Source organism: Rhinolophus ferrumequinum, chromosome 6, assembly GCF_004115265.2.
Source record: "Rhinolophus ferrumequinum isolate MPI-CBG mRhiFer1 chromosome 6, mRhiFer1_v1.p, whole genome shotgun sequence".
Classification (NCBI taxonomy): Eukaryota; Metazoa; Chordata; class Mammalia; order Chiroptera; family Rhinolophidae; genus Rhinolophus; species Rhinolophus ferrumequinum.
The window spans coordinates 35,098,264-35,386,621 of record NC_046289.1 but is presented as its reverse complement, the minus strand read 5'-3'; the positions used below and the strand labels follow the sequence as shown (position 1 = coordinate 35,386,621).

Below are 288,358 nucleotides of genomic sequence, written 5' to 3'. Positions count from 1 at the left end.
TGATTTCAATCTTCTTAAGTTTATTGAGACTTGTTTTGTGGTCTAGCATATGGTCTATCTTAGAAAATGTTTCTCGTGCACTTGAAAATAATGTATATTCTGCTGCTTTAGGGTGAAATGCTCTAAAAATATAAATTAAACCCAACTGGTCTAGTGTGTCATTTAAGGCTGCTCTTTCCTTGTTGATTTTCTGTCTGGAAGATCTATCCATTGGTGTCAAAGGGGTGTTAATGTCCCCTACTATTATTACATTACTGTCAGTCTTTCCCTTTGTTGGTCAATATTTGCTTTATATATTTAGGAGCTCCTATGTTGGGTGCATAAATGTTTACAAGGGTTATATCCTCTTGTTGGATCAATTCTTTTATCATTATGTAATGTGCTCCTTTGTTCTTATTATGACTTTTGTTTTAAAGTCATTTTGTCTGATATAAGTATTGTGTCGACATAAGAAATGTCCAAACATGTAAAGAAGTTTAATGAGTTTATTTGAGCCAAACTGACAACAGTTGCCGGGAAGCAAAATCTCAATGGATTGAGAAAATGCTCCAGAAAATGGCAGTTTTGTGACTTATTTTATACATTAAAATCAAAAGAGGAGTGTTACATGAAATCCATTGGTGGTAGATTAAGGGGTTGGGAAAAAGCAAAGCAGGGAAATCTCTGGGATTGGATAAAAAATAAATTGGAGATGGTGAACACAATGTGATATATAGATGACGTATTACAGAATTTTACACTTGAAACCCATGTAATTTTACTAAGTATTGTCACCCCAATAAATTTTAATAAAAAATAATAATAGTAAATAAATAAACTGGAGAGACAGATACTTCTTTTACATTGGTGGGTACAAGATAGTTAATAGTTAGCATTTTACAGCACACAGAGTTGGTAATCAGGGGAGAATAATGATGAAGGATTCTGTGGTTTAGTGCTTTGGTATGGTGGGATGTTCCCTGAGGGTTCCGAGAAAAGGGAGTACTCTGACATTCCAAGGGTATGTTATCTTAGATTCAAAAAGACAATAGACAGGCTCACTTAATGTACAGCCTGACCTTTGTTAAGGAAGGTACAGGCCAAATACGTGACCTGCTTTTAGTTAGGCATTTTTATGTTCAGAACATCCTTTGTGGTTAATTTTACTCTCTGAGTTTGTAGGGCCTGCCATGCTGGCCTCTCCTGAGCTTGTCAGGTTTAGTGTGTGGCCCCTTTTTCCTCCACAATTGCTACCCAGCTTTTTGTTTTGTTTCGTTTTCATTCACGTGAAATATGTTTTCCTATCTCTTTTCTTTCAGTCTATGTGTGTCTTTCAACCTGGTCTCTTTTAGACAGCATATGTATCAGTCTTGTTTACTAATCCATTTAGCTATCCTATGTCCTTTGATTGTAGCGTTTAATCCATTTACATTTAAAGTGGTTATAGATAGGTACATAGTTATTGCCATTTTATTATTTATATTTATGTTCTTTTTTTCCCTCTTCTTAAAGAAGTCCCTCTAACATTTCTTGTAACACTGGTTTGGTGGTGATGAACTCTTTCAGCTTTTTCTTGTCTTGAAAGCACTTCATCTCCTCTTCAATTTTAAATAATAGTCTGGCTGTGTAGAGTAGTCTTGGTTGTAGTTTCTTGCTTTTGATCACTTTGAATATTTCGTGCCTATCCCTCTTGCCTGCAAAGTTGAGGCAAGATTTCTCTGTTGAGAAATCAGCTGACAATCTTATGGGAACTCCCTTGTAATTAAGTTACCTTTCTCTTGCTGCCTTTAGGATTCCTTTTTTGTCTTTAACCTTTGCCATTTTAATTATAATGTGTTTTGGTGTGGGCTTATTTGGGTTCATTTGTTTGGAATCTCTGAGCTCCCTGGACTTGTTTGTTTATTTTCTTCACCAGGTTAGTAAAGCTTTCAGTCATTATTTCTTCAAATATGTTCTCAATTCCTTGTTTTCTCTCTTCTTCTGGTACCCCTATGATGTGAATATTGTTACCCTTGATGTTGTCCCAGAGGTCTTTTAAGCTATCCTCATTTTTTTTTTTTAATTCTCTTTTTCTTTTTGCTGTTCCAGTTGGGCATTTTCTGCTACTTTGTCTTCCAAATCGCTGACTTTATCCTCTGCTTCATCTAGTCTGCTGGTGATTCCCTCTAGTGCATTCTTGGTTTCAGTTATTGTATTCTTCATTTCTGACTGGTTCTTTCATAGCTTCTATATCCTTTTTTATGCTTACTATCTCTTTGTTGAAGCTCTCACTGAGTTCATTTATTCTTCCCCTAAGTTCATTGAGCATTCTTATAACCACTGTTTTGAACTGTGTATCTGGTAAGATGCTTGCCTCCATTTTGTTTAGTTCTTTTTCTGGAGTTGTTTTTCCTGTTCTTTAATTGGGGACATATTTCTTTTTTTCTTCATTTTGGCTGCCTCTCTGTGTTTGTTTCTATGTGTTATGTAAATCTGCTACATCTCCAAGTCTTGGCTAGGTGGCCTTTTGTAGTAGGTGCCCTGTGGGGCCTAGTGGCACAATCTCTCTGGTCACCTGCTCTGGGTGCTTCATGAGTATCCCTTGTGTAGGTTGTGGGTTCCCTCCTGTTATAGTTGAGTTTTGATTGCTACTGGCACATCAGTCAGTGGGTTGACCCCCAAGCTAACTCAGCGTAGGATTTGGCCACATCCATAGCTTATGGGCTGCTGTGTGGGGGACTTATCCTTTGGAATGGGATTTGCCCCAGTGAGCTCTGGTGCCTACTAAGACCACCCTTTGGGTGTGCTGCTTGTGGGGCTAATTGGGTGGTGCTCTGCTGTGGTCCGAAGCTGATCTCCAGGTATGTTGGTTCCAGGGCCTCTGCCTGTGACTGACCAGGGACTACCTGGTAGGAGATACAAAGCAGTCCATGATTGGTTGCTACCTGTGCTGCACTGAAGGTGTATGGAAGAGGCTATATTGTGAACTGAGGACAGCTCCCACCAATACCAGAGCTGGGGTAGCTTCGCAAAAGCCCAGGGCACCCCAAGGCCTGTTGCTGGATCTTGTAAGGCTCAGCTGCTGATAGAGCCTCCTGTGGTCACTAGTTGGGTGAGGCAGGATCGCAGGGAGTCACCAGGATAAAACAAGTGGTGTTCATTAAGTTAATGTAGATTCTGGTTTGGTGTCACTACTGAGCCTGGAGCTACTCAGCAAAAGTCTCAGAGCATAGAGCTGCTGCCCACCTGGGGCCCATGAACCCCCAAGAGTTGTCTAAGAAAGAGTGCAGCATGGGCAGGGCTAGCTTCTGGCTGAAAAACAGCCTCTCACATTGTATGAGTTGGGTGGGGCAGGGTCCCTGGGACTTAACAGGATGGAGCAAGCAGAGTTCACCAGGCCAATACAGATTCAAATTTGGCCATGTGGGAGAGGGTTCAACACAGGAAAGATGATGCCTGCCTGCTGGCTGCACAGGAGCAGAATTCTATACAGGGAAAATGGCGACTGTCCCTCGAGTTCTCAACAAAGCCACATAACTCAGTCTTTCCCCGTATGTCTCTCACTCCTCCCAAATCACCATACCCTTGCTGGAGCCTAGGGTGGTACCTGTGAGTGAGTGAGTTTGTGCGTGGGCTCTTTAAGAGGATGTCTGAGATTCCTGCAGCTTTTCATTTCACCCTGATTGTCAGAATACCCATTGTTTTTCACAGCCAGTTGTTGTGGGGGGGCTCTTCTTTCTGGCACTGGTACTCTGGGCTGGGGCTGGTGTCCTTTGCTCTTCTTCAGGGGGACCTCAAAGGCCGAGATATCCCTCTTGATTCTCAACCACCATACACAGATGTGGTCCAGTGTATGCATCTCCACCCTGCCTACCTCTCTACATGTCTTCTTTATATTTCCCAGTTATAGGACTTCTGTTCAGCTAGACTTCACATGGTTCTACAGTTTGATTGTTCTTTAATTTAGTTGTAATTTTAATGTGGTCACAGGAGGAGGTAAGCACAGCATTTATCAACTCTGCTATCTTGGATCCTTAACAACCTCTCATTGTGTTTTTAATTTGCATTTCCCTGATGATTAGTGATGTTGAGCATCTTTTCATATATCTGTTGGCCATCTATATTTCCTCTTTGTAGAAATGTCTATTCATGTTCTCTGCCCAATTTTTTAATTGGATTGCTTGCGTTTTTTGGTGTTAAGTTGTATGAGTTCTTTATAAATTTTGGATATCAACTCCTTATAAGATGTATCATTGGTGAATATCTTCTCTCATTCACAGAGCAGGAACTCAATTGAGGTGTCACTTTGGACACAACTTGGGGATGAGTTCTTCAATGATGGTCATACAAATCTGCTTCCCCCCCCCCGCCCCCGAGTATAGCTTTGGTATAATTTCAAAGAAACACCTTTTAGTGATTGGTGTGGTGTCCTATAGCTTTATGGGGGGACATGTCTAGTTCCAATTATAGGGCAAAGTAGGAGGAACCAAGATTAGTCTTTTGTACAGGAAATGCTTCCTAAACACTTCTGGGGATTATTTCCAGAAGCATGACCCCCACAGAGGTAAGGAAGCCATTTTAACCACTATTGACAGAGGGCCTCCAGGAGTTTGATCAGAACATTGGCAGAAGAGATGTTACTTTGTACTGTGAAGTGATAAATAGAACATACAGATTATAAAACTACAGGCTGAAATAGCTAAGTGAACATACTTCAACTTAAAATGTTCAGGTAAATGCAATAAAAATCATAATAAAAAAATTAAGAATAAACAGTATAATAAGAGCAATAAAATAATTAAAACCAGAAGAGAAATAGAAAGCATAAAGGACATAAGAGGTCAAGGCTATCTTAGTAAGTAATAATAATAATAATAAAAAAGAGAGATGAAATACAGATGCTGGGACTTATCCATCTGCACCCCTTCCTTACCTTACCACCACCACAGGAGCAGCCTTGTTCCTTCAGTATTTCAGTAACCAAAGCTTCACCGACTTCCTGTTTCATGGTTTTCTCAAGGTGGGGTGTCACTGAAAAGGCTTTTGGGTCTCACCCTGAAGATGATGCCTCTAGGCATATTATAGACCTTTAGACAGAAGCTATCCCTTCCGACACTCTTCTAGCCACCTTTCCTTCCCGGCCACAAAAGGTATAAAAAAAAACCATTCCCCAATTCCTTCTCAAGCAGTATATTTGGGTAGATGTTAGTTTTGTGCTTGCTCTTTCAATGTTTGAAATTCTGTTATTTCATTTTATTAAAGAATTTCTGATTAACTAAATCATGTAAATCTGGGTTTTCATTTCCCATGCCCAGGGAAATCCTCGCTGGTTAGTCCACAAAAACAACACTTAAGAGTGGCACTATTTGCTCTCCTACCAACAGCTTAAATGATCCAATATATGGGATTTTCATTCATTCACTCTTCCAAGCCCTTGGTGACCCTTTCAACATGAAGAATGGTCTTGTTCATCTCTGGGAAACTCTGCTCTGCTATTTTTTTCATGCTGAAACTCCCTTTACTGTGATGATAGGCTTCCTAGCTAGATCTTCTAGATCTCATATTTTCTCTCTCAAAAAAAGTGAGTCGTTGTCTTTTTGCTCTACTTCATGGAATATTTTCTTGGCTTTATCTTCCAACACTCTATTAATTTTATTTTGGTATGGAGATAATAGTTTTCATATCCAAAGGTTTTTTGTTTTTTTTTAATTTAATGTGCTGATTATTTGTTTTTCCTGTCATCCAGTTTTCAGGAAGAAATATTTTCATAAAAATTATCAACTAATCAGGCTCTCCTTTGTTCCATGAGCCATCTTTATTTCCTTCAGCCCCATTTGTTTCCTGCTTGTTTATTTTCATCTCTCATTTTGGAAACTAATCTCAGTAATGCTATGGTCTTAAGATGTTCATTAATATTTGATAATGCACATGGATAAAGTTGTAGTTTTGCTTTATCCAGTTTTGCTTTTGACCAGACAGGGATCTGCCTATTATGCTAAGAGGACTCTAAATGCCAGAATGTAGAAGTCTTTGCTTCTGGGCAGTGATTTCCTTCAGAGAAGTATCCTCCAGTTTGGAGCTTGGGAAATACAGTGACTACAGGTGTTGGATTGGAGAAGGCATAGAGATGTTACCAGTTCTGTATGTAGACTTTTCATCAATAGCTGTGTTTTTAGTTCCACATCATATTCTCACTTTGGGGTTTCTGAGCCTTGAGTCTCTTTGAGGCTGATCCATGACTGTCTTCATGTACTAGGCTCTGGCTTCCTCTTGCTCCTCTATGAGACTTCACTCCTCTATTTACTTTCTGTCTTCCAGAAGTTTGTTTAAATCTTCTGTCTGCTGATAGCCTCCTTCCCTTTTTCTTTATCAATCTGGTTTACCTGAAAAAAGTATTATCTTAAAGACAGAGAAAGGTAAACTTGGTAAGTGAGTTTGAAGTGCCTGGGAAAACCTGATTTGTCTATGAATGTGGGTCAAGTTAGAGTACAGGATTCTGTGAATCGGTGTGTTGTCCATACTCTTGTGAAAGAGGGCCGGGGCTAGAATGATTCGAGTGATGAACTCATTTGTCACCTTGGATACAAAACTTAAGGGGACATCTGCCAAAAATACTCAGTAAGAAGGGTCAAAGTTATTAGAAGTATCAACATTTTAAATAAAGACAGGAATGGTAAGAGAGCAATTCTGAGCCATACTAAAGTCTAAAGCAATAGAAAAAATCCATAATACTGATCCTGCCTTTATTTTAAATTTTGGTATTTTGTTCATCAGAGATTTTTTGCATAATTTTTTTTATTTAAAAAATATTGCATTAACATACGATGTATCTTGATTAATGAGATTTTGGTGCTCCCTCAAATTTTGTGAGAGCTGATGAATTTGGAAGAGCTTGGAATTTTAACAAGCACAGTGAACAACTTACATAAATGTTTGCAAGGCATAAGAAGAAAGTTTTTGCATGCAAGCCAGTGAAGAAATTGACTCCACTATATGACAAAACACAAGATTTCTCACATGATATTCTCAACAGTATAAATCAGGAAAGATATAACACAGCTACTAGGCTCCTAGTTTATTGTACTGCTATCTCCTTAAATGTTTGCCTCATTCACAAGGTTGAAGATGTTTCACTATGCAGGAATTTACATAATTGCTTCTCTGCCAGAGTAGTTAATCTACTGGTCAAGACAGAGGATAGGAAAAGTCAGAAACACACAAGTACAGTACTTGGAACATAATAGGAACTAAAATGCTAAATGAGCGAATGAATAAATACTTATGGTGTTCATACCACTACCGATGGAGTATAAGTAAGATACCCACTTATAAATATAGGCGGAAAATGAAAAATTATGAGACACATGATTAAAACCTATAGTTCAAAAATTTCTTTTAAGCATACTGGTTAAGAATTATTGTCTATTATAGTTCTATGGGAGGAAGAATTGGACATTGACATCAGAAATCTCTGTATATCTTTTTTCTTATATATCTTTATGTATAGTAAACTGTATAAAATTCTCATTAAAATTTTAAAAAAACTCAAAAGAAGCAGCAAAGCTGACATACAAGAAGCCACTGAAACAAAACTGATTGAGGAAACAGAAAGTGTTTTAATGATTTGACTTATGCTATAATTTGAAATTATAAAATGAGATCAGGCAAAAGAGAAGTTACTCAAAATATCAAAAATAAAAAGATTAGCAGTATTAAATAATAGAGATGATGAATACAAGAGTGGACATTGTGGAAATGTACATTGTAAGAGTATCAAGAAAAATGCATTCAGAATTCAGAGAAAAGGGGAAATATAGAATCAAAATGGCAAATACACATGACAAAGAAGATACATTAAAGAAGAAAAAAACTCCATAATCATTTTGAAAAATGACCTCCTTCCTACAAAATGCTATCTGCTAAAACTCAGCGTCTATTTCTGAGAAAACATTTTATAAGCTAGAAAGAGGTGAAAAAAAAAAATCCCTTTGCTTGATAGCAGGTATTGTTCAGAAATAACCAGAGATAGTCCCATCTAAGTTAGAAAAAAAATCAAGTTGCTTTAATTACCATTTAAACATTATTCGGAAGGCATTTGGTGTAATAAGATAAACAAGGAGTAATAAATTCTAGAAAGGATGTCAAATATGATTGTTTCCCTAGAATATCTAAGAAAACAACTAAGAAACTATATCAACCAACAACTAAAACATTAAATCATGTAGGATTCAACCTTAATAGTGCCATGTTGGGATCAAAATAAATATTCAAAGTATAATAAATTCTTTTCATGCCAAAAATGATTTTAAAATATAATGGCAGATATAAAAAAATGTTCATCTGTCTTTTTCAATACTGAATTTAGGTAAACAAGACTGATGAAGTAAAGAAAGAAGGCCTTCAGCAGGCAAGAGATTTCAACAAATTTCTGGAAGAAAATTTCTATATAGTAAATAGGAGAAGATATAGGTGACCCTGAGTTTGGTCATGAGTTTTTACATACACAATATCAAAAGCACAATCCATGAAAGAAAATATTTGATAAGCTGGACTTTCATTACGATTAAAAACTTCTGCTCTGACAAAGACAGTGTTAAGAGAATGAAGAGCAAGCTACAGACTGGGAGAAAATATTTGCAAAACACATATTCAATAAAGGACTTGTATGCAAAACATACAAAGAACTCTTAAAACAAAACATTAAAAAATAGGCAAAAGATCTAAACACACACCTCATCAAAAAAGATATATAGATGGCAAATAAGTTTAGGAAAAGATGCTCAACATTAAATGTCATTAGGGAATTGCAAATTAAAGCAATAATTAGATAAAACTACACTCTTATTAGGATGGTTAATATTCAAAACACTGACATCATCAAATTCTGTTGAGGAAGTAGAGCAACAGGAACTCTCATTTAGTGCTGGTGGGAATGCAGAGTGATACAATCACTTTGGAAGACAGCCTGGCACTGTTTTATAAAGGGAAGCATAGTCTTACCAAAATTTGTGCTCTCTGGTATTTACCCAAGTGAGTTGAAAATGTGTGTCCACACAAAAACCTGCACACAAATGATTATATCAACTTTTTCATAATTGCCAAATTGGTGAATGGATAAAGAAACTACTCTAGCCACATATGGAATGTTATTCAGCAATAAAATTAAATGAGCTATCAAGGTACGAAAAGATATAGGGGAATCTTAAATGCATATTGCTAAGTGAAAGGAACCAGTCTGAAAATATTATATCCATATGGTATGATTCCAACTGAATGACATTCTGGAAAAAGCAAAACTATAGAAACAATAAAGATCAGTGGTTGCGAGGGGTTCCAGGGAAAGGAAGGAGGGATTTATAGGTGGAACACAGGGGATTTTTAGAGCAGTGAAACTATTCTGGATGCATTATATTATGCATTGTCCAAACCCATAGAACTGTGAAACACAGAGTGAATCTTAATGTATAAACTATGAACTCTAGTTAATAATAATATATCAATATTGGTTCATCAATTGTACCAAATGTACTGTGCTAATACAAGATAATAATAGAGGAAGCTGTTTTGGGGAGGGGAGGAAGAGGAGATAGATGGGAATTCTCTGCATTTTCTGCTCCATTTTTCTGTAAACCTAAAAGTGCTTTTTTAAAAAAAGTCTTAATATAAAAACAAAACAAAACAGTGAATTGGTGTTTATGAGATAAGTATGGTAGTTTAAAAAAACTAGGATTCCAGAGAAAATAGAAAATTCTTTATTTTGAGTGAAAACCGGTTGCAATATTTTTTGCCAGGGTCAGAAGAAGCTTTGCATTTTATCTCCCGTAAAAATCACTGTGCTCCATATATAGTCCATGCTGACATTTTTTCTGACTCTTTTTTTCACACTATTATGAAATAAAAGATTTCTGTGAACTTCAATTATAATCTGCTCCCAAACAGCAATCATTAGCATAACAGGATTATGGAGGCTCATTTGTTGTTTTGTTTGTTTGGTTGGTTTTTTGAGTGGACTTTCATTTAAAACAGCTTCATCCTTAGCGTAGTAGACCTTTCCAGGCATCCTAGTAGACATTACCAGAAGCATCCATGGATCTCTGTTTGAACATTAATCTTTAGAGACTCCATCTTAATGAAGTCTTCCTCCAAACCACCATAGTCTCTAACTTAGAGTAATACAGAAGCTTCCTAACTTATTTCTGCCCTTTCCACACATTGTCTATTCTTGCTAGAGCTACCAAAGAGATTCTATTAAAACATTAAGTCAGATCATGTCACAATTCTACCAGAAATCCTCAGGAGTCCATCCCACCATGTTCCAGCCATCCTAACCTTGTCCCTGAAGCCTTTGCTAGAGTCCTCTTCTTCCAGACATACTGCTGGCTTGCTCCCTCCCTCCCTGCAAGGTTTTGCTTGCAAGTCACCTTTTCATATTAACCACTATATTTTCAATGTTTCCCTTCTCTCCTTCTTTCTTTTTTTTTGATCTGTAGAAATTATTTCCTAATATATTATTTTAATTTGTTGTTTATTTATTGTGCTTATTGTCTGTCTTTTTTTCCTAAACTGCAAAGCCCCGAGGGAAGAAATTTTGTTTGCTTTGTTCAAAGCTGTGTTCCCAATATCTAAAATTTTCTTGAAACGTAGTATGTGCGCAATAAATATTTGTTAAATTAATAAAATGGGTAACAGTGCCCTCTAAGAGCAAACTTCTTCTTGAGGTTTCTGTAGCAAAAGCCATAATGAATCTGGGCCACTTTATAGAATGATTTACTTTTACATGATTTCCATAGATGTAGAACAATTATTTTATCCAATTTACTTACCTTTCTAGTGGAAATGGCTCTAACTATGTCCTGCATAGCTGCAGAATGTAGAAAATGTTAGATGTGGCTTCTGATTCTCTTGAATAATTTTTGAAGACCCATAGGCTATATATCACAATCATGTAAATAACCATTTTTTTCTCAAGAGGAAGTGTTAAATATAGCCCTTCTTCCATATTTTTATTTGTGGTTAACGTTTTCCAACTTTTCTATAATGTTACTCCCAGATTCAGGCACTTGTTGCATATTTCTCATTACTGGTTTTATGGTGCGATGTTTGCTGAAGTCAAAGAAGTCCACCTATTTATTGCCTTTCTAAAATCAAAGAGTGGTTGTTGAACATTTGCAATGCTATTTAATGCATAACAATAGAGGATCATTAACCATTCTACTGTTTAAGATAGTAACTGCCTCCATCAGTTGAGTTCATACTGACATCTGGAGGCTGAGTTTGGTACTGCAAAGGGTTGTTACACATTTCATCAAAGCAGTTCCTGCCTTCAACTCCCTTTCAAATAAGTAAATCATCTAAAACATTAAAAATATCAAAAAGTAGTAAAAGTTTTGTTTTGAATGTTTTCTTATCTCTAAATAGAACTCTGTTGCTTGTGAAATTTGAGTATTACTCTGGAAAAAGAATAACAGTAACTGTGGCTAACGTTTCTTTTTTTTAAAAAAGATTTTTATTAAAATATAGCTAACATGCAATATTATATTAGTTCAGGTATACACAATAGTTACTCAACATTTATACACCTAAAGAGGTGATCACCATGATAAGTCCAGTAACCATCTGACACCATACTATGCTATCACAATATTATTGACTATATTCCCTACACTGTACATTACATCCTCAGTAATTATTTGTTTTGTATCTGGAAATTTGGACCATTTCTTGAGTGTCTGCCAGACATTGGGCAACACACAAGAGCTTTGCTTGTAGCAACTCATTTTAATCCTCAGACCACCCTATGAGATAGGGACTATTATCCCCATTTTACAGTTGAGATGCAGGCTGAGTGGTTGGTAATTTTCAAGGTCACTTAACTAGTCATGGTGGAGCAGAACTTGAACCCAAACTGGTGTGCCTCCAGAACCCAGCTGGCACTGTTGCAGAGGTTCTGTAGCAAGCATTGTGTTGTGAGATTAAAAAAAAAAAAAAAAATCCTGTGAGGAAAAAAGTGCTCTGGGTCATTCCCACAAGGAGCCAAGTTATATGGTACATAACTTTCTAAGTCATAAACACTCAAAATATGCCACCAAAAAATGTGTCTTAGGAGAAGAATTGGTGGGAGGAGGCAGGGGTATCTCAGAAGTAACATCATAGTTTGTCAACCAAGTCCGAGATCTATGTGTGCAATAGTTTCTTGAGTCAAGTGAGTTGGGCCCGTTCCTCTCCTAATGGGGAAATAAAGTACCATTCATTAGAGGCCCACATTAGCGAAGGGCCTCAAATGTGGATCTCCAAATGGGATACACTGAACACATTGGAAGATGAAGACTTTCATCTACAACTTTATGCTTGTGTCTGAATCAATGAAATTCTAACACCATCATGTATTATGAGTATATAACGTTTGCAGTTGTTGCAGTTATCTTCTAAATAGCATAATTATATTGCTCTATATTTCTACATTAAAAGTATTAATTTAACAGTAAACACGCTATACTTCAAGAATTGTAGCTCTATTTTGTCATTACACTTTTTTTTTTTTAACCTAAGAGCTTCCAAAGATGGAAGGGGCCCACAGCTCCATTGCCCTTTTAAATGCCCTAGGTGCACAGGCCTGTAATTCCCCAGTTACACTTGGAGCATTGAGCCAAGAAAGTGCTCATCTTTGCTTTAAGGACCCTCTTCTGAAACTCAGTCTTCCCTTCTAGTAGTTTCTCTGAGGCATTGGCAAGCTTTTGCTGATAAGACAAACAACTCAAAAGCTAAAAGCATGGTTGAAGATAGTGCCTAAGAAATTAGAAGATACTTTGCTATTGGAAACTGGCTGATTAAGTAATGAACTCTACCTGGAGCATTTTGGCCAGAGTGGTTCCTGTACTTGGCTAACGGGACTTCACTGACTTCAGTGTCTCCCAATGGTTTAATATTCCTAATAAGGAAAGTATGCTTTTTTTTAAAGAAAGACAAAAAGGATTTTTTTTTTATTATATCAAGGTGGTAACAATGAATGAACATCTCAAAAGAGAGAAAGTCCATGTATTTTTCAATCACAATTTATTGTAGGACTGGCAAATGTCAGTAGGCACAATGTTTTCTCTCCTCCTCTTCCTCGCCATATGCCCGGAGGTCATAAACGAGGGGTACTTCTTATGCTTCATCCCTCCGCATGTCCCTCTGTTACAAATTCATCAACTCAATGTGTTGATGATAGCAGTCTGGCAAGGGCCGCTATCTGTCTACCAGCTTGGGATACAAAAGAAGATTTGTTAGCACTAAGACTGCTGTTTCCCATTGTTGCACTATATATGGCTTTTGCGAACCAATGAAAGACACTCATTTCAAAACCCTTTATGTCCCCTATCTGAGCTAAATGGAACCTGCTCTTATCATTATTAGTAATGTGAGAATCAAATGTAATAATGTGGGTAATTAGAATAGAAGATATCCAAGCTGGATATCTTCTTGACTGCTTGCATTCATTCTTTTATACGTATCTACCTGACCTCTCCCACCAAAATGTGTGTGTGTGTGTGTGTGTGTGTGTGTGTGTGTGTGTGTGAGTGAATATATCCCTAGTCTTTATTCTTCTTCATAAAAGTACTAAAATCATTCCAAGATCTTCATGTATGCTGTCACAGGCTTGTAATTGTCTTTCTGCCTGCAGCACACAACCCCTCAAATATGCCTTCCACACTATAGTTAGAGTGATCTGGGTAAGGGTGGTGTCTCTTATGTTAAATAGACTGGAGTTTGAACCACAGCCCTGTCATTTACTAGCTGGGTAACCTTGGGCAAGCTATTTGACCTCAATTTCCACATGAGTAAAATGAGGATAATAATTACAGTTAGCTCATAAAGTGTATGAGTACATTCCCATATATGACTATTAGAGGCTTCTCTACAACTTTGAGATTCAATTATTTCCATTAAGGGTTTATAGGAATGAATTGACCTTTCAATAGGTCATTTTCTAAGGAAACTGTGATGGTTAACTGTATGTGTGAACTTGACTAGGATGCAGGGTACTCAGATATTTAGTTAAACGTTATTCTAGGTGTATCTGGAGGGTGTCTCTGAATGTGATTAATATTTGAATTGGTGGACTGAGTAAAGTAGATTGCCGTCACCAACGTCGGCCTCATTCAGTCAGTTGAGGGCCTGCATAGAACAACAGGCAGGGTGAGAGAGAATTCACTTTCTCTGACTGCTTTTGATCCGGAACACGGGCTTTCCAGGTTCTCAGACCTTCGGGCTCAGACTGGAACTACACCACTGACTTTCCCAGGTCTTCAGCTTACAGACAGCAAATCGTGAGACTTCTTGGCTTCCATAATCATGTGAGCCAATTCCTTATAATAAATCTCATTAAATATGCAGATGCTCCTTGACTTAGAATGCGGTTACGTCCTGATAAAGTCGAAAATGCATTTAATACACCTAACCTACTGAACATCAGCTTAACCTAGCCAGGACCTACTGAACATATCACTTCTGCACCATAGTAAAATCGGAAAACTGGGAAATCATCAAGGCAAAAAATCGTTGAGTCAAACCATTGTAAGTCAGGGACCATCTGTATAGGACCATCTGTTTCTCTGGAGAAACCTAACTAATATAGAAACCAACCTGGAAACTACATTAATTTGTATAAAATATTCTCAAATGTTTATAATTAATGAGCAATTCCAAATGAATTCTTTCTAAGCATTATAGTTTATTACATCTTATGTCAGAAGAAAGACATGCAGAACATTAGTTTTTGCCTGTTTATTGAAAGAGGTGAAGAAGTTATGAAACCAATTGAAAGGGTCTGCTTTTGTATACCAATTAAGGAATCTGCCTGGGGATAATGGCGATATTCACTAAAAACTACCAAAAAATTTTGTTTGCAAAATTATTCAGTTTGGTAGTCATAATTTTTCAAAGTCACCACTTTGGAATTTATAACTTAGATGTCCTAAACTGTTTTATATATGTGTGTGTGTGTGTGTGCGTGTGTGTGTGTGTGTGTGTGTATGTATATGAAATGGTCTTTGGTGTTAAACTACAAAAATAATAAAGAAAAATATTTGGATATATAGAAATTTCAAATCCCTTAAAATCTAACACCTTGGGCTGAGATACCCTTACTGAGATTTCCAATGCTGTTCAACAACTCTGGTGTACTCGATCTCTTAGCAATCCACCTCTATGCACAGTATCTATATATTTTTTTTATTAATAAGCTTTATTTTCAAAATATACTGTTCTGTTTACCAGAAACACTGTTCATTGAGAGACCTGGCTTTAGATATTCTCTCAAGAATGTTATTATGTTCACTTGTAGATAACAGGATTAAACATTGCATTTCTGGCTTTGATTTTGGAGAGTTCCCATCAAGATATCTTGTTCTGTCAATGTTACCTCTGTTCATGACCTCCTAGCACTTGATGGCATATACTGCTGCTTTGCATTTTCATTCCTTCGTAGTCTCTGCTTGCCTGTAAATATTACTGAAAGTAAGCCTCTTGAAAATATTTTAGTATGCTTTTTAAAACTTTCTGAATATTGTACCATTTCAGTATGTTCTGGTTAACAGATATCTACACTGTTGGCTTTGATACTAGCTTATAATTGAGTGGGGTTTTTTTGCAAACACTTCAAACTCCTTTTTAATAGACTTTATCATTATTTGAATTTCAATGAATTAAGAGCGTTACATTTAAATTGCTGGTGAAAATCCGAATGATGACATAACGCTAGATTTATTTCAAATACAGATGAAACAAATGTTCTGATTTATGACTTCTCCAGTGGTTCAAAAAAAGAATATGTTAAATATCTATACATATATATATGTATATATATTCATAATGGAATTAAAAGTTCTATATAATTGTGATTAATTATAGAAAAAAAATCAAGAACTTTTCAGGAAGTGAGAAACTTTCTATGCCTGGTTAATTTAGTGGGATTAATGTACTACAGTACTAAACACGTGAAATATTTCACCAAGAACTATAATTTATACAGATGTATATTCAGGGAGCTGGGTGGCTTGAGTAAAAGTATCATGCAGTAAAAATTATCTATTTGATAAGGAATTGAATGTCCATTGTATAGATATATCACATTTAGTTCATTCATTAGTTGATGAGCATTTGGATTGTTTCCACTTTGGGGTTATTATGAATAATATTGCTGGGAACATTCATTTACAAGTTTTTGTGTGGACAAGTGGTTTTATTTCTCTTGGGTATTTACCTAGGAGTGGAACTGCTAGATCACGTTAACTCTACATTTAGCATTTTAAGTAACTGCCAAACTTACTGCTGCAACACCATGGTACAGCAGCTGCTGCACCATTTTACTGTCCCACCAGCAAGGTAAGATGGTTCCAATTTCTTCACATCCTTGCCAACACTTATTATTAGTAGTATTATTGCCATCCTAATGTGTGTAATGTAAGATCTTATTGTGTTTTTTATTTAATTTTTCTTAATCAATAATGATGTTGAGCATCTTTTCATATGTTTATTGGCCATTTATGTGTCTTCTTTGAAGAAATGTATATTCAAATCCTTTGCTCATTTAAAAATTAGGCTATTTGACTTTTTATTGTAGAGTTGTAAAATTTTTTTGTATAGTCTGGATACTCGACCCGTATCAGATATTCTACTTACTAATAATATCTCCCATTCTGTGAGTTGTCTTTTCACTTTCCTGATAGTGTATTTTGACTCATAAAAGGTTTTAATTTTGACAAAATTCTATTTATCTATTTTTCTTTGGTTACTTGTGCTTTGGGTGTCATATCTAAGAAATACTGTCTAATTAGGTCACAAAGACTCACTCGAATGTTTTCTTCCGAGAATTTTTTAATTTTAGCTCTTACACTTATATCTTTGATCCATGTTGAGTTAATTTTTGTATGTGTTGTGATGGAGGGATCCAAATTCCTTCTTTTGCATGTAGATATTCAGTTAACCCAGCATGATTTGTTGAAAAGACTATTCTTTCTCTATTGAATGGTCTTGGCATTCTTATCAAAAATCAGTTGAGCATCACAGAATGTACAACACAAAGAGTGAATCCTAATGTAAGCCACTGACTTTAGTGAATAATAAATATCAATATTGGTTCATCAATTGTGGCACAACAATGCAAGATGTTAATAAAATAGGGGAAACTTTGAAGTGAGATAAGACATATCTGGAAATTCTCTGTACTTTGTACTGTCTGCCCAATTTTTCTGTAAACCTAAAGTGTTCCAAAATATAGACTATTACATTTTTAAAATTAAGTTTTAAAAAATCAATTGACCATAGATGTATGGGTTTATTTCTATTCCTTTAATCTACCTGTCTATCCTATCTATCCTTTGGAGTACCACACTGTTTTGTTTTGTGTGCTGTAGGATTGTAATTTTTTAATCCAGCAAATGTGAGTCCTTATAAAAATGTATGAATGAATACACAATATAAAAAGATGTAAGTTGTGACATCAATAACAAAGCGTGTTGGAGGAAGCAAAAGTGTAGAATTTTTGTGTATGACTGAAGTTGAGATATTATCAGTTTAAAATAGACTATGTTCAGCGACTTGGGCAAATTTTCATAGATCTATGAAATACCATTTTCATCTGTAAAATGGTATTATTTCCCTACTTCCAATGTTATTGTTAGGATTGGATAAAATGATGAATGCAAAGTATTTAGCATTTAAATGTTCAATATATTTTAGTTCTTCAAAACATTTACAACATTGACTGGCACACAACAGGCATTCATTATTCTGGATCTAATATTAGTCAATGTTTAATTACCAGTAAGATAGTGACTATATATTCATTTCATATTCCTCACAGTGCTTAGGCAGTCACTTACCCACAGTAGGTCCTCAATTAATTTGGCTAAGTACATTAATCGGAAAATATTTTTCTCTCCTTGGGACATGGGAGGATTTCTAAAACAAGATAGAAAAAGTGGTGATTATTAAAGAAGAGATGAACTACTTTATACTTAAGAGTTTCTGGTTATCAAAAGATATCACAAAAAGTAAAACGATGAGCCACAAACTGGGTATGATAGCTACAATAAATATAACTGGAAATGGATTAGTATTCAGAATTTATTAAAAAGAAAATAATTCCTACAAATTAATAAATAGAAGACAAATAATCCAGTAGAAAAAAAATGGGCAAAAATCATGAAGAGGCAATTCACAAAAGAAAAAACAAGATGGACAGAAATACAAGGTACTCAGCCTCATAGTAATCAAGAATAAACAAAGCAAAACTATAATAAAATAACATTTGTACCCATTTACTATATGGGAAAATTTTTAAATCTGACAATATGAAGTTAAAGTGAAAATATGGAATAACTGAAACTCAAATGCACTTCTGGTGTGAGCAGAAATTGAGTAACTACTTTAAAAAGTAACTTGGTAGCTATGCACTAACAACCTATGGATGTTAGCTATGGATGGATATAGCTGTTGCCTCTGAAAAGCCAAGAGATGGGATTAGGGAGGTACACACAGATGCTTCAAGTGCATTGTCATTAGTTGTATTTTACAAGTTGTATGGTGGGTCCATGGAAGGTTATTACTCTTTTTAACTTATGTGATTGCATAAATTATTTTGAATTATATCAAATATTATACAATGAAAGGTTTCGAAAATGAAAGTTTCATTGAGGACAGTTGAGGTTTTGCATTTTAATGTTATTTATTATAACAGGACAATAAAATATGAATTACAAAATTTCACTATAGATGTGACCCATATGGCAGGTTAATGGAGAAAACACATTATTCTCTTTTGCATGATCTTATCTCACTATTCAAAAAAGATGTTTGAGATACTCTTTTTGATTGTTCATTCAGAGAACAAGGCCAGAGATATAAAGAAATTTCTATAGGCAATATTCTTTTTGTTTGACATAGCATACCGCAAGTGAGCTTTGTTTTAGTTTTTTCCAAAATCTTTGAGAACAAATTAAACAGAAGAGCAATCCAAGTAAGACCAAAGGTACACAAAAATGTGATTAATGCTGGGTAAATTGGTAAGTAATTCTGGGAAGGATTTATAAACAAAAACAAAAAGTAAATCACAATTATATAATGATGTATTATACAATTGTACACTTGAAACCTATGTAATTTTACTAACCATTGTCACCCCAATAAATTTAATTGAAAAATAAAGTAAATCACATTGAAGTCATTGGAAGATGACTTTTGCCTCTGATCTTCTCTTGTCCCTCATAAACTGTACCACATTAGTATAAACCCATAAAAATATCTACATTTAGAGTCTAATCACTGATTATTAAAGACCAACTGGAAATTAAAAAGTGGTACTTCTGAAATGTATATCATACTCAATAAGATTATGGGATAATAGTTACAAAATTTAGTTTACATTAAACTTTTCTGTAACATATGTATTATATGAAGAGCGAAAAGCTCTATTTCTATGCATGTTTGAAAAATATCTATGCAAATATAGAGCTGACTAAACATCTCACAGAATAGATTGGTATCCAGATGTGTCATAAACCTTTGGAACATACCTACGTTAATATGATTCTTTTCTTTTTGGCTTTCATTGCTGTTAGGGATTTTAAAACATAAACAAACATAAGATATAAAAGCCTTTAAAAAGAAACTCAAATTTTATTTAAAAAAATGATACGGCCATCCATGAATATGTATTCCCACTCTGCCACTGGTTTGTTCTTTATGGCTAGAATTTTTTCCAACTTTTTATTGTAAAAAGCAATTTGACATAATAAGAAACACAAAGAAAAAAATACCCATAACCCCAACAACCATCTCACATTATTTTAAGACTCTATAAACATTGGCTTCATTCCTCCAATCTTTATGCTATTTTTGCCTCAAATATCATCAAAACTAATACTGTATATCAAAATCTAAATAATCACATGAACTTTGGTCACATTCTGGGATTTGCTAATAAAGAAAACAAGTCTTTCAATGAAGACTTGCCAAGGAATGAAGGATAAACGAATAGCTATTCAGCAAAAGAACACATTTTAACTGCATTTAACATTATCGTAGAACAAGGGGAAGGAGAATAAAATGTAAATCAGTGATATAAATTAGCACACTCAACTTTATGGAAGACAGCATATTTTTCTTCACTGAGATAAATGTTGAAAAGGCTTCATTTGTTTTCCAGTTTAAAATGGCATATTACTTGGAGTCCTTTATCCAGCGTCCTCCAAATTTCTAATAAAACATCTAAGGAGTCCCAGTTTCAGTTAAAAAATTAGGGCGATAGGAAAGATTTTCTATTCCAGCGTACATACAAAAGTGAATATGGACAAAACAAAATCACATTTTTCAATGATTCTAGCAAAAAGCAACGGGTGCAAGAAAGCTTGATGATCTAAATTCTAGAGAGAAATGAGTTATTCACAGATGATCAGGTAGTCGTGGTAAGTTCCATACCTGACCTGAGTATGTATGAACATAGCAGACCAAGCAGAGGGGTCTGAGATGGTGAAAACTTGTAGAGACACAGCAAAATTAGCCCATCCTTAAATGACAGGTTGGGCTTACAGGATGAATTGGGATCCAGATGTACCAACCCCCCAAAAAAGATCAGGCAGCCAAATAGTGCTCCCCACTGCACCACACACATTTTACCAAAATATTGGCATTGGAGAAGGGCTAGCACAAGGCATTCTTCAGTGTGATTGCCTCTATCCCTTATCCAAAACTGTATGTGCCACATATATCATATTCTCTTTTCAGTACGATTTTTCTCAATAGAAAGACTCAGATTATTCCATTTCTGTGACCTAGTGATTAAAAACAAAAACCCAGAATTTATACATGTCCTTTCTGGGAGCTCAATCAGAAATTGGTGAACATTAGAGCTGAGAAGGGTTTTATAAGTAGTCTTCCTGAGATGTCAGTCATTTCTCACATTCTGATTACTAAATTTATACCTCTCCTTGAAGACTTGCCTTCAGCCCTGCCTGAAGCACCTGGTAAGACTTTGTACATCCTCACAATCAAGAACATTTTCTTTTTTCCTGTTGCCATTTAACTCACTTATGGCTTATTGCAGCTTTAATTGTAATTACCTAGTTATATGTCTACATCGTTCCCACTCCAACTTGTGGACCTTATAAACAGGAGCCAAGTTTTAGGCATGGTTGATTCTGCAGCACATATCAGTTAAGATTTTCATATGGTAAGAGAGGCTCAAGAAAAACTGATTGATAGATTGGTTGCATGACTAGTTTTTTGACAAAAAAAAAAAAAGAATCAACGAGTTCAAAGTTTCTCTCACTCCACCTATTTAATATTGGATCAAATGTAGTCCTACTAGTCAAGTAGCTTGTCCAATTGACTCAGACAGATTGTGGTAGAAGAGACATATTCTGCTTCTTGACTCTATGCTAATTGTGGTAGAATACAGATTCTTCTCTGTAGGTGAAGCATGTGCATGTATGCATAATGAGGTGTTATATCTATGTCCTTTGGGCTAATAAAAAAAAACAAACATGTTAACAGAATGATGCCTGATATGGTTATGTTAATTTGAGGCAGAGTTGAGTTGAGAACAATGGAAAAGTTTCCCAAAATATATAGCTTGGAGATTTGCTTTGTTCCTTTAAGAAATGCATAAATACAAAAAGGTCATATAAAAATAATCCTTTATACAAAAAACTGTTGGATATTTTACTGTTCAATTTTAGGTATGTACATTACTTAATGTCTGTGTGTCTTTGTTTCCTCCTTATGCCGTGTATTTATTCCAAGGCTAAAGTGGACTTACCTGCTGGAAAAGACACTAAGCTCGTGTTGCCTGGGATTCACCTTTGTACCTACTGTTTTCATTCCACATGGACTTTGAATGCCTAGATGAGCAAGTGGTGATGTGCTTTGAGAAATTTCTCTGTTCCATTTTCTTATAATTAGTGTACTCTGTGGCCTAAACAGAGGAGAAAGGTGGATGGAAAGGAATTATTCTGGATTTTTTATGGATTGTCAGGTGATTGGAGTTTTCTAAATAATTTGGCCTCTACCCTAACAACTCTGATACATAAACTTTATATTTCTGGTTATACTTTTGCTTCACTGTTGATTCTGTAACTATGAATGCTAATATAATTCTAAGATTCATATCAGTTGATTTATCTAGTACATAGTCACCAAACCTAATGGTACTTAAGGAGATGAATACAAAATAATAATCCTTCATTATAAGTCCAGTACTCTGTATGCATGAAACTTAACGGTGATAGCAGGATGAAAATGAGAAGTACAATTGCCAAGAAAAAGAGGAGTATGTAAAGTTTAATTTGTCTCTAAAAAAGAAGAAAAATAAGAAAGAAAAGAAGGAAGGGGGGAAGGAATGAATGAGAGGAGAGGAGAGGAAAAGAGAAGAGGGGAGGGGAGGAGGAAAAAAGACAGATGTTAATAAGTCAACAGCAGTCAGGGACATATTGTCAGCTACACCACCATTTACCCTTATATGTCCCTTCCTGACCAAGAGCTTGCTTGGCGTATCCTGCTACCACTCTGACCGGCAGCCTTCCTTTGCATCTGAGAGTATTTCCCAGCTCTGTCAAATGAATCATCTCCCCTTATGAATCTCTGTTGCTTACCCTTTATTTCAGCTTTCTCTCCTCATACATTTTGTTGCACTTTACATTTTTTTAATGTAAAACAATCTCTTCCTTCCTGCCCTCCCTAGGCCTCAGACTATAGTGTTCTTTTGCTTTGTGACCTGCTTACTCCCACCACCAGCTCTGGGTCCCACTGACTGTGCAAAATGGTAGGATAGACATCACTATCTGGAAATTCAGGACATTGAGCTTCTGAGACAAACTAATCAGACTTTGTTAAGAGACATTCCAACACCTGAAATTATAAGAGAAAATAAATGTGTTTTCCCATCTAAAAACTGGGTATTCCAGTTAAAATTCTGTGCTTCCCAGAAAATAAAATCTAACCGGACAATCAGTTCAAATGTGTCTTGTGGAGCAAAAATTAATTAAGACCCGGTCTTATTTTACTATAAGGCCAGGTATAATATAATATAACATAGTATAATATAATACTGGGTTTTATATTAATTTTTGCCCCAAAAGAAGCAGTAGAGCTGATTGTCCAGCAAGGTCTTATTTTTGGGGAAATACAGTATATTATAGTATTAATAATTGATTAAATGCTTTTTTATGGTATAATTCAAATTCATTCAACAAGCATTTATTGGGTTTTACCTATTAGTTAGTACCATTAGATATACTCAAGATATAGAGTAAAAATGAGACAATTTGTCTACACAGAGATTATAGTTTTGTGGGGGGGGTGGAGGAAAGACAAACAAGTAAATCAATATTTAAAATAAAATGGTTTAAACTTTTGCTTATAGAGTACCTCATATGGAACAGACACTATGCTAAGGGCTATCCATATTTTTTTGATTTATTATGGTAAAGGGATAGCTCATAAATATTTCATAAACTTTAGTGCTTATATAATATGCTTATTGCAATGATTACATTGGATTGTGGGATTTGCAGTGCTTTCTAAATTTGATGGGATATGGAGCTACTGTTACAAAATTCTTATGCCTTGTTTCTCTAGAAATTTGGAAACAGAGACTCATTATGCACTTTGGAGACGCGCCAAGCTATATAACATAACCATAGCAGAATAGGGCAGAATTAGAGGAAAGTGGAAGAAATAGATAGCTGACTTTTCATGTATATTTTGGGACTGTTAAGGAGTTTTGGGAACAAGAGATTGATATTAAGGATTTCATTTTCTGTGAGAAGTACTAAGCCTTTTGTCTAACTTAGTATGGTGGTGGCAACATCAGAACATTATGTATCACTCATATAGTTTTATTTGGGTCATACTATTGTCTGGTGCACTTGAGTGACCCTGTCTGATGAGTTTGGTTAGACATATCTATAAGCATGAAATAAGGTACAACCTTGATCTCTTGTAGGCTTTGAAAGGCAACATCCAAGAGATGTTGAGTTTCTGAAATGGCCAATAATTATAAATCTTTGATACCAGACATAATTAGAAGGGTTGATAACATGCCCCAGGAAGAAAAACGGGAGGGGGTCAAAATCTTTTCAGATGCTGTCTGATCTCCTCCCTTAAAGGGGAAAGAAACTTTCTTGGTTGAATTATTTCATGGAGTATTTTTGGTGCCTCAGTCACGGTCACAGTTCTTGCCTCTCTTTCCACCCCTCCCAGAATCCACCCCCAAGAAAGAATTGCTGGCAGCAATGGGTCAAGTACAAGAGTATTCACAGACCACCACTATGGGGTGTGAATGGTCAGTAATCTCCCAGGAGTGTCTTTCTCTAGACTCCACTTTCTTGAGACTGGAGAAATAACACCAGCCTGCTTTTACTCTGCTCTTTCCTGAGAAGACCTGAGGCAGCTGCCTTAGATGGCCTTTTAATCGAGAGTTCAGAGAGGGAAGGAAAGGAAATTCTGCCTCAGTTGTCTATTTAAAATGGATGAGTTGGATAGTATAAGGAATTATTGCTAATTGAAGTCTGGTTCACAGAAATACCTGACACAAACCTTCCTGGCAGTAAGATCAAACATTTGCCTGTCCTTTTCCTCTCTCTATATCTCTTTCTGTGACACTGGAATATCAGGAATAGATTATCCATCCATGTCATCTCTCTTTATCTCACTTTTCCCCAACTCAGCACAAATTTGCCTAACAGTTTTCCAAACTATCTCTTCTGATTATATGTTTATAATCTATGGCCTTAAATAATTTCTTGCCCTTACCAGTGTTGAGAAACAAATTTTGAGGTAAAATAGCTCAGAACCTAGGATCAGAAGAATTGAATTCAAGTTGATAACTTCCTCTAGAAAATCTAGATGTTAGATTTTGCATACTTACCTCATAGGGTGGTTCAGAGAACTAAATAAAATCATGAGTGTGAAACTGCATTTATACTATAATATTCTACAAGTATTATTTGAAATAATGTTTGTTTTTTGAAGAAGAAAAATAAAGCGCTGTAGCTATTTTGATTTGAATACCCTTTTCTTGATCTAAAAGTTCCATAGGGCAAGCATATCAAATATATACTTTAAATATCTATACCTATATCTCTCTATATATGTATATATCAATATAATACATATATACAGAGATTCTTTTTAGCATGTACTTCACAAGAATTTATTAAGTGTTGCATGATTATTCTACGTAAGCGTATGTAAAAACAAAATCATTTAGTAACATTACCTCTTCCGTTCCCATATTCTGAAGATGTTTCCCAAGTACTGAAAATGGTCATGATATTGCATTAACAATAAATTGCAGGAATATGATAGTTAGAGGAATCCCTAATAAAGCATAGATGACACAGAATATCTGACCCATAGGAGTTCTGGGAGTAATTGTCCCATAACTTGATAGATGATAAGAGACAAATTTAATATCTGCTCAATATTACACAGATTTTAAGAGGAAACATATTATGCAGTCATTTTATGTCCCAGAATTGCTCCTAAGGAGAAAAATGAGAAGTGTGTAAGAATATCATTAAAGCACTATTTGAGTGAGAAATTGGACCTAACATAAATATTTAACATTAAAAGGGATATGCTGAGTAAAAATGGCCCGATAAAATACTTTGCAATCTTTAAGAATTACATTGTGTAAGTATATTCAGTGATACAGAAAATTAATCATATATTGCTGAGTAAAGAAAAAGACTTTTTTTGTGGATTTTACTATAACCATTATAACACCTATTTATGGGGTAAAAAAAGAAAAATGAAGAAGTTTGCTACTTTGTGTGCAATCAAGCTTGAATAAGCCAATCCCTATTACTAAATCTAATTTTAATATATACATGTCAGTATTTGCTCTCTTATGTACTTGTATAGCACAAAATTTAACAAAATCTCATTTCTCTAAGTTGTGGATTTGAGGTTGCTTTTGTGACACATGTTGCGCACGCACACATACACACACATACACATTTAACTACCTAACACAGTTTTATCCCTTCCATATTCATGGCTCTTAGGTTTAATTTTTATTTTCAATGATATATGAAGAATAACGCTATATCACAAAAAAGAGAGAGAGAGAAGAAGAAGAATGCTATTCCAAAGTTTCATAATTTTTCATGGAGTTTACACAAACGCTCCCTTGGCGGCCTGCGGTAATATTTTAAACAGCCTGACAATATCAAAGTCATTACAACAAATTAGGAGCTCATGCCCATTTAAAGACTTGCCTGAACTCACGTAAATTCATAGTTTGCCTTAACTCATTTGTTTAAAAGAGTTCGTTTTAAGAATAAAGGCAAAGTAGGCTTATTGACTATTTTCAGGACTGCAAAATAAAGACAGCCCCGAGCAGCTGGATGGCTCAGTTGTTTAGAGCGCGAGCTCTGAACAACAGGGTTATTGGTTCGATTCCCTCATGGACCAGTGAGCTATGCCCTCCACAACTAGACTGAAGACAACAAGCTGCCGCTGAGCTTCAGGAGGGTTGGCCAGATGGCTCAGTTGGTTACAGCACAAGCTTTCAACAACAAGGTTGCTGATTCACCCACTGCAACTGAAGATTGAAAAATGGTGACTGGACTTGGACTTGGAGCTGAGCTGTGCCTTCCACAACTAGACTGAAGGGCAACTAGTTGGAGCTGATGGGCCCTGAGAAACACACTGTCCCCCAATATTCCCTAATAGAATTTTTAAAAATGGTGTTTTTTAAATAAATAAAGACAGCCTCCATTCTTCAGGCAAGCTACTACTTTGATTCTATCTCAACAAGTTAAAAATATCAGAACATCAGAATGATAGATGATGGCCAAATGTTTTCAACTCCCTTAATTCCATGTTAAACAGAGCCCTTGAATGCTGCAGAACTGCCTGGAGCTAAGATTCTCTATCTGCTGTGGCCCAGAGCTGGAGTGGCTCCCTGGGCTTGGGGATCAGATGCCAAAATGCATGCCCACCATTCAGCGGGGTCTCTGTTGAACACTGCCAGGCCATCAGTCAAGGTATGAGGGACTTTCAGATCCTGAATATTATTTCCCACAGGGCAGCAACCATGGGTCATGTGACTTCCAGTCCCAACATTCTGACCTCATATGGGCCCCTGGAATTCAAGATTCTCCCAATTCTTTTATTGAAATATAATAAGCCAGTGAGAATGGTTCCTAAACAAAGACAATCATTTTGCTGAGAAGTTGCAAGCATCACATTCTCCATTGCTTCAATATGCATCCTATTTTTAAGGGAAATAGATTTGAGCATGTCATAGAAAATAATAGTTGTCACATATTCTGTTCCCACAAGAAGAAAAATTCTCTGGCATTCAAGAGTAGTATTTCCCAGGATTCTCCTGAGGGTCTTTGGCAACAACTATTTTAAGCTATGCTTATTCTTTTCGTAAACCCTAATGGCTCTTAGTTGATAATAGAATTATCTAAATTTTAGCAGAAACCCATGGTAACTTTTTGTCTGTAAATAACACAGTTATCTAGCTAAATTCTAGCTGAATTCCAGAGAAACATGTAGACATCATAGTCTTATCAGGAGTCCTAGAAAATCTGGCTGGTTCTGGCTTTTCTATTTATCTCACCAATATGTTGGAAGACTAGATATCTTGGAAGTCCTATTGCCAAGACCACCCACTAAAGAGAAAAGGCACATGGACTTGTTATCAAAGAGACAAATGATCTAAAAATACAAAATAAAGGGGAAGCTGTGTATATTGATGAAACATCATCTTAAAAGCATGTTCTGAATTTCCAGGTTAAAGGGGTTTGGCTCATGTAGACAAAGTTCCATGATATGATAAAAATTGTAAGGATTGGCCTCCTAAATAAAAAATAAAACTAAATTAACTAAACATAAAGCACCTTGCTCATCTGTTGTGCTTAATGTTGATGCCACAAATAAAAAAGAGTTTTAAAAATTCCAACTAATATAAATAGTTCCATTTTTATGGGGACTATTCTATTTTTTACAGAAAAGGTCAGCATGTACAAGTTAAAATAAAACAAAAAAAAGTAAGCATTAATTTGATGAAATGTATAGTCGTTCCTTTAAAACAATGTAGAAAAAACCTTACCTTTGTGGAATTTAGATTCTAGTAGTGGGAAAGAAACATAAGCATTATATAATATGTTAGGAAGTGATAAGAGATAAGCAGAGCAAAGTAAGGTGGACCAGGAGTGTTGAGGAGAGGGATAATCAGAGAAAGTCTCACTGAGAAGAAAAGATTTGAGGAAGGACATGAAGGCAGTGAAAATGTTAGCCAAGAAAGCATTTGAGAAGAGAGCATTCTAAGCAGAAAAAATCAACTAGATCAAAAGTGTATTGTCTTTGGATACCCCTGTTCGCAGAATGTGAAAGAATTCACAAGACTCAGAAAAGTAAAGGAAAGGTTTTATTAAAAATTGGGCAATGAGGGAGCCAGTGGCAGTGTCTAGAGAAGATGGCTGCCTCAAATTTCAGGTTAGTTTTTTCTTATTATAGGAAAGGATAGGTAAATTTTCTTACAGTAGAAGATGTGATGTCCAAACTCAGGACAAATGACAGATTGAGGTCATTTGATTGGCATGTGCTGGTTATATAACTGGTTTCTTTCTGTGCATGCTCTTAGCCATAATGCATACAGAAAAACTCATGGGATGGAGGGGCAAGCCATAATTTTCATTTTATTCTAATTGTATTATAATGAAGCTGGAGTTCAAGCTAATGGTGGGCTTCCACAGTCTGCGCAAATGCCAAAACCTGGACAATTCTGGTCAGGGTCTTATCTCCTTTTTCTAAGTGTGTTTCAACAGAAAAATTTATCTCTATGGGCTGAACCTGAGAGTTCCTTGAGGAGGGGACACAGGCCTGGGCAGTCTCTGGGGAGTGTATGCAGGCAATGCAAAGTACTGATGGAATCACCTTCTGCTAATCCCCCGCCCAGGCTCATTTTTGTGAACTCTTTTTCTGTCTCATCAAAAAGTAAGAGCCTTAATGCAAGAGACTGGAATATTCTAAAAAGATCAAGCAATATGAGTAAAGCAAAGCTGAGAGAAGAGTAATGGAAGAAGAAGTAAGAGAGGATATAGAGGAAGCGCATGTAAAGCCCAGCTTTCGATCTGAATGAAATGGGGAGAGTCACTGGAAGGTTTTGAGCAGAGAAGATCACTTACACACTAAAAAAATACCAAAAGGATCACTTTGACTATGTATTTAGAAGAGAACGTAGAGAGCAAAATCAAAGCCAGGAGATGAGTTAGGAGAATATTGCAGAACTCCAGAAGCTCCGGAAGAGACCAGATGGTGGCTCAGTGAAACCAGTGGCAGCAGTGATGGTGATGAGAAGCAGTGAGATTCTGATGTTTTGAAGGCCCAGCCAGCGGGATTTCCTGAAATTAAAACTGAGTCTTAGAGAAAGAGCATAGTCAGGAGTTTGATCGGAACAATTAAAAGAATGGAGTTGCCATTAACTGAGGGGAGGAAGGCTGTGGTTGTTGGGGGTAGGTGGCAAATGTTCCTTTTCAAAGGAAAAGAGCAAGTATTCATTTTTGGAAATGATGAGTCTGTTGTTAGACATCCCAGTGGAGATGTCAGATAGTCAAGTGAATGTATAATCTGGAATTTGTGAGAAAGGCCTCAGCTGGTGTCGTGAGTGAGATGTGACTATCAAAGTAGCAGTCTCACACATGTTTGTGTCTTTCTACTATGTCAGACTTTATTAGAGTAAAGCCAGGATCTAGAGTAAACTGACTTGGTTTACCATGGGCGTTAACCAAGGCTCCGGTCAAAGGGTAACCTCCAATAGTTGAGGTAGAGCAATTTCACACAAGAGGGGCACACAGGTTTGCAACCAATAGGATTAAGCCAAGGTAGACAGAGTCTTACTAAAGAAGGATGAGAGAGAGTCCGGTGTTCAGCGAGAGTCCCTAGGTGCTGGGGTGTGTGGTGTCAGGCATCAGGCCGGGCTGGGGAGACAGTCAATAGGCGAGGCTTCAAGTGCTCTGTCTGGAATGAGTGCAGGTGCGGCTGTCAGCTCGTCAGGTAAGGCCTGAGTGATAAACCATCGGAGAGGTCTGATTTTGTACTCAAAACTGGGTGTGGTGCCCCCATCTGCAGTCCGATAAAGCTGTCCAGATGGTCACACTCCATCCCTCATTGGGAGTTCTCTGGTTAGGGCGGTCACTGGGTACACCTTTCACGCAAAGCTCTGGCAGGACTGTCACTTAGTGACTGACATAGCGATCAGAATTATTAGAGTCCATTTGGTGTTCATAATTAATGCTCTATACAGCTGGAGATAAAACTTGGGTATGTACATAGAATGTAAGACTATGAGAGAGATGAACCACACAGGAAATTAGTATAAATAAAAAAGAGAAAAGGTCTGGGGACTGAGCCCAGGAGCCCTTTAACATATTAAGAGATTATCGAGAAGAATAGAATCAGCAAAGGTAACAATGAAGGAGGAACGACAGGTAAAATAGGAGGAAAATCAGAATTAGAGTGTGGTGTCTTAGAAGCCATGTGAAGAAAGTATATCAACTGTGGCAAATGCTGCTGATAAGTTCTGTAAGGTGAGAACAGATGGTGAACAAATTTTAATTATGGCCATGTTCTTGTGTGAATCTATAGGAAGAAAGTGTGTAGATTGCTGATGGACACTCTAATCATTGGTAAACAGTATTCAAAGAGTGGCATAAAGATGACATTAGGATCCACCCATGTGTTGAACGTGGCACTATTTCATTTTCTCTTATGACAGATATATGTCTGTCACATGTCTTTTATGTCTAGATATACCACATCTTCTTTATCCAATCATCTATCAAAGGACACTTCAGTTGTTTCCATGTCTTGGCCACCATAAATAAAGCTGCAGTGAACATCGGAGTACATATATCTTTCTGGATAAATGTTTCCAGATTTTTTGGGTAGATACCCAGGAGAGGGATTGCTGGGTCATATGGTGATTCTATTCTTAATTTTTTGAGGAACCTCCACACTGCCTTCCATAGCAGCTGCACCAGTCTGCATTCCCATCAACAGTGTATGAGGGTTCCTTTTTTTCTACAACCACTCCAACACTTATTATTTGTCTTGTTCATGATAGCCACCCCAATAAATTTAATTTTAAAAAGGTGACTTTAGGGCTACCTGTGACTTAAAATAGAGGAATGGGCTCCTTTTTTTTGCCTGCTCACCTAAAAGTTCACTTTCAGTGTTAAAATAACACTAAAAGTATACAAAACAAAATAAGGGGACACAGAACTGAAAAGCAAGAATTGTAGGTAAATCTGAATTGTGAAGAATTTCTAAAAGAGATAAAAGAAATGAAATTGATTGCTAAAGAAAGAGACAAAAAGCCCAAAACTCAAAAGAAAAATATGGGCAATCTGCCATGGGGATGAATACTGCTTTTCACATGAAAATCCCAAAGGTACTCTAAGCTCACCATCATTCATAGAAGTGGGCCAGGTAGATACACATAATAGTTACTAAAGGAAGAAAGGGAGGAAGCCAGGCAGGCGGGCAGGCAGGGAAGAAGTGAGGGAAGTTTTGTTGCCACTGCTCTCTATAAGACTCACATAACTCTGAGAGCAAAACCAGAAAAACAAAAACAAACAAAAAAAACATAAAATGATGATTGTAAAACTCTGAATATACTAAAAACCATTGAATTGTAAACTTTAATTTGTATAGTATGTCAATAATATCTCAGCAAAACTGTTGTTTTTTAAAAGTAAATAATGGTTTATGTAACCATTACCACAATCAAAATACAGAGCTATTGTAACAAGAAAACACAAACATCTCCCTCATGCTATCGCTGCACAGTCATATCCACCACCACCATCACCTGCATCCCTAACCTTTGTAACTACTAATCTGTTTTCCATCTCTGTAATATTGGGGTGATGCTTTTTTTAGAATTCCAGATATTTACTCAAATTCTCTATCCTTTCCTAGATTTTCTTAAACTAGTAACCATATTTATTTTAAAGTCTTTAGATAACTCCATATAAAGTCTTTAGATAACAAGTCCCTTTCTAATATCTATGGTTTCACTTAATTTTTTCTACTTTTAATCATACTTCCTAATTTTTAATTGTATGCTGGCCATCGTGTATGAAAATTTATAGAGACTCTGGATAATGTTATTTTCCTTAGAAAGTTTTGAGTTTTATTTGGCAGGCAGATGGAATACCAGCACATCACCTTGATCCTGTTCAGAGTTAATTTTATCCTTTGTTCAGGCTTGCTCTCTTTTCAATTTTTCTTCTAGGATGTGGTATTTCTGGGATTGCAATAGAAAGCCTACAGTGTTTACTAAATCCCTCTGACTTGGTGAGCCTTGAACTCCAATTTCTGTCTCCTCAGCAGCAGATGGCTGCTCAAGTTTCTACGTAAATCTGTAGAATCACAGATGTTCTTTTCATTTGTTTTTCTGAAGTCTTATTCTGCACAGTTTGGGAGTCGGACAACAGCTTGAGAAAAATTCAAAGCAGATTTGGAATTTGAGAGCTTTCTCACTCTGATCATTCGTCCTCTCTGGGATCTTCTCCTCCAATTCCAATCACTGTTAAAGCCCTCAACTTCTGACTTCTTGTCACTTCAGCCCAGTCGGACTATTGCTTTCTGCTAGGGCTCATTGCTCTGCAATAAGCTGAGTTAACTGAAAAGTGCCCACAGAGGAAAAGATAAATAAATGTGGAAGTCAGCTCATGTGCTTTCTTTCAATGGCCATCCCCTTTTGGGTCCTGCCTGCTTTGCTCATATTCCTGTTTTCAGACAGTTCTTTTTTATAATGTTTGTTTTGCTTTATAATTGTTATCAGTGGGAGAATTAGTCCAATACCAGTTGTTCTCTCCTGCCCCTCAGGATATCTTTTAGTGTTCCTATGCCCTTGCAATGTCTGCTCCGTAATTTTTCCTCTTACCTGGATCTGTCTTACCCCTTTGCGTTCTCCAGTTGTTGTCTTTGTCTCCTATCACAATCGGGGCTTATTTTTATTTTTTTCACCTCTCTTCATATGACAAAAAACTAGTGCTATTATGAATATAAAGATTTAGGTAAGACACATAGGAAGGCATTCTATATAATCTTTTAGCTGTAGCTCTCTTTCACACAATTGGCAAATTTATAACTCTCAAGACAAAACTCCTTTATCTCTTGTCTGCAAAAAGATTTCAAGTTCTTCTGGAGTTATGTTGTCATAGTTATTCCTTAAAGATGCTCTGGCAACCAAAAAAGGTTTTTTCAACTCTTTCTGAATATCTGTCTCCAACGCTTGAAATATCTTTGCCCCCATCAAGCAGTAGCCCACAAAACCAAACAACAGTATGCACCTAGAGACGTGAGAAGAAACCAACTCTATTAAAAACTAAAGACCAAAGGCAAAAAGAAAGAAAAGTAAACAAATAAAACAAGAAAAACTAGAGACCGATGGAATAAGAGGCACAGGAAGTCAGATACTATACTTTTTTTTATTGCTTTACTATAAAATGTCTCCTTTCCAAAAACAAACAACTCTTCCCCATAAAGAAAAATAGCAAACTTATATTTAAACAAATATCTGAAAGTAAACAATCCCAAAATATTCACAGAAAAATGGAATTTGAACTTCAATTGCATCCTTACGGACTGTGAACATTCAGGGGAAAAGAAGATTCTGTTTCTGGCGAATGTTAGTCAGTTCAAGAGTAAAGGAGGGGACTTTGTCAGATACCACTGTTTAATGACTCATATACTGGCATTTAGAGGCGGATAAGTCCAAAACAGCTTATTCTTGGGGAAATGATTACTATAGATTGAAAAAAAATATTTGTTACTAGTTCGTTTGCCCAATCCAGATGAATTTGGATGGATTATCTACCCTGAGGTCTCTTTTTCTAATCCTCATTTCCCATTCATCTGTGTGCTGCTCAGCATGAAGAAATAAAATCTACTAAGTAGAAAGAGACGATTATCTTAATGAGGCCTGACTCTAATATTAAGACAAGGCAGCCAAGTAACTGTCTTGATTCTCAGAGAAATTCTTTGGAGATATCTTTGAATTCTACAAAACTGTTCCGTTAGACTAATCTACCTTCCCACCGACCTCTTCCATCAGTCAGATCTCAACAGTGCAAACCCCCAGCACTTTGGGATCACTTTGTTTTTGTATGATTTACAAACTGAAAATAAATTCTTATGTTTTGCAAGTGTCGTAATCATGATAATTAGAAATATTTTCTTAGGTACACATTAAAGTCAATATATCAATTTGAGTAAATACCTTAAAATACCAAATGCACCAAAATGGAGACAGATGAAAGATAGATAGATAGATAGATAGATAGATAGATAGATGGATGGATGGATGGATGGATGGATGGATGGATGGATGGATAGATAGAGATAGATAGATAAATAATTGATAGATACAGATATATCCTTCAAAGGACAGTAAATTTAATCTATATAGAGAGAGTTCAAATTATGTTAAAACAATAAAAGCAGTAGCTTTAATTTTCTTCTAGATTTGTGGTATGATTATCTTGTTTGCTAGACTGTGTTTAAACTAAAGAATGCAGTTGACCCTTGAATAATTTGGATTTGAACTGTGCGGGTCCACTTATATGCAGATATTTTTCAGTAAATACCTGTAGTGTTTTTGATCTGCTTTTGGGAGTCCATGGATCCAGAGGGCTGACTGTACGCATTGATCTGTGCCATTTTATGTAGAGGACTTGAGCATCCGTGGATTTTGGTGTCTGCAAGGGTCCTGAACCAATCCTCTGCATATACTGAGGGACAACTTCAGTTTTGGGGAGTGAAAAGTTATATGTGGATTTTTCAACAGAGGCAAGGGGTGGTGGTGGGGTGATGATGGTGGGGGGGGCCCAACACCCCTAACCCCCGCACTGTTCAAGGGTCAACTGTAATATTAGATTTTAGAAAGAAAGGGACCTGAGTTAAATAGGATTTATCAAATTCATTTTTACTTTTATTTTACTCTATGAATAAGGAAAAAAATAAAACATTCTAAGATTCACCATAAGGGAATAGAGAAGGAAAATGGATCCAGTGATTCGTCAAGAAACATTTATTACATTATTTGGAGAAAACAACCCCCAGAGAAGTCTTTACCCAAGTCTAGGCCAGAGATTATCAGGCTAAGCTTCCACTCAAATAGAACATCTTAAAGCAGACCTACCGTTAAACAAAAATTTTTCTTTATCTTCCTCTTTCATGGCTGCTTAGGCAATACTCCTCCAGCATCTGAGTGGTGATTTGAACCTGTCAAAATGAACTCATATCAACACCACAATTCTTTCTGGAACCTTGGGAGGAGCTAGTTCTCTAGACAATCTGCCTCCCCTTAGTTACAATGGATTAGTTTCCCATGGCTGCTATAACGAATGATTATAACACAAATTTATGATTTCAATTCTGGAGGTCATAAATTCAATATGGGTCTCACTGAGCGAAAGTCAAGGTGTCGGCAGGCCTGCATTCCTTCTGGAGGCTCTAAGGGAGTATCTGTTTTATTGCCTTTTCCAATTTATAGAGACCATCTGAATTCCTTGGCTTGTGCCTCTTCCTCCATCTTCAAAGTCGGCAGCGCAGCATCTTCAAATCTCTCTCTGATGCTGACCCTCCTACCTCTCTCTTTCACTTAAAGGATCCTTGTGAATATGTTGTGCCCACCCTGATAATCCCGAGTAATCTCCCTGTCTCAAGGTCAGCTGATTGGCACCTTTAATTCTTCCTTTGCCAAATAAAATGACATATATATTGAACAAAATAATTCAACTGAAAATCTTGGCTCAAATTAAGGCTCAGTAAATATAATTGTTTTTAGTACCATGTAAATGACTGGCATAGGGACCAACCTATGGTAGATTTTAGGGTAGATGGACCCTAAATTCAAACTATAACTATTGATAAGTGGTAACTATTATTAATCGTTGTAATTAATATGGCTGATATAGGGACTGCATTTTATTCATCTTGGTATTTCTCACAATAATTTTATAGTGATATATAGTGGCTATACATCACTATAGATATAATATGAGTCAAATGAAGAATGTTGGAAGAGGAGCAAATGGATATCTTTCCCCAGGAGCTGGGGGAGAGGTTATCTTTTTAGGAGCATGCAGAATTCTGTAGCTAGGGCCATCCCATTCAGCCTGGAAGATTGTGTGTGACCTGACTCCAGAACCCAGTATCTATCTGCTATATGGATTAGTCAGGATTCAGTTGGCAAAAAGTGATATAATCCCAACTCAAATTTTCTTAAATAGTAATAGGACATTTATCACCTCACATACCTGAAAAATCTAGGCATGGATGATGCTAATCTCTAAGGTAACAGGTCCTTTAAAACGTTTAGTGTACATTTTTAGTGAAGAGCTCCTTGTCACCAGTCTAACTCAGGCCCGGGAGCATGTTTTTATAACCAGATCGCATAGACACAGTCTTAGAAAATAAAAGATAAATGTGGCCGTTAAGGTTAAATATAAATGCAAAATGTGAAATGAGATATAGCCACTTCTGCTTGGTGAGGTCAAGGAATTTGTGCAAATGTGATCCTAATTCCTAGGATCACGTTTGCACAATAACTGATGGAGAATTTCTGAATTCTCTAGATCAGTGTACCAGTGTGCCAGCCCTGGCTCACCTCTCAAGTGGACCTAGTGACTAGAAATGATACCTTAGGTAAGGATTTGGTCTATACACAGTGGAATCTTTGACAAGTTCTCATTTTGACTGTCTTCTTTCTATGTTTGAGGTGGTTACAAATACCCCCATGGCACCCCGCCCCTGGGCAAGCATACAAATACCCCCATGGCACCCCGCCCCTGGGCAAGCAAGTCTCAAGTTTAGTTTGAATTATCTGTCTGTGTTTTCTACTCCTTTGTGAATGGCAGGTACCCATCCATACTTCAGCATATTGATGTGCCTGTAAAGTTATGGATACTCAGAAATAAAAATTGGTGATCCAATGATGATTTTGATTGTTCATTTTTAAGGGCGAATTTGAGATTCAAGAGAACAAGTTAATTGAAACTCAATGGCTTCCTTATTTTTACTGTATGAGAAAACAACAAAGCCCTTGAAGAGAATCTCAGCTGAAAGGTTGTAGAGATTCTGAGTTGAATCTAAAAGATGTCAGGCAAAAAAGTGAAATTGACCCAACCTAATGCCAAACAGCTGCTTTATATGTACAATTAGAAGAATGTCAATTTGTTGAAGATATGACAGAAAAGGTTGATTTTTTAATTTCAAAATTAAGGGCGAAAATGCCATATCTTCATTAGTTATATGTATGCTAACAATTTATATTTAACATGTTATGTTAATGTTTGTTTGCTTTTAAAAATAAGTTCTTGAGCTTCCTAAAAGAATTCTAAACGTAGAACTCTGTCTTTCTACATTTAACATAAACCATCTGGGTTTTTAACTGGTGTTTGAAGGTCTTTATGCTTTAAAAAAATGTTTCTGTTTGGAATAGATACCTTCTAAGGAACCAATTAAAGTACTTGAGAATATAAAGCTTCCATTTATAAAAGGGGTAAAAACAAACATTTTTTCAAACTGACATTTGAAAGAATGTATATAACTTTTATTGCATGAAAAATGTTATGTACATATATATATAACATTTCTCAGTTTTGACAGAAATTCTTAAATCAGTCCATTTAAGATGTTATTATAAATTTAAGATGTTATAAATTTAACTAATACTTTTGTTTCTCAACAAAAATTTATGCATAAAATAATTTAATTCCTATGCATTTCAGAACTGTGGTATGGCAAAATATAGGGGGATAATCTACATATGTAAATTCAAATGTAGGGTCAAAATAACAGTGTCTTGAATAAGTTAGAAGTTTCTCTCTCTCATGAAGTTTCTCTCTCATTCACCAGACTGGAAGTAAATGGTGGTGCAATTCTGGTTTAAGGGATCTGCTCCATGAAGTATTAAATGACCCAGACTCCTTCCATATGGTTGTACCATCTCTAGGATGCTCCACTTATTCTCATGGTCCATGATGGCTCACCACCTCATTCACAGTTGAAGCAAGGTAGAAAAAAAGGCCAGAGTAGGGCACACCTCCTCCATTTTAAAGGTGCAAGCCTGGATTTATACACAGCACTACCACTTATATATCTATCATTGAGCAGAACTTAGCCTCATGGCTACATCTAGCTACAAGGGAGGCAGGGAGTTGGTGAAAATTCAAGATCTCTGTTGTAGAGGAAGAAGAGAATGGGTACTGAGGACAACAAACAGTCTCTTTCTCATACTGCCCCTTTAGCTAGCCAAATATCCAAGCACACATGACTTACATTCTCTTTTCCCACAGGAGATATTCCCAAAGTCCCATTCAGTTAAATCACCAAGTTCAAAGTCCAAGATCTCTTGATGAGGGGCACTTCTCTCCATTGTGCGGCTTCTTTTGGTCTGATCACCTACAGTCTTAAGAGAAAATCCTTTCCCCACCAACAATAATAGATTTGGAACAGAAAAGGGAAAAGAAGGAAAACACACCACATTCATTGTTTTCACAATAATCAGGTCCTTCTGGTCAGGGGTTGTGAAGACCCCCTGTCCTCTAGTTCTCTCAGAGGAAGTCCCTACTGTCCATGACTCCCAGCTTTAGGAGGTAATTCCTTGCCCATCGACCTCTGCAAACACATCTGAAAGGCATTGGAGAGTAAACAGTTCTGGAATACTGTTTATACAGCCTGCTTTGGAGCATGTTTTCAAATCCAGAGGTTGCTTAGAGAGACAAATGTAATATGAAATCATAAGTTCACACTAATACTTCCAATTCCAATCAAACACCACAAGATTCTTCATCTCCTTCTCCCACTCTAAGTACCAGCTCTCAGTAAGAGACTATTTCCCAAAAATATCAATATCTATATTTATTTATCCTCATTTGTTCAATTCTAAAATATGCACAAGTAATTTCAAATTACTACATCAATATCTATACTAACAAAAAATCTACTTTAAATAAAGAATCTAATTTGTTAAAATCTATTTTAACAAAAAATCTAATTTAATTTTTTACCTTTTTAAAGATTTTTATTAACATATAGCTAACATACAATATTATATTACTTTCAGGGGTACACCATAGTTATTCAACATGTATAGACCTAAAGAAGTGATCACCGTAAGTCCAGCAAACATCTGGCACTGTACCACATTATCACGGTATTATTGACTATATTCCCTATGCTGTACTCCCCACAAATTAATGCATATGTTTTATACCTGGAAGTTTGGACCTCTTACTCCCCTTCACCTTTTCCTCCCTGTTTTTAATTTTTCAATTACAGATGACATTCAATATTATTTTATATTAACTCCAAATATACAGCATAGTGATTAGACATTTATATAATTTAAGAAAATGGTCCCCCTGACTCATCCAGTATTCACCTGCACTATACATAGTTTTTATCATATTATTTACTATATTCCCTGTGCTTTACTTTACATCCCCATGACTATTCTATAACTACCAGTTTGTTCTTCTTAATCCCTTCGTCTTTTTCACCCTATCCCCAGCCCCCTCCTATCTATCACCCCAACAAATCTAATACCCACCTGCCACCATACATAGTTATTACAATATTATTGACAATATTCCTTAGCTGTACCCTACATTTCCATTATTACTATGTAACAACCAATTTGTACTTCTGAATCCCTTCCTGTTTTTCATTCATCCCCAACGCCCTCCCATTTGGCAACCATCAATATGTTCTCTGTATCTATGAGTTTGTTTCTTTTTTGTTTGTTTCATTTGTTCTTTAGATTCTACATATAAACAAAATCACACTGCATCTGTCTTTTCTGTCTGACATACTCCACTCAGCACAATGCCCTCATGTCCATCTGGCCACCGTAGATGGCAAGGACCCATTCCCTTCCATGGCTGAGAAATATCCCATTGTATATATGTTCCATTTCCTCTTTATCCATTTCCCGTCAGCAGACACCAAGGCTGCCTCCACATCTTGGCCATTGTAAACAATGATACAGTGAACATATGGATGCACATGTCCCCTTGAAGTAGTGTTTTGGTTTTTTCAGATAAATACCCTGATATGGGATTACTGGGTCCTTCCCTGTCTTTTGTTATAGACTTTGTTTTAAAGTTTATTTTGTCTGATATAAGTATTACCACATCTTGGCCGTTGTAAACAATGCTGCAATGAACATATGGATGCACATGTCCCCTCGAAGTAGTGTTTGTGTTTTTTCAGATAAATACCCTGACATGGGATTACTGGGTCCTTCACTGTCTTTTGTTATCGCCTTTGTTTTAAAGTTTATTTTGTCTGATGTAAGTATTGCTACCCCAGATTTTTTTTCGTTTCCTTTCTCATGAATTATCTTTTTCCATTCCTTTACATTATGTTTGTGTGTATCTTTCAATCTGAAATGAGTGTCCTGTAGGCAGTATATATAAGGGTTTTGTTTTCTTATCCATTCAGCCTTCCTATATCTTTGTAGTAGAGCATTTAATCCATTTACATTGAAAGTAATTGTTGATAGATATGTAGCTATTGCCATTTTATTATTCATATTTTTTATCTTTTTCTTTCCATCTTAGAGAAGTCCCTCTAACATTCCTTGTAATATTGGTTTGGTGGTGATAAACTCCTTTAGCTTTTTCTTGTCTGTGAAACTCTTTATCTGTCCTTTCAGTGTAAATGATAGCTTTGCTGGGTAGAGTAATGTTTGTTGTAGATCCTTCCTTTTCATCACATTGAATATTTTGTGCCAATCCCTCTTGCCTGAAAAGTTTCTCTTGAGAAGTTAGCTGACGATCTTATGGAAGTTCCCTTAGAAGTTACTAGGTGCCTTTCTCTTGCTGCTTTTAGCATTCTCTCTTTGTCTTTAACGTTTGCCATTTTAATTATAATTGTCTTATTGTGGGCCTGTTTGGGTTCATCTTGCTTGGAACTCTCTGTGCTTTCTGCACTTGTATGTCTGTTTCTTTTGCCAGGATAGGAAAGTTTTCAGTCATTATTTCTTCAACTAGATTATCAATCCTTTGTTTTTTCTCTTCTCCTTCTGGTACCCCTATGATGCAAATGGTATTACACTTGATGTTGTCCCCAAGGCTTCTTAAACAATCATTTTTTTGGATTCTTTTCTCTTTTTGCAATTCCAATTGTGTGTTTTTTGCTACCTTGTCTTCCAAATTGCTGATTCAGTCCTCTGCTTCATCTAGTCTGCTGGTGATTCCTTCTAGTGCATTCTTCATTTCAGTTATTGTATTTTTCACTTCCAACTGGTTCTTTTTTATGGTTTCTATGTCCTTTTTTATGTTTGCTATCTCTTTGTTGAAGTTCTTACTAAGTCCCTTGTAACCATTGTTTTGAATTCTGTATTTGGTAGGTTGCTTGCCTCCATTTTGTTTCGTTCTTTTTCTGGAGTTTTCCTCAGTTCTTTCCTTTGGTAGGTATTTCTTTGTTTCCTCATTTTGGCTGCCTCCCTGTGTTTATTTCTATGTATTAGGCAGATCTGCTATGTATCCTTGTCGTAGCTGAGTGGCCTTAAGTAGTAGGTGCCCTTTGGGGCCATGGCACAGTCTCTCTTGTCACCAGTTTCAGGTGCTCCAAAAGTGTCCCTTGTGTCAGTTGTGTGTGCCCTCCTGTTATAGTTGAGCCTTGATTGCTATTGGCACATTAGTGGGTGGGATTGACCCTCATGCTGATTGGCTGTGGAGCTTGGCCATGTCCACAGCTTACAGGCCACTGTGTAAGCGGCTTACCACACTGAGTGGGATTCTGGTGCCTGTTGAGACCACCCTTGTGTGTCCCACTTATGAGGTTAAATGGGTGGTGCCCTGCTGTGGTCTGAAGTCAATTTCCAAGGATGCTAGTTCTGGGGGCTCTTGTGAGGGCCTCTGGTGCGGGCTCAGGTCACCCACTGCCTGTGACCAGCCAGGGATTACCTGGTAGGAGCTAAAAAGTGATCTGCAGTTTTTCACTGCCTTTGCTAACCCTGGGGACATGTGGGAGAGGCCATGATGCTAACTCAGGATGGCTGCCACCAATTCCAGGCCTGGGGTAGCGCTGCAGAAAGCCAGAACACCACAAGGCCTGCCACCACGTGCTGGCTCCCTTAAGGTTCAGACCCTGATAAAGCCTCATGTGTTACATGAGTTGGGTGAGGCACAGTCTCAGGGAGTCACTAGAGTGGGAAGAGTTGTGGCCAACAGGCTAATGGTTTGGTGCCAGTGCTGAGCCTGGAGTAACTCAGGAAAAGTCTCAGAGGACACCGAGCACAGCTGCTGCTGCCTGGGTCCTGCAGACTCTAATAGTTTTTCAAAAGAATGCAATATAGATGGGGCTATCTGCTCTCAGATAAATTTCCTCTGGTATTGGGCGAGTTAGGTGGGGCAGTGTCTCAGGGAGTCAACAAGGATGAGCAGTGGAGCTCACCAGGCCAATCAGATTCAGATTTGGCCTGTGGGGGAGGGCTCAACATAGGAAAGGTGGTACCTCCTGCCAGCTGCGTGGGAAAAGGACCCCACACAAGGAAAAACGGCGACTGTCCTCCAGCCCTTGCTCTGATGCCCCCTAAGTTACTGTCTCTCCACCGGTGCACAAGGTGAGTGCCTGCAAATGAAAGAGTCTATGCATGGGGTGTTTAAGAGGATGCCTGGGTTTCCTGCAGCCTTCCATCCCACCTCCATGGTCAGAGTCCCCACTGTTTTTCACAGCCAGATGTTGTGGGGGCCCCTCTTCCTGGCACCAGTACTCTGGGCTGGAGGCCAGTGTGGGTCTAGGGTCTCTTGCTCCTCTGGAGGGAACCTCTGTGGTTGAGATATCCCTCCTTGTTCTCAACAGCCACACAGAGGTTTGGGGTTTCTTCCTTATATCATTACTTATAAAATTTCTGTTAAACTAGTCTTCAGATGGTTCTCTAGGTTGATTGTTTTATATTTAGTTGTAATTTTAATGTGTTCACAGAAGGAAGCAGGCACACTGTTTCTCTACTCCATCATCTTGGATCTAAGTAATTTAATTTTTTTACAGGCCTTGGAATTTATCCCACTAAGAGTATACATTTAGTTACTATATTCAAAGCTCACTTGGATTAATTATTTTTGTTCTGTGTGGTTATGTTAGCATTTTGATATATATTGAGGTTCATTTATTTCTATTTGTATTCAATTTCAAGGTTTTTTTTTAATACTTTCTGGTTTATCAATTACTTTTGACCAACATAAATACTAATAAAAACATGTTCCCAAAAAAGGAGATTATAAGGAAAAGGTTGGTTTCCTTAATGTTCAAGGTGCACTTCTACACCAAGAAAAATATGCAAAAGACATGAACAGAAATTCACCAAAAAATATATATAATTTTTGAATATTTGAATAAATTAATAAGACCTACATCATGGCACTTTTCTGAGAAGAAAATAAGATGTGTGATTATTATAGTAGTTGGCCACACAGTAAGTCCAAAATAAGTACTATTGATAATGATGATTGATCATTTTTATCAGGAGTAATCTAAAAATAAAACGATGATGTGCCATTTTTTACATTTCAAATTCGACTATGTAAAAAAAATTAATATAATGAAAATACATAGTGTTGGGGACCATATTAAGACGACAACTATTCTCATATACTTTTGTTGAAATATAAATTATTATCTCTTTGGAAGACAGTTTAACAATACATATCAAAAACGTTAAGGTTTTATAAACTCTTACTCAACAATTGCTTTTTAAGACAATTATTATGTGTATAATCAAATAAATGTGACAAGATATATATACAAGGATGCTTGTAGACCAAGAAGCAAAAAAGAACAAGAAATAAACTAAATGTCTGTCTATCAAGAATTGGCTAACTAAATTATGATTCATCTAACCTGTTTCATTTTCTTTAAACCCTTCCCTGAACAGTTCAATTGTTTTAAGATCTTTTCACCACCATATGTATATTTTTTTAAACATTCACCGTACACATTGTGGCTTTTCTTAAAATTTTTTTTATTGGGGAACAGTGTGTTTTTCCAGGACCCATCAGCTCCATGTCAAGTCATTGTTTTCAATCTAGTTATGGGGGAGGGAGGCGCAGCTCACTGGCCCATGTGGGATCGAACCGGCAACCTTGGTGTTATGAGCACTGTGCTCTAACTACTGAGCAAACTGGCCGCCCCATATTTTTAAAAAAGAAAAATAATTCTAATTATTGGATGTAAGAACAAAATGAAAGCTATTGTCAGTCACATCCTCCACTCCCCAAAACCTTCTCACCCTTGTCCTAGTGAAAGACTTTCATGGGTCCAGATATGGTTCCCTTCAGAAGAATGTGTTTTACTCCTCTTGGGTTAAAGGTCATCTACATAAGTCTACAGGCTCTCCAACTTAGAATGATCGAGAAGGAAAAGTTTGGGCAGGGTTTCATCTAGGTAGGATAGAGGTAATACTGACTGCAACTGCCCCAGTGTATTCAGAGATCACAGCATTTATACTGTCTTTCTAGATTTCTGTCCACCAGAATAGATAGCTTTTTAATCTCAGATCAAAGCTATTACATCAGAAAGAGCAGGGGCAATATCTCTCTTCAGTGTATATTTCACTTTAAGACTCAGGAAGAGAGTAGGTCAAACTAACATTGGCTCAACTGTTTTATCTGCCATAGGGAGACAAGTCTAATAAATCAGAATATACTTCTGCCTGGGTCCTGCTGACCTTCACAAAATTTTATTTTAATTCATGAGAATTTATTATCTTAACTCTGAATATGAGTATGGCTCTCATTGGGGTATTTTTACAAGAAGAGGAAAAACATCTGTAAAGTTTCCACTTACAGACTTAATCCTGTTCACCATCATAATCCCAACCCCCCAGTTAGATCACCACAATCAGAATGTTAAAAACTGTCACTACATTATAAAATGGCATCCTACGCAGCCATTAAAAGAGATAATGTAGATCTATATTTCTTGATGTACAAATATACACCTGCTAAATTTTTTTAAGTTACTCAAGTTGCAAACAGCTATGTATGGTGTTATCCCATTTTATACCCTGGAGACTATCAACGGATATATAATAAAATATTAATATTTATCTAGAATATTCCTTGGCTAATTATTTTTATCACTATTCATATAATCTTAATATTTTAATCTCATTACTTTATTTTTATAATTATTGAGGGGTTTTTCTAATCTTAATCATTCTTGACTTTTATTATACCATTTCATCTCATTTTATAGCACTTTATCTCAACATCTTGCTTGTATGTGTTCTTAGCTAATTTTATCCTTTTATTTTTTTTAACTGGCAACTGTTAAGTCCCATTTTACCAGCTTGGAGTTACAAAATCAGTTTACATCTCCTTTTGAGGTTTCAACTATTTAGTTGAGTCTATATCTTCCCTTCTTATGATTCCTCTCCTTAGCAGATAGATACTCCTTTGGGGATAACACTGAATGTCCCCGGGATGCATGTTTTTGAGCTACAGCATCAGACCAGAGCTGGAAGTTACCCTGTCAGCAGGACAGGTTCCTGTCTTCACCCCACCAGACCCAGACATCAGTCCTCTTTGACAACCATTTTGTGATGCCTCTTTTTATCCTTGTGATGATTATGTGCTAAGGGTTTAGTCTTCTTTCTTGTCACTGGGTCATGGTGAGAGCTAACCAGCTCATCCAACAGTTTCTCTGACTTCAAGTATCAGTAAGAAGGAACTGAGATCTGGATCTCTCTTTTTCCTGATGCTCTGGGAATTCTCAGGCAAATTACCCGTCTCCTCCCCAGTGATTCCAAGTTCCTTTTACCCACATATTTTCTCACACACACCAAAAAATCCTTGCTACATAATTAGCTTTTTTTCTGATTCTAAAAATAATGCATTCTCTTAGTAATGTATGTAACAAAGGAAGTTTCAGAGGAAAAAAAGATTTAAATTATTATTAATTTCAACTCACAGAGACAAATGCTGTTAATATTTAGATGAATGTCCTTGTTGTCTTTTGATGCTTATATCTACACATTTTTAAACATACAGGGATTAAATTCAATTTATTTAACATTTTTACTAAGTTAACTTTATAACAATATTTAATGTACCCTCACTTAACATTATATCAGAATTTTCTAAAATCATTTGTCTTCAAAAGTATGATGTTGAAGGCCTACATAACATTCCAATATGGGAAAGTGCTGTAATTTATTTAACTAAATTCCTTTTGCTGGATATTTAAGTAGTTTTCTATTTTTCTTCATTATAAATAAAGCTGAAACATTCTTGTACATAAATCATTTTTTTAATCTCTAAATATTTCTTAGAGATTCTCCCATAAAAGAATTTACTAGGTAAATCTATTTGTAAAACATTTAACATTCTCCTTTTAGGAACAGATCAAAGGGGGATGTACCTTTTTCTCTGTCAATGAACAAAGATGTTACTTTAGTTTTGACTTTAAAGAAAATTGTAGCCTAGCATTTTGCCCTGGGATAATCCATCAGTAACTAGAAATCCACTTTTATAATGTCTTTTTCAATTCCAAAGTTATTCCTTTTGATTCTGAGAACAAAGCATACAAATTGATATTTTCTTTCATTAAGACAAAACCCTTACAAAAAAATAACAATCCTTCGTTGTAATCTACAAGTCAAATAAATTGGATTCTGGTATAAACCTAATGGTGGACTTAGCCGAAAGAATGCTTCAGGATACATATTATGTTTTAACTGATTTCAAGTGAAGTACCGCCCAGAAGCAGTCACCTCTTCAGAGATGACATTCCAGCAGGATCATCACTGCCATTTTCAGTTTAGATGTGATCTGGGAGTTAACAAAGGCTGCAGTGTGGACTTTCACTACACGAAGAGGGAAGGTTTCCCCACCTGTGAGCTGCTTTCCCAAACACCATTGCTGCCTTTGTCATTGGGGTCCACCTAGCTTTGTGCCCCTTGGTTTTTGCACATTGCTAACCTTGGCTCATCTCCATGGGCCGTAAGAAGTTCTAACTCCCATTTTGAGAGTATGTTTTATAATGGTTTACTTTAGCTACATAGGTTTTTTTTTTCTAGCACAATGTTCTTTATGAACTGTTTTCAAGTGCATTTTTAAGCAGTGAAAATCTTTCCCACCCCCACAGGTAAACCTTTCAACTCCAATATACGAAAAAGATCAAAGCCGCTCTCACTGAAAGCAGGCAGGGTTTCTCCCCTAAAACTTTACTCATCCTGACTTCCAAGCCACGTGGCCCCCAAATCATTTCAGAAAACCTGTCAGTTTAAAGCCAAAGGCAACAAACAAACCAACCACAGGCTTATACCAAATGAAAATTTAGTTCTCTGAAAAAGGAATTGAGAGCAACCATCAAAGCACCAAAATGCCTACCTGAAGCACTCTCAGGCAATTTAACTTTAAAAAAAAAAAAAAAAAAAAAAAGGTCTTAAAACTTCAATTTATTCCATTTATATACCTGAAGCTACTAATGGAGCCAGCAGTATATTTACGTTGCATATTCTTTCATCCAGCTCAGCAGAGAGTTCGTTTCATTGAGTACATTTATGAGGCAATTAGAGGATGTTATCATGTTCAGTGTTTGATAAGAGTTCCGTCTTGTCCCATTGGCATGAGTAAGTCAGTCTATAGTAGCTTTATTTGAAACACAGAGGAATACTAAAATTAACATCTTTGTTTCACACTTGTGGGAGTCTAGAGTTTAGACCGCGATAGGTTATCCTGAAAGGAAAACAATATTTACCCAGCTCCTACTGACTTACGGGATCACCTGCCTTGGTCCATACTTCTTCTGGAAAGAAATGGTAATGCAGCAAATTCCTCTAGGAGTTCCTGTTCTTAATTTATCGTCATCATGCAGAGACTTGCAGGTATCTATTGTGAGACATTATGGTCTTACTTTTATCAACATTTATAACGAAACATAGTGTCTGTAATTATTAACATGGTAAGTGCAGGTTAAATTCAGTTATACTTTAGAACTTAGGACCAAACCACAAGATATGAGAACACAGTGCAATATACAAACTAAATAGATTATCACCCACAAACTGTAATGCTCTGGAATTTTACGTTGGGTACTAGGATAGAAACTGGCACTCTTTAGTTTACATGGCCTTTTGGTTTTCTCAGAGGATTTTAAAGTCATTGCCACCTAATTCTCATAAATCCTTAATGTGTATATAAGGACTAAAGAACACAGAAGCTATTGAGTCCATGCATTTCAAACCTCTGTCCTCTTCAGACAACAAACATGTAGTTGTCACAACTGAATTTGATTGTTTACCCAGTTGGTTGTTTTATTAGCTAAGTCCTTTGCTATGGGAACATGAATTGGCAGCATATAGAAATCAATGGTTTATAATATGGTTTAGAGAAGTAAGTTCTGCCCCTAACCAGATTTTCTTGGAATTCACCTTATTTATGGAATACTAGCAATCCCAAGATGGTTGAAATCTAGTTTCCTAGTAACAAAAAATTGTCGCAATGCAACATTTTCTCTTTACTCCTCTTTTTCCTCAAGCAAATTAAGTGTGTTTGTTTTGTATTTTACATCTCTAAATGCTATTCGCAAAACTTAATTTATCTCCGTACTCTGTGACTCATACTGTTTTTAGTTAATATCATCTGTTCTTGTTCTAATTTTTACTGTCTAGTTCAATTTTGGAAATTAGTTCTCAGTCACTAGCCAAGTAAACTTAAATGATGGCTTTTGGCTGACACAGGAGCAGCATCTGTGGGAAATCTACAAAGATTATAAAATTATTGTGCCATCTAGCAGAGATAGAAGAGTGGCAAGATCTCCCAAGAAAACCTAGCGTTATTATGCCAGGACAGGAATGGCACATTCCAAAATAGCTGGCATTTCCTGTGCTCTGCTGTACCCACATTATCATTCATCCTACTTAAAGGACAACACGGAACACTCCTCCTCCATCTTCGTCCCTATCAAGGGACAAAATTTCTAAGTATATCTATAACTTTAGAAACAAAACTATGAAAAGTGTACTTCTTTAAGTCAAATGATCACTTTACAGAAAACTGAAAAACACCTGACAGGATAACACACTGAAAAAATGGGGGGTCCCAGGAATTCTCTAGTGTGGCTTAATCTCCACATAGCCAAAGGAAGCTGAAGGACCCCAAAACATGTCCATAAAACATCACTTATTAAATCAAACTGTAATAAAATGGCCATAAGGCAATTGTCCTTGTCATTTTTCTAGGGTTTCAATCTGGTGTGTGATTGTGATTGAAGGATGTAGTTTGTCCTGGGTCAGCTTTCCAAAAAGGATAAAATATCTTTTTTTTTTTTTTTTTTGTATGAACCCTCAAACAATTGACCATTTTTTTGGAATGGGAAGTCAATCCTAGCTTTATTGCCTTAGTAGGAAACTTTCTGTAATATAAAATACAGGCACAAAGGAAAAGAGAGTCTTTTTATACATTAACTCCCTCTCCCTTTTTATAAACAAAATACTACATGCCAACTTGCAAGTGAAACTTTGAAAGCCCTAATTTTCCTCTTTGAAACCTCAGTTGCCAAGGGTGGCATTGGCAAAGATAGATCTTATTTCACATACATACCCAGCCAAGTTTTTTCTCAATTGCTAGTAACATCTGGTATCCCTCTAGGTTCTGTTTGTGATCCATAATTATTTCTTTACCATGTTAATGATTACAAATATCTCTTTTCTACTATACTGCTTCATTTAGGCTTTTCTTTTTTTACCATTGACACACCATTGTAAGAATAATAAATAAGACAATTCTTAATTCTATGGTTGATATCTCTGCCTCACAAAATGGTAATCATCAACAGGAAAAATGGTTCACAAGTAATGATCTAACCAAATGATTCTAATACCAAATGTAAGATAATTGCTTTTCTTAGAAACCATCAATCTCTTGTTCTGTTTTCGCTATTCCATGTGGATCCAAGACCCCTTTCTCCAGGATCATATTTGGCTTTCAATATTGTGGGGGAATAATTTTTGACAATTCCAGTAATTTGGGAAGAGACCACCCACTCTTAAGTTGCCTTACTTCCATGTTTTATCTTTCTGTTGGCAGGGAAGCAAATTTTCAAACCAACATCTAACTTAGGCCTGGGAAGATATTTAGCTATAAATGGATCTGCCAAGTCCTGACTCCTGATTATAAAAAAGTTCCTTTAACCAGCTGGACATATTCAAGCTGGAGCAGGAAAAACACTCCTTGTACATGAAGCTCCTCAGGAATCAGCAGTAGCCTTTTTACGAAGCTGTTTGAGGATTCTAAATTCAACTCTAAGGTCAAAGGAAATACACCAAAAGTCAATATTTACATGCAGTTATCTTTAGCAACAATAATAATAAGATACAAATTTTAGAGTAGAAACAAATCTGAAATCTCATTGTGCCTGAGACTGGGGTTTATGGGATCCTGCCAGACATTTGTGGATTATCCTTCCTAGTGAGCCCAGATATTCCAATGTATTTCGGGGAGTTTGTGATGTACCACTTTTCCTCCAAGAGTGGTTTGAGAGCTGTGCCCATGCAAGTATTCTGTGACTCTCCCCTTCTCATAACCTATAATTAGATTGAGACAAGAGCCTGAGGCACATTAAAGAGCAGGAGTTATAATCCTGTCTCCTCCCCGCTAGAATGTGAGCGCTTTGAGGGCAGGGTTCTCCTTTGAACACAGTACCCTCTGCAGTGCCTAGAACAGGGCCTGGCACACACAGCAGGAGTTGTCATTTTTGGAATGAATGAATGAGAGAAGACTTTAAGACAACCCATCATTAAATGTTTCTCTGTGTAGGGCAGCCTGTAAGTGGGGAGGAATTCTGATGATGAGCAGAATGAGTGGGCCAGAGTACGTGGAACAGACTTAGCAGACAACACTTGGACTTGACCATTACAGCAGAGTAAGATTTCAGTAAGTGGAAGGCTCTCCATAGAATGGAGTGAGGTAGGGGAAAGAGTCAGGGTCAGGAGTGAAAGGGGCCTTGCAGGGAAAGCCTTTTCTCTACATTCTCCACAACTGTCATGACAGTGGAGGGTGTTTAAATCTTGGGGCGCCATCTGGAGCCTGCCTCCCTCAGTGCACCACGCAACCATCCCCCTTTATGGCAACTTCCATGGACCACTTCTTGGAAGCCAGATACCAATCCCCTTGAAACTCCATCTCACAGAGAGGAACCTGCAGGACCCCCCCCCCCACCCCAGCCCTTTATCCCTTCCCAATCCCCAGTAATCTCTCCTGTATGTCTCCCCCTTGCACTCTCCTCTCCAGAACCTTCTCCCTCTCTGGATACCCAGCAGCATCTGATCAATGGGCTTGAAGTTTGGTGAAAGATAAGGAAATCTAGTGCTTGTGCTTTCCTCATTACAGCGATTCCTGGGGTAGACTTCCAGTAGGTCCAGGTAATCTTAGCATATTGGAGAAAAGGGAAAATCCAGGGAGAAAACATTTAAAAAAATATTTCAATAAATTAAGCTGCCACAATTTCTGCCAGGGGCTATAGCAAAGAGTTCTGCTTTCCTAATGCACTTTAGGTATAAATAAATGTAAAATCTGTCCAAATAAAAAGAGTTGGAAATCAATCCCAAATGCTGGGTTCAAACCCAATCTGTGTGCTCTGGGGAACTTAGAATCTAACAGCAAAGGTTGCAGCACAGCCGGGACCTTGCTTGTCCCTGACCTTGTTGATTAAATACTACAACAGTCCTGGTCTTGGAGTAGGACTCCATAGGCCTAAGATAATTAAATTGAGGGAAATACAAACTGAACTGAAGCAAAAAGATTTGATCTCCTGCATGAGTCATCCAAAGAGAGTGATGATTTGCCTATTTGAGAGATGAGATTAAATAACTCAGAAAATTAAGTGACACATCGAAATTCAACACCACTCATTTTCTCTCTACAGCCTGCTGTTTAGTCTCCTGAGACTTCCCAATGTCCTAGAAATGAGTAAATTGTAAATTTGTTGCAACAGTGCCAAGCTGAATAAAAGAAATAGTGTGTTTACTTTGTACGATAAAAGCACAATTAGCTGAAGTGGTTGAAGAATATAATAGAATATCATGGTTATCTCAGCGATAGTTAGAAAAATTGTATATATATATATATATAAAATATTATATAAGACCTGGTCTTATATTACAGTAAAATAAGACCGAGTCTTATATTAATTTTTGCTCCAAAAAACGCATTAGAGCTGATTGTCCAGCTAGGTCTTATTTTTGGGAAAACACGGTGTATATATATATATATATATATATATACACATATATATATACATATATATATAATAACTTTATATAAGAAGGTGGAGAATGCTTTATAAAATCATTAGACTCAGTGAGCTCATTTTTCTGCCTTAGTAATAAAATTAAATTTCTTTTTAATTATAAGGAGTATTATATAATATGTATATATAATATGTATATAATAATATGTAAAGGAATTTAATATAATTCAATCCCTTTTTTAAAGTAACAATAATTCTAAAACTAGCACTTCCTCTGGGTTGTATTTGAGTGCAGTAAGGGGACTCGTCTGGCCCTACTGCTTCTGCTCTCTCCCAGCAGAGCCCAGAATGTTCTATGAAAAGGAGTGTTAATAAAGTAGGGGATTCATGCCACTCAAGTCCAGCACAGAAATTGTGTGGCAAAGTCATTATTAATTCACACCAAGCAGTTTTTACTTATCCTGGAAATATTTTTTTTTAATGCCCAAATCCATGTGTTAGTGGTTCTTTTGGTTCTTGTTTTCAAAAACTACAGAAAAATTATCTATATAAGTGGGAACTCTAATTACCTGACCTCCAGTTAACTGGGGTTCTCCAGCTCTCCAGTCTTCTCTCTTCTCTCCAGATGGCAGTACTTTGTAGATCAAGATAGAAGGGGCAGCTTCCCCAAACTGTGGTCAGAAGGGAGTAGCAGGAAGAGGGCATGCATCAATTTTAGTTAAGAATTATTCATACTCTGGTTCTGAAATCAAGTAATCAGCATCTGTGGCATATTTGCCATTTGGTATTCTAGGGAGCTTCTATTCTATGGTAAGACTTATATTGGGATAATTGTTATTTCTATTTAACTTGTTCTGATGATTGTTGGTCTGTGTGTATGTGTACGTACATGTGTGTGTCTGCATATCGTACATGTGTGTGTGCATATCTCTGTGTGTGTGTGTGTGTGTGTGTGTGTGTGTGTGTGTGTCCAATCTGAGCCTCTGAACAGAACCGAGGTCAGCATTAGAGTAGGCATGGTGGCTGCTGCTGGAAGACAGGAAAGAGTTGCCAACTGTACATCTCTGGCATGAGTGGGCATGGTGTCTTCTGGGTGTTTGGAGGGAGCTGACCTTCGGCGGTGGGGGAGAAAAGTAGAGGTGATCACTGATGTCGTCCTGTCTCCTCAAGCGGCACCATTTTCCCAACTTCTGGTTTCCCCATGGTGCTTCCTCCCTCAGGGCTGTCATTCCTGAACCTTTTTTTCTGTTCCCCTCAGCCACTCCCACGCCCCAGCCATTCAAAATGCATGTTGTCCTGCTGCTTCCTTAGAGGAGACTGCCCTCAGCTAGTTATCCTGAGGAATGGGTTTGCAAAAGCTACTGTGGTTTCCCAAAAATAAGACCTAGCCAGACAATCAGCTCTAATGCGCCTTTTGGAGCAAAAATTAATATAAGACCAGGTATTGTATTATATTACATTATATTACATTGCATTGCATTGCATTGCATTACATTACATTACATTACATTACATTACATTACATTACATTATATTATATTATATTATATTATATTATATTATATTAGACCTGGTTTTATATTATAGTAAAATAAGACCAGGTCTTACGTTAATTTTTCTCCAAAAGACGCATTAGAGCTGATTGTCCGGCTAGGTCTTATTTTCGGGGAAATACGGTATTAGGTTGGTGGAAAAGTAATTGATGTTTTTGCAATTTTTTTTAACCTTTTAAACTGCAAGTACTTTTGCACCAACCTAGTAATTCGCACTAAGGCTTTAGGGATTGTCAACAACCGAACATGTGACTTCTCCCAGGTAACATTAAACTCTGCAGTGTATTAACCTCCCTTCTACATCTCCTCTATAAACATCTGATGGTGGACTTCTAGAAATCTCAATAGAGAAGAAGTTTGAAGGGGAAATGTAACTTTCCTGACATCCTTCCGTTGTCACCATGAAAGTGCCTTCCTACTTCTGTGAGCAAGGCAGGGACCTGTGCAATATGCTTAATATTCAGAGGTAGTTGCTGTTGTTCATGGACCATTTAACTAGTTACTTTCCAGGGTCCCCCTACTAAAGTCTCAGAACCAGGAGGAGCAAAGATGTCAGATTAACAGAATGCCGTGTAAGAGAGGTGGTGGCCAAAAAGCTGTGCCTTAACACTCACGTTGCGTTTTTCTCACTGGTTTGCAGCCAGAATTTTACCATACTTTTTGCAGTTGGTAACAGCACCAAAGTGGGTCACCTTCACTGAGATCAACGCCTCAACTGACCTGGGTAGAGCTAAGGTGACAGGGGATCTGTTTATTTTAGTTTATTTAAAAATGACGCAAGCCCTATTTGCTGTCTCTGGTTATGTTGCTTAGAAACCTCATAATACTGACCTGAATCCAAGTTACAAATGGAACATTTGGAAAACTATGGAAAAATGTTCTTGGAACTTTGTCATCACTCAGGAAACTTTTTTCCATTTTAGCCCTGCCTATCTCTTTCTGTATATGTATAACTTCATAGATAGAACTAAAAACTATTTAGTTTTGGTTGTTACTCCATATATCATTTTCTTATTTTCCCCAAGTTCCTGCCTCATATGATAGAAGAGACACTTCTATGGTGGTGTTGGAAAGAAAACATTTACCTTCCTTTCCTCCATTTATTCTCCCGAGGGAAAAAGAGTGACCGAAACTAGTGAGCAGACCTGCCTGCTGTCAGCAAGGGTCTATGTGTCAGCAACCACTGCCCACGTGTGGCCTCTCTCTTTCTCTCTGGCCTCCTCTCTCTAGAGAGATGACCTCCCTGCAGCTGTCTCTGCCCACCTCTCCTCCCCGCTGTAAGCCTGCTGGGGAAGGGCCTGTCCCTGCAGGTAAACACCAATGCGCGTCCCACTGCTTTACCAGGACCAAGTTGGTAAATACAACACAAGACACAAGGACTGAGAAAGGTCTCTTGGACCTTAGGCCCAGCTACGTCCTCCAATGCAGCTTTACCAGTAATCAAGCTGTTATCTGGCTTTCTTATTCCTACATGTATTTCTCAGTCATCCAGAACTTGAGAGAAGAGTGTGATTCAGTCAAGCCCCAACAGCTTGCTATAGTGAAATCACAGAATAGTAGCATCTTTACATCTGGAAGGAATCTTAGAGATCATGCTAAATAATTCCCTCATGTTCTGTGAGCAAACTAAGACCTGGAGGCATTAAGCTACTTGCCTGATGTTACTCATATAGTTAGTGGCCAAAATGGGCGGAGAACTTGGCTCTGTGGACTTTGGGTTCAGTGACCCTTCCGTTACTGTTATGTTATTCAGGGCCAGCCTTGGTCACGGGCACTTGAAATCTTTGTGTCTGTCTCCTGCCATCCTCTTAGGGGACTTCACCATCCAAAGATGCCCCTTTAGCAATCAAGTCTCTCAGTTCTGACTTTCCTCACCTCCAAGGAGCCTTGGCTACCACCTCACTGGAGACAATCGCTATAAGAGTCATGCATGTTACTAGACTTATCATGGTGATCACTTCATAAGGAATATAAATGTTGAATCACTATGTTGTACACCTGAAATTAAAATAACATTGTATGTCAACTATAATTTAAAATATTTTTTAAAAGTCCTGTACAGAATATTGTCAATAGCTGAAACATCACTCATTTAAATACTTTTATTTTCTTTCTATCCCCCTGCTCATCCTTCCTGTTTGCTACCTCAATCACTACCACTAAGACTATTTTTCAGCCACACTGAGACCTCCATCAATTGACTATTTTCTCTTCATCCTCTAACACCAAACTTGTGTTCACTTTCTCAATATCAAGCTTAGATACCAGAGACCTTCCTTACAGTCACTTCTCTTATTTATTCCCCTTGTCCTACTGACCCTCCATCCTTTCATCAGACCCTCACAAAACCATTTTGGATGAATCTAACTATCCAGCTTCCCCATTCCTGAACACAGGCAGGTGAATATTGTTGAAGAATATCCTCCCAGCCAAGAAAATCTGTACCTCCATAAATTTGAGGTCTTCAACTTCTCCTGTGAGGGCAGCATTGTCTAACAATCTTACTATGTTTCTGTCACCATCTCATTCTCCTATCCTCTGCAATGGCAATTCCAAAATTTGTCCATGCTCTTCAAACCTCTGAATCCCTTTCTTCCTCATCATTCAACAGCAGATGCCTCCTTGTTTAGATAATATAAATCACCAAATGATCATGTCTGCATGATCAAATTCATTCTCTTCTCTTCCCATCATAGTGGGGAAAACACATCTTCTACCCAAAGTCAATTCCTTCTGAACCCATGTTCAGGAGCCCATCTCTCTCACCTCCTGGAGACCCTATGCGGTCGTTTGTCTCCTGGTGTGGTATAGTACACATGGGGTTCCTGAACTCTTCATACGCCTGCCAGACAAACTTATCTTTCCTATGCCTGAGGACGCTTACTGTCATGATGGAATCTGTAGACTGCTGGTCCAGCAATGCGGCATATTCTAATATTTTAGAGTGTGTCATCCCATTCACATAAAGCCTCTTCCTCTATAATAGATTATTTCAATAAGCACTTAAATATGCCAGAGTCTATCATCTTCAAAACAAACAAACATAATAAAGGAGAAAAATCATATAATCATATCAATAGATACAGAAAAATCATTTGACAAGATACAACATCCATTTATGATTAAAACACTTAATAAAATGGGTACAGAAGGAAAGCACCTCAACATAATAAAGGCCATGTATGACAGACCTTCAGCTAATATCACACTTAATGATGAAAAACTGAAAGCTTTTCTTCTAAGATCAGAAACAAGACACTCACCACTGTTATTCAACATAGTATTGGAAGTCCTAGCCAGAGGAATCAGGCAAAAGAAATAAATAAAAGGCATCCAAACCAGGAATGAAGAAGTCAAATTGTCACTTCTTGCAGAAGGCATGATTCTTTATATAAAAAACCCTAAAAATTCCACCAAAATATATTAGAAACAATAAACAAATACAGTAAAATTGCAGGATATAAAATCAATGTACAAAAATCCATCGCATTCCTCTATACTAACATGAAATTTTAGGGGAAAAAATCCTTTTGCAATTGCAATAAAAAGAATAAAATACCTAGGAATAAACCTAACAAAGGACATGAAGGGCCTATACACTTCAAACTATAAGACATTAATTTAAAAAAATTGAAGACGACACAAAGAAATGAAAAGACATTCCGTGTTCACGGATTAGAAGAATCAACATAGTTAAAAATGGCCATATTACTCAAAGCCATATACAGATTTAATGCAAACCCCATCAAAATCCCAATGACATTTTTTAAAGAAATAGAACATAAACTCATCAGATTTGTATAGAATCACAAAAGACCCCAAGTAGCTCCCTCCCTTCCAAATGCCGTCACCATGGGCCAGGCAATAACCCCTTTGCTGCTTGAGTACTTGTGATCACAAGGATACCACCATGAGGACATACAGGGAGAGAGGAAAGCTAAGGTCATTCACATGTTGAGTAATCATGCTGTCATTATAGAAATTTTTGCCTTACAGTGGGGAAGCTGGGAACATGTACCAGGCAACACATCAACAAAACGTAAACCAGAATCCCTCATCAGCTTGTGTTTTAATATAATGAATATATTAGGTATTACATGAAAATAATATATACTTGGTATATTTATACCTGTACAAGATTTGAATAAACAAGCATCTTTGTAAATTAAAAAAAAAAAAAAAGGACCCTGAATAGCTAAAGCAATCGTGGGGTGGGGTGGGTGATGGGAGGGGAGGCTGGAGGTTTCACACTCCCTAACTTTAAATTGTCCTACAAAGTGACAATAATCAAAACAACATGTTATTGGCAGAAAAACAGACACACAGACCAATGGGACAAAATTGAGAACCCAGAAATAAACCCACACATATATAAGCAGATAATTTTCAAAAAAAGAGCCAAAAACATACAATGGAGAAAAGAAAGGCTATTCAATAAATGGTGCTGGGAGAATTGGAAAGCCACATGCAAAAGAATAAAACTAGACTGCTGTTTGTCACCATACACCAAAATTAACTCAAAATGGATCAATGACCTAAATATAAGACCTGAAACAATAAATTGCATAGAAAAAGACAGGTACTAAACTAATGGAACTTGGTCTTAGAGGGAATTTTATGATTAGACCTCAAATACAAGGGAAGTAAAAGCAAAAATAAATGAATGGGACTATATCAAACTAAAAAGCTTCTGCACAGCAAAAGAAACCATCAACAAAATAAAGAGGCAGCCAACCGAGTGGGAGAAGATATTTGTAAACAAAACCCCGATAAGGGGCTAATATCCAAAAGATATAAAGAACTCAAACAACTCAACAACAACAAAAAAATCCAATAAAAAAATGGGCAGAAGACCTGAATAGACACTTCTCCCAAGAAGACATACAAATGGCCAACAGATATTTGAAAAGATGCTTAATTTCACTAGCTATTAGGGAAATGCAAATCAAAACCACAAGGAGATACCACCTCACATCTATTAGGATGGCTGTTATTAACAAGACAAGCAGTAACAAGTGTTGGACAAGCTGTGGAGAAAAAGGAACCCTCATACACTGTTGGTGGGAATGTAAATTGGTACAGTCACTATGGAAAACAGTATAGCGGTTCCTCAAAAAATTAAGAGTGGAATTACCATATGACCCAGCAATCGCTCTTCTGGGTATCTACCTAAAAAATTTGAAAACATTTATTTGTAATGATATATGCACCCCTATGTTCATTGTAGCATAATTCATGGTGGCCAAGACATGGAAACAACTGAAGTGTCCTTTGATAGATGACTGGATAAAGAAGATGTGTTGCATATATACAATGGAGAACTACTCAGCCATGAGAAAAGATGAAATACTGCCATTTGTGACAACATGGATGGATCTTGAGATTATCATGCTAAGCGAAATAAGTCAGACAAAAAAAGTCAAGAATCATATGACTTCACTCATATGTAGGATATAAAACTAAAAGCAACAAATGAATGAGACAAACAAATAAACAAAAACTCATAGACACAGACAATAGTTTAGTGGTTACTAGACAATAAGGGGAGGGTGGGGGAAGTAGAAGTGGGCAAAGGGGATCAAATACGTGGTGATGGAAGGAGATCTGTCTTAGGGTTGTGAACACACAGTGCAATATACAGATGATGTAAAACCTATATAATTTTATTAACCAATGTCACTCCAATAAATTTAATTAAAAATGAACTAAAACAAACATATAAACCAGCAGACAGAAATGCTCCGTTCATTTCATATTACGCCTCTATTACCCTGTCTTCTCAAAAAATACGTATGCACTCCATTTCTTCACCTCCCTTCACCCCTTAACTGCCATCTTTTTGTCTCTCCATCTGCTCCTGTAACTGCCCCCTACAAAGTTCACCAGTGAATATTCCCTTTCTCTTGTCATCTTACTTGGTCTTTCAGCAGTATCCATCCCAGGACCACCCCTTCCACCCGGAGACACAGAGATGACATGGTCCTCTTGTCGTTTCCCCCCTTACTCCTAAGTCGTCTCTCAGTCTCTTTCACTGCCTGGATGTAAGGCTCTGTGACTGCCTTCTCAGTAGCTAGCCTCCTTTATTGTGGTAGCTAACCCAGAGTTGTCCAGGTATTTGAGCCTCAGGTTCACAGCCAATGAGTGATTGAGGACTTGACTTCACTCTCAACATTCATGCAGGTTGTATGTGGTTCAGGTTAATTCCACTGAGGCTTACCAAATTTTGGTTGAGAAATGGCCGTATGAGCCAATTCTAGTCAATGAAAGGAGCACTTTTAATAGGAACGTCAGAGGGAAAAGCCTCTTTTTCTGAGAAAATAATAGACCCATTCTCCTTTCTCAGGAAAGGAAGCATTTAGCTCTGGAAATTATAGACAGCCATCTTGCAACTACATAAAGGAGGCAGCCCTGGAAGGAAGCTAACACCACATAAGGCAGTGCTCAGAAATGGAAAGAAATCGAGAAATTGATGGCATGATTAAACTGCTGAATCTAATGTATCCTGAAGCCCATATTTCCATGGGGCTTTCTCATCTCGTAACCTTTTTACTGTTCGAGCCGGTCTGGGTTGGTCTAATTATTTGGAACCAAACTCATTGTTTCTGACTCACTGACTGGCCTTTAATCTTTAAGTTTCCTCTAGAGTCTGGTCATTTTTCTCTTCCCAATTTTCACCCACCCCCATGGCCCCAGTAACCATTAATATGTTGACAATCAAAATTATATCTCTAGACCAGACCTCTTCTCTCAAGGCTAAATATATATATTCAACTGCTGACTGAGTATCTCTCCCGGATGGCTCAGAAATCCCAAAATAAAATTATCTACTCCTCCCACCACTCCCCCAGGCACTCACATACAATCTGTTTCTCCTACAGGGTTCCCTGGCTTAATAAATGCATCAAGCATGAAACTTTGAATTATCTATAGTTCTTCCCTCTATCTCCTTCTTCATTTTCAATCAATTATCACATCCTGCCAATTCTACCCCCTATGTAGCTCTAATCCATCTATTTCCCTCCATATTTATGACATCTCTTTGGTCCAAACCTCCAACATCTTTGCCTGAAATATGCAGTAGCTTCTCCTATTTGATCTCCCCACCTCTGCCCTCGTTCTACCCTGATGCATTATCCACTTTGTAACCTGAAGAAACTTTTTAAAATGGAACTTGATCATGATATTCTCTACTTAAATGCTTAGAGTCCAAAATCCTCATAATTAATATCATCTCATATTAAATCTGGCCCCAAAACAATAATAACAATAGCAACTGTAATAGCTTTTTATTTTCATTTGCTTGGTTCATTTATAAAACTCCTAAGTTCTTTGTAATACTCCATTAACTCTTCCCAAGAATGCCATAAAGAAGCTACTATGTTGCCCTTCATTTACACGAGAAGAAACTGGGGTTTAGAGAAGAGATTAAGTAGCTTTCCCAGGATTACCCAGCTGGAAAATAGGAGAGTTGGGATTTGGGCCCAGGTTTGCTTGGTTCTAGAGACTATGTCACTACAAACCTCTGCAGGATTTGGTTCCTCCTCACCATTCTAGCTTCATCTCAGGAAACTCTTTTCTAGGTTAACAATCCAGCCACACCAGTCTTCTTCCTTTTTCTCAAACATATGGCCCTTCTTCACTAGTCCCCACAGTCTGGAACATTCTTTCTCTCCCTGCCTCTCTGAGACAGGTCAGGCATCAGGACTTGCTGATCCAGCGCCTCATAGATGGCATCAAAGACCCAGGTTCTTCATGCTCTCTGCCACCCGCAGCCTCTGTTTCATCCTTCTGGGCCATGACAAACCAAAGGCAGTACTTGGGCATGCTGCAGAAGAGGCTAGCTTGGTTCATATATTGGATTGCCTAGGTCTGATTTTTCTCACAACGATTTGGGCCATTTGTCCTCAAGAGAGTTTGACACTTTGGGACCAGTGGTACAGTCTAAATTGCAGAAGTACATGTTTCACAGACCATACAGTGGAATATTTTTATACCTTTATTTGAAATTTGAAATTATATTCTATAATCTACAGTATTTTGCAAAAACAAAAAAGATGTGTTAAGAAATAATGTATTTTTAAGTAGTAGTGGAAGAATTCAGTGTGCCAACGGAATCTGATCATTTAAAGACTGGTATTGTTTTGGAGAAAACTTGAGAAATTCTTCAAGGTTGACATTTTGGTTGCTCCTCATCTACCTGGCAACAAAATTCAGGAAGTACAAGATGAATCACACAGTTGGCAATAACTATGAGATAAATCAAATCCTTGGTGATGAAATTTAGATGTACCATCCATGGAAAATCTGAGAAAAGCAAGGCCTTCCAGAAGGAAAACTCAGCTCTTCAAAGCTCGCTGTTATCCCTGGTATGGTCTCAGTTTCCAGTCCCCACCATTTTCAATTTAAACTGAGCATTGTACAGTTGCTTTCAGAATTGTCAGCAAACAGAGTCAAAAGTTATTAGGTTTATAATCCAAGAGGGAAAACGGACAAAGTCTATTTTATACAGTTAATATTACCAGATATTTCATGCATTAAAATACCCAGATGGTAATCCAGCAGGACAGGTCTAGATTTCATATGCATGGAAGCTATCCAACTCAAGCCTTGGAAAAAAACTCAGATTTAGGCCCTAATAACCTGGGATTCAACCCCAGCTCTGGAAATTTTCTGCTTTCAATCATAGAAATGAAGATAATGCCTCTTGCATGGGATTGATTTGAGGGTAATTTGAGATAATGTGAACATTTGGTAAAGCATGATACGCTGCAATGTGTCCTACTCCATTCCCACATACCTGTTTCTGGATCATACCCTTTCCTCCACCACTAGGATTTTATTCTATAAAGAATTCCCAACATGCATGGAAGACATACAACATGCATGGAAAAGACTCATGGGGTGAAGATGGAGGCAGAAATTGGAGTGATGCCCCTCTGAGCCAAGCCAAGGAATGCCAAGGATTGCTGGCAAACACCAGAAGGTGGGGGAGAGGCATGGAGCAGAATTTTTTCCTCAGAGTGTCTAGAAGAAATCAATCCTGCTGACACCTTGATTTCAGACTTCTGGCCTCCAAAACGGTGAGAGAATAAATTCCTGTTGTTTTAAGCCAGTAAATTTGAAACTAATATAAGAAGCTGAAAAAACGAATATAGCCTTTCATCTGAAAGCTGAACATTCAAATTCCTTACCATTCAGCAACCCCATTTCTAGGAATATGCCCAAAGAAACTTTTGCTCATGAACACCTTATTCATAAAATGATGCACTTTGTTCACAAAATGCTGCAACTTGTTCCACCATTGATTGGATAATGTGACGTAGCCAATAAAATGAAATATTTATATAGCAATGAAAATGAATGATCTACAGCTATATGCAATAACATGGAAAATTCTTGGGAATCTAATGTTGAGCAAAAAAGTTTAAGTCCCAGAAGACTACATAGAGTACAATTTTATTTTTATAGAATACAAATACTAGCAAAATTAAGCAAAATGTAAGTATACATATCTGTGATAAAGCAGTTTCTTAAAAACCTAAATATGTGCTTACCATATGGTTCAGCAATTTCACTTTTAGGCAGTTATCCGAGAGAAATTAAAACTTAGGTTTACACCAAATCTGTGTACATGAATGTTCACAGCAGTTTTTTTTTTTAAATAGCCAAAACCCAGACACAAGACAAATGCTTCCAATAGGTGAAAAACAATCATGGTATACATCTATACCATGGAATACTACTCAGCAGTTTAAAAAAAATAAACTACTGATAAACATAACAACTTGGATGGACCTCAAGAGAATTATGCTGTGTGAAAAAAGCCAATCTCCCAAGTTTGCATACTGTATGATTCCATTATTATAGCATTTTTGAAATGAAAAAAATAATAGAGATAGAGAACAGATTAATGGTGGCCAATGGTTCGAAAGGAATGAGGAAGGAAAATGACTGTGGCTATGAAAGGAAGGCATAAAGAATCCTTGTGATGGAGCTGTTCTGTATGTTGGCTGGGGCAGTGGCCACACAGATCTAGGTGATAAAGTTGCATAGAACTAAACATACACACATGAATAAGTGTCAATAGTGAATGTCACTTAGTGAAATCACATGTCAAATAGTGAAATCTGAATAAAGTTGATGGATTGTATTAATGTTAAAAAAATATGAATTTTCTCTCTGTCCTGTAACTTCAGACTCTCCATTGATTCACTGATTCATCTGTTCATTAAACAAATATTTTCTGAGCATATTGTATACCAGCCACCATGCCACCAAAGTAACTCGTCAAAATTGTGAGATAAGCTACAATGGAAAAATGTCCAATGTCTTGAGAACGTAAAACAGGGAGATGTCACCTTGTCATTTAAGTCAGGGAAGGCATTCCCAAGACAGCATTGCTTAAGCTAAAACTTCATGGATGAGTAAGCGGAAGGTAGGTAAATACCTAGGATCTTAGCCAAGTGTTTCAGGCGGAGAGAACGTATGTGTTCCCTCAAGTGTTGCCTTGAGCTGGGAAGCAACATGGTTTTGAAGAACTTGAAAGAAGTTCAACAGGACTGGAGCAATGAGAGTGAAGGAGAGAGCTGCAAGATGCATATGAGGAGGTAGTCAGGAGCCAGGTCACCCAAAGAGAGTCTGGTAAGCAAGTGCATGACTGTGGGAGGGGCTGACTGACGAGGAGTCAATAAGAAGGTCACTGGAGATAGAGGTCAAGGAACCAAAATATGAAAGTTATATGGTCCACGCTCATGAACGAGGGTGATTGCAGGAATCAGGTCAGAGAGGAGACGGGGCCAAAGTCTTCAGCTGATGATAACAAATTTCAGCGACGGCACCAAGGAGTGACTGGGGAAGTTTTATCTCCCACCCCATTGTCTCTATTAACTCCCCAAAGTTATCCAAAGACTAGTAGTAGTTATAGTAAAATTACTGATATGGGCGAGAGATCAATTGCCGTGTTGTGGGGTGGGAAGTTAGGTATCTTTTTCTTTTTAATTGAATGGATTTTTCAATTTTATTTTTTAATTATAGTTGACATACAATATTATATTAGTTTTAGGTGTACAGCATAGTGATTTGACATTTGTATAACTTATGAAGTAATCACCACGATAGGTCCAGCGCCATACATAGTTATATTATTATATTATTGACTGTATTCCCTATGCTGTACATTACATCCCTGAGACTAGTTTTATAACTGTCAGTTTGTACTTCTTAATCCCTTTTACCTTTTCCAACCACCCCCTCCCATCTGGCAATGATCAATTTGTTCTCTGTATCCAAGAGTTTGTTTCTGTTTTGTTTTGTTTGTGCATTTATTTTGTTTTTTAAAATTCTACATGTAAGTGAAATCATGCACTATTTGTCTTTCTCTGTCTGACTTAATTTCACTTATCATAATACCCTCAAGGTCCATCCATGTTGTCATAAATGGCAAGATTTCATTGTTTTTTGTGGCTGAGGAATATTCCATTACATATATGTACCACATCTCCCTTATCCATTCGTCTACCAATGGACACCTAGGTTGCTTCTCTATCTTGGTTATTATAAATAACACTACAGTGGCCATAGGCATCTTAGCGGCTAGCTCAGACTGATGCCTGGGACAGAGACTTAATCAACCCTTTTGGTAGGACTCTCCTGTCTTAGCTTCTCCCTCTCTGTTAGAATCTTCCACTTTGCAGATAAATTCAAATCTTCCTCGTTGTAATATTCTCCCTTAACCCTGCATGGACTCTGCCAACTGATTATTCTTCACTGCTAAACTTACTGAAAGGCTAATGGCAGTGGGACGATGGTATCAGAGTTGTTCCTGGGGACGGGAAAAGAACCTTGACTGCTGAGGTCACAGCTATCACTGTCTTTCAATTTCTACTCTCACCAGGCTGTGGGAGTCTACTGAAATGAAGGAAGATTCTTTATCTTTTAGCCTGACTTATGAAGAGAGAAAAAAAAAGCAGGGAAAGACAAAAAGCCACTTCTTGTCATAAAAAGGCAGAGCAGAAACTTTATGAAGGTGTTAGGTTGCCAGCTTTTGAATCCATCCTTCCCTCCCTGACTTCATAACTGATGCCTGCCTCCCTCTCTTGCCCCATTTCCCACTCTTTTCTCCGACCTTTGCGCATTGTTCTTCAACGATGTCAAATGCATTGCTCTTTAAAACTTCCTTATGTTTATGTGCATCCGGTTTCTTCTGTTTTGCATGCCTTTCCCACCTGTCCCCCTTTAGCGTTAAACTCCCAGGAGAGCAAGTCAACCTCTAAACACTGAATGGACAGACCCTCTTTTGGAAAGAATGATGAAGGAAGTTGAAGAGGAAAAAATGATAATAAGTTGTTAGGATAAAGTAAAAGAACTTTGAAGACATAAATGCCAAGTGTGTGAGTGAGCATTTTGCCCAGAGGATGCTCCTAAAAGCAAGGGGGAAAATTACAACGTAAATATTAAGTACTATCACAAAGAATCTAGTAGATGAAATTACAGGGACTAAAATGGTGAGAAAAGCTAGCAAGTACTAAGTTCCTATGCTACATGTTCCAAATTACTTGTCAACAAGATCAGAGGTGCCCGTGATGCCCTTGAGGTCCAAAAGATGCGGCAGCTTCTGCAGTGACACCAAGTCTTCAGTGCCTAATCCGTTAAACTCAACTCACCTGGAAGTAAGTAAATGAACTGGTCCTCAGCATAGTTTTGACAAAATCAAGAAGCAAATTGTCCTGGTGAATAATTTCTAATTGCACAATCACTCAGTAATTCTGACACCATCAGCATTTCAAAGAGACGAACAGCTTACTATGGCCTTTCAATTATTTCCTCCATGAGGTGGAATAAAGAAAGAGACCACCCATTTTTTTTAAGGACATGCTGTTAACAGGGAAAACCAGACCATTTTATATCATGTGAAAAGAAAGAACCGAAGGGTCTACCAGTGACATAGATGTCACCTTCTCTGTGAACCTTTGCATTCCTCTCTACAACATTGCTATCATTACTTTTGTGGTCCTCTTCTACATCTCATAAATATTTATATCATTGTACATTTTTCACTCTACTGTAGTTTATTTGTTTGTATATCTGTCTCCCCGACTGATTGTAAGCTACTGAAGGACAGAGGCAATTTACACCATTTGTGCTCTCAGTGTCTGCTCAGGCTTGAACCTGTAGCTGCCTGATGAGTAATTATACTAAATTTAACTTAAAAATACTCTCTGTGTCCTCCCAAGGAATGTTACTGGCACAGGAATACTCTACGCTAAAGTAAAGAATACGCGTGTATTTTATAGACTGAAACTCTGATACCCAAGTAGGAGCAATGTCCAACACAAAGCCAAGTTTCCTGACAGGACTTTAAATCATGTGTTCTTTGGTTTTGAGAATCTATCCCGAACTCTTCTGCCTTTGTCTGCTAACTCTTGGTGGTTGTTTAATGTTATCCAGCTGTTTTTACTTTTACTGACCAAAAGGCATTGAATAGCTTATAAAGAAACAGGTTTTTGAATGGAATTATATCTTATATTTACCTCCCAATTTTGCACCCCTGCCACTATGTACCCCAAACATAATCTAGCCTCTCCCACACAGTGCATCAGTTACCTATGGGTGAATTTCATCATCTTAGAACCAATGTAACCCAGAATTCCTCACTTCTGCATCAGCTCAGCACATCCATCCATTCCAAGGCTCGTTGGCAGTGAAGTTTCTATTCTGCTTTCCTTCATACATGCTGCACGTCATTGGGCAAGCCGTGAATTTGAATTTTCTATGAAAATACCACTAAAGAAGCACAGTCTATCAATCTTTACATAGACAAGCTGGCGAAGAAAATGGCCTAAGGATGACTTTATTCAAGTCCCAATGGCCCAATAGAAAGCATTCCTTTTCCATGATAGAATGTCTAACTATCCTGATAAAATCATGTGCTCTTTGCATATTCTTCGTCTGAGATATTTAGCCACATATCAATGCCTGAAGAAAAGAGCAGAGGGCTAAATGTCATGAGTTGAGCTTTCTAGACTCAGCTTGGAACTACTTCTGTGATCTTAATCAAGTCACCCACTTCTTTCAGTATCATTGTTGATTTCACCAGACAAACACTTGAGTATCAGGAATGGTGTAGGGTCTAAGATTTTACCCCACTAAAATTGAACAAGTTAATGTGCCATGATTTTATGGATGCAGGCAAAAACAAAAAACAGGCAATTCCTGAGAGCCCAACAAATGTATTATCGTGATATAGCAAGCAGCATGAGCATCAGCATATTTGCATCAGTTCTTCTTGCATCCAAGTTGCATGGATATGACACAGATGGGACCAAAAAGAAGCCTGTACACAATTGGCTGCGCTTGAGGACAGCAATCCTGAGTTTAGGAAACCCACATCTTTTATAATGGACAGTCAGCATACCTGTCTTTGCCCCTGAAGGAGACACTCTATTTTCTAAGGCAGTTTGCTACACAAATATCCTTGAAAAGATAGTACAGAACAAAACACAATCAATGACTTGCTCACAAGACATGCAGAAATGTGAGAGATCCTTGCAGAATTGTCTCCCAGAATTTGGCAACCTTTATATAAAGGAAGTATGTACTACTTACCTATCACTTTACTGGGAAAACTATTTCTAGAAAATGTACTTAATTATGGTTTTTCTTTAGAATTGAGATTTAATGCAAGTGATAATTTCCTTTTTCTATTATCTTCTCACTTTATAGGAAGCTAATTCTCTCAAATATGAAGTGTTAATATGATACCTATTGAATGGGATTTCATACTGAGTATTTTATCTACCATTATCAGGCTCTAATATGGACCAGATACTGTCTCCTAGGTCTGTGTTTGAATTATTTTATCTTCAAAAAATACTGCAAGGTGATATTATTTTACAGATGTTGGAAACTAACGCTAAATAAATAATCAGGATCTAGGTACTTCTACTTTCTAAAGCCATGCTTTCCCACTAACTGGTGCAGTTGGCTTAGTAGCCAACAAACACTAAATAGAAGCAGAGATGGCCTAATCCCTGAGGCATAGTCATGAACAATTAAAGTTTATTAAATGCTGCCTGAACATCAGTCATCATCACTGTGTAAGCCAGTGTGTCAGTATTTAGTGTGTCTGAGAAATATCTGGGGAGGATATGAGGATGCAGATTCTTGAGCCTCAACCCAAGAGACTCAAAGTATTTTAATGCAGGTGTTCCTTGAACCTCATCTGAGAAGCACTGGAACCCCCAAGCTGTAAAGAGAATGACGTAAGGCAATGTTGCCACTCTAGGACACATTACAGTTTTACAAATGTGAGAGTTCTAGTTAATTTGAAGAGCTAGTAAGAAGCTAATCAAGAGGGGAAATGAAACATAAAAGAAAAAATTCTGAGAGCACACATTATTATCAACCAGAAGCGTGATCTGGCTATGAAAAATATAGAAAAAGATGCTGTAAATACGGAAGTGATCAGATTGATCATTTCATGCCTTAAACTAAGGATTCTCGACCCTGGTCTATTCATAAGGAAGGCTGAGTTCTTACTTCCCAAAGGTTTTATGAGAAATAGGGAAGGCTGCCAAACAGAGAAATGCTGTAAGATTTGTAGCCTCTCTGAACTTCAACAAAATGAAAATAATAAAGTCCACTTCTCCGGGTTTTTATAAAGATCAAAATGATTTTCCAAGTGCCTAGTACAGTGTCTAACAGTGCCGGCCCTCATTAAGCAGTAGCACTGCAGTGTGCTCTTCTCACGTGTCCCACCAACATCAGAGAAGAGTGAGAAAGCTGCTGTTTTCCCTCTATCCTCAGTCAGGTTTCGCACAAGGCTGTGGGAAGGTTCTAGTGCTGCTGGCAAAGCCTTTTAGATCTGAAGCATGAGTAGGGTCCAGAGGGTGGAATGTTCTCAGGACATTTCTGCCAGAAGGTGGCACTTTGCTCATTATGGATGCTATGTTATCGTGTACTAAGGTTTTGTATATATTTCAGGTTTGTCTCTAATAGATCTGAATACAAATCACTGATATTTTATTTAATGCTTTCATATCTGATTTATAAATGTAGTAGGAGATCTAATTCTAGAGAAATGAGAGGTATTTTATTTTAAATAAAGCACGTAGGTAGGAAATAAGACAAAGTAAAGGTTGCAATATATTTCAGATTGATGTTTAAAGGTTATTTGTTGTTCCCATGTGAAAGCTGCAATATATAATCCATATATAATATCCATATATATAATTTGCCTTTTTTCAAATCCTGTCTTCAGTGGAGTGAGCCAAACAGTTCCTTTCACGCCCTCTACTGGATATTTGAAGTTAAGCATCAATAACACAGCAAAGTAACCAAAATAATAATACACATTGATCTTCAAAATCTTTTATTATAGCTTTTAAAACTAAAATTCAGCTACGTTGGTTCACTGATGTCAGAATTCCTTTTTCTTTGCCTAAAATGCAAATTTCAGTATCAACTCTTTTTATTGTGTAGAAATTATTGGTTGAGAGGGAGGAAGGAAGTGAATGTGTGTGGCTTGTATCTGTCATCTTTGAGGTATCGCTAAAGAGTGGGTATGCCACTGTGATATTTAAGAAACCTCTATTTTATTGCTGTTCTGGTTCAATAGTAATATCCGCTGGCAGGTGAAACTTGCATTAGAAGAGTAGAGTGGTAGAACCAGTTCGTTACTGAAGAACTTATTAGCTGCTCCATCGCACACAGAGAATCCATCAGGAGAGCAAAGGGGTTCTTTACTTGATCATCTGTTTGCCTATGGCTATCCCTACAGAATATCTTAGAGTGCCTGGCAAGATGTTCCCCAACCCCACTTCAGCTCGTCCACCCTCTCTCAGGGCTGATTTTTACTCAGCAGGGCCAGCCCAGTTATTATATTATATATTGAAATATATATTATATATTGAAATATTGGTACCCAGCCACTTCCTTGACTACCACATGCTACTCACTACATCTTGACCTCTGGGCCCTACCCTGGGACTCCCTGGACCTCCCCACAATCAGGTAATTGAAATGTGAAGACCTGGTCTGCTTGCCCTAGGAAATTGCCTGACCCGGTCCACCCAACCCCCTGATCCTTCAGGCCCCATGCAGGCCCATGTGGCTGTGGTCCTGTCTGAGTTAACTGTGACCTTCACATGTCACTCTCATAGTGGTACTACATAGTTACAACTCAGCAGGGCCAAGGTAGAAAGCAGGGCTTCCAGCTCTCAGCCTGTGATTTTCTCTCTATGTCACAGAAATTGGTAAAATTTATGGAGCACTTGTGTGCCAGGCATAATATGCATTATGACATTCACTCTTTACAACAGTCTGACTTTACAGATGAGTAAACCGGAAACATCTAATAACTTCCGCAAGATCCCACAGCTAGTGCATGAGAGAGCTAGAATTTGAAGTAGGTCTGACCAACAGCAAAGCCAGGTATCTGGTGAAATTCACTCAGTGCTACAAACCCAAGGACTGTGCAGCAGGCTGTGAAGGTGTTTCAGCAGAGGAGTTTCCAGAAGTGGTTTACACAGAGGCAGGGTCACTAGGATGAGTATAGAGCCACTCAGGGAGGAGACCAATCTGCTACCTTTGTTATCATGTAGTCTCAGTTACTCTCAGTCACCTTCTACTACGAGGAGGGCAAGGGAAATAAACTTTGGGTTACTTGTGTTGCAACTCCCATAGAAACCAAACAGGAAGAGACCTCAGACTCCTCCTTCAACCTGGTTTTTAACATTGAGTGTTAAAGGAACTTTAAAAGAAAGTACAATCATAACTCTCATACAAATATAAAACAAACATGTGTCACATCTTTCATTTAACTCATTCATTAAATAAGGAAACTGGTAAATGAGGGCCTCAAATAACAGGAAATTCCATTAAAAAGATAAGAGGACAATTGTTTGGTGATGGAGAGAGTAAGGTTCCATTAACGACCAGTTCAAAGGAGAAGCCAAAAAGCAGAGGCATTTATAAATTGGGAACACTGAAATTAATTTGCAAATGGAAACAAAACTGGTGCTGTTTTGGAGAATGGGGGAGAAAGTCAATTAACCCTTCACTGGATGGAATTTATTTGTATGTCTATTGAAATATTTGTATCATTCTTAGTTTTCTACGAGTTCACTTTGAACTGTTCAGAGTTATAAAATAGCCTAGTCAACAACTAAGCTGCATATTAATATAGGCAGACAACCCCCAGTGGCTACAGCGTTCCCTTGAAAAGATACTAATTTTGTTTGTTTGTTCTGTCCAATGTCTTCAATGTTTTCTTCCATGAATCAAGTAGAAGAAAAATGAATATGATTGATCTATGAGCACTTTCCTTCCCTTAACAGCAGTTGCCATTGGGTTTGAACCAGGGAATCAATAAGAAGGATTAGGAAAATTAACTATTTATTCTTCAGCACCAGTCCCAACAGAGCATTTCAGAGATGAGTTATAAAAGCAAAAATACTTTCACAGTCATTCATTCATTCATGCATGCAACTAATTCTTACTGACACCCACCTACTATATGCCTATCTTTAGGAAAACCTTGAGTCTACGTGGGTTTCTAGGGAAATACTCAAATAACTGTAGCTGTAAACATTTAATCCCAAATAGTATGAGCTACAAAATTTGAAAACACAATGTGCAAATCCTGTTTACTTCTTAGGCCAGCTGTCTGGCCAGCTTGCTCATCTATTGTTTTTCATGATTGATACATCTTGTCTGTGACATTTTCACCACAATCCCCTTCCACCCACCGCCGTCATCCCCAGCCCTACTGCCAGAACATTCTTGGTCATGTTAAAGGTGTTTTAGAATACCCCAACAAAGCAGTGGGTCTTAAAGCTGACGGACGTCACAGTGGGCCTGGGGTAAGATCTCCTTTGATATTAAAATTATATAATTTTATAGATCTCCAAAAAAAGCACAAGTCAAGGGCCTTATTTGTAGGCCTTTGGTCTTCAGCCATCTTATCTAAGATATTATTTAACTTTGATTTAAAATTTGCAAAACTTCAAAGCAAATTAGATCTGTACTGATGGAAACAGGAACTGTGAATGGGCAGGAGTGCCGTGGGCGGGCTGAAAGAAAGATGACACGTATCTACCAGAAGGTGGCGCTGTTGCTTCTCCAAACATCTCACGAATCCGAAAGGATCTTAAATCTAAGGATAGATACTGAGAGGCTATTTCTTGACTCATTCTGCACTTAATTCACACGTACTATTCTTTACAGAAAAGAATGTGACTTACTTCTACATCAAAATTCACCATAATAATAATATTCAAAATATGCCCAGAAGCAACATATAATAAGAATATTTTTTAAGTACGATATGAGTCCATAGAAACATATTAAACCATCATTATGTGGAAGGATCCCTGTTGAAAGTTCTATGTGGAAGACATAGATAAGTAAAGGACCTCAACCCTTAAGGAGTTTGGAATATACTTGGGAAGAAGAACTATATTCATAAAATCATCAGAATTTCTCTTTTAAAGAAATTAAAATGTTTCTGGCCCCAATTTAACTAGGTGCTCCTAGATCTTTCCTCCTCAGAGACACCAAACAGGTTGCTTCCTGTCTAACCATAGGATCTTTCTTCATCCTTAGTCTATATAGGCCATGTTTTTTTTACCACTTCCACTTATTTGACTTAAAATATCTCAGTCCTTTACATTTTGGGGGCTGGAGGCAAAGAAAATAAGTCTTGAAGTAGCCCCTTCTCCATGGAAATAAAGGGAACATTGCTCAACCCTTCTTCGCAAAGAGCCAATAGTTCCCAACTCCGACATCCTGGACGGTGCCTGACTTGTCAAGGTCAACACATCATTTCCCACGGAAACCTCGACAGTCTACCCACACTTAACAAAACTATAGTAGCCAATAATTTCAAAAGAAAAAAAAGGCTTATATTGCGTATATCTCCAACTTTAAACCATTTTTTAACCCTTTAACATTTCAGGATATTTACTAACATTTTTATGACAAAGAATAGTCATAATTAACCAGAAGCCCCTCAGTTTGCCAAACAATAACAACAATAGTAATAGTAATTACTAGCCTGTTCTAGGTTTTTTTCTCTCTTATGCTAAGACTCTCCCTTGGTCTTAATGAAATGAAAGTCACTGTATGAACACTGCTTCTATGTTACTGGACTCTGACTCAGAAAGCTCATTCATCTCCGTGAGTGTCTCTGGCACAAGTTTGCGTAACTGTAGAATTCACATAGCTCGGATAGAAGGAGTGGTTATTTGTGTTAGTTTATTTTACCTTATTTACAGGCAAAAGAAATAATACAGTCAACCTTCCTATCGTCTCTGAACATGTACTGCTCTTTCTTCTCTCCACCACCTCTCAGGTTTGAGATTGTTTAGCTAGTGAAAGCTCATTGCTGAGAACACAATGGCGAATGCTGCAGAGGGAGAAAAGCCAGGTCAGCAACTGAATCAGTAATGCCATATGCGCCTGTTCCATAAATGCCCACTTTTCATCTTTAGTGGGCTTCAAAGTTAAATAGCTAAGACAGACAACGCAAAGAAAAATTTGACCGCAGCAAACACAGAAACTGTGCTATGGCGAAAATTAAGTCTTCATCCTAATCATGCATTTTTAATGCAAACGTTTATGAAAATTGCCTCTTAATGTTTAGACAGTATTTTTCTTCATTGGTTATTTATGATGCTTTGAGCTGGAAATATGAGCTAACTGGGAAAGCCAGAGAATGGGATTTACTTGACAGCCCACAACTCCGTCCTTTCGTAAATAAAAAGAAGAAAGCCCATCGTCTCTTCAAGCTGCATTATGATAAATAAACTTAAAAAGAAAAAGCTACCAGGATTTATCACAACTTTTCTCCTCCCAGCCTGAAATTCCCTAATGACATAATGTCTGATTGGTTTGTTTTCACTACTAGGGATTCTCTGCCATATTGTTTAGTTTACTTGTGCCATTTTATTATTTGGAATGTGAATATAGGCAAAAAAAACCATTCTCAATTAAATTGAAGAACTAATAATTAAAGGCCTTCAGCCAAGTGAAAATAGTTTGGGGGAAAGGGAGGAAGTGCTGGAAATTCCCATAAAATTAGGTTTGAGAGTAGAAAAAAGACAGGGCTTGAGACCCCAGTGGTGAAATTGACCCCCTAGTCTGTTCCATCCTTTGGTTTCTGTCAACCCTTCCTGGAATGGTCTTTATTTTGAACTGTGGGTGGGAGATTCTCTTGGAGAGTATTGAAGGTCGGCAGTGGACGTTGCCTTGGGATTAAGCTTCTGCAAACAAATTTGCCCCTGAAAAATGAGTAACTGAGCCCATATGCTAAGGCTCAAGCCTGGACCACCATTTATTTGCTTGTACATCTCTCAAATGAAGACATGCATCCTAATCAGTCATTTAAGCAATTCTGCCATCTTCAGAGAAGCTGCTGAAGCTGGTACTTGGCTCTGTGTCCTGAAAGAATGCATTAATCCCCACTTCACACTCGGAATAATCCCTAGAAATATTGTAAACAGATTTAGAATGCCCAATGCCCAGAATAAATAAGAGATCTGAGACCCACCAGAGGGAACTTGTGAGGCAGCTTATTTCTGTTTCAGGAGCAGATCCCATGAGTCACTCGTGACATTCCCATGTCTTAAGGAGCCTTTCCAAGTTCTGTTTTTACAAAGCGAAGAGTTGCACCCCATGGCAAATAAGATGTAGCAAGTAAAACACAGTAGCTGCCTTAAGTGGTCTCATCAGCCAGTTACCCTCCATGAATGATGGCTTCCCTCCAACCAGACTAAGTCCTGATTCCGAAGCTTCACAGCCAATTTGCTGGTAAAGTTGAACTTCACTCAGCCCAGACCTAACAGACTGTGGGCCATGCTGCCTGCTCTCTACCTTAAGCTCATTCTTAAAATAGTATCTTCCTGCCTGGGCACCTTCTGAGGTGATGCATAGAGCTAGAATAAGAGGGGGCAAAGTAGTTCATAGAACCTGCACGAGCTGTCAAGCCCTCTGAAACAGCTCCAAATTTGAGGATTAGCTGGGCAGGACCAATAGGCAGGCTAATTGCCAAGACTGAAATAATAGGATCACTGCAGATCTTGCTGTGTAGACAGAGGGTAAGGACTTTTTGATAACAGTCAAAGCCATTTCTAGAAGCATTTTATAGCTGCCCCCACAGACGTGGTGCTAACCATCTGTGGGTCAACTTATGTGATCCCAGTAAGTGTTTTTTAAAATAAAATAAAGTCACAGTTATTTCTTATTCTGAGTTGTATTACATGAGTGTGTTCACTTTGTGAAAAATCATCAAGGGGTCCACTTAAAATTGTGTATATTTCCATATACTTCTAAAAAAAAGAAAAAGGCAGAGGATTGTTCTAGATATGGGGTCAACAAATTATGATTAGTGGGCCAAATCCTGCCACCAACATTTTTTTATGACCTGTGGTCTATGAATGGTTTATATATTTTAAATGGTTGAAAAAAAAAACAGAAGAAAAGTAATATTTTGTGCATGTGAAAATTACACGCATTTCAAATTTCAGTGTCTGTAAAGTTTTTATTGACACACCCACATCCATTCCTTTACATAGAATCTATGGCTATTTTTATACTACAACAACACAGTTGAGTATTTGCAAAAGAGGCAGTATGACCTGCAAAGCCTTAAATATTTATATTTACAGTTGACCCTTGAACAACACGGATTTGAACTGCATGGGTCTACTTGGATGTGGATTTTTTTCAATAAATACTGTAAATGTATTTTCTCTTCCTTATGATTTTTATTTTTTAATTTTTTGCTTTAATTTATTTTTCAATTATAGTTGACATACAATATTATATTAGTTTCAGATGTACAACATAGTGGTTAGACATGTATATACCTTATGAAGTGATCACCCCAATAGGTCTAGTTCCCATCTGACACCGTGCATAGTTATTACAATAACTTAATAACATTTTCTTCTCTCTAGCTTTATTGTAAGAATACATATAATACATATAACACATATAACGTACCAAATATGTTAATGGACTGTTTATATTATCAGTAAGGCTTGCAGTCAACAGTAAGCTATTAGTAGTTAAGTTTTGGGGTAATCAAAAGTTGTACGTGGATTTTCAACTGCGTGGGGGGTTGGTACCCCTAGTCCCTGCCTTGTTCGAAGGTCAATTGTGTGTTATTATTATATTATACTATATTATTTATATTAGACATAAATATTGTATGTACATCTGGCCTTTTATGGAATCTGTTTGCTGACCCTTGTTCTAGACTTAAAGAGACAAAAGACAACCAAATACAATACATGATTCTTGATAGGACCTAGATCAGCAAAAAACAATGCTATAAAGGACATCTTGGAAACAATTTGGGAAATGTGAGTATGTTCTGTGTAATCAAATATTTTTATAACCATATTAAATTTCTTAGTATGATAATAGTACCATGTTTAGGTGGCAGAATATCCTTGCTCTTGGGAGGTACATACTGTTGTAAGTTACTTGCAAATGATTGGGGGAGATATATACAAAAAGCATACAAATTTATCACAAATGGGATAGAATGTTAACAATTAGTGAATTTAGGTGAAGGGTGTTTATCCTACTATTCTTTCAATACTTCTGTACATTTGAAAGTTTTCAAAATAAAACATTGGGGAAAATAACAAATACAAGCCTAAAAACAATAATAATTTTAAAAGAAGTCATCAAGCAGGATATAAATGATCGATCGGCAGCACGTGCTAAGGGTTAATCGGTTAATACAAGTGGTTTGAGGTTTGCACATAAACCTCTTTAGCAGTTATAGTTTGGGGGTTGTCATCTATCAGCCCACGGCTCTCATCCTTGTGGCTTTTCTGAATTCTCCTTTCTGTTTTTTCTGAGCCAATTCCAGACTGCAAGGGGTTTACCAAAGACTTACTTGTTATTCGATCTCCACATTCGAAGCAAAAATGATAGTCACTGTTTATCCTGCCTTTGGGGAAACTAAAAAAAAAAATTACCTCCCTAAATGTAAACTAATTTAAAGTACATTTAAAACTAAATGTACTTTTTAGTTTTTCCTAGTGGAACACAAAAATGTATCGTTAACTGTCACTTTGCCTTTTAAGAATCATTTAATTCCTTGAAGATGTATTGTCTCTTTAATCAGAGCAGACTTCACGCACCAGTAATGATCAGTAATGTACCAGTGATTATACACCACTTTCAACCTCCATTTTATCTGTGTGTTTTTATGAGAGTTTCTTTTCTAAATCATGCTTTTGTCTGTGGGCAGTAATTTTGAGGTTTAGGAACCAGCTGAGGTATTGATTATTTGGAAAGGTTGCGTATGGATCTGCAAGGGCTTGAAAATTCTGTGCAGAAGCACTTGTGGTAGGGGCCATAAAGCATTTGTGGCTCTGGCATGTAGTAAATGTAACTGTCACTCTTCAGGACCAGTCCCTTGGCTCTCGTGTCAGGTTGACTCATTGTAACGTGAAATCTATTTTATCACAATTCATTTTGTCTCAGATTGTTAAGCAGACACTGTGCAGATTGTGGCATCTCAAGGAAACAAAAACAGCATTTGTTTTATTAATAGAGTCAATGGTCTTTTCAAAGTAAAAATGTAGATCAGAAACAAATGATTCTTTCCTCACTGGCTGAGACTGAAAACAACTCCCCAACTGTCACAGAAAAGAAGTAGGCTTAATTCAATGTAAAATGCATGAAACAGTTTCTAAAAATAAAATTGGAAGTACTTTCATTGCTACAAACCTTCATTCCAGGAAAGTGAGTTATATGAGCATCTTACGTTGTTTTATGGAACTTGGAGATTGAAATGATTTTTGGTAGACATTGTGTCAGCTTCTTATTTGAATCAGTCCAGAACAAAGCTGAGTAGAATTTTAGGGGGGAAAAAATGTATGACCATTACTGGTAGTGAAATAACCAGGTATTGCCAATAACTTTTTATTTATTTATTTATTTATTTATTTATTTATTTATTTATTTATTTATTTTAATTTATTGGGGTGACAATTGTTAGTAAAATTACATAGATTTCAGGTGTGCAATTCTGTATCACATCATCCATAAATCACACTGTGTGTTCACCACCCGGAGTCAGCTCCCCTTCCATCACCATACATTTGATCTCCCTCACCCTCATCCCCCACCCCCCAACCCCCTTACCCTCTGGTAACCACCAAATTACGTTCCCCAGATTAATTTTCAAACCCGTGGCCATCCTGTGGTCACCAACTGCCCTCCAATCCCCTCACCCTCCCCCCCACCCCCTACCCCTCCCGCCCATCTAGCAACCCTCAGTTTTTCCTCTTTGTCTCCCAAACTGTTTCTGATTAGTTCATTCACTTATTCTTTTCTTTAGAATCCGCAAATAAGTGAGATCATATGGTACTTGTCTTTCTCTGTCTGACTTATTTCGCTTAACATAATTTTTTAAGCATGGATTTATACACTTTACACTCCCTTCAAATTTTTTCATTGGTCATGTCCACACAGACTGAAGGGTCTGCACCAGTGGTCCCTCTCAAGCTGGTTGCGGATGCCTACAGTAGCACAGCCCACTCCCAAGTTTGGAGGAAGGGGATAGTAATTAGTTTAGTTATCCCATATTTCCAACTCTCATTGAAGGCCAGCAGCAGGTAGTGTTATCCCCACCTCCACGAAAATGAAGCTCTGTTGGAAGTGAATGTTGGATGAGCCCAGAAAAAGGCTTTTGCAAAGCAAAGTGCAAAAGGTAAATAATCAGACATATATCATGGGAAGAATATTTTTTCTCTTTCCTTCTTGGGAATTTCTTTTTATTCTCCAGTCCTATCATTTCTACTGAATCTTAAGACTGAGGCATATTGCCCCAGAGAACAGAGGACACCAACTATCCCAAGAAAAACAAAAGAATCAAGTAGCAGCCTCAGAAGCCAATATTGAATTCCAAAATAGGTTCTTAAATTTATGGCAGAGTCATGTTCAAAAGGAAGAAAACAAGGTTTCCTGAGCCCTAGAAGGAAAAGAACATAGTTTTTATATGATAGAGCCCAATGTCTAATTGCAAAAGTAGTTTCCCTGAAACACAGAAAATAAGAACACCTGCGGGAGGGAGCTGGAGTGATGTGGGAGAGTGAAAAGATGGAAAGGGAGTTCATGATGGGGGTCTTTGTAAAAAGGCCCCGGATCCAAATCCTTAGGAGGGAAGGGGTGATGAAAATCCCCCAGAAAGATGTGAGAAGACAAGGTAGGAGGGGGGAACTCATGCCCTGGGTCCAGTCTGGAATGCTGGGAGAAAATGCCCTTTCAGGGTACCCCACGCCAGCAAGGGGAAGCCGCAGTACCATGGGAAGGACAGGGCAGGTGCAGGAGAGACAGGCAGTGATACAGGCTCACATGAAACACGTGCCACCTTGAGTCTCCTGTCCCTGCAGTACCGGAAGGAGGCCGCAGAGTGATCAGGCACTTGAGTGAGCACAGAGAGAACCCAAGTGCCAGACTGCAGAGGAGGGAGAGGATTCCCACAGGAGAGGCTGTGGGGCGGGCAGCCAGAGTTGGAGATGAGATACAAAAATGTTGCTGAGTTTCAGAAGCTCAGCAGTCGTCAGCCAGAGCTAAGTCAGGAGCCACATCAACAGGGGAGAAGGCTGAACCCAGCAGAGCAGTTGCCCTGAGGCGAGCCTGTTGTGAGCACTGGCTTTGAGTTACATCAACAGTGGATGCCAGCAGAAAAGGGATTGCAGCCCAAAGGTTTCTCTCTCAGTGCCAAGATTTTACACACATCCCCCAGAGCCTCTGCTGCTGCTGGGAAATGGGAAGGAGAAGGGAGAAGAGGTGAAACAGGAAATGACTTGCACCCCCAAAAAGACTGGACTTCAGCTAAATGCAGTGGTGCTTAAACAGGGGCAATTTTGCCCCTCTGGGGACATTTGAAAATGTCTGGAGACATGTTAGGTTGGTGCAAAAGTAATTGTGGTTTTTGCATTTTTTAACCTTTTAAATCGCAGCTACTTTTGCAACCACCTAATATTTTGGTTGGTACAAGGTGGGAGAGGAGGTGGCTACTGGCATCTAGTAGGAAAAGGCCAGGGATGCTGCTAAACATCCTGCAATGTGCAGGGCAGCCCTCCCAAAAAGAATTCCCCGGGCCACAATGTGAATAGTATAGAGGGTGAGAAACCCTGAGTCAAAGTGATTGAGTGACCATCATTGGCAGAAATGAAAGCATGAGAAATGTTCCCCCAAAAGTTACATTTTTGCACACATGATTTCCTATATCTGAACACATACACACATGGGAGTGTGCACACATACACGTAATACGATACAAAGATGGATATTTGGAGAAAATAGTGAGTGGAACATAAAATGGTAGGGCATAGTCCTGAGGAACTTCAACATTTAAAGGTTAGGTAGGAAAAACCAGTATAGAAGACTTGGGGGAGAGACCTTGAGGTACAAAAGAAACCAAGAGAGTGTGTAGTATATCACAGAAACTAAGGGGAAAGAGTGGCTCGAGAAGGACAGAGTGGCCAATTGTGTAAAGCACTGTAAGAAGTGAAGGTGACTAGTATGTGTCAATTGAATTCAACCTCCTGCCTATTAAGGCAGGTGGGAAGGGATAAAATTCAGAGGACATGTGAAAAGATTACCTTTAGGTAGGAAAAGAGATTCCTCCTCTTTTGCAACAGGAGAGGGAAGAAAGAGAATAGGCACAGATACAAGTAGGTTTGTAAATTTCATGGCAAATCAATTGTGAGTTTCCCACATCGGGGCAAAACCGTCTGTTGAAACTGAGGTGGGAAGAGAAGAGAAGCTAAAGAGTATGGAAGCTTTGAAAGGCTAATTCTGGAGAGTAGGTGGGTCAGCCAAGTCAAGAAACTTGGTAGGAGACATGGCAGTGCTGAGCGCCCAGTTGAGGGTGGTGATCATGAAATTGTCATGATAATGATCGGCGTGTTATGTGATATTTCCCCAGCACTTCTCAGCTGCCTGATGCAATCATGGAGAAGATACACAGCTAGATTAGCCAGCATAGGATTTTGTAGGAGTGGTTCTTAACCAGGGTTTGTGTCAGAATCGCATTGAAATGTTTTGGAAGCACTTTCACAAACATGCATAGATTTATATCCCAGATTTCTGGCTCCATAAACCTGAGGGTTGGTCTGTACACCCTTCCTGTTTAGAGGAAGTTCCGCAGTGATGAGCAGCCTCCAGTTAGGAAGCACTTACCCATTTGGGTGCAACCAAAGATAGACTGGCAAGGGAGTTAGCAAGGGAGAGATTAAAATGATGGGCAGTAAAATCTAAACCAGATTAGAGAAAGTAAAGTCACAGGATCTCACAGGTAAGAATAATATGGAGATCAATAGATAGAAGGTCCCAATAAACTCAAGTGTCCTATGTAGAAAGGATGCTGAGGGCAGGTTTTGGATTAAGCAAATTTAGGGTACATTTTCATTCTTACCATAAATTTTTATAGAGGAGAAAAATTACCCTGTCATCTCTCTGAAGCTGTGCTTTCTTGTAAATGATGGCCTAGAAATGCTTGTCATTTCTTCGATGCTAATTAAACACTGGAGTTTCCAAAGACCAATTATGTCAGATGAGGCTACCCATCGGGGTTATAAGTCCTCCGCCCACTATTCACAGATGTCTTCCCACAGTGGATGAAGAACAAAGAGACAACCACACTGTAAGTACCGAAGGGGAAACCCATGATGAGAAGGGATGTCCCTACACTGACAACTAGGCTGTTGGGACCCTTAATTCATGTCAGCGTGAACCACTGTTTCTTGTCATCCAAGCTAAGATAGCAACACTAAATAAGAGATGGAAATTGTGACTTTCTCATACAATTTAGACTTTTCCATTTTCTTGCACATTTACCTTTATAATTCTCCTTAGAGTAAAAAAGAAGCAATTGCTGATAAGAGAACATTGTTACAGAATAGAGGCAAAAGGAAGACAGAATAATGAGGGCTTTAGGAAGTGAGTTTAGGAGAGTTTTTATCTCTGGTCAATAAAATAGTTAACAGATCATCTCTTTAAGACCAGTGAATCTTTAAAGTGGTCTTCTTCTCATTTTAAGAATATTGGCTACGATCTTGGATATTCTCATCCGCCAGCAACCCTTCTGCCCCACTCTATCAACAAGGGAGACTACTCAGGGGATGCGCTCGGTGTCTAACTCAGCTCCCCTAGGAGGACACTGAGTTGTGCCCTGGCCTAGGGCACTGAGCAGTCTGTGAAGAACAGAGAATACCCTCTGAAAACTGGCCTTCTGGCCTGGCCTCAGGGGGACTTTGCCTGACACACTTTATGGAGCTCTCTAACGTGGAAGGAGATCCTCTTTGTACCATTCTCTTAAGAACTAGTTGCTCTGCCATAATTTAGTAACTCCCCAAGTGTTTGTTTTTGGTTTTGGTTTTTCCAGGGTTAGGTCCAAACTCATTGGAGTGGCAGAGAAGCCGCTTCATGGTCCAGCCACTGGTTCCATCTCCTATCACTTTTCTCCTTTCTCTGAAGCCCGCACTCCAGCCACACCAAGTGATGGCATCTTTTGGTGATAATATGTTCTCATCTAGAAACACTCACCCAAACCTCTAAGTTGGGAGATGGAGACTCCAATTCTATTCCCAGCTTTTTCATCATACAGGTGGTCTCAGTTTCTTCCTCTACAAAATAAGGGGGTAGAGACTTAGCAGTTGCAGTGTGGTCCCTGGTTCAAATCTGGCCCCATCCATGCTTTGATAGGCCCAGTGTTTGTGTGTATGTGTGTGTGTTCCACTCTCCAGTCCAGCCCAGTCCTCACTACTTTCTCTCAACCTACACCCAGCAGCATTCACATTTTCATTACTACCTGACCCTGGAAAGCACATGAATTGGCCATCAAGAGGCCCGATGATCTCTAAGGTTTCATCCAAGTCTAACAACATATGAAATAAATTAACTCCAAAACACAGGCTCAAGCAGATGGTAAATGTGCAGGAAATGCATAAAAGACCTCAGCCTCAGGTACCAGAGACCCTATCAAATAGTCCTGGACTGACACCAAGACCTTTACAAAACAATCAGATTCCCTTGACTGATCCCATATGGCTAACGAATTTGCTCTCTTTTACCATGTGGCTTAGCAGGTATTATCGCCATTGCTCCCAGGATGGTCTGTTTTTCCACACAAAACCAAATTGATTTCTCCATAGCACACCTGTTCCTTTTGAAGCTGTAACCTAATGATCAATAATCTTTATTTTCCTTCCTGAATAATCATTTACATGAGAGAAAATGCAGGTCCTAATTTTTCTCATTTTAGCACTAACTAGCATCTGCAGGTTTCAGTCGCAGTGGAGGAAATCTGGAGTCCATTTCTCTCTAGCACTTGCTTTTGACAGGATCATGAACCACTGGAATTCCAGTCTACTCTGGGGAAAGTTGTTGTTCAGACTCTGTGATATATGCTCACCTACTCCCAACATCCATTTCCTTTGACGTAAAGAGCATGGCCTTTTCTTTGACCAAAGCCCATCTCATCGTAAACTAGTTTGGACTTTTTTTATACTAAATTCATGGTGTTCAGGTGTGGTAAAAACAAATAAATCAACCAATTTGCCCCAAAGGGGAAAGGCTATGACAACTGCTAAAGGGCAGAGGGCTAGATCAGATGATCTCTGAAGATCCTTTCTAGCTCTGCCATTTTATAAAATCTAATTTAAGTTCATTGAAAGATAATCCCAGAACTACAGATGCCTCACAATAGCTTGTGAATAAAAATGACTGAAAAAATGTAATTGGCCTACATTAAGAAATCTCTCTCCAAAAATGAAAACAAGGAGTCACTGAGGAAGGACATGTGAAGCCACCAGTTTCTGGACATAAAAGAAAAGGCCAAAGTAATGCAGGGCTGGAAGATGCAGGGTGACACCCAGAGATTTTAGAATTATGTTCAGGTGATGATCTACTGCTCTAGAGAGTCCAGGCCTGGGATACTCTGAATGATTTATGACTGCAGAGCTACGTACAAAAAATGTATTTAGAAGCGGAGGAAAGAAAGATGAGCTAGTGTCTCAATAAGTGCTTGTAACCCTCTGAGAAATAGCTAAGCACTTTTAAAGGTTATAACCAAATATATGAACATATGTAATCTTGATCAACCTTTTGGAGGTGAGTATATATTTTGACTGAAAAGAACAGGATGGGTATTCATGCAACCAGAATCATCACAGTTTTCAATTAATTTCATTCATTTGGAAATTATCTTTCACTTCTGAAATTCATCTGCTTAGTCAGTGTGTCAACTGAAAACTCTATAAGTTGGCTATCTAGTATAAACAGAGAACTGTCTTCTCATAACTGTTCATCCACACAGCTGACTAAAAGGGTTGTTTCTCAACTACATAAAAAGGAAGGAAGGAAGGAAGGAAGGAAGGAAGGAAGGAAGGAAGGAAGGAAGGAAGGAAGGAAGGAAGGAAGGAAGAAGGAAGGAAGGAAGAAAGAAAGAAAGAAAAAGAAAGATGAGAAAGAAAAGAAAAAAGAAAAAAGCAACGAAAGGGAAAGAAGGTGGAAGGGAGGGAAGAAAAGTGGGACAGAGGGAAGGAGGGAGAAAAGGGATGATGAGGAGGAGAATACAGGTATATAGAGAGAAATTTTCTGAAAAGGTGTTTGAAGAATGGCCTTGGGAAGGTAGGCATCAAAATCCTAAAGGTAGGCTTGGATAAGATAAAAATGCAGCTCAGAGAGGGGAAGTGGTTTGCCCAATATGACACAGATAAGGGATAGAGCAGGACTTGAACTCAGAATCTGTATCCTTTCCCACAATCCCATGCAGCCTCACTGGAGAATGCTCATCAGTGGGTGCGGTTTCCAAAGATGGCCCTGTAGGTTACTGCTTAAACACCTCTGCAAGGCTAGGTATACAAAGTTTCCCCCTACCATTCTCTGCCCCTCAAAGATTGGCAGCATTTGGTAAATTGATAAATTGGATCCATTTGCAACCAAAGAGAATTAACATAGAACTCATTTCTAAATAACAAGTCTGGAAAAAAGTCTACATAATTGGTAAACACATGGAAAACTTAATTTTTCTTCTCTGTATAAATAGACAGCATTAAGCATCTATATGGTAAATCCAGAGCGAATCAAATATATGCGGTGCCAATGAACCTTGTTAAAATGCCTTTTTCTCCTTCATCTGGCCTTTCCTGAATGATTAGCTCCTTGGGAAATTAAGGTACAAACTGGTATGGCATATTGAGCCATACTTTGGCCTCCCCCTTAATTTTGCCCTAACATGAAAGGGGAGCTATCAATTTTACCAGCTCTGAAATTTCCTTACCTTTCAGTTGCAGTAAGTTATACATTACAGTGAAAGAGGAGCTTTTGATAATATCTTGGCTGATTTTATGGATGTTGCTTTACAAATAAAGTACAAAGAGGATTTGAATCTGTTTGGTTACAGGAGAAACTGTTTTAAGATAACACGAAGAATATGTATTTAAAACATTTCTGCTAAAATGTTTAGAAATATTTACCTTATGTTTGCCTTAAAGTATGGGTGTGTTGTTCCTTTACATGTATACAAGGCGATAAAAAAACCCTTTAAGTTTTAAAAATTCATTTTGTTTCAAAATTAACCAAAGAAAGAATTCAGAATCTGGTTTATTAGCTAAATAACAGTTTTTAAGCATTAATACATGTCTACTTAAAAATCAGGGAAAAAGCACAACAGTAGTGAAATCTCTTTGTATGAAACAAACTGTATTTCACAAAAACTCTACCCGTGAATAATATCATGATAAATGTTATAAACAGTCATTAGAGTCACAAAGTAGAGGAGAAATAATGGTAAATTTATACATTTTATCGTTTGATCTTAGTCATATTGAGATTCATGAAATGTACTAAGTAAGACAGCTTAGCTCTTTAGGTCTGAGAATGTAATACCTATTATATTAATAGCTGCCATTTACAAAGCATTTACAATAAACAAACCACTATGCTAAGTACCTTACATGCATTACCCCATTTCATCCTCACAGTGATTTATGAAGTGGGTGATATTTTTGTCCCATTTTTATAGATGCCTGACTAAAGCTCAGAGACATTGCCCAAGGTCATTCAAATAATAAACAAAAAACTCTTGAGTCAAACTATGCCTGACTCCTGAATCTGGACTCTTAGTCATTACGCAATTTTGTTAGCTTGCTATTAAAGAAATCCATTGTTCATTCATTTGAACACTTCTATTGATCCAAGAGCCAATGGAAGTTTTAAAGCATGATCATACTAGTTTTTTAGGAAGGTCAGTCTGGCAGTAGAGTCGGGGATGACCTATGTGGAGGAAGAGACTGGCAGCAGGGACACAGTTTAGGATGTTATTGCAGTAGTCTGAGCAAGACATGCAAAAGACTTCCCCTTAGGTAGTACTAGTGGAGATGGAGAAGAGGAACCAAACTCAATATACAGTTTTATAGTAGAATTTGTAACCGTAGATGAGAGGATAGTGAGGACTGAGTGAAAAGGAATTGTTGAGGATGACTCTATCTTCTAGCTTGGAGCTGAGTGATGACATTAATGGAAGAGGGACTATAGGAAGATAAAAAGGCCAAGAACAAGTTGATGAGGACAGTGGGGATCATGAATTCACTTGGGGTGCCTTCGGTTATTCAATTAGATGTGCAGGGCTAAAGATATTCATAGGTAGGAGTCATGACCATGTGGATAGTGGTTAAAGTCTAGGGATCAGGGGAAATAACTCAAAGAAAGTTAATAGAGTTAGAAGAGAAAAAGACCAATAGTTGGAACCTTGTGAAACACCAACATTTAAGGCTTGTGCAGAAAAGGAGGAACAAGCAGAAGATGCCCAGAAGCAGAGTGCTGAGTGGTAGGAGAACTGTAGAGAACTGTATTCCAAAAGCAAAGGAAAGGGTTTCAAGAAGGAAATGATACAGGGAAACCAAATAAAAGAGTTCCAAATATAGATCTTTGGATTTGGCCATTTGAAAGCTATTAGCACAGGGTAAATTGAGCAGTGAAAGTCAATACTATTTTAGAGTCATCAGAGCCTGTTTGGGATTAGAAATAAACTTCTTTCCTGTTAGGAGTCTACTGTGGCTTTCAAAATGTACAGGACTGACATTTGGTCTTCCTACCAATTCTGAACTACATGTTTAACTGGATTCAAAACACTGACATTGCTTGACTTAATTTTCTATTTAAATCCAAAGTCAAAGTGAGAGGCCTTCAAAATAATGAATGCTTGACATCCCAAATTATTTTTAAGTAAGGAACAGAAGCAAAGGATACAAAGGATAGAAGCCCAGAGACTGTGTTTGATTAGTGCTCACATTTATCTCAAGACTCATATTATTCAGTACTAAACCTGAGGAGAAAGAATATGTATTTTCGTTTACCTAAATGTCTAACAGGAAGCTACCACACATGAGGCAACAGCATCAATGATCCACTGGGCTGGCCAGTTTTGAAATCATGTAATGTATGATAAACTTTGAATTTGGGGATTCTTATCTCAAATTTTATACAGTAAAGAAAACTTTATTTTTATATTGTACCATTTTAATGCAGCTTATTCAAATTCACATAAAATATACCCACCCTGTTTGTATTAAATAATGTTACTTTATATAATAAATACCTAACTAGGCTTTTCAAATGTTAACATTTAACAAATTTAACTGAGAATAGGTTTTTACTTTACCATATTACTTCATAAACAAGCACTATATAAATGTAAGATCTATTAGTATTATGTTTAATCACATATCAATGTAATTTAACATCTTACTATTTGATATACTTCTTTAAGAAGCTAATGGAACTTGTAAGGTGTTTGTGTCACTTTGAACTAATCTCCACTTTAACTGGGCCATCCACCAGAACCTTGTGTTTTATGTGAAGGGCATAAATTATTCTGTTTTACAGTTGAGACACTAGGTCTCTGAGAAAGTGAAAAGAACAACTTGAGTTATGGGCAAGTCAGAGATTAAATCAGACAAAGACGGGAGAGATTTGTGCACTTCCAGGCTTCTTTTCTCCTTTGTTATACCACAAATAGCCTGCCTCTATACCCATAACCAGCTCTATCAGTTTGATGGAATTCATTGTGTTGTTTGGATATTTTTTTTAAGTTTGTGTTGTCATTTGCATTGGTAGTAATTGGAAAGATAATCTTACAATATCTAGAACTAGAATATTACCTCTGTTATATGTACCATCTGTTATCTCAAAATTATAAACGCCGATTATAAATACTATATAATAGGTCAATATTAACATGTTAAGAAAGTCAACATTGATGTTGACTGGGAAAGAATGGTTACAGGAAATATGTCCAGCCTGCAAGTATCCCACAGTCACAGAAAATAGGAGGGGCTGTTTGAAATTAGAAAGTCATTTAGTTTGGAGGCTGCAGAGGAGAAGACTTCAAATTGCAGTAGTCTGAGCAAGACATGAAAAAGATCTCCCCTTAGGTACCGTGTTTCCCCAAAAATAAGACCTAGCTGGACAATCAGCTTTAATGCGTCTTTTGGAGCAAAAATTAATATAAGACCCGGTCTTATTTTCCTATAATATAAGACTGGATCTTTATAATATAATATAATATAATATAATATAATACAATATAATACCGGATCTCATATTAATTTTTGCTCCAAAAGATGCATTAGTGATTGTCCCACTAGGTCTTATTTTCTGAGAAATATGGTAACAAAAGTGAAGATGGAGAAGAGGAACCAAACTCAATATGTAGTTTTATAGTAGAATTATTAACAGTGGATGAGAGGATCGTGAGGAGTGAGGGTAAAGGGGTTATTGAGGATGACTCTATCTTCTAGCTTGGAGCTGAGTGATGACACTGATGGAAGAGGGAAAAAGGAAGATAAAAAGACCATGAACAAGTTGAGTTGAAACAAAAGAAAGAAAAAAAACCTTTTCATTATTCAAAGAATGAATCCTCACTGAGTAGAGGGCATGTGACAGCCAAATGGGCTTGAACAGTGGAACAAAGAGTGTCGTGGAGGAATTTAAGTTTGGGGCTCGGAAACTGGAGTCTCGAATTTTCTTTGACTTTAAGATTTTGCCAATGACTTGCAGCTTGACATTAACCTAATTATTTATGTGCCCTCTTTCCCTTCAATGTTTTAATTTCTTTGTCTATAGAAATCAGCAGGAGGCAGGGGAGATTATTTGTAGCACGCTTTCTATAATACATGCTGAGGTAACAAATTATGATCATGAATTCTGTTTCGTCCTAGCTGGAGACAAGTAGATAAGCCACACCCAGAGTAACTTACAGCCTGAGTGAATTTTTAAGAGGCAATTATCTTCTTTCCTAGTTTTACATTTCAGTGTGGAAAATATTGAAAAGTACAGAAATACAAAAATAATTGAAATTTACCCATAAATGCAGAAATCATCTCTGTCGACATTTGCTGTATTTCCTTTCAGTTATGTGTGTCTGTGTGCTTGTGACACACTATTAATATGCACACAATTAAAGAAAAAAATGTTTTTAAATAAATTATGGTCATACTGTATATAGAGCGCTTTGTAGCCTGCACTTTTCACTGAATAGATAATATCAATATTTTTAAAATAACTGTTGAGGATTTTTGGTGGCTCTGATATTATTCTATTGGGTGCACTCACCATTATTTATTGAATCAATCCCATCTTGTTATATATTTAGGTTATTTTCAACTTTTTGGCATTAAAAAGCATGCTGCATTGAATATCTTAAACATGAATCCTTGTAGCTAACTGATAATATGATTAAAATAAATTGTGGGTATTAAAATCACTGAGTAAAAGGATATGAGAATTCTGGGCTCTTGATATACATATATTTCCTAATGACCTTCTAGAAAGGGTATACCAAATTACACTTTGTTCAGTGTTGTATGAGAGGTACATTTCGCTGAATTTGCTTTTTTTCTTTCATCTTTAATATTTAATAGGTTTTAAAAAGAGTATTTCACTTGTTTTAATTTCTTTGATTATTAACAAGAAATCTTATTGAAGTAGGATAAGTATCTGTGCATTTTTAATTAAATCTCTTATTTTTCAACCTAGAAGACACAATCTACCATCTCATCAAAAGAATATATAGAAGAGCAAACTTTCAGCTTATAGTTAAGAAGGAAGAAAAAACTGAAAGCCCCAGAAAATACTCAGCTATCTGCCAATGATCTAGAAGAGGGATGGAAAATTTATGCAAACATATGGTGCCTTTGTTCTCTCTCTTCTTCCTCTCCATTAATTGGCAGACATCACTAATTGATCATGGCACTGTTTTCTCAATGAGCCTTGATGTACTCTCAGAATTCTTCTCCAACCAACTACTATCATTCTGAGCTATTACCCCTCTAAGCTGGTACTTGAAATGAAACCAATTTGCCTCCTTGGCCCAGAATATAGCCTACAATAAAGATAAAGGCCAGGAACCTACAATGTTACATGGCACTTCCTCTGCTCTAGTCCTCTCCCAAATATATATCACGTAAATACAGTGTTAGCTGCATACAAATTTTCTTATTGTACATACCCCACTAATACATACAATGCAGTTGTGAAAGTTCTTGCCTCCTTTCCATATATGCTTTAGTTCCTAGAGCAGCCCTCCTTGAAGATAATAAATAGCTATTGGCTGTCTAATATAATGTAATTGTCAGGATTCTTCTTAGGTCTCTTTAAGCTCAATATAAATTCTTCCTCCAAAGTTGGCCTTCACTGTCCAACATTCAGTTATGTTTCTTCTCCCTTCCTATCCCCTCCTATTTCAATGTCCCTCTTTACTGCAGCTGTTAGCATTTCCTAAAGGGACACCATTTCATGAGATCCTAGATGGCCATGTCCACTCAATAAGCACATAAGAGGGTGACTGCTGTGTGGTATCTTTAGAGATCAATAAAATTGTTCCTATGGAGACCATCAATCTTAAAGAAATGGTGCCCTTTTATTTTGCTGTGAAAGAAGGAAGCAGCTGGTGACAAGTCGATAATGAGAGCTGCCCTTTCGATAAGCGACAGGAAGGACCAGGCCAGAGGAACTGACGACGAACGATTAGTCAGCTTTTCCCAGAATGGAGTTTAGCCTGGCTCCCAGTCTCTGTATCCCTCCTCTTCCAACAGCGTGGGCCACTGACAACCAATCCTGACCTTAGGCAGGAAGGATTTTAAGATATTCTAGTTCCTTTGGAGATGCAGTGCATCTGGCTCTGAACCTTGGGTACAAGAACTGATCGTGGAACTTCCCACATAGCCAATTACTCATTCACTTACGCAACATTTTTGAGCACCTATTATGTGCCAGACACAGTAGTGAACAAGATAGGCAAGATGCTGGCCAAAGGCACTACATGGAATAGTTGGGGGAGGCTTTCGATTCCCCAAAATCTCCATTAGCCCCCACCCCCACCCCACATAAATTCCTAGCCCTTCTTATAACCAGATTGCTATTCAAATCCTTTCCTGTGGAAATGCTGGGGCCACCACTTGTCTGATCTGCCCTCATGGAGCTTACATGTAGTAGGTTAAGCACCAACAAGGAAGCAGTCAGTGACAACCCAGGACTACAAGGCTCTGATTGGTGCATTCATTGGGACTGTGGACACTCAAGAAGGGCCCTGAAGCCAAGTGTCATGGAAACATCTAAGATGAGACCTACAGCATTATATGACTTAGGTAGCAAACGAGGCAGGGGAAAGAGTCCTAAGCAGAGGATTTATTATCTACAAAGGCGAGAAGGAAAATCTAAAATTGTAAGTTTTGGAGCATAGAATGGGAGTGGATGAAGGGGAAGGGAAATGGCAAATCACAAGATCTGAGGATGGGGAAATGGGAAAGGCCAGATGAACGAGACCTATAAGCCATGGGGTTTGGACTCTATCCTAAAAGAAATAGGAAGCCAGTGCATTGGAAGCAAGCAAATCAGCTGATCAGTTTGTGTTTAGAAGGGCCACAGGGTGGAGGATGAAGGAGTGAGAAGCAAACCTGGAGAGGAGGGCTTCATCAGGCTACAGACGGTCGTGTGGCTGGAGCCAGGGTAGTAGCGGTAGAGATCAGAAGAAGCATGCGAGTTGTGTGGGTTTTCTAGGGCTGCAGTAACAAAGTACCAAAAATTGGGTGGCTTACAACAGACATGTAGTATTTCACAGTTCTGGGTGCTAGAAGTTTGAAATTAAGGAGTTGGGAGGGCCATGCTTCCTCTGACGCCTCCAGCAGAGAATCCTTCCTTGACTCTTCTGGCATTTGCCAGCAATCCCTGGCTTGTCAATTCCCTGCTCCAGTCACATGGTCCTTTTCTCCCTGTGTGTCTTCATATCATCTTCCCTCTGTGCCTGTCTGTCTCTGCATCCAAATTTCCCCTTTTTATAAGAAGACCAGTTGTATTGGATTAAAGCCCACCCTACTGACCTCATTTTCACTTGATTACCTCTGTAAAGACCCTATTTCAATAAAAAAAAAAAAGCACCTCATTTTGAAGTACTGGGGATTAAGACTTCAGCATACCTTTTTGGGGGGATACAATTTGAGCCATAACAGGTTACTTCAAGTCCAAGTCAGCAGCTGACACCCCGGGACAGATGGGAGTCTTGTTGCCTGGGCCTGAGCCCTTGTCCTCCAGGATACAGCACTGCCTATTCTTAATAGCTCTCCTTCAAAAGGACAGAGGCTTGTCTCAGCCTGGGAAATGGAATCTTCGGGACTTTCCTGCTGTCACTGCTTGCCAGTTCAGCTCTCAGAATATTTTCTGTATCTGAATTCCTCAGCCGAAATTCTGTCCATCCATCTGCCACAGCATCTCATCCCCAGGATGCAACAAGCTGTCCTAGTGGTGTGCATGAACCACTAGGTCTGAGGATCACTACTGTAGCCGACACACACTGTCCCTGTGGATTTCCCGCCAGCCCCGCTACAGGGTCTGCCTCTCAGTGCTGGCACCACCTCTGGAGGTGAATCTCATTCTAGGCCCTTCTATCTTTCCAGGCAGCCCTTCGCTATCATGGTTAAACCAGTTTAGATCTCACAACCAGAGAGGGAAGAACAATACCAAAATAAACTGTTGTTATGAAGAAAGACTCAAATTTTGAGATTTCGCTTAGCCTAGTAAAGACATGTAATTACATACGACTAATCAAAATGAGAATAAAACTACTTATTGAATAGTTGTCTCCTTTTTGTCTCCTTTTTAAGAATATCCCCCCAAACTAAAAACCTGATAAAGTATCTATAACACAATCATCTAAAGATTAAATATATTACATATATTTATATATGTAGAAAATGTATGTATGTATATATATGTATATTTTATGTATATGTATAAAATTGATAGTAGAGATAGGCTCTCCAGAACCGTGATTGCTTCCCACCAGTGCAAACGCTCATCCCCACTCTACACCAAAAATAATAAAAATAAAAAATCATAGTCTGGAACTCCTCAATCATCTAATACTTAGTTTAAAAGAGCAAGTCTACCTTCTTCTTGGTGCTGTTAAGGATTTAGATTTTTGGGATTTGACTCCAGTATAAGTGAGTTATACAATGATGTATGTATATAAAACTACTAATTTTTTAAAGTTCAGGTCACAAATGAATGCTTACAATTTTCTGTGAGGGACTGAAGTTTCAACTCTGTTTAATCACCAGAAGAGATCAGGCATAGGGCCCAGTGTAGAAACAACACTCCTGCAAGTACTGAATAAATATTTGATGATGTTGATTATATTCTTGCCCAAGGCTGAGAGATTGTCACCAGCAGAGAGATAGATCATTATCCTTCAAATGGTTTGTTCTTATGAGTACATAAAACTCATATCAAACTTTTAGTTGTTAATAACATTATCTGTTGTAATGATAGAGATGTTTTCTAAGCACAGATGCCTACCAGTTATTTGTAAGTAAATCCTTCAGTATATTGAATAAGGTAGAGAAACACCAAAACAATGCATGGGTTGACAGAATGACTGATCTCATTCTGTCATTTAAAGTAAGGAAGAACTAAAGTGATTATTCAAATAGACTGAGTCTAAATGTGTTTTGATTTCAATATTTCCTGGATATTTCAGTCAAATTGTGATGTTATCCACTTCATTTGCCCATTGTATAAAAATGAACCCACCATAACACTAAGTTTAAAGGAAAGATGCTTTTTCAATTTTTTAAAATTCAGCAAATTTGCATTTCTATTATCAACAATGACCAACCTGTATGTAACCAACATTTTCTATGTCTTGTTAATCTATTTTTAATCCTGCTTTCATAATTCAAAAATAAACACTTTCTAGATTTTTTTTTCTGTGTTCTTACAGGTATGTTCTTTAGATGACGCTAGGATGAAGAAAGTGTTTTCTAGTAACAGGCAAAGCCAGGGTTGTTGAACCTCTGACACTACTAGCAACCTAGCAAATTTTGCTTGAGTAAGAGGAAGCTTCTGTTTACTGCCTTCTTGTCTCCTTTTCGATCTCAGGACTGCCATCTTCACAACTGTAGGTAACTCTCCATGCTGAACTTCCCCAAGTTGACCTGTGCTGTGCAAAGCCTCCTATTAAAGTCCCACTTAAGGTTCACACCCCATCACCAAGAACCCTGTAAAACAAAAGATATACAGTGCTGCCATTTTCATTGTCCCCACTCCACTCCAAAGTATTTTCCTTAGCTAGGAATTAAGACAATTTATTACTAGATGATTAAAGTAGCTCACGTTAACATTACATTTTAAAAGAAGAATACGTTAGATAAAATGTGGAAAGAAAAAGAGTGAAATAGAGTTCTCAGTGGCCCTCACCATGTCTGTCTATTTCTCCATGGTAGAAAAACAAGAACAGTAGCGTACCCAATTTTTGAAAGGGTGCCTCCCCATTTTCCTGTCTTACTGCATCCCTTTCCATCCACTTTTCTCTGACTGGTTAGGCTCACTCTTTCAAATATAAACATGACTATGCTTTGATTATCTTATATGCACACCTCAGGAAGCGTTACTCTTTCATCTACCTCCATAAGGTGTTTCTTCTGACACCCAAACAGAATGTAAGAAGAAAGCTTTGATTATTTTTTTTCATTTTGTCTTCTCTTTACACAGAATACTCTTTCTGTTTTTAGATACTGTAGGTAATTTGGGAATCCCAAACTATGTAAGTAACCACACCCCTCTCTAAGTTTCAGTTATATATAAACGAAATGACTTTCTTAAAATATTTTTTTGGAAAGCAGAGGCCAGCTTTGAAAAATCTGTGTCAGTTTTTCATTGAACACAATTTAAAAATAGCCCCATAGCATGTTGTTAGTATTTGTTTTTAATCTACTGCTATAAAAGAACTCAACTGGGATGAACATAAAGTTGAATTTTAAAAGGCTAAAGTAGTGTGTTTTTTTAATAACTGCAGATTGTATAAGTTTAAAAATTGTGAACTAGTGTCCTTTACACTTCTTATTTCTTTTCCAATAAGACCCATTGGGTTAAGTACTATCTTTAAATGTATCTGGGCCTATAGAGAATAAATGTACACAAAGGTCCAGGATACTGATTCCAGTGGAACTTTAACCTCCAAGACCAAACCCCCCCAAACTGGCTCAGTGCAAGCTCAGTTTCAGGACAGAGCAATAACTGCACAAGTCACAATTTGCAAAGCAGCCTTTTGAGTACAAGTCTGAGTTACTGTCAGAGGGAAAGTTTATGGCATTTTTTTTCCCTTAATTTTGAGGTTTGTCAATAGTGCTTCGCAATAAGGGGAAAAGTACGACTGTCATATAATAGCAGAATGCATTTGTACAGAAGGTACAGTGGGTTTCAGCATGCAGACAACCAACTCAACACAAGCTGATAAAAAGATGGTAGATCAAGGGGAATCCACAATGAGCACTAGAGAGCCTACAAGTAGGAATAGGCCTGATGGAAAGCCTGATGCTGAATAAGGAGGAACATTTGAAGGCTAGCTGCCTAGTGACACTCTTCCCATTGCTACGCAATATTGTAAGTCTGCAGGAAAACCTTTATGCTAGTAGTTGTGATGATTTGAATACAGGTCAAGGCTCTACATGAAAGAGACCCAACGAGGTGCTGTAGCACCTTAAGTAAGACAGGAGTTTATTTCTTTCATACATTATTACCCAGAGGGTGTTGAGCATTTTGGGGTGAGTAGATCGCTATTTTGAGGCCAGACAAGGAGACAGGTTGCTTTGATTTTGTTGTCCAGCCTCCTCTGAAGGTGTTTCTCTTATGACCATGGTCCAGCCCTAAGAAGCAGGAAATAAGAAAGTAGAGGGATGCCAGACTCTTTTTCAAGAACATGCTTCAGAAATTGTACATGTCCACAGCTAGATGCAAAGGAGTCTGGGAAAAGCTAAAACTCAGGGGCTTCTTCTTCTCAAAGGGGAATGGACATTGGGTTTCAATTAGAATTTTCCAATAGTAGTTAAATGACTAGCTTCAGAATATGTGAGTGTGTGTGTGTGTGTGTGTGTGTGTGTGTGTGTTTATATATACTCTCATATACAAGCATTCTTATGAGTAATTAGGGGCTTACATGAAATGCAATACTACTTTATTTTTAAGATAGATCAATGGCAGATTGAGACCAGAGAGACCTGAGTTTGAATCCTGGCTCTATTATTGACTAGATTATGTAGCTCTTCTAAACATTAATTTTCTTACCTATAAGTTGGAGATAATTCTTACCTCATAGAAATGTGTTGAGGAGCAAATTAAATATGTGTATTGTTAGATAATAAAGAATTCTTCTGTTCTTTCTCTTGGGACCCTGGCAGGGAGCTTCTAAACCCTTGGAATCTCCCGAGTGTCTTTGTTATTCATGAGCTCCTTGGGTCACCCCTGAGTTTGTGCTAACAAGATAGAGATGGCTCAGCATAGGAGCTGGTTACCAGAAAGACCAACCATGTGATTAGTGAGTTGGGGCTTTGGGCCCTGTGCTATCAGCCCAATCTCCTGATTTGGGGAGGGGGGTGTTGGTGGCTGGAGATGGAATTCAATCTTGTGGCCAGTGATTCAGTATGTAATGAAATCCCAATAAAACTCTGAACATCAGTGCTCAATGGAGCTTCCTGGTTGGTGAACACGTTGACGTCAGGAGGGTAATGCACTCTGATTCCACAAGGGGAAGGCACAGAAGCTGTGTGTTTGGGACCCTCCCAGACCTTACCCTCTGTGGCTCTTCATTTGACTGGTCCTGATTTGTGTCCTTTGTAATAAAATGTTAATAATAAGCATAATGTTTTCCTGAATTCTGTGAGTTGTCCTAGTGAATTATCAAACCTGCACGGGTTGTGGAAACCCCAAATTTGTAGTCAATCAGTCAGAGATGCAGGTGGCCTAGGGACCCCTGAAGTGTAGCTGGCATCTGAAGTGAGAGCAGTCTTGTGGAGAACTGAGCCCTTCACTTGTGGGTTCTGTGCTAACTTTGGGTGGTTAATGCCAGAATTAAATTATACTACACAAGTTGGTGTCAGAATATGTATAAAAAGCTTAGACAGTACCTGGAAATATGAGAGCTTGATAAAGGTTATTATTGCTTTTAACTATTATTGTTACTAGGGTTATTGTTACTTGATTAAGTTACTGGAATCCCAGTGATGTTGAACTAATATTGAACTATTATTCTGAAGTCCTTCTTATGAGAGTTTAGTAAGTGTTTTCTTCAACAGGGGCTATCTCCATGCTTCTTCCTACAAATGGATGGTTGGAATGATGGCCTCGTGTCCCTACCAAGTTAGTGAAGCAAACCCAGTACACCACCAGGCCTCGCCTCAGATGAGCAACAAGACCTCCTTCAATAGCACCCAGTTTAAAGGCCACATGACTACACAAGCTTATGGGCTGGCTCCTCAGAACTTGGAGTCATCTGAAGGAGGTGACATTTTCTTCAAGCTAGGGGTTACTTCATGTCTATATTCTGAGGGCTACCCTCGTGTGGAAGGGGCATCCCAACTTAAAATTACCTTGCCTAGCTCTCCCATGCATGTGCTTTATGGCAAAGAGGAATTACCAAGATCTGGGGAAGACATGGGGAAGACTTTTTAAATCTATAAATGTGGTAGAAAAAAAATGTGATTTGCTATTTGGCGGAACTGTGTTCAAATTCAGTGTTGAGTTGGGGTAAACTTTTTAAATCTCTCTGAATCTCAGTTTCCCTCCTATGTAAAATGGAGTAATAATGAGTCACTCATGAGGTGGTTGGAAGGAAGAACTGAGACAGATGCTGCATATAGAGGATTTGCCAGAGCACCTGGCTCATAGAAGCAACTGAATGCCTGTTGGTTTCCATCTCCTTTCCCTTCATAGGGCATGATGGAAGGGAAATCCTCCCACTCGCTGACTGTTTAAAACGCCCAGTGCAGAAAGCTTTCTAGGATCGGATTACCAGTTATTCTTTTCCTGAAAGCCAAGTCTTAAGTTACAGTTCTACTGTAAACATCTCCAAAACAGTACAGGCAGAAAGATCAAGGAGATTTGCAGTTCTTAGAAGGATTCATGATATCCCATGAAAGTTCATGTTTCAAGGCTGATTTGCTGGTTTGATGGGATTCTGTCATCAGTTTTCTTTCTCCATGTGGCTTCTTAGAAGATAATCTGACCTTCACAGTTTATTCCCCACAATTTGTCTCTTTGCAATAGTAGTATTTTCTATCACTTTGGCATTTAGAGAACATTTCTATTCAGAATTTGCTATATGGGATGGAACTAGACTCTTCCACTAATGAAGAGTTTTTTTATTTAGTCAGAGCTTTCAACTCTTCATCTCTCCTCTCTCCCAAGTGCTAAAATCCCACCTGCCTATACTCCCAAAGTAGAAATGACTGCAAAGTTAAAGGTCACTTTTCAAGGATAACTATGTTTGGTGCCCCAGGGAAGGCAGTATATAAATCCTCCAGAAGGAATATGCCTTTAGGTGCACATGATCTATAAGTTGCTGGGCTTAAAAACATCATTAGACTAATATTCATCAATCAATAATTGAATATTTGTAATCAAGGGTGTGTGCAAACATTAACTATAAAAATGTTCACCCCAGTATTGCTCAGTGCTTCTCCTTCATAAAATAGTAATTCATTAAAATGTAGAAACAAACTAAATGCCCAACCAATAATTAGTTAACAATTATGGAATTCTATATAATAGAACACTATTTGGCCATTAAAATGAAGTTGTAGAAGTATATTAACATATTTAGATATTAGCAATCTACATGTGCAAAAAATAAAATTATAAAATTATGTATTGTACAATCCCATTTCGGTAAAAAAAATCAAATAACATATCTATATGTTATTTGTATATTATTACTACGCCAAGGAAAATGTCTAACAGGATATGCACTAAAATGCCAGTGATAGAATTGCAGTTGATTTTTAGTTTCTTCTTTTTTCTTGACTATAGTATATAGTTTCTGTTTTTCTATAATGAACACACATCACTGGCCTACATTTTTAAAGTTGTTAAATACTTGTTTTCTGATCATCACACTAGGCTCAGTGGGAGGCAAAGAAAGCATAATAAGGCTTCACGGTGAAAAGAGTGTATGTGCTACAAGGAGCAGTAAATTAAATGACCGAGCCTCAGCGGAACGCCAGGACGCTTGCGGCCATGATAAACTTGCCTCTGTGACAGATAACCTTGGGCAAGCCCTATCCCTTTTCTGTACACCACTTTTTCCACATGGAAAAGCACGATGACATTCCACACCTCGATGTGATATCACCGGGACTGGGTGCGTACCTCTTACATGCTCTGGGTTACAGGAAAAACCGTCACACTGTCATCACTCTGCATTTCCATTAGTGACATGAGCGACGGGTTTGTTGGGTTATTTATTTAGTGTTTCTACTTATTTTGCTATTATTAGATTATATGCTGGAAACTTTTCCATGCATCATGGAGAGAGGCTTCTCTGTGGGTAATCTTGAATCGGTAATCATTTCCATCAGGAGCAGAGAAGCTGTGTTGTGTTTTTGCGTCTCTGTTAAGTTTGAGGAGATCTTTTATACGTCTCGGTGTTGTTTGTTTTTGCAGAGCAGGCTTTACCAAAGCAAAACTTCACCTCTGACTGTAGAGGTGGATAATTCACTGAAAGGGAAATTAAGAGTTTATAATAGATGTTTGGACCATATGCAGCCCACTGAAGAGAAAATACCGGGGGTGCCAAAAAAATGTATCCACATGACTTGTACTCATCTTTTATTATCGATATATACTATTAGAATTTTAATAGTTTTCTTCCTTTCGTAAAATGTGTATACATTTTCTTTTTTTGGCACCCTCTGTAGATTATAAACCAGTGAAATACCATAAAGTTGAGCAGGTTGGTTTTCAGCTTTTATAGAGTCTTTATTTCTTCTCTGTGAGACTCTATGGTCCATATGGTTGAGTCTTTGCAATGTCTAAATGACACGGGGAAATGCTCATCTAATCATTTAAAAAGAGCAGAGGGAAGGGGGGCTGCTGTCAATTGTTTCTTCAAATTAAACTTAACAGGATAACCTGACATTGGGCATTTAAATCAGAATAAATAACAATATTAATAAGCCTTGCATGGGTTTTTGAGACTTTCTTCCTGATTAACTCTACAGCATACACACTTCTACATCTGGCAGAAAACTAGAGGACTGAAAATCTTACACTGAGGTTACAGATGACCAAGTCAGGTGGCTGAGCAGGATTCATTTTTGATTCCAATGTAGCCATTAATTAAACTAGGTATTCTTGACTTAACAGTCAGTGCAAGAAAAGCTCAAAAGGAACATGTAATACACAAGGTCCGGGGGAGCCACTGCCTGGCTCCATTATCACCTTTATATCTCTTGAGCGTGGTAGCCATGGTAACTAGCTTTTAAGACTCAAAAACACACAAAATCAAGGTCCTAGGCTAATGCGACAGCTCTTAAATGGCTTTCTTCCAAGTCTAGGATTTCCCTGACTGCTTTTGCATCATATTTCACCTCTAAAGCCTCAAGTGACTAACTTACTGCTTGGGGATGGGCAGGCTAAGGGGAAAAGGGGGGCCTGGAGACAGGCTGTATTAGGGCCACCTGCCCTTTCAGAGAAAGGAAAAAAAAAAAGTAAATGTCCAGGGCAGAGACTCAGTCCCCTGTGTGTTCTGCTGGGAAAGAAAAAAGGCTGCTCTGTGACAGCTGTTGAATTGTTGGGAGCTGTGCTTGTCCAGCCCCCTCCAGGAGCATAGATGGGGTCAGGCCCTGGTTGCCCGGCCACAAACTCACCGTAAACTTGCTGGGGCAGGGGGTGGGATGGAGCGGGAGCATGGCTTCCAAGTTTAGACTGAAAAAGGACAGATGATTCTTTAAGAGCTGGATTCAAAGCAAAGAAAGAGGAAGGAAGCAGAGGGGAAGAGGGAAGCTCAGTTAGAAATAATATTCTGAGCATTGATAAAAAAACAAATTGCGTTAGTGATTTTTACTTGGATTTAAATATATTTTGGTTTATTTCATCTTTTTTTTAAAGCAGATATGGGTAAAGTATTTAAACATGTAGTGAAAAATCAAAGTGGTAAATAGAAACCATTCCATGTAGAGATTTATATTTTCAACATAAAGGGTCACTGACAGTTGTATACAAGACTGGCCTAGTATGCTAAAATCACACTTTTCTGGCATTCCACTACTTAAGAAAAATTAGGCCATCTCCCAAACAGGGGAAATTTCAGACCCTGAAATATCCCTTTTGGAAGACTACATGTGACATTGCACTGCAGGGCGCATTAACCTTGGTTGGGATATTTTTACACATATAAACCCTTAACAGAACGACAAACTAATAATTCCCAAGCATTTCTTTAAAGGAAGCTTAATATTTGGGTTGGCAAATGTGCCCAGGGGAAGTATTCCATTAATAATACTTGCTTTTTACACAGTTACTTTTTTTTTTTTTTTATGTATAGTCAGAATGCTTTATGGTGGATCAGATCCACAAATTGAAAAGAGAATGAATACACGTTAGCTTTTATGACTTGCTCTGTCAGAAGAATTCTCTTAAGAAACACAAAAATAAAACCCTGTCTTATGCCTGAGGGAAAGGTTAAATGATTAATGGTTTGAGAACCATGAAGAAAGTTACTATATATATTCCATTAATCAGATGTGAGAAAAATATACAATATTGCTTTGCTACTGAAGATTGTAATTGTGTAATCAGGCCCTGGACATACCCAAACCAGGTTGGACAGAAATGATCCAGGCATAAAAAATATAAAAAATTATGACCCAGAGCACAAATGCTGTATTTCTTCAAGCCCTTGGGTTTAGTCGCATCTCTGACACTGCTAAGAGGAGAAATGGCTTGTGTAAAAGAGTTCTAGAACTTTCCTATATGTCTGAAATGCTTCATATGACATTTAGGTCTGCAAAGCTCATTCATTAAGTTAGTTCCCTGGTCAGTGCCCATGTAAGAGGAGGGAGGGCAAGGCGAGGGAATGAGGAGTCCTATTCTGTTTATCTTATAGGACTTTTTAGTGCTAAGTCCAAAAGAAAAGCAGTGGCAGCTAAAGATGTACAACTGTTGGAAGTGCTTTTGTATTTTGGCCAATTGGCAGACAAGTACAATATGATCTCTTAATGCAAAGGGACAGATGCCACGTAATGCAGCCATTAGCAAAAGAAGGGTATGTCTTATTGATTGCTATTGCTAAGCATTGTGCTGATAATTACAAACTTGACATTTATAAGGCATTGTACCCTGAGAAGTTGACATTCAAGGGAGATATGAAGGGAATTGGGTGGGCTGGGGAAAGGCTCATCCCTTCAGTGTTCCAAAAGTCCCACCCAAGCCAACACCCTATCTGTCTTCATCCGCCAGAGACACCCAGAGTATAGGCTCAGGGGGACCAGAGAGACCTGATTTCAAATATAGATATGTGATCTTGGGCAAAGTATTTCATCTCTCTGAGGCTCAACTTGTCATCTATAAATCAATGGATTGCTTTGAGAAGTAACTCAGTCTACAAAGTACTTACTTAGCACAGTGCCAGGTACACGTTAGGCCTTCCGTCTCCCTTGTCAATCTCACTCCCCTGCCATTTACTTCTCGACTTTAAGCCTAAGCAGCAGTAGAAAGGCTATTCTTCTGCTTCAAGATACCTTCATATGCTCAACATTGTATCAGATGTTGGTCTTCCAATTTTTCCACAATTAAAAAAGGACTATGTAAAAAGCAGAATGACATGGAGTTATTATGAGGGTAAAAGAAGTAACTCGTATAAAGTACATGTTGGAGGTGGGCATTCATACATTCATTCTTTCCACAAATACTTTCTATATGTGCTAGGGGTGGGAGCCAGACTTGTCCCCGATCTATGTGGGGTGGTGTAGGGCTATGGGAAAGGACTGCGGCAGGATGGGAGAGCATCCCCTTCCAAAAAAGAGGTAATAATTGAGCTGAATGTCGAAAGAAAAGAAGGAGGCCGCCAGATTGGGAGTAGGGGAGAGTGGGAAGGGTGCGTTAGAAAGGAGGGAGTGGGGAGGGAGGGAGTGCCAAGTAAATACAACAAACCTAGAGCTGCTGCACAGCACTTTTTAGTTTCCTACTCTTAAACATGAGCAGCCTGGGATTGCCACTCCCTGAGGAAAGCTCTTAACATGAAAATGAAAGCTTAAACACCAAACTAAAATAAAATGAGAAAATACTTTGAAGAAATAAAAATAATGCACGGAGAACCTTTTTTAAAAAAACATTATTAATATCGTCATTGAGATAAGAGAAAAATACCATACTCATGAAACAAAAACAGAATGATATCAAAAAATTACAGAACCAAAAAAAAAAACAAAACCCAACTCTTGGAAATGAAAATCTCGAAAGCAAGAGCAAGGTAGTTGAGACACAGAGAAAAACAAAGGAGACAAAAGATAAAATATTCTGATTTTAAGATGGACAAAACTGAAACTTATTAATATGTTAAAGATTTTCCTTTCCTCCATGAAAATTCTACATATTCGAATTATTTCTAACACCCAAAACAGCGGACTGGGAGATAACTGACAATACTCTAAGGCTGAGGGGGTGCTGAGAATAATTAAAAGATTGAATTACTGTTCCTCGGTCTAAAGAGGAAAATTGCTGTCTCCCATCCTGTGAATGCTGTTGAAAAGCTAGGAATTGTGACCTACGTGGTATTTGGGAAATGTGTGGCCAGTGCATGCCTAGAAGGAGGTGAATGGGAAATGAGGCTGGAAAATAAAATGAAGGTGTGAATCAGCCAGTCTCAGCAGGAACGAGGAGTGATCAATAGAAGGAAAAGAGAATGTGATGGAGAGATTGTTCATAGAGGCATGAGCGCATTAAAGGTACCCAAAAGGAAGGGTGACCCTCTCCTGGGACCAACAACACCAGGAAGGCATTATGATCTCTAGGCCTAAGGGTCTGATGGAGGGAAAAATGACCAGAACTCAGTGAGAGCTATAGGTATAGGAAAGAACCCAATCGATTTGGACTTTAGGTAGAGAAATGCAGCCACTGCCAAACCATGGAAGAAAGAAGGCCTGGGTGGGGGGGTGGGAATACTGCGACCTCTCTCTCATCCCACCCTCCCACTTCTGTCAGCTGACCCAAAAGGCACAGAGCACAGAACCTGTTGACAGTCCATACAGGTCAGCGTCCTGATGCAGAGAGCTGGGCTTACTGGAGGGGAAGCCATTCAAGGCCAGATCATAAAAGACTTGTACGCCATGCCAAGCAGCCTGGACTTTGTCTTTAGACAGGAGGAAATCATAAAAGAGGCTTAAGGAGGGAAGTGACTGCAGTGTGATGGTTTGGAGGGAGAGAGCTTGAAACCCGTTCTCAAAGTGTGGTCCCCAGACCAGCAGCATCCACATCGCCTGGCAACTTGTCAGAAATACAAATTCTCAGGTCCCCTCACAGACCCACTGAATCAGGAATTATGGGAGTGGGACCCAGCAATCTGTATTTTAACAAGTGTCTTCAGTTGATTCTGCTGTGTGCTGAAGTTGGAGATCCACTGGCTTAGAACATGACCCCTGAATCACATGCTCGGCAGGATGACTGGAAAGTTGCAGAGCACACCTGTTTTAAATAAGAGTGTGGCTTGGCCTAAGCAGGGCCACCTCTTAAGACTGTACGGGTTGGCAGTGCACATGTCTAGAGGGTACCATTCAGATACGACCCTGCCAGCTGAAGACTTGGAGAGGGTGGAGGGAATACTATGGGTCCACACATTTACCTTCTTGATTAGGATTTCCAGGAGCAAGCCTGAGCTACAGGGAAGGAAGTGAATAATCCTACGTATTGGGATGATGTAACTCTTCAGTCCCAGAATTAACTGACATTTCTTGAAAGAGCACACTTTTTCCCCTGTGGAAAAGAACTGTGTGTGCACGATTGCTTGTCACATGAAAGAATCAGACAGATTCTCTTTCGAAAGTAATATTTGGAAACAATCTAAATGCTATATTCAAAAATCGGAGATTGGCTAAATAAATGATGGTACATCCTCAAATCTAATACTCTATAGCATTATAAATGATGATTCCTAAGAATTTTAATGTCATTTACATTTTTAAAATCATAATGGTATATTCTATAAGATTCTCTTTTTAAAAATTATGTAAGCATTATATTACATTGAAATAATCAGGAGGGTATACTTCAAAATATTAACAATTCTTATCGTTAGGTGGTAAAATTAAGTGGGTTTTATTTTCTTTTAATTTATTTGTGTTTTAACAATTTTTCATAATGAACATGTATTTTGAGATAAGAAATACAGGTTAATATTTAAAAGAGAAGGTAGAAAATATAATAGAAATACGTTAATATTTAAATACTTGAAATTTTAGAAATATGTGCAACAGCTAAATTACAATAAACAAAGTTAAAAGAGATGTCAAATAGGGAAGATATTTGTAAATTATATGACAATGGATTAATAAGAAAAAGAATACCCCAATATGAAAGTTGGCTAAAGTTATAAACTGTAATCTATAAAAGAAAAATATGAATGTATTTAAATATGTATGTATATTTGACCTTGCTAGTAATCAAAGAAATTAAAAATTAAAACAAGGTACACTTTTTGCTTTTCTGATTGACAAATATTAAAACAAATAATCCAAATTTTTATAAGAGTGTGGAAAGTGGATATGTTTTCATGGTTTTGACAAGAATATAATTACAAAATTTTTAGATGGAAATTTCAAAATATGTTCTAAAAGACCTAAAATACAGCCTTTGACCAGATTGGATTTGTTTTTCTGAGAATATATATAATTAGGTATTTGTACATAAGTATATATTTAGCTAATAAACATTTAAAATATGTTTAACCTCACTGCTAATCTGAGAAACTCAAATTAAAATAATATGTTCTCTTTCATCCATGAGACTTCCAAAATTAAACATTTTTTCTAATGTCAAGTATTGTCAAGTTTCTAGAAATATGTATTGCTATTAGAAATTAACTTGGTATATCCACTTTGGAAGACAAATTTGATACTGTCTATTAAAAAAAAATACTACGCTTCTTTGTGACCCAATGATTCTACTTTTTAGTATCTAACCTAGAGAAAAAGATACACATCCACAAAGGGAGATACATAAGCACATGTATGTTCACATACTATTCGTTAATAGACAAAAAAAAATGGAGAGGGGAACAGCCTAAATTTCCTTATGTAGGGAGCAGATAAATAAGAGAGTAATACAGAGGAAAAAATTAGATTTATATATAAACTACATGGGAACAGATCTCAAAAACTTTGCTGAATGAGAAAAGAAAACTGCAGAATGATATGTACAGAATACTATTATTTATGTAAAAAACACAAGATGTTACTAAATGTTTTTTGATACATGTTAGGTATGTTATGCACAAAAATGGATTCCACATGCACCAAAGTCATCATAGTTATTTCTTCTGCAGAGGAAGGAGGGGACTAGACTGGAAGGTAGTAGCCAAAGAAAATGTTCATCTTTTTGTTTCAAAGAAGATGGAACAGACTCACCTTTTTTTAAAAAGAAGAATACTTACATACTTTTAAAATATTTATATATATGGAAAAGCTGGGAAATAATGTGTTGAAACATTGATCATAGTTAATTCTGAGTAGTGGCAAATGAGTGTTAGTATTTGCTTTCAACATTTTTATTTATTAAAAATTCAAGATCTTCCCCAAAAGACATGTATACAAAGAATTTTTACCATAGCTTTGTTAAAATAAAGAAGGAGGAGGAGAAGGATGGTAGGCGGGGGATGGGGGGAGGGTAGGAGAGGGAGGAGGAAGAAGAAAAGAAAATATCTCAAAGGCTGCATATTATATGATTCCAATTATATGACATTCTGGAAAAATTAAAATGATGAAGATGGTAAAAAGATCAATAGTTGCTAGGGGATGAGGGAGGGAGAGATGAATAAGAGAAGCATAGAGGATTTTTAGGGCAGTGAAACTACTCTGTATGAACTGTAATAGTGGATACGTGTCATTATATATTTATTTAAACCTATAGAATGTACAGTGCCAAGTGTAAATCCTAATGTAAGCTATGGACTTAGGTGATTATTATGTGTCAGTGTAGGTTCATCAATGGTAACATATAAACCACTCCAGTGAGGGATGTTGAAAATGGGGGAGGCTGTGCATGTGTGGGGGGAGGGAGAATATGGGAAATACGTGTACCTTCCTCTCAGTTTTTCTGTGAACCTAAAACTACTCTAATAAAAAAAAGTAAAGTCTATCAAAAAAAAAAACAAACTTAAAAGTTGCAACATAGAGGCTTGATGAAATTATGGTGTACCATAGAAGAAACTATCGTTAAAAACAGTAATGTGGATGGAGACATTTTTAAACTTACAACAAAGCATAGATTAAAGTAAAAAAAAAAAAAAAAAAAAAAAAGCAGGTGCCAATAGAATATATGTTAGGCATCCACTTTGTTAAAAAGAAGCTACTCTTTCCAAATGATGGATCTGCAGGTAACTTTCTTTTTGTCTATTCGTATTTTTTCACTTATCTAAAGAGAGCCGCCTTACTGATTAAGTCATAAAATTGATAAAAGAAAAAAGAAAGTCTAGCCAGGGTAAGGAAGAAAGAAGTTAATGGCAAACCTAGTATCACCCTATTCAAGTTTTATTAACTTACATACATCTCTTTTATTATCTTATCCCCAAGTGACACTCAGGCTATCATGCTGCCAAGGGAAACTTTATGGTGGGCCAAAAGGATTTGAAATATAATTTCATATGAAAATGCAAGTGATGTATTGTGTTACCTTCTAATGTGGGACAGCTAAGGATGCAGCAATGAGCTTTATGTACAGGAACCTTGGGTTCTAGAAGCCACTAGTGTTTCTAAACTCTAGAGAGCCGAGCCACCTGACTCTGAATTACCTGGAGTGCTTGTTAAACACAAAGCTCCACACGAGGCCTGACCCTCGGGGCCAGAAGCCCCAGCATCAGCGTAACAAACACCCTCAGAAAGCTAGCGCCAGTCCCTATGGTATTCCAGAAACATGGATTCTTCATCAAAGTGCCAGTCCTAACAGACTGCAGTAAGGATAACACACAAACGCGCCCTTGAGCTTGCTTTGAAAAGTTCAAACACCAGAGGGGTGGAAGCTATTGTTATCAGTTAAACTCCCTCCCAGGCAGAAGCTTGGCATTTCAGAATGGATGAGAGACAGAAGGACATGTTTCCAGAGTGAATTATTTTTAGGTAGTTTCAGATAGACATGAGTATGAGTCAGGGAATTCCTGTCAATCCAAACCACAAAGGAGACTGTGCAAAAACCCCAGGCCAGGCCTGTCATAGAGGTGATGAGCTTGCACAGAGATAAATCAAACTCCCTAGGATGCAGGGAATGCGCCTGACACATCACAAAGGAAGTCTGCATTTGACAAAGGACCTTCTTCCATTCCTATGTACCTCAGGATGATAACAAGTATCGCTAAACTGCTCCTTAGAAAACATTATAAATGATTTGCCCTATCCCTTCCCCGCCGCCAACCAATTTCTGACTATGGGAGGTGGAGATAGAACAAGAAAGCTGTGTCGCCTTCTCAGTAAATGTGATCTTCAGTACACCTGGATCACCCTCTGGAGTGGAATATTCTAGACCTGCAGTGTCCCCTGTGTGACCACTATCCATGTGGTTATTGAGCATTTGAAATGTGGCTAGTCTGAATTGGGATGTGCTACAAGTGTAAAATACACACTGATTCTGAAGACAGTGTGAAAACAAGAGCATAAACTATCTAGTTAGTAATTTTTATTTGATTACATGTTGAAAAGATACTTTGAATACAGTTGGTTAAGTAAAATGTATTATTAAAATTGATTTCACCTGTACTTTTTTCTAGAACATCTTAAAGTACATATGGAGCTTGTAATATATTTCTCTCAGACAGCAGCACTCTAGAACGAAGAGGTCAGCAGGTGCTGCATAGCCAAAAAATGTGACAAGTAGTTAATCTATTGTCTGTCAACCTAGCCCAAGCAGAAGCAGTTTCCATTTCAAAAATGCCTCTCTTTGACCTTCACTCAAATCACTGAGATTTCTGCCCCTTTCTCTGGTGAAGCTCCTTGTGATGAAATGAAAGAGGCACTTTGTTTTAATTTTCTTTTTTCTTTTTTTTAATTTTTTTATTGTAGAACAGTGTGTTTCTCCAGGGCCCATCAGGTCCAAGTCAAATCGTCCTTCAATCTAGTTGTGGAGGGTGCAGCTCACTGGGAATCGAACAGGCAATCCTGTTGTGAAGAGCTCGTGCTCTAACCAACTGAGCCATTCGGCCGCCCATTTTTATTTTTTGATCTCTCAGTTCCTCAAGGTCAGGCACCATGTTGTGTTCTGTGTATTGCATGGCTCCTCACCCACTATGAATGCAAGATGAAGATTAGACCCACAATGATCACCGTTCCTGTAAGCTCCCTCTTACTGTTTATACCTAATCGTTGTTCATGAGTGTTTGGGTGTACAGATGAACAATTATAGCTAATTAATAAGCATTTATGGCTAATGAATGAAAGGGTGATTGAGAGATGATAATTGAGAGTTCTTGTTCACTCTGAACGATAGATCAAAAGGCAATTCAAGTACCAGAAGACACCTGTTTTGTGCAAAGCATGGGGCATAACAAGGAGGAAAAAAAAAAAGGAGCAGTGAGATTAGAATTGGAAATAGAATATACATTTAGTAATCATGGCAGGAAGACCTTGGTCTGAGAAGGGAATAGCTGGACAATTTTAGATGTGAGTTTAGATTTTAGAGCTAAAGCATATCTTCTAAACTGGGCAAAGCTAGAATAGTTGTGGCCCTTTGAATGTTTAATTACACATTGAGTTCTTACAAAATGATAAATAGTTGTTCATGCATGCATACATCTGCAATGTACTCCAGCATGCATGCACATACACGTACACACACTTGCTCACACATTTCACCTCACACCATCCCCTTTCCATGGCTGGAAGCTCCACAGTTCCCATAAAACCCCTCATGGGAAATGTGGACCTTTTCAAGTATGAATCTGAAAAAAATTCGAGGAGAATTATAATGTTTAATTTTCAAACATGTGTTATTCTGGGTTGCTTGTACCAGTGAGCAATGACCAAAACAAGGATTAACTAAAATCCAACTTTGGCCAGGTCAGGAAAATCTGTCAGAGGGAGGAGTTTGTGAAAACCACAGATGCATTTTAAAGGATTAAGCAACTCGCTCTCAGTGTGCTTCTGTGGGACCTGCCCCATTCCTTCTTGTTCTAATACTCTTTCCCCAACTCCTACTCCATCTTGGTTTTTTGGTATCATTTGTTTGTTTGTTTGCTTGTTTGCTTGAATGTCACAATATACTGCCAATTAGAGATAACTTGTATTTACAAGATTCCTTCCTAAAAATTCAAATGATTCTAGAAAACTAGGGACTATCAATTATTCACCTATTTGTGTATACTTGTTTAATGACAGCTAGACCAGCAGTGTTGGAAAAATGAACGGAGGGGCTGGACTGAGGGAAGGAAGGAGCAAGTAATTTTTGGAACTACAGCACTTGAGGAATTCAGAAAGATCTCTGAAAGTACCTGGTGGGGAATACGCAGTGCCACGAGGGAATGGGAGTCTGAGGAAGATACTGAGAGAGTGAGGCATGAGGGAGGTGAGGAATGGATGATGACACACTTCACCAGGTTAGATTTTTCTAAAGCAACATCCATTGTTCAGGAGAAGGAAAAGCTATGCTTTTTTCTCTCTTCTGCTCTTCTTTATTCTTGCAGAGGCTGCCATCTTCTCCCACCTCTCAAACTTCAGGCTAATAAGATTAATGTTATGACTAACTCTATTCTGGGATATATTTACTTTTTTGGTCTCGCTTGGGAAACTGATCATCATTTGTAACATTAATCTTTTTTTTTTTTTAAGAAAAAACAAGTATTCTCTAATGCAAGCAGGTGAAATGGGCATAAAATGGACTTTTGGAACAAAGTCATTAAGCTATAAACTACCCATAAATATAGTTTGAATGATAGCTTCATGCTTCTAATAGTTGTCTTTGTACTTTTGAGATGATTAACCTATGATCCCGGAATAAAGAACCATTCTTTTTATGAAAACATGTCATTTCATAAACTCTCCACATTGTCTTTTTAAGATTATTTTTATCATTATTTTGCAGACTCGTGGAAATGTTTCTAAGCACAGCATATGGGGCCCTGTTCTAAGCTGCTGTGTAGTCATGTAACCTTAGTGCCAGTGCCGTTATTCCAGAATTCTCTCTGCATTCCATCTGATACAGCCAGCAGCCCCAAACGGACTTCCTTCTCTTCCTTGTTCAAAACCACGACCCCCTGCTAAACTTATCACCAAGTTCTTCTTTCCTGTTTGAGGGAAAACGCTCAGCTCCCTGAACTGAATAAGCAATGAGGCTCTTCTCCACTCAGGATCTGCTGCCACACTTCTGCCCAAATTGAGTAAAATGACACATGTTCTCTGTTTCCAGAACCCAACAGCAGAATGAAGTCACAAGAGAAAAATACAGAGCCTTGCAGAGCAGTTAGAGGAAGGTGGTTCTCTTCTATTACAAATGCAGGAGATGGAGGGGGCCAGTAAATGCTTACCAACTGGATCTGTGGAGGAAGCCCAAAGGTGCAGCATTTGCAGATTTCAGTGATGTAACTATGCCTACCATGATTGATTTTGAGCTGCCAATGTGATGTCACTGAATGTGGAGTTGAGAAGAGATGTGTAGCCATACACCATGACGTAGGTGGCATCCATTCCACCATTCAGACTCAGGTGGAATCGCAAGAGCATAGATAATAGTAAAATGTAGTAACAATGAACAAGTGATGAGTTTTGAGGACTTACCACTTTTGTTTTTAATATAACTTGTTTAACTGTAAGTTTATATAACTTAACTTTTAATATTTACTGTTTTTAATAACTGGCTCACAAAAGTTCTAAAATTTAACAATGGGTTTTTGTGAGGTAGTGCCATGGGGCTCCAGTACACCATGACATAGATCTGCCTTGAGCAGGAGACGTTTAACCGCAGTTTTTAAGTAGGGATGTGCAGAGTGAAAAGCCTTCCTGAAATGATGGCTGTAGGGATCTGCCACCAGCATATTAGGGATACAGTCAAACTTATTTAAAATCATATATTCACCTTAGAGACATCTGAGTTTTCTTTGGAGCTTCCCATCTTAGCACTGATCTTACTCAAAGCTACTCAACTTGCAAATTCTAATGGGCTTGTAGCCAGAGGCGATATAGCCTCCAGAATAGTTAACATATATGCGTAAGTCAGGAGGGGGATGACCCTATTATTCAGAGTCACAATTACACATGAGTGAAAACTAACGGGTTTATATTTTACTTGCTTTAACTATGTTTAGATTTAAATGAGTATAATTTCCTAAAACAATAACATCAATCCCAGAGAAGAAAACCGGTCACTTGCCAGAATAAAGCATTCCAATATCTCCTTTTCCACTTTCACTGGGTGGCTAGTCTTCTGACAACCCAAAATATTATTTTAGGAGCTGGAGACACAGGGAGAGGGCACAGACAACCCGAGAGAAAAGGTTACAATCACAGTTTGGTGAAGAGAAAATACTCTCACAAAGATAATATGCCATGACATATTGTATTGAAGTGTGGCTTTCCATGAGAAATTCCACATCACAAGGTTCTCATGTAATGCGGGACTGAAGTTGTCCCTAATCTCCAAATCCAGTCTCTAAGTGCTAACACAACCTGCTGTGAAATAAGGCTCTTACATAAATCCTACATGCTGTAATATTTCAGCTACAAAGGAGAATATATCTGTCAGGATAATTCCCAGTGAGGAAAGTTACAGAAAATGTAAACAGAATTCTTTCTCTCCACAGAATGCCCAGCCCATTTTTTTCACTTTTAGACAAGGTTTTGCCACACGTGGACTTCCCATTTTAGGGTTAAAATCAGAGATTTGACGTTTAAGAAGAAAAAGTAAATGAAAATTGTATGACACACTCAGTAGGGGATATTTTGAAAGATAACTTGGGATGGTTTGTCTAAAATGTACGGCCAGGGAATTTTACCAGTGGAAGGTCAGAGGGTTCCTCATCTGAGAATTCCTGAGGGAGAGTGACAGCACTGTGCACCTACCGGCAAGATTTTAGGCTTTCGACCCAGAAATAGTCAGCATCAAGTCTGCCACCAAATGCAGGAAACACTCCGCATTTTCTGCTTCTGTTATTCTTGAGAAGTTTCAGGTTGTTACCTTCAATTTTTAGATCCTAGTTTTGTTTCCTAATCGGCTCTTCTATTGCTTTAGAATTTATGTGCCTAAATTGATTAGTTAGTTCAGAATGCTACATAGTCCTCTGCCTCAGGAAGAACTAAATTTTACTGTTAAGACCCTGATAAGACTGACCTGCTTTACCAGACACCTCTTGGGGTGGCTGCCAAGTTCACAACACTGTTTCCTCTCTGGGAAGACTCCCACACAGGGAGAGATCCTGAGTGATCATATCTGAGCCATACGATCTTGTAATCTTTGCTGCAGATGAGTGGTTTCAAAAAATTTTATGTGTCAGAATCAGCTGGAGGACTTGTTAAAACACAGACTGTGGAACCCAGCCCTAAAGTTTCTTTTCCTGTAGGTCTATGGGTGGGGCTTAAGCATTTGCATTTCTAACAAGTTCTCAGGTGATACGGAGGCTACTGGGGTCCCCCGTTTAAGAACCACGGCATATGAAGATGATTAAGTTAGAGAAAGTCACTCTAAGACAGGGCAATCAGCTTCTGTCAAAAATTTGTTTAAATTTAGTTTTCAATCACAGTTGACATACAATATTATGTTAGTGTCAGGTGTACAACATAGTGATTAGATATTTATATACTTCACGAAGTGATCACCCTGATAAGTCTAGTACCCATCTCACACCATACAGAGAGACAGAGACACCGAGATGGAGGACTATTAGAGTAATGAGCTAGCTAAAAGGTTCAAAACCCACCACTGTTTAGGTTCTGAGAGCTGGTCTGGTACCTGTTCTTAGATGGAGCCTTGGTTGCTCAATCCTTTGAATAAATCCTACTTCTTTCTTTCCTTCCTTCCTTCCTTCCTTCCTTCCTTCCTTCCTTCCTTCCTTCCTTCCTTCCTTCCTTCCTTCCTTCCTTTGCATAAACTGGCCATAGAAAGTTTGTGTTGCCTGCCCACAAAATAACTTGAACTAAGACGTAAGTGTATCAGTTATATGTTCCACCATGAAAACGAAAACCATTCTGAGTATTTAAAACAGATATGATATAGTATAGGGAATTGGTCTCATGGGTGATAGAAGGTCTGAGAAGACAAACATGCAGTGAGAGATTGGCAACAGCAGGAAGCTACCTCCACCCTTAGGCTGGAGGGAAAAAGGGAGAAGGTGGTGTTAACAAAGGCTGGGGTGATCCAAAAGATGCTGGAATCACGACAGACCAGTCCAACAGAGGAAATACTGCTGATGCTGCCAGAAACATCACCCAGTGCAACTCTGAGGAGGTGGAGAAATAACCTGGCTTCTCCCTCCTTCCAGCCTCCAATCTCCCAGCAGAACTCTCCATGCTGAGAAGCTTGGAGAAGACAGCCTATGATGCTGAAGACAGCTTGGGGCACTGCGGAAGGACAAGGTGTAAATCTGAAAACAAGCCAAGAACCAGCACTGTTCAATTTGGATTTCTCAGTCGTTTCTTCAAAGTACATTTTGCCTACTTACAAATTAGTGAGATAATATGTGCGTGCCGTATAATTTCTCATAGTTTCTTGTTAAGAATAAGATTTTTTAAATTCAAATAGGTCTTTATTAACTTCTTCCATAATTAGGGGTGACATTTCTGAGATAATCTTTAGGGAAAAATTGCAAATGATAACAAGAATTAGCATTTGTATACTACCTTTCAATGTGAAATGTGTTTTTACAAGTATAATTTAATCCTCAAAATCCTCATGAAATAGGTTTTATTATTAACCCCATTTTTAAAATAAGGAAACTGAGGCTCAGAGAGAATGAGCAGTCACATTGCTCAAAAGTGGTAAAATGGCATGACCCCAAACCTGGTCTCAAGCATATAACCTCAATTGTTGCAAAACACCAAGTTATTGTGTGAAAACACATGCCAGGCTACAAACATAAAATTCTTTCTTTGTTGATGTCTCATTTCTTCCCTTATCTAAAACCCAACAGCTAGAGTAAAACCTTGTAATCAGAACTGAGAGATTATTTTGAAAGATCAGCAAAATACTCCATGGTGCCTTTCCCCTTCTCTACCTGCAGGTCAACTAAATCTGTTCTCAGTGGTCCCACAGGTTCCTAATTAATAGGCAGTGATTATGGGACAAGACGAGGCCTTTCGTATAAGCTCATTTGAGGATAGCAGCAGTCATTTAAAAAGAAAAGAAGAAAAATCCTAAAGAAATCCTTTGAGAATATTATAGATTAAGCTAGACAGATCGGTATTTTTGATAGCTTATGAGACTACTTAGTCACCTAGAAAGAACTAAATACAAACACACAACATAAGTGTGTGAGTGTGTGTGTGTGTGTGTGTGTGTGTGTGTGTGTGAAAGAGAGAGAGAGAGAGAGAGAGAGAGAGAGAGAACGAGAGAGAGAGATCCCTTCTGTCTCCACAGAAATTAAGCTTCTTCTGGATCCAGACTGCATTTCTGATGCTGAAGAGCCATCTTTGTTTCCCCTGGTTACCAGTGAAACAGTGTGCAGGGATCTGTTCAAATCCATCACACTTATAGCAAAATGCTTCCAAACATAATGCCTTGCCTTCAATATCTATTATCTATATTTATATATCTATTTAATAGGGAGGAAGCTCACACATGCACATCCACACATTCCTGTGCTTCTACTCTATTGTGTATGATGTCCTTTATAGATGGAAATGAGCTATGTAACATGACATATCCCTATAATATTAATTGCTACAGAGATTAGATTTTTTTTTTAAAGGCAGATGCCATCCTCTCCTTTGTTGCTGAAGACCCAAGAGAACTTGCCGTAAGCTGATTTGTCCTGTAAAGTTAGTCCTCAGAGTGTGCCTCAATAATATGCTTTTATCTGTAAGGACGAGCCCTGCTTTATGGAGAATCTCCACACCCAATTTGCCTCAATAAATTTCAGGCTCACTGATTATATTCCCATCTAAAGCTTTACACAGTTATAAAACTAGGAGAGCTTTTAGAATCATCCCAGGTCAAGTTACTTTCTGAATATTTTCCCACAATGAACTGCAATACATTAAGCTTACCCATTAGCTAGAATATCACTGATTGTACTCTTGATCTGACGGCCAATGGAACATTTGTGTTGTCTGGGTTCTGTTTAAGATAATATTTGGAATGGATGGGATAGCTCAGAACAGGAGAGCAACGTTCAAAGTTATCTTCTTTCAGTGGGGAAAAATGTGTCTAGTATATGAGGAATGAGCTTGTTAAATGAAAATCAGAATTCAACACTAAAACACCTCTCTCAGCAGAACAAAGCATTTTCGTCTCCCCTGAGATCCTCAACTAGTTCCATGAATATTTTTCTCTTGAACCCAAGATATTGTTCCACAATGAGATGAGAAAATAAGAGTGATAAGAAAAACTTCCACCAACAATTAGATGGAGAGTTCTTTAAAATTTTTAATTGTGAACTTTCTTTTCACAAGATGTAGTCTTCCAGAGATTTGCTAATAGAAATAGGGGTGTGAGCTGATCCTTCTACGTGATTGCAACATCAAATGCCATTATAATGTACTCTATCTTTGCCACTGGAATAATTATGTAGATGCATTGATTTTTTTTCATTTAAAAAAACAGCTTAAGATTTGCTCTGAATGATCATTTTTTCATAATATTTGGTATTCATTGAACAATGAAAAATGCCACGGAAACATTTTATTATTATTATTATTATTATTTAATATTATTGTATTAAAAATGAAATCTTCCTGAAGGTTCAGAATTCTGATACACACTTTTTGCTTACCTTTAAACATTTAGGTGTATTAAGATCATGGCAATTCTTGAATAGCACGCTGTTGTTTGGTTTAGGTCATTTAAAAAATATTTGAAGAGAAAGCTATGGGAAATGAGGCGAGAGTGTTAGGGATTTAGCAGTACATGTGTACGTATATATGTCATTAAAACTTTAGGAAAAGATGTCTTCCTGGGAGTTGAGAGCCATCAGAGCGGGAAGTCCACTGCAGGAAAGAACAAAAGCATGGCTGCGCTACAGTATTATCTCTGCAGCGGCAGAAGCAGCAGCAGCAGCAGCAGGCTCCCTGAGGGAGGGCTGCGGCGATTGTCTTGTCTATTCTGCATTTTTATTAGTGACAGCCTCCGTTATTCTGTCAGCTCAGCCAACTAAGCTGTTCCCCGCGAACTCCGTTAAATGGCAGAAGGAAAGAGAACACAGAAAGGTGAATTGTACGAAGTGGGACACGCGGGGATTTCTCTCCTGCGGGGTCGGCTTCGCCTCATCCTCTGGGGCTTGGGGGAATTCCAGGACCGCATTTAACCCAGAAACCCGTGCGTCCTATTAATTAGTTTACGCGTAGGGAAGACAGTGAGAGACTTAATCGTCTCTTTTCAGCTGAGGCCAACAGAGCAGGGTTGGTCAGAGGTGCCTGGCCGGTGCGCACTAGCCCCGGACGCTTCGGGGCCCTCAGAGCTCTCACAGGGACGAGTGGAGGTCAAGTCAAATAGCACCACGGCAGGGTTCCCCCAGTCTCTAGCCCGCGCAGCCCGCAGCCTAGCTTCTGCACCGCCACCGCTAACACTGCAAGGCTGCAAGGAGGGGAGGGCCGGGGTGTCCCGGCGGAGGCGGGACTAGGGGCGGGGACGAAGATGCCGAGGAATGCGTCGGGAATTGTAGTTGTGCTAACCTCGGTAGCGTGGCTATCCAGGCTCTGCTTGCGGTATTGGGACTACAACTACCAGGAGTCCATGGGCCAGGCTGGGGAGTCCATGCGCACTGGGCGCTACATTGTATCCTATCAGCGGAGGAGAGGGTGATGTCACCTGCGAGTTGGTAACCTACGAGCGGCTGTGAAGGAAACTGTTTAACCGGGTCCCATTGTACCCAGAGCGCAGAGCCGCCTTTCCAGCATGCAGGGGTTGCTCAGGTAAGGGGGATGCGCCGCCTCGCCCGCCGCACTCATTCATTAAGTGGCACCAAGCGGTGGAGCGGGGGTGGGCGCGCTTCTTCGGGCCGGGCTCTGGGTTTGCGGCGCGCCCTCCCGCTGCTTCCCTGGAGCTCCCGGGCCAGTAGGTAAATATTAAACCCGTCCTTCAGGTTAGGTCTGGGTGCGAACAGGACCTAGACAGCTCCGGGCTGCCAAGCTGGATTTGGAAAAATGGCTGCAAGCACGGCGCAAAGCACTGCGAGCCCGGAGGAAGGCGCCCCAGAGGATGAGGGTCCCTCCCTCCTTTCTTTCAGAGGCGCTCGGATGCCAAGAGAGCAGGCAGGGTACCAGGTACAGCCGTCTTGCTGCAGGCACCCCGGGGATGGGGCGCTGGGGGTCGTGGCCTCGGCTGCGGGTTGCGTGCATTGCTGCTGTCGGGAGCTGCTGGCAGAGGAGGAATCCTGAGGCAGGCTTGGTGGATTCGGAGGTGGCGACCAGGAAGGAGGGACTCTGAGCCGAACGTCCACCATCCCTGACACCCTCACTTCACGCTTCATTCGAAAGGGGTGGGGTGACTGTAATTCAGGCAAAGTTGTAAGCTGGAGGTTTCAAAAGGGGCAGGAGGGGAAACCCGCGTTGCAGAAGGAGCAAGGGGTGTTGGCGCACAGCGGCGAGGGGAGGCTGCGCCTCCTGCGGACCGGGTTCGAGGAGCCTCAGAGCTCTTTTGCCCCCAGTCCCTCCGGGGAGGGCGCATCTTGGTCCCCCCTGCACTGATTGCTCCCTCGACAAAGAGCACCTGAGCTGAGGCGAAGCGTCTGCCCGGAGCCCTGGGTTGGGAGGTGGTAAAGCGGTGGGGTGTCAAATAATCTAATGATAAGGCTCGCTTGTGGGGCAGGCAGCCTGGGTAATCGGGTTTTCCCAGCTGATGCGGAAAATCCAGCTTCTTGTGATCCACTTGCCCTCCGATTGGAGACGTGCACGAGGCCCGAGAACTCTATAAAGCCCTCTGGATTGCCTTCCCCTGCCCCTCTTGTTCGCTCGCCTACTCATTCATCAAACCCTGCTAATGGCTCTGCTCTCAAGTTGCTCACAGCCTGGGTTTGGGGTGTTCTGCCTCTTGCCCTCATAAAATATTTTAGTGGGCCCAGGAATAGCTACCTACATTCCCTTTCTCCCAACCCCGCCCTCTTGATTCCCATCTCCACCCCCAGGTGAGCATCAACAGTAAATGCCTCCCGTGACAGTTTTGCTCCCATTAAGCTGGTAGTTTCTTGAGGCTCGAGAAGGACTTAGTGAATTGAAGCGGAGTTTGCCTGCAAGATGAATCCCGTTGCCATGGCGACTCCTGCCGTCGGAATCTTAACTGCTCTCACTGCTGTTTCAATTCGATGTGGCTCTGCTGGCAGCTGGGAGGGCGTGGCCTGTGGGTGTGGTCAAGTGCTTGCTTTGGGCCCAGCTGCTTTCTCCTCTGCGTCCCTTTCACAGCCCGGGGGCTCTGTCCATTCTCTTGTAAATATCTTGGACACAATTCTTCGCTCCTTTCTCTCTGGAGTTCCCATACCTGGTCTCTCCAGCTCCCTTCCCAGATATAATTATTGGGCGCCTTTTTCCTGAGGGAAACTCTGAAAATTACAATTGAAAGGTATCTTTCCCCTTTCAGGCTAGCTGCATCATTTTCCTAGTAACATGTATTATAGTGTTGGAAGCAGCTTTCTCAAGGAGGGAGCTCTCCTGCTTGAAGACAAATCTCTGGCCACCAGTAAAGATCCTCAATCTGCCATAGGTGCAACTCACTGAAGTCTTTAGGGACAATAACTGAAATTGAATTCTGGAAGTCACTGCCATCCCTTGTGGTTCTGATAAAATCTAAAAGGCTAGCCCTACACTGGCTCTGTCATCACTGGCTATTCCACTGTTAGGTTAACCCTTTACCTCTGGGGACCTTGGTCATTGGTAAAGTGGGGAGAGTGTACAGAGAGTTTCCTAAAGTTGATTCTAGGTATAAAATCTTGTGACTCTAAGAAGGACTTGGTCATTGTCTTTTATTTTTCTCAAAGAAATCTGAACACTAGAGTTTAAACCCAGCTTCGGACACCGAGCCTTACTGTACGGAAAAATAATGTGGCTCTTCATGGCAGTCCTGCAAAGTGGGCAAGGTAGCCATGTTACTATTTGTAATATTATCTCTAATACTCCTGCTATTAACCCAGGATCTGGACTGTTATTTATCCTTTTATCTTAGAATTGTTTAGGTTTTGCCTTTTTACAGATTCTTGATGAATGCAGTTATTTGTGATGTAATTGCATTAAGTATAATTAAATTTCACAAATATTTTGTTTTTCTTCTGCTCTCATTTCATACTAAGGTTGATTATCACAGATAGTGCCATTAAGGTGTGTGTGTGTGTGTGTATCTGTGAGCATCTCTCTATGTGTGCAGGTAAATAAATGCTGCAGATGCTGTGTGCCAAGTGGTTGACAGTCCTCATCTCTAAGAAGCAGGTGGTTACATCCCCATGAGGAAGTGGTATTAGAAGTTGTCACTCACTCTTTTTTTGGGGGAGGGTGGGTTCTGAGAAGTCTGCATTTATTATAGGTCTGGATCCAGAATCACTCTTTATTTTTGTCCTAGAGCTTATCATTAACTGAAAAAACAATCTCATTTAATTACCTGTTTACTTCCTGTCTCCCTATAATTCTGACGCCAATTCCAATGTATGGGTTTTTCCCCCACTCCCCTAAGATCTTTGAGAGCAGTGTCTTTGTCTTGTCTATCTCTATCTCTCCAGTATTTAAAGCAGTTTTTGGTCCCGTAGGTATTTAATAAATATTTGTTGAATCAATATAAAGTAGTAGAGCCATGATTGGAGATCCAAGAGCTGTATTATTGCCACTGGTTGTTCTGTCATCAATTGTAATATTCCTCTTAGCTTTATGTCAAGCAGTTGCCTCTCAGCATAAACCAAAATTCCTGTGTAGCATGTGATTTGAAGTATAAAAGGCCTTTCATGTGTTTGAAATAGAAACATGTTTCATAATTATTTGCTCTTGAAACACATTCACCCACATAGACTTTTTTCCTCCTATAATTCTTATAACCCTAAACCAGACATTTCTAGATTTCTTTCCATTGCACTATCCTTGGCCCAGGTAACTTGCCCAGGAGGATGGGAGAATAGGGAGAGAGACAAAGACAAAGATACCTAGAAGCTTTTGCCAGGCCACCAGTGGCTCCCAGGGTACCATCTGGGTAGAGAGCTGAACAGTAACCTCTCATCTGGGATGGAGTTGTTCTATAGACAGGATCAGTTGTCCTGGGCTGGCTGATGTGAGAGAGGAACAGGGTGGGAGACATGAGTCCAATATTTGTACCATTCTGTTACCATCCAGTAAGTCGGGTTCTGTGTGTTTTCAGAAGTATAAATTAGTGAGGAGGTGTGATAGTGAAGGGTGTGGTGGGTCATGTCCTTGGGTGGTGCTTACAGGAGCTCAATGAGTAGGTGCCAAGGAATTTGAATACTGGCTTTCTTGCTTTGTGGACACGCTCTAGGTGTTAAGAACGTGTGTGTGTGGTTTTATTTGAGCTACTGTGTTTAGAAGGCTGCATTTGGTATTGGTAGTATGATCATTAAAACAAATAAGATGTTTACAAACAAAATACAGTTAAGATTGAGTGTTTCACTTTGTAAATATTTTGGGGATGGTATAAAGAGTGGCTTTGGCTTGAAAATCTTGAGTTCTGTGAAATCACTTACAGCTGTTGGATCAGGGGGAAAGGAGTTTTTCCAACAAAGCTCGGTACCACTGAGAGCCTGTTAGGTGTTTGGTTCAGGAAATAATCACAGAGCTTGTAACTTCTGTGGGGCCCCTTCTGGCTTCGTGTCATGCTCCTGGTATTTCCAAGTGTTAAACCTATCCTTATATTGCAGGAAACAAAGCAACCTTGCCAACTGAGGTTAGCAACCTTGTTTAATCTCTAGAAGGGACACCAGGCAAAATGAAAACTCTATTTTGTTTTTAATTTTTCTCCTCTGGATAAGGAATGTAGACTGCTGTCCCTTCTTTTGACATTACAATTTCTAACTTGGTAATGGAGGAAATCTAAACGAATGTATAACTTAAAACACTCACAGCATCAGTTATTTGTGGTTTCCCTGAGAACTCAGTTTAGGGGCAACTGATAGCACAGGTAACAGTTAAGCAATAGGGAAGGAGGGCAGTTTCTGTATGTTGGTAGGGCAGGCTGGGCAAGCCAGGGCTGATACCACCTCTGTGGAAGTTACACTCACTTAGCAAGTGTACTGTCTTTTTATATGTATTGTGCTTAGGGTAACTGAGAACTGCTGATAGAATGGAATGGAAGGACGGAGCTGAAGTGCCCCCCCCAACCTTCCCTCATGCCACTACTTAGCACCCCCACTGAAGGAAGGACAGGTGAAGAGATACAAGTTGATTTTGGTGACCTACATCCCACTCTAGCAGACTTTCGGCAGCAAGGAAAAGTGGTTACCTTTTCTTTTTCTGGCATCTTTTCCACTGTTCTAGGAACAGAGAACTGAGCATTTCAGAGTGCGTTTGCATTCGTAGTACAGGAGTCTAAAAATGAGTTAAATGGGAAAGCCCAGCAGCCGAGCAACAAGCATACAGAGCCCCCCCGCCCCCCCCATTTTAATGACGTTACCAAATACACACCCCTCAGCTCTGGGGAGCTTCTTTTCCTTGTTGATGTTTAAACTCGCCTGGCTTTTACCTCTATCTGTGAACTTCTGCAGTGATGGTTCTCCTAAACTGGACTGTGCACTTATTTGAGTGTCTTCATTCTCCTTGTGCTTTCAGATTCAGCTTGAGTGCCACAGCTTCCAGGAAGTCTTCCCAGCCTATCCTTCAGCTTTCACTACCCGCTCTGCTCCTTCCCCCTTACAGCCCTTCCCCTGACCACACAACTTAACACTTACCGCTAATGTGATACCAATGGTCAAACTCTTAACCATCGCCACCTCACAACAACTGTACGAAGTAGGTACTATGATCACCGTTGTACAGGTGAGGAAACTGAGGCGTGGAGTGAAGGAACTTGCCTTCTCCAGTTACACATCTGGTAAGGGGCAGACCAGGTTAGGGACCCAGGCAGTCTAGTTCTTTATACCCCCACCCCTCACACACTCTGGCCTTGCCTCTAGTTTTCCTATATATTCTTTTCTCTCCATCAAGTTGAGGGAACCACAGCGTCCTTTGCATCTCTTAATTCTGAAACAGTGCTGGGTCAGTAAGTGCTAGGTTGATTGAGAATGAAACTGCTTCTCCACTTAATGATTTCTTACAGTCTGATTTACTGGAGCAGAATATACAGCATGAAATTTAAAAACTTTGTATTTACTTATTTGCACAATAAAACCTTTGAACTCCCTTCGTTTTGCTATATGAACGATAGGTAAAATATTTGAAAAATGAAATGCTCTTATGTCCCAAATCTTTTTGGAGCCTGTCCAGCATTAGGCCCTATTTGTTAGCGGAGATAACTTTTCAGTAGGTTGAATCCCTTATCTGAAGAAAGAAAGCCCTTCTTATCCAGAACAGGGCCATAAGCCTGCCTTCAGAGGTAAGACTCCCAGAACCTCTTAGCTTCTTCCCTCCTCCCTGTTGTCTTTTAACATAAATTGGAAAAGCTCTTTTGAAAAGAAAATAATGAACGCTTGAGCAGTAGTCAAACATGTAATCTAATATTGAATATCCTTAGATATTAAAATAAGCTTTTTCCCCCCATCTCAGAAGAGAGAGTTTTATTTATTTTTACAGTGTACCAAATTTGGTATCAAATGTACAATTGCAATTCTTTTAAACCATAGCTCCTATTGTGAATTAAATGTGGAAAACTAGGGAAGCAAGTTCAATTTCCAATGTAGTTGGTGCGATTTCCTGACTTACAATAGATCTTTTCCTTTTGGCTTAAAGCTGGATATTGTGCCTCTTTGACAATATTTAATGAAGACAATTGAGTAAAACACAAACTGTGTCATGTAGGGAAATAATAGGAAAGTTAAGCCCTAAAAGTGTATTATTGCCAAGGAAGGAAAATAAAAACAAAAGGCTTGTTAGTCATTAGGCTACTTGAACATAATATTCATTCAACAGACATTGATTTCAGAAGCTTTTTATTTTTTCATTCATCTGTTATACTCCTAAGTATGTCATTCACCTTTAGTAACAACCTGAGCTCATTCTGTTCTATAAATTGCACCAGGATTGGAATTGAAGGTTACTTGTATTTCTGCCAGGTACACAATTAGGGTCACCTATTAAACTGGTCTTTGTCCTTTTCATTTCTGCAAAAAAAGAAAAAAAAAAAATCCGTGAGATTGGCAAACATTGCCCATCAGATGGACTTTCTGAATTTAGACTTCCAAGAGTAGATAGCCCAGATCCGGGCACTGGGCATTGTCTGGGGAATACAGATGCCCATCTTTTGTTTTTGAGATGGGTTTTTATATTCTGGCTTGTTGGCTAAGCTCAGTTTGTTAGTGACGTGCAAACCAGGTCAAGGGCATGGCTTAGCTTTGCCTTGTTTTGGAGCCACAAACTGCACCTGTAATCCTAGTCAACTTTTTTTTTCTTTCTTTTCTTTTTTTTTTTTTTTTTTTTAACTCATCGTGCTCTTGGCCCCAAAAGAGGCTGGATAGTACACTGTGGAGATACCAGTACATCGTCATTACCACTGCGGGCAAAAGATGGTGTCATAATATAAAATGAACTGACGGGGACCTTATTTTTTCCAGACCCCCTGAGTTGGAGGCAAGACTTTGCCAGCAGCTGGCAAAGGAACTATATATGCTTCTGACACGTGTCCACTTGTGAAGAGTGGGTGAAGATTAGGGGAAACTTCCTGAAACTTTGCCAAAGCCCCATAGCCTCGGTCTTTTCCCTTTCTTGGGGGTGTGACCAAAGTCATTAAGTGTGTTTTTTGCTACTTCTGCTTCGCTCTTCTTTTACAAAGCTTCTGCAGATTTGTACCCTAGAAGAAGAGTGAAGGGTGGTGGTCAACATCATTGACCAGGTGAGTCAGATTGTTCATGTGTGTCTAGGTGTACGCGTGTATCGGCATTTGTTTCACAGAGATCTGGTAAAACCGAGCAGTGTGATGTCCAGACACAAGTTAAGTTAGAAACTGCAGTTCTGTAACAAGGTTAGACTAGGAGCCCTTATAAATCCTGAGAATTTAGTATAAAACTTATTGTAAATAGTTAAAGAAAATGAAATGGACAGATTAAGCCATATGAAGGACCTTGTTGCATTCTCTATTTTATTCTTGAAAGTTGGTGCATTTGTGGATACAGACAGTCTCCTATGGTTCTGTCCAAGGTAAATGATTTAGGATTTTTTTTTTAAATGCATTTACAGTTATCCCATATTAATGGTTGTTTTTTGATTTAGGATGATGGTGGCAAAAGAAACAACAATGATAGTTTGTTTCCTATTCTGCTTGTGTGTCGCAGTCGGATGCATTAGAGGTACTTCTCACCCCTCCCCAGCACTCAGTGGTAATTAGAACTAATAATCAGAGAGGTTGTGGAATGAATTGTGCTGGAGTTGAAGCTGATGGCTGAGATGGCATCGTGTTTTTGGAAGGTTCAGTGAACGGCCTGTTATTATATTTTGATAGTTTTAAAATCAAGGATAGAGGTTGGATTGGCCTGGAAACCTCTATGACCTGTTTAGGGCTTGACATTCTGTGAGTAGGTAACACTTCCAACTACAGATATTCTTGGAGCTGCGGCAAGACACTGCCTTGCCTGTAACATTTTCTGCTAAGAGGCTGATTTAAAACATAAAAAAATGTTATTTTTAGTTTGACCCAATTTCTTTTCAGGCTGCAACTGAAGCTTCCTTTCTTCCATACTCCACCTTCTACACTCCTGGGGTTGTAATTTGAGTCTGGAGGACCAGAGAATGGCTTCCTTGCAAGTTCTGCTCTCAGGGCTTCCCTTTGGGCACAGGGAGACTGCTGTCCTCAGGCCGTCAGTTTCCATAGAACGGGAGCCACAATCACTGGCCTCACCAAGAAGCACAGCTCTCCCCTTAATCTCCTACCTTAGGAGAGGGAGCTGTGTGGCGGTAGAGACGGGATGGCTTACATTTTAATTCTCCAGATTGTTTTTCTGATGGAACAAGTTGGAGGAAGTAGGTGGAAGGGAGGACAGAGGGAGTTACTGGGTTTCACTTATCTTATCATTTGTTTCCCTCTGGATCGCCTTTGTTTATACTGTCTCTTCTGGCCAGGAATTCCACCAGAAAGCACGCGTACACGTGGGAATATTGAGATGGCGTGTCCTTCTGCTCCTGCTGACTAGGCTTTCAAACTGCTACAGCCTGCTCTGACAGGAGGGCTGGAGGTGTTTATCCCGCTTCGAGTTCTTCCGTTATGTGGAAGAGATCTTAAAGCAGTGACTTGGGGCCAATGTGTTAATGACGTTTCTGATGAGGAGGGAGGAAGATGCTGAGGAGATTTAAATTTAACATCTACATGTAACTTCTTTATGTTGGTGGAGAGTTTAGTCACGGTTGTTTGATACCTTGAATGAAATCCCTTTGCCTTTTGGTTGCTGCTTTGCTATTGCACAGAGGAAAAGAGAAACACCAGTGGATTTGAAGTTCGGATTGGGGCAGTCTTGGCAATTCCTTGAAACATCCTGGGCCTCCGGTTTTCCTCATTTGTCAAACAATGTGAAAATTCTAAATTATATGAGTGAGGTATCATCTTAAAGTAATGACCTCCCTTATGTGGCGTTGTGTAATATTGGTGTAATAGCCACTGGATTTCCCTAGGGTCAGCTGGCCCCTGCCCTTAGCACAAAGTACCTGAGACCCTGTTCTTGGCTGGAGCTACACTCTCAAGACCTGATCCTTAGTCTGTTATCCTTAACTGAACAGCTTCTACGTACTCGCGTCCTCTAGTCCCGGGGATCCGTAAGTTCTGTAGGAGATAAGGGCCGAGGCTCGACAGTGTCATCTGGTTGTTTAAATTGGAGATCTCTTTACCCCACACTTTGACCACCAGTGGTACACAGGATGCAGCTGTCGTGTTTCGTTTGGCCGGCACACTGTTATTGTAAAAATTGGAATGATTTTAGTGAGCACTTACATTCTGTGTTGTCGCAGACATCACACCACGCTCTAGTGGCCCATCCACAGCCACTTTGTTTCCGGGCTATTTCTTCAGCGCCGTGGCCCTTGAAGGCCTTTGAGTATGTGATCCTTATTTTAAACTAAATTGAACTGCAATAAGAGTCTCTTCAAACATTTATCCAGCAGTAGCCTGGCAAATGACCCAATGCAGGGTCTCTCAACCGGAGCCCTCTTGGCGTTCAGGCTGGGTCCGTCTTTGCTGTGGGAGCTGTGCTGTGCGCAGCGTTCTTGGCCTCTACCCACTAGATGCCAGGAGCAACTTTTCCCCCAGTTGTAACAACCAAAAATGTCTCCAGACATTGCCAAATGTCCCCTGAGGGGCAAAATCAGCCCCAGCTGAGAGCCTTTTGACAGGTTTTGGATGGCCTGAGAACTTTAAACACTGTATCAAGCTTGGATATTTAAGGATAAATTGGAATTCATCTGGGAAACCGAGCTATCCTGCTGTTTTTATTTATTTGGGCAGTTGGTTAGAGCAAAGTAAAGGTCAGTGGATTAGGCCCTTTGGGGTCACTCCTCCATTCTTCCATGACCACTGCCCGGGAGGCCAGCCACGTTTGAAGGCTATGTCCTTGGTCACGACAGGGGACTCCGTGAGATGCTGATGCCGGGTCAGGGCAAGCCCACCAGGGCTAGTGGGTAAACAGCTTTGAAGCCCGTGGCCTGTGTGGGTAGGTCAGTAATGTTATCTGTGAGTGAGGAAGATGAGGCTTTGGGAAAAGGAAAGGTCATCTCTGTCGTTACTGCCAAAGGCCAAAATGCTTTAAAAAAGGGGTGTGTGGGGAGGGGTACTTCAGCCTTTAAACATGACAACTTATCTCAAATCAGCAGTGTGGGAAGAGCTCTGAAAAGGATTAACAGTGACATTCCATTTTCACCCCTCACCCTTAACCAGAATGTCTTTAAGATGTGACTCTACAAATTTGGGCTTTGGCAACACTCAGACTTGCCTCTCAGAAAAGACGTTGATAAGACTTTCAGTGTACAAAGGGGGAACGTTGTGAAGTTTTAATTAAACCAACCCAAGCTCAGGTCTTGAGAAACGAATGCCAAGATAATGCTTGGAGAAACACACAGTTTCAGTTAAAAGATAAACCAGAGCCCCTTCTCAGAGGCATAGGTGGGACTCCTGAAGGGATCCGTGCCTCTTCCTGAAGGCTGGGAGTTGGTTCTGGACCCTGGATGGGCATCAGAATTCTCCATGGTGGACTTTGAAAAAGAGATGCCTAGGGAGTTTGATTCAGTAGATCTGGGGTTTGGACCCAATCTCCAGGATTCTGAAAGCCCCCAGGTAATTCTGGTATTTAGCCAGGACTGAAAACTAGTGGGAAGAGCAAATGATCTTGCATTTGGGAACTGTGGTTATAGTTCCACATGTGTGCTGGGCCCAGATGGCTGGCTGGTTAAATGCCCAGCTTTGTTTTTAAAAATTTTGCATCCATTTTGGTGTGAATGTTTTTGGTGTTTTTTTTTTTTTTTTACTTTTCTAGAATTTTGAATTTGTGAAAAGGATTGGTCTTTACAGGAAGTATAGTGTGCATTATCTAATACATGGAACCTAATGCTTCTAATAATCTTTAAGTTTTATCATATTTTGGCAGGCTTTACTGAAAAACCTGTGGAAGTTATTCTCCTTTTCAAGATGCTTCCCTGGGAGGATTCAATCTGCATGTTAACCTACTGTTTAAAAGATAAGGAAACAGAAACTACCCAATCACAAATGGCCGACACCACAAGTGCCTTTGAGATAAAGTGAGTGGGAGAGTGATAGTAAATGCTCTCACTACCTTCTATTCTAGAAAAATCTAAGTCCTACGCAGGATCTAGACATTTCACAGCTGAGTTTAACTCAGGGAGTTTCCCGTCAGACTTTTCTCTCTGACTTCATAAACGTGGGATAGATTTGTTGGTTGCAAGTTTCCTTCTTTAGTTTATGCCATGTGCCACCATGGAGGACTAAAGAACCCCATTGGTAACTACCAAAGACAGGAAATAGAATAAAAAGGCTCCTTGCACTTGGATTTTGCTTAGAATCTCAGATCCAGGGTTCTATCAAGCATAGCAGAGGCAAGGAAATAACTAAGTTTTAGGAGGAAATATTATGCTAGGCATTTTATGGACTATCTCATAAGCTGTAGAAGCAACACCTTAAACATCATTCATTCACTTTGGCATGTAAAAAATGTTTAAATGTTGGGTGTGAACATTTTGGAATGCTGTTTTAAATCCCAGATTTTTTTCCTTTGGAAGACAGAACTCTTGTTTTACTTAAATAAAGCCCAGTTCATCCTCTGTCTTCAGCTTATGAACTAAACATATTACATTGTGCAATAGGTGAAGAGTCTCCCCCATGGAAGACTTTCCCTGGCAAGTAGTTTCATGTTTTGCTTATTTGGATCATGTTCGTGTTTTCAAAAGAATGTTCGCAGCAGTAGTTGCAGGAAGCAACACTCTACGAAACTCAGTTTTCCCAGTATTTGCTATGCCTGTCGATCAAGTCTTCTACCTCCAGTTCTTTTCTTCCCTAAATGCTGGTTTCGAGTCTCAGATGGCCGATGTTTTCTAGTACCAGAGAAAAATTTGTTAGTATGACGTGGTATTAAAGAGAGAATGACAGTTAAAAAGAAAGACAGAACACAGGGTTTCTTTTTAGGGGTGGTGAAAGTGTTCTAAAATTAGTAGTAATGGTTTGAAGATATACAGTTGTCCCCCATTGTCTGCGGGGGATGTGTCTCAAATCCCCCAGAGGGGGACCATGGATGCCTGGAACTATGGATAGTACCGTACCCTATATACGAGGGGTGACAATTAAGTTCGAGAACTTGTTGCAGTGATATTGCTAGCCTTTTTTTGATCTCAGAGGGATTATTCATTATGAGTTTGTACCAAGTGGACAAACAATTCACCAAGTTGACTATTTGGAAGTGCTGAAAAGGCTGCGTGAAAAAGGTAGACGACCTGAACTTTTCACCAACAATTCATGGCTCTTGCATCACAGCAAAGCACCAGCTCACACTGCACTGTCTGTGAGGGAGTTTTCAGCCAGTAAACAAACAAATAATTGGAACACCCTCCCGACTCACCTGATCTGGCCCCCAATGATTTCTTTCTTTACCCAAAGATAAAGGAAATATTGAAAGGAAGACATTTTGATGACATTCAGGACATCAAGGGTAATACAACGACAGCTCTGATGGCCATTCCAGAAAAAGAGTTCCAAAATTGCTTTGAAGGGTGGACTAGGCACTGGGTCAGTGCATAGCTTCCCAAGGGGAATACTTCGAAGGTGACCGTAGTGATATTCAACAATGAGGTTCGTAGCACTTTTTCTAGGATGAGTTCGTGAGCTACATTGTCCGACTTCGTATGCTGTGGTTTTTTTCCTATACATGCATACCTATGGTACAGTTTTTAATTTGTAAATTGGGTACAGTAAGAGATTAACAACAGTAACTCCTAATGAAATAGAACAATTATAAAAATATACTGTAATAAAAGTTCTGTGAATGTGGTCCCCCCCTCTCTCAGATATCTTATTTTACTGTCCTCACCCTTGCTGTGATGATTGGAGAGGACCAAATGCCTAGAAGATGAAGTGAGGTGAATGACTAGGCCTTGTGATGCAGCCTTAGGCAACCATTGGCCTTCTATGTGAAAAGGAGGATAATCTGCTTTGGGTGATCTTGAATCATCTGAGCTATGTTGATGGTTGAATGTCAGGAGCAGATGATGTTGATGGTTGGGGAAGTTTAATATTTTCAGACGATGGTTGATTGCTGGTAACTGAAACCACAGAAAGCAAAACTGTGAATACGGGGGAACTACTGTACTAAGACCCATTAAACTGTACATGTTAATTTTATGGGTCAATTTTATGGTATATGAATTATGTCTCAATAAAGCTGTTATTTCAAAAAAAAAAAGATAGGCTAAAAAGAATCAGACTACGTTCAACTTTAGAAATAATTTTAGACCTTAACGATAATATCTATGACTTACTTTTCCATTTGTTTTCTTCATGTGTATCTCAATTTTCCCTATAAATGAATATGCATATATCATGGACAAAGAATAGCTATGATGATTCCTTAATATTTATGGACCACATGAGACAGGGGAAACTTTGTTATAAAGAAATTTTTATTGTAATGGATTCTGGCATATATTTTTCTTATACTGTGAGCTAGGATATTAAAGGATAGAAAACTTTGCACTATTTTATACCTGCTGTGATGGATAAGCTAAGGTTTTGGAGATACATTTGGCTTAGTCAAACTTTGTTTCAAAACTTGTTCCATTTGATTCTTTTGCAGGACTTTTCTGCTGTATAAGTCTTTACACTGTAAAAAGCACTCAAGTGTGTAATCTTGCCTTTAAAGCTAACTGTGTGTTGGAAAAGAAATATTTCATTTATAAGGGATTATGTAGCTCAAGGTTTCTCAAATTTGGATTCATGATCCTTTGAGAAACACTGCCTAAAAAGTTAACTTGCTGAATGTTTAGGTGCTCACTTGGTGCCAGTGGAATCATAAACTCATGTGCAGAGGTAGCCTTTGAGGTACTGCAGTCTTATTCAGGTATAAGATGCTTATCCAGGTATATTGGCTTTATTGCTGCATAACGAATTACCACAAATTTAGCAGCTTTAAACTCCACCAGGCCAGCAGTCTGGGCATGCTGTGGCTAGGTTCTCACTCAGGTCCTCACCAGGGTAAAACTCACATGTCAGCCACGGCTGCAGTTCTCATCTGGGGCTCAGGAGATTCCTCCAAGTTCACTGGATGTTGGCAGAATGAATTTTCTTGTCACCATAGGACTAAGGACTGCTAGCTGTTGGCCAGGGACTGCTTTTAGCTCCTAGAGGCCACCCACATGGCCCACATTGGCCGTTCACATGTGAATGTTTGATTTCTTCAGGCTAGCTGGAGCACATTTCTCTGATTTTCTTTTCTGCAATCAGCCAGAGAAAAGGCTAACTTTATGGTCTCACTGATTACGTCAGTCCCACCCAGGGTAATCTTCCTTTGACCATATAATGTAACATAATAATGAGAATGATATCTCATTATATCCATAGGGCCCACTCACTCAAAAGACAATAGAAGGGGTGATTTAAAGTTCTGCCCATGATACCAGATAACAGAAATTATGCCAATAGGCTGTTGATGATTATTAAGATGAAAATCCAAAATCCAAAAATAAATGACACTTCATTATTGTTTTTTAGGACCCCCCCACCCTATTCAAATTCCTAAAATGTCTCTCCCTCAGACTTACTGCTTTCCATGCCTACTTTTCTTGCTTCAAGTAGAATGAAAATGAAAATTGTAAGTTTTATTGAAAATTTCCTGCATATATACACACATGTGCAATTACTAATATAGCTAGTATCAGAATCCTTCATTTACCCACAGCTTCACCAATTATCAATTCATGACTATTCTTTCATTTATACCCCCAACTACTTTCCATCAACTCTGGGATTATTTTAAAGCATATTCCAGACATCTTATAATTTCCTCTGTAAATATTTTAGTATTTATGTCCAAAAAAATCAAGACTCTCTTTAAAAACATAACTAAAATACCATTATCATACCTATAATAATTTATATTATTACTTTAAAATTACCGAACATCTCATCAGTTTTCAAATTTACCTTTCACTTTTAAAAACATTTGTTTATATGTCGCAGTTTTTGATATCTCCTTTAAGCTTCTCTAAATCCGATGTGCAGCATTCTTCCTTGCAAATTACTTGTGAAGAGAACTGGGTTATTTGTCTTAAAGAATTTCCCATAGTCTGGACCTCACCATGCAACATCGCTCTCTGTTTCCTGTCAATTAGTTAAGATGAAAATAATTAATGCCATAGACCTATCTCATCGCTAGACATAGAAAAGCTGATTTGGTAAATAGACTGTATAGATATAATTTACTGTACAGATATAATTTACATGTGTGTATAGATATTTATTATAGAAAAACATCTGGGAGTAGAGCAAGTATGTTAAGTTTTTCAGATTCCTATTATTGAGAGAAGTCTAAGGGTTATATACTTTACAGTGTGTGAATTAGTACAGTTTAAATTCTTAGAGGAAATATACAATATATAGATTCATTAAGTGATACTTGGATTTGTTTAGTTCTTTGGTCTACGTGTTTTTGTTAAATCGGGTTTTAGCCTCCATAAAAGGAAAAAAAAAATTTGTAAGGAGCAAGGTGTTTCAGTTTTGAGTCTTGGAAAATAGCCAGATTTTTAAAATTGTGAAGATCATAAAATAATTGCTTTCTTATAATAAAGTTTTGCTAGTTATTTCATATCTGTAGGATCTCCAGAGACATATCCTTTTTCCTCAAAGAACATGATGTATATTTTAAATCTTCACCATTGGAATATTCTATTTAAAAAATGAAACACTTAATATTGTCTTAAGAGAATAATTTTATATAACTGCCATTGAAAGAAAGTAGAAGAGGTTATGTGTTTTAAATTTTGTTTTGGAGGAAAAAATAGCATTGGGTTTAGATAAGTAAAAGTTTAATTAAGAACATAATAACTTAAAATAGGGGATACAGAACTTTTTCTGTAAAGGGCCAGCTAGTAAATATTTTAGGCTTTATGGGCCCTGCTGTCTCTGTCAATTATTCAATTCTGCCATTGTAGGAAAAGCAGCCATAGACAATATGAAACAAATGCGTGTGGTAAGTTGGGAACAACTGACATCTTGACAGTAGTGTGTCTTCTTATCCATGAACATGAAATATCTTTCCATTTGTTTAGTTCTTTGATTTCATTCATCAGAGTTTTGTAATTTTCCTCATATAAATATTTATATATTTTGTTAGATTTATACCTAAGCATTTAATTTTTTGGGTGGGTACTAACATAAATGGTATTGTGTTTTTAATTTTAAATTCCACTTATTTATTGTTGGTATATAGGAAAGCAATTGACTTTTATTATTAACCTTGTATCCTGCACCTGATTTTCTGGTAGATAGTTTTTATCAAGAAAGTTCAGCTCTAGTTCTAGTTTACTGAGATTTGTTTGTTTGTTTATTTAATCATGAATGGTTGTTGGGTTTTGTCATATACGTTTTCTGCCTCTATTATGTTCATGTGATTTGCTTACCTCGGATAAATACCACTGATTGTGGTATATAATTCTTTTTACACCTTGTTGAATTCAATTTGATAGTATTTTGTTGAGGATTTTTGCACCTAATGTTTGTGAGAGATACTGGTTCTGTAGTTTTCTTATCTTTGTCTGATTTTGCTGTTAGCATAATGGTGGCCTCATAGAATGAGTTAGGAAGTATTCCCTCTGCTTCCATCCTTTGAAAGAGATTGTAGAGAATTGGTATAAGTTTTTCCTTAAATGTTTCGTAGAATTCACCAGTGAACCCATCTGGGCCTGGTGCTTTCTGTTTTAGAAGATTATTAATTATTTAGTTCTCTGTTTTTATTAATCTTATGACTTGTATACAGAAATTGATGTGTTTGTAGACAGCTGATGCTAAGGAATAATTTTCAAAGAGTTTAAAAATAAGATTCTCAAAATTATAAAATAAACACATCAACAATTAATTTAACTTATTAATTAGTGAGGGAACCAATAAGGTGTTAAGACCAGTTCAAAGGAGATATTGAAAAACAGATACATATGTCCATCTGTCCATCCATCCATCCATTCATTCATCCATTCATCTATCCATTCACAATCACAAATGCCGAAATAAATTTGCTGGTAGATACAAAACTGGTTAATATCCTAAAGGGCTATAAAATGTAGTGTTTTCTTTTCTGTATGTAAAGAAATGTATGTAAATCGTATCTCCAGAGAAAATCCATTTGCTTTGCTGTTGGTAAGAGCCATTATATTGCTGTGTGTTTTTTTAACAAGTTAATTCCTACTCCTACAGAGCTGTGGAATAGTCTGGCCCAGCAGGTTCTCAATTGTTATTTTTTTGTTTGTTTCAGGACACTTTGATCCTGTTATATATTGAAGATCCCAAAGAAATTTGTTTGTGTAATGTACTAATCATGTTAGAAATCAGAACTGAGAAACTTTAATTCTATTCTTTCATTAAAACAATAATGAAACCTATTTCATGTTATCATCTGAGTGATGACTTCATCACATCATGGGTATTGAAACTATTGGAAAATTCCACTGTACACTTGTTGAGAATGAGAGAATATGGCAAATAGCATCTTATGTTATTATGAAAATTGTTTTGAACTCATAAACACCCGGACAAAGTCTGAGGCTCTTTAGGGCTCCCCAAACCACACTTTGAGAACCATTGGCTTAACTAAAAGAAAGAGAAAGTCAAAGGTAATCCCTGGAGGACCTGCTGGGCCACAAATAGCATTCCACTGAAAAGATGCCAAGTAATATCTTTTAGAATTACCCATTTCTAAATCTTAGGTTTTTCCCTAAAAGCAGTCCCTTCTCTGACAAAGGTTATACTGCCCAGCATGGGGAACTTTTAAGGCTATTCTGAAACTATTAAGTCAGAAACTTATTTGTTGATTATAAAAAAGTAAGAAAAATAGGAAAGCATAAGAAAATAGAGAAAAATCTTACAAAGTAGGCAAATGTTAGTATCATGGGAAAATATCTTCATGAAGTTTAAAAAATATTTTTAATTATATATTATCTGCATTCTTTTGCATCCTTCCCTCAACTAAATGTTGTCATAAGTATATTTCAAGTTATTAAAACTTTTTATTGTAAGAAACATATAATATTTACCATCTTAACCATTTTAAACTATACAGTTCGATAGTAGTAAAACATATCTCCAGAGTCTTTTTCCCTTGCAGGACAGAAACTCTATACCAATTAAAAATTCCCCCTTGCCCTCGTTCCCTAGCCCCTGGTAACTACCATTTTAATCTTTTATCTATGAATTTGACTACTTTAGGTACCTCATATAAGTGGAATCATATAGTATTTGTCCTTTTCTGACTGGCTTAATTCACTTAGATAAGGTCCTCAAGGTTCATCCATTTTGTAGCATGTGACAGGATTTCCTTCCTTTTTAAAGCTGCATAATATTTCATTGTATGTACAAGATGTGATCAAACAATACAGTGAATGTTTAAATTTAAAAAATTTATTATGATAAAAGACACACTGCCATTAATTCCCCTCAGAATACTCCCCCTCACTTTGAACACACTTATCCCGTCATTCTTGCCACTTTCTGAAGCAGTTCTAGAAGTTCTCTTTTGTGAGTGTCTTTAGTTGCACTGTTGTGGCTGCCTTGATGTACTGAATCAATTCAAAACATTTACCTTTCATGGCCATTTTGACTTTGGGAAAGAGCCAGAAGTCGCACGGTTCCAGATCTGGTGAATGAGGTGGATGAAGACACACCATAATGTTTTTATTTGACAGAAATTGTCATATACCAGAAGCGATCTGTGACACGTAGTGCTGTCATGATGGAGGATGATTTACGGCACACTTTAAAATATACCTTCTCTCAACCATAGCTCACACCCGACCGCGCCGAACAAGTTGAAACTTGTCACACACTGTTACTAAGGTTCGATGTGCCACTTCCAGTATTGAAGATCCCTGCTTTTCTGTTGGATGGCACTTGGCAGCAGCATTCACCATATTTTGTGAACACAATGAAAGGCTCTGTGTCACACATCGCTTCTGGTCTGGCAATTTCTGTCAAATAAAAACATTACAGTGTGTCCTCATCTGCCTTATTCACCAGATCTGGCACCGTGAGACTTCTGGCTCTTCTCTAAAGTCAAAATGACCATGAAAGGTAAACATTTTGAATTGATTCAGGACACCGAGGCAGCCACAACAGCACAACCACAGACACTCACGAAAGAGGACTTCCAGAATTGCTTCAGAAAGTGGCAAGAACGATGGGATAAGTGTGTTTGAAGCGACGGGGAGTATTTTGAGGAAGATTAATAGCAGCGTATCTTTTACTGTAATAGTTTTTTTTTAATTTAAACATTTACCATAGTTTTGGATCACACCTCATATATACCACATTTTGTTTATCCACTCACCTATTGATGGACATTTAGGTTGTTTCCATCTCTTGGCTATTGTGACTAATGCTACTATGAACATGGGTGTGCAAATATCTCTTTGAGACCATGCTTTCAATTTTTTTTGGATATATGCTTAGTGGTGGGACTACACCTAGAGCCTGGATCATATGGTAGTTCTATTTTTAATATTTTGAGAAACTGCAGGACTATTTTCCAGAGCAGCTGTACCGTCTTACATTCCCAGCAGCAGAAGTGCACATCCTCACCAAACTTGTTATTGTTTTTTGATAGTAGGCATCCTAATGGATGTGATGTTATTAAAAGTCTTAATAAACTTCTTAGATGGCGGCATTTATTTCCATTTCATGTGCTGTATAGGGTAATCATTTTCTTAATGTTTTTTCCATTAAAAACTATTATGAACCTGTGTGTTTTTTTTTCATGTTTCAGATTATTTTCTTAGAAATAAATGGGTCAAAAGGTATATAATTTTAAAGGTTTTTGTTAAGTTCTGCCAAAATGTCCTCAAGAAAGTTTTGCCAGTTGACACTGAATTAGGGTACTAAAGCATCTTTCATTTGTCCCATCTCTGTCCTGTGACTGAGCAACTGAGAAATGCTATCACATTGTATTTTAATTTGCATTTAAAAAATTTGTTAAACAGATCTTGTTTTCTCTAGACTATTTGTATTTTTCCTTTCTCAAGTGGACTGTTTGCCCATTTATCAACGTTTTGAATATACCCTAGAAGAGATTGATTAGCAACGCAAATATGAAGCTACCAGAACTTTTCATAAATGCAGTAAACAATCATGGAACCCATTAAGAGGAAACTTATGAGACCTCCAGGCACATTTAAAATGACCGAAAATATTTCTCTGCGATTAAGGGTCTCTGGCTGCAGATTTGCAAAATCAATTATCTTAACAAGCCCTTTCCTCATTATCTGGAGGGAAAGCTTAGGTCAGCTCCTGTCCTTTTACGGCCAATTTGCATTTCCTGGAGTTTGCCTCAGTAGTCTTCTTACTGTATGTAGTTGTTCTGTTGATAGTGAGATTGCTACAGAGACAGAGAGATCAGGGATATGATATGTAGTTTTTCCACTGCACTGAACATGTTTGGAAGAATAGGAGGTAGAACAATGAAATAATCCAAATATTATGAGGAGGGAGTCAGAAGTTTATATTAGAATGGTTTATATGATAAAAGAAATGTTATACCCAGTACTTTTTGTTTATAAATGGTGTTGTAAAACATACTCAAACGCTTAGCTAAAATATTTAAAGCATTGCTATACAGCACCTAACATTAGAAAAGTTCTGTACTCACAGTCCGATTGTCGTCATGTCATCAATATATCATAACTCAGTATCGTGGAGAAAATGGTTTTTCTCCTACCTTCAGTGCTTTAGGCTTGTTCTAGTTTAAACAGAGAAAATACTCCTCTTCTAAGCATATAGAAGGGTTCATGTTTTGAAACTAATGTTTAGGTGGTTCTGGTAATCTAGTAATAGAATATAATGCAGTGTTTCCCAGCACATTTTAGAGAAGACCGCTTATGAGTATTCAGTATTATCATGGTACTGTTCACTTACTTTTTTCTGGGACTTTGTTTTGAGGCACTGAGGCTATCTGTTTTCATTCAAGAAGTAACCAACAAAACGCACAACACATCCTATGGAGCTTTCTAGCAAGACAAGTGTTGGCAGATAGTCCCTGTACATTTGCTTGGGAGATATGGTTTGACCCAGTGGTGTAGAGATTGTTAGGAGAGAATTCTCTGGAGTAAGAACCCAGATCCTGAGGAGAGGGTCATCCTGTGGACAAATGACATCGCCAGTGTAAAATGGACCATGAGATGTTTTGCCTTAATTTTCTATGTATTCTTGACTTGCAATGGCCAAATCTTGTAAAATATCTTTAATATGAAATAGAAGAAAGATTATTTTTATTCTGCGGCTGGTAAAGTTCTGGATTAAAAGTATTCAAACATACTTGTTATTGGTAAGGAGGTCCATATTATTTAATGAATTTACCAAAAAAAAAAATTGATTTAAGGAATGTAAAACACTTCTCTGTGATTTTCTGATTCTGCCACCCCTTGTTAATTCTCATTATAAAAGTTTTAGGTAGACTATATGATGGATGAATTCACATTTTAAAATTTTCTTTATGTAGGTTTCATTTTTAAAAGGGCTGGTCCTAAGTGGGTCAAACTTGAACAGTTGGTAGGATATCATTAATTTTCTATCAAGATTGACAACTATTATTTGGTTTGTGTTTACTGAAAGTCTCAAATGTGTAATTTATCTTTTTTTGTTTTAGTAAAGGAACATTTTTCATACCTAAGCTAAAAGTGACAAAGTAATAAGTTTATTTTATAGCTATGATTTATTTAGTATAATCAGTCATCTAGTTGAGAGGCATGAACTTTCTTGAAGTGAGAATTTTTTTATAGCATCAAACCAAAAGCCCTATATTGTGAGTTTGTTCTCCCAATACAAGTAATTAAGTCAAAGTTTCAAACCACGTATTATGGCTCATGTTTTAGAAACCTTTCCAGTGGGGGAATGCAGATTCTTTAACCTGCTATCTACTTGTGTAACTTTGCCCAACAATCAATCTCTTGGGCTTCCATTTCCCTCATGTAATACGGAGAGGTTTGGATTAGCTCACCAGTTCCGTTACTGTTTTGTTGTCTCCACTGGCTTTTAAGGGAGTGTATCTGTCACTGTCTGAGTTGACTCCCACTGTTCTGCATCAGAAGTCAGGATCCCTCCTTTTGAGACCTGGCGAAATTGAAACCTGAAATGAGTGATTTGCTTAGTAATAAATTTATTGTAATGACAGAATCAAAGTTAGAACTCAGGTTTCCACTAACCATTACATCTTAGATGATTATCTGACACAGCCCTGGATGTCAGATACACGTGTCCCTTCCCCCACTTCCTATTTCCTCCACAGCCTTGGCAGACAGTGTTTATCTAATGCTTATCTAACGTGACATTTCTTTCCTACCCAGCCTGGGCTCGGCCTCAGAATCCTCTAAGCAACATTCTAATAGCCGCAGCTAATAGACAAGGGCATCTAACTAGTTTGACAGTGTTGGTAGTAGAATCTTTAAAATAAAAAAGGCCACTGTAATTTCTGTTAAGGAGATTTACTTACGTTGTTTAATTCACATGGAATATTGCGTCCTCTTTACCAGTGGTTCCCAACGTGATGATTCCTTTTTAATTTAAAAAGAAACTGTAGAGTCCCACATGACCATGAATTCAGTAACACGTAAACGGATTTCAGTTTTATTAATCACAGCACATAAATTCATTTGGAAAAATGGGCATACATATCTGTAGGAGACATTTTACATGCTTATGAAAAGCCCCTTGTAATACCTTCCCACCCCCACTCCTTTCCTACCCACCAAGAGTTCAGTATTAGAAACCATTACTCTACACACTTTCTTTTTTTCTTGATTTCAGTTTAAGTTTTTCAAGTAGGATGGAGTTTTTGTTTTGAGAGATCTCAGTGGTTTTCATACTATGTGCTGTGGAGTCCCAACTCCAGGGGGTGCCTGAGGGAGACTCCCCCCCAACCCCCCCTTTCTCAGCTTTAACCAGCCTACCTGCTTCCAACTCTTCTATATATTGGGGTTCTCCATGAGATTTATTTGGATAAAGAGTTTCACAGTTTTAAAAATATTGAAAACCACTGCTAATCCCACCTCCCCATTTTACACCGAGTGTTTCAGTGTTGCCCTGTTAGTTAACACTGGAGCCAGGATGAAGACTCCACGATTTACAAGGCCACTCTTCATCCCCCTACCTGAGCTGCTCTTCTCTAGCCTGGTGGAGGATGTAAGCTGACACCACCGCCCGCTGAGAGTGCAGCACATACTTACATGGAAAGAAAAATTGTTTAAGTTGTAATACCAGGGGACTCAAATCTCTTCCCACCCTTGAATCAAAGGTTATGTGGTGTACATATTTGTAAACGTAAGTCTTGTTTGGGTGTGGGCTTCTTTCACTAGTTGAGGTGCATGGAGGGAGGTAATGGGGAAACTTATTTTTAAACTTAAGTTTTTTTAAAAACCATACAGTGATGCCATGGGCAGAAGACAGTTTCTTTTTCTTTTCACCCAGCGCTATGACCCTTCCCCTGTTGTGTTTCTGGCATGCTTTACCTTGCCCTGATTTTAACCATTGTCCAAGCAGAGTCTTTGGTCTCTTTCCTGGATTTTGCCATCTTCCAAAGGGCAACCTCAGAGTTCATTTACCTGCAGTGGTCACCTATTGCCATTATTACATCAACATGCCATCAAGATAGAAGCCAAATTGTTATTAACAAGCTTAGTCTGGGCACCTGTTTCTGCCTGAGGTGGTAGCATGAAGTCGAATATCCCTCCGAAGCTCGCTGTGATTTCTAGGACTTCCTTACCTTGGTTTTCCTTGGACGTTTGGAGCTGTGGGTGATCCAGAATAACTAGAACAAGTGTCTGGTGACAGTTTGCAAAGGGTGCCATGTCCATCTCAGCTCCACACCTGGGGGTGGGGTGTTGAGTATTTCCTGTTCAGATTCTTCCTGGTTGGCAGGACCAAGGCAGTGCCGACTGCTGCTGCAGGCCCCAGGCAGGCTGCTTGCTTCCTCACGCTCCTCAGGGAGATAGGTCATCTCCTTGTGTAGAAACGCTTTTTTGTTTACTGCGGGAAAGCCAACTGCTTCATGTCGGTCAACAATTTCACCCTCTAAGCTAACAGTTTTATAGATGAGCCAACCACTTTGGCTTGTGTTCTACATGTAGCAGGTGACAAGGAAGGGAAGAGGGATTGGTCCCTCACCCTTATCCAGGTATATCACCATTCAGCCCCCACACACTAACTAGGTACACATTATTTGCCAGCTGTGTGTAAGTAGCGGTACTTGAAAGCCACAGTACTTGCTCTTGAGGAGTTCCAATTAAAATAATAATAATTATTATTATTATTTCACCCTCTTCCTTTCCTCCTTTCCCATATATTGTTTCTCATCAGATGATGAGAAACTGAAATGACTTTCTCTGGCCCACCTCACTTTTTACTAAAGCAGAAGAGCCAAAAGTTAAGAAATAAAAGGAAGAGAGAAAAAAGGAACATAAAGGAGTCTTACGTGAGAAATCTGATTATTAGACAATTGAGCAACAATTTTTGCTTCTAAGTCATAAAGCTGAGAAGATGTAAGAGGGTTTCGAGAACTTCGTGGAAGACTTCACTAGAGCAGGAATTTCTTGTCATTGCCCACATGGAAATTAAAACGCTATCTACTCTCTTTAACAGGAGCTATTTTCCTTTCATCCGTCAGCCCTCCAACAGTCTATTTTCATGCAAAATGAACTAGGAGGGCTAATTGCAAGTTCTGTGTCCACCTAAGGAAAGATTCTCTATGAGAGCTGTAGTTGTCATAGCATATCATCAACACTGCTCTAGAGAAAGACTCACCATGTTCCCTTCTAGGGAAAAAGCTTGGTGAGTAACACGAGTTTGAAGGGCCCTTAAAGTATACATGAACTTCATGTGCTTTGGTGGATATTTCACTAATGGTAATTCAGTGTCTTCCCAAAGCAAATTTGGAACTGGGAAGTGTTAAAATGTCTACCGCTCAACACACAATGTAATTTATAGATGATGTGATGCAGAATTGCACACCTGAAATCTATGTAATGTTACTAACAATTGTCACCCCAATAAATTAAAAAAAAAAATGTCTACCGCTCATATCTGTGTCATTAGAATTATTGATTAACTTGCTGTAATCACAACCAGAGTGACTGTTGTTTCAGGTAAAAAGAGTAGGAGTATAACCTCAAAAATGACAATCCAGAAGCTGTTTTCAAAAGGCATCCCTAGAAATCTGAGTAAGATCTGTAGTCTGTTGTCTCGTTAACTGTAATGTATCAATACCAATTTCCTGGTTTTGATAATGTACCATAGTTATGTAAGCTATCACCAATGGGGAATGCTGGGGACTTTTCTGTAATTTTTTTTTGAACTTCTTATGAGTCTATGGTCATGGCAAGATAAAAAGTTTTTAAAGAATACCCCAAGAAGAATAATTACTATTCCAGGTGAGACATTTTAGGTCTGAATTCCCTCCCTCCCTCCCTTCTTCCTTTCCTTCCTTAGCTTTATCTAGATCTGTTTCACGTACATAAATCACCTATTTTAGAGTACAGTTAATTGGGTTTTTGACAGTTCATTGGTTTATTCACAGAGTTGTACAGCCATCACCACCATCTAATCCTAGAACATTTTCAGCTCTTCCCAAAGGAACCCCACAGGCATTAGCAGCCATCTGTGTACCCCACCCCATCCCCACCCTAGGCAACTGTTAATCTGCTTTCTGTCTGTATAGATTGGCCTATTCTGGACATTTCATATAAATGGAATCATACAATATATAGTCTTTTGTGACTGGCTTCTTTCATTTAGTGTGTCTTCAAAAGTTCATCCATGTCATAGCATGTATCAGTGCTTAATTCTTTTTTTGCTGCCAGGTAATATTCCGTTTTATGGATATACCACATTTTGTTTCTTCATGGACATTTAGGTTGTTTCCATTCTTTGGCTATTATGAATAATGCTGCTGTCAGCATTTGTGTGTAAGTTTTTGTGTGAACATGTGTTTTCGGTTTTCTTGGGTAATACCTAAGTATGGAATTGCTGGGTCATATGGACACTATGTTTAATATTTGAGGAACTGCCAGACTGTTTTCCAGAGTGGCTGCACTATTGTATATTCCCACCAGCAGTGAGTGTTTCAATTTCTCCACATCTCAGGTGTTTCTTTAACAGTATGTTTTTATTGTGTTTACGAAAATATTTCCTCTTGTCTTGGTGGGTGTGGGAGCAGGGAGCTGAATGATAATTTGGAGGAAATGAAACCAACGAAAGTCAAATAAATGATTTTCAGATTGGCTCAGTGTAGCTCTGGAAACCTTTCAGCCCTGAGCCTACAAACCTTCCTGTTTGACTGGATATGACATTACCAGAATTTTACTTTCCTGCTTTTATTCTCCCTGAGGAGAAAAAAAGAAATATGCCTTTTTTTTTCAGCTAGACATGGAGGGTTCAAACAAACATAAAGGACCCCTGAGTTATTAATAATTCCACAGGAACATGTACTTGGGTTATGCCCAGATTAGTTTCTCTAAAATCATTCTCTTGGTGTTTCCTCTGAGCTGTTCTCCACCCGAGCGTAACTTAAGAGCTGAATCAAGGTTTGTTCAGTCGGTGTTTGGAAAAGAAGCGGTGACTGGAAGCTGGTCAGCTGGCTCGTGGCCGTTGGCAGGCCTGCCACAGACCATGCTTTCTGCAGGCCACAGCCTCTCAGGCTTGTTAAAGGCCTGCACCAGGCGATGGTGTTTGGATTTGTCCTGTCTGAGCTCAGAATAACAAGGCCTTTTATTACCCACCATAGCAGTGAACAGGCAAGTCTGGAGATCCTGGAAATGGCCCAATACACGAGCCAACCACGAGATCCCAGCCCCTTTACCCTGGGTGGCCGACCTGGGGAACAGACAGGGAAGGGAACACCAAGAAATGTCATTTCTTAGCTCTGGTACATAAATGTGACAACTCCTACCGTGTTCTGGCCGCTGTTGGGTACTTTTGGTCATATGCTGGCAGTAAGCAGTCAGATTATTTTGCCTGCTGAAGCCACACTGTAACAGAGAAGGCCGGCCTCTCAGGATTGCCTTTCTCACATTCCCCCCATTTTCATTCTTGCAGAGCAGAACTTTATGAATGATGTCTGCAAGGGTTGATTCCCTCCAGATTTTCATTCACGCACCCAGTGTGAGCCTCTGTCACTTTCCTTGTGGGTGGGGTTCGCCATGTGCTCGTGGGGTGTAGAAGGGGAGTGTTGGTTCCTAGGGCCTCTCCAGCACTGTGTTAGCTGATCTCCTCCTGGAGCACAGCAGTGTCTAGTGAGACCTCCTTTGACTGCCCTGAAATGTCTTACTCAGATCAGGAGAGGACCCCATGTTCTGTCCCCTCCCATTAAAAGCTGCCCACGCCAGGCACATTCTTTCAATGTCCTGCATTATCTCCGTCAAATCAATCTCTCGCTTCCCTTAAAATGAATTTGGGGGACGTATGTTATGTATGTGTGGGTGTGTGGTTTTGGACAGCTGCCTTTTTATTACACCCGTGCAAATTGTCTACCCATTTTATTAAGCCTATACTTCATGAATTAGGCAAAAAAAAATATTAAGTACACCAATTTCAAGGGTCAATTTTGTATCACCATGAAGAATTGGAATACTTGAAGATTGGAGTAATAGCTGACGTTTTTTCTGTTGGCTAACCCACTGTGTAATTTCTGTAGTAATTAGTGTATTTGGCTTACTGACATCAATTGGAACTATAAAGAGTTGAATTCTGAATATGTACGATACATACTCATATATATTTCTTTGGACTTGTCTGTGGCCTAGCCATGCTGTGACTGATTGACAGTAGTTCATAATACCTTTCCAAACTCTCCAAAATAGGAGTTCCCAGCAATTTCTAATTTTTAAAAATAGATCTTCAATACACATTTGTTAGACTGGCATTGTGTTTGACCTGGTCTTGGGAGAAAGAGAATTGTCTGGAAAAGGCTGGTTCTTAGGTGGGTGGGGAGTGGCAAACGGGCTCTTCCTACTCCGTATAAGCGCCTTTTTGTTGACCACAGTAACTCAGGCAGCCCATGTGACCTGCCAGGACTCGGGACTCGCTCCTTGTGTCTGTGACTGATTCTGAGGCAGTAAGGATTTATCCAGCACAACACTTCACACAGCTCCCTTCAGCTCGAGTACTGTGAGTGGGTTTATCCACATTGCAACTTAGCCTCTGGAAAGCATCCTTTTATCTCCGTGACATTTTCACCTTCGATGGGCTTCTGATTCTATCAGTGTGGGTTTGTTAACTGGAGTTCTGAGTAGAAGTCTGAGATTTGATTCTTCTAAATAAAACATACCCTGTGCTGTCCAATATGGTGGTCATTAGCTGTCTATGGCCATTTAAATTGTAATTAATTAAAATTAAATTAAACATTCAGTTCCTCAGTCACACTGGACGCATTTCAGACCCTGATTAGCCACAAGTGGCTCGTGGCAGCTCCACTGGACAGCATAGAGACAGATGGAACATGGCCATCATAACAGAAAGCTGGCCAGCTGTAGACTTTCCTCTACTCCAGAAGATCCAAGGAAGACATTAATCCCAGCAAAGGAAAAGCTTTGCTTAGGTGAATTCAGGTGCTGGAAAATTGCTGCTGCCTGCTCCTAGCCTAGAATGAGAAAAGTAAGTGGACGTGCCTTTTGTGCTCTGTTTTTTACCGGGTATTGTTTTCTTGCTGTGGTTTTGTTTTCAAAGGTCTGTGAATGCCCAGTAATCAGATTCAAATGCAAGTTATTATTCTGAAACAGCATATAAATAAGTTATGATCTACCATCTCCTTCCATTAGAACCTGTACTTCTAAGTCTATGTCCAGGAGTGAAAGGAAGGTAAGTTAACATTTTACCAAGATTGGATTATCACCATTGGCCTGTTTTCTAATGGCACACATATGTTTGTGTTTCATCTTATGCAGGCTTTGTCTTTTGGGAGTTAGATTTTACTTTGGCTTAATTATATGTCTATTGGTTTCTAGTTCTTCGGAGGTATTTTAAAGACTAGATATTTGCTATCTTTATCCACCTTGAAATTTGAATTCACAAATTATAGATTTGTAAACAGAAGAATTGAACTCTAATTCCCCCTCAGCCCTCCACATATGACTGTTAAGTTATTAATGCTTTTGTATAAGTGATATCGAAGGGTTGAGGCTGCATACAAGCCATATAGCATAGACACACAACGTGTTAGCTGTCTAAGAATGTTCTGGTAAATGGACAGAGGAGTGGCAATTAACTGAAAGACCTTTCCTAGTCAATATTCCTTCTTTAATTTCCATTAAGTTGAATAATTCCCAGTGACTTGAGAACATATGACTGTGTTTTTTCTAACGTTGGCATTTGGTGGTGGTAGTGTCTACGTCAAAATTATATCTAAATTCCCCTCCAATTTTGGCCAAGTGTGAAATTGGAAAAGGATTTTAATTCCCTCCACTACCCACACTCCATCACCAGTCTATCTTCAGAAACCTTGTAAGTGAGGTTGTGTGAGTTGTTTTATTTCTTTTTTAAAAAATAATATTTTCCTGAGGGCTGGAAAAAAAGCTTACTTCATAGTACCTAGCTAGTCCTTGCCATAACCTTGGCGGGGGGGTGGGGGTGCGGGAGGGGAGGAGGAGAGGGCCACTGGCATGCCGTGGTGAGTATCCTGTTTCTTAATCTCTGCTGTCTTCTGGGACAAGAAAACTTTTTATTCTTGTTGCAGCACTTCAAGAAGGGCTTTTATATTCTTTCCATCATGAAGGAGTATTCATATTCTTGATTCTGTTCTTATGTTTCACATCTGCTTATAACTGGTGGCACTTTTTTTTTTCCAGTCCATGCTCAATTTGTAAGTAGACTATTATACAATTCTCTTTCTTCCAAAAGTAAAACCCAGGTTAAAGTCCAGAAAATTGGAATTTTTGCTCTTTAGAGCTGGATCTTAGATCTAGTCAAGACTCAGTGCCAGTGTCTTTTATATGTCCATGGACATATAAACATGTAATGTTTGGTTTGAACATGAACTTGGCTATGATGTGTTCTGATTCATTCAGCTCCTACTTACTCTGAGAGCTTCTTGCTCTCAGGATCCTGTTTTTCAAGTGTACTTTTGGTGCCCACTCCTTTCCCTCAGGGACTGGTACTGCATCAAGCCATGCATGTATTCATTCTTGATTTTTAATTGTGGTCCAACATCTTGCTCCAAATGCATATGTTTACCTTGTCTGGGTGCTAGCCATACATTTTCTTTGGACCCAAGAGTGTTTTCTGCTATGGATGTAACTGTTTATTTTGAAAACACAGATTTCCCAGAATGGTATCCATTGCCCATCACTGAACCACAATGAAAAGTATTGTCTTGGCTTCAGTTCTTGATTTTAAGCACTTGGTCCAAGTTTCAATCCCTCTCCTCTTGGGATTTTGTTTTACCAAAAGCTTCTGGTCAGAGAAGAATTGATCTGAGGAAGAGATTCATAGAAGTCAGAGAACTGGTCGCTCTATTCTCTAGATGTCATGGAACTTAACTAACCGTTAAGCTCCTAAAAGGCAAGGGCACTATATTTTACTTCAGTACCTATATTTAACCTATAAATAGTTAACCTATAGTACTTAACCTACAGTTGGTTGGTTGATTAACTCTAGAGCACACACGCGCAGTGTGCTTTAAAAAAATTGTTAACATTTAAAGGTGCTAAAATTGAATATTCTATATTAAAAATAAGCTTGCCTAGTTTTGAATAATGAACTGGCTTATTACATGGTTTCCTCATTAACTACATTATTTTTGCTTCCAACAATACTTACTATGATTCTGTTAGTCATAATTAATAGCTCAGATGATGAAGCCAAAAGTTCATGTGGTTAGTGAAGCAACACCGATGAAACAGTGTTTTCCCCTCTAATACAAGGTAGAACTTGGGCCTCCTCTTTTTTTGCCTTGATTCTCCTCCCACCTTACTCCACAGGTTTGTTTAGCCCCATTTCTCCCAGTAGGCAGTGAGGACCCCTAGGACTGAACACAGTGTGGTTCTAGGATTCTGGATGTGCCGGGGTGGTGCAGTAGCAGGTGGGGGTTGGCAGGCAGAGCTCTGACTTGAGCCTGTCCTTGGGCCAGCTTTGCCCCTACTAGCTCTGTGATTCTGGGCAGGCTTTGATCTAGTTTCCCCTTTTATAAAATGAGCATTATGATGCCCGGCCGCCCTGCCGTAGAGGGGGCTTGTGAAGGTCAAAAGAGAAATAGTACATGGAATCATTTTGCACGGTACTATAAAATATATGATCTTGCTGCTAAAAAGTAGTGAATTGCGTGTGTATATCTGTGGGTTGGTATTTATACTGATTGAATCATATTCATATGTCAAGAGAATCAAGCCTTCTGGCATTGGGGCAACTAAGAACAATGTCAAGGAATCTAAGGAAACATATGCTGAAAATATATTTCAGTTGCTCGTTGATTGTTTATTTATTTATTTATTTTGCATTTGAGTGGTCAACTTCGTACCTCTTACTCTTTTCAGGTAGTTTGAGAATAGAGCTCGGGATGTTTTTCACTGGAGTCCATTTGGTAGACTGTCCACTGAGACATTCAGTTTGGTAGCGGGGTATTGAACTAATGCCTGCTTCTTGGTGTGCTGTTGTCTGAGCTGACCTGGTTTGTACCTCTGTAAGATCATAGAGAAGACACGGAGTGGCTATTTCTTTACTCTTTTCCATTTAGTTGATGCATTGGAATTATTTTGATCGCAAGCAAGAGAAACTAATCTTAAGCAACAACAACAACAAAAGATTTTGCCAGAAGAATATGGGGTAGCCCTTTTACTGGTAAGGAAAGCTGGAAAACACAGGTGGCTCTGCGGATTTAGAATTTCAGGAGAAAGTCTACTTGGCCTGTCCTTGGTCTGTGCTCAGCATTGGCACATTTTTGGCAGAATTGCAGAAGTGGTGGGGAGGTGCATATGACCCCAAAGTGCAAGGAATAGGGGTGAGTTATTCCCAGTAAAAATCAGCATGCTAGACAGACAAAAACAACAATAGATCAGCAAGATTCTCAGTTCTCTGAAATTAGGGAGGCGACTGAACATGCTTCTGTACATGTATCTGCCAGCATGGGTTAAACTTCCCTTTCCCTTTTATTAGCAAAAGAAACAGAAGTTGAGACAGATCGTAGAGGGAAGGTTCTTCATGAGATTGAGAGGCATTTGTCCTGAAAATACAATACAAGGGCCTTTTCCCTACTGTGGTACTCTATAGCATCCTCTGTCATTTCAAAGGGCAGCCTGAGTCTACACAGGCTGGCACTGCCTATAACTCCAGTCCCAGCAAGTATAGTGTGAATGGTGCCCCCCAGAGTTATGCAGAGTTAGGGTTTCTACCTTTCCATATCTCTGGCTATATTTCCATCAGATTATTTTCCCACTTCTGTACTTTAATAAAAGTGTCCAGCCTAGATCTGTAGAATTTCCAGTACAACAACTTTAACCACTGTTTTGAGTCAAAATATTCATTTTTTTCTCTGTAGTCAATGAATATATGGTATTCCTTCAAAGTAACTCTCTTTTGTTCTAATTTTAGCTTCTGATTCTTTATGCAGAATTCCTTGCAAATACTGTTGGTGCTTTCAGAAAGTGAACCACTGTACAGAAGTGGGTTTACATGTGAGCAGGAAAGGTGTGGTATACCTTTCACTTCCTTCCCTCTGTTCCTCACTCCTGAAAATGTGCTTTCAGTGAGGAGGGGGGAGAGTCTCTGGCTCTCCATTACAGACCGCCTCTGTTGGTCACCTTCGTGTCTTCTTAGATGGTTGAACCGAGACGGCTGGCCATGAGATTGTGAGATAGTGTTTGTATGGAGGTCCCGAAGGATGTGTTTGGGATAGCCAGGTATCAGAAGTGTGATTTGCAAGTTTCATTTGTTCCAACACAGAACATGACTGTAGTGTTCATCCAATGCAGCCTAAAGTAGGCAGAAAAACGGGGGGTTCACACGTGGGCCTGGCTTCTCTGGGTCGCTTATTTGTAACCTCATAGTGGTGCCACTGTTCCCAGTGTTCCAGACCAGATCTGGTGCTCGCTGTTCACACTGTAAGTTCTTCCACTAAACTTGACTATTTTGGAGGGCCGGAGTGGGTCTTACTAACTGCTTGGGTCTTATAGTACCACTGCTGGGCACCCATGTGTACACCCAGGACTTTTGAATGGGTGGTACTCACTGCTCCAAAGGCAGGCTGTCACAGTGGGACTTACTTCTTATGCCAGTCGTTACCACCAAGCTGTGTCTGCCTCATACGGGAACAGTCAAGGTCGTGCTGCTGTTTCTGCACAACCAAAAGAACATCCCCCCCATATGATTCCTCTCTGCACTTATATAGTGAAGTGGGATCCTTTGGTACTCCTTGTTCTTTCTTTTTTTTTGCACTACCATTGTGTATAATTTTAAATAGTGTGGAAAAATGAAGTAAGGTCGTCTTTTTTTGGCCTGCCATTGGGAAAAAGGTTTAGCTTTGTTGGGGGCAGCATGGAGGATGGCACCCAGCTACTAGTAGTTACCTCTTAAGTATTTTTTGAAGAAGTGCTGGAATTACAACCTATTTCAACCCACAAGTTGGTTTTTCTTACCACTTTATTATTTTGTTTAATCTTGGGGGTAGGGGGGCACGACCCTACGTGGTGATACTGAAATCTTTTAAATGTGTGGCATGATAGGAAAATATAATTACAGTGTCAACATTCTGTCATTTTCTATTCATCTTTCTTTATGGAAAAAAAAATTATAGTGGCTCTCACTGACACAGTTCCCGGGATCTAATGGTTTCCCGTGACATAAGTTAGATATCAAGATGTTTCACCTAGAGATCATATCAGCTTCTCATAGAATTTAGGAATTACATTCTTGCCCAGTATTGTCCTTTGTTCCCCCACCCCATATCTTTATTTATAAGAGAAAACTAAAGGAAGAGGAAATTGCATTTTTACTATTGGTTGAAAATAGTTTAGAGCATCTTGACTTGATGATATCTGGAAATTCACTTAACTCACACTGTTCTGTCTTCCCACACATTTCAAATGAATGCTAAAAGGAAAATACCTCTGCAGAAGCAAAAGGGTTATTTTTAGATTGAACTCCTATATTTGGGCTTCATTACTCAGATTTTTTCCCCCAGGGCCAGGGTCATATTTATGTGTATTGTGCTTGATGGCTTTTCCTTATTCTTCTCTTTACCCAGAACCACCTGCACACTCAGTACACATGTCAGTTTGTAATCTGAATAAATCATGTCTTCTTTGCCTGCCTTTTTCCTTTGCCCTCCTCCCAAGTGTTGTAGATGAAACAGTTACTTTGTTTTAGATTTACCTCTGGTTCCAAGTAATTTATTTCTCCTGGTTACCAGTGGCCATCCATAGGTAGAATGAATACTCTCCATTTTTTTTCCCCTTGAGTTCTAAAACACCTTAATTTTCCAGTTTTTTTTTTAAATATTTCATTTAAAAATGTTAAAGAAGTAGTCTAATAAATTCCTTTTTATGAGGATTTATGATGAATTTCTGTACCTCTGATTAGCCAGCACGTACTGAAAGTAAGCAGCATTCAGTGGGCTGATTTGGGAGATTCCTTTCACGGTGTTTCCTCAGTGCACGCCATTTTGCCCAGCTTCATGTGTCAGCAGTGGAGGTTATTGATTTAGGATGTTTACCAAAGACACCCTTGGCTTTCATTGAATGGCAGGTGCTTTGTTTTCCACTACATTTGGAGGACAACTTCCTGACACCAGTGTACCATGTAGCTTTTGATTTTTGTGCGTTTATTTTACAAACTTCACGTGACTCTGAAAGGGAGGTAAAACCAAGAATAAAAAAACATACAGATAAGATTAAAAGGAAGACCTACATTTACTTGTAATCCGCCCTGGCCCTTTATGTATTCATTCTGCTCTCAGTTTTGAAGTAAATACAGTAGAAAGATTGCTCCGTCTGTTTACTTATAACAGGTGGTCAACAGTGTATTCCTACATTCCAGAAACTTGGTAAAAGTAAATAAAATTGTATAAAACCTGTTTGATTAAACTTTTCGGTTGAAATTCAAGGAAGGAGGCTTCACCTCGCCATGTGGGTCAGCTTCTGTTCTAAGCAGGCCTTCGGGGACCCTTCAGTGAAGCCATGGCTCTGAATGGTGATTTCCATCTTATGGGTGGCCATGGCTGTTTTCCTGCCTATAAATAGTTCACTATGTTGAAATGAATGCCAAGTTTCTTCCCTCACCACCCATTTTAATTGCAGAATGTTTGAGATAATGGAACAGTGTGACGGGGATAAATTTAGGTCTGTCAATGTACTAGTGCAAACCTTACTTGATTTTATGTTTAAAGGCCATCATCGTTAACTCTCTTCCCCTTGCAAATGGAATTTCAGCTGTGGTGTAGATGGGGCAAACCCCTGACCCATCCATTATTCCTCCATGGAACAGCAGGTATGCGGCTAGGCCTCTTACCACATCCTTACAAATAGGTCCACACAGGTGGCCATAGTGGAACTAGACTCATGTAGCCTTTGTCAACTGGAAGTCTGACTGGAATAGCACAGAGACTAGTGTCACTGGAAGCAAACATTGCAGCCGAACAAGTGGGGGGTGTGGTAGTGGTGGGGTTCCTAACACAGGGACTTAGAGGCCTCTTTTACAAATTGGGGTTCCCTTACCCAGGGAGGCAGTTGTGTTCCACAGGCTAACATGGTGCCTCTTCCTGGGCTTTGGTTTCTTTCTATTCAAAAAAGTTAAACACTTACACAAAACAGATATTAATTAAATTGACTAGAGACTTCCAAGTCATGTGACTTTAAGAAGCATTATTCTGTGGCATGTGGAGCTCCATTCCATCATCCTGTTGTCAGAATTAGAAGTTTTCTCTGTCGAACAACTGTACGCTTGCTGTCAACATGTCTTTTGCTGCTTACTGTGACGTAGAGGTTAAGACAGATCAAATTTAAACGTTTCTAGCAGCTAGGGAATATAACTGAGCATGGGAAGGAAAGCAGTCATTCACTGTGCACGTTGAAACTCACAAGAATATTCATTCCCACTTGTCTCCCATTGTTCTTTGGATACGTGGCACATCGTCTTCTGTTTTCCCGCTTTTGATAGAAAGGCAAGCCCAAGAATTATTTTACCTCCCTCCTACTTCTTCTATAAGATAGAAGGAAAAAAAAAGTGCAAGTAATAATGATGAAAAGTGGCTAACCGACTCCGAGCCTTGGTGTTGAAGCGTAGGCAGTACTGGGACGGTGACAAACTGTCCACCACATTGGTGCTGCTTGGGAATGAAAGTCCTGTGTTAGTAGAATGTCCAATTATTTGGCAATTAATAAAACTTCATTTTTAAACATTATTATTTCTTAAGGAAACTGTTTGGTCTAGTGGTTATGAGTTTGGCTCTGGAGCCAGACAGCCAGGGTTCAAATCTCAGTTGCACCATTTATTAGCTGTGTGCCCTTAGGCGGTGTACTTAATCTTTGAGCCTCAGATCCTCCTGTAAATGCCAATAAAAAACAAACAAAACAAACCACATCATAGGCGTATAAGTAGAACTTGATGAGATAGTCCATTAGGAAAACTCAGTGTCTGGCATATAGTAAGTGCTCAACAAACAGTAGCTGCTCCTGTATCAGTCAACACTGAGTAGGTCTAAAAGTGTGTCGGTGAACCACCGATAGCTCATAACTCTTTTCCCTCCTAAATTTAGATTGTTCAGTGAGAGTCATGGTTTTATCAGAGCACCACTGTCTTGGTCTTTCTTCTGAATGCCCTTAATTCTTTTATTCTTGGATCTAAAAAATGGAAAGTTGTCCTTTCAGATTCAGAAATCCTCTAAAAAACTGGAGGGGAAAGGGCATTAACAAAGGAGATTGATATGATGGCTCTTCACCAACATATTGAAATTCAACCCTCCATTTAGTTTGGTGATGGTAAACAAAGCCAGATGGCACAGCTCTGCAGGCTTTCAAGAAATATTGCATTTTTCCAAACCAGTCAACTACTTTGAAAGATTTCTGGTGGGACATGCACTTAGCTGGTACCCAGAGGTAGTGAGGAAACAGACTTCGCTTCCTCCAGTAAATAGCTTATAGATGTAAGAAAATAGATTTAATTGTGCTTAATAAAGGGAAATTCCCTTTCTTTAAAAAAAAAAAAAACAACCAAAAAAACAAACCCCATTTGAAATAGTCACTTTATGTCTTTACAATGAGAAGAGCAGTCAGTCTTATTTTGGGGGTGCGGGGAGTGGGTAATTGCTTCCTTAGCAGAAACTGTCTCTCACAAAGTGTTCTTTCTTGAGCTGGAAGGCACGTGAGGCTTCAGGTAATTTTCAGCAGATCAAAAGGAAGAAGTTGTGGCAAAACAAAGTTGCCGGAGCAGTCCTTACAGTATGATTAGTTTCCTATCTAGTAGTATTTTTTAATAGCTAAGGATCTGAAAATGGAAATTTATTAGGCTCATGATTCTGCTTATTACTCATCATACGTGGTCTTGGCCCTTGCTACCCTGTTGACCTTGCCTCGGGCCTCTTTCTCTTGTCCACTGTGCTTCAGGTACATTAGTCACCTTTTTTGTTATTTGAGCAGGCCTAGCATTTCCTCCCTGAAAGCCTTTGCTATTCTCCTTGTCTGGGACAATCTTTCTTCAGATTTTTGCATGTCTGGCTTCTCATCATTTAAATATCGGTTTCCCAGCTGCCATCTTCATGACTTTGCATTTTCTAAAGACTCAGTACCTCTTCAGAATCCTTGGCCACTCGCTAAATATGCTGTTTCATCTGTCTGAAATTAGAGTAGTTTTGTTTGTCTGTCTCCTCTCCCTACAATATGACTTCCATGAAGATGGAGGCCTCATCTTTCTGTTTCACTGATGGGTCTCCGATGCCTAGAACAGTCCCCAAAGGTGGTCAGGATATGCTTGTTAAATGAATTAATTTTTTTAAAAAAATAATAATGTATTATTATTAAACAATAATAATGTATTATTAAAACATCCCCAAACTTCTCTTGTTTCATATACTTAATGTAGACCAGGGTCAACAAACTTTTTCTATAAGGTTTTAGTAGATCGAAAATGTTTTAGGTTTAGATATTTTGGGAGCCAAAATATCTCTGTGGCAATGACTGAGAAAGTAGCCATGAATATAGTCTGTTAACATGGGTGTGTCTGTGACCCAATAAAACTTGATTCACAAACACTGTTGATGAGAGGAGGGATGGCACATTTGGCCTATGGGCCAACCGCTTGTGTAGAGTACATCATTTTAACCTACACATTCTGGAATACATGTGCAGGAGTATTGGATTTGAAGTGAGCTGTCGTAGAGGCTCAGTTCACTTGATTTACAACTAGGAGAATATGAACCTCTATTCTTGTTCTGCTAGAAGAGATTGTGTAGTGAAAATTATTTGTTGCATGATAGTAGAAACATTCCAAAAGAGAGACATCCCCCAGGTGGTGGAATACATATTAGAGACTATTGTAACAGAAAAATTAAGTTCTGATCTAACATTGCAGTGGAAATATCAGGAGAAATATTTATAAGACTTGAAAGTTGAAAAAGTTTATTTTGACTACCCCTGGCCAAACTAAACCAACATAAGATTTAGTTTAGGCTAATGTAGCAAATTTAGGAAATGGAAGGATATGAAATTATGGAGCACTCTATGTACTTTTCTTCTGAAGGAAATAGAAACTCAAGGATACCTATATGTCACTGAGCCAACTTTTGAAAACTTGAATTTACAAAACATTTTGTGTCAGGATTAACTACACGCCCTGTTGTCTCTAGTACCACATGTCTGAACTTCGCAGTAGCTAAGGAAACTGTTACTCCCTGGACCTTCTCCCTTCTTCCCACACTGCTCCCCAAAGCATGAACCAGCTGCTCAGTGGGAAGTCTCTCTGAACTAGCTTTTTCAGTTATTTGAAAGATCAGAGTCACAGATGATGAGCCACATAGTTAGCCTCTGGAGTTGGGCTTCTACTTTTCTTCTTGGACTGAAAGAGTTAAAGAAAATGTAATCAAAGTTAACTTGTTCTACTAAGCAGTTAGAATTAGATTGTTAAAATCTTGATAAAATTCCAATGTTCCCAAAAGAGCCTCATTATAACCCTAAAATATTCACAAAGGTGTTTTGTTTGTTTATTTACCTACCACTCAATTTTTTTTTTTAATTGTAAAAAACACCTTCATGTAGGATTTTGAAATTCATTTGCTAGGTTCGGCTCCCTAGTTATCAAGAATCTATTCAGAATCACTCCTTGAGTCTTTGTAATGCAGGGTCTCAGCTTCTGCTCCCCACATAAGAACACAGGATATGGTGAGGCCCAAAAGGAACACCAATGGAGCCATAGATAGGGGAGTCATACCACTATACTCTTGCTGGCGGCTGGGTTGGAGACACAAGAAGCAGGAGCCACATGATGTGCAATCTGCCATCTGCTTCTCTGCCAACCACCCACCCAACGCAGCCACGGCAGCTATATCAGTGGCTAATGGCTAACTGGTCACAGCTGGTCACAGCTGATGGCCATCTACTACCTGAGCCAGCACCTTGCCACATGAGGTCGAGAGCCTGGAAACTTGCTTTCTGGGACTCTTTCCCCACACTCCACCCCTACAGGGTCTCGCCTCACAATCTACACGACAAGCGTCTTCCGTGAGGGGCCCTGTGTCAGGAACCCAGCTCACGAGAAAATGTTCCAGTCCAGTTCAAGTAATGTCTCAGGGGGTGTCCCTCGATGTCCACCTACTTTCTGGGCAGAGCCAGGGTTTCTCAGGGTACTGCCAGTCTTTCTGGGCACAGCCAGACTTCCTGGGCACAGCCAGGGTTCTCAGGACACTGCTGGAACAATAGTGGCTCACAGCCAAGGTGCTTACATATTCTCCATGGTGGCCGGTTGAGACACAGGAAGCAAACATTCACCAGTTCCACTACACGGTGGTACGTTCCCAAGCAAACAGTCAAGCGGTCCATCAAATCAGGGATGGGAGGCAATTCCCCGTAGTCCACAGTCATTCGCCAGGGCTGTGCGTTGTCCTCACAATGTGTGCCCTCTCCACAGGGCGAGGGCTCCAAGTCCTCCCCAACCCGGGAGTGAGGGACGACCTTGACCTCACCCGCATCTTCCACTGAGGACTCAGCAAGCGTTTCCTCCTGGGATTACAAGTCCCACATCCGGGCTGCCTCAGCAAGCACTTCCCAGCCCACACGGCCGCAACAGCCTTCACTTTCTCTGGCCTATGCTGGTTGGAGAACCATCCACGTCTTCCCAGCCCTCCTCGGGAGTCCAGCTCCTAAGAACAGTGGCCAACGGGCATCACACAGTATGGGGGCCACATGTCCTCCCGCTCAGAGTAGGACATCATTCTTACCTGGCCGGTATCTTGCCTGCCATGCCAGGAATCCAAGTGGGTGGTGGCCCTGGTGTAAGATGTCCGCAACTCTAGGAGCCACGGTAGCAGCGGACCACCAAAAAGCAGGCGACACCTGCTATGGCCAATAGGGTGGTGTGCCATCCGGAGGCTCGAGAGGACCACCTATTCAACAAGGGGGTCACGTTTCTCCCAGGCAGGTCGCGTTTCCTGTTCCCGGCGCCGCTCCTCACGGCCTTCCTGAGACTGAGTGTTCATACGCACAAACTGCTCCACTGCCCTTCGGAGAGCTTTGGCCGGCACCGTACCCTGCTCACTGCACCATGTGTCATGCAGCGTCTCTGGTCCTGCTCTCGCTCTCGGCGGGTGAACACAGAACACAGCGAGGCCACAAAGGAACACCAACAGAGCCATAAATGGGGGGTTCAAACCACTGTGTTCTCGCTGGCGGCTGGGTTGGAGACACAGGAAGCAGGATCCATATGATGCACAATCCGCCGCCTGCTTCTCTGCTACCCAGAGCAGTCACGGCAGTTATATTAGTGGCTAATGGCTAACTCGTTACAGCTGATGGCCATCTACTACCCGAGCCAACACCTTTCCACGTGAGGCCGAGAGCCTGGAAACTGCTCTCTGGGACTCTCTCCCCACAGTCTTATTTAATTGCTGTGTCTCCAAATTAGTGTGTAACCTTGAGGAAGTCATTTAATCTCTCATAGCCTCAGTGTCTATAAAATGAAGGTCATCTCTCACGTTTCTTTTATGATTTGTGATAAGTACATGTGCCAGTTCCAGTTTTGCTAGAGATGGGAAAATTAGTGACGATCATATATCCCTTTAAGCTATTATTATGCTTTTTAGATGATACATTCATAAATTGCTTTTCCTTCAAAACTAAATGGTCTGTTTAGAATGACTTGTGAAGATGTAATTGCCAATTTTGAAGAGTGGGATATGTGTTCTTTACATTGTGATCCTTCCATCAGTGGGTATGAAGGCTATTTAGAGAGACATATTGGAGGCACAAATGATACCTGTTCTTAACCTAATGGCTCAGGTCCTAGTAAGATGAGTGTCTTGGATGTCTTTGATCAGTTTGTTTGTTTTATGAGACGTCTTTATGACCTTGTGAAGGAGAGACAGTAGCACCCTGTCCTCAGCTAGATGGCTGTCATAATCCCAAATGGAACTCAGCGTTTCTCAGGATGTCTCTTCAGGGAGCAGGCAACTGGCTTTTGTAGCTCCTTCTTTCGGCTCCACTAAGATATAACCCTTCTCTAAAGGCCCATTCATATTTCATCTTTTTCAAAAACTTTCTGAGGTCATCCTAATTGGAAGTCCCTTTATGTCCTCTGAACCCTTATGGTACTTAATACCTCTTTTGTGGCATCCGTCCCTCTGTAATTTGCTGTGTTCATGAGTCTCTCTGTTAAATTGCAAGCTTCTAAAATGTCTGGAGCCAAATGTGATTTCTCTTATTGTTTGCCACCCTATGGAGACCGTCTTGGATATAGTCAGTTTCTCCTTCCTCTGTGTTCTCAGAGTACATCTGCAGGTCAGCCTCTTCCTTTTATCTGCTTGGTTTCTGAAAAGCACAGAGTGTGGCTTGTTCCATTTTAAATTCCTAATTCTTCATATATAACCCCTGACAGATAACTGCTTGATTGACGTTTAGATGAATGTAAGAGTGAGTAAAGCTGTAGTTGACCCAAGAAAACACTGGAATGTCTACATTTGTATGATTTTTGCTGCTGTAGACACCTCCTGGAAGTATAATGTATTGTCCTCTAACACTTCAAATGTGTCGATGACACCCAGTAATCCTCTATTTCAAACATAATTTAAATGAAGTTTCTTCTTCCATCAGAGTCTTCAGAGAACTAGCTTCAGGCTACTTTTTGTTAGATGATTCTAGGATGGGTCCTCTGGCCATGCGGAATATTGTAAAATGGATGGCCTGAATTCAAGCCCCTACTCTGCTACTTTGGAGTGGTTTGACCTCGTGGAGGTCACTTTAGTGCTCAAAGATTGTTTCGCATTTATAAAGTTCAACTGAAATCAATATCTGATTGCCTGAGTCTCTCTCTTCCTGTCTCAGGGTTGTTGGGAAAATCCAATGATATGGTACATACACAAGTACTTAGAAAACCATGAATTACCTTGCAGAGGGAATATACTATTACATGTCATGAAATAGGGTGACACCCTATGGTTTTAGCACTTATGTTTTTTGTGGTTATATAAAATAAGTAATCCAACCTATAATTAGGACAGTTGGCTAGTACCCACACAGGGGCCTCACGTTCCACCTGTTATACCCAAATCCTGAAAAAAAGGATAGTAATGCCCAGTTAGTTAAACATAGTTTCCTTATTGCCATGCTAGTTCTTTTTCTAGATGGAAAAAGAGAGAGAGAGATGTAGCTAATGAATTTTATGCCCAGAGGAAAATGCTACATTTTATTCACCACACCCTTGCATACTATTTCAATTTCTCCTCCCCCTTTTTTCTCACCTCCCCCAAAAAGTTCGATACCTTTTCCTGTGACACTTTCTTTTACAGGCTGTTCCCTGGTTGGATTTTTCAGATTCTTGATACTTTCCTTAAGTTTTACTTAGTATGCTTTTCCCCCGCCTGCCCTGGCTGTCTTCCTCCCCTTGCCACACAGTCTCTCTCTCTCTCTCTCTCTCTCTCTCTCTCTCTCTCTCTCTCAAAAATCTACTGCTAGGGACAGAATTAGAAATAAGTGGCTAAAAGTTTGGATTTGTGGCCTTTCTTTGAGAAAGGGGTGGTGGTGGTGGTGGTGGTGGTTGTGGTGGTGGTCGTGATTTTTGAATGCTCTCTGCTCAGCTATGATGATGACTTTTATGTTCTACTATCTCTTTTCAGCACTGTACATACTAAAACTTGTGCTATTTCCAAGCTTCAAGGAATGAGTCCCCCATAGGCTTACTTAAGTTTCCTGGAAAGTCAATCTGGCAAAATTTGTTTTCAAAAATAGGAACCCTTTGAGAAAAGAGGTGTTACATTATTCATACTGATTTGCGAGCAGCGAAATCTTTAGAACCTTCTCTAAAATGAGACATTTGTGTTTGGATTTATGGCTTGACTGTTAGGTTGACTATCAGGTTGATTTTTAGAAAGTAATAATGCAGTAGCTTAAAAGATGTGAGTTTGTGGTTCAAGGGGATCTGGTGAGTAGAAAGAGAATGGACTTTGGGATGAGAAAAGTGGGGTTTAAATCCTTGTTGACACCTCCTAGTTCTATGGATTTTCTTGTTGCCTTTATTGTAAAACTGTGATATCTGCTTCCCAGCATGACTAAAAATTAGCTAAAGCAATGCATGCTGATGTCCCACATCATCTCTGACACTTGGGAGGTACTCAGTAAGTGGTCGTCTCCATTCCATGTAGTCAAGTGGAGCATGACTTAGGGTCTTCTGCCTTGTTTAGGGACAGAAGTCCCCCTTAAATGGGCCTAAAAGGGAAGGAAGTTCATTGACTCACGCATTGGGAAGTTTAAGGGACATTTGATGTCAGGCTCAGCTGGCTGTAGTATTAAATGAAGTCACTGAAATCCCCTCAGCTCCCCATCCCCCTCATCCCATCTCTCAGTTCTGTTTTTGTCTATGCTGGTTTCCTTCTTGGGCAGCTTCCAAGACATGGTGGAAAAGGCTGCCATTGTGAATTCCAGGTGGATGTGGTCCTTTTTTCTAGTGATTCCAAGAAAAGGAGAGCAACCCTCTCGTGTGCAGCATCTACATGAAGACCTCTAGTCTTCTTGTGTTGTGTGCCCTTCCCTTGATCAGTTGCTCCGTCCAGAGGATGGAGTGCCTTGATTGACCAGTCCAATGCCATGTGTCCACCTCTATGGATGGAGAGGCAGGACCACTTGGTTGACTACTCCGTTAGAATTACATGGAGAGGGAGATGAAGTGCTTCCCAAAGACATGTCCATTAGACGTAGTGATCAGAGGTCCCCAAATAAGCCTGTTCTCAAATTGTGCTCTGTGTGTCTGTGTGTGTGTATATGTGTGCCCACACATGCGAGTGTGCTTTAAGGACTTCTTTGGTGCATTTTGTTTGTTACTTTAAACTAGAGTGCTTGGGCTGAGCCCCATGGTGAACTGCAGAGGGTCTGGGAGCTGCCTGAAATCTATTCCCACTCACTCTTGGCCTGTCTTCTCACAGAGCCAGATAATCTGGAACACTGAGAAGCCAGGGGCTCGTGTGCCTGTGAACTAGCCTGCGAGGGCAAGGTCCACATCTGTTTTCTTCATCTTCGTATCCCAAGACTGAACAGGGGCGTGGGCACACACTAGGTCCGTGAATGAATGAATGAATGAATGAATGAATACACAAATAAAAATGTGTCAGTTACCACACACACAGAATTCTGTGCTTGTGTGTGAGGAGGGGGCGATTCTTGACTGCCTTGAATTGTACCTATGAGGAAAAGCAGTCTGGTGTGTGTGTGTGGGGGGGTGTGTGTGTGTGTGTGTGTGTGTGTGTGTGCGTGTGTGTGTGTTTAGGTTGAATCTGTAGACATCTGTGTCCTGGTTGCTTTTCCAGTATGAGCAAGTACAGTTGTTAACCAGCATGTTTTTCTACCAGGGGACTGGCTTTTACCTTTTATGTACCACCACCCAGTGAGGTGGGCGCTATTTATAAGACGAGTAACAATGAAGGAGCCAGTAGCCAGGTTAGCAAGAACATTTGTCACAGCTGTTTATTGCTGATGAATAGGAGAGAGATGTAATAAAAGCAGATTGTCTCAGTCGACTAGTTTCGTGGAATGTGAAGTGGTACCTATAAGGTAACTGATGATTTTAGGAGTTGTAAGAGAGAGAGAACAGGGGAAAGGTAATGGTAATATGTAGAAATCATAAATAAGAAGTAATCATTTTTTGATCATGTCTTCAAATAGTAGATTGAATGCTCCCATGAAGTGCAAAGTGTAACTCGCTTGATTTTGTTATTTTGATATCTTTTTTACTGTTATTTTGGCATTAATTTTCTTGTCCTTTAAAAGATAGCTACCAATGTGTGCCTTCATCTTTTGTGATCAGCTGTTGTACTTCCATTTGGTGCCCTTTTGTAATTTATACTTTCCATTACTGTATTTGCTTGCTTATTTAAGGTTGGGTCAGAAGCCATGAATGTAACAGGATACACTGTACTACCATTTCAATAGCTTCAGAATCTGGCCTTAGGATGCAGGATTTGGAGATTACTAAGATATAACGACAACAAAAAATTCCTTAATTAGACACTTCTAGTCTTTTATATAGTGTTCCTTGGGCTGCCGCCTAGAAAGTGGATGTGCTGAAGATAAAGATAGCAATATTTACTTCTGTAGCAAAAAATATAGTGGATTTAAGGGGATTCTGAATAACACTACTGGGAGGAAAGTTAGCAGCTGGGCATTCTGTTGCTATGGTGATGAGATGGCATTGCATTGATACATAGTATTGTCTTTAGCAAATGATTCGGTATCTTCCTCTCCTCCTCTTCTCCCCCGCCCACCTCCCCCCGTTCTGAATTATAAGTTTAAAGGGAAAAAGTCATTGCTCATATTGGTGTTTTACAGTTGAACAGATTGTTTTCATTTTGAGATCTAGCAATTGTAGGGTTGGGTGTGGTGACATGGAAAAGTGCAGAAGGAAAGCATTCTGTGAAGCACGGTCAAATTATAGATGTTCATTGACAGTGGATTGTGTTCCCAAGATAACAAAATAAGACACTTACAGATCATTGATTATCTCTGGTTAATTGAGATAACGAATAGATGTTAAAGCACATTGAAAGTACCTGGCATATTGAAGAGGGGTCGATAAATGAGTTATTTAATTTTTAAAAAGACTAGTGTACAAACAAATATTGCTAAAGTTTTCTGAATTTTCAGCAACAGCTTAATAATCAAGGTGAGAAAAATGTAGTCCAAGCTCATGTTAAAAAATCATTAGTAGAAGGGACTAAAATACAAACCAGTCCCTTCTTTCTCAATTTCCATTTTATGTTCTAGAAGAAGCCATGCTTCATGGGTTTTTCTATTATCACATGCTAGACAATTTCTTTGCATGTTTAAATAAGTATATCCTTTTTTACATTTATGACATACCATGTTTATTATGCAACTTCGATTTTTTTATTTAATATACTTTAGACCTTTTAACATCAGAAAACAGTCCCATTCTTTTTAATGGCTGTATAGTATTTCATTATCCAGAGGTACCCTATGTCATTTAACCTGTCCCATATTTAACCACTTGATGACTTTTGGCTGTTTAACAATAATTCTGAGAATACAAATTCCAAATATTAACCTCCATCCAACTACTCTAGGTTTGGTAAATGAGTCCAAATAACAATTTAAAACAGCTTTTCTTACTATCACATTTAGAATAAATTTTGCAAGAGAAGCAGTCTCTTTAGTGTCTAGTCTTCTTGAATTATCCAATAAAGCAATTACTGCTCTCACCTAATTATATAGAAAATTACAGAGTTGGGTGGAGTGGGCACGCTGGACAGTGTCAGTTTCCTTCACACTTCCCTTTTGATGACTACGGAATGACTTTTTTTTTGGCCCGCCTTTAAAACAAGAGTGTGGTAATCCATGTATAGTAATTAAAATTCACTAAAGATCTTTCTTCACTATTTGTTTGGCTCCTGCCATTTCAGAATTGTTTGTTAAGCTATGCGAGTAAGTTCACGAGGATATTTATCAAATAGAGAGAAATCACCAGTGAAAACACATACTCTTTATTGTAACTGTTGGTCATTTTTATTTTGGTTGATTACTAGCTTTGTTTAATGAAAAGAGATGATATGTGTTCACCAATTCACCTGCTGAACACACGTGCTCTCCTGTCCGTAGCAGCGCCCACTAGCTCTTACAACTTTCCCCTGTCCCTTTCTCTTCATCTCTGCATTGCTTTTATTGTGGACAGATTAGGCAGTTTTGAAGTGCATATTAAAACAAAAACACTGTTTGCCTGAGAGCACATGCCTGAGCTTTGTACTTTCTCAAGATTCTACTTTTGTATGGCTTCTTAACTCCCAGAAGTGACGTCATTATCCAGTTTTTCCTAGGGCTTCTGGGATTTCTGGAAGTGACTTGGAACTCAATTGCCAAAGGACCTTAGTAACTCTAACAGGTATCAGAACAAGTTCCTCTCTGTCTTCGATATTTTCCCAAAGCTTCATAGTAGGCACGGCCTACTGATGCTGGACCATTTGTTCAGACCTGGTCATCCCTGTCCTATGAGCTGTGTGTACTTATGTTCTAGTATCTTACAACAGTCTCAGAAAATCCATTTTCCTTTTCCTTTCCCAGTGAGCATTTTCTTCCAAAATAATGGTAACTTTATTTTACTGGGATTGATATCAGTATATTGGTGATCCTTTGCAGTGTTCAGAATTGATTTCCTTTCCAGCTGTTTGCAATGAATATTTAGTGATATTTGAAGGAATCGAGTTTCAAATACATAAACTTCTGGAAGGTGTGGCTAGGAAACAATTAGACTCTTATCTCATAGGACTGCTATCAGCATTCAGACCTCAATTTCACAAAATTCCATGATAAAATCTTAACTTGGCAAGACCACCTCTTGCCTCTTATAAATTCATATGATCACCATGTTTTCATTTGGTTCTGTAAACAGTATGATGACATTTTATTGATTGATAAGGAGGACCCCAAACATTTCACCTTTTAAAGGTAGAATCTCAGGAGCATGTACTTGAGAGAAAACTGCTGGAAACCAACTTTAAAGTTTTTGTGGCCAAACAATCAGTGCCCAAGTAAATATGGCTTATGCATACTTTTTTTTAAAAAAAAAAAGTACTTATAAGTAGAGAAGAATTTTGAACATTGTACTGCATTCACTTTTATAAAAATGCAATTTTTAAATATATCTGATTGCATCTTAAAAACATACAAAGTACTAAGTTTCATTCATGTCTGAGCCTCCTTAAGTCTCCTGTTCTGGGCTATAGCTGTGATCTTAGAATTTCTGATCCACACAATGGAAGTATAATTGAAATAGAGCCAAATAAAAGGAAAATGTAATAGAACTTCCCAGCTTCTCTTCTAATTGGCCCTGTGACCATTTGAAGAAGTTCCAACATAATGGCTTTCGTGAACTGGAAATTCTCCAATAATTGCCTCTTGGGACATGCAGAATTTAAAACAAAACAAAACATTTTGTAAAAGTTTGTCATGTTGTTATCCCTATCGCTGGTGCCTGCAGCCTTGGGAATATTTTCTTCTCTGTGTTCATCAGGATTACATCTAGCATTACATCCAAGTGTTTAGATTTGTTGGCTAACATAGTACAACTTTTAAATAGGCCATTTGGGTGGATCTACAAATCAATACAATATTGACAATGAAGCCATCTGCATTTTTGTGCATGGGTTTCAAGTATGCACGAAGCAAGCTGTAATTTTAAATAACAGAATCAATAAAATGATTAATGAGTTTTCAGGTGTATACTTAGAGTTTTAACGGGGTTATTGAGAAGGTTTGCGAACTTGCGCCTTTCAACAGAACACTGACATCTGCATAAGTCGCTAATGAGAGTTCATGTTCCACATGGAACTATTCCTATAGGCTCCCAAAACTTAGCTGCACAGGGAAATAATAGCCACCATTTATTGAGCATCTTCCATGTGCCAAGCTTTGGCTAAAAACTTTAGCGACTTTACAGTTAATACTGCTAATTCTGGATGGAGTTCGATGCATTCACATATATAGAGTGGTGTGTGTGTGTGTGGGTGCGTGTAGCTACAAGTACAGTTTTGTTTTAATTTTAACATAAATGGTGATACATATGTATTGTTATGCAACTTGATTTCTTTCTTTTTTTTTTCTTATGAATATATTAGCTCTTTCCATGTCCGTATCTATGGACCTAGCACATTATTTAAACCTGGGTATAGGATTCTGTTCTCATATTTGCCTGCACATTGGAATTACCTGTGGATTCTGGAAAAATTCCCATGTCTGGGCCCCCAATACCAGAGATTCTGATATAATTGGTGTGGAGTAAAGTCTGGGCATTGGGCTATGAAAACCAGTGTTTTATCCAATTGGCATATGTGCATTTAGTAAAACGTCCCCCTATTGAAGGACACTTAGATGATTCTCTCTTACAAATAGTGAGTCTGGTTTTCTTTCTGTTACAGTGTTGCAGTGAGCCTCCTTGTTAATATGTCTCTGCCCCTGTGTGACTATGTCTGTAGGTTTAATCCCTACTGGAATCTAGAAGTTCTTAGATGTGGCTCAAAGGGCTAATACGTTAAAAACAATAGATACTGCCAGATCGCCCCCACTGAGGCAATACAATTGATTTTTCTATCCACATGTTATTAGGTTGCCCATTGTGGGGCTGAGAGCTACCCTGCCTTGGTCCCCCCCAGTTAAAAAGTTTATTCTAATTTTGGAGGGTTGTATAGCTGAGTGCTTATGAAGGTGCCTAACATGAAGAGAGACTGGGGAAATCTTATGTCAAAATTTTGTTTCTCTAGGTCTTTTTAGTGCTTTGTCTTTGGGAATTAGTTTTATAGGCTGACTCGACAAAGTAATGCCTTCACTTCTAATCATGAGAGGGTGTGTGCGTCTCTCACGAAGGGGTGGGGCAGTTCTGATTGAAGAACAACACCCACTGGAGCGACACAACACCTGAAACAGGTGGAGGCCAAAGTGCCTCTTTACTGCCGTATTTCTATACCTGAACTCTTATTCAAATGAAGCGTTCACTATGATCTTTCCATAAACCTCTCTTGAAGATTTATTATGTAAAATTTGTAGGTAGACTTTTTATGAAGGGCAGAGTGCTTCCTTTGAAGGGAGTTTCAGTTTTCATAATGTGCCTGCTTATCATCTGTCCTGACTGTTTCTGGGTGGCTTCTCCCTGCCTCATCATGAGCAGGACTCAATAGGGAACAAACAGCCCGAGCGTAGGTGTGGTGCTGGCCTTGCCCAAAATGAGCCCCTCTGAGCAGCTGGCGTTGTGGAGAGATTCAGGATCTTGAAAACAACTCACCACACTGTAATTTTAACCCCAGGAATCACCATGCAGTTAGCTTTCTATAAACATTTTTTACATTTGTAATGGTGCATGGTGGCTGTGTCCACGTGTGTTCAGAATGATCTTTCTGAGGCTAAAGTGTGAAAGCCTGTGGCCCTGGGTGCTTGCAGTAGGTTTTCTATCTTGGTGACCAATTTGCAGTGACTTTCCGAGGCAGACAAGATTCCTTCAGATGTAGAAAGTAGACTTATCGGTAGATGACATCAGTGACTGAGGACAGTCTAAGGGGAATCAGGTCAGTGTTGCAAATACCAGCGTCCTTGCAGTGACTAAGCTGGGGATGCGATGTGGTAGTTTCGTGGAAGTGGTTGAGTTGAAATAGTAAACCTGTTGAATGCTTCAAAATATGCAAGAAAGCTAAATTTTTTTTTAATGCATTTTGCCACACTACCCGCCAAACCCTCAGAGAATTTCCCACAGTGTGCAGATAAGCTGACGAATCTGCAGAACCTTTGATTTAGTGATGACAACTGCCCGGTAGAGATTAAACCAGCCTCATTCCAGGAATTTGTTCTGCTGATACAAAGAGGAATGTCAGAGAAAGGAATCTGGTTCACATATTTCCACCAAACAGTAGTTATCAAATATAAATCCTCCCTCTAACTTTTTAATGTCGTTCTCACTTCCCTTTGTGATGTCCACTTAAAAGCCATCAAACAGTTCCAAGGGCTTCAGGATGCTGAAGTTTTCCTGAAGTCACTCCACACTCCCCGTCAGAAGTGGTTGAGCTGATATCGGAACCCCGGTCGGTCGTGGCTCCATGGCTGCCTGCGTCGTATTGTGTTTGTTCACCAGTGTGTTCCTCACTGAGGAGCGCAGACATTGGCTCCGAGACAGATGGGGGCTCCTTCATAGTTCCCAGAGAGGGAGGCTAATTTTAACCAAGAACTTTTGTTCTACATGGTGTTTCATTTTCTGCTGTTGCAATTGTATTAAAGCAATCTTGGCATAAAAGTAGTCAGAAGAACATGAAAAGAGGAAGTTAATTAGTGAGTTTTAAAATTTGCTTTCAGTAAACATGAATATATAAAGCCCTCCAGGCCCACTTTCATGTCTTTATTTTCAGTCCAGAGAACTGGAGTTTCCCTAGGATGCCAATAGACATTATTCTTCATAGCGGCCTGTGTAGAAATAAAGATTATACCTATTTGGCAATAAAATGCCTTGCTGATAAAATGTAGTTATAATATTTCAGAAGCAATAAGATTGCGCAGCATCTGGTTTGGGGGCTGTCGGGGTCAGTGGCAGTCATCGTTTTTCCAGGGGACCATGCCTCAGGCCCTCCCTGTGGAGGGGGTCTTCATGTCACGGCGGGATGGCGTCATGAGTCCTTGGCCCAGAGCAGTTTATCCAGTTTATCTTCCCTAACGCCTACTGAACTTTGCCTGAAGATCTGGAAAACATACGTAGTTGTTGAAACTAAGTAAATAACTGTTCAACTTCTCGTCTCTCAGGATTTGCCAAAATTATTTCAGTTGTGAGAAGGTTCCAAAAAATACCTAATGATACATTTCTTTTTAGGCAATGTCTTTTGATATAATTTTCGTTTTCTGTATGGGTGGCACCAAAAGGTTGGCTGCTTGTTTGGGAAGGTCTGAAGCCGAAAGTGCCTACAGGGTGGTGATTGCAGTGGGGAGACATTTGCCTGGAGTGGTGAAGACTCTGACTTTAGGGGTTATTCTAGGGGGATCAGCAGAGGACCGGAGCGTAGAGAGCACAGGCGATTGCTGGTGTCTTGCCATAGACACGTCTTCTGCTGACTGTGATGTCTGTCTGACTCTCATGTCCTTTCTGAAAGACCTTCTAGGTGATTCAGAAAGTTGTATTCCTTTTTTTTTTTTTTTTAACGAGCTTGTTAAAGAACAAAACTTGGCCTCTTGGTAGAGTGAGTAGCTTTGATGTGACCAAGCTAGTCATTGAGTTGTAGCTTCTTTTGTTTGTGTAAATCCCTATTTAAATGTGTCTTTATACAATCCCAGTGCATCCCTTAGAGGCAGTGAAGATAGAAACCCATCCCTTTTTGGGTTTCTATGATTTGCATTTCTTTCGGCTTCAGCTTAAATTTGTTTATTGACTTAACTGACAGACTAGCAACAGGTCAGCAGGCCCAAGGGCACAGGCTCTCTCTGGCAAGGCTGTGCTTTCTTTGGTGGGGAGGGAGCTCCAATGACACTTTCAGTTTGGCTCTTCTCCCAGATGATCGAGACGAGATGTCCTGGCTTCCAGACTGGTTTCTGTCACATGAGCAGCACAGACTTCCTAACTCGAGAACTGTGGTATGTTGGCTTTAGGGATTTATGCCCTAAACCTGAGGCTAAAGTATTGAGTTTTGACAGCATCGTGGTTGCTGTGATCGCTTTTTAGGGTGAAACCTGTTGGAGGTTCCCTCCTTTGCTTGTCACGTGAGAGAGAGGGTGTTTTCTGGCAGGACTCTATGACTTAGGCTTGGAAGTACTGTTAATTATGTGTTCGTTGAGGCTTGGTCTGGCGAGAGGAGGTGCATGCCCTTCACTTGGGTTCCTTCCTCCTTTATCTAGGGAGGAAGTGGGAAAGGAAGGGGACTGGTTCTGGCTTTCGCTTTGCACACCCCTGCCTGCGCTGATGCAGGGCGGACACTGAAGGGAGTGCACTTTGATTTCGCTGCTCTGCTCTAGGCAGTGGAGCAAAGTGTTTGCAGGGTGCCAGTGGCTTTTCTGAAAGCTTGGGTTTTGGTTTCCCCATGGATGGTGGGGTGCCTACATTATTTTCCTCTTGAAAGTCACTGGACTGAGAGGACTGGCTGCTGGGTCAATTTCCAGGAGCCACTCCAAGAAGTTCCCTATTAGAACGTCCTGTGGGGACCAAGTGCGTGGGAAGGGCTGTCCCTCCACTGGACACACTTACTGAGAAACGCCCTTTCCGTTTCCTGATGGCGAGGATGTTGAAACTTGCAGGGAAAACACATCCTTTTTCAAATGTTTCTCCTACAACCTTTACACTATCCCATGATTTTTTTTTTTTCCCAGCTCCAAATAGTATTTGGCATCTGGTGTACTTGGGAAATGAAACCAGACATGAGGAATGTGAGAGGAGAGAAAGATGGCCAAGGAAAGAAGCAAAGCAATTTTTCCCTTTCACATTCTTCTTGATAAGAGAATTTGGGTTAACATTATCGTGTAGTTGAAACCCAAATTTCATGTCAGGGCCCTTTGGAAAAATGCAAAATGTGGAATAAACTGCAGCTCTGAAGACAGTGGGCGTGGCAATTAAAATTGAGGGTTCCCCCAACCATTCTAGTTGCTTTAATGGTGTAAATTTTCTTTCTTGTCCTTCTTTTTATGCTTGTGACATTGTTTTGGTAACTCCAGAGACCATTTATAATAAAGAAACAATGACATATTTTAGTGTTGAAATTATACTTGGAGAATGACATGTGAAATACTGTCTGTCTTGACTGAAATAATAGAAGCTGAGCATGACCTGTGTGGTTCCCCCTGCACTGCGTGAGGACGTGCAGAAACTCTCAGCCGTTGAACAAAGTTGGTGGCCGGTTCTCCTCTCTCCTTCTCTCTGTCTCTCCTTCTCTCTCCCTTTCTCCAGCATCTAAGCTGTTGTTTCTCCTGTAACCACTTTGGTTAGAGGAAAACCTTAGGGACGTAGCCCATGAGCGTATCCCTCCGCCTGGACAGCCACCTTACCTATGTGTGACCGAAGTCCCTAATGAAACAATTTAAATGATGCATGTATCAGTGCAAATCGATTTTATTAACATGACATTCAGGTTTCCTCATATATTTGGTGCTGATCATGTGTTGCTTCTTGAAAAACAAACTGTACATATCACATATGTGTTGTGACTTGGCATTATCAAAGGAAAATGTTATGGAGGGTTTCCTTGTGGACTCTCAGTTATTCTTCAGTGTTTTTCATCACCCCAATCGTCGTCATCTGCAGTCCTTAAAGTTGGCCCTCATTTTTTGACTGTTACCACATGAGAGTCTTGTTTGTCTTGTTCGACAGTACAAATGACTGACTTTGAGCTAGGCCACAGATGGATTAAATTTCTTATTCTTTGCTAAGCACAATGCACCTGCTCCAGAATCTTAAGTAGCTTTTTAATTGTTTCCTTGTGCACGGCATAGCAATAGTCATCTGTAATGTTATAGATGGATTGCATTTTGGATGTCCCAGAAGTGACTTTTTCTCCTCTGCAACAATGCCAGAAGCTGAGATTAGAAGATGTGTTCTGGTGGAGGGCCCAGCTGTCATGGTGGAATTAGTCTTTTCCTCAGGCTGATCTGATTAAATAGAGGCCAAGATGTGGAAACATAGGGCCCTGGTTTCAATAACTGTGCATTCCCTCTTTACTGGACAGAAGGACCAACCTCACTGCTCCCAAACTGTCCCCACAAGGCTGCGCTCTCCCTCATCTGCGGGTCTTTGCCCGTTTTTCTAGCACCAAATACGGCGTCTGGCCTAGTAATTGACGAGGCTCAGCTATGATAGCTGAGGAAGTGAACACGTCTTGGGCAAAATGTTCACTGAATGTAAGGAATGGGGAAATGTCTCAGAGATTCTATCAGTGGGTCTATTTTGGAAGGAGCTTACTTAAGGATGGGTGGAAAAACCAGCACCAGTTAGTTCGGCCAGAAAGAAATTCCTCATTTGAAGAAATTGCAAATACCCCGAGGTTGCAGTCTCCGTGTAAAGCAATTGTCGGGAGATCTGACTGACTTCAAATGCGTTGGCAGTTGTGAAAAACAGATCGACTGGCAACTGTGGGAAGAATACCCAGTTACACAGCCCCGAAGTTCCCAGATGAGATCATATGTCCACTTAGGCATTTATGCTTTTTCATTCAACAAACATTTATTGAGAATATACTGTGTGCCGGGGACCGAACCAAACTTGGTCCCCGTCTTCAGGATCTCATAGTGGGGAAAACAGGCATGAATTGAAACAAAAAGCACTCACCTATGTATGTGATGCTAGGGGTGTGGAAAGAAATGTGTGACCATCTCTGGGAAGCTGAAGGCTTAGAAAAGCAGCAGTATTTGTGTGGGTCTGGAATGGTGAGTCGAAGATGGTCAAGTAAAGAAGGACGAGAGCACCCTAGGCAGCCGGGACTGCAGAGGTGTGGGTTCAGCAGTGTGGGTCATGTCAAGATCCGATGACTGCCTGCGCACGTGTTTGTGACGAGCATGCGAACACACAGCGCTTAGGGTGCTGGGAGACGAGGTGGAAACTAAAGCAGGTAAGGGCCAGGTCGTGGAGGGTCTTGTGGTCCAGGCTGGAAAGTTGGACTGCATCCAGGAGACACTGCAGAGCTGAGTGACACAATCAGATTTATGATGTGCTGAGAATAAATCCCAGACTCCTCACCCTGGTGGATGAGGCCCGGGGGTCTGGCCCCTGCCCTCTGCAGCCTCTTCTCTCTTCACACCCCGGTTCCTCGCTAAGCTGCAGCCTCCCTGGTCTTCCTTCCCTGACTCAAACATGCCAAGTTCCCCACCTGCCTTGGGCTTCTGTACACACTCCTTCTGCCTGGACTCCTCTTCCCTGACACTTGGCAGGGCGGAGCCCTTCACCCGTCAGGTCTCAGTTTAAATGCCCCTCTCTGGAGAGGCCTTCCCTGATCGCGCTGTCTAAAGTAGCTGTCTACTCCCACCACCACCAGGACATCCGTTTTCTTTCATTTTCTTTTTGCATCCCCTGTAACTCTCACCAAAATCAATATTTGTTTTAGTTGACTTGATTTTTTTTCCTGGCTTCTCCAAAGCAAGTAAGCTCTGTAAGGTTACATTATTTCATTTTCATCCCTCTTTCCTAAGGGCCTAGCACAGAGTTTGACACATAATCGGTATTTGATAAAACACATTTGCGTCGATGAATTAAATGGGTGAATATGATGGACTAGGGCAGCTTTGGCAGCCTTCGAGCCATGGGCCTGCTTGGGCACACCACCGGTTTTTGTATGGTCCATGAGCTAAGAGTGATTTTCATATTTTTAAATGGTACAACAACAGAAAGAATAATATTCTGTGATATGACATCATATGAAATCAGATTTCAGTGTCCACCAATAAAGTTTTATTGGCACGCAGGCAGGCCCATGTTTACAGATGTCTGTGGCTGCTTTCGTGATAAAATGGAAGGGTTGAGTAATTGTGATAGAGGCTTGATGGCCCACAAAGTCTAAAATATTTGTCATCTGGCCCTTTACAGAAAAGTTTTGCCAGTCCTTAGGCTGGCAATCAAGGGTCAGGGAGAAGAGCTGAGAAGCTGTCGTAGTCGTTCAGATGGGGGAAGAGGGTCAGGGGTACTAAGGTCGTGGCTCTGAGGGTGGAGCAGGTGGGAACTGGATTCCAGTCGGATTAAGCAGGCAGGCTTTCTGACCTCTGCCAAGCTTCCCTGCCCCACTCCCAAACAATTAGGCTTCTCCGAATAAACATCGCTTTGCCTTCACCAGGAAACCAAGTCTCTCAAATTTCTCCCTTCCTAATTGCCCTGCTGTCTCCCAAATGTGGGAAATGGGGATGATGGAATGAAGTGATGGGTGTGAATGTGCTCGCTAAAGTCATACACAGGCAGTGTCCAGGATCCCTCATTAGTGCTAGAGCCATTAGGAGAGCTGGCCAGAAGTGTCTGTGCCACTGAGGGTCAAGTGGGGTGATTAATCCTGCTTCCTGTTTTGGTCTATATCTAGGAGACTAGGCTCTGAACAGTGGAATTCTAAGTACGTCAATAAAAAATGGTGCTTGTTAGAAATCTCAAAGCTTTGCCATCACCTACAGTTTAAGGGTTGGTTTAATAGAGGACCTTGTATTTGGGGTTCCACAGAGGAAGCAGCACTGAAGTCGGTCTTTGGGCTTTACTGAGTGAAGCCTTCAGACATAAATCACCTGTCAAAGGCAATATTTTAATGATTTCAATTTGTTTCTTAAATGCAATAGACTCTGTATCTTATTACCCATGATAGAAACTAGCCAAGCCCCTCATATTCTTTGGTTTGTGGAACTATTGGCATTTTTTTTTTCAAGACTTGAAAAATGCTTTGGATTGATTTTTCAGATCTTAACATTTCCTCTGCACTCCTCCATACAGCCAGAATGTAATAGAACTTGGGTTTAAGTGAAACAACTTGTAAAATGCAAAACTAAAGCAACCACCCTCTCTATTCATTTTTCAAAGACTTTGGTTATACTCCTATGTGTACGAGGCAGTAAGCAACACATGCCGTGGGCACTTTTCCTCATGGAGTTGACTCTTCAATGGGAGAAGACCCAGGCCACAAATTACTCTAACTGTTGGCTGTGCACCGTGGGGTCACAAAATGCTAAGCCGACACAGACCCCACTCAGTTGAATAGGTTAGTACATGTATCCCATGTACCGTCACGTGCTGGGGACACAGCAGTGAACAATCTATCCAAGTCCCATGCACCCATGAAATAATCAAATAGGATAATTGCAGTAGTGGTAACTGCCGTGGAGAAAACGTCATGCAGGGTAAAGAGATAGAGAGTGACTGCTGTGCGGAAAAGGGACTACTGCAGGTAGATCGTTGGGGATGGCCTCCCTGAGAGAGTGAAATTCACGTTGCGGTCATAAGGATGAGGAAGAGTCAGCCATGCACAGATGGCGCCAGGGCGCAGCTGGTGCAACGGCCCTGAGGTAGGAGCCAGCGTGGTCAGAGGCGTTGAAGTGCAGTGACTCGTACAGAGAGCGCCATGTGGTGAGGTGGAAAGGTGGGCAGGGACCAGACTGTAGGCCCCTGGAGGCTCTTGGATGGCCTTTGCATAGTGTTATAATTGCAGTGAGAAGCCACAGGAGGTTTTTATAAAACAAGATTGATACCTAAAACTTCAATATCCAAAATAGATAAAAGCAGAGCTGTTGGAATTGAAGCTGGAGTGAGAAGCTCAAATCAGCACCTACGGAAAAGCTCCAATCTCTCCCCCATCTCCCATCTAATAGTTGTGGGACGTTACATCTTAGGCGGTTCCAACAGGTAAGTCTAGTCTGAAGACGGCAGAGCCAGGGACTCCTCATTCCATCGTATCCTAGTTGCAGGCATGAGAAAGTTCTTCCTTTGGCCTCCTTATAGTTTCTACCCTTTGGTTTTAAATTGAACCTTGGGGCTGATACAGCCCTGTTCCTGTTTCTGTGTAGCAGCCCCGAAATGAGTTCAAGGTTAGTTGTGGGCCTCTGCCTGCCCCTCAGGCCTTCTGTTCCCTTTCAGGCAGTGGCTGCAGTCGTGTTAGCCCTGTCTCTCAGGACATGCTGGGATTGTCAGGATAGCGACATTTGCTGGCATTGCCTGGTGCTCTGCAGTCTGCGCTCTGTGAGGGTGCTCAGCTGTCCTTGTATCTTCTCCAGCAAGGTCACCTGCCACAGCTCTAAAAATGAGAACCATCAAGACCCACCTCTGGTCTCTCTCTCTCTCTCTCTCAGTGTGACTCCCAGGTGCTTGTGGGATAAATCCAGACTCCTCAGTCTAGGCTGCAGCTTCTCCGTACTAGTGCTCTGCTCTAGGCTGACTCCCCATGGTTTCTCTCTGAAATTCACGCCTGCATTCCTACCATCTTCCCTTCACAGGTGCAGTTTTCCTCCTCTGCCCTTACAACTCATGAAGGGCCAAGTCACATCCCAACTTTTTTTTCCCCCCCAAACCTGTCTCTTCTTAAAAATTGAAAATCTACAAAAGTTATACATGAACATGCTCTCGTTTTTTATCGGGGGTGCCCAAAAATGTATATAAGGGGACACTTTGGTCAATGTTGCTCAAGCAGTAGTTCACCGTAATCAGAAGTGTCTGGACGCTGATGGTAACCACTTTGAGCACCTCTTGTAATTGCAGAGGTCAAATGTGACTTGTATTCATCTTTTGTTGTTGGTATATATTGAGCATTACAATTTTAATATTTTTTTCCTTTCTTAAAATGTGTATACATTGTTTTGGCACTCTCTGTATATGAATGATATATATGAATTGTTTTGTTTGTTTGTTTCTTTGTTTTTTTGCCTTTTCCCAGTCCCCTTTCTGTCTCAGAGTTAGGAATTTGCTTTGTATTTTTCCGGGCCTTTTGCTATGTATTTACCTGTAAACAGTTTAGTTTTTGTGTGAGATTGTTTTTAGAAGACATTATGGCATCATGTTATACACATTATTCTTTGACTTGCTTTTTTTCACTTGACATTATAACTTGGAAGTTTTTCCCAAGCAAATACATATAGTTTTAACTTTAAAAAAAGTTATTGTCATTAAAAATTCAAACTCAAAAGTGTATGAAGTGGAAAGGAATAGTTCTCTAATTCCTTATATTTGTTTTGGAGATTATTGCTGTTAACACTTTCTTACACATATTCATAGATGATTTAAAATGTAATCCTCTACTATATAGTATATATATCATATGACATCTTGAACATTTTTCCTTATCTATGTACACAGATGCCTGTTCTTTTTAATGAGTGCATAGTGTTCTATTATATGAACATACTATAATTTATTTAACCATTTTCTTATCAGTAAACTTGTTTGATCTTTTCTGTTTGAAGATCTCTGACCCTTCTAGCTCACAGGAAGTCACTCTTCCTTTGTTATAAATTTAAGTTTTTCAACACAATAGGCATTAACTGAGTGCCTCCTGTCTTCCTGGAATTTGCAGGGTGCTCGGCTCCCCGAAGTGCTTAATCTATAGCCCCTTCCTCCACTTTGAGTTATCCCAGTCTCACAGGAAGACAACTCCTAAAGACCTTAGAATGTGCCATGAGCTGGGATGGATAGAGATGCTTTAGCACATAGATTATTCTACTCAAGGAAGGTAAAGAAGGGGAAATTAGAATTGAACTGAAAAGCATGAGTGAGAAATTTCCTGGGGGGCAAGGAAGAGAAGGTCATTCTTGCAAAGGAAGGAACAAGAACAAAATGGGTCAGCAGGAAAGAGCATGTGATGTCCAAAGAATGGCCAGGAGCCCAGTGTGATAGCAGCGTGTGTGCTGGGGCGTGAACCGACTCATCGTACTCTTTGCTCGGCAATTGATCATAGGAAACGTTCAACAAGTGAACAGAAGGACTGGTGCTCTCTGCCTGGCTGGACTCCAGATGCTCTGGGGGTTGTTCTCGCTGTGCCCTGCAAGGCACTGCCGTTGCCTCCGGGGCAAAGGGCTCTCTCTTGAATTGGTCTGACTTAAAAAAGAAATCTTTCATTCATGTTGCACTCTTAACCATGTCATGTCCTCTCTTTGCAGAGTTTAATCACTCAAGAAATAGAACAGGATTCAGCCATGGCCCCAAGGAAGAGAGGTGGACGGGGGATTTCATTCATCTTTTGCTGTTTCCGAAATAATGATCACCCAGAAATCACATATCGGCTGCGGAATGATAGCAACTTTGCCCTTCAGACCATGGAGCCATCGTTACCCATGCCCCCTGGGGAGGAGCTGGACGTCATGTTTAGTGAACTTGTGGTAAGTCCCAGACTTCCATCCTGACGGTGGCTGGGAGGCAGGAGGGAGAAGAAAGGATGCGGGCGGGTTGGTGAGCCATGGGCTTGCCCTGCTTCCGTGAAATGGCCCACCTATGCCCCTATGTCTGCAGCCCCACTGTCAGTCCTGAGCCTGTGGAGAAACACGGCAAGGAGGAGGTAGCGTTGCTACATCAAAGGGCTTTGCTGGTGTTTAACGCTGGTGTGATACCCTGTTCTGGGTATTACAGGTCTTCAAGTACGTGGCAGTGCTGCATCCGAAGTTACCCTTTCTGGTTCCTCCCACCCCAACCTGAGTCTGCACTGTGTGCATAAATAGCTCCCTCATCTGCCTCATACCTCCTGGGAGTCCCCCGTGCTCCTGCCACCCCCACTCCGTGTATAGTATTAATGTCTTTTTAAAAATTAGTCACACTACCCGTCCTGTCCTTGATCCTGCCTGTCCTTGATCCTTTGATGAGAGACATTATTGCTTAAATACCGTATAATTATTTAGCCTAATGATAGGATTGCAATAATAACTGTTGTGGGAAACTTTTTATAGATACTATCATATTTTAGAATTCACTATACTGAAGTGAGAGATGTATCTGGTATAGATAGAACCCATTGATCAGGAGACGTCAGGGCTCTCTTCAGCGTAGCTTTCAAGCGTCTCTGAAGCGGTGTTTCTTTCCATTCTGTGTTTCAGAGGATATTATAGTTTAAAGGGCACTGGCATGGAGATTAGGAAGACCTTGGTTCAAATTACCTCTCTGACTTGGTTATCTGGATAAGAATAGGAAAAGCATGACTTTTTCAAGCCCATGTTCTGGAATGTGGAGGAAAAAATAATGCTTCCTCCTAATTTGATGTAATGATTAAAGGAGAACGATACATAGTGTAATGATGCACTGCCTGGCTCTTATTAAGTGCTCAATAAATGTTACGTGAGGACTCTATCCCCCCGATCACCACTGGCATTTTGTAATAGAGTTAGTTCCAATCAGACCATTTATGTTGTTCAACAGATCCTAGAGAGTGCTATTGTTTTTCATGACTCTTAGCTCCAGAAAATAATGTAAGTTGTGTCACTGCCCTTCGGTGTAATAACGGAACTGATCGTGTCACCCCAGCTCTTGTAATTCTAGACCAGAATTCACCCATAAGCCTTTCTTACATGATGAGCCAATATGAGAGAGTACTGTGAAGCTGATGTTTAAGTTCTGGGCTCCTCGGTAGAATAACGGGCCTATTATCAACCAGAACTAGTTGGGGAAATGAAGAGATGGTAGCATGTTTATGATGTCGAATATTTTCAGTGTTTCAGGAATCTACCCTTTCCCATCTTCACTGCATACAGAAAGAACCCTGTTCTAGGTGTTAAGGAGGAGGTTTGAAATAGAAAACTTGAACCCGCTCCTAAAGAGCTAACAGTTTCAGTAGCAAATGGGGACCAATAAAGGCATAATGCCACTAGAAGAAGAAGCACAACCCACCTCTGGGTGGATTGTGCGTAAATGTGTTGTGGGCTGTAGGACGTGACGATGAGGAAGGTGGTCAGGGAAGACTTCCTGGAGGAGGTGAGTTGTGAGGAGTGATTGAAGGGGAGAAGGGAAGTGGACGGGATCAATGTTAATGACTGTCATAGTCATCTAATCTAGTTTTTCTTGTGGTAGCAAAACTTCAGTGGTTACAACAGCAGATGTAACCAACGTGGGTCAGCTCCTCTCCATCTTCTATCCAAGACCCAACCCTGATGGATGAGGAAAGAGAGACATGGTGAACTCCTAGCAGGCTCTAGCTTAGGCTTGGGAATGACACATGTCACTTCTGCCCGCATTTCTTTGGCCAAAGCAAATCACATGGCCACTGCTGAGTTCACAGGGCAGGGAGGTATCATCGTTCTGTAGAGAGTCACTGTAAGGCACCCTAAGGCACACAGCTAAGCCTAAGGTCATTGGTGGGGGTGGAGGACGCCTAATTTGCTCACAGGGAGGGGCAGTGAATCATCTGCCATGATGGCTTCCAAGAAGGGCAATAATGATGTATCAACAGGCTTGGTTTTATTTCCCTCTTAAAGCATTTTAAAACCAAAAGTCACCCGAAGCAGACAGATGTTGCTGGGAGATGAAGACCTCTTTGGTGGCTGTGGAGCTGGGGTGCAGAGCCAGAACCCTCAAAGCATACACATCCACTGTCCTGTCAGTCGTTTTCTATCATCCTCCCCAGTTGAGACCTAAGCCAAAGCCCGTGTGGTGGCAGCTCCATGTGCATCTTGAAGACAGCTCATTGTTCTGTATTCATAAGGGAGAAAATTCTACTTTCTGCCTTCTTGATGTCTTTATTCTGTGTGAAAATTGCCTACAGCTGTTACTGAACAAGCCAATGCCAAACCAGAACTTTAAGCTGAACCATTGGAAAACAAATTATCTTGAGGTTTGCATCTGTCCTGGTGAGTGAGGATGGATTTTTGTCTGCTTCTGACTTCAGGGCTTAGACCACAAATCTCTCCAACTGCCAGCAGTGTCCTGGGGCAAGGGAAGTGGACTTGGAGCCACTGGAAACCTCTGCCCTGGTTTCTCATGAGTAGTCACAGAAGCAGTTCCACCTCTGCCCATGCACGGGAGAGGGAGGCCACGTGGCAGGCAGAGGCCATGGCCTCTGGAGTGAGACCGCTCTGCCACCTGGGTTAACTTCCTCTGTTTCCTGGTCTATAAAATAGGGATAATACCTTCTCTATCATAGGGTTGGTATGAAGATTAAAGCAGATAATTTCTTTTAAAAGGCGGGCACTTAGTAGGTGCTTTACACACACATCCTACTGCAGCGAGAGGGATAGGAGATCATACAAATATTTTCTGGGCACAGCACCCTAAGCAAATATCCCAGGCTTTTGCTTTCCTTGAAAGCTTATCTGCCTGCTGTGAATGAGCCAATGTACGTCCCAACTTGCAGGCCATTTTAGCTCTGTATCTGTTGGAAAGCATCTCATCAAAGCCGGTTGTTGTAAGCTAGTTTCCTTGGCCTTGTCTGATGAGTCACTCATTTGATGTTTTTAAAAGTGATACCAAATAGGTTGCTTTCAGAAGAGCTTACTGCAACCTTATCATCTCATAAATAAAGCAAGCCTCTATGGGAGGTCAGCTGTGTGAATCTTTAAAGAAGGTGGGCAGTGAGGAATACCTTGTTCTCTAGCAGATGCCCTGCCACAGGCAGTGGAATGAGAATCTTTCCAATTTCAGGAAGCAGTGGTTTCTGGAGGTCCCAGCCCCACACCCCGCCTATTTTATTTTTTTATAACAACTTTATTGAGATACAATTCACATACCATTTATTTCATCTAAAGTGTACAATTGAATGGCTTTTAGTATATTCACAGAACCGTGCAACCATCAGTACAATAAGTTTTATAGCATTTTCATCATCCCCAAAAGCAACTCCTTTACCCTTTCACCGTCACTTCCCATTTCTTCCCAAAGTTACCATCCTCTGGCAACAACCAGTCTAATCTCTGTTTCTGTGAATTTGCCTATTCTGAGCATTTCATAGAAGTGAAATCATATAATATGTGGTCCTATGTGGTCCTTTGTGGCTGGCTTCTTTCACTTAGCATACATGTTTTCTAGGTTCATCCATGTTGTAGCATGTGTCAGTACTTCATGCCTCTGATTGTCAAATAATATTCCATTATATGAACATACTACATTTTGTTTATTCATTTATTGTCGATGGATGTTTGGGTTGTTGCCAGTCTTTATTATGAATAATGCTGCTCTAAACATTCATATACAAGCTTTTACACAGAAACATGGATGTATACCTAAAAGTGGAATGTCTGGGTCATAATGGTAACACTGTGTTTAACTTTTGAGAGACTGCCAGACTTTTTTCCAAAGTGGAAAACAATGTATGAGGGTTCCAGTTTTTCCACATATTTGCCAACTCTTGCGAGTTTGTGTAACTCTGCTAACCATCTATTTTATGCCTTTGAGCATCAATCCATTTTTCCTGTATTGCCATCCCCGCCTTACCTCTTCACTTCTGCTTTCTCCTGTCTTAGCCACAAATCAAGAACATGACCAGTTTGAGACTCAGAACTCTTCCCATAAAATAAGATTCAGCTAAAGTCTTGTCTTTTCTACAGGCTTTTAAAGGTCTTAGATGATCCCCACCAACCTATTTGGAGTTCTAGGCCTGACAGCTCTATACACTGTCTTTGCTCAAGTGACTTTTTCATCTCAGTGTTAACAATAGAAGATTTCCTTGGGGATGAACAGAAAAGGGTGTCACTAATTGACAGACCAATTCTTTTGATGTGTGTTAAGTGCCTGCTCTGTGCCAGGCCCCGAGGTAACCGGTGAGCAAAACAGACGTGGCCCTTAACGACCGCGAGGGAAACAGGTAAGTAAGTCCGATGTGACCCGCTGTATAAAAGCGGCTGCTCAAGCAGCACATTTTGTTGGAGAGGAGCCTTTATTTATTCCTCTTTCTTCATGAGGAGGGAGCTCCAGGCACAGGCTCTGTCTCTGTCATCCTTAGCGTTCTTGCTGGGCAGGGGTAAGAGTCCCAGCTTCTCTTCCATCTCCTCTTTGGAACACACATAGCTCAGTCTCTTTCCCTGTTTCTATTTCACTGCAAATCAACCTTTCAGAAAACACATATGTATTCTGTGACCCTTCGTCCTATAAATTTCATAGGATTGAGCCCCCGTGTGGAGTTTGGCAGTGGTTCAGCTGTCCCTGTGACTGGTGGGTAAGTGTCTAATCCGGCATTGAAATCTCAGCAAGCCCACTTGTCTAAAGTTGAAAGTTGAGAGCTCCAACTCGGCTTTCATGAGTAAAAGGAAACATATTTTGATTTCCACTTGCTGATTCCTTAGCTTAGCTCTCAGATAATGCTAAACCTGCTGGGGAAGGATGGTGCTATTTAGTGACACCTACCCACAAGCCCCACAGGTATCTAACCTAGTGTGGAAGGATCTTGGAAGGCTTCCTTGAGGAAGTGACATTTACTGTAAGACATGAAAAACAACAAGGAGTTATCCAGGCAAAGAGGAGAGGAAAGAGTGTTACAGACAGTGAGAATAGCATGTACGTACGAACAAGGGCTGGGTGGTAAGAGAGAAAATGTGGAAGGCTCAAGGAACTGAAAGTTCAGTATAGATGGAGCATGAAATAGGCTGTTGGGAGCATTGGAGGTTCTGAGAGGCCTGGAAAAAGGGATGGGGATGGTTGTATTGTCAGTTAAATTACATCTCTCGGATTATTTAAACCAGAAGAAAGTACTTCTGATTTTTTGCAGGTTTTCTCAGTAATTAAGTATACCAAAGTATATTAAAATATTTTGCTGCCTGGTTATACTTACAAAAATAGTGATTGTTCTTTGCAGTTTCTGTGACGTTGCAGTTAAGTTTAGCAAAAGGTGTTATGTCTCCCTGGGTAGATTCTGAGTATGTTTTCCTTTGAGTCCAACTGTTGAGGTGAAATGCCTCCTTCTCCTCTGGCTACTTTAATTTCAAATAAAATTACGAGGAGCCCCCTTCCGCTTTTCTACCCCGTGTATAGACTCCTGCATACAGCAAGAGTTGATGGGCTAAGGGTTTCCTACAGAACATTTTACAGAATACTTGAATTGGTATCTCTCCTCAGGTTTCCTGAGCTCTCTTGCCTTGGGAAACATGCAAAATGTCCAACTGCTTTACCTGGGTGAGATTTTAGGTGAGAAACTAGGTTTTAAGATAAGTCTGGTTATTATTTTTAAAGTGTATTGTAGTATATTTCACTTCTTATAGCACACACATTGTTTGTGTACCTGGAATCAGTTTTGCAGAGTTATTAGAGGAAAGCTTTCATTTCTAATACAGTACATCACTGTGAATTTATAACGAATTGGATATAATATGCAGTGTGCACCCAAGTTTTCCTAAGCAGAAATGTTACCAATTCCATTTTAGGCTGTTTTCTGGTTAGTTTGCCTTTTTTTCAAACCCAGTGCTAAGCCTTGCATTTATTTGGTCAACGGGTCTAGTGCTGTGCCTTCCAGGAAATGTAAAATATTTTAAAGAAACTTACTTAGATCATTACTGATCATGAAATCACCTTTTATACTATTGAGGATTGTCAACGAAAAGTTAAAATCTCAGTGAGGAAGGTAGTGATGATGGATGCCGTAGAATGATGGGGAGATTTGTATCTTCGTAAGTACAATTACTCACTGTAGGTCAGTTTTATTAAGTACTGAGGACATTCTTAACATTGGTCACCAGCCTAGAATTTGTGAAATGAAGATAACAGGAATGAGTGAATTTGGTTAATGTATCAGTTAGATGAATTCACAGGCAAGGTAAGCTGTGCCAAATGAATTCCCTTGGGAATCTACATCCGTAATCTCTTCATTTTTCAATATATTCTGAAGTCACTTTGGTATGAAAGGAGCTACAGGAATCCAAGTTAGTCTTACGGATTTATCAGTGTACAAATTTTATTCTTTTCCTAACTAGCCATTGTGAATTGTTTACCCATCTTTTCAGGCTATGAACATAACTTTTTTATTATTATTGCTAAGGTTAATTTAAGCTCGCTTTAATAGTAACATTTTTCCATTATCACCAGAATTATTGGAAAGTTTCAACACTGTTTATCTCTTTATTTTTAAAACTTGCCTTTTACACTAAGACCATGACTAAGAATAGAAAGTTCCTTACAGAGCTGTTGAGTTCCCTGTCGTTAAGAAAGATGAAAAGATTGGGTAGCAGGTACTTTCATTGTAACCCGATTAAAGAAAAAACAAACTGGTTGTAAGGAGTCATAGTTTTAATCTATTGTTTCTTAATTAGAGTGTTAAGCATTGCTCAGTAATTAAGTAAAGGGAATCAGACTGCATAAAGACTTCAAAGATCTACCTAGGACAGTTCTCAAAGTATTCCGTCATTTGGAAGTCAAAAATCAGAGTCCACTGAAGGACTTAATGTTAAAATTATTCTATTTCCATGAGGTTAAAAATTCTTTTCATTTGACAAACCTATAAAAGTCAAAAGAGAAAAGTATGTTTAGTTAAAGGACATGAATAGTTGACAGAGAAGAAAAACAAATATCGAGTAGATCTTCCCTTGACACTGTCGCGTTTTGGGATAAATCAATTTGATGAGTTAAAAGAAAAATGTTTAGAACAGTATGAAAATACGCAGTACATCACAGGGAATAGGGAATGTATATATGAGCCTAAATGTGTTCAGTGCTAAAATCCCTGTCTCGTATGTAGTCAACTTAAAGATGATCCCAAATGCAGAACTTTATAAATGAATTATCAGCTGTGATACAGGGCGATGTTGATATAGGTGGTTTTGCTTGCTTGTATCTGTTGTGCTTTTCCATAGAACATGGCATTACTTGTAAGACTCAAAGTAAGGATGGCAGTATATCTTCATCCCAGCGGCTAGTATACATTTCTTTGTACAGGTTCAGGTCCTGTCTGCTTACCAACAGTAAGATGGTCACCATGGCTTCTTAAATTTCCTTCTTGTCCTCTGATTCACAAAACAAATCCAGTAAAGCTTAAGGTAAAACCACAAAACCATTTTATTCCTTCTAGTCCTAAATTATATTTTATCTCACCAAGATAATTCCAAATGTCCTTTTGCACAGGCTGTTAAATTTAGATTTGATTTCATGTTAGATATTTTGTTACCAATCAATGCATTTATTTCTGGGTGCTTCTTAATTTCGATTATGGGGATTGAAATGGGGGTGTGTGGAGAGATGGAGGAAAGAAACATGAAAACGTTTTTTTAAATACAAGTACTGTAAAACCATCTCTGAACTTAATAGTGTTGTTAAGAAAATGGTTGAGTCCCTTTGGCCTTGATGATTTTCATTACTATGAATCCTAAAGAGACTCTGAATGGTGTGTACCTACTTAGCTTTCGGCTACAGTTTAAAATCTGACTATTTAACTTAATCCTCAGGCTACTATGTACAAATTACACAAAGTCAACATATGGTATGGGCTTTCCAAGTCTCTCCATGTCCCCATATAAACCAGTATAGATGTTTAAAAACTGGGAGAATAATTTCATCTCCATAAGTAGTGTGGTTTAGATACGCTTTCAAGTGTAATTTTGAAAATGTATTTCAGTAATAAGTGGAAAACTCTGGTAGTTTCTACAAATAACTGCACAGGAGAATATATATTGATGCACTGAGACTTATCTAAACGCCATTTGCTTTTACAAAACATATGTCACATGGCCTGTGGGAGGTAAAAGCCCAATATGTGGATGGTACATTTTAGTCTGGCCAAAGATTTTTATTTCCTTTGCTTAGAATCCTGCCCACCTTCGATTCCCAGAATTCCTCTGGAATTTAAAACTGTTTCTTAATGTGTGTTATAGGAACTCAGTTCCAACTACATCTTTTAGTTAGGATTTTTCTGGCTCATGGATGAAGAACCATATATATGAGTATATTTGAAAACCAGATCTCTAAAAAAGCTGCATTTCCCCCCTCTTGTCCAATTTTAAACGAGTCCACTAGACACATCCTATAGTTGCCAGTTTTTTATTTCATTATGCAGTGTAATATGTAAGGACTGAACCAAACCAGGTGACCTGTCAAGATGGGCATTTCTTGGATGTAGAAGAAAAAGTCAGCAAGTCCTTTGCCATCTTCTAAACAACCAGACAGGTTGAGTTTATTCGCGTTATTCTCATTGTGTTAAATCCACTATGAATATGCATCCTTGTACCGGCAGAGAGTAGATTGGCCCGCACGCGTGGATCTGGCTTTTTCATCCTCAGGATTCTCAGGGCCTGGAGCCCTGCCTGGCCCAGAGGTAGGTGCTCGGTAAATGCTATGGCATGGCATTTAATGACTAAGTACTGAAGGGTAACATATGCCATGCTCAGGAAGTATAATATTTGAGTGAAGGCATGTATACGTGAGTGCATACATAATGAATGCGGAGTCTTTCATCAGCTGGCTTTGTATTTTGAATTATTCTCGAAGCAGTAGTGGTAGATTTGAGCTGATGCCTGCCCCCCACCCATCACCTATTGTCGTTTTCTTTTTTCATCTTCATTTGGAGGTCAGTTACTATGGGACCATCAAAGTGGCTGCCATGAAGGGTAGCAGATTAAAAGGATAAGGGTGATAATGTTTAACAAATACTTTCTGTCCTTAACAGTCTCTCTACCATTATTACTTGGTAATAATTAAACCAGAGTCAAACAAACTCAGCAGCCGAGTGAAAATTCACCTTCTCCAGAGTAAACCTCAAAAGATACAGAAATGTGAGATTGGGAATATACAGTCTACTTTTTAGTGAAAAAAAGACAAAATACAAAATTGTACCTATAGTTTTGTCCCAACCCTGAAAAAAAACCCAAAAAACAAACAAACAATAGGTAACACAACAATTTATATAGATAACTGAATGAGAGACTGAAAGAAATTGTTGTTTATATATCAAAAGATTAGAACCTTGAATATTGTTAAACACCTACAAATTAATAAGAAAATCACAAACAATGCAATAAAAATGAATGTACATATAGGTAGGGAATTCCCATTAAGAGGAATATAAGTAGATACAATGTGGGAAGAAACTTATTGTGCTAGATATCTTTTGACCCAGTTAAAACTTAGAAGTGTATTAAAAGGAAACTTAAAGTGTCACCTGAGCTGCCAAACAAGTCTCGGAAGGGAATACTGACCAGCTGTGGGAAGGGCTGGCAAGAACAGTGCTGGTGTCATTGAGGGAGGGGGACATGTGTAGAACTTAGCTTCACAGTTGCCCATGTGTGCCTTTCTCATCTGTCACATTATAACTGGTTCTGTGTCCCAGGAGACAAAGTCCCTCCATTCAATTAGGAAAACACTGCTTAGAAATTCTCTCAATTAAGCTTTGTCAACAGAAGCTGGAGTAGATTGTAGGTGTAAAAACTGGAAATTTGGGTGGTTGGATGGATATTGGGAGATGATTTTAACATATTTAGAACAGAGTTATTTGTTTTAGGTTACTGAAAAACTGCTGGTGATGGCAGACTAATTAAAAGTTAGTCACTCTAATGGACAACCAAGGTGGCACAGTACGTAAACGCTGTGTTTACCTTCTCTCACAACCACGTCAAAATTACCACTAATCTGCAAAACAACCATTACTGAGAATCGCCTAAAATTAAGCTGAACTGAAGCCTTTCAACTAAGGACTTGCAGAAGAAGCCACCTCCAGACTGGTAGGAAGGTCAGAGACGCGGAACGGGCCGGTCCCACATCCGCGTGTGATCTAAAGATCGGGAAGGCTGTTTCAGCCCACCCTCTAGAAGGGTGAGAGATCCCAGCCCCACTCCAGCCCAGTGTTCCAGTGCCAGGGAGAGAAGTCCCCATAATTTCTAGCTGTGAAAACCAGCGGAGATTGTGACTCAGTGAGACAGTGCGGCTGCACTCACAGGTGCTCCCCTTAAAGGGACTGGGTGCGGACTTACCCACCAGTGGAATCACTCGCTCTGAGCTCCAGCGCTGGGGCAGCAGCTGGAAAGGCGGCAGGGACAAATGGTGGGGAATTGAGTTGTCAGGCTTGGGACGGAGACTGGAGAGGTGGATTTCTCCTGGGTGGGGGAGCTGTTGGAGGCCATTGTTTCTTTGTTGAGCCCTCCCCCTTCCCGGCCGGAACACAGGCAGCCCCCATATCTGAGTCTCCACTGTTAGTTCGCCACACCCTGGCAATTTGAGACCTGGCCCCGCCCAACTTTGGGGCATACCAAGGCTGCTTTCAGTGGCTTTTTCATGCAGACCACTTGCCTTGGCTTAAGGTGCAGACTTTACTAGGGTCTCTCAAAGGTTCGCAGAACCCAAACAAACAGCATCTGGCCTGAGCATGTCCTGTGCCTCTGGCTGAGCAGCTCTAAGCTGGCACTAGTGGCAGCCAGTGGTTCTCAACTTGGCCTCTTAAGGCTCTTCCAAGCATAAGCACAGGTGGCAGCCATCTGTGGATTTCTTTCTGGCTTCCTCTGGATGGCCCCGGTGGGGCATGGGCTGTGGCTGAACTTGACCTGCAGTGGATCCCCTCCAAGGTGGTCCTGGGAATGGCACCCCCAGTGACCAGCTTCAAAACGAGCTGGAGCTGTAGGGTCAGCCCCTGCACAACAACTCTTCCACTGTAGTCAAGGCTAGTCCTCACAACCAGTGAGCCCAAGGGTCAGTCCCTCACATTGATGTGCAGTTATCAAACACGTCTCAACTACAAGAGGAGGGCACCCACAACCCACACAAGGGACACACCTGGAGCACGTGCCTCAGGTGACCAGAAAGATTGTGTCACTGAACCCCACAGCACACCTACTACATAAGGTCATTCTACTAAGACCAGAAGACATAGCAGCTCTACTACATAGAAACAAACACAGGGAGGCAGCCAAAATGGGGAGACAAAGAAACAAGTCCAAAACAAAAGAACACAACAAAGCTCCAGAAAAAGAACTAAGTGAAACGAAGATAAGCAATCTATCAGACACAGAGTTCCAAACACTGGTTATAAGAATGCTCATTGATCTCAGAGAGAACTTCAATGGAGAGATAGGAAGCATAAAAATGGAGATGGCAACCATGAAAAAGAACCAGTCAGAAATAAAGGTACAATAACAGAAATGAAGAATATATTACAGGGAATCAGTAGTAGATTAGATGAAGCAGAGGATCCAACCAGCAATGAAGAAGATAAGGTAGTGGAAAACACCCAACCAGAACAGCAAAAAGGAAAAACAATCCAAAAAACTGAGGAGAGTTTAAGGGGCCTCTGGGACAACATCAAGCACACCAACATTCGCATTTTAGGGGTACCAAAAGGAGAAGGGAGAAAGCAAGGAATTGAAAACCTATTTGAAGAAATGATGACAGAAAACTTCCCTAGCCTGGTGAAGGAAATGTCTATTCAAGCCCAGGAAGCACAGAGTCCCAAACAAGACGAACCCAAATGGGCTAGCTCCGAGACGAGACACATTATAATTAAAATGCCAAAGGTTAAATACAAAGAGAGAATCTTAAAAGCAGCAAGAGAAAAGCAGTTACCTACAAGGGAGCCCCCATAAGACTGTCAGCTGATTTCTCAACAGAAACTTTGCAGGCAAGAAGGGAGTGGCAGGAAATATCCCAAGTGATGAAAAGCAACAACGTACAACCAAGATTGCTCTACCCAGCAAGTCTGTCATTTAGAATTGAAGGACAGATAAGGAGCTTCCCAGACAAGAAAAAGCTGAAGTTCATCACCACCAAACCAGTATTACAAGGAATCCTAGAGGGACTTCTTTAAGATGGGAGGGGAGTTAAGGATGGATGAAAGGGAAAGGGATTAAGAAGAACAAATTGGGTGTTATACAGTAGTCATGGGGATGTAGGGTACAGCATAAGGAATATAGTCAATAATATTGTAATAACTAGGTATGGTGCCAGATAGGTACTAGATCTATCAGGGTGATAGATGGGAGTGGGGTTAGGGGCAGGGTGAAAAAAGTGAAGGCATTAAGAAACATAAATTAAGAAATATTAATACAGTATGGGGAATATAATCAACCATGTTGTAAGATGCCAGATGGGCACTGGACTTATCAGAGGGATTACATCATAGACTGTGTAGATACCTGACCAATGCACTATGCACCTGAAGAGCTGAAGTAGAATAATATTGAATGTCAACTGTAACTAAATATATAGGTATATATAGTCACGGGATGTAGAGTACAACATAGGGAAGATAGTCGATGGTATTGTAACAGCTGTATAAGATGTCAGAGGGGTAGTAGCTTGAGGGGGGTGGGTTATCACTTTATGAGGGTTTTAAATGTCTAACTATTATGTTGCTTTGTACACATGAAACTAATAAAAATGGACCCATTATGTGTAAAAAAAAAAAAAAGAGTTAGTCACTCTAATGAGTTTCTAGTTGAACTAACACAAAGAAGCTAAATAAGGCTACAGGGTTAGCAGCAGACTTTGTCTGGCAAACAGGATATAGTTTGCATTGCCTACTATTAAAGGGAGGAAGGAATATGGTATAAAACACTCAACCATTGGTAGTACGAAACTAAAAATTATTTCTATTAGTCAGCCTTCACTGTGGGATTTCTCACTTCTTATTTTCATGAAGGAAGACACGTCTATCAGACTCAGGACATTATTGTGTAGGTGCTGGTGAGTCATGTTGTGGTTTGTCTGTCATGACTAAGAACGTTGGCGGAAACCTTCAAGGTTTGTTGTCTGTGTGTACACATCCCTGTAGAAATTTAAAACTCTGTTCTTTTCCATTTATGTCTTTCCTGACTGGTTAGGAGCAGGTAATAATTCACTGAATGCCCTTCTATTTAAACTGACAAAAATCATACCGAACTTTCAGATTGCAAACTACAACTATGAAAATAAAATACTGTTCTCTGGGCCATTGTGGTTAAATTTTCAGGGCTGTGTTGTCAATTCATGACTCCTGAATGTGATGGTCATTTGCTGTGGTAGGGATGGATGTGCACAAATGTAATGAATTGATGCCTAATAGTACATTTTCTCCTTACATTTCCCATGATGGTGTTCTAATCGCCATCTAACTTAAGGTCTGGTCTCTTGCCCTTCCAAAGGTTTAACATATTTCTGGTAGTGTTGAGCTGCGGGATGGGAGGAGAGGGGTAAATCCAAAGAAGGCCCTTCTAATGTTGGTGTATGTGAGGTGACATACACAGTTGCTTCCGCTGAGCAGGTGGGAAACCTCTGGTGGGTGGGGTTAGGATAGGTGAATTGAGCCTATTTGCTGTGGGTAAATACCTAGTGTATTTAATTTAAAGGAGAAAAGTTAACGTTGCCTGAGTAGAAATTCTTTGAGCTCTGTACATTGAGTCAGATGGACAGTTACTTTGTCAAGGACTATTGAAAAGTAAAAACAAAAACAAACAAAACCTTAAAAACCAAAAACAACCCACAAAAAAACAAAACACCAAACAACTAAAAACACAAACACCACAATGCAATACGTTGATTGTCAGAGTGACCCCAAGAGCTTGTCTTAGCTTCTCCCTCTCCTTATTTTTCTTATTCTCCATTCCTGCAGCATTAATCACATGTCCTCCCTCCTTCCTGTAAATATACATCGGTATGTATGTAAAGAGCTTAACTCGTTAGAAATCCTGAATTCCTTTGTTAGAGATTTCTCCTGTTAGCTGGAAACTTACTTGTTGGCTCACTGAAATCTATTGATTTGGTAGATTTTCAAAGAATGAATGCTTTCAGTATTGCTTTGAAGATTTTATAAATAATCCTGTATTTCCATTTAGCTCACATCTTTGTAAAGAACTTTTTCGACTCATTCAAGACCATTATTGTATATTATTTCTAAATTCCTTCCCTTGCTTTATCTAGCAAATCAATCCATTTCCTTAGATTTATTCGTATGTGCCAATTGTTTTCTGATTTATATAGATTTCTCTATAGAGCTGTCTGCTTACTCTAGAGCATAGGCCTGGTGAGATTTCTTTGCACAGAATCTTTAGAAATGGGGCTTAATAATATGCTTTGTTAGGGATGAAGCCTAGAACTTTAGTTCCTAAAGCTGGGCTTCCCTCACCTGTCCTTTCATATAATATAATATAAGACCAGGTCTTATATTAATTTTTGCTCTAAAAGATGCAATAGAGCTGATTGTCCGGCTAGGTCTTATTTTTAGGGAAACACGGTGTGTGTGTGCGTGTGTGTGTGTGTGTGTGTGTGTGTCTTCAAGATATAAATAATTTTATAAAGATATAAAAATATAATTAATATCTTCTTCAAGAAGAAAAACCTATAGGGTTTTGTTTGTTGGTTGGTTTTTAAGAAACTTCAGCTTTCTGTGGAGAGGGATGATGCTGGGTGCAAATGTCTCTCCTTTCATCACTCGCTAAGTCATTTCCCTTTAATTCACTTTTAAAATTCTGTCCAATATAGAATAATATGAAAAAGAAATTCCATGGCCAATGAATGAAGCTAGGCCATCCAAGACTAAGGTTAGTGTAGTGGCAGGAGCTAAATTTGTTCTGTTTAACTTTACATTAATTGCCAGTCCCCAAAACAATATCTGACATAGCCTGACTGGAGAAAAAAAATATCTGACTGGAGAAAAAAAAAAGTAAGGAGATCTAGAAGCAACCAGATGCTTCCTGGGTTCCTAGGCTTGGGCTAATTAGTTTGTTAATTAGTGGAAAACTGGTCTATTAACTCAGAGGAGCCAGCACACTTTTGTAGTACCACCAGTAGCAGAAAAAACACCGAAAGGGTTCTTAAGGACTTAGTGTTAATATTAACATATCACCTAATTTAATATTAAGAATCTATGTAATTTTCAAGGACAGGATAGAATATTTCATGGCCGTGATCTTTGGTTTCAAACAACAGTTGTGTCTAAAGGAGTCCACAATTTTCCTTTCCCTCCTCGCCTTACATTGGTTTCCAATCAATTTCTTTTCTAAATCGACTCCTTGGTTTATCTAATGTTCAACCAGAATTTTATTATTTTCTTACTATGTACACAAGGCTATATTTTCCCTACTCTGACCCCAGGGCTCCAACAACTAGGCTTGATTTTTTTTTTTTACAGCAACTTTATTGAGATACAATTTACATACCCTAGAATTTACCTATTGTATGTGTACAATTCACTGTATTTTAGTGAACTTACATAGTTGTGCAGCCATTGCCACAATCCAGTTTTAGAACATTTCCATCACCCCATCTCCTCTTGTGCCAATTTGCAGCCAACCCCTCTTCCTGCCCCAGGCAACCATCTGCTTTCTGCCTCTATAGATTTACTTTTTCTAAAAACTTCGTGTAAAGAGATACTATCTGAGATATAGTGATCTCAATTGCTTTGTTTTCCACAACTACCTTTTTCCGTAGTATCCAAATGAAAAGTCTCCTGTAGTACTACTTTGAAGTAATTTCAGAACTAAAGAAACTGTGTCTCGATGATTTTCAAATCAGTTTGTATTCCATTCTTTTTCCTCCTTCCGACAACTGTGCTTTTATTCCCCTCCTTGTTCAGCAGTGTATCTAATGAGGGCAGGTAGCTGGGAAAGAGAAAAGGGAAAAGCAGTCCAGCTACTTTGTAACTAAAGACTCCAGGAGTGGAGTCTATGAGAAGGAGTATAGATTCAAACATAGAAGATCAAACTAAAAGTAGACAGATTTCGTAAGAAACCATACAATGCTTTTTTGACCTGCAAGTTGGAAAGATTTCCAAGAGTAGGCAAAAAGCATTGGCTCTAAAAGAAAAAAATATTAATAAATTATAGACTTTATCAAAATAAAAAAAAATTAGTGATCAAAATAGATTGTTAATTGAATGAAAAGGCAAGTCACAGGCTAGACGAAATAGTCTCAATATATACCTGTGACAAAAAATATGTTTCCAGAATATGTAAAGAACTTCTTTAACTCAATAATAAAAGCAGCAATTCAATAAAAAATGGGCAAAAGATTTGATAAGATACTTCATGAAAGAACAAGTATGAATAGCCAGTTAATACATCAAAAGGTATATTTAGCATCAGTCGTCATCAGGAAAATGTAAAATAAAGGACATGTAAAATACATTGAGCTACCACTTCACATAAACTAGAACAGCTAAAATTAAGAAGACAGCATCAAATGTTGGTGAGCATGTGGAGTAACTGGAACTGCTTTATGCTGCTGATGGGAGAGTGAAATAGTACAAGTGGTTTCTAAGGGGTACAGTGCTACAAACACGTGAGTGTATACCTTTGCCAAACCCCAAATTGTGTATTTAAGATCTGTACATGTCATTGTATGCACATTTTCCCACACAAAAAGAAAAACAGAATGGGTTTTCATCTTTGAAATGCATTGATCACCACTATATCCTACAATAGTCCTCTCCTTCTCTCCCTCCCAGTTTGCCCACCTTCCCTCACCTTACTTTCTTTCTTTTTGGCAATCCAGCTGTGTTAGATATTATTGGGGGGACTGGCAATTAATGCAAAAACAGATAGAGCAAATTTAGTTCTTGCCCTCTGGGAACAAGACTAGAAGGGGAGTCAGATATGCCAATGACAACTGTAGTGATGTGATAAATGCCGTAAGGGTAGGCGAGCGCACACAGGCTGCCCACCCCGGGAAAGCCAGGCTACCTGAAGGGAATAACCGATGCCCTGTAAGAGATTGATCCTTAGACATGGTGGGAAGGGCTCTCTGAGCAAAGGGAACAACAGCATGTGCAAGAGTTTCAGAAGTGCTGAGATGTGGCTGCCGTCGGAGGAGGCACAGGAGAGGTGGGGCAAGGCTGCAAAGGCCATATCATGAGGGGCCTCTACTGACCAGCTGAGGAATTTGGACTTTATCCAGAAAAGAAAGGGAACCTTAGAAGCCGCTATCATCTTGTCTTCCTAACTAGATTCTAAATTCTGTGAAATTGGGGTCTGTTATTCATCTTTGTATTCTTTGTAATCTCTGGCCATGGCCCTGGAGTGGTAGGACAGCGAGTAAGTGTTGATTGATCTCTAAGGCTGTGATAATCTCTTAGAGTCTTGCATGCCTGATTCAGCCACATTATTACGACAGAATGAGTCAGAGCAGAGACAGTTTTGGAATGTTGGTGTGGGGGATCTTATTACACTCTGGGCATTGTGCCTAGGCACACCCAGTTATTATCTAATTTAATCAACGTCACTCTCCTTGCTCAGAGTCTTCCAGTGACCTCTGATTGCTCTTAGGTCAAAGCTCCTAGTGGCCTTCAAGCCACTGTCCACAGTGTTTATTTTACCTATTTAATTCCTGTTCATCTCTCAGACCTCACTTCACTTCCCTGGGACAACCTTCACTGCCCCACCTTTCCGCACAACAAGTGAGCTCTCAAAACTCAGCTTGCTGTGTGGTCATCATGTGATTATTGATTTCCCTTCTGCCGGACCCAAGAATGTGAGTTCCGCGATACCTTTTTGTCCTCTATACCTAGCACAATGCCTGGCATTTAGTAGTCACTCAAAAAACTTTTTTTTTTGCATGAATGAATCCTTGAGAAAACTATCAGATATATATTATCCTTCAGATTTTTCAGGTGAAGAAATTGAAGTTCAGAGGTTCAGTCACTTGTTCATGTTTGCATAACCCATAAGAGCCAGACCTGAAACTCAGGGATGTCTGACAACAAAATCCTCTTCTTTCTACTAACAGAGACTCAGTAGGCTGTGAGTGCAGCATATGGATGTATTTTCATATTTGCATCGGTGTCGTGATTCTACCTACCCATTGAATGATCAATGGAATGAACAGTCCAGTGGTTAAGAATGCGGATTCTGTAACCAGACGGTCTAGATTCAAGTTCCTTCTCTACCTTTCTTACCTTGAGCAAGCTATGTAATCTCTCTGGATTCTGTTTCCTGGAAAATAGATTAATATTACCGACTTTATAGGATTGTTGTGAAAATAAACTAAATTAATTCACATGAAACAGTAATGGGAAGCACACAGGATGTGCTCAGTAATTGCTAGCTGTTACTATTATCGGCATCTGTTAATTCCTTTGAGTGTGTGTGTGTTGTTTTTTTTTTACTGTAATCTATATCCAGAGATGCTACAGCAATTTCTTCTTCTTTTATTTTATGGAAATTCTCTTCTTCCATGAAACCATCTGGCCCTAAGTCCTAGTCCAACTGTGTTCTCTCAATTCAAAATTGGACCTTTCTGTGTCTCAGCAGAAGTTTTCTACTTCTAACAGCAAACTATGGTACTATTAATATTCTTTGCTGTGAATTTCTAGGCTTTAGGATTCACAAGTTTCTTCACATCTCAGCTATTAGCAAAAAAAAAAAGAGTATAATAAAGGGTGCAACATTAATAACTGTTCTGTCATACAAATCCTAAATCTTTATCTAAGCACCATATTATCCAGCTGTTTGAATAACTAACCTGAACCCACACCCTTACCCCAACAATAACAACAACAAAACCCTAATTGTTGGGAAGTGATTTATGTCACCATTATTTTCCCCATTCATCAATAGGTGAAAACAGGTGTGCCTTACAGGAAATTAAAAAAGGAAGAAAGAAAGAAAAACAATTACTCCACATACATAATATTTGCATGCCAGAACTTTAACATTTTTAACATATTCCCTCTTAATGGATTTTTTGGTAAATATCTTTTGTTCATTGTTGAAATTCCTAACCAGTTTTTTGCGGTTAGGATGTAATAGTGTGTAGGTATGTGTTTTAGTGACTAACCGTTTACCTTGTTCTTCAAAGAAGATTTGTGTTTAAATGTTGAGGAGAGAAATAGCAGCAATGCAGTTGCCCTTCCCCCACCCCGCCCCCTGTGCCAGGCATTTCTACCTGCTCAGTGGATACTGGTAATCCTCACAACAGCCCTGGGGAGAGACATGATGTGCCCCTCCTCGAGGTGAGGAAGTAGAAGTTTAATGAGACTAAGAACTTCTCCAGGAAGCCAGTCAGTATCAGGCCTCCTGGCTCACCCTGGAAGAGTTGGTGTTATTAAAACAGAGTGGCAGGATATAACCGGAAGTAAGCCTGGCAGCATAAGCTGGGGTATCCATGGAAGACCTCCAAGGCAGGCTGAGGAGTATGTAATTCATTTTGTAGGCAGTATTGAACTAATGAAGTTTTTTGAACTGGGAGTTCAAAACAGCACAGGTGCTCTATTTTCCAGGTAGTGGTTTTAAAGTGTGATGCCTGTACCAGCAGCAGCAGTCACACTTGGAAACTTCTTAGAAATGCAAATTCTGGCACTTCTTCCCACCAGCTCCATCCTAAACACTGGACAATCCGAGACTTAAGGAGTCCTTTAGGTGACTGTGATACTGGCTCAAGTTTGGTAACTCACTGCCTTCCTGCATTCTGGCCTCGCTGTAGGAAGGAGTAGGAGGGTAGGGAGGGACCACGGGAGGCTATTGCCAGAAGCCAGGGGAGAGGGTATTAGGGCATGAGTTTGGGTGGTTTCATTGGGAATGAAACAAAGGGAAAATCTTGAGACTTTTCAAGGAAGATATAATAGGACGGGATGACCAAATGGAGGTAGGGGTATGAGATGTGAAGTCAGTGCCCACAAGTGGCAGAACTGCAGATACACAGCAGAGGCATTCTGAGAGGGCACTTGTTTATACTCCTCAGGGACCTAACCCTTATTGTGCATTAATTTATAGCGTCTTTTTACATGTCTCACTCACACCTAACAATCTGCCACTCTCAACTAGATAACTTCCCCTAGAGGAAAAAAAATGGACCAGACACTCAATACCAGTCCCACCACGGACCATGGACCGAGTTATTAAATACCAAGGACTTTCCTCTAAGCACTGTATATTCATTATCCCATTGTTGTTATTCATTAGTTATGGATGTTTGTAAATTGCCTTCCCTTACTGTCCAATCTAAGCCGCACACCGCTGTAAAATTAATGTTTCCAGACACTGATCTGAGAGCCCGAGAGTCTGGAGTCTGGGCTCTGGAGTCAGACAGCTCTGGGCTGAAAACCCAGCCCATCATTTACCAGGTGTGTGGTCTTGAGCAAGTTACTTACCTAGTCTTCCAGCTCAATTCCCCTCAGCTCTATTAAACAGGGGTTAGTATTACAATGAGGATGTCATGATGAGTGGAACTCTTAGGGTTGTTGTGAGAACTAAATGAGAAAATGTCTACACGATGCTTGGCACATAAAGTACTGAATAAATATGAGCAGAGTTTATGGTGATGAAGATGACATTCCCTTGCCCAGAACCTTCATTGGCTCCTCGTGCTCAAGAGAATGAGCTCCTTAGGCTGGCATTTAAGATTTTCCACAAACTGGTCACTCTCCACCTCTCAAGCCTTTTATGTGACGATTCTTTGCGTGACCCCAGTGCTTCCGCCAAGCTGGTCCATGTTCGCCAAACGCACCGAGACTGTTACCACATCATGTCCTCTGGTTCTGTCCCTCTCTTCCTCTCATCATGTCCAAGTCCTTCAGGGCCCAGGCTGACATCAGTGTGTGTGGAGCCATCCCCAGCAATCCCTGATCTGTCCATTCGGGAGCTCTGGTGGCCTTCGCTGCTCCTTGGACCCTCCGCCGCCGTACATGGTAGCTCAGGGTCACACTGTCCATGCTCGGTCCATGTCCACACACCCATCCGTGAGGCAGGGCCTCGTCCCTCCTGCCGAGCCCCGTGCCAGGGATGTGCTTTCCTAACAGTGACAACATACACTGTAACTTAGCTTCTTGGTCTTTTCCAAGTTCATTTCAATAGGTGCTGGTAGTGTTTCTGTCCCGGATGCTGCTGATAACTTCCCCTATAGGAATAACAAGTCATCTATGAAATACTAATTATTGTTTTTGTTCTCAGGATGAGCTCGACCTCACAGACAAACACAGGGAAGCTATGTTTGCACTTCCAGCTGAGAAAAAATGGCAAATATACTGCAGCAAGAAAAAGGTAAGCTATCCATTATATATATAGTGAACTAGAAAAATGATCCTTTTGTGATTCCCTTTGCTCTCCCAGCTCACCACCAGAGTTCAGACAGTTCTTTATAATATCCAAACAGATTGAACACGTTCTGTTGTGGCTTTGGTGCTGTATGTGGCAAAGTGTCACCTCCTTGGATGTTCTTTTTATCAACATTGCGCTGGACACCCCGCCACGCTCTACCTGTAACCATTATTCATAATCCTGTACAACTGAGCCCCCAAATATCATTGGTTTATACAACGATCGAAGTTTTACCCCTGCTCTTTACATAAAAGCATATATATGGGTAGGTTAGGACTCGTATTATGGGGTCACAGTCCTCAGTGACCACCTTCTAATAACTTTACATGTCTCCATGTCCAAGGCTTCGTCCTCCTGGTCTGAGGTGGCCCTCCAGCCATTTCACATTCCACATTAAGGATGGAAGAAAGGGAAAGAAGGCAGAACTTCCCCTCCGCCACTCGTAGGGACGTGTCCCTGGAGTTACACACTTGACCTTCCCGTCACATCCCACTGTTTGTAAATGGCCACCCCTCATTGCAAGGAACGCAGGCTTTATTCTGGGTGGTCACCCCCACTTCAAAGCTGGAGGTTCTATTACCGTCATAGAAGGGGATAATGGATATCCGGACAGCGAAAACACTAAAGCGCTGATTCCCTTGGGGCCATGGCATCAGGCACCACCCGGGGGCTGTATTTCCTGCAATCAAGTTTGGTCTGTCATCTTTTGAACACGGTGGCCAATCGTTAGACTGTTCCCATCCAATTTTTGAAACCAATCCTGTTCACGGCCATCTTTAGCCACTTTCCTTTCTGTTCCAATAGAGACTTGACTCAAGATGGGGGAAGGGCAGGGATCGCATCTAGGACAAATGTTACCTCTCTCTGACCAGCAGTGGACACTCCGATTACTCACTCTTGCCTCAGGGAAGTAAGAACACATTCTAGCAATCCAGTTATTTTTCAAGACACAGTGTCGGTCAGGGATGCCTTTTCTTAGATGACTTGTATGCATTTGGGGGCCTCCGTTTGCCCACATAGCTGTCTTTCAGCACCGCCGTCCCCTCTGTGCTGCCTTGTGTAACTGGCACACCCCCTCCCAGGAACATCGATCCTGCATGAGCCCCCTTGTCCCCCTGTCCCGGCAGACTCTATGCCTCTGGTGGTGAGGCACCGTGTCTTACTCACCTGTTTAACGCCAGCTCCTGATACTTTGAAATGAATATCTGATGAGTGAACTGCTAGGTTATCGTTACTGTTATACTGAACTGTCCGAAATTTAAAGCCCATTTAATTTTCCACCTGAGCAGCTACACTGGATAAAACTATGTGTGGGGTTCGGTTCCAGGGCCTTTGCTGAGAGACATGTCCAGCTGTCACCTCTCAGTATGCTCGTCAAGCCAGTCTCAGATCAGATCAAGTTGGAGTCTTAAGGGTTCCTCATCCAATAAGATGTGTTGGTGAATGAAAATTTCCTCTTCTCCTCTTTTTCTTTGTACATATCTTACCAACTAGAAAACCTCTTTTTGTGTTGTTGTTGAACTGATTGTCATGGTTCAGGAAACAAACAGAATACACTGGGAAAGAATTTTTAAGAAGACAATAAAGTGTGCTCCGTTCTGCAAGTGATGGTATTGTCAGGTTTTGGGAAACCAGGGCATTTTGCACGTAGCCTTCTGAACTGAGAAGGAAAAACCTTCCAGGCCTGTGTACACAGAGGACCTTATCTGTTTTGGCTCATCCGAATGCAGATTTTTTCCCCCTCAAAATTAGGAAACAATAGGAAGTGGGGATTGAGAATATGCACTGGGGAAAGGGAAAAGGCAGGAAAATGGGAGCAGTTTACTGAGGGGAAAGTTTTCTTCTTTCCCAGATTTTATTACACCCTTGACAGCAATTGAAAGTTAATCATGGAAACTACTGCCCCTTAGATTAGAAAAGGCAAACCCTAGAGAATAGTAATGACCTCGGGCTCCCAGCTGCTGCTCATTTTTCAATTTCCAGGCCTATCACTTCCCCCTTGCAAACCTTGCCTCATGCGCGCATGGCGGGGTTGGCTCTTTGGAGGAGGATGGATATGGATGTAGCCACTGGCTCAGAATCCCATTTCTTGATGGATGGGCCCTTCCTGCGAGTACCTGGCCAGATTGCATAGCTCTTTGAGTTCCTTGAGAGAATGCGGTTCTCCTGCTAGCTTCATTCCAGCGGCTTGGGTTCCTTATGTGACTTAGCAGCGGCGCACCTGAGCCATTTTAACTCGCTGGGGAGTCCCACAGGCTTATAGATGCCTCACTTTAAAATGGATGGTAGCGGTGCTTCCCACAGGGTTTTCTTGATTAGCGCTTCTCAGAGGGTTAAAACTATACGATGCCTTTGGTCTGAAACTGACCATGTTGAGCCCTTAGTAAATTGGGAAATAACACAATGAATAAGAGAACGCATCACCCTAAGCACGGAAGGGGCATGATGTTTTCCTCTCTTTCAAGAATGTGCTCTCCTAAGGGACAGATTGCCCATCTCAGAATGGAGCCCGCCGTGGCCACCCTTAATATGACAGCAGATTGTTTTCCTTGTACCATCTTTTGTGTGGCCTTTTCACGTCAGGCTTGTCACCAGCAAGTTGTACGAAAGGCTGAGGGAAACCTACCCATGGCTTCTTCACATTTTCCATCTTTCAAGATTGGGACCCAGGGCATGACAGACATTCTCACGCATAGTTCAGCCACAGAATAAGGGCCCATGAAAGCCAGGGGAAATGGGCACATACGTTGGTGAAAAGCAGGTTTCTGTTTAAAAGTGCACAAGGCTGTTAACTGAGGATGGGGCCAGGACTTCCTCAGCCAAGTGGCTCTTTTCCATCCAGTACTGACTGGAGTCCCAGCAGTGGCTATCTGCTTATCAAGCTCTGTGTTCATTTCTCAAACTTCCCTATCAAAGTCTCTGGTTGAAAATCTATTTCCAGAGCCAAAATGAAAGCAGCAAAAGTATTTCTGGGGCTAAAAGAATGGGAAAGAAACTAATTGGAATTTTGCCTAATGGAGTAATCCGGGGGAGAGCATGAGATGGATGTTGTGGCCTTGTTGAAAATCCGAACAAATCTGTAAAAATGACTGGACTGGTTGGTCAGCCATGGTTTGTCACATGCAGCAATCCACCGTCAGATTTTTAAACTTTCATGAAAGGTCCAAAAACAGGTCCTGTTGGTGGGGTTAGGGGTATTTTCAAATAGAAAATGTTTGTGGTTCTTATCTTTAAAGGTAATTCCCTTTTCAGTTCCAATCACAACATACTCTTTTGTTTAAGGGAGGTTTTTCCCAGTCTCCAGCCAGAAACTGCATCTGTTAACAATCTTTTAGATTTTAAACTGAAGCTTTTTAAACAATGAACCATCTGACCACGAAAGGCATCTGGCTCTGCTGTATTTGCTTATTGTTAACATGATTTTTAAACCCTGGGAAAAGTAAGGAGTAGGTCCTCAGAGAGGAGAAAATAAAATGGTGTGTATACTGCAGTATGGTAATAGCAGTCTTGTCAGCACAGACGGAATCTCCTTTAATTACAGTTCATTGCTGGAGCAATTGTACTGGTTGTCACTTAACCAGTCCTTAGAAGTATCCAGAAAATACTTTTTCTCCGTCCTTGAACTTCAGAATGTGCGAAGTAAGTGAATGGAGCTAGACACTGTTAGCTATAGTGACCTCAGATATTTGAGACAAAGATCAGGATTTGACAACTACGCCTACTTTTTCCTCCTTCCATTTCGGATCCCTGAAGCGAAGGCTTAAATTAAGTACATGGCTTTGTAGTCTTCACATTACGTTTCTGTATCTTTTTTTTTCTTTCCAGTATTTTTATTATCTTTAAATTATACTTAATTATACAAATAATGCATAAACACATACTTATTTAAAAAAATGAAAGCATCCTCACCACCCACTCCAGTTCTAGAGTCAGCCCCATAGATAAGTACTGTTACTAAGGTTGTGCGTGTGCTTTTAGACCTCTTACTCTTTTTCGTCCTCTAAATATATTTGTGTAAAAGACATAGCAATTCCCCCGTGTGTGTTTTTTGAAAATGGGTATCAAACTATACATCTACACTTTTTTATTTTTGTTCAGTGACGTATCTTGGAGATACTATGTCTAAACATACAGATCTATCTCATGCTATCTGTTGCATAGTATCTCATGATATGGAAATACCTTTCTTTAGTAATCGCCATGTCAACTGGAATTTATACTGTTTCACCCCCTTCCTTTATTACCATTAGAAATAATGATCCACTGAATACTCTCACACATACCTTTATGCACATGTGTGAGTATTTTTCGCAGGTAGATATTGGGGAGTAGAGCTGATGGGTCAGATGGTGTTTACATTAAAATTTTTAACAGATATGCCAAGTTGGTAGGACATCCCAAGGGTCTGACCATTTTATATTCCTGACTGCTACATGTGAAAATAACTCTCTTTATACTTTATTAACATCTCATATTACCAAACCTTTTATTTTTTCCCAAACTGGTGAGTCAAAAATGGCATGTCTTTGTTTTAATTCTTATTTCCCTGATTATTAAAGCGATCGAGCATCTTTTCAAGTGTTTTTCTTTGGCCATTTGTATTTCTCTTAATGGGAATTCCCTATCTATATGTATATTCATTTTTATTGGGTTATTTGTGATTTTCTGATTGATTTGTAGGTGTTTAACAATGTTCTAGGTTCTAATCCTTTGATATATAAACAATAATTTCTTTCAGTCTCAGTTATCTATATAAATTGGTTTTTTTACAGGGATGGGACAAAACTGTAGGTACAATTTTGTATTTTGTCTTTTTTCACTAAAAATTATACTATATTTTCCCAATGTCACATTTCTGTATCTTTTGAGGTTTACTCTGCAGAAGGTGAATTTTTACTGTGCTGCTGAGTTTGACTCTAGCTTAATTGAATCATTCAAGAATCTTGCCTGACCTGGCTGCAGTTCAGCTGTTGTGATTTGTGAACAGTACTGATTTTGAGGACATCTAGGAAGTGTGGCTGAAAATTCAGCGGATGCTTTTCATTCAGTCCCTTTATTTGGTTTGCATATCCTGATTGGATCACTTCCCCCACCCCTGTCCCCAGAAAGGAATTCTCCCTTCACCTTCACCGCACACCCTAAAACAGGAACGTTGTGTCCTATATGGACATCCGGATGCAGTTCTTTTAGTTCCCTGAGAGTGAGGCCCTCCTGCATTTGGAGTGCAGGGAGGGAGTGGTTTGATCAAAACACAGATTTAAAGGAACATATGCTAAAGCACTGGAATTAAAGACAAAAGGAGCCATCAGTTTTCCACACAACTATCAAACAAACCAGCTGGAAAATGAGAGATGGTCTGTTAATCCTCTCATTGTTCCCAGTATCCTAATGAGAAGCTGCTGGGGGGGTGGGGGGCTTGGGGCCGGAAGCCATGGTTGGGGGCATTGGACCTGGAAGATTTGAGAAGGAAGAGGAATTAGATATCCTCTTCTTTACTGTCGTTTGAATATACATTAGAGTGAGCTTTGGGTTTTCAGTGCCGGCTTTGCTGTATGTCAGGATTTGGGAGAGGGAACCAGTAAACGGGAGAAAATTAGATTTCAGTAACATTATTTCTAGACTGCTTTAGAAATACCTGGTTTGGTTTCCTGACATTGAGTTATCACCCCAACAATGGATTCAGTTGGCATTTGTGCTCCTAAGTGCTAAGGGTTAAAGAAAGTGGCACAAGTAGTCATGATTAGAAATAAGATTGGGCAGTCTTTCCCCTCCACTTCTCGAAAGACGAGATAAGAGAAGTACAGTAGCCGGCGGACAGCAGGCATCTCCAGTCTGTCTCTGAAACTTCCCGCCTTATCTACATATGTCGTACCGTGTTTCCCCGAAAATAAGACCGTGTCTTACATTAATTTTTGCTCCAAAAGACACATTAGGGCTTACGTTCAGGGGATGTCATCCTGAAAAATCATGCTAGGGCTTATTTTCCAGTTAGGTCTTATTTTCGGGGAAATACGGTACTTCCTATCTATGACTTGAGGATTGGTGCACAATCCCAGATCAAAACAGAAACAGCAAGCTTTGAGTGTCTGGTGCTTCGCTTAATGAAGCGGCGCAGGTGGTGAAGGGCAAGTTGTGTGTGTCACCTGACGCATACAGAGTACATTCTCTGGGGCAGACTCTTGGCTACTGGATTCTGAGGATGATTAAACCAGCAAGTCAGTTTTCCTGCAGTGGGACGTCCTGGTCGGACAAGCAGATAAAATCAAATAATTGCCAGGTCTTGTCGTAAGCTCTGTTATAGGCTAAGCGGACAGGCTCTGGGGCACAGAGGAAGGAGCCACCAAGCTCCGGGGACATATGTGTGTGACTGCGGTGACAGTTTCTTCACTACTCTCTACCCATCCAGTAAGAGAGCCAATGTTCTCATGCTTTCATAGCATTATCTAGAAACCGGCTCCGTTTCCAAAGGTTGAGCTATGTTTGCAAGCACTGTACACTGTCCCTCTCGATTTGTACTTCGTTCTTTGTCGCTTTTGCCTGTGCTTAAAAGGTCAAGTTTAGACAGTTGGCCTAATCTTGTAGGGTTAGCCCTACACTTTGTAGGGTTTGTTGGGAAATCTGTGAAGAGGCTTAAACTTTGGAAAAATGAAGACACTAAGGGTAAGATGAAATAACTGAGGTTGTTCAGCTTGGAGAAGAGTAAGTCACATGGCAACTCCAAAACAGGCTGATGTTCACTGATTATACCCCAGTGAAACTATAGGGTATTTGTCAAAATATTGTCAACTTCCAGTTGGTAAAGAGCAGCTGCCTCAAGCCCTCCCAATAAAAACCGCCCTGACAGTCTGACCCTTCCCCCAAGGGCCCACCAGTTTCCCCCATGATTCAGGGACTCAAGGGTTAACTCCTGGCATGACACAGCAGGGGACTCGAGGACCCTGACCCATATTGCACCCTTGGTTCCAATTCACTGATATCCATGCTATACTGGATGATAAATCTTTTGAACATTGACCTGAAGATGGTGACCAAAACCATTTGATAATATGTATCCAGAGCTTGAAACATCCCTCTTCTAGGAGTTGATGCCATGGAAGTAATGAGATATACAGGCAAATGTGTGAGGTGTTCTTTGCAATGTTGTATCTGAAAGCCAACGATTGTGCACAACTTAAAGGAGGAGAGTTATACTATATAGTACACAACCAGAACAGTGTATCTGCAGCCATTGAAAAGTCATATTTTCAAAGAAATTTTAATGACATGGGAAACTAATAGTAAGGTTATAGAGAAGACATAAAACTATAATCAACATGATCAAAAGTTTGCAAAAGAGTATATGTACGGGTAGGCAGACAGACAAATAGTTATTTGGTGGGATCGTGGATGATTTATTCTGATTTATATTTCTTTCTACAAATATTTCCCAAAATTTCCACAGTGCTTTGTTCTCCTTCCTACCTTAGAATATTTTTTCCCCTGCTTGTAAAACTAAAATTGCTCTTTTTAAAAAATGCATACTATGTATTTTGTATCTGTCAGGTTTCAGTCAGAGAAGCAGGACACATACAGGGCAGGGAGATTTGTCCTTAAATAACCACGGAAACTGGCTGAGTACTCTGTGTAAAGCTGTCTTTCTATCTGATGCTGGAGCTTCATGTCCGTGGTACGGGCAATTGGGAAGGAAGGAGGGTGTAAATTGGGGGAACACAAGGGTAGGCTGGAGCCCACAAGAAAGCCTATGTCAGTTCTCTCTGCCTCTGCCTTGGATGGGGGTGTCCTGCAGAAGCCTGAGAGTAACGCGCGTGCACAGACACACACACACACACACACACACACACACACACATATCACCCCCTCCCAGGCCCAGGAAAAGCCGACCTACCTGCTGTTCCACACCAGTGAAGTGAGCCAGCAGATAGGGGACAACGTGTATGAACTACAAGCTGGCCGCTGGTTCACTTCTTCCCTCCACTTCTCCCAGGAAGGTCTCCCTTGTGGCTCACTTATCGGAAACCTACAAGAAAAGATGTCATTCAGCCTAGCCAACTTGAACATTGAAAAGCCACCACGTATTTCCATTGAACTTAGGAGGAACATTAAAGATTATTTAAAATGCAACCAGTGCTTATCAAGACAACCCTGGCACATTTTTTCTTTGTCTCGCTCAGGGGACACCCCCCCACCCCACCCCCGCTTTTTGTTGTTCTCTCTCTCTCTTTTTACTCTTCCCTGGGGGGATTAAAACAAAGGTGAGTCTCTGAACCCCCAAGAGTTTTTCTATGTTGTGGATCTGTTTAGACAGTAACTGAAAACATGGTGATCTGAGCCCTGATGAGATGTCCTCAGTCTTCTGCCCAGAAACCCACTGCAGGCATGTTTCTTATTGCCCTGTCCCCACTAAGTAGCGTAATCTCAAAGTTATTGACTCATTTTTCTCCATTTTCTTTTATTACAAAAGCCAGTGCTATCAAAATGAGCACCAAATTTTAGATTTGAAGTATAAAATTCAAAGGTTCTCTGCCTCTGGCAGTCCTTAAACCAAAGTTGTATTCCAATAGGGCAATTGGTTCATGGGTATTTGTTTGCCTCCTCTTCATGAAATTCCTTTGTTCAGTAACATCAGTTCTGGGGCATTCTTTTTCTTCCCCATGTTACCAGTTCTGTCACACCAGCTATGCCTACTACACCCTGCCCTGTAGTGTCTAGGGTCTAGAACGGTGGGCTCACAGTTTGTGTTTTCATAAATGTTGACTCTCAGGAGGTGCACAGCCTCAGTGATGCAGAAGCGTAAACAAACTTGCCCATGGAACGGACCAAAACATATCTTTCTTTCTTCTTTGGTGCTTAGAGAAGTCAACAAATCTAAAATATTGTAGACAACTTCAGGAGGCTTCTGTTGGGGTGTTACATTCCAGTTCCACAGAATCCTCTTGTTTTTCAGGCTTGAGATAACTGCTGTTGAAAGGACGCGACATTATGAGGGTTCCATTAAACAAACCAATTTCCACAATAAGTAGCTTATTAGGTTGAAGTGAGCCAGATGTACAAGTGCCCTGTTCAGCAACACAATTTGTTCAGAGTTGCAGCATTATAATTCAATAGCTTGTTGTAGCTGTGTGATTTCCCAAGTTAAGCTAACAAAACAAAACTGTGTTGAGATAAAAGAATGTTTCAGCACAGTTGCAGAACCTAACTATTGAAAGAAGTTGTAAACCTAATTACCAGAGCAGACATTCTGGGTTCCAATAAATTGGTACTCTGTAAAAATTTCTAAAAAAGAAAACTAATAAACCTCTTAGAACTTCCCCTCAAGTCATGGGATAAACCATTATGTCCTGGTTGATTATTTTATTTTTATTGTGAGATTTTTAAATATACAAAAAAGTACAGAATTTAATAAATACCTGTATGTAACAAAGGCCAACATTTTATCATATACAGCTTGGATTTTTAAAAAAAGAAATAAAACATTATAAATATAGTTGAATCCCAATGGTGACCTCTATCCTAAAGGTGGTATGTGTTGTTGTTGTTTTTCTCACACATATATTTATAACCTTACCCTGCATATTTAGATTCATAAACAATATATGGTATTTTTTCATTTTAATTGTGCTATAATGTTCCATTATATGAATGAATATGCCTTGGTTTAATTATTTTTATCCCCCTTTGGATAATGCTTATTTCCAATTTTTCATCATATATATGTATGTATAAGTATATATATACACCGTGTTTCCCCAAAAGTAAGACCTAGCCGGACCATCAGCTCTAATGCATCTTTTGGAGCAAAAATTAATATAAGACCCACATATTATATTATATTATATTATATTATATTATATTATATATTACATTATATATGACCTGGTCTTATATTATAGTAAAATAAGACTGGGTCTTATATTAATTTTTGCTCCAAAAAACGCATTAGAGCTGATGGTCTGGCTAAGTCTTATTTTCGGGGAAATATGGGGTGTGTGTGTGTGTCCCTATACATATATATATATATGGACACACACACACACACACACACACACTGCAATGAACATCCTTGTGCATCTGTTCAAGAATTTCTCTAAGAGAGACACATAGACATGTAATTACTGGGTTGTTAGTTATGAACATTTTCACCTTTAATTGCTCTCCAAAGTGGTTGTAACAATTTATACCTGCAGTGAATTAGTTGCCAGACATCTGAGGGTAGGCACTAGTTTCTCATTGCCCTGATCAATCACTTTACTTAAGTTTGAATGTTTCAAGTACAAGAAACTGTCATTAAAGTTCTTCCATTTTTCTTCCGTATGTGTTAGCGAATCGAATTGAAGTAAAAATTACTGGAATACAAAGTGTTCGTTTAAAAAAGGAAAATGCAAGGCTTAGAACATGAAAAGCATTCTGTTCAAATACCCACCAAGCCATACAAGAGTACAACATGTTAGAAGTACATAAAAATGGACAATTCACTTAGCATTATGTTTATTTGGTTTGACTGCAAAGGAAACTGCTCTGTGTCTGGTTCAGTCTTCCTCTTTTCCAGACCTCTTTACACCCTCAGTTTCAGACCCAGGCAAACTGTGTTTCCGTCTCTTGCAAGCCCTTGCAGTCAACATGCCATCACCTAACATGCCATCACCAAATGCAGGAAGTTCCTCTGAGGCATTCGCCACTTCCCCGAGGGTGACTCAAGTGCAGGTTCAGAATCAGCACAGCTGCACAAGCAAGCAGGTGGGCTGTGGCTGCAAATCACACAATCGGTCTCGTTCTCTTCCTCTAATCAGAGCATCTTTATCTCGATGATCTCCTCATAAAAATTGTGAAAGCCTCTCTCCTTTCTTGCACTCCTTGATTCCTTCAGATGTGAAGAAATTGAGAGGTGTAACTTGCTGACTGTCTATCTTCCATGCCTAAATTCTGAGCTAGTTTCTATGTACAAGTCCACCTATGGATTTGGGGATTGTTCATTCTGCAGTCTATAAATATTGACTCTGCTTTGTTCTTTACAGCATTTGTAAAAACAGTGACTATGTATCTGCTTTGTGGATACCATCTCTCTTTGGTGCTTCCTCATTCTTGCATTTCTTCAGCAAGTAACCCCTTTATTTGGGGCCTTGCTTTCTTTGTAATTAGGGAACACCAGGCTGGAAGAGGGTGGGAGAGAATGACCCTGTGTTTGCCTTCCTTTATAATCACCCAAACAACAAGAAAAATAAGTGACCAATATACAGCTGAGAGAAAGTAAGATATCTTAGTTGGACAAACCAGTTAGTGTGGAGTCATGGGGAACGTGGAGATTGTGTCCTGTGGAGCTCCATTTTCCCCTCGGGAATGGGGGAGAGAGAAGCAACTCCGATAGCTTTCACTCTTTCCTTGTCACTCATGCCACATTGGTGCTGCACCGTGGGGAGAACTCTCCTGCTTTGGCTACAGTCTCTGGAAGAGACTTGGAGCTCTGGGTTTGAATGGGAGTCCTGGGAGATTCTCAGCTGCCACAGAGCAGCTATCTTTGGCTTCCCAATCTTTATTCTTAAGCAAGTGCCTTTTAACAGCTCTCTTTTGACAGCTCGGGTGCAGGACAAATTCCATCCTGTGTCATTTGCAGAGTTAGGACTACATGACTATCTTGGAGCTCTCAACCTTTGCCATAGAGTACTTGTCAACTGTGTTATTGTGGAACCAAGGTTCTAAATGCAACTATGTGATGCCCTTTGAGCCCCCTGCCTCTGCGTGTTGCAACACATAGGCATAGCTCTATTTCACTTCCAAAATTCCACAATCTGCAGGCGTAGGGTTAGTTGCACATTGAGTGAGTGTTCTCAGTGATGGCTGCATTTCTGATGGGAAGGGATGTCGCTGTGTCTCATATCTAAGAATCCAGAGCCAGCTTCCCGTTTGGGTTATCACCAGCCCAGTGGACCCTTGAGGGGCATACAGCACAATGTACACATCCTCTGTTTCAGTATTCCTTAAGACTGTGGCTTCCTTCCCTGAGTGCACTATGAATAACCCCAAGCAGAGTAGGCAAAAAAGTTTATCTTGATTACTAACTCTGAACAATTGGGAGTTGAAACCTGGTGTGCTTTGAGAAACATTCAGAAGTTATGAGTGGATTCAATAAGAACAGTGTGGTAACTCATTAGCAACGTCTGCCATGACACGTGATGGGAAAATGTGTCACTTGAAGCAGATATTTACCATCTTTGCCCTTGAGGGCTCCTTTTGCTCCTGAATAATTGGATGTGAAGTATCACATTTCATGCTTCTTTTCTCCCGGATCTCTTCCCTGGTTCTCTGCAGACTCTCTAAGTACTATGGCACCTACTTTCATAGAAAGGATGCCCCATGCCTGCCTGACTTCACCATCTCCAGGAGATAGGTTTATGAAAGATATCAGTGGAAGGAAGTATCCACTTTGGAAGAGCAATCAAAGAACAAAACCACTTTTCTTACACATATGTTTATTTTATTCTTTTCACTAATAGTTCTAACACGTCTAATACTATTGAATTCATGTTATACTTGGTGCATTTCAGAACTTCACCCTCCTTGCGAAATAGAAAGAAGTTTTGAGCTCCCAGTGTAAGTTAACATGTGTTGCTAATACTTCTAATTTGGGCTTCTCCAAATTCCTTATACTCCAGGAACCTAGTAATTTATGGAACGAGAAGCGGTTTACAATGCAAAGTCTACCAAAGAATACCAACTTTAAATTACAGTGTCTTAACTTCTCTTGTTCTTCAATGCAGTATAGATCACATTTGACTTAACCAGTCTTAAGATGGTATCCTTTTGTCTGTTCCCATACATAAGAAAAAGCATGTTACGTTTCCTCATTTTCTAAGATGTACTTCCCCCTGTCCTCACATAGAGACATTTCTAAGACAGTGACTTCTTCCAATTGATGCTTTTCATTTGCCAAAAAGAAAAAAAATATATTTCTTTTGCCAAAGATGCTGTCCTTAATTCAGTAGTACACCATAGAGTCTATGATGGCTTAAAATCAGCAATACAGTTACGACTTTTCTTCTAGGGGACAATTGACTCTGTTGTAGCATTTTCCACAGTCATCCTGCGAATGCATCCATGAAAGGAATATGCCCTTGTGGGCTTACTGTTTCCCGATTCTCTTCTTAGTTTAATTACTGTTTTCCAAAGTCCTCTCTTTATAGCCTCGTGTTAAGCATTATATTGCAAATCATAAACACACTTTGATTGTTTTCCCAAGAGCAGGTTACAGAACATCAAAACCTGCTTTATGACATTCTGCATGGCTGGTGTGGTAGCAGCAAATCTGGTAGCAAGATGTGAGGCAACAAAGGCCATTGACACCACTGATTGGATTTCCACACTGCCTAGGGTTTAGTGATGTGTGTCCAAAATGGTAATTTACCAAGCAGCTGGACTAAATTGTACCTGGTTCTATCGCTCTCCGTAGTGACGTGTGGGTCAAAGACGTGACTCTGCATGAGCTACATAGAAATAATTTGTTTTATGTCACTGTTTATAACTTTGTGTCATAGGCAACAGGGTATTGTGGGCTTGTGTCATCTCTGAAAATAACAATAAGAGAGTGTTTTCTTTTTAGCCATGAAAATGAGGGGGAGTTTGTCATCTAAAATTGGCTTCAGATGTTGAAGTTACACCGAATGAGATTTTTAGGCTCCAGTCATATTCTATGCTGTACAGTGCTTTGCCAAAGAAATGACTTGTTAAAATAAATAAAATAAATGTCTCATAGTTTGGGACGTGGATTGTAAAGTCTCAGTTTTTAGTTCTAGGTAAGGATTGTGGCTCTTTTCTTAGATACATCAGCACATGAAAAGTGTTTTCCCTTAGGATCCTGTAGCATGTGACTTTTAAGATTTCAATTCTGTCAAGTCAGCTGAGGCTTTTTCAGGAAAGAAGCGGGTGTTGGAACAGACTGGGCCCCTGAGCGGTTTCAGAAATGCAGTTGGTTTCTTTAGTCTTGAAGTCATATTGTCACTCTTCTCTTTGTTTCGTTGTTGCTGTTCCCCATTGAGAGACTAGATCTCTTTAAAGTGTTACTCTTTTCTTGCTTTTCTGCAGTATGTGATTTGGGGGAAAACAAAAATAATAGCTGATTGGAAAAGAACACAAGGCTGCTATGTTTCATTTCAGGTCATTCAGAAATTTTTGATGATTTTTTTTTTTTTACCAGTGTAAATAAAGTTTGTGACAATAAGAAAATAATATAACATTTTGTGCTATCAAGGAAATGTTTCAAGGCATTTTTCCCAGCAGAGTTGAGGAATGCTTACACTTGATTTTTATTTTGAAGCTAGAAGATAACATTGAGAAAGACTGGAGTTTAGTAAAAACGCAGAAGAGTTAATAATATTTGACTGTTTCTTTTTATCACGATGAGTAGAGGGAGTGAAGTCTATAAATGGGTACAGTTCTTTGTAACTATACTCACAGAGACTGGGAACCTGTTGTCGTCGTCAGAGTAAGTTTATGATCTGGTAAGAAACTCAATGCTGAAGTTTGGCAACATATTTTCTTATGTCTCATATGTCTTGTATTCATGGATTACTAAGAAGGAAAAAACAGGGAGCTTTGTTCTTTTATTCATGTATTCTAACACCTTGAACAGTGTGTGGGCCATTATAAAACTCAGTAAATATTTATTGGATGAGTACATGAATGAAAAGGAAAGCAAACGACTTTTTAGATTCAGTTCAGCACCTTGAATTTTAAGGTGAGCAGAGGGTTTCTGTTCCTATCCTGCCCTTGAGAAGCCCTGTGTTCAGCAGTATAGGTTAATACTGCTCCCAAATTCGGCTATTTGTCACTCTTAAATGGCATTGGCCTGCAGACCAAACTATTAGGCAACAGTGGTCAAGTTTAGTTTACTTTCTGGTTGGACGTGGGAGAGGGTGGGGAGGGGGTCTGAACTCACTGAGCTCACAGCTTTTTAAAAATTTTTCATTTTGTTTTCTTTTTATGAGCAGTGCAAGAAATCTTTGATTTGTCCAACAAATTTTTGGGGAGGATAGAGGACCAGGTGCAGTTGTGCGAATAACGGGGGATGATAGAGTGAAATGGTCTCAGTGGTTTCAAGTCGGAGACTTAGTGATGCAGAAATAGAAACCATGCCACACAGCCTAGACACGGTAACAGAAAGAGGTGGAATTGAGGTAAAATGGTCAGGATGAAGTAGGTGTTCTTAAGAAAGAGCTTTGGGCAAGCCTGAGCATTTGGGTAACGTAGGTGTGAGGAGCCTGGAGCAGAGTGTTAGTTGTATAGCTTGGCTTCCACTTCATACCTTTATAGATTGTATCCCTCTCAACCAGGAAGTCCTAGTCAAACACCTTTTATTCCGCTACACTGTAGTTACATTGAAACGGGAAAAGAAAATTTACTGAGTTTTCTGTCTGTAGCACTCTGCAGAGTGGTTTCCACTTTTCACTATCTTTGAGCTATGTAACAAATCTGATAATTGTTTTAAAAAACTGATAGCAATACAAATAATTCACATCCATTGAAATGTAAATTGTCTGGTGCAATTGATTATTGTTCTGTTGACCAGTTTCGTACCCATTTGTAAATAAATGCTTATATATATATGTCTTTGCCCCTTGGATTCTTTTGAACCCACTGCAACATCTCACCAGTTCCTGCATTCATTGAGTTCAGTAAAATCTTTGACATCAGTTTATGCCATGATTTTACCTTTAAAAAAATTATCCTCTATTAGTATAGCATTTTTAACTTAGAGAACTGATAAAGAAGGGGCTAACATTCTAAATGCTCTGAAATCTTTAATAATATTTTTGGCTGGAGTACGTAATATGTAGTAGGAGGCTCTCTGTGGGGAAACGTGCATAGTATATTGGTTCTCCTGAGCTTTACACCTGCATAGACCAAAGAAGGGGAAGGAGCAGGCTCAGGGGGTCAGAAAAGCTGTCAGGCATCACATGCATTCCTGGAAGAATGTTTGAAGGGATGAGTGTATAGGAGGGGAGTCGGGGCTCAGAAGTGTAACCCAGAGACGCGAAAAACCGTGCTCTAAAGAGGCTTAAACTTCCTACAAAGATTCTTGGCAGCTAGTGAGCCCAATTCCTACGCATATGCATTTTCAGTTCTGTTAACTTATATTTATGTTCCAGAGACAACGTGTCTTCAATCTTATAATAAGAAAACCAATTTTCCTATTTACTTTATATAAATGGTAAAATAGATAATAGTAAAGATGTAATAGCCAACTTTTCTAAGATATGTACACTTAAGACCAAGACTGTGCATGTGTAGGTCTGCTTCATATGACATGTGTCTTTATTCTAAATCATAAATGTTATTTGCTGTGGAGCAAGACTTTGTTCTGTTTCTTCTTGGGGAGACATTTTGGTCAGAAATCTTCCAGATGCCCTCTAGTAGAGACTGTCTAGGGTTGTACATCACTGACAAGCATGTGAGAAGAGCCCTTTCATAGGAATTGAGATATATTTGCTGGAGTTATTTTTGTGAAGAGTGGACATGAGGGTGTGGTGAACTTATGGAAAACTGGAGATTTATTTGTGAATTGAGGAAGATAAACTTCTGCTATTCAGCCACTGGAGAATTCTTGGCTTGGTAAAGAGAAGACTTTGGGAAGATGTACTAGCTTTATTCAAATTGTTTAAATATTTGCTGGGTTATTGTTCATAGGAGAAATTAGACTTATTTCATGCACTGCCCAAGAGCAAAGCTAAGGCCAACAAGTGCTTGAAGTTGCAAAGAGACATCTGTCAATTCAGTGTGAGGTGCATTTTCTAACCATAAGTGAGAGTACTGGTTGCAAACGATTGTGGACCCCTTGGAGCCTTCTCTCAGAGACAACATAATTAATCGATCACCTGCTGGTGACCTTATATAAAGAACCCCTGGGAGGAGAAACTTGGACTGGGGTGTCTCTAGGGTCAAAGACCAGCTATATAATTATGCGATGGTTTTCCTTAAAAACATACAGATGTTTTGTAGCATTAGGAAAACAATGGGGACGAGGTTTGCTTTTCTTCCATGATTCTAAATGCTAAATATGAAAGCCATTGTTATTGCAAGTCACCCTCCAGTCTTTCCAGAAAATGACTGACATTCTGAAGCTTAGGAGGAGGTGTTGAGTTTCCTGTCAGATGAAGAAGCTGCTGTTCTGTGTGGGCCCAGCCGGATTTGGACAACAGATACACTTGATGTGTAACTATGGCAGTGGCCAAAAACTGTAACCAGATTTGCAGTCCCAGGAACCACATGACTATCTGGAAATGTGACAACATAGGCATTATATTTGGAAACCAACTGCCGCCCTTTGGCAAGCTTTTTGGATGTAGGATATAGTTTTAGCCCACTACGAGGGTTTAGGGGTAAGCGTTGGAAAGACTGAGTAAAGCAGCAGTCTCAGGAATCCAGGATTGTTCACCTGCTGGTTCTTCTCTTCCCAATGAGCGATGATAAACAAGATAGAAACAGTTAGGGGCAAATATAAGGATTTAAAGGACCAAATGATGCTATCCTATTTTAAGTACTTTCAGGAAATTGTGAGCGTCATAAGAAGGTAGAGTTTTCAGACATGGTATAGGTCCTGCTTCTTCTCTAGAAAAAGTCCAGGTTATTGGGGAAATTCCAAACACTTTATGAGCTGATCCTAACTTATAGTCGTGGTTTACTGGAGATAGAGTGGCTTCAAGAAGAGGAGAAAGCATGGAAAATAGGTGGTGATCAAGTTAGAATTTTGATGTCCTTCTACCCTCTTGAGAGTCAAGCTTAGATTCTAGCACAGAGGTTGACAAACGGAGGCCCTTGGGCCAGATATGGCCAGTCACCTGTTTTTATAAATAAAGCGCTACTGAAACGTGGCTGTGATCATAAAACGTTTAAGTGTTATCTATAGCTGCTTTTGCAATATACGGTAGCAGAGTTGTGTAGTTGCACCAGACTGTATGGTCCGCAAAGCCTAAAATGCTTACTATCTGCGCCTTTACAGCAAAAGTTTGCCCACTCTGATCTCTAGGCTGTTCCACACTTCATCATGGCCATCTTTTGAGAAGGTGCTGATTACACTTTTATTGAGGCAGAGGGGAAAGTTAGCAGAAGTGATTAGCAAGGCCTTCCACAAAATGCTTTTCCATCTTCCATCTTACTTGCTCTTCCTTCCCTATCCTTTGGATCTAGTTTCACCCACAGCGACTCCTGTTTTCTATCATTCACTTGCGTGTATTAGATGCCAGACATATCATGGAGACATACCCAGGAGAATACAGTACGTTGACCTTTCTGCTCCTTTCTGCCCATAGTTCCATAATAATTCTAGGTACAGAATGAATTTATTTATTAGTATGTGGGGGTGGACCCATGAATCCACAGTAGTAATTAACAGGTATGTTAATTACTGTAACAGGTGACTATTTTGGTCATTCACAAGGAATAGAATTTCTTGATTGTGTACACAATCTCAGTTAACATCTTTTCTCATAGCATTTTCTTTACAAATGGAACAGGTTTTTATTAGTTGCCTTTGTCCTGTAATGCAAATTATCAGAATGAAATTTACTTCATTACCATCATACTGAAATAATACCTTCCTGGTGTTGAAATTTATTTGGTTCAACCTTAATATGTCTCTCCTATTGAGGGGTTGATAGTGCTTTTACACATTGCTAGAGGATTGTTAGCCAGTCCAGATAGGGCAAGAGTGTATCTGTTCTCACAGGGATTGTCTAAGAACCACATGGGTGTGTAAAAGTGCACATAGAGACTTATGACTTTAGTTGGCCAAGAGCTTGTTGCTTCAGTCTGTGATTTGTGGTCTTGTGAACAACCGCAGAGCATGTCCTTTACAACTGATTGACCTTTGCACAGCCTATTTTGGGCCTTACTAAGAGCGTCTTAAACTGAAGAAAAACGACCAGTTCTTACATATCATTACTTATGAAATAATCCTATTAAAATTCTATCCTGTGGTAATTTCAAAAGAAGTTATTAAGGACTTAGTTTTTACACTGTACTTTGAGTCCCTGAAAGACTTCTGCTACTACCAAGAAATTGTTTGCCACACAAATAGGTAAGTGTGGAAATGGCAGAAAATTTTCATATGCGTCAGGTACATGAATCTTAGTTCAAATCATACAGTTCCTTTCTCTGCACAGACAGTTGATATTAGGGTTATAGTGAGTTTTAAAAATAGAAAATCCAGCGAGAGAAGACAATTAGAGAAATGTTTCTAAATATTTGCTGTGGGGAGCCTGTGGAGGGGTGCCCCAGGGGTAGAGAACTGAGACACCCCAAATGTCACAGGGTCTTGACAATGATGCATTTTATGTTATACACAAATGATCAGAAAAAGCAAAGCTCTTGTTCTCACAGAACCTGCAATGCTTTAGAACATACTTCTATTTTAATTGGGAAAATAGTGCATATCTTGGTAAAATAGAAGTTTAAATTTTTGAAAATAAAAGTTTTTAAGTAAAAGACCTTTCCTACTGCTCCCCAGACAGAGGTAGCCATTGTTAAATTTTATTGTATGTATTTCCAGAAATGTTTGTGTATAAAGTGTACTTTTTTTTCCCCTCCAGATGGAAAATACTGTTCTGAAGCATTTTCCCCTCAATAATATATTTGGTCACTTTTTTTAACTTGAACAATTACTGCCACAATTTACCTCCAAACTGGTTGCTCCAATTTTTACAGTCTTAGTAACAATGACATACACGTAGAATGGCCATAGATGGATATTCTGGAACAATATCATCATCATCCTAGCTAACGTTTATCAAGCATGTGTATACTGTTTTCAGTGCTTTCTGTGCTTTTATTAACTTACTAAATCCTCACAATGTTCCTATGAGGTAGGCACCCATTTTACAGATAAGGAAACTGAAACTGAGTGTCACACAGAGAGGTTACTTATCTGCCTATAAGTCCCTTCAGGTTGTACGTAGCTGAGGATCCAAATGCATATCTGTTGATGATGATAGAAAAAGTGGGACACAGTGAGCTTGGATTGGTAGAAAGAAATGATACTGAAGTAAGAGAAGTCTGGGACATGTTTACTTCAGAAAGAGTGCAAATAAAAAAATAATGCGAAATTTATTCTTACAGGCAAAGTGATACTGAGGAAAATAAATATACTGCTGTGCATTTAGGAGGATGGGGAGAATCTCTTGGACAGTGTTTACTAGCCACTGACCAGAGATTCAGAATGAAGAATGTGCCAGTTGGAAATGAAGCGCAGTGAGGACGATGATGTATTTACTTCTTTACCTTCTAAGTGAGTTGGTTGGTTAAAGGCCTGATTTAAAAACAAAAAAAGGGGCAGTGTTCTTGAAGGTCCCTTGAACTATACAAGTTCCCTAGAAAAGGGGTTTTTGTTTCGTTTTGTTTTATCAGAATTTGAGATAACGGAAACGAAGTAGACAACCAAGAAAAGAGGTTATAACTAGTCAGTGCAGCCTGGAAGCAATAGCAAAGTGTCCAGGCGTCTGTCCAGGAGGCAGTTTGTCCATGAGTATTCTCGTATTGAAAGCTATCAACTTACTAAGGAAACAAGATGAGTTGGAATAGAGAAATAATAAAATAATTAATGTTGAGATTTTATCCCCCTTTACTTATCTTGTAAAGTAGCTGTTGTAAGTTAAGGGTTTTGTAACTGAGTCACTGACCAACATAAATTTTAAAAAGAAGTTTTTGATTTTAGAAATTGGGCCCTCGAAGTAAGTACAGTACACACGATATTTCCATGACGTCTCACAGTTAGAGTTATGCAGAGTCTTAGAGCTTGTAGGGACGTTAGAAACAGTCTCACCCTCTTATTTTGTAAAAAAGAAAAATGAGGCCTAGATATTTATAAACTTACCAAGAAATGTTGATTGAGTAAACTAGAAAGTAAGTTCTGGAATCTCATCTTCAGCTTGACTATCTGGTCATCTTTCTACTATACCATCTCTCTGAAAATAGCTGGTGTTTGCAAATGCTCTCAAAAACCAGCAATCAGTGGAAAATTTAATAACACAAAATATTGATATCAGTTCAGTTCTGATTATAGACCTCTGATTAACAGACCTTCTGAATATAGGCATACAAGTTTTAACAATACTTGTAACATTTTCAAGAGGAAACAAAACTTGGTTTTAATGTGAATTATCCATCCTGTAGGTGGAATAAAAAGAACATTTAATGTGATTGCTAGAGTTTTATTCCCACAGGGCAACCTTCTCTAAGTGTCAGTAAGTGTTAACCACCATCTGCACCATCTGTTTTAATAGAGGGGGAATAACAACTTTTTAAAAGAACAGAGTGAAAGCAATATTCATGCCTACCAGAGAAAGTTCTAATGGAATTGGTGAAAGAAGTAGCTAAAAATAGGGTTAGACGTGCATGGTCTAGGGAGGGATTTGCTTGCAGTTCCACTGTCCAGAGCTGCTCACTTCTATCAGCTCATCTTCAGGTGCTCTTGAGAAATCCCAGTGAAGATAACCTTTACCTGGAGGTATATAATAGATAGGAGAACAGGTTAGGAAAAGGTTCCTCTAGGGTAAAAAGATAGATAGGGCATTGATACAGGGCCAGCAGAGTTCCCATAGAAAGAGCCTACCGTGTTTCCCCAAAAATAAGACCTAGCTGGACAATCAGCTCTAATGCGTCTTTTAGAGCAAAAATTAATATGAGACTCAGTCTTATTTTACTATAATATAAGACCGGGTCTTATATTAATTTTTGCTCCAAAAGACGCATTAGAGCTGATTGTCCGGCTAGGTCTTATTTTTGGCGAAACAGGGTAGAGAGGAGGATCCGAGGTAACTCAGGTAAGACATCAGGCCTTAGAATAATTCAGAAGTGTTCAATATGACAAAAATAGCAATGTATACGGAAAGGCAAACTCATTTTTGGCCACTAGCCACATTTGAGTTTCTTACAGTGAAGTGGTTAAGAGTGAATGTCCAGCTTTGCACTTAATGTGTACTGCTTGTGTTTCTGAGGTCCAATCTTAGAAGGAGTTGCTGATTTCTCTCCTATGGACTCTGAATTTTGGCAATTCAACTATCTTCTTTGCGTCTTTTTTCCTATTTTGTAAAAATGAGTATACATGTAATAACAGCACCTCCCTCATAGGGTAGATGAAATGAGCACAGTGCTTAGAACAACATTTGACATGTAATAAGCTATATATGTGTTGGGTATTGATGTTGCTTCCATTATAACTAATACAATTTATACAATCTTGTATATCTTCCCAATTGTTTCTCCAGAACAAATAAATAAAATTGAGACATATGGCTCAAAGAATAATACCTGTGAGAGGCTGGTAATGCATAGAATGCAGTTGCCTTCCAGAAACATTATACATGTTGCACATCAGCAGTTTCTTTCATGGACTTCTTAGGACAGTGCCTTCCCTTTGGCGTGTCTCCTTAGGGGACTCCCAGGGAAAAACTGCATTCCTCTCCTTCTGTCCTATCCCTCTCTGTAGCACTGCAGATTCTGGCAGCCACACCAAGTAGGGGAGAGTTGATTCACAGATGTGAGTTTCTGTTGGCTACTATAACTCAGCTTTGTATAGCAGAACCAGGATGGCACAGGGGACACTGGAGAGGCATTGCGAAAACGAAGAACTCTTAAGAACCACCCCACCCCAGAAATATAGTGACAACACTTGGTACATTTATAAGAAGCGTGCACAACATATGTGAGCTCATTTGATTTCTCAGTACTGAAGCACGTGAACTAAAAATGAATCTTTCTTCCGGTTATTTTGACTGCAGTATCTAGGTTTACTATTAATCTGTTTACGTTATCAAAGCGTTTCTAAAGTGTAAAGATTCCTCTGTATATACCCATCTTCAGTTTCTAAAATGATCTCTGTTCCATAACCGTGACTATTAAGCTTACAACAGATAGACTCTCATGGGACCCTGGACATAGGGTGTGATTTTGTTGCAGTTTTGGAAATTTGCCCTCATTTGGGGAAATAAAAAGATCTGGCACCTTCTATTTTCATTTTATAGGTTCAAATACCATTGAATACCATTATGGATTTTGGCTTGCTGAATACATTGGTAACAATGGGCTTTTGCTAATAACTCGAAGGCTCCATTTTAAGAGGAGAGAAGGGTTCAGCATTTACACTACCACTGTTTGTTAACATGTTAAAACTCATCAGGTTTCCTAAGCTTTTTAAAACCATGGAAATGTAATCCAGCCCAACTTCAAAGCTGCTGCAATAGCCTCTGTCCTCATCATCTGGCTTGTTCAGTCTCCAAATGAAATTCATGCAACTACCTAAGTTCAGATATCAGTTACTGCCAGCTTTTGAGGTACTGTAAGCAGTAGTTACTTTCCCCCCTTTTTGTGACTACTTAAAGAATAGTTTTGAAGTTACATTTCTTTTATCTTACCCAAGTAGACCTGCTTAGAAAGATTTGCTTAGAGAAAGTGGTTTTTTTGAGGTGAAGTATAGGACTGAAATTAAAAGCCCCACATTGAAACCGCTATCCCAAGGATTGGGATTCTGACACCAGTAAATAGGTAGTAACTACTTCATTGGTAGGTAGCAGTTACGTGTACCTGGTCTGGCATCTTCTCTAAGGGGACAGGCGATATCTACCCATTGTACTAAGGTGCTCTCTGAATATGAAGCTAGAAGATAGCTGAAATTTTCCTCTTTGAGTTTGTTTGATCACACAAATGACTTGCAGCCACATAGGTTTGTGAACATGCATGGAAAAACACAATGCCATCTTCCGATGGACTCTGATGGAGCTACTTGCTTTGTTTTTTGTTGTTGTTTTTTTGTTTGTTTTTTTGAGGTGTGGGTACAGCCTGGCACAGACCTCCCATCCACGGAAGCCCCGGGTGCTCTAATGTTGGCTATAAGTCACCTTGGTTTGCAAGATGCAAGACTGGCTGGAGCGGCTTAGGAGCAAGTTCCCGAAGTCCTTGTGTATCCGTTCTCCAGCTCAGACAATTACATTGTTTTATCCAGACTCAGAATCTATCACAGTCTGAGGGCTAGGCCTGAGACTAATGTGTGTTCATTTTACTACCTTTCATTTATTGTTAGGCTTTATTCTCCCTCTTCATCTGAAGCAGTACCTAGTTTGAGTCACATCAAATGAAACCCTTCTTCAAAATTTTTAGCACACATCAGTGAAATCATATGGTTCTCTCCTTTTTCTGTCTGACTTATTACACTTAGCATAATAATCTCAAGATCCATTCATGTTGTTGCAAATGGCATTATTTCATCTTTTCTTGTGGCAGAATAGTATTCCACTGTTTATATATACCACTACTTTATCCATTCATCTAACGATGGACACCTTGGTTGTTTCCATGTCTTGGCCACTGTAAATAAAGCTGCAATGAGCATAGGAGCACATATATCTTTACAGATAAATGTTTTCAGATTTTTTTGGTAGATACCCAGAGAGGGATTGCTGGGTCACATGGTAATACTATTCTTAATTTTTTGAGGAACCTCCACACTGCCTTCCATAGTGGCTGCACCAGTCTGCATTCCCACCAACAGTGTATGAGGTTTCACTGATATGTGGTATATAATACTGCAAACAACAAAGGAACAAGACAAACAAATGAAGAAACAAAACTTATAGACACAGATGATAATTTAGTGGTTACCAGAAAGTAAGGGGGGAAGGGTTGTGGTAGATGAGGGTAAACAGGATCAAATATATGGTGATGGAAGGAGAACTGACTCTGGGTGGTGAACACACAATGTGACATATATAGATGATGTATTACGGAATTGTGCATCTGAAACCTATGTAACTTTACTAACAATTGTCGCCCCAATAAACTTAAAAAAAAAAGAATTTTTTTTTTTTTCTGTCTGCTGGAGTCTGAATAAATAACTGAAAAAAAGAGTCCAGTTAACAATTGGCTGAATACTATGGTCGTTTTTTCATTTGTTTGTTTTTGGTTTTATTTATTTATTTATTTATTTTAAGGATTTTTATTGGGGGAGGGGAACAGGACTTTATTGGGGACCAGTGTGTACTTCCAGGCCTGTTTTCCAAGTCAAATTGTTGTCCTTTTAGTCTTAGTTGTGGAGGGTGCTGTTCAGCTTCAAGTTGTTGTCCTTTCAGTCTTAGTTGTGGAGGGCGCAGCTCAGCTCCAGGTCCAGTTGCCATTTCCTAATTGCAAGGGGCACAGGCCACCATCCCTTGCGGGAGTTGAGAAATCAAACTGGCAGCCTTGTGGTTGAGAAGACGCGCTCCAACCAACTGAGCCATCCGGGAGGCGGCTCAGCTCATGGTGCCGTGTTCAATCTTAGTTGCAGGGGGCGAAGCCCACCATCCCTTGCGGGACTCGAGAAGTTGAACCGGCAACCTTGTGGTTGAGAGCCCACTGGCCCATGTGGGAATCGAACCGGCAGCCTTCGGAGTTAGGAGCATGGAGCTCTAACCGCCTGAGCCACCGCGCCGGCCCCTATGGTCATTTTTAAAGACAACTTTCCATCCCTTGTGGGTTTCATCCCGACACACAGTCCAGCGGCACTGCCCTCAGTGTGACCCAGGACCTAGAGATCTTTTGTCCTCGCATCAAACCCAGTGCCCTGCCCAGTGTTTTTGTGCCCCTGACGGAAAACAGCTTCACACCATGATGTGGCGAAGTGCCCATTTAAATGACTGCAGCACTCTCTGTGGAAATTGGATCGGGGAGACCACCCTACTCAAGTGGACAGTCTGATGATAAAGCCAACATTTACAAACAAGTATTTTCTATCTTGGTGTTGTCTAACAGTCTGTGTGGGCCATTGTCTGGATGCTCTGGAAGTCAGATGTGCTTGTGACCGTTGCGTGCATACATCTGGTAGTATATCACCTTTTTTTCCCCCCCTCTCTCTTTAGGAGCAGGAAGAAAACAAGGGAGCAACAAGTTGGCCTGAATTCTACATTGATCAGCTCAATTCCATGGCTGCTGTAGGTATACTTACTGTTCTATGACACACGGTTTAAAATGAAGTCTAGTACAAAGCATGCCGTTGCATAATAAATTCACCTGAGTAAGAACTACCAAATGTCATTCTCTTTCCAAACGCCATTCCAAATGCTCCATGTTGGGAAAGGGGGGTTGGGGGGCTGGACTGTACTTGGCAAAGTGATTTTTTTCCAGTGTGTTTTAAATAAAATCAGCACACACTGAAGTATAAATGAGTGTAATGTTATAAAAGGAAATGTAATCTTAAATCTGGCTTATGTTCAACTATAATTTGCAATTGCTTTTACCAATCATGTGGAGTTTAGTTATGGCAGCGCTATTCTAAAAGTTAATACCAGTTAAAAATAGTGTGATGAAACTATTTCTTCATTGTTCTCCTTCCATTCTCTTTCTTACTGAGGACTTGCTTAGCTCCTGGGTTCTTGATTTTACCAGGCACCCCAAGGTACTCAATTTACTTACATAAATAACAAAAGAAGTTTATGGAATATGAGATTTAATGAGAAGGCATAATAATGACACTGAGATGTCCTTGCAAAATCTTTGGTACATGTATTTTTGGTTCAGTAGTTGCTTAAAATGCATTCTCAATGTCTAAAATATGCATTCTGGTCACATGATGTCTATGTGATGTCAGCGTTCTGAGCAGCTTGTGGGGCACGTATTGATCCCAGCTAAACTATGCAGCAGAAAACAAGTCATGAACCTTTGAGCCTTCGTAGCTTAAATCCTGTTCCTGTTGATAAAGACTGGAGGTTGCCCAAAGGAGAACAGCCTTTGCACCAGTGGGCACACTCCGGGCTGTGAGAGTCTGTTAAATTCAACTTCGAGTTTACACTATCCAAGCAGATGATAGTTTCCAGAATACTTTTCTTTGCTTCTTTCTTTCTTGCCTTCCCCCGAGTCCTTATGGAGAATTAGTTTCTTATCACTTAAAGCAAACATTTTGCTGCTGCTGCAAAAGTTAAAAACCAACTAGAATATGTGCATCATTCACACTTTTGCTAAACTTTCAGAGGCCTTGACTTTTAGTAACTTCCCCTTTTCTAGCTTTTTCTTTGAAGATGCTTATTCTGCTGTCACACAGTGAATAATAAACAGCCTGGCAAATGTGAACAGGACTGTATAAATTATAGAGGCTTATGGCCCCGAAGGCTTCTTGTCTAAAAGCACAGCAGAAAGGTATAGAAAATACCACCAAATCCTCCTTATACGAGGCATCCTACACAGTGGCAAAGATGTGAAAGGGCGATCTCAGCATCCGTATGAGTGTGTTAGCAGGATGTGAAGGTTGTGATGACCTTCAGGGATTTTCTATGCATCCGCCTAAGCAATAATCATTTAGAGCCATTTCCACGTCCTGCACGTAAAAGTTATTTTCTGAATTCTTGTTCCTGGCTGTTAGGACAAACGGGAGCAGTTGAGCAGGCTCTCTTTCTGATTAAGGCAGCATTCTTTAATGTCTAACAAGGGCAGTTGCTTCTTTGTTCATGAATTCCCTTCTATAAATGGAGAAGTGCTAAACACTGTGGATTTTTCCTTTCTTCAAATTTTGGGGCAGTTAGGTTAATTTGTCCTTTAGTGACTTAATCTATGCCTTGTCCAGAGTCTACCAGATCTTTTCTTGCTCTGGAGGGTCCACAATGTGCCAGCTTGTGGCACTCCTAGAGCCTCCTTTCTCCTTCGTCTAGACCCTAGGACAGCCCCTTACTGTATTCATGAGTCATCTACATTGTAATTATATTTGCTTCCTAATCCAAAATCCTTTCAGAGTGTCCATGCCAAGGCTATGAAATTACCAATCACTTTGCTATTCTTTATGTGTTAAACGTGCCCAACGAAGCTTTCTGATGCTTCTTTCAGGACCGAGCCAGCATCTTTCCAGGGTTAAAGGTAAAAGGCATTGACAGTTCATAAATTAATGAGACCTGACACCTACTGCATACACGAAAGAACAAGGAGGCCTGATGAGACCAGAAACTGCTGAATTTTCTGTTTCTCTCACCACATTTGTTGCCACCAAATGTGGCACCACCATCTCCAATGGTTCTGTCTAATCTCTGATGACTATACTTGAGAATTCCTGACAACACACAGCAGAAAATCCTGAGACATTGCTCCAGGGGACTGGAAAAGGACACAGTTTTCTTGAAATCCTTTTATGTCCTGGCAGCCAGACTCTGGCTCTTGTTGAAGGGGCATTATCCTTCCTGTCATCATCCATTGTCTGCAGCATCAGTAGCAACTACTGCTATTGAGTGTGCCTCATGTGACAAGCAGTGCTTTCACATGTTGTTTTCAATCTTTACAAGCACCCTGTGCTATAAACTGTTATTTGTAGATAAGGAGCCTGAGACTCAGAGAAAGGATACCTTGCCCAAGGTCATCTAATTAGGAAGTGGTAGAGCTGGAATTAAACCTGTCAGTCTGAGCTCAAAGACTCCTTTCCAATTTGGCTCTCACTGACTTGGGTGTAAAAACCCGGAAAAGAGACCTGCTAATCCCACCTCCTGCCCCACCTCCCAGCTTTTCTGAGGTGAGGCAGGCATCTGTTTTCTTTAATGCCTTGAGAGTCTGATAAACAGTCCAGGTGGAGGACTGGAACACTTAGCGGTCTGTGAAGGCGTTGGTGGAACAAGTTCAGTTCCTTTACGTAAGCCTCATAACAAGAGTGCTTTGTTCTTTAAAGGACCCCTGAATGGTCTGGTGGCTTTTAAAGAGTGAAAAACAGTGTAATAAAAGCGTGCAGCCCAACAGTTTCGCGAAGGACCTGGGCTTTCCTTGTATGTGGCTTCTCCATGCACTCTCACGGATGTGAGCCGAAGTTCACTGTGCTTAGGCGCCTGGCTTACTGATTTCACACCAATGAAATGTTTCACACAGACGTTTGGTTCCCCACTCCCAGCCAGGCGTCATTTCAGTGCCCCCTTTGTGCCTTTCCCTTGGACCGGCATGTTCCAATGTGGACCTTAGCAGCTTGGACCGGAAGATCCTCTGCCAGGATGTGCTTTGTCCTTCCCACGTTGCATGTGAGAGGCCGTGACAGGCCTGTCCTGTGTGTGCCAAGGTGCACACGGGATGTTTGGGCCAGCAGCGATCTTCAGAAATGCAGGCGTATCCCCCTTTTCTACAAAAAGTTGCAAATTAAGCCTTCTTCCTAAAGGTGCAGCTTGAAAACTTGAGACTTTTTCTGCAGGTTATTTTATTTTGAAAAGTCACATTAGAATATTAGGTTCGTCTACATAGCCTCAGTTTTCTCAATACAATAGACACAGTCTTAGATTCAAATCTCACTGTATCATAAACAAAAAAGGGTGTATCGTCTTCTGTTTTGAGAGGAAAATAATGGTTCTTATATTGGAAAGGGAAATTCCACTTTAATTTTCTTGACTTTCCATAAATTTCCCAGCTCCACGAGGGAGAGATTTCGTGTCGTCTGCCTTTATGGAGATGCTCCACCCTCTCCAAGCCTGTTAGGAGGGGAAATATGTGCATCTTTTCTTGTATTAGTGAACCACAGTAAGAAATATGTGTAGTCTTTAATGTGGGGATATTTTCCTGTGATTAAGGTTAGGAACAGAGTGATAGTCATAAAAAGCTTGATTCCGAGCTACTGATTCAAAGTGACTGTTTAAGAGTCTAGAGTTCAGCTCTGCCCTAGGAGATTATGCGTACTTGGCTGGACTTGCGCTGAATTTTCCGGGGGATGGGTCTCACAGAGCTGTGAAGGAATTCATTGGCTATTTCTGCACATAGCTTCTTCCCCTCCCATCCCCTGGTGACAGCTGTCCAGGCTCATCACCAGCAAGAGGGCAGCTTTAGCAGAAACAGTAACAAGCTTAAAAAAACAAGGCTTTACTGCTTTTTTATCTCAATTGCCATAAATGGTACTGATATACATATTTGTTCTCTTTGCGGTTTACCTGCCTAATTGTGAAGTCAAATTTAGGCTTTAGTTAATATCTAGTTACTTAATGCTGATACTATTAACTTGAAAAAAATAAGTAAAGTACCCCCTTGATGATTTTGGTCAGAAAGAAAGGGAGTGACTGGGTCCCTTCAACACATGGATACGAGCCAGAGTTTTTTATTTTTTTTCCCCAATACTGCAGGCTGTTCCCCAACCAAGTATTGTGTCAGAATTCGTAACAGGTAAAAAGACTGAGATTAGATCATGTGTGTTCAGAGTAGGACGAAGGTAAATAGTTCCCTGAGTAGAGGCACCTGGGGCCATAAGACTTGGAATAGTTTTAGTACAGCGAGGTGATCATGGGTTGAAAGGAATGGAAAAGACTTTGTAATAAGTCTATAAACCTTACTAGCATTCATGACTTTATAACATCAGCTGAGATCTGCTTCCTGAGCCTTGCTCTTCACAGTGAGGTCCACAGACCTGCAGTGTCAGCACTGCATTTGGAAACTAGTCAGAAATGCAGCATCTTAGGCTTCACCCCAGAGGTCCCAAACTAGAATTTGCATTTTAACAAGATGCCCAGGTGATTCATATCCATAATGAAGTTTGAGAAGCACTGCTCTAGTAGGTCCCTGGGTAGGGAGATTCTCTCTCTCTCTCTGTCTGTCTCTCTGTCTCTGTCTCTCTCTCTGTCTCTCTCTCTCTCCTTCCCTTCCTCCCTCTCTCCCTCCCTCCTTATTTCCCAGGTTTCCAAATGATGTTGAGTCATTTCTAAAACTTAAGCATTTACTCTGAAGGACTTGTCCATCTTAGTATCAGATCAGATTTAATTGTTCCTCTTAAAAAACAATTTGATGTAACAAAAAGCGTAAAAGGTTACGCTTTTTGGCTGAGGAGCAGGAGATAGGATGGGTGGCTTCTTGCCCGCCTCTGTTAATTGCCAAAAATGTTATAATTAACTACAGATTCAATCTTTCTATTAAATATAAAATAGTACTATCTTCCTCAGAGTGCATGTGTAGAAGTTATACAAACATTTGGACAACTTGATCTCTACTAAGATTTCTATAAACGTTTCCTTAAAGTTTGATTTAAAATTTGAAAGAACTTTTAGTAGAAATAACACATTTGTAAAATTCTTGGTGCTTTTGCTCTGCATTTGGGCTTGTAGTAAATCTTAGTTATAGATTTATTGATTATTTGTATTAAAAGTGATAGTGGCGTGTAATCGATGGGTTGTCTTGCTTGTACTATAATTAAAACATAGAATTGGAAGGAGTAACTTCAGTTTTCTTTGCATAGAGAAAATCCCTGCTGGCTTTAGAGAAGGAAGAAGAAGAAGAGAGAAGTAAAACTATAGAGAGTTTGAAGACGGCACTAAGGACAAAACCAATGAGGTAATTTTTTCCTGAGTAGTGTGGCCTACTTGTCCCTTTTCTTTTTCTTTCTTTTACTTCTTTTCTATCCTTCTTCCCAGACTTTTCAGGAACTCTTAAAAGCATGCAATTGAACCATGGATGAAATACTTTAATCACTGGACTTTCAATAAATTGATTTTCTTCAATTAAAAAATGTGCTGGCAGCCATTAAGATGGCTAAATAAAAAAAGACAGAAACTGGCAAGTGGTGTGGAGAAACTGCCACCTTCATTCATTGCTGGTGGGAATGTAAAATGGTGCAGCCATTTTGGAAAAACAGTTGGGCAGTTCCTCAGAATGTTAAACATAGTGTTGCCATAGGACCCAACAGTTCTACTCCTTGGTGTATAGCCAAGGGGCATGAAAACATGTCCTCCAAAAAACTTGTATGCAAATGTTCATATCAGCATTATTCATAATAGCCCAAAAGTGGAATCAACCCAAATTCTATCAAATGATGAATGGGTAAATAAATACAGTATATCAATACAGTGGAACATCGTTCGGCCATAAAAAAGAATGGAGTATTGACACATACTACAACAGGATGAGCCTTGAAAATGTTTATGCAAAGTGAAAAGAAGCCAGACACAAAGGACCACATATTGTATGATTCCATTTATATGAAATATCCAGAAAAGGCCATTCTATAGAGACAGCGAGATGAATAGTTGCCTGGGTTTGGGGAGAGGGGAAAATAGTCTTTTGGGAGTGATTAAATTGAGAAAGTGTTCTAAAATTCACATAGTGGCAGTGATAACTCTGAATAGATTAAAAATCACTAAATTGTACATTTGAAAGTGTGAATTTGCATGTGAGTTACATCTCAATAAAACATGTTAAAAGGAGGATGAACAGTCAGCTTCCACTGCCTCCCACATCTTCATTTTCCAGTCATGTCTCTAAGGTTTGGTGGGATGTTGGGCTTCCAGGGACATTTCGTTAGCATAGGTGCTGTGAATGAAACTAACTTGTTTAACCAGCTTGGCTATATCTTGGTCATGTAGTTGGGTGAAACGCTGGAAAATAAAGATTCCCTTCCTCTATTTGACTATAGCATGCTAAGAAAAACCTACTGATTCACCAAAAGTCACATGCAACTGTATGATAGGTTTTCTAGCCTATCCTCACTAGCTGAGTATTTCCCTCTGTGTGTATTTTCTGCATCCTCAGATGTTAATGGGTATCCAAGGCTAAATAAGTTTGGAAATTTCTGGAGTAGTCAGATAAACAAGTTGTTACTTCTGAACTTTTCAGAGGCTTAATATGCAGAAGGGCATCGTGAATTATTCTTGTTGATTGATTTTACAGTAAAAAAAGTACTATAAATATTAATAAAATTAATGTATGGTGATAAAGTATTTTATTTGTTTTATATATTGGAATTCCATGTAGCATGTCATAAAAAAAAGAAGGGTTTTGCTACAAAACTTTAGAGAGACAGATTATCATTTGTTTGCTAAGCAGATATCCGGGAGTTACGGCTGCTGTTTGACTTTCGTTGAGATGGGACCTGGGTCAGTAGTTGACACGTACAGGTGCATGGGGGCTGGATGCTACAATAACACAGAATCAGCAGATGACTTAACCTAAGACAAATAGTCTCAGTGCCTTTTTGTTCCTGGTATTCTGTGGTTATATGATCTGTTAATTGGTTCTTTGTATGGGTTGAGATTTGTTTACCTCAAATGGAGACTTTTTTCACACTTCTGGTTAGACCTGACCATTGGGTCTGTGCCGGGAAAGAGGCCAGGAATTAAAGAGATGTCATCAATGTCAGCCTTTTGGTACTTTAGGAACTACATAGTCTTCCTTTCTCCTGCCCCTCCAAACTTTTGCATTAAGGTCTGTTACAAAATTCCAAAGAGACTTAATTCTGATACATTTTAACCTCATCCGCACAGGTTTGTAACCAGATTCATCGACTTGGATGGCCTGTCATGTATTCTCAACTTTCTAAAGACCATGGACTACGAGACCTCGGAGTCTCGAATACATACCTCTCTCATTGGGTGTATAAAAGCGCTAATGAACAACTCTCAAGGTCGGGCTCACGTCCTGGCTCATTCTGAGAGTATTAATGTAATTGCTCAGAGTCTGAGCACAGAGAATATTAAAACAAAAGTGGCTGTGCTGGAAATCTTGGGCGCCGTGTGCCTGGTTCCCGGGGGCCACAAGAAGGTTCTGCAGGCCATGCTGCACTACCAGAAGTACGCCAGCGAGAGAACCCGCTTTCAGGTGCGTGTGCCCCCTCCCCCCCCACAGGCGCCCTTCCTGGCCCCAAGGGGGCAACAGAACGTGAGATTTCCCCCTGGGTGACAACTCACACTGTGACGCCAAGCATTTCCATCCTCTTAGGTTTTATTTAGTACTACAGAGTAGAGTACGCTTTCTGTAGCTGATCAATCAGGGGTTTTGGATTTACTGACCTTGAAAATGTGGCACTGCTTCTTACACATTATATAACACACATCTTTTGAATCCACTAAGGTGGATGGGGTGTTTCCAGAAAATTTTGCAGGTTGCCGTTCTTGATTTAGGGTCAGTATAAATAGTGAGATTATGTCACCATATTTATACTCAAATATAAAAAGCATGCAGAGTTAGCAAAGCACAATCTTTTGTACTTTGTATGCATACACATATGAATATATATGATAGTAAGAATTTTGAAAGTAGAGTTTTTATGTCTATGCTTAAGCAGGGGAAAAACGGGCTTTCTGTGGATCAATGCAATTCTGACTGAACACAAGATTTTAAAAATCAACTCCTGAGTATAAAAAAAGTAATAAAACGAGTGTTTTTACATCTGTATCCTTGGCAGACGTTAATTAATGACTTGGATAAAAGCACGGGACGGTATCGCGATGAAGTGAGTCTGAAGACAGCCATCATGTCGTTCATCAATGCAGTGCTGAGCCAAGGGGCAGGCGTGGTAAGGACCTTCTGTACCACAAGTTAAAACATACATCGTTAAAAAAGAACTTTTAAAAATATTACTGACTATGTAGTCTCTCAACAGCATAAATTCGTATTTTATTACCTTTTTACTTTCAGGAAAGTTTGGACTTTAGACTTCATCTGCGCTATGAATTTCTGATGTTAGGAATTCAACCTGTGATAGATAAATTAAGGGAACATGAAAATTCAACATTAGATAGGTAAGTCAGACCATTATGATCGGAGATGTAGTTCATACTTTTTCCATAAGGGTAGTGCCAGTGTGTGAACCACTTGTGACCTGTCCGTAATATAAGGAGCTTGCTCCAGAATGTGAGTTCGGCTAATGATGTTTTTGTATATTCAAACTTTCTTGATGAAAGAGGCAGCACATTGTGTAGAGAACTCAGTGTGGGTTTTGGCGTTAGCTCGGAATCCATATCCTAGGCTTAGTATTAGTGTCCTGCTTCTTATGTGCCTGTGTCTATAAGATGTTCTACTTTTAATAGCTCCTCTTTACTTGTCTTTCAGGCATTTAGATTTTTTTGAAATGCTCCGAAATGAAGATGAACTAGAATTTGCCAAAAGATTTGAACTGGTACGTACAATTATTCTGATTTGACTCATCCGCTCATGGAATTTCCCTGTTGTAATGTTGTTGGAGCATTGACGTGGACCAGTGTAACCTAAGAGTGACATCAAGTTCTGTTTTGCTAGCTAAGTGGCAGGATGAGCCTCTGTGTGCCTTAGGTTTGCCTACCTTGCATTGTGGGAACTGAGGAATGTGGGCGTTGCACTTAGATTTTTTTTTCATGTGAAACAGGTTCACATAGACACGAAAAGTGCGACTCAGATGTTTGAGCTGACAAGGAAGAGGCTGACCCACAGCGAAGCTTACCCTCACTTCATGTCCATCCTACACCACTGCCTTCAGATGCCTTGTGAGTGTGTCTGTGACACTTATTTTGGAATGTTTGGACATCGTCCCCAGGGTTGTGTCTTCCAAACCGTGCTGATTAGGTTGGGTGTACCCCAGGTTGGTTTTGTGACAGCCCAGTGTGTCTCCCTCCCTTCAACCTAAGGGGTATTGTGAAGTTCTCATAACGAAATGAATTGTAACTTACTTTGATTTTAAAAATACATAGACGCCTTACAACACATTTATAAAGGGGTAGAAAGTGCCTCTCAATGAAATAAATGATCATCGCATGTTAGAATTCCAGAAACTTTGGGCAACATTGGTGCAGATATATAAACATTTCTCTGGTTCAGATGACCACTGTTGAAAACTATTCATCCTGTTTAGAAGTAACTTGAAGTATTTCTCCACCATTCTTTTTCTTTTTTAGACAAGAGAAGTGGCAACACTGTTCAGTACTGGCTACTACTAGATAGAATTATACAGCAAATAGTTATCCAAAATGACAAAGGACAGGACCCTGACTCCACACCTTTGGAAAACTTTAATATTAAGAATGTCGTACGAATGTAAGTTTCTTATTTGCTGCCTGTAAGATAGTAGTGACAGTGTAAGACATGTATTTTATCCTACTTCAAAATAGCAGCTGGGAGAACCGAAATGTTCTAGGGATCAGATGTGAGGTCCTATGTACACCTAAGTAACATCTGGGGTTAAGTGGGTTTCAAGCATGCCGGGGGTTTTCTCTGCAGTAGGCTGTTTTTGTACCCAGAGAGCATGCATTTAGCAGTGGGCCTTTTATGTTTTTTGTAATGAACGCTCCTTTAACTGTTATGCAGGTTGGTTAATGAAAATGAAGTTAAGCAGTGGAAAGAACAAGCAGAAAAAATGAGAAAAGGTACGTGATGAGGCCCTGACAAGAGAAGAGACCAGGTTATTCATTATTGGGCAACTAACTCTGCTTACCGTCTATTTTAGAAATTTTCATTGATGCATCGTATTGACTTTAGTGTGTCAAACAGTCTTTCTTTTTCCATGTCTTAAGGGCATCTAGCACTGGTTTTCCTTGAATCAAGCTGTTTTAATTGTCTTACTACTTCCCTGATATTTTATCCTTTTATTACAGTCATGTAAATTTTTTGGAAAAGCTTGTTGTTGTTTCTGTTCAATATTCATTAATTCAAATTTTCTTAACTACCAACCATCCCAACTCACCATCCACTTGGTAACTGCTCTTTAAAAACACACTGGGTTTTAAGAAACGTAATAAGGAACACCAAGCATTACCCAGAATTTTAAAAGAGAAACACAGAAGCTCAGTTCTTCACATGACCTTATTTTGGCACCCATTATAAAAAGAGAAATCATGCAGAGACTCACTAACGATTGTAGATATTTGTGTTATGAAACATTAATAGGCCAGCTATTGGCGAGTATTCGGATATGTCTTTGATATTAATAGTCAGCATCAAATGACCAGGCGGGTCATTTGTGCCCATCACTGTGCCAGTTACTCACAGAATGGATAGAATTTTCTCCCCTCCTACAAAATCCTAGCAAATTAAAGTTGGCCCCTTTGAGAAAACAATCATATCCCCAGCCGCTACTCTTTCGCTCTGCTGGTTAACTGATTTCCTGTTCCTTGTCCAAGTTATTCCGTCACAGCCAGTGAAATACAAGAGCGCGCACCCCGATATTTATTGTGGTGAAAGAAGGTCCAAGAGATGCTGAAGCATTTCCTTTCCTCTTGTCACATTTGTCTTTTTCCATTGAGTAGAAAAGCAGGGCCACCACTGATACCAGAAAATACTATAATAGATGTGAAGTACTGTAATATTAAAAGTTCTTCATATGAATTCAGATTAGTCTCAAAAAAATAAGGTTGTACATACCTTTTTGTAAATAATTTCCAGAAACTGCTCTAGAAAGAATAGAAACCCTGACTGAAAGTTAGGGTAAAGAGAGATTATACCAAAGAGAAAACGGTCAATGAGTAACATTTAGGGACACCCAACCCTTAGAGGATGGAGACTTAGGTATGTAAATTGAGAAGAGAACTTAGGACATGAGCTTTGGAGCCACTCGGTCATTCGTTCAGTGCCTGTGTGTATCAGGCACTGAGCGGGGCTCTGGGTGTGAGTCTCAGCTCTGCCCCTGGCTGACCTTGTGGACAGGCTAAGGCATGCTCTCCTCTCCTCTCCAGTCTCCTCCTCTGTAAAATGGAGATGAAACCTAAATCACAGGTTGTGGTGAAGATTCAATGACAAAGCAAATATAAGGACTTTAGCATAGTTTCTGGCACATGCTAGTTGCACAATAAATGATAAAGATTGTTGCAGGATTTAGGCGGCTGAGGTGATACAAGAGAAAATGGCCAAGCATAGGAGGAGGAACAGGATGTTTTACAGTGAGGTCAAGGGTAAATGCAAAAGAAGGAGATAGAGTAGATAGAACGAATTCTCTTCTGGAAGCTTGAGGTAGCAAAATTGCATTAAAGAGGGCACGTGTTTATGAATTAATCAGAGAGTGGAGGCTGTGAGGAGACCGGAAATTCTCTGGACCTGATCGGGGGCGAATATCTGGGGAGAATCCTCTGTAGTGCAGCTCACCCAGAAAGTGCTGAATAAAAGCTTAGCCAATGTATGATACGTGGATGCCATTTGTGGAGAGAATCCTTTAGGCTGGAGCATCCCGAACCTGGTATCACATCAGGATCATCTAAGGAGCGTTTGAAAACCACTGATACCTAAGCCCTGTCCCCAACTTACAGAGGAAACTTCCTAGAACGGGGTCTGGGCGTCCTGAAATGTTAAATCTCTCAGGTGGTCTGAGGCAAGGCCAGGTTTGTTGGGGGCTAATGACTGGTAATAGGAAGTCAAGTGTTACACTGGCAAAGAGGGATGAAGTGGAGCTGGAAGAAGGAAAATGGGATACGGTGAGGTAATTTTTAGATGAGTTTCTGACTGAAGAGAATGGTAGAAGTGGTAAAAGTGGGTTAATTGTTCTCTGAACTCCAAGGCTGATAAAATCCAAGGATTTTGGTGTCTTGAACCCTTCTCTGCAAACTCTGATGTTAGAGGACTCAGAAGAGAGAAAATAAGAGACAGGGAAAGCAAAATTTTAAATGTGTTATTAAATTCAGACATAGAGACCAACTCTGTATAGCTGTGTCCCAGTGGGTTTTATCTCCAGTGGGCTTGTTGATATAAAAGGAACAGGAATTGGGGCCAAGTATTTGAAATAAAGATCTACAGCCTAGACTTCATTAGTCCTCTTTTCCAAAGCTCATCCCTCCCGTCAGGACTAGAATCAGCAGGCACATTGGCCGTGTCAATAAACATTATGCTAAATTGGATGCCTTGTTCCATATAGCAGGGCTGAGGAGCTAATATTTTTCTCCTCATGGTGATTCTCGTGCTCAGCCAGTACTAGTGCCCTAAAGATATTTAATGATGAGATGGTAACATTTGCTTTCACGAGTTTTAAGAATGTCTGCCAGAAATATAAAAAGCTTCAAGTCCGAGTGGCCTTCTGGGGGGAGCAGGAGAAAGGACCCTATGTTGGGACAAACACGGGGCCTGGCCGCAGATTTCCTCACAGCACAAAACCTCCCTTTCAGCCCCTCTGCGAGTCAGACGCGAGCCAGCAAACCTAGCTAACAAACCCCGGACTCCTGTCCTTCTCGTTCCTAATTTGTGAAAAGAGGTCTTTTTAATGTTCATGTCTCCTCGTGTAGCCACAGGGCTATTTCTGTGACAGGATTCTGAGTTAAGTACCAAACAGGCACCATTTTGCTTCATAAGCAGTTGTTCACACTTGTGCTCCATCTTTAGAACTGTGACTCTAGGGTCTCTTCTTCCGACTTTCAGAAAATGTTACGGTTCATAAACTTGTTCATCCGAAGCCTTCTCCAGGCACGGGCACCGTTGAGCCCATGAGTCGCTCCCCTTGGTGGAGAAGAGGACTAATATTTGCCTAATAACAAAGAGCCTCACAGTCCTCAGCCAGTTTGCTTTTTAGAGGAGAGGCTTCCGCTTTGAAGAGTCCCATTTTCACGTCTGATTGTTTTCATGCGCAGAGCACAATGAGCTACAACAGAAACTGGAAAAGAAAGAGAGAGAATGTGACGCCAAGACCCAAGAGAAGGAGGAGATGATGCAGACCTTAAATAAAATGAAAGAGAAACTTGAAAAGGAGACCACTGAGCATAAGCAAGTCAAGCAACAGGTGGCAGACCTCACTGCCCAGCTCCATGAGCTCAGCAGGGTGAGAATCAATCGGGAGCGGCCGTCTTCATCCCCCGCCTCCACGTATCCCGAAGCCCCTCATCCCTCAGTAGACAGCTTCTGACTGGGGGAAATAGAACCTGAAAGGCCTCGTGACGTACCACAGTGGTTTGGGGACTTGCTCCCTCTGCGACTGTGTAGGTTAGGCAGCCGAGGCAGTTCGGGGTGTGCGGTTTTTAAATACAGATCCTCTAATAAGAGCAAGGGAAGTCATGTTAGCTTCTTACAGTGAAAATTGATTTCATGAAAACCAAACTGGACGATGGTACAAGAAGTGAGAAACATGTGAACGCTTTGCAAATAAGCCAAATACAAAGGGCTAACCCAACAGAGTCCTCAAAGGCCTAGAAGGTCTGCTTGACTTACTGCCCCTTTCAACTCCCATTCTCAGAAGTGTGACTTTCTCTGTAATGTATGTTTTAGGCAAAGTTTCAGACTCGCAAAATCGTCCCATGAATTCACATCTTCCATTGATCTTCTCTTTTCCTGTTTTTATTTTTTCAGAGGGCTGTCTGTGCTTCCATCCCAGGTGGACCCTCGCCGGGAGCCCCAGGGGGGCCCTTTCCTTCCTCTTTGCCAGGGTCTCTCCCTCCCCCACCACCCCCACCTCTGCCAGGTGGAATGCTTCCTCCTCCGCCTCCTCCTCTCCCTCCAGGTGGTCCCCCTCCTCCCCCAGGGCCTCCTCCCTTAGGGGGCATCATGCCACCTCCGGGTGCTCCTCTGGGTCTCGCACTCAAGAAGAAAAACATCCCTCAGCCCACCAACGCCCTGAAATCCTTCAACTGGTCCAAGCTGCCCGAGGTAAGCCATTTGTTCCAATTTCCCCTCCAGTGGGTGGCATTCACAGCTCACTGTGCTGTCACAGGAGGGGAAGCCGCCCTGGCTGTTCAGTGATTTCATTTGCTAGTATGGACTCGGGCTTCTCACCAGCTCAGATATTTAACTGACAAAGCTTCCGAAGTAAATGACACGTTATTTGAATGAAGCCAGCTCACTGACTATCTGGTGAAATGAAAAATTGGGGATAGCAGCATTAAAAAAAAAAAAATTAAAAAATACGCCTGTTCTTTTTGTGTATAACTGTAAACCCTAGCACTTATTAACTTAATGTTTGCAGAACAAACTGGAAGGAACAGTATGGACCGAAATTGATGATACAAAAGTCTTCAAAATTCTAGATCTTGAAGACCTAGAACGAACTTTCTCTGCCTACCAAAGACAGCAGGTAACAGCATGTGCTCTCTAGATACTATAAAAGGAAAAGCATGTCCTTGTACCTGATCCCTGGGCCGTCTGCCATAACCATGATATGATAGGCATCTTAGTTCTGGGCTGTTTGGTCTCCCCTGGCATGTTCCTGCAATGCAGTCTGGTGTCTGTATCCACACGTGTGTCCGAGTGCCTGTGAGTATGCGTGTGTGTGTGTGAACATGTTGAAGACATACAGTCTCCTTGTTAGGGAATTTCATATCTGGGTGTGTGTCCAAGACCTTGTCTCCATTAGTGGAGGTTCTGTATATTATTATCATTGTGCTTAGTCAAAATGGGTCACCAGGAGAAAATGTTAGTAGGAGAGTTACCTAACTTGTATTGTAACCACATAGTGTGTATCTCTGAAGCCATGTTGGTTTATCTGACTTTAAATATGTTATTGTCAGAAGTGGACTGCTTTGTTTCAATAGATGGAACCTTTAGAAGTATAGTGGGGGTGGGGTGGTAAATTACTATAATTTGGCAGCTAGCTGGAACATGGACAGGAGTTTTTACTATGTATCCTGAACATGATCAACTCCCAACTGGGGTGGGGAAGGCTAAGCAAGTGCGCAGGGACAATGATGCAAAGAGGACCAGAGAAGCTTCTGAAAGTGAGCAAAGCTTTCGTGATAGTAATGAGAACATACAATTTGGTGCTTGCTGACATGGCCACGCAATCAGTGTCACATCATGAGCCCTGGTTACATCTGTATGGTACCTCTCACTCCTCGAGAGCCCATCTTAGTAGAGCCTCTTAAGGGTGGACCAGAAGAGGTTGCAGCCAAGTGGCTAGGATCAGAGAATTTGCGAAGAACAAGGAAAAAGTGGAGTGGGGTCCCAAACTGTCAATCAGAGACCTGGGAAGGGGAAACTGAGACCCTGGGCATCTGCACATGGCCTTTCCTTGAGCTTTGCTGGGAGGCCCTGAGCTCCGACGTGAATCATGCCCAGGGTGGGCCATCCTCAGACGGGCAACAGACTTCCTAGTCTGCTCTGGCTCGGCCTGGTCCTAAGAAAGAGAGTCTCAGAACAGAACTGCCAAGCACCAAGGAAGAAGATGGACTGAGCCAAGGGGAGAAACAAAAGACTAGGGGTTTTGTTTTCAAAATGGTCTTGTGGTATATCTAAGATTGAAAAGGAAAAGTAATACTCCTTTAGCCCAAATATTTTCACTTAGAGGGAAAGCTTCTCTACAGTGCATTTTATTCGATTTTAGAGAAGTACAAAAATGCAAGCGGTTGCCTGCCATGGCAGCATGACCCTAAAACAGGAGCCGTCAGCTGGGGTCACACACAAGTATGGAGGCAGACTTGTGCAATGTTGTACACACCATCACAGGAGAATGAAGAACAAGAAGCTAATACATTGTCCGGTAGGAAGCAAGACACTTGATCTTTCAAAGGACAAACAAAGGGTGTGTTTAGAACCCTCACACAGCAGGTGCTCATTCCTGATTGGCTGCAATGGACCGCCTCTCTCTCTCTGTCCCAGGAAGGTGTCCCCTGGGCCTTGACATGAAGTCTTAGGATATTTCAGCAAATTTTCTGATAGACTCAAATAATCTTCGGACCTCGTTACACATCCCATTGATTGCCTACTTCAGTTTCAGACACTAACACTAGTCTATTTTGGTTGTTGAAGGTGAAGGTTTGGGAACATAGAGAAGTAAATTAAAGGAAGGAAAAACAGCAGTTATTCCAAATGATGCTATTCAAGTCTGAGCATGTGGGTTGCATTTATTATGAAGGCAGGTGGTTGAAAGACCCAAGTTTACAAGACTCATAATTAACTGACTTTCAGCAGAAGGTGCAAAAGGATGCTGCCAAAATGCTCTGGGACAAATATGTGGACAAATCTCAGGAGCTCTGGGAGACAGGGTTGCAGAAAGCTTGGCAATTCGGTAATTGTCTCCTAGCAACCAATTACTGTTTAAGTAATCAGTAGTCATTCTAGTCAGGATAGACTGGAATATTTCAGTTGTACTTAACACTAAGTAGACTGGAAAGAAGAATCATTTGTGACCTTTTCAACAGCACTTCCTGGAGAAAAATTTCAACCCACCTGCTCAGCTTGATTCAAGTATGTTTCTCCTCTTGGTGCAAGAATTTGAGACAAGAAATTTTAAACCATAAGTATATTTCCCAAATGAAGGACATTTGAGCCATTTAATTGAGTTTACTGAATGTTGAGAGACAGAAAAATCAAAAGATACAGACATTCTCGTAGGAATATGTAGGACAAAATGAAGGACACAGGGTGCTTGTCACCGAACGTCCCCTCATCTCAAAGCTGATGACCATGCCAAAGACGTTGCACTTCCATTTAGTCTTGGCAATGCACTATATAATTGTCATCACACCTAAACTGCTCTCTTTTCCACTCCCAAATGGATACTGCGAAATATTTATTCTATGTTATCTCCTCTTTCTTCTCTCCAGAGTTATAAAATCCTGGTCAAAATCTCTGGGCTTTAGTCAGTTGTTTGGCCAAGTGAATTTCTGAGAGAGGCAAAGGAACACATGCATGCCGTTATCTGCACGCATGCAACAGGAACACTACACAGAGTAAGATCTTTTTCTACTACATATCAGATTAGTATAATTTAGGTGAACACTGATTCATGACATGTAGGAGAGATTTTTATATAATATATGTATACACACACGCATACAAAAAGATATGCCCCATTGATTTGAGAAATATTGTATCATAAAAACAAATATTTATACTGCCTGCTTTGTATATGCAGTACTTCAAACGATATAAGTGTATTAAAATATTACATAAACCTACAATGCAAATTATAGTATAAAAGCAGAGATGAGGAAAATCTGTAAATAACCATAAGATAGACTAACAGATGATGATCTAAATTGATAATCAATTTCGGTACTGAGTACGGTATGTACAGTTTCCAAGCTTATCAACCCTAAAGTTTCGTTCTCAAGCTCTTATACTTATTTTTTTATTTAATCCTCACACGAGTTCTATGAAGTGAGTATTATTCCCATTTCACAGGTAATAAAAATATGGCTTAGTGTGTATTCAGTATCCAAACAGGTGGCACAGTCAGGTATACAAGTGGCATGATTCTCAGTTTCGCTTTGTTCTTACGCCATGGTTCTTTTCATTACAAAAGTCAGGTTTTGTAAAGGATTTACTTTTACTCCAGCTTTAAGAACAAGATCATTCCTATTCGTGGTTTTTTTCAGTGTGGATATCAAAGGTGTGGAGAGCTGATTATGGAAACTTATGTGCCGCATAAAATGGAATTTAATAGCGTCCAGTTATTCCCCTGCTCACTTTCCAAAAGTTCATTTGAAAGTCAATTTCTTCAGTATCAAAACTTCTTTTTCTCATTAAAACTATATTATACATGATTTCCAGACCAACCACAAAAGACTTACTACATAATGTAGCGCATTGTATAATAATACTATTTCAGACACAATTAAACAACATTCATCTTGGTTTTATGGGAAATTTTTATCTTGAAATATTATAAATTCGTTCTCCCTACCCATGCATTTGGACAGAGGGAAATGAACTTGATATTTACCTAAAGGGAGTCATATCTTTGTAGCAATAAATTAACCGAGCATTATCTCCATTCTTCCTCTCTGCTCTTTGCCTGAGGACACCCCCTTCTTAGGGGTCCTATTATTAGAACATAGAATAACATTTCAAAGCCTCTCTGCCCTGATTTAGAAAACAAAGGATAACTGCTGTCCCAGACTCCATACTGATGTCTCCTGCTAATGTGTAATACACAAGTCATCCTTGGGGTCCCTTTTGGAAACATTCAGTGGTACCTTCTGATTTTTATAAATCAGAGAATTTTCCTTTATAATTCCTTTACATTTTTCGGTATTCTGTATATCTAGTTTTAGCATTGAAAAATGATTTGATTTAGGATATTTATTTTAATAATCTCGGTCGTGAGCTATGGTACGTGAAGGCAAAGAGATAATCGTGAATGATGGTTTTTCTCAGGACTGAAATATAAAGAAGAGGTTCTATAACTGGACTCCATGGTAAGAGTTAATCAAATGCAGGGTTTTACATAAATATTAGTGTATGCATTTTTCTGGAGAGGGATCCCCAGCTTTTGTCAGATTTACAAAGGAATCTCAACCTCAAAAAAAAGATTAAGAACCATTCATGTGAGGGTTATTATTCTCCATGAAGTGTTGAGTCATCATCTCATTTCATGGAACCCTATCTATAGGAATCTATCAGCACTAGTTCCTGAAAATGTAAGTCCCAGCTTCCTATTTATAGTCCACACCCAAAGGCCTACACCAAAAATCATGTGGAAAAAATCAGCCATCCTGTTTAGGTAGAGTCAAATATAGATGATTCTACCACGTTTTGTCCAAGCCAATTAATAAAGAATTTAGGTTTCAAAAAGAATGTTAACGTATTTGAAATGGGCCTGGAAGCATTGTTATTTTTATCATGCCCCATCTAATAAGCTTTGTGATTTTATTTTAAATGTGATGATTAAAGGTCTCTTAAAGAAGGGGAATGAAAAGCTGATGACTAACCAAATTGTCCCATGACATTTCTCATTCACACCTTAACCAAACTTTCCCGGCATTCCTCATCCTCACCTCTGGAAAGAGAAGATACATCACTCAGCTGTTAACTGTTACACTTACTGTTGCCGCTGATATAACAAATGGGAGATCTCGACCACCTGTTCTTCAGCTCAGCTAAAAGCAGAACAGTAGGTGGAAAAAAGGACTTTATCATTAGACTGAAAGATAATTGTATGATAGCTTCCAAGAATTTTGCACAGCCATGTGTCAGGTACTGTACAAAATTCTTTACATGCATTATCACATTTAATCGTCAATAATAATCCAGCTGTCGACCCCATTTTACAGATAGACTGAGTGTCAAACCACACACCTAGGTATTGACAGTTGCCTGATTCCATAGCCCACTACAGTAGAGGTCAGAAATCTCAATTTCTTGACGGTGGGAACTTAGGGAAAATGAGATGCCAGAGACCTTCATGGAAGTTTCTTTTTAGAAGGTCAGACAGTGAGAGCCAGATCTAAATTCAACAAGCATCTTGTCTCTTTAAGAGAGAAAAGTAGGGTAAGACCTCATGGAGTTCACTTCATCGTACTTTTTTCTGCCCTTGCAAGGAGAAACGGCTTTTACAGGGAAAGAGTCCTGTGGAGTCTCAGAGTAGAAACATTGACAGTTACAACAAGGACAAAAGAAAACTGTGACATCAGAGAAGAAAGTTTTCTTGTGGTTATCAATTTACTTTTTAAATGCCATTGTAGAAAAGGCGTTCATTCTTGCAATCCCTCCTTGTATGGGCGGAGGTAGGGGAGGACACATTTTGTTTTCTACTACAAGAGTGATATGAAACAGCTCATCTGTGTACAATTGGCCTTGGCAGCGCTGCCAGGACCAATGAGGCCTAAAGGAATTTACTGAGCAAATACTGGTGTAAGCCGTTGGCCTGAAAGCTGGGTGAGCCTTGCACCCTCAAGTTGTATTCATTCCATCATGGCAAAAATATGCAAAGAAAGCTGTAGCTTTCTCATAACCTGTCAATTACTTCTTCCTCTTTTTCTTCTTTACTCCAAGTCTTTTCTATAGACTATTTCAAGAAGAGGCTTTTGACTTTTGTGTGCTTGAAACAGCCCTGAGGCAGTTGGGACAGGGCCACCAATGACTGCGCACCACAAGAATCACTTGTCTCTTGATTGCATGTTCTGTCATTTTCCTTATACCTACCTATAGCACCCACAGGCATTATTTGGATTCTGGAGGGGTGCTGAGGGTTAATATACTGACCTATGTTGCTGAACTAGTCTTTTGTCTTTGTATAACCCTTCTTCATGACACAAGAAGACAGGAGATTATTTCCACACACCACCTAAAATATATATATATATATATATATATATATATATATATATATATACACACACACACACACACACACACACACATATGTGTATATACATATATGTGTGTGTGTGTATATATATATGTATATATTGCTGGTAATATGTGACAATGGGAGTAATCTCAAGTTGATGGAATTGACTGATATTTTTCTGCTTCAAGTGAAAATCCTGTTGAATAAATGGAACTCAGTTGTCCTTTCAAAGATTTGTTCCTTTTCCAACTTGAGTCTTTCTAGGGTGTTTGAAGTCCTTTTCTAAATTTGATTTGCCCACAGTGAAAATTGGGTTCAGCACACGCCGTCTTCTCTCTACCTTGAATGCTCAGTGTCACACTCTTATTTGCATTTTTCAGCCAGCCCTCTCATCTTCATTAACTCTCATCACCACTCCTACAGGCATAAATCATCTCTTACTTACCCTGTGTCCCTAATTTCCTTGACTTTCCCCTGTTTGTTGCTGTGGTTTCTGAACTGCATGTATCTGATTTGCCTTTTCCATGCCTCTGCCTTGGCTGTAGGATTTCTTTGTGCACAGCAACTCCAAGCAGGTAAGTGAGCTACTACCTAAACCTTGCTTTAAACTCCTGGGCTGTCTATAAGCTCGAAATGTCTTGGTTGTCCTGTTTTTTTTTTTTTAGATAGAGTAATACAATGCCTAGGTAATTCCGTGTTGGGTTTCAACTCTTAACTGAATATTTCGAGGTATGCCTGAAACCTCAGCATGGCAAGCGACAGTTAAAGTTTGATCATGTGTGCTTCTTATTATAAGCTGTACCTTGCCTTTGTTTCCTAAACTGTCATACAGTTCTAGAGCTCTTTGGTTTCCTTACATTTTTAAAATACCATGATCCATTTTTAAAATTGATCCTGCCCTCTAATGAAATCAAACTTGCTGTTTATCAAGTTAGTCTGTTTTCACCTGGATGCCCAGTTTACTCAAACATTATTACATATATATATAATTGTTTAATGTCTCTCCCACCATAAGTCATGACTGGCCATCATTGCTTGCAGCTTTCTGTACAGCAGCAAAGTACGCAAGTAGTGTTTCATCGTTAACTCAAGTAATCGAACTAATACCTTGAACTGCCCCCTCCCAGTTGTCTGTCAGGCTCCAGGGTAATGAAAGGTACCATCTGGGCCTGGGAACTTCCTGCTGCACATGAAGACATTTGGGAGTCTTTATTGTTCAGCTTTTTGAGTGCTCAGGCTGCAAATGGCCCTGGGGTGAATGTGCCCTGCAAATGGCTGGACCGGCATTGGCAGGTCTCAGCTGAGCTTCATTCATAGTGACAGTTCTTCTGTCTGCTATCCATGGGGATTTGAGGGACAAAAGGAGAGCACTCACTGTTAATTTATGCACGCTTAGCATCTTCAACTTAGAAGCACTTTGTTCTTCCAAATAATGGTTTTTCAAATGCGGGTGGTCAGCTTTTCTTATCATTTCCCTTTTGTCAACTAGATTTTAGTTTTTGTTTCAATTCCACCACCTCCCTCCACTGCCCGCCTCACCATCTCTGCTGTGGGTGCTTGCGTGCGTGCGTGCGTGTGTGTGTGAGTGTATGTATGTAAACAGAAACATAAAGGAAAAGTATGTGTCTGAAGCCAGAATGTCCCTGCTTGACGTTGATGGATTTCTTTCATACTCTTTGTAGAAAGAAGCAGATGCCATCGATGACACACTGAGTTCCAAACTTAAAGTCAAAGAGCTTTCGGTGATTGATGGTCGGCGAGCTCAGAATTGCAACATCCTTCTATCAAGGTATTGTTGATGTTGAATAAACATTTCTGGTGGGACCAGCTTCTCTATCATGTGGCTCCAAACCACATGTTTGTACTTGTTCCTTTAACTGGATTCTGCTGAGGTACAGTTCTTCAGACTCTTTTCTGTCTGATGTGAGTGAGGACAACTTTCAGTACTTACTTTCCCTAGTGGCATGTATCAGAACCGGTTGCCTACTTTCTTAGAGTTTAATTTCCACACACTTCTCAATTTAAAAGGCAGAACATCCTAAATCAATTGTGTGTGTGTTTCCCAGAGAGCCTGTAAAATGGACTTTACTCTTACTTATACTTCTTGGCTCCAGAGATATTTTGGCTGTTGAATAACCCTGTCACAGAATCAAGACCAACAAGGAAGCCACTTTTCTTTCTTTCTTTCTATAGTCACCTCTTTATATTTCAAGGTTATATGATTTCATGCTTTTTCTGAACATTTTTATGACGAAAAGGATATGTAAATCTCAAACCTCAATGAAATGCTCATTTGTCCAGTTTAGCCCTGCTCAGAAATCTTTCTTATAATTAATGAACCATCACAGCCTTGGAATTTGAAAAGAAGAAAGGAAATTTGGGAGCTTGGAATCTGATCGTAGGTTCAGGCAGTGTGTCAGGTTGTCCTGGGCATTTCAAGTAACTTTTCTGGATCTAGTTTCTTCTTTTCTTAAAAGGGACTTTCACGTTAGGCAAAGATACCTGATGCTTCTGAGGTGAATGAGGATGTAAAGAACCTTGAACTTTGAGGCTTTAAGTGTAAGTCACGTTGGTTGCATTCTGGAAAGAAGGTTATATGTTCGTTGAAGCTGGTGTAAGGTGACTTCTCTTTCAGGGAGAGTAAAGAGGGAAAGTAGTAGTCCTTAGTTTTTAGATGATCTTAGAGTAAGTTTCTTTTAACACAAAGAGCTGCTGTTTGTTTTTCAGCATGGAAGCTTGATTGCTAGCCAGATATATATTACTTTAGGGAGCAAATGTTTCCTTTAGTGAAAGAGAAATTGAAGCTTAGTGAGATCCCTGAATTTTAATACAACTACTAAGGTAACATGAACCATCCTGTTAGCATTTCATTTCTGCCTCTGGAAGAATGGAAGCTATGTCAGTGGCCTGTATTTATCCCCATTTTTGCTCCCAGAACACAGGCTAAGGAAGACACCAGTAAAAGGAATTTGAAGGTCTAGTTATTTTTCTTTTATAGGGTATGCAATCTGTTTTGTTATACTTTCTTTTTACAAATAACATTCTTTAAGAGCGAGATTAAATGAAAATTTGAGAATTTTTTTTCTAATCCTAGAATTTCCCCCTATATTTTGCTCTTTTGCAGTCTAAAGGGACACTTTAAAACAACTTGACAAAGGAGCCATCATTCTAAATTTCTATAGTATTTAAGTGTTCATGGGATAAAAACCATGACCCAGTTCCTCACAGACAGATTAGTCTCGGTGCTAGGTGCCCCCAGGGTAATTACACTAGTTATAGATAAGGTTATATCTCTTTCTGGCAAATTTCCCATCCCTTAATTGAAGGAAGTATTTCATATTTGTGGTATGTAATTCCCTTCTTACCTCAAAAGTGTCAAAGCCTAAGGTGACTTAGAAATTGAATGTGTCTAAACTCTCTGGGAGACAGTTCTAGAACTTGCCTCGTAACTGTTAGATTATTAAAATCCACTTTATGCATCAATAAAAAGCATATTGTGCATAACAAAGTAATTTTGAGTCTCAAGTTGACCTTATGGTAATTGGGCATTATTGATCTAGTTCTAAAACCTTCTCTCCCACAGAGGATTCATTAGCACACGCTTTTCTGCTCAGAGGTCAATAGTTTTAACTCTCTTGGTCAGGAAAGAACAGGGTTGACATGTTACGTGTGCTGTAGTAAAGGTAAAAGAAATTGAGCAGGTTTAATTTAAATTTGTTTTTGGTATAGTTTTTTGGACCAGTCAGCAGTTTACCACGCTCTCAGTCTCCCCTTTTCGTTGGCAATGCATTACTGCCCACTAAAGGAGCTGGGGTCTTAAAGGAGGGAAGAGACTTGTAAGAGTGTGTTTGATACTTTTTTCTTAGAGAGATAGCACTTTGGAGCCTGTATTTCCCTGGCAGTACGCTGGGTGCCACAGGACATACCCAGACTTAAGATAAAGCACTGCTGCCTTTGGAAGCTTGCGGCTGATTAGAGAAGAAAGACGACACAGGCGAGATGACTTGTGAATTCAGGGCTTAGACTGGTCTGACTGGAAGGGGACGGGAGCTCGGCCAAGGGAGAGTGATAGCGGCAGCGTTTACCAGGAAACCGGGCCTTGAAGGGTGATACCAGTTATGTGGGCAGGGGGACGGGCAGTTCCAAGGAGGTGTGCAGCCAGCGGAAAGGCACTGGAAGGGTAGAAGCATAGCTAAAAAAGAGCCCTGTAATTGCAACAGGCAGTTATCACCTGGATTGAACGAGAGCAGGACGGAGAGAGAGCCTGCGAGCCATGCCTGATGTCTTGGTAAGGGCATGAGTCAGCCCAGAATCCAGCCATACCTTCCTCAGCTATAAAATGGAGATAATGAAAGTGGTAGCCTGGCAGGGGGCTTGTGAGAATTATACCTGGCAGGAGGCCTGCATGTGGTAGCTGCTCACGTCGTGGCCTGTTTATGTGCCCATGGGATCAGATATTGGTGCAGTTTATTCAAGAGGAGAACACTTTGTTTTCGTAAGGTTCCAAGTTTGATCTGTCAAGGATTCACAGGATAGGTTGGAAAGGGTCAAGAATTGGAAGCAGAGACAGCCATCAGGTAGGAGGCTCTTTCTGTTGTCCAGGTGAGACTCAGTGAGGGGCAGAGCTGAGAGAGACGAAGAAACCCTGAATATGACTTGGAGACTGATTTCGTGCATAGGGATAAAAATAGGAATATTTCCAAGTGGATGTCAAGATTTCTTGCTTTTCCGCACTGACTATCTTCTTTTATGCTGATTTTATTCCTAAAGGATGGTAACCCTCTCTGCTTCTTATCTTGCTGACTAGGAATGTAATTCCCAGCAATGCAGTCATTCCACCACATTCCACCACAGTGCAAGCTTGTGGCATATTCCGTAGGCGGTATTTTAAGGAGTGCCCATGTCTGCAGTGTTTGGTTATCCTTCAGAGCTGTTCCTTAGCCACACACTGCAAACGTTGGTCAGGAGCATCCTCGGTCAGGAGCACCTGCCACAGCCATGCCTGGAGCTGAACAGGCCTTTGGCAAAAAGCCCTTCTTGTCCCATCGCCCAAGCAGGGGAGGAGGCGCATGTCCTTTTTATGTGCTCACAGGGTGAGTGGCCAGGGTCTCTTGCAGCTCCTAGAAAGAGAGTGGCTGGAAAGGACGCGCTTGAGTCAGAAGCTTCAGACCACCAAGGAGCCTGCCTCTCCTAGGCTTGAGAATAGAATGGCAGAGGCCCTAAGCACATTGAGCAAAAACATGTCTACTGCACGTCTGTAGGCAACATGTGGCTATTTGAAACTCACTCTGCTTTGTTCCCTAAAACAGGCTTCTCCCTTCCCTCCCCCTACCAAAAAAAAAAGGGCAGAAAGAAACGTGGAAGTCAGTTTATATTGCAAAATGAACCCACCTAAAATACACTTTTATGAAGTGTTCTGCCATTCTTTTTTTCCAGATGCTCACTTAACATGGCAGCCAGAGTGTAGTAAACCACAAAAAGCTACTTTAAAGTAGGAGGATTTGGCTTAAATCCACTGAAGCAGTGCTAAGGCTGATCTAGCCATCCATCCCTAACTTACTGTAATTACTCCTGGATGTTCCAATTCTCTTGGCAAATTTTTGAAATATTTGAGTAGAGCAAGGTAGCGTTAAATACTGTTTTTAAATGGCCGGTTTGTTTCCTGCCTTGTAAAGAAAGTTGAAGTGGATGTCTCAAAAGTTGCCACCCTCCAGCACACCAGAACACTGCCAAGCTTTAAAAGCAATTAAAAGGTTAGACTGGTTGGGTCCTTAAATTACAGAGATTAGCAACTCATTCTGTGGATGACAGATGATACTAAGAACTCGGCAACCTATGGAACCATCCCGGAGGGCAGCGTACCCTTCTCCTCTTTCCCCAAAGGTAGTTTCTTTGTCTACTCCAACAGGCCACGTGCAAGGCGGTATGTTGACAGGTAGATTTTCCTAAGTACTATCCATTAAAGTCTCAAGTCTCTTTGTGGGCCACATTAAGAGAAACCAAAATTGTTATGAATTAGAGCTAGTGTTTAGTCCAGACAGCCTCTGGGGGGTTGAAGAGCATAAATATATACAATTTCAAAAGCAAGAAGTTCTGCGCTCCATATGGGGAGCTAATGAAATGCAAATCCGATACTTCAAGTATTGTTCTCACTCTGATTTTCAACTTCTTTTCTTTTAAATGCAAAACAGAAGGACTCAGCAGAACTACACCATAAAGTGGTTTCTTCAACTCAGTGTGTGAAGGACACAGAGCTGATTTATTTTTTTTCTTATAAGTGGAGCTTTTCTCATGGAGACTATGGGTGTCTCCACAGCCAGTGGTTTTCATTCGTGGCAGTTTCAGCCTTGCTAATGTTCCCGTTCCTTGGCCTGTGTGGCCGTTCCTCGGTGTTTGTCCTTAACTGACTCAAGAACCTTGGGTGTCCTGGAAGCTAGGGCCACACAGGGCCTGTACGGTGGACACCTTGATGCTGGATACAGTTTTCTCATCATATGATTTACCCATGCCAATTTGGCTTAATTGTTCCATTTATGTTTGGGGCTTTGCCACCGGGATGTTCTGGTGAACATGTTCTTGAGACAATGATTGTCACCAGAATGACTACAACAATCTGGATACGTCTGCTGAGGTCCAGGGCTGCTGTCCAGCCCAGGAGTGATGATGGTTCCGCAACTAGGACTAGGCAATCGAAGGGGCCTTATTTTAGAACGTGGACAATTGGGTGTGTTACTTAGATGCTGTAGTTGGGTATGAAGACATAAAATAGAAGAAAGTGGTACTGGTACAATTGGATTCCCAAATGTGTTCCTTCCCTGTCCTACCTGTTGGGACATGAAACAACATGCAGTGTAAATGGCAGGATGGATGGTTTTAACAAGGTCATGTCAAAATCCAAAGAAAAGGACAAGCCAGAGTTGTGCAGAGTAGACTGTTTTGTTCAGCTCCACCCTCAGCAGTCTTTCCTCCCTCCATGGTCTTTGTGTCCACCACCAGCCCTCATCCAGCCCTCTCATTTATCTGTGAGAGCATGAGTAAGCATGCATGCTTTACATACCCTTGTGTCTTGAGTGTTTTTGCTTATCATTTGATTCTCCCAAACATTATAACCACCTTTAAAATAAATACCACATCTTCTAATTTTTTTTAAATGCTCCCAGGCCTAATGGGTACTGTGTGCAAAGAGGACACTCTGGTGAAATAATGGATATGAAAGTGCTTTGGGAAGTGTCCATAGTATCCCTACGAAGCGCTGTTTAATGATCAAATAATTTCCCGTGAATATTAAGGTTACATAAGTACTACTGCTTTTTTTTATTCTGCTGTAGAAAAGTCTGCCTTGTAGAGTATAAATGCAGTTTATTAAGCCCTTTCAATGGCCAGGCACTATTACATGCATTATTATTTCACTTTTTACACACACATACACATATATGCACACACATGCGAACACACACACACAAAACCCTTTTTTAATGTAGTTATTATTATCCCTATTTTATAGAAGAGGAACCTGAAACTTAAGAAAAACTTTTGCTGAGGTCATACTGACCAGAAAGTGTTAGAACTGGGACTGGGGCCCAGCCTTCAGATATCTCCTCTCGTGTGAAGGTTATACGTCTTGCTCTACACTTGTGTGTTACGTCTTTATCTTCAGTCCTAAATGTGATTCTTCTTGGAGATCATAGACTAGAAGAACAGCTCAAATAATGTGAATATGCCACATTAGCAGTAGCTTGTAAGGAAGTAACATTTTTAAAGTAAGTCTGGGTCTAATGCTTACAAATACGACAAAAGAATGACTCTATTGTTACAACTAATAATCTGATTAAGACTTTTTGCCCTGATTAAGACTATTTATTGGTTGTGTCTACTAAAAACACATCTTTACAAGTATGTTTTAATGTCCTGACACTTGACAGTCAACATTTTGCTGTCCTGACATAATCAAGCCATAAATCCTTAATGAAATTAGTAAATCATATAAATTTATGGTAGAAAACATTTGTGTTTTTGCATAAATCCTTCCCTATGAGATACTAATTAGATAAGCAATATTTTTATAAAGAATTTGGAATTAGCAGTCAAGAATCTTGGGCTTGTCTTAGATTCTGCCACTTTCTACATGTTTGGCCTTGGGCAAATCACTTAGCCATACCGAGCCTTGGTTTCTTTCTCTATTAAAATAAAAAATGACCATCACAGTATTTTGAAGTTCAGATAAAATAACATATGGAAAGTCCTCAACTATGAAGTGCTTGTAAATTTTATTTTGTATATTAACTATTGCTCAATTTTTTAACAGTAACTTAGATTCTAACCTTAAAATCCATTTTTAATATGACAGCAAACTTTTAAACACTTCTGATATATAATAAAAGTAAGAGTTTAGCTCTTTCACCTGCAATTCATGGATAGATTTGTACGGGTGTTGTCCCCATTGCTCATCTTCCAATCCCTTGCTTAAGGAAACTAAATGATAAAACACGACAGCTTTGTTCTCTGTGTCAGCAGAGCATTACAAAGCCCTGAAAGAATGTTAAAGCAGTTTCAAAATACTACTTTTAGGTGCAGTATTGTCAGGCAATAAGCTTTTACTGGGAGATTTTGAGCAAAACGGTACTTGAAAATCAGCAGCTGGAGTAGCAAAATGAATTCTCTTGCATTAAATTTTGATACGCAAGCCCGTACTGTTAACAACAAAATGAAATATTCTTTCTCCAGGTTGAAATTATCCAATGATGAAATCAAACGGGCAATTCTAACAATGGACGAGCAAGAAGATCTGCCCAAGGACATGTTGGAACAGGTGAGCTGTCAAACGGATCTCAGCACACAAGTGACAACTGACTTTCAGCAGGGAGGGAGACGTTGACAAAATCCAGTTGTTGCTGGTAGATGATTTCCTCATGTCTGAAATGCGGAGGTTGCGCCCAGGTTCCATGCGACTCTGTTAGGAGACTTTATGACTTTATTCTCTGATTGTCCCTCAACATGCTGGGTGAGAAGGAAGGTGACAAGTTTGTCAAATGCCTGCGATCCACAATGCCAGCTCTGTCCCTCATACTGCAATTAAGTTTTTCTGCCTCAGTAGGTCATACGTATCTACTGGCTTTAGTGGCAAATGAGTTTCACAGGAATATCAAGACTCACTGAGCACGATGAGATCACACCCCGTACCATGTAAGCTGATTCCTTGCTAAATCCTTAATACAATTCGTGTCTTGGTCTCGGTTCACCACTCCCACAACAGAGGCCACTGTTAAACCCCTGGCATTGTCATCGACATCGAAATACTCGTATGTGTCATAAGGTGGGGTGCAAATTTCTCGGGGCTAAGTCTTGTCTCTAACTTGTGTGGCACCCCTCTTGTGTTGTAAATGGCAGTACATTCACACGCTGGGCTAGCAGGTTTGGATGGATTTACACGTGGTCAGCACACGTCCTAGTCCGTGGTGTTCGGAGATCATTTGTATTATCCGTGGCAGGTAGCAAGTCGAATATGGTGACATAGCCTCTCTCTCTTTGTGCAGTATTTCTGTAACATGTTCTGTGTAACCGCCCAACTGTGTTATGTGATGTTCAGCAGCTTTGCTCAGTTGTCCCCCAAATGACAGTGTTGTTGACCGACCTCCAGGGATTATCACCTGCCCCTTGGTCTGGACCTAAACTCTCCTTTGTTTTGTGGAGATAGTCTCGGAAACCCTAAGACTGCTCTGTCTGCTTGTCACACTGTCCTTGGGACAGTCATATTTTGAGTGATTTTGGACATGTGGGCCACGTTAATTATAGCCCGGTCCACTGAATGTTGACAGTGGACACGCGCAATCATGCTTCCAGGTTGAACGTGAGGTCTCCTCTGTAGGTGCGCTCAGCTTCCGAGAGCAGAGGAAAAGGATACGTTGCACGGCTAACAATGGCCCTGGCAGCAAGGCTGCTCCAGGTGCGGTGCCTGTTTGTCTGTGTGTACATTTTCCATGGTTCTTACTGGTGTCCTCACAGGTCACAGACACAGAGCAGGGAGGAGTGTCACCACACCTAAACGGACCTGCCCTCCCTGAAGCCATTGCCGCTGTAATCGTCCTAGTTGAAAACTCTCACGCTAGCCGTGGGAAAACTTTCTGTGCTGTCCTTTGAAGGTTTGATTTAGTTGTCAAAATAGTTAATGACTGCATTTCCAAGTCTGTTAGGATGCTCTGTGTATGAATAGTCTAAAAGGAATTCCTAAACCTAAAATTCGTTTTTAGAGCATTTTACGGCTCCCTCTCTTGCTGTACACCAGTCAAAACAGTCTCTGCCCCGAGCCAGTGCAGCCCAGCTGCCCTCTGCCTCTCCCCGGCCCCCAGGTGGCCCTGCGCTGTGGTTGGCAACATCAGAAGTTGCTCACCCAGAGTGAAGAGCTGAGCAGAAAGCTGCTTTCGTTCTTAGGCTTTCAGTCCCTATCGGCAAGGTCATGTGTTTAAAATTCCACAAGATCTGTTTACTGTGAAATTGCATCCAACAAAATGCCTCCTTGAGGGAAAGGATTTCAAAATCTTGCCAAAAGAACTTACAGTACAAATAGAATGTACTTCAAATAAATAAAGTAAGCAAACGAGTCTACTGAAGCAGAATCTGGCCAGTTAGGATACTTTTGACCTGGTCTCGCCTGAGAATTCTGTGTATGTCATCAGTCATGCTCTTTCTTGTCCTCCTGATTCTACCACCCCTCCTCTTGTTTCCTTTGCCTTCACGCAACACTCTTCCCAGACGAGCACGCAAGCCAGCATCTCTGCTCCTATTTAAGGTTCTCATGAGCCCCATTCATTCCCTCCTGTCCTGCTGCTTTTAGCTGCTGGGCTCAGACCTCAGGTGAGATCAATACACTTGTTCTTAGAATGTATATCTTTCTCCTGTTCCCAGGTGTCTGCGTAACTCTCCTTCCTCTTCACACACAGTTGTTACCCAGCTCTGCTCTGAGAACTGAGCCTCAGCAGGCTCCTCTCACTATGCCCTTGCACGTAATGAAAGAGCGCGTAGTGACGGTGTTATCCCGGACAGGGGCCTGTGGGCTCTGCACGACTAGTTGGGGGCAATACCTGAGACTAGAACTGAATTTCGTTGCCCAGGAGGTAAAAATCCAAACTAAAGGGAACGAACAAGCCTCTCTCTCTCTCTCTCTCTCTCTCTTCCTCCTTCCTTCCCCTTTCCTACTACCTTCCCTTCTTGCACTGAGGAAGAATGAGAAGATTCTTGTCCTGTACAGTGGCACTATTTGAATATAGGAACATAAGTGACTATGAGAAGCTAAAAGGCCACCAGACCTTTGAACTCCCTGACCCCTACTCTCCCGGCTTCTACTCCATCAGGAAAGAGGCGTGTCCTTGGCCCATCCCGTCCTTCTGCTCAGGCACCCAGCATGATGGGAGGACTCTGCCCCTCCCTTCTAGATCTTTCACTTCTTCCTCTTGACACGTAACTTATTTAAGTCTCAGCGTTTCACATAGGCACACACACGCACGCGCACACACACACGCACCCATCTGGCTGCTGTCCTCTCTCTTTTTTGATGCAGCCAAAGTTCTTGAAAGCTTGTCTCCACTTGCCTCCTGTTCTCTCTTCTCCAACTCATAGGAGGCTGTCTTCCTCACCTTCCTAAAGCTGTTCTCACTGAGGACGCAAACATTCCTTATTGCTGAAGCCAGGGGGCACTTTGCAGTCCTTATCTTCCTTGATTTCTTGGTGGTGTGCGACACTAATGGCCACTTGCTCCCTGATGAAATGCCTTCTGTTAGCCCTGTGATTTCCCAGAGGCACCTCCATTGCCTCCTTTGAAGGTTCCTCTTCTTCTTATCTTCATCCTTCAAGTGCTGACTATTCTCAAGGCCTGTTGTTTTTTTCTCTTGATGGCTCCAGGCACCTCGCTCCCATCCATGCATGTTACAACCAGCACCAATGCTTTGTCTTCCAAACAGATCTGTTTGGGATTTCAGACCCATTTGTCCACCAGCCTACTACAATTTCCTACTTGGTTCTCTTGCCAGTATTTTAAACACTAAACTCACCTACCCTCAGCCAACCTTTTCTTCCTGGGTTCCTCGTTATATTCTGTGTACATTTTTCGTCTAAGCAAGAAGCCTGGGCCTCATCCTTTTGACCCTCACCTCCTATAATTCATCCACCAACAAGCCAGTCCAGTTCCATTCAAATCCCCTAAATAGCTCTAGAATCTTTCCACTACCCAATCCAGGCCACCATCATTTTTCACCTGGATTACTGCATCAACCGTCTAATCACAACCTCCTAATACTTTCCATCCCTCCTAGTTCTTTCTCCATTCTGCAAGGACAGCAATCTTTTGAGAATGCAAACTCCTTCCTCTACTTAAGATTTTAAGTTATATCCCAGTGCCCTCAAAATAAAGACTGCACTTCTTATAAGGCCTTTGCCTTCACCTTGACCACAGCTGCCCATTCCCACTGCCATTACAGCTGCTCTTCCATTCGCATGAATGCTGTGCTATCCATTCCAGACCTCGGCACATAACGTGCAGGCTGCCTGGAAAACTCTTCCAACCTCACACCACCAACCTCCTTCCCTGGAGTCCCAGTTCTTTCACTGCCAGTGGCACCCAGACTCACTGCCTTTTCTGAGGTCCCTTAGTTAAATCCAACAAACATTTGAAAACCTGCTCCATGGACCACCCAATGCCAGCATCAAGTTATGAGGAGGATCTTGGAGTCTGGAGGGTCAGATTAACTTTTTTTTTTAAATGTCCACAGGCATTTGATCTACAAGATAGCACATAGGCCTGTGCATACACAGACGCATATTTGTACCTTTAAAGGAAATCAGACGCATACAGAAGTACTTTCTCAACTTTAAATATTGTTGCTATTTCTTCCACATTCCATGCTTATTTCTTCCTCCAAAATAAAATATGGACTTAAAAACTTTAAATCCCACTGTGTTCCTCTCATCCAACTTTACATGGAGCAAAAGCATGAGATGGGATTAGATAAGCCAGAGAAATAAGCAAACTGAATGGAAAATACACATAGAATAACTCATTCCAGCCAGCATGATGTAATAGAAAAAAAGCAGAGTGCTGGTAGCCAGGAGACATAGATTCTATTTCTGACGATGACACGCTCTTGCTCTGTAATCCTGAGTGAGTTGTTTAATCTCTCTACTCCTCAGTTGTATTATCTTCTAATGAGAGGGTTGAATCTCCAAGGTCCCTGTGATGATCTCTGCAAAGTGGGTCCTGGTGAAGAACCATCACAATTCTGACTTGAGAAGCAGTATAGAACAAAATGGTGCCAGGAATGAATCTTATACCCATTAACTACTTTTCAAGTAAAAATGGAAAGATTTAATCCTTTTCTATTTTATCTTAACAATTACCCGTAAGCAGAACTTATATAACTTAAACAAAAGTTAAAATTTCACCTTGGGATTAACTGCCAGGGTGAGAAATTACTGCAGAAATTTAAGTTACAAACACCAGTTTTAATAATTATGTGTCCTTTGTAGCTCTTGAAATTTGTTCCTGAAAAAGGTGACATTGACCTGTTGGAGGAACATAAACATGAACTGGATCGGATGGCCAAGGCTGATAGATTCCTTTTTGAGATGAGCCGGTGAGTTTAAAAATGCTGAAAAAGTAAAGATGCCCCTTACCTTTCTTAGGAAGTTAAACTTTTGATTCATGTTAAATGGTTTGGGTCAATTAACCTGGTTTAGCTTGAAGCCTGTTTGAATTCCAAAATCTCCCCAAGTCTGAGTCGTGTGGAAGTTCGTTTGTTTGAGTTCTTTGCCCATGGGTAAGCCAGAGTCAGGGTTTCCTCACAATCACCTCTATTTCTGGGCCTTTGGGGCTCAAATACTTTGACCTAATCAAGCCATAACTTTGCCTGGTTCCAGTGTCATTCTCACCACTTTGATTTCTTGGGATTGTCTCTCACTCCTCCTAGGACCTCAGCATCCCAAGGTTGTTGTTAAGCAGAAAAAAAAAAAATGGACAGACCGCATGTCAACCTGGAGCCCACGTAACTGAACAGCCAGTGTCTGGATGTCAAATCATGACACATGCAGACATCATTAATCGATCATGGCATTCTTCCCACCGAGCCTGGGCAAGCTTTCTCCACCCTTCTCCAGAAGTCCCTGAGGCAGCCACTGGCCCTTAATTGAGTTTGGCACGTGAGCTGAGTCTATTTGCCATCCCAGGCCTAAGCAAATTGGTTCTGCATTAGAGAAGGACCGGTGGTCCTGAAAGTTTTAGTCAACCCCCCGGCCAGAGCACTTCCCAAGTTCCAATGGCCAACAAATGTAGCCAGGGTGAGCATGTCTCTCACTACATGTCTGCCCAATCCAGACTTATTTTTGTGGTTGTTCGGTCTCAACTTGCCCACTGCAATAGGACAAAGGAGGGTTTGGAAATTTTGACAGGTGTGCCCCGCAACTTAAGTGTAGACAAACTGGAGGGCCACCTGCAATGGATGCCACTTAGCAACTGTCCAGATCTTTGCCTCATCTCACTGAATCCTCCTATCAGCCCTGCCAGGAAGGCTGTGAGGTAGGGAGACGTTGTTTTCCATCTAATGGAGGAGTTAAGGTACCTGTTCAAGGTCACCTGATAGTAAGAGGAGACCCTGGGCTGCAAACCCAGCTCTGTCTGATTACATGGTATAGTTTGGGAGGAGGGGCTGATCCCGAGTCTTCCTGGACTGAAATTTCCACCTGGGAGCAGGTTAGGCAGTGATCTCAGGCCAGCGCAGGAATGCCCACCCCGACCCCCTCAGCAACACAATGCAGTTCATTTTGGTGGCAACCACAGAGGCCAGTTTGGCTCCCTGTTCATCTCTAGTAGCTTGTTGCTATCTTGGAAGGCAGAGCTTGCCAGCCCTGAGGGAGCAGATCGGGAGATAACTGTGGAAGAAAGAGGAAGGTTTGGGAATGTGAGTGAGAAGAGGGTGATATGAGGAAAGAATGCTGGAGATAGTAGTTTCCTCTACAGTTTTGCCAGAGACAAACTTTGTGGAAAGTTAAGAAGCATGGGAGAAGTATAGGAAACAGCCCTTTATTTGGAGCAGAAGGGAAGAGGGCTTTAGTCAATAGCCGCCAGCTCTCACTTTTAGCAGTTGACTAATCTGATGAGAGCTAAGGACCCTGTTGCAATTTCCCAAATACCCTGGTGGGTCAGAGGAAAATGAGCCCCCCTGGCAAAGTTGGCCTCATGTCCTGTGCCCCTGTCTGGGAGAGGAAGTGTGTGTGTGTGTGTGTGTGTGTGTGTGTGTGTGTGTGTATGGGGTAGCCCACTGAGGTATCTCTGCCGCCATATCCATCGAGTGAACATAGACATGTCAAGTGAGTATTCATTAGTCTATGTTTGCTCTTACAGAATTAATCATTATCAGCAAAGACTGCAGTCACTGTACTTCAAAAAGAAGTTTGCAGAGCGCGTGGCAGAAGTTAAACCTAAAGTAGAAGGTAAAGTGAAGCTGCCCAGATGAGAAATGATATTCATCTTGCCCACATTCAAATGTAATCCAAGTGCATATAGTAAACAGGATTCCTTCGGTAATTTTTTTTTTTTTTTTTTTTTTTGAAATCTTTTGGATTCTGATGGATAATTACTAAAGGTGGGTGTTTGACTCCCCGGCCTGGCCTGGCCTGGCCTGGGTCCTGGAGATCACAGCATACCTCCTGGGCTCCTCTGCAGGTGGGGCTTTTGACCACATGGGTGTTGGGGAGGAATTTATTTGACTGCTACTGGCATTAAACCTATAATTCACTTTCTTGCAACAGGGCCTTACTAGATGTTTCTAAGTGAAGGTTTGAGGCTGTTACATGGCTTGATTTTGAGGCCAGTACATTTGTAAGTGTTTGCAGTGCCGTCAAGGCAACTGAAGAGCCCAGCCCCAGAGTGCAGGCTGGAGTCAGGACCCTGCCTGAGCCCCAGTCCTTGATGATGCCTGCAAGCTGTAACATGTAACACATTTTACCAGTTTTTCTATTACTGCAGTTGATCGGTAATCCTATTGATCTGACTCGTCCAGGCAAGAAAGTGTTTGCAAAGGACTGTGGGAAATGCACTTGCTGGTCTGTGTATTCCTACGTGCGTACATTTGATGAGTCAGCCAAGACAAGGGCTGTGAGCAGATAGGACTGTGCAGCTGCCTGTGGGTCTCTTGAACAACCTTAGCTGGCTCTCCCCGTCCTCTCACTCTTTGCTTCTAGTTTAGGTGTTTTGAAAGTGCTCCTGGTCATCCAACCCAATCTTGTAGACTTATCACTGAAAAGACTTGGTGTTAATACCTGTGTTTTTCTATGCTTTGTTTTGAAGCAATTCGTTGTGGCTCAGAGGAGGTGTTTAGGAGCGGTGCCCTGAAGCAGTTGCTAGAAGTGGTTTTGGCATTTGGAAATTACATGAATAAAGGCCAAAGAGGCAATGCTTATGGATTCAAGATATCCAGCCTAAACAAGATTGCTGACACAAAATCCAGCATTGACAAGTAAGTACGGGTTCTCCCGACGCTTGGAGGATCCAGGTGCTTAGGTCAGGGCTTAAATGTGCACCCCTCTGGTCCTCCTGGGCCTCCACCATTTTCACGCCTCTCTTAGCTCTTTCACAACCATGAGAGTCCTCAAGTTCCCATTGGGCCAATTATCCTTCATCCATTTTCAGTCCAGGGGATATCATCTTAGTCCAAGTTTTTTTGTTTTGGGGGTTTTCTTGGATAAACTTTTTATTTTTGTACGATACACTAAAGAGAAGTTCACTAATTATAAATGTACATCTTGATGCATTTTCACAAACTAAACACATCTGTAGAACTGGTGCCCAGATGAAGAAACAGAACCCTGCCAACACTCCAGTAGTCCACTCATGACCTCTCCCAGTCCCTGGCCCCCACAGAGAGCCGTGTTCCAGGGAAAAGAAGAAATCTGACAGCTGATGATAGACTCCGAAGCTGGTTGGGTTTTTAGGTTATGTTTTCGTATATACATTGAAGCTAGCAGCTGTATGGAAACATTACGATGTGTAAATGTGTTTTGGCTGTTGATATTCAGCTGCTCATCCCAAGACTCGTTAAAATGTTTCCCAGAGAATGCATTTTAGGTGAAGAGATTCTCGTTAGAGACACTGAGGTGGGAAAATGCTCTGATGTCATTAGCAGGCAGGGTCACTGGGTATATTAATTCCAGTTTCCCTGAGAGCCTGTTTCTCTAAGGCTCTCACCGACTTCAAAGGAACACGCACAAGTGTTTCTAAGACAAACTTCTCTGTACCCGAATTCTTTTTTTTGAAATCTGGGCTGCTCACCCTAATTATTCCTAACCAGTGAGGCTTTCACTCTATACTTTCTATAGGGTTAGTGAGCCATAGCACTGTGGCCACCCTGAACTAATCCTGTAAGAAATAAGCAGTGTATTAAATTATAGGGCTAAACTTTATTTTTGTACCATGTAGGGATAGGTACACAAAGTGCAGCTGTTATGTTCTATTACTGCCATGTTATTTTTAATGTGAGCACTTGGTCCTTTTTAGGGAACTTTCACATTTGATTGTCATACAACAGCCTATGGAGTACACAGGCCAGGTGCTGTGTGTCACCTGCTGTCAGATGAAGAATCGGAGGCAGGCTCGAGTGGCTCATTTAGCTTGCCTATGGTCACAACAAGCAGGGTATTTGGCCTTACAGGTATTTGACACCTACCAAAAAATGGATCTTATTGGAGTTGTAATAGATAATTACAACATCTTATTGCATTTCAAGAGCAGCCACCTTTTTATGGAAAAATGTTTCTCTCTCTCTCTCTCTCTCACACACACACACACAAAACCCTTTCATACCCTTTGCCCTCTCAATTTACTGATAACCTTACACTTACTATGTGATTATCTGCTTATTGAAGTTACTATAGAATTTAATGCACAAGATTTTTCAAAACAAATAAATTAACATTTCTGAACGCTTTCTGAAGGTGTGAAGACACTGGTGCCCCCAAAGTAGCACCAGTGTCTTCACACCTACAGTAGCTGGCACAGTACCTTGCCTATAAGCAGTCACTCATTAAATGTTCAATGGAATCAAATCAAACTGTGTAAGGCGGGGACAGTCCGCAGGAAGGGTGTATTCACTCTGTGTTAAAGGATTGTTTCTGGTCATGACAAGAGGATAATCAAATGTGCTTGTTTTTCATTCTTCAAGAACTTGTATTCAGTCAAATGAGATGTTATTTGGATAGCAAACACGTGGGAGCTCTGATCTGCTTTTAAGTCTTTCTTCATTAAGAAAGGTAGATGTGATTAACTAAATTTACTTTCCCTAAATAACAAAGCATTTCTCTGAAATAAGGAAGGAAAACAGCATTGCTCTTTCTTTGATGGTAGTTGGTATTTTGCTCCCTCACTCAGCAGGTATATGGACAGGCATCTGGATTCTGTGAAGGGCAAACCTGAAGTGCAGTGATACAGCTGAACATCTGCAAAATAAGTGGCCAGAATGTTTAGCCACTGTTTTACTTTGCCGAGCAATTGTTTTCTAATGACTGAGAGCAAGAAAAATAAGGGGCTCTTTTTTTTTTTTTTTTTTTAACATGGGGGCCAGTTGATTCAGAGGAATAGGATTGCATTGACTCTGAAGCTACAAAGATAACCAGAAATGGTTTTCACCGTTATGGGGGGAAAAATTGTTTGACAACTCTGCTTCACTTTAGCTGGAGGTGGGTGGGGCTGTTGTGACTTAGCTTTGTGACTTAGCAAACAGCCTGAAAATTATGGAAATGTTTTTAAAGAGTTATATTGTGTTCTCCTGATTATGGTAACTTTCAATAGATCAGTGGTTTTTGATCCTGGCTGTTAGAACCACGGGGGAGTTTTTAAAAATACCCATACCTGGCCCCACCTCCTTCCGATTAAATGAATCCACTTCGGCCGAGGCATCTGGGATCCACGTGATTATAATGTGCAGTGGAGTCAGGGACCATGGGACCAGACTGCCACAGCTTTGCGTAATAGATAGTGTTTATCAGATGCCGGCCTTTTCGGTCCAGGTCAGTCAAGGTTCAGCCCTGTCACCACTGAAGAGGGAGATGCATTATGCAGTTAGGAGCTGAAGTGTTGCTAAAATTAGCAAGTGGATTCTTGGCCGCAAGAATAACATTCATGATGGCACAGTCCTGGCCCACTTGCAGGCCCAGCCCTGAAACAGGGGGCTTTCTAACTTTCTGAGTACCCTTTGTTGCAACAGTGAAACAAATGAGTCAGAGGGGGGAAAAGTTACAGAGTTGAAAGAAACCTTAAATGAGAATGATTAATAATTGTCATCAGTGAGTGGCTGCTCTGTACTTTTGACTTGAAAGTAGCTGTCCTGATTAGTGTATTAAGCATCACTCGCTCCCCACCCTACCCCACCCTGCTTGTTATGCTCTCTCAGGGTGCACCTCTTCATTGGGTGGACACACTGTGAAGCTGTGTCCCCATTGGCAATGGTTCAGGTTCATTCCCATCACCCATTGCATTACCCAAATTTTGAAGGATGCTCATTTTGGGCCAAAGAAGTCATTGTTGTGCCCCGCCCTTCCCTTTTGAAAGATGAATGCTTCCTTTTGACATACATGTATGTAAATCTCATGTAGGCTCTCCCCTTCTCCTGAGAATCTTTACCTCACAGGAATGTCCAGATTTTGAAATTAAGGCAGCAATGTGGCGTTCTTGTGGGTTCCACCACTTGAATGTACAAATGATACGCAGATATTAACAATGGTTAACACTCTTGTCTTCTTTAATTGTAGGAACATTACACTTTTACACTATCTTATAACTATTGTGGAAAATAAATACCCCAAGGTTCTCAATCTAAATGAAGAACTGCGGGATATTCCTCAAGCAGCAAAAGTAAAGTAAGTATTACAGTTTTTAAATCATTTGACCTGTCCTTTAGCCATCGAGATAGATAGCTTTGCATGAAAAAGGTCCTTCTGTTTGCTTTCCCCTGAATGCTGGTATATGAAATAAAGTTTGAATCTTATCCCAATCTCTCAAGTGTACTACATGGTTTTAAATATATACTCATATATATTTGTTCTAGCTCCTTTGGAATACTCCTGCATGTAATGTTTAGCTTCCACAAAATCTTATTATACAGTTTATACAGAGTACGTATTACAAGTTAAGGAATGTGGTTGTTTTCACTAGTACTTTTCAAAGCCAGTTCTATGAAAATACAGGTAGGAGTACCCTTAGTTAAATGAGGGTAGATGGTTAAGCAAATAGAAGACCTAATGTCAGGGCGTAGCTGGTAATTTTCCCATGTGCACACATACCCAGAAACCAAGGCAACCTTTTAATGGAAAGCAGTCTTTATGCAAATAAAGAGACTAAAAATAAAAAATGGAAAGCTGCCAAACTTTGACTACAAACTTCACACCACTTTTCAGAGACTGAGAAGCAGGCGATTTTTCTTGCTGTTCTCTCTTCCTCCTTTAAGCCTTATAAAAAAAAAAAAAAAAATTTAAACTGCATCTTTTTGCGGTGAAGTTGGAAAGTATGCTAGGTAGGCTAATGTTTGCCCTCTGTTCATTTCATAGAGTTTGGTAGAAGGGTACCACATAAGACATAAAATTAAAATGTTAAAGTAAATGAAGTATTGTTGAATTTGTTTACATATGAATTATCTGCGAGAATGAAGTTGTAATCGCTGATGTTAAAAGTCATCAGGCATTATAGGAGAAGCCCAGGAAACTTTCTCTATTTACCAAATTTTTTAAAAAGGCAGCGAAAATGAAAGCTAGTTAGCATAACTTTAAGAAAAATCATTGTTGATTGAAATTTAAGCCATCACCTTGTAATTTTCATATTACCAGAGCTTTAGTGAGAAGCAATATAATTATGAAAAACAAAATGTGACTATGTGGATAAGCCCATTTCTTTTATCTGTTCAAATTTATTTCCACATATAATAATTTACTTAAGTGAGATTTTTGTGACACTGAAACATGAAATATTTTTGTACAGATGGAAAGATAGTTTTATTCTAATTTTAATCTATAAAATATACCTGCTGACTGTGGAATATAAAAAAACATAATTCCATACCTAAATTCCGTAAGATTAAAATGTTGTCTTCCTGTAAGATCTGAACATTGAGGGGAATTTTAAACATTTAAAATAAACCAAGATGGACTGCCAAGCATGAAATATTAAACCCAGCATACATGTAATACCTGTAAGTCTCATGTTGATTACTAAAATGTTGCTGTTTACAACAGCATGACTGAGCTGGACAAAGAAATAAATACCTTGAGAAGTGGCCTGAAAGCAGTAGAGATGGTGAGTATTTGTTTCTTGTTCTAATTCCCATTCTGATCACTGTCTGTAGTGCTGGTGATGTCCAGCAGATGAGTTGCTGGGTGCCTTGGCGTGTGGTATGCTTGGGATAAACATTTATTGGTTTCAAAAAAACACAAAGAAAATCAGCAACAACAAAGAAGCAAAGGCAGGTTGTGTTTAGCCAGGCAACTCGATTGCAGGCAGCAGGATGTCACGGGGGTGTCACTGGAGCAGGAGCAGGGACACTGGACCTAGAGTTCCACCGATGTCCTGCCTATGAAGCAGGACTCATTAAAGTGGACTGGGCTGGATAAGCCTCCAGGACGCTGTGGGTGTTCATGTTCTATTCATAAATGATGTCTGCTCTCAGTAGAGCACTGGAACTTCTCTGTTGTCTTTGAGTTGGTCCTTCGGGGAGTATTCACTGAGCAAGGGGTCAGTGAAGACTCCCCGAAGGACCAACTCAAGGCGAGGAGTCATGATCACTCAGAATCCGTGCCCTGCTGGTGTCACAATGGCCAAGAGCAGTCAGGCCAGCACTCAGCCTGGCCACACCCAGGTAAGCACAGTGATTACAAAGGTGCCTCTGGAAGAAGATGGATTTAGGTTAGGCTGAGGCTTGTGGAATGACTGGCATGTATTGGAAGAGATGAACTTTGAGCTGTGGCTGAGGAGGGTGGGGTGAACTTAGGTGCCTGGGAGGGAGGCTGTCCCAGGTATACAGACCACCTGGGCCCAGGCGTCCGCTGAAGGAAAGCCGGTCATACTGCTGGAGGAGAGGAGTCAGTGGAATTCAACATGACCGTGATGGCACAGTGCCCCGTCGGTCCTGCACACATGCTCCCACCTGTGAGGAGGCAGGTCGGAGGATGAGAAGCCTGGCTCAGGAGAGTGGATGTAGCTCTAGTCGGGCATTTGGTGAAGAAGACTGGTTTGCAGGCAGCTTAGAAAGCTGTCCTTCTCTTAAGGATTTTTCAAATCATTTATTAATACTGCCATGAGGACCTTCCTTCTTTTCAAGTTATATCTAATCTTTACTGTTTGTTTTTAATAAATGAAGGAGCATGTAAGTTTTCTTTTTTCCCTTGGCAGCATTGGGCAGGGGGGGGAGGGACGGCGGGGGGTGCTGTTTAAAAATAAAAGATGAACTAATTGCAAGAGCTCTTTCTCCCAGCCCCAGTGGGCCCAGAGACTGTGAGTGAGCACATAAGATAATCCTCAGCTTTCAGAGGCCAAACTGGATAAGGGCCATTTGGGACGAAGATTGTTTTATTTCTTTCCAATAGACGGCCTTCTTGAGGCGCTCATGGCAGTTAGGACAACCCTAAAGCCTAATAATGGATGCTGGGACCCTTGCATCTAAGCTAGTTTACAGTAAGACATGAGGGGGGGCCCAAGAAAGTTTTATGTTTTGACTTTATTAAAGGCGGTTTTGCTGAAATCTCTCCAGCCCCTGCATCATGTACACTGTAACACACTCTTCCTAAGAAAAGGGTCTACAGAAGGCTTCCCCTCCCCTGGCAGCTTAAATATCAAGTTATAGAATGGAAAGGAAATACCAAGAGACAGACCTTGGCTTGTCTAAATATTTGTGTATCCTGATTGTGATTTGCACAAATTGATTAGATTGTTTGAAGATGGAACTCGCATGAAATTGTACATTAATGAAACACTTTAATATTGCTTTCACATCTCTGTACCTCACACACGCACAATGCTCACTTTCCAGGCCAAAGTACTAGAATCTTGGTAATTTCTTCCAGTTGGAGCAAGCTCCATAATTTATAAGTTTCCTCTTCTATTATTTCATTTGATTCTCATAGTGATGTGGATTGTGCCTTCCTTTTACAAGTGAAGAAACTGAGGCACACGCTATTTGTCATGGATAAGAACTAAATCAAAGGTAGAGCTGAATCAGCACCCATAACCTGTGATCTCTACATTTCTGCGTGTTAGTGCTTCTGCCAAAGCAGGTGCAGAAGAAAATAGAGATCCAGATTAAGTTAGTTGGTACTCAGCATAGTTGTTACTAGGACTCTGGAGTCAAGCAGGCCTGAGTTCAGATTCTAGTTGTATCATGTATCAGTTACTTCACTTTGAGCGAAGAATTTAAATCCTGTTAACCTCAATTTATGTGCCCGTGCAATGGGGATAATGCCTCACTCATAGAGGTGTTTTGGGATTAAATTAAGTGCATCTGACAATGGTTGAAATTAATTATTAAAATTAGATTTGAATAATCCGTATGTAATGGAGATAATTAACAAGACACTAATACTAACACTTCTACCTGCCAAAAACCAAATGGTATGGAAATAAGAAAAATGGTAGTTGATTATGGTGCCAGATGCTACAGTTGAAATTCTACTGACCGGGATAATCACGGTTTAGGAAGTAAATAGATTTGGCAAAAAGAGAAAGAAGAAAAAATATCAAAGAACCAGAATTCTGAGCACAGAATATCAGCAGTGAAATTCTCTTGCTTTCAGTCACGTAAACTTTGAATCCAGTTTGCTCTCCATTGTTTGTTTAAATTCTATTAATTTTATCCAAATACTAATCTGCATAAGTTGAAGCCAGTATAAAAAATCACACTGATAAAGCACTCATGTGGCTGGTTACATTGCTATTTGCAAATATGTGTGTGCACGTGGGCATGGCTGTAGCATGGGGGGTAGAAGGGTAGGAGCGGGGTGGAGCATCACAGAATGTTGCAGCGCAGGTTTCGATGTGTTTGCCATTCTGATTTATTAAATTGGAGGCATATGGAAAATGAGACAAGGTGTGTCTGCATTTGAAGGCTCCGTTGACATTATCCATTTCCTGTGTTTAAGGAGCTGGAATACCAGAAGTCTCAGCCCACGCAGCCTGGAGATAAGTTTGTGTCCGTTGTCAGCCAGTTCATCACAGTAGCCAGCTTCAGCTTCTCTGATGTTGAAGACCTTCTAGCAGAAGCTAAAGACCTGGTAAATGGCCCCCTGAACACTGAGTGTTGTCTGACAGGGCTGGTACTTCCAGATATTATACTATGTGTATATTTTCATTTCTAGGACTGTGATCAATTGAAACACATCCTTTTTGTCATAGGCCAAACACATCCTTTTGGCCTATGTCGCCTTTGGGTTAGTAAGACCATGAAGTATCTGAATGGTGTAAAACCAGTAAATGGTTTGACAGTTTTTCTCCGGCTTGAGAGTGGGTCAAAGTACTTATCTCTGGAAACCAGAAAAGAATAGATTATGAAAACCAGGATGAAATGTGAGATCAGGTGTGACCAAGGCCATGTGCCTCCGTACCTGTAATATGCTGTCCTGAGATAGAAAGTCAGGAGGACAGGTTACTCCCTCTTGAAATCTCCAGCAGAGCTTATTAAATGAGATGCATTAATTTGCAGCCTCATTGCAGTAGAAATAATTTTTAGTAAGACATTTCTTTTTATGATCTTTGCTATTTCAAAATTTTGTTTTCCTATATGAAGGAAAAGTTTTTGTTGGCTAATAACCAAGACCCTTAAATCCTCCCAACCCTTCTCTCTCTCTCTTTCTCTCTCTCTCTGGTTATTTCCTCTTACAAATATATATATATATATATATATATATATATATATATATATATATATATATATATATATATATATATATATTTGCATACAAACATTCTTTCATTTATTAATGCTATTAAGCCCCTACCCTGCCCTACTGAGTGCTTTAATACTACCCATCTCTCAGTTGTCACAACTTTTGCTTTAACTTGAATCTTTCCTCTGAAACTTGATTAATGGATGTCATTTTTCTGTGGTCACATGTTCAGTTATAGGTATGAATGATTGTTTATATAAGTGTATACACATACTGGTTAAAGTTCAGAAGTAGACTATGTTAAGATACCTTAGCTAGTCTTAATATTAAACCCCACTTCCAACATTATTAAATAAATGGAAAGACAACGAATATTCAAATGACTGCTGTTGGAAGTTCAATCTCTGATATCCCATGATGCAATCAGTCAACTATGTCAGCAACCTCCGCTGGGATAGCCTCCGTCCATGTCTGTGTATGCCTCACTACTTTGGAGAATGTGCTTTATAAAGGAAGGGGACCTCACCCCAAGTCACATGTATAGTACCTACTCCATCAAGGGCGCTAACATTTTTATAAGAATCAACACACACACACAGCCTATTTTTTCCCCTTTATTTTAGCGTGGGAACCATAGTCTGGAACTAGTTTTCTTCAGATTTCTAAGACTAAAATATACATGACTTCATCATCACTAGAATTCCTAGATAAAAAGATCATTCAGGATGGCTAGAAGTGCATGAACTTGAATATTTTAGAAACTCAATTGTAGGCTGTCTATTGCTGTTTTGTTCATACCAGAACTTTTAGAAATTAGCTTATAAAACCATGGAACAAGCTAGAGTGCTATATGTGGTGTGTGAAGAATGTTGTGTTTTTTTGCTAAAGAGCTCTGGTTTCTGATAGAATATTTCCAAATAAGTAAAACATTGAGAACAACGCCTCAGTGAAGGAAAAAAATGGTAAAAGAACATTTTTAACATTATTTAAAGACATGAAATAATATTTGTAAATTGTGATGTGTGTGTATACCAGGGGTGCCAAAAAAATGTATGCAAGTGGACACTGGTCAACATTGCTCAAACAGTAGTTCGCCGTAATCAGAAGTCTCTGGATGCTGATGGTAACCACTTTGAGCACCTCTTGTAATTGCAGAAGTCAAACGTGACTTGTATTCATCTTTTATTATCGGTATATATTGAGTATTACAATTTTAATACAGTTTTCCTTTCTTAAAATGTGTATACATTTTTTTGGCACCCTCTGTATGTATACACACAGACACACACACATATATATAACATAATAAAAATTGTTTATTTAAGAATAAATATTGATAGGGAATTGAAAGAAAATAATCAAAAATATAAATATTTATAAGATAAATGCATACTGGACTGTAATAGACAACATGCTGACTACAGTTAACACTGCTGTCTGCTGTATTTGAAAGATATTAAGAGCATAGTCCTCAGAGTTCTCATTGCAAGGGGCAAATTATTTTTTCTTTTGTATCTATATGACACGATGGATATTAACTTACTGTGGTAATCATTTCATGATTTGTAGAAGTCAAGTCATTATGCTGTGTACATCTCAAACTTATACAGCGCTATATGCAATTATACCTCAACAAAAAATATAAGAGAATAAATATTGAAAACATTTCCTTTAGGTAGATAGTATCACTGAAATATCAGAAAAACTTATGCAAGTAAAATGAAAGCATTTAGAAACTCTTGGGTTGGGAGGACTGCATAGACACTTCACAGTCTAAATATGCAGAAAACTGAAGATCTGGCAAATTTTAAGTTGAGTAGGCATCGGGATTGAGAATTCATTTGACTTTCAAGCTGGAAATACAATCCTTAGTAGCTTAGGAGTAACAGCGTTAGATCCTACAAAAGGAAGAAAAATTCTAACAAACATTTTGACAAGCATTGAACATCATTTAGATAGTCAGAATAGTGCTAAGACCCCTGAAAGCATGTGATCTCAAGGTATGAAGATAACTACGAGAAGAACTAAAATTAGAAACAGTTGAAACAAAAATGACTGAAAATACTCTTTTGTTACATAAACAAAGTTTTATATTCTTTTTTAAATTTCCCCTTAATATTTTGCATTTTAGCCATTTTTAACAGATTTGCATTGAAAATGGTTCTAAAACAAAGAATCTGAAAGAAAATTATATTCTCAGTCAGAAATTGTGGGTTGCATTAATGATTCCATAATCAATTATCGTTTTCTAATTGAGGCCCAGGAAATATAGTAATATAACAATACCGGCATTGTTTGTGATTTAAAGGAGCATCTAAGAAGCACAAGGTCCCAGTTGGCTTTTGATATTAGCCATATGGCACCAATAAATGATATGAAACTACTTCAAAGAAAAGTTAAAAGTAAAGTTTCCCTACCCCTGCTGAGTTTGCTATTAGTTTTATGTCTTGAGTGTTCTACTTCACGATATTTTGCTTTCTTGTTTTTACTACTGTTCAGTTAATAAAATGTCATAGGAGGTAATCATAGATGTTAAGCTGAAATGAGGCAGACAAGAATAAATGGATTCAAAAGTCAAGGAGTATTAAATGTTTTACTTTAGAAGTGACTGATAGACATGTCTGGCAGCCAAAGATAAATAGAGGCTCACTAAAATCCAGCAAGTTATATTGGACTGAATTTGAGCTTGAGTCCTTCTAGAGAGATTTATATTTGATCATGGAACGCTCTCAGAACACTGAACTTCTTAAAACCTCCTTTTCTCCAGTTTACCAAAGCAGTGAAACACTTTGGGGAAGAGGCTGGCAAAATACAGCCGGATGAGTTCTTTGGCATTTTTGATCAATTTCTTCAAGCTGTGTCAGAAGCCAAACAAGAGAATGAAAACATGAGGAAGAAGAAAGAGGAGGAAGAGCGCAGAGCTCGCATGGAAACCCAGGTAAAAGAATGAGTAATTGGCGATTCCGCCTCCGGAAGTTCGGCTGCTGCTACTCCTTGGTTGGTAAATAGCACTCTCGTGTGCTGGCCAGAAGGAGGGCATCGAAGTATTCTTTCTCATGCTGCTGGGAGTTTAAGTGGGTATACAGTTTCTCTTGGGCAAGTTGGCAGTCTATATTCAAAGCCCGAATAACGATATCCACATCCTTTGATCTGGAATTCCATTTCTTAGAAATTATTCTAAAGAAATAACCATAGATTTGCACAAGAGAGCAGCAATTTTCATAATAGCCCCAATCTGGAAACAACCTAAATGTTTACCAACCATACATTAGTTCTAAAGGATGTAATACTAGCTACATAATGGAATATTGATGCAGTCCTTGAAAGTCATGTCTTCAAAGATTATTTAATAATGCAAGGAAGTTTATAAAATGATTTCTACATGAATTTTTATTTTTTTTTTTTGGTAAAATAAGTGTTAATATAGAAAAAAAAAGTGGTGGGATATTCCCCAAAAAAGTTCACAAAGGTTACCTCTTGATAGTAGAATTAAGAATGATTTTTTCCAGTTTTATTTATCTGAATTATGTAAATTTTCTATAGTATTTGTGTATTATTTGGCTTTTAATACTAGTAACTTGGCATGGCACGTTCCAGGCATATACAGTAGATATAGGCCAAGCCTTTGATGTAAGGAGAGTGGCATGACGAGTGTTTGCTTTAGTCTTTCTATACCATCAAAGAAGCCAGTATCTGGAGTCTGTTTAATAGTGATAACCTTCTTGTTCCATGATAGAAATACAGATTGCTTCAGCTGCTCTTTTCCTAACTAGACTATCGTGAGGTTTACCTAGATTCTAATCACAAAGTAGTGGTGACTCTTCTTCATTGTTCATTGCATCTACAATGAGCTCTTTTGTCCCAGTTACCGTTCCCATGACATCGAGGAGGGTAAGCAGTTAGAGATGAACATGCAGTGTGACTGAAGCCTTGCATATTTCACAGAATTCATCGCCACTGAAAACAAAATACAGCACTTTGGCACTTCTCTTAAGAGGTTGCTTTCTTTTTGCAGCTCAAAGAACAACGTGAAAGGGAACGTAAAATGAGGAAAGCAAAGGAGAATAGTGAGGAAAGCGGAGAGTTTGATGACCTGGTTTCAGCTTTACGCTCAGGAGAAGTGTTTGACAAAGACCTTTCTAAACTGAAACGGAATCGCAAACGTATCACCAACCAGATGACGGACAGCAGCCGAGAGAGACCAGTCACAAAACTTAATTTCTAATTTTCCTTGAGTACTTTTTTAGAAAGCTCATTAGCACTCCTTTGAAGTGACTAGAACTTTTCATTACACTGCCTTGCAACCCGAACAGTGGCAATTTCTTCTTTCATCTGTGAGTGAATGTGTGAATGTGTGTATGTAAATGTATGTGTATATGTATATTAAAAAATGTATATAGAAGTCTGAGTGTTGTCTGGAGACCTATCTGTATGGTAAAAACAAAAAACACCTATGTCAATGTATGTGCTCAGAAACCGTTTGTGTATGCATTCATATTGGGTGTGGCTCATTTTCTTCCCCTGAACACCACGACTGTTCAGAAGCACAATACTATCTCCTGAAAGAGATAACAGAGACATTCCCTAGAGTAAAAACAAAAACAAAAGAAGAAGAAAACAAGCTTGAGAAATATTTTATATGGTTTCCAAGCTTGGTATACTTTGAAGTTATTTTCATTGGTGAAACTGGTATTGGAAAAATATAGATTTAAAATGCTTTTTGATAGTTGACAATGTGATGCTGGTGCATTGCATCAGTAATTGATAGGACCAGCTTAGAATTTCTGACATTGGTGTGGGGATCCAGTCTGTAAATGTTTATTGAGGACATCTTGCACACAATCTGAATTATGTAGAATGTCAGTCAGAACGTTTTTGTGTATTTAAAACTTGAACATCAATTTTTTTTCCCCCCAACTTCATCGAGTTCTCTGCCAAGCGCTCTTGATGATTTCTTTACATTGCTTTTGGAAGGAACACTATTTATCCAAATGGTCTTGTTATAGAACAAGATGCCAGAATGTGCATGTTGTTCTAACAATATAGATATATAAACTTTAAAAATAAAATTCCCACCCAAGACCTAAAAGGAGAAATTCTCTGAAGGGATAAAAATTATTTTTAAAAATTTTATGGGGTGCCTTTTTTTTTTTTTTTTTTGTATTTTCTGTTTTGTAGGACAAGCTGCGTCTTCTGTAAATAAAGGTCTGGAGTAAAGGACACTTTAGTAAATGCACAAAATGTCAACAACACCCACAGAGATGCCAAGATCTATTTATCTCCAAGTATGGTTGAAATGGTGTCCTGTTTATATGTTGTCGTTTTAAATTGTGTGTCAGTAAAGCTACCTGTAAAATTTCAGTCCAAAAGATAAAGCTCTCAGGGAGAAATGAATAAAAACAGTGGACATTAGAAAATAAAATATAGATGCTTACCATTAACCTACCAACTCTTAATATCCTTAAATTATATGATATATAAAGAGGACTGTTACTTTTTTTTCCTTTGCTTCACTTTATTTATTTGTAGTGGGGGAGAGGGGCTAAGGCTCTCTTTTTTCTTTCCATTGATCCTGTTGTGATTTGGGTTTCCTGTGGAGAGAGTAGTTTGTCCTGTTGCACTAGAACATTATTTACTCACTAAATTGAGTTTTTCAGTCAATTAACAAATATTTATTAAATACCTACTGTGTGCCAGGCATAGTAGGGCTACAATGGTAAGCAAGACAGAACCCCTGACCCCAAAGAGCTCGTGTTCTAATGGGGATATTGAGGGGTGACTAGAATACCAATGTGCGCTGTACAGGAATCGTGCTATTTAAAAATAATTTGTATAAACTATAATGCTTAGCACAGATGACATGGTCTCTGTGCTATGTGAAAGCTGTGAAATAGTGCTCTAAGAGTTGTCAAGAGCTGTGGTTTTACGTTTTCCCCCTCATTGCAAAATTTAGTGACTTTTTACACATTATATGAAAGTAAACGAGTCTAGCAAATAAAACAGTCATAAATACACAGCAGAGGTTGTGCTCCCCCAACCCCAGTTACCCAGGTCTGCAAATACACCGTGTTAAAGGTGCAGGCGGAGACGTTGTTCAAAAAAGGCTTAGAGATGAGGAGGGGTGGGATATGCGGCCGGATTTGTCCGTTCCTTAACTAAAGTGCCTCTATGTACATTCTTTTCTATTTATAGCAGGAGAAATTTGGTCTGGCTCAGTTGGGGAACTGTATTCTGAAAATGGCTTTGTTTTACAGTTTCAGGAATGGACAAATAGATGGAGAGTCACATAAAGGAGCGGATTTGTGTATCACGTCCCTCTTGCCCCTTTGTAGTCATCCTCATTTTGATATGGCCATCCTGGTAGGCCTTTGCCATTTCCATTTTTTCATTTCTTTCCCCAAAAGCTGTGTGCAGGTAATTCCATGTGCCATTGTTGAAAAAAAAAAAAACAAACACCTACTTTTTCGATTGGTGCTGGTGTAAGTAGCCAGTTTTCTCTCTTGGGTGTGTATTTTCAAGTTTTTTTGTTTTTTTAAATTAATGCCAAAAAGAAAAAGCATTATAATTTGTAAACTTAATTATATGTCTTGTATCTTATTAGCTTAGTAGTTGGAACCACTTAGTCTTTAGGTGCAAGACTGTTGTTACAGTACCAAGAAAAACAGGTTGTATGTGTTATGAGATTGTACATTTTTTTTAAATAGCAATATGCAATAAAGAGATGAATTCATTGGGTGTATGTATGTATATGCTTTCTGTGAGTTATTAAAATAGCATTATCAAATTTCTTTGCACGTTCCACCATTAAATTTAAATATTGCCAGTTGTTTACTAAATCAGAAATATATATATATATATATATATATATATATATATATATATATATATGAATATGTATATTCTAAATTCTAAAGGGAAAATATTTCATGAGATTTTTTTCTTTAATATCAGCTGTTTCCTATATCAAGTGGTGAACCTAAATTAACAACTCCCAGGGTTTAACAGTTACTTGATACCATTCAGTTCCATGAGCACTAGCTTTGAGAACCATTGGACTATGTGTGGAGAAATTGAAAGCCAAGCTTCTAGGGCTTCTTGCAGTGGGGTCATTTTTAGACCATCACTGTTGAGTTAGGTGCCCGTTTACTCTACGTGGCCTATACTGGTTTAAGTCTCCATAGCCCTCTTTCCCCTATTAATATGAACTCCACTGAAATCTGAAAACCTGTTGAGTCCATTATTAAGAGATGGCTTGATATCTATACATTCTTTTACCTTAGAGAACGTTTGGAACCCTCGAGGAATGAGTTTCTTGTTTATAAGGATTTTTACGTTTTCCATAGCAAAGACCAATCCAAATTATTTTTCATCAGTCTTGTGGGGGAAACATCAGCTCTAACCTTTGGTCTCTTCCCTGACACGCTTTTGTCTACAGCAATCAACTGTTTCCATGGTATCAAACAAACAACATGAACACAGGATTGCATACTATGGGTTTTTGACAAAGGAGATCCTTATTTTTATCAACCCTTAATATGTTTTTCATGGGAGAGAGGTTTCACAGTATAGTTTTTCCATGTCACGTAAGTAAAGTATTTGTTCTCTGCTTCTCTGCCTGTGGTGCCTTCACTGACAGGACGGAGAAAGGAGACAGTTCAATGCTGGTCTTTGGTATCATCTCCCATTTCATTTACACCACTATGGTCATGTGGGGACATTTCTGTGGCGAAGGAATCTGCAGTCCCCCCCCCCCCCGTGTGATTGTTAGTGTCCTCACCCCCACCCCCACCCCGGCCTCCATTGTAGAGAAACTGCCCTATGTCTACTGAGATTGGGGGACCACCTGACTCTTCCGGAATGGGGTGCCTGGCGAGAAGGCGATTGTAATGCTAAACAATGACTCAGGAAAACAGGCACAGGGGAGAGAAGGGAGTGTCTCTACCAGCCTCTTAAGAAGAGAAAAATGTCTATGCATGACCAAGGCACTTTCCTACGAGATCAGGTGAAGCTGCCCTCCTCCCTTGCACATGTCCCCTCAGCTAGACTCCCTTTGATAACTTACTGTGCCCCTTGACTTCCCCAGTTTATCCAGTTCTGGGTATATCTCCACAAAGCAGCCCAACAGGGTAGCTTCTCCTTATACTCCCTTGGACTTCCGTTCTGACGATTGAGACTTCAGCCCAGAGTCTAAAACTTCCTGAGTAACTCTTAGACCAATAGGACCATGCTGTCTGTTCCCTACCTCTCCTTCAGAAGCCAGGGGGCGGAACTCAAAGGAAAGGCTGCTCGCTAGTGAGCTAACCACACTCAGGCAGTTCAGATTACAAACCTTTAGATTGCCAGTGTAAGACAGTTTCTGCAAGTTGACTCATTAGAAGGCTCAGAAGAAGATATTGTCTGTCCTTCCTCCCTCCCTGTCTTTCCTCAAACCAGCTTCTTTCCATCATCATAAAGACTTCATTATTAGAAATTCTCTTGAAAAGACTTTTGCAGAGAAACAGTCTTCTACTGCCTTGAATGTGATATATTTGCCCCTAAAATACAGCAGCTGTTTAGTGGCCTGACATTTTTATGGCTGCTGAGTTCACACTAAAAGCTTGGCCTTCCAGTGTGTGCAGGGCCATACTAGGTAAGGGGTCACTGCTGAAAGATGAATGCAATGGGCAAAGGAGCCTGTCTCACATGAGCTGGAGAAATGATGCTTTGAGGTCAATTGGCCTTGATTTTCCCTCACTAGAATGTGGCAAAGGTGACCCTGATGAATCCTAACACCACCTATAGTCGTTAAAATACTCCCCACAGAAAACTGCTCCCAAGCTCCCTTGTGCCAATTTTTAAGCAACACAGTAGAACCAAATCACTATGAGTTCCAGATTTGTCTGTTGACATTGGACACAAGCTGTGACCTTAGGTGAGTCTCCTAAACATTTTTATTTGCCTTTCTGGAAGCTGGACAGAACGGTTGTAGAACTTCCCATTGTAGGATGTAGCAGCCCTGATTCAGGTTCCCAGGCTCTAGGCGCTGGGGATTCACTGCAGCCAACTTACTAAGGAGAATTAAACAAACTCTCCTGACTGCACTGTTTTTCCACCACAGCCAAGAAGCCCAGCCTCCACCCTGCCTGTCTGGGAAGGGGAGAAGTAGAAGGGCAGTTGTTTAGAGCAGACTCCATTTCAGCAGGAAAGAGGCTTGTTTCAGGATTTCCTTTTGTTTTACCAGGTAACTGTGGTAACCTGGATCCTCCCAACCTCATCAATCCCGCACTAAAACCATGTGCATTGATTTAGTCATCAAATCAATGTATATCATTAATATGGCTTTCCTCTGTAGAGACGGTGGTGACTTACCATGTTTCCCCGAAAATAAGACCCATATATGAATTTTTGCTCCAAAAGACGCATTAGGGCTTATGTTCAGGGGATGTCATCCTGAAAAATCACGCTAGGGCTTATTTTCTGGTTTGATCTTATTTTCGGGGAAACACGGTAGAAAGAGTGTGGTTGGGAGAAAAGGCAGAAACAAATAAAACTAAAGAGATAGGCTCACTGCTGTCTTCACTGGAGTGGCCACAGCTGGAGTGCTGTGTTCTCAGGGATGCTGCATTTTAAGAGCAACGATGACAGACAAAAATGCATCCTGGTAAGGAGGTTTAAAAGCTGGCTCAGAAGCATCCACTGACAAGAAACTTTTAGCCTGCAAAATAAATTAGCAAGGACATGTGACAGGCCACCTCAAGCAGAAGACTCACACTGTGTTTCACCAGAAGTCAGGAAAATAACCAATGGGAGAAAGTCACCAACAAATTGATTTCATTTTTCTTAACCTGTAGAAAACTTGCAAACTCCTTTGACAACCAGCAATTGTAAAGGTGCCACGAAAGATAACTGAGTACGCCCATCCTAGAGCCAGTCAAACCTGTAGACTGGATGCCCCAGGACTGATGACCATCTGTCATCTCAGGCTGTTGTCAGAAGTTTGGAACTAAGTAGCAGTTTGGATAAATGATTTTTACAAAAACTTTTTATTTGGAAATAATTTCAAACTTCCAAAAAAATTGCAAAATTAAAATAGCATCAGGAACACGCTATGTGCCCTTTTCCCCGAATCACTGTTGTTCATCTTTTGCCCCATTTGTGTAATCATTTGTTCTCTTGCTCTCTTTCTGTGTGTATGGTACACATGATCTTTTTTTCTGAACCATTAAAGAGTAAGTTGTATACAGCACAGCCCTTAATTCCTAAATACTTAAATGTATATTTCCTAAGAATAACTTCAGTATATTTATCAACTTCATAAATTTGTATTGACAGTGCTATCTGATCAACTATCCATGTTCCAATTTTGTTAGTTGATATTAATAATAATGAAGGTCTTTTCTGGCATTTTCCCTCTCCAGAAAAGGACCTAGTGCAAGATCAGGTACTGCACTTAGTTGTCAAAGAGACTTAGTTGTCTCTTTTCAGCCTCTTATATATACTCTAGCCCATCTCTGTCTTTTGTGACATTGACATTTTTGAAGAATAGTCCTGTGGGAAGCAGAATGTTGACCCCCAAAGATGTTCATGTCCTAATCCTGGAATTTGCAAATATGTTATCTTACATAGCAAAGAGAATTTTGATTATGTTAAGGAGCTTGACACTGGGAGATTATCCTGGGACTTCCACAGGGGTCCAATGTAACCACAGGGGTCCTTATAAGAGGGAGGCAGGAGGATCTGAGTCAGAGAAGATGTGACAAAGGAAGCAGAGAATGGAGTCATTAATGCAATTGCCGGCTTTGAAGATGAAAGGGCGCCTTAAGCCAAAGAATACAAGTCCCCCCACCCACCTTTTTTTTCTTTAACTATAATTTCCCTTGTATTGTGCTTGTTTGATGTTTCTTTTTGTTAGATTGAGGTTATGCATTCTTGGCTGGGAGACAGCATAGGTGGTATCAGGGAATCACACAAAGTTTGGCTGCCCCTCGTAGGTAACACAAATTTCCATCACTCAGTCAAGGTGTCACCCAATTTCTTCTCTGTATAATTACAGGATTTTGTTCTCTCCTGCAGTGAATGATTTCCTCATCAAAATTTTCCCCTAGATTTAGCATCCATTAATAATTCTTGGCTGAACCAATCTTTATTACAATGGCTGCAAAATGATGATATAGTTGAGCTCCAACACTCTCTCCACATTTACCAGTTGGCCTCAGCATTCTACTTTAAGCAAAAGCTCTCCCACCTCCTCCATTGTTCATTTACCTCTGATGATTATGGGCTCATGAATTCCTATTTTTTCCAGGGCTTAAAATTCCTTACTTGACTTAATTATTTTTATGCTCAAATTATTCCGGATTGGACCTGAGAGAGCTGTCTCAAGCTTCCTCCTGTGTCCTTGTAATATGTCCCATTTTTAAAAAGCATTTCCTAACTTTCTGGCATACAAATAGTTCTGAGTTTATCTTGTACCTACACTAACAGCCTTGGAGAGAGCCATTTATCTAAGGAACTCTGATACTTTTAGTGGGAAATGGTATTAGAGACTGAGATTAACTTTGTTTCTTGACCCTTTTCACAGACAGTGAGGAAATGCATATATGTATACACACATATAACACATACACACAAATATGCATGTGCATATATATATATATATATATATATATATATATATACACGTTTTAGAAATGATGACTTCACACGGATACCTCAAATTCTAATCCATCCCCAGAGGGTCCTCTTTTGCTTTCCCCATTCCATATTTGTATGTCCCTTCTTCCACAGTGACAACACTAACTCCCAACCACATAGCACATTTACTCATTTGCTCAATCCTATATTGAATCTAAAAGAGTTTCAAAATTTCTTCTTACGTAACACGACAAAAAAATCTACCCTACTAGAGAGTGCAGAATTTGTACTTCTGCCCTCTCTACTTCCTCTCTCACATTACACTCTGTTCCAGACTGAAGTATATAATCAGAAATTGTGTTCATAGATTATTTCAAATGGTCCTTTCTTCTTTTAAAAAAGATTTTTTTTTAAATATAGTTAGCATATAGTATTATATTAGTTTTGGGTGTATATAACAGTCATTCAACATTTATATACCTAAAGAAGTGATCACCATGATAAATCCAGCAACCATTTGACACTGTACCACGCTATCACAGTGTTATTGACTATATTCCCCAAGCAGTACATCACATCCCCATGACTTATTTGTGATATACCTGGAAATTTGGACCTCTTATTGCCCTTCACCATTTCTCATTCTTTTTAATTTTTCAGTTACAGTTGACATTCAATATTATTTTAGATTAATCTCAGGTGTACAGCATATGGTTAGACATTTGTATAATTTAAGACATGATCCCCTTGACTACTCTAGTACCCACCTGGCATTATCCTTATCTATTATCATATTATTAATTATACAGAGGGTGCCAAAAAAAGTATACACATTTTAACAAAGGAAAACTGTATTAAAATTGTAATATTCAATATATACTGATAACAAAAGATGAATACAAGTCACTTTTGACTTCTGCAATTACAAGAGGTGCTCAAAGTGGTTACCATCAGCATCCAGACATTTCTGATAACGGCAATCTACTGCTTGAGCAATGTTGACCAAAATGTCCACTTGTATACATTTTTTGCACCCCCAGTATAAAGTATACCAACGCTTTACTTTATATCCCCATGATTATTTTGTAACTATAAGTTTGTACTTCTTAATCCCTTCACCTTTTTCACCCTCCTCCCGTTTAATAACCCCCTCCCATCTAATAAGCATCTGACACCATACGTAGTTATTACAATATTATTGACTATATTCCTTATGCTATACCCTACATCCCCATGACTACTTTGTAACAACAATTTGTACTTCTTAATCCCTTCCCCTTTTTCACCCACCACCCCAACGCCCTTCCCATCTGGCAACCATCAAAATGTTCTCTGTATCTGAATCTGTTTTGTTTGTTTATTTTGTTCTTTATACTCCACATGTAAGTGAAATCACATTGCATCTGTCTTTCACTGTCTGACATACTCCACCCAGCACAATACCTTAAGGTCCATCCATGCCACCATAGAGGGGCAAGAACCCATTCCCTTTCCTGACCAAGCAATATTCCAGTGTGTATAAGTACCACCTCCTCTTTATCCATTCTTCTATCAACAGACAGCCAGGCTGCCTCCACATCTTGGCCATTGTAAACAACGCGGCGATGAACATATGGATGCACATGTCCCCTCAGAGTAGCATTTTGGGTTTCTTTGAATAAATACGCATAAGTGGGATTACTGGTTTCTTTGTCTCTTGTTATAACATTTATTTTAAAGTTTTTTTTGTCTTGTATAAGTATTGTTCCCTTAGCTTTTTGTTGTTTGTTTTATTTCCATTTTCATGAAGTAACTTTTTCCATCCCTTCACTTTCAGTCTGTGTGTGCTTTCAATCTGAAATGTGTTTCTTGTTGGCAGCATATGCAAGGTTTTTGTTTTCTTATCCATTCAGTCACCCTATGTTTTTGATTGGAGCATTTAATCTACTTACAGTGAAAGCAATTGTTGATAGATATGTAGTTATTGTCATTTTCTTACTCTTATTTTTTATCTTTTTTTTCCATCTTAAAGAAGTCTCTCTAACATTCCTTGTAATACTGGTTTGGTGGTGATGAACTCCTTTAGCTTTTTCTTGTTTGGGAAGCTCTTTATCTGTCCTTTGATTTTAAACAATACCCTTGCTGGTCCTTGCTTTTCATCACTTTGACTATTTCGTGCCAATCCCTTCTGGTCTACAAAGTTTCTGTTGAGAAATCAACTGACAGTCTTATAGGAGCTCCTTTTTAGGTAACTAACTGCTTTTCTCTTGCTGCTTTTATGATTCTCTCTTTGTCTTTAACCTTTGCCATTTTAATTATAATGTGTCTTATTGTGGGCTTGTTTGGGTTCATCTAGTTCGGCACTCGCTAAGCTTCCTAGGCTTGCATGTCTATTTCCTTTGCCAGGTTAGGAAAGTTTTCAGTTATTATTTCTTCAAATAGATTCTCAATCCCTTGCTTTCTCTTTTCTCCTGGTACCCCCATGATGTGAATGTTCTTATGCTTGATGTTGTCCCAGAGGTCTCTTCAACTATCCTCATTTTTTTGGATTGTTTTTTTCTTTTTGCAGGACCGATTGGGTGTTCTATGCTACCTTGTCTTCCAAATCACTGATTTGATCCTCTGCTTCATCTAGTCTGCTGGTGATTCCTTCTAGTGCATTCTTCATTTCAGTTATTGTATTGTTCACTTCTGACTGGTCCTTTTTTGTGGTTTCTAAGTCCTTTTTTATGCTTGCTATGTCTTTGTTGAAGTTCTCACTAAATTCCTTGAGCATCCTTATAACCATTGTTTTGCACTCTGTCTCTGGTAGGTTGCTTGCCTCCATTTTGTTTAGCTCTGTTTCTGGAGCTTTCTCCAGTTCTTTCATTTGGGACATATTTCTTTGTTTCCTCATTTTGGCTACCTCTCTATGTTTGTTCCTATGTATTAGGTAGGGCTGCTTATGTCTCTCAATCTTGCCAGGTAGCCTATGTGGGGCCCAGTGGCACAGTGTCCCTGATCACCTGAGCTGGGTGCTCCAAGAGTGTCCCTCGTGTGTGTTGTGTGTGCCCTCCTGTTATAGTTGAGCCTTGATTGCTATTGGCATGTCAGTGGGTGGTATTGAGCCTCAGGCTGACTGGCTGTGGAGTTTGGCCACGTCCACAACTTATGGGCTGTTGTACAGGGTCTTACCCCATGGAGCGGGATTCACCCCAGTGGGCTCTGGTGCCTATTGAGATTGTCCTGTGTGTATGCCATTTGTGGTGCTACATGGGTAGTGCTCTGCTGTGGTCTGAAGTGAACCTCCAAGTACATTGGTATAGGGGCCTCTTGGAAGGGGCTTCAGTGCAGACCCCGGTCACCCACTGCCTGTAACCAGCCGGGGAGTACCTGGTAGGAGCTACAAAACAATCCACAGTGTGCTGTACCTGGAGGCGCATGCGACAGGCCACCTTGTGAACTGAGGACAGCTGCCACCACTACTGGGTATGGGGTAGCTCTACAAAAAGCTGCTGATAAAGCCTCCTGCAGTATGCAAGTTAAGTTCAGCT

At 39.8% G+C, this 288,358-nt stretch overlaps 1 protein-coding gene across 6 annotated transcripts; it reads left to right on the top strand.

Moving 5' to 3' along the window:
- Window positions 1-119,283: 119,283 nt before the first annotated feature.
- Window positions 119,284-278,351, top strand: DAAM1 (dishevelled associated activator of morphogenesis 1). Of its 6 annotated transcripts, XM_033108754.1 has the most exons (27): window positions 119,286-119,398; window positions 119,569-119,749; window positions 180,017-180,235; window positions 201,590-201,679; window positions 227,605-227,676; window positions 232,911-233,005; window positions 234,931-235,264; window positions 235,851-235,961; window positions 236,084-236,187; window positions 236,498-236,564; window positions 236,790-236,907; window positions 237,316-237,454; window positions 237,725-237,783; window positions 240,964-241,151; window positions 241,676-241,972; window positions 242,289-242,396; window positions 248,879-248,908; window positions 250,016-250,122; window positions 257,058-257,142; window positions 261,849-261,955; window positions 263,719-263,807; window positions 264,664-264,832; window positions 268,119-268,226; window positions 269,595-269,655; window positions 272,490-272,621; window positions 276,001-276,171; window positions 277,249-277,683. In XM_033108754.1, the coding sequence occupies exons 2-27, from the start codon at window positions 119,630-119,632 to the stop codon at window positions 277,456-277,458; spliced, it is 3,390 nt and encodes a 1,129-aa protein (XP_032964645.1). In that variant the 5' UTR covers window positions 119,286-119,398; window positions 119,569-119,629; the 3' UTR covers window positions 277,459-277,683. The 6 variants fall into 6 exon arrangements, with proteins under 6 accessions (XP_032964648.1, XP_032964650.1, XP_032964645.1 ...); XM_033108757.1 differs by lacking the exon at window positions 119,569-119,749 and having other exon boundaries at window positions 119,284-119,398; XM_033108755.1 differs by lacking the exon at window positions 248,879-248,908.
- The last annotated feature ends 10,007 nt before the right edge of the window (window positions 278,352-288,358 follow it).

Bases quoted from the DNA above. Each gene is read 5' to 3' on its own strand.
- DAAM1 (XM_033108754.1), top strand. From the start codon at position 119,630: ATGGCTGCAAGCACGGCGCAAAGCACTGCGAGCCCGGAGGAAGGCGCC. The intron at 237,784-240,963 runs GTACGTGATGAG...TTTCATGCGCAG, and splicing joins AGCAGAAAAAATGAGAAAAG to AGCACAATGAGCTACAACAG. The intron at 261,956-263,718 runs GTGAGTTTAAAA...TTGCTCTTACAG, and splicing joins TTCCTTTTTGAGATGAGCCG to AATTAATCATTATCAGCAAA.